Source organism: Zootermopsis nevadensis, unplaced genomic scaffold (genome assembly GCF_977971745.1).
Source record: "Zootermopsis nevadensis isolate Lab colony 2312 unplaced genomic scaffold, Znev_1.0 Znev_ptg000003l, whole genome shotgun sequence".
NCBI classification, from domain to species: Eukaryota; Metazoa; Arthropoda; class Insecta; order Blattodea; family Termopsidae; genus Zootermopsis; species Zootermopsis nevadensis.
This window is the reverse complement of record NW_028259135.1, coordinates 6,087,428-6,337,251: the sequence shown is the minus strand read 5'-3', so window position 1 is coordinate 6,337,251 and position 249,824 is coordinate 6,087,428. Positions and strand designations below refer to the sequence as shown.

At 40.4% G+C, this 249,824-nt stretch overlaps 7 protein-coding genes and 2 long non-coding RNA genes across 24 annotated transcripts; 3 read left to right on the top strand and 6 right to left on the bottom strand.

Annotated features, from left to right (window-relative positions):
- Positions 1–367: 367 nt before the first annotated feature.
- On the bottom strand, positions 368–5,883 carry Sumo (Small ubiquitin like modifier). Its single transcript, XM_022059057.2, has 3 exons — positions 5,567–5,883; positions 5,336–5,464; positions 368–4,525 (listed from the first exon to the last, which is right to left on the bottom strand). Exons 1-3 carry the CDS (start codon positions 5,582–5,584, stop codon positions 4,376–4,378), a joined length of 297 nt encoding a protein of 98 aa, XP_021914749.1. The 5' UTR covers positions 5,585–5,883; the 3' UTR covers positions 368–4,375.
- On the bottom strand, positions 5,336–17,129 carry LOC110827413 (UPF0235 protein C15orf40 homolog). 3 transcript variants are annotated; one of them, XM_087341223.1, is made up of 5 exons: positions 15,769–17,108; positions 9,933–10,047; positions 9,576–9,703; positions 8,246–8,388; positions 5,336–5,464 (listed from the first exon to the last, which is right to left on the bottom strand). In XM_087341223.1, the coding sequence occupies exons 1-4, from the start codon at positions 15,889–15,891 to the stop codon at positions 8,290–8,292; spliced, it is 465 nt and encodes a 154-aa protein (XP_087197349.1). In that variant the 5' UTR covers positions 15,892–17,108; the 3' UTR covers positions 5,336–5,464; positions 8,246–8,289. The 3 variants fall into 3 exon arrangements, with proteins under 3 accessions (XP_087197349.1, XP_021914747.1, XP_021914746.1); XM_022059055.2 differs by lacking the exon at positions 5,336–5,464 and adding an exon at positions 14,710–14,969 and having other exon boundaries at positions 7,342–8,388; positions 15,769–17,129; XM_022059054.2 differs by lacking the exon at positions 5,336–5,464 and having other exon boundaries at positions 7,342–8,388; positions 15,769–17,106.
- Positions 17,130–17,364: 235 nt separating this feature from the next.
- On the bottom strand, positions 17,365–36,351 carry LOC110827408 (transmembrane channel-like protein). 5 transcript variants are annotated; one of them, XM_022059037.2, is made up of 13 exons: positions 36,107–36,347; positions 34,341–34,527; positions 33,232–33,469; positions 30,226–30,414; positions 29,185–29,423; positions 28,248–28,439; positions 26,447–26,695; positions 26,292–26,361; positions 23,961–25,116; positions 22,783–22,919; positions 21,717–22,313; positions 20,969–21,218; positions 17,365–18,790 (listed from the first exon to the last, which is right to left on the bottom strand). In XM_022059037.2, the coding sequence occupies exons 1-13, from the start codon at positions 36,330–36,332 to the stop codon at positions 18,024–18,026; spliced, it is 4,497 nt and encodes a 1,498-aa protein (XP_021914729.2). In that variant the 5' UTR covers positions 36,333–36,347; the 3' UTR covers positions 17,365–18,023. The 5 variants fall into 5 exon arrangements, with proteins under 5 accessions (XP_021914729.2, XP_021914732.1, XP_021914731.1 ...); XM_087341173.1 differs by lacking the exon at positions 17,365–18,790 and adding an exon at positions 21,445–21,574 and having other exon boundaries at positions 20,975–21,218; positions 36,107–36,351; XM_022059040.2 differs by lacking the exons at positions 34,341–34,527; positions 36,107–36,347 and adding an exon at positions 34,227–34,333.
- Positions 36,352–44,923: 8,572 nt separating this feature from the next.
- On the bottom strand, positions 44,924–45,842 carry LOC147874926 (uncharacterized). Its single transcript, XR_015532825.1, has 3 exons — positions 45,721–45,842; positions 45,062–45,153; positions 44,924–44,940 (listed from the first exon to the last, which is right to left on the bottom strand). It is a non-coding gene; the product is annotated as an uncharacterized LOC147874926 (long non-coding RNA).
- A 6,317-nt stretch (positions 45,843–52,159) lies between these two features.
- On the bottom strand, positions 52,160–223,885 carry LOC110827416 (carboxyl-terminal PDZ ligand of neuronal nitric oxide synthase protein). 8 transcript variants are annotated; one of them, XM_022059065.2, is made up of 11 exons: positions 207,376–207,486; positions 206,848–206,957; positions 154,052–154,123; positions 151,637–151,729; positions 143,349–143,404; positions 134,741–134,849; positions 92,884–93,040; positions 77,672–77,862; positions 76,815–77,033; positions 74,310–74,477; positions 59,582–65,539 (listed from the first exon to the last, which is right to left on the bottom strand). In XM_022059065.2, the coding sequence occupies exons 3-11, from the start codon at positions 154,064–154,066 to the stop codon at positions 64,643–64,645; spliced, it is 1,905 nt and encodes a 634-aa protein (XP_021914757.1). In that variant the 5' UTR covers positions 154,067–154,123; positions 206,848–206,957; positions 207,376–207,486; the 3' UTR covers positions 59,582–64,642. The 8 variants fall into 8 exon arrangements, with proteins under 8 accessions (XP_021914759.1, XP_021914757.1, XP_021914754.1 ...); XM_022059067.2 differs by lacking the exons at positions 59,582–65,539; positions 206,848–206,957; positions 207,376–207,486 and adding exons at positions 52,160–57,303; positions 222,913–223,885; XM_022059062.2 differs by lacking the exons at positions 206,848–206,957; positions 207,376–207,486 and adding an exon at positions 222,913–223,885.
- Positions 223,886–224,996: 1,111 nt separating this feature from the next.
- Positions 224,997–242,654, bottom strand: LOC110827415 (uncharacterized). 3 transcript variants are annotated; one of them, XM_022059061.2, is made up of 8 exons: positions 242,548–242,654; positions 236,187–237,556; positions 234,058–234,321; positions 233,272–233,403; positions 232,518–232,713; positions 229,955–230,199; positions 228,855–229,079; positions 224,997–227,354 (listed from the first exon to the last, which is right to left on the bottom strand). In XM_022059061.2, exons 2-8 carry the CDS (start codon positions 237,435–237,437, stop codon positions 227,004–227,006), a joined length of 2,664 nt encoding a protein of 887 aa, XP_021914753.1. In that variant the 5' UTR covers positions 237,438–237,556; positions 242,548–242,654; the 3' UTR covers positions 224,997–227,003. The 3 variants fall into 3 exon arrangements, with proteins under 3 accessions (XP_021914753.1, XP_021914752.1, XP_021914750.1); XM_022059060.2 differs by lacking the exon at positions 242,548–242,654 and adding an exon at positions 238,462–238,630; XM_022059058.2 differs by lacking the exon at positions 242,548–242,654 and adding an exon at positions 238,062–238,314.
- On the top strand, positions 226,579–227,558 carry LOC147874925 (uncharacterized). Its single transcript, XR_015532759.1, has 2 exons — positions 226,579–226,718; positions 227,032–227,558. It is a non-coding gene; the product is annotated as an uncharacterized LOC147874925 (long non-coding RNA).
- LOC147874924 (uncharacterized) lies at positions 227,829–228,443 on the top strand (the record flags this gene model as incomplete). Its single annotated transcript, XM_087359505.1, has 2 exons — positions 227,829–227,960; positions 228,060–228,443. Coding segments are annotated over 2 exons (336 nt in total), but the record flags the coding sequence as incomplete, so codon positions are not given.
- On the top strand, positions 238,988–248,644 carry Mvd (mevalonate diphosphate decarboxylase). The gene is made up of 10 exons (XM_022059068.2): positions 238,988–239,268; positions 240,760–240,830; positions 241,205–241,272; positions 242,149–242,195; positions 242,279–242,413; positions 242,649–242,848; positions 244,464–244,586; positions 245,164–245,334; positions 246,789–246,947; positions 247,933–248,644. The coding sequence occupies exons 1-10, from the start codon at positions 239,217–239,219 to the stop codon at positions 248,080–248,082; spliced, it is 1,176 nt and encodes a 391-aa protein (XP_021914760.2). The 5' UTR covers positions 238,988–239,216; the 3' UTR covers positions 248,083–248,644.
- Positions 248,645–249,824: the final 1,180 nt, after the last annotated feature.

The window sequence follows — 249,824 nt, the reverse complement described above, 5'->3', positions numbered from 1 at the left end:
ATGTAATTTATTTTCTCACAACTAGAACATGTGTCAGGAATGAGTTCCATGAGTTTTATAACACCATAAGGTTATGATAGCATGTCTATAAAAATATAGCAGCAGAACTTGAAACACCCACTATTGGACATGATCCTCTTATCCTCATAATGCATCCAATTTATTTTAATGTTACCCTCCCACTTCTCAATCTTCCAAAATCTTTTCACATCACATGCAAAGCCCAGCCCTCCTTAATTTCCTAGTTTACCTGTACACACCACAAAGTTACTCATTATGTAACATCCTAAATTCTGTGCTTGAACACCTGTAGTCTGTATTCTCTGAAAGGAAGGACCCACATTTTTTAAAATAATAAATAAATACATTTATTGAAAAGTGTTTATTAATGTTTACCTCGGATCAACCGTTTATAAAATGTTCTGATTACTGGTCAATGATCTGTTGATCAAACAAAGACGAATGAAAACAACCCATTTCTTTAAAAGCTAAACACATTGAGAGAAACAGGTAGCTTCATTACGTTCTGACTGAAGGTATTCGCACAGAAGTCCAAGAATCCTCAATAACTTATAATTTTAAAAAAAACACATGAATATTAGAAAGTACCTATGGAAATTAAATTACTTTCAATTACAATAACTGCTATGCAGAAATTCATCACATGCAATACCAGTGCCCATTTTACTCGATAACTACTTCTTTTCTCCAGGTTAAAGTCTACTACAGTAAAACTTGAAACATACACTTTCTTTCAATTCACTGTGTACAGTGCACGAGCATAATGCGTTATGACTGTGTGCCATCCGCAGGAAATTAAGTGTCTATTTAACTTCACTCCTAGCTTCTAAATAAATGAAAAGCATTAAAGATTGATCATTTGTTGACTAATAAACCAACAAGTATTTCAGCATCATCATTCTTCATCAGAGGAAAGTATCTTCGGCAAAACAAAGGTGGAGAAGGGAGAGAGGAACCGTCACTCAACGAACATAAACATGAAGAAAGCTAGTAACAATTATCATTTACTCTTGAGTTCTCAAAACTTTTCTACGTGATCACTTAAGCTACTCTACTTAGTGCCATAATCAAATAAATGAAATGTGCTTGAATGTAACAATGATATATTGCACATTAAGACACAACTGACTGAATGACGCTTCCAGCTCCACTTCACGCCAGTTCCTCTTTTGGTTCTTCTTCTTCTTCTTACATTTTTGACTACACCTTGAGAACCACCAAGTACATTTGGTATCCACTTCACAAAAGTCATTCTACAAGCTTCCCAAGATTATCTACAACTTAATTCAAAGTTAAGCAACATACAGGTGTATCCTGTTAGGTCTCTTTTATATTTAATTACTAGTTTCTAGGATTCTGACACTGCCACAAAGCAAGCTTACCAGTTACTGTACCATAAAAAATATATACACATGGTTTGTTATGACTTACCTGCTCTGTGCAGAACACTGTTTTAACACAAGGTATAATATTCAAATGGAGAGTCTAGCATGTTGGAGTACCACAGAAAAAATATGAATTAAAAATAATTTGGATTAAATTAAATGCTATATATTGATAACAGCATAACTGTTTAAACCATTACTGAACAGATTTAAATGCACTAAATTACAGAGTATGCTCATAATCCAGCTGTAATGCAAAGATGCAAAAGCACAAAAAATTAAAATATGAGTACTGCATTTTCACACGTCTGACACAAACTGCTTGTATCTAAGTTTGTTCAATTTCCTTGTTTTCCTTTTATACTCATCAGAATAAGTTGTTCCTCTCTTATGACCAAATAAACATAATTAAGGAGTACTACAAATATCAATGGCAAATTTACAAATCTGTCATTTTTAATTATACATTAAACTTCACCAAAGAAATACTCGTCTTGTACATGTGAAAAAATGGACTAATGTGGTAGTTACATAACAGATCCTTCACATATCCAAGAACAACATAAACTGTAGACTGCAAACAACATGAATAATAGTATTTAACAGTTACGGGCACGTGCACAGTTACGTCCATTTTAAACTTCAAATATGTGACACATTTTATACTTTGATTTAAAACTTTTCTGGCCGTTGATGACATGCTGATGCTTCTACTTATGGAATGACAGAAGAATTAAGCACTGCTCATATTTTGCCTTTCATAAACTACACTACAGTAAACTTGCGATCATCCATGCATGGCTTTCTTACATAAACGGGGACACATGTGAACTAAGCTTTTATCCTCATTCACATCATACTATCTGCTTTTAGGGTGGGTGTTCCAAATGACATGGTCCAGTATTTTCTTTTTTTGTGCTTTACAGTCAGTATTAGTGGTGGTGTGGGAGTTTTGTTCTGATGGTCATGGTATCGGAAACAGGATGCTAAAAGTGACTGGTCATTTTCAAATACCAATGTACAGTGAATTGTTACTGTGTAATGAATCTTATTCAGATGAAAGTGATAGTTTAACACTTGTGGATCCTTAGTGAAATGGCTCAAAAACACAATAAAACTCTACTGAAAATAAGAAAGCAAAAAAAGTAAATGAGAATGTCAAGTTGGTGACAAAATTAATCAAAGATAATGAGAAAGGAATATGAACTGTGATATAAAAAACAACAGAATGAAGTTTGTTTTACCAATTGTAAAGTACACTTTAACATCCACACCAGACATCATCCAAATCTGTCCATCCGTTCTCGAGTTGTATCATGTGGACAGACAGACATGACCAGCCCCACATGCATTCATTTCACGCATATTGTATAAGGAAGTTCTATACATACAGGTTTTACTGCTTACAGACTTTACATTTAAGTTTACCAAAAATGGCACGGATCATGACAATGGGTTATATATTACAGTACGTGCCATTTCCTCCTGTCACCCTGTACTTTCCTACTTTTCTTTATGTCACCCTGTTCCTGACCACCTTTATTTTCCTGTGAGAGTGCGCTCTGGTCTTCTCCAGCTTTCCTGCTTCGTATGAGGACCCAGGAGAAGGTATTCTCTACTGGGTGGTCAGACATAAAATGTCTGCTCCATTTTTCGCTCAAAATTGCTTCAGGGGTGGGTTTTCTGGTTGTAAGAAAAAAGCAGAGGATCAAGATGGGTCCCTGGAATATTTTGTAATTTATTGATTCTGGCAGGCTTGAGTGTCCTTTTCATTGTCTTTTTTTTTTTGGACGGGGGACTCACGTGTACTATATATATATATATATATATATATATATATATATATATATATATATATATATGTGATATACGATTGTAATGTTGTGAGGTAACGGAACATTACGGAGACGTAAATAGCTGCGTACCTGTTACAAATAAAATATCTAGTGTGCTGACTACTTTGTTCTTTGGATCACCAATTCTGAATAGATCCAATGACCTCCTGTTCACTGTTCCTCTCTACAGTCTAGGTAAATTATATTCTTTCAGAGGTCCGGCATGTGTTGTGGGGTGGTGCGTAACGAGGATAAAATCAAAAACATAGGCTGTATAAATGTAATTACCTTCAAGAATTCTTTCTTCCTCATCTTCCTTAAGTTGTTTACATGACTATCTGCCCATTCTTGCATTTTATATAATTTGTAAAACCGTGTTACATACCAACACCAACTAAGCACTGCATCTCACAAATAAACCATACAATTTTTGTAATGATATAATATGGCTCAATGTGCATTGTAATTCACTGAAATTACTTACCTTCAAATTGTCTCATACAACTCACAATTTGAACTTCAATTTCTATGTACTTCTGTGACGTAGGCTTTCATTAATGAAGTAAAATCTATGAAGCGGTGAAACTCTTATATATTCGAAAATTAAGAGTTGAAAATTCGGATAATAATTTCTTCACTATATTACATTTGTTGCGATAAAATAAACCTAATATTCAATTATCCTTAACAAAGTTCACATAAATAGTAGTTAGACGCCACAAATCATGCGTGAAATCTGAACATCTTTAACGGTAGACGCGGCTGTCAAAAAAGAATTCCAAAATTGTGTATTTCCAGAAAAAGAAAATGTTTGACAGCCACAAAAACAGAAGGTATTTTTCAAGTACGCATAAATCTTGCATTAATAAATTCAACATTACAGCTGAACTCGACACGCTCTCATATTACATGGTACTCCAAACTACATGGCATGAAAACTGACATACAACAAAACAAAATAATAACTAATCAGTTCCCACAGCCTAAACACTTGTTCATTTAGTCCTCATCAAAATGGCATTCATTTGGATTAATGTATGAACTTTTAATCCCAGTAACGAATGAAACCTGAAGAATCGATATTGTACGAGTCCTGCGGCTCAACACGAGAGCACTATAAAACTGACTTGAGTTTCAGCAGGTGACGTACGGTCCTCTTCCTCCAGTCTGCTGTTGGTATACCTCAATGGTGTCACCCTCTTCCATCTCCAAACTTATTGGGGTATCTGTCTCATTAATTGGTTGCCCATCAAACCGAAACCTCATGGTCGCCATGGCAATGCCCTGCGAAGAAGTAAATGTTTTTAAACATACAAATACACCAAGTGATGGAACAAACATCCTAGGTGCCCTGATGATGGAGGCAGCAAGGACCTCTGATTCGTCGATAAACTTCTACCAGACTACATGGCGTTGCAACCCAGAACACAGCCACCTTAATATATGTTATGATAATAAAACAATAAAAGAAGTATTAACAATTAAATTCCTTGGCTTACAAATTGATAACAACTTAAATTGGAAAAAGCACAGTGAATACATCCCCAAATTAAGTTAAGAATGCTTTCCCATGAAGTCAGTCACACCACTGTTTACAGCAGATACTTCAAAATTGGTTTACTTCACCGCAGTCTTCTTAGAGAGTTGTTTTCAGAACTGCTATTTCAAGTACAATACATATAATATTTACCTCTGTAACATGCATTAAAACAATAACAACCATAACAATTACCTGAGAGCTGTCAAAACAGGTCACTTCTAAACACGGAACAACATAGACATAAAACTTTACTCTAGAACTTAAAATATTTTACAACTTCACAGTGAAAATCTGATATTAACAATAGGATCATGACACAATATTTAATTGGAAATTACATGTTTAACCAATATCATAAAAATTGATTTACTTGCATTCAACACTTTTCGCTGGTCCCACACCTATTTGAGGAATGTATTCTTCAATCTGCTGCCATACATCCAAGAACGTATTAGGTTAGGTTACAGACCTATTGTAGTTCGTTAAAATTCGCCCAAAACTTATACTTTCCAAACAAGTTATAATCAAATGCATAAGCAAATAAGATTACTTACGACCCTATCACAGTATGCGTTCATTAATTTTCTCAACGGAGTATGTTTCTTTATCTTGAACTGGACAATTGCATTGTCTTGACCAAGAACCTTCAAGTTGATGTGTTCCGTCTCTGAACCCTTTACATCCTATTAAAAATTAAACAAAACAAAAAACACATTAACAACTTAGACCGATTCTAGATTCTATATTTTTAAGATTCTTAATCCCACAACTAAACTAATCCTTACCTTCTTATCTTCGGACATTTTGTCAATATTTACAATTCTTTAGTACCTATATCGCGCCTTACAAGTTCTGTGAAAAAGACGTAACGTTACGGATGTGGAAATTGGACCTAGTGAATATCGCAGATATTAATGCGTTCAGTATTAAAACTTGTTGCTCAATATGGGTACGCAATCAATTTTAAATTTTCAATGAAAAATAACAACTGTAAAGAGCTATGCAACACACAATAACGGATATCTACTTCCTTTTGAAGTGTTTATTACAACATGGAGAAGTTCACGGTCACCAACCCAACGAACATATATGTAAACGACAATCTACGAGTATGCCATCATGTCGGAGTAGAATATTTGCTCCCAACAGCCCTCTCCGACGGCTAGATTGGTAAAAAATTTAATTCCAATTAATAGGAAATGTGTGAATACACATTCTGATAAAACTCTGTTGATGAGAGACATTAATACAATAACTTGGCACATGAAATATCCCACCTGTGATTAAAAATATTATCCTTGATCCTACATCAAAGAAAGCAAAACACAGATAAACTGGTCAACGCTGTTAACCAGTTTGTAACTGTTTGTTCTGAAAAGCATGAATTCCAATTATGCACTGTGTTGCTTAATGTCACACAATAGTCTGGACATAAATGTGTGACGAAATGATTGAGGGTATATGCTGTCAAGTGATCACGAAGCCGTTCGTGTTTCGGAAGTTGCACAGAGAACTGTGGTCATGTTGAGCACATAATCCGTAATTGATAAATCTCCATGAATTGTTCTTTCTGTTCACAGATTAATATGTACCATTTGAATAACGGTTAAATTTCATCCGCCACTCTGTACCTTGAAATAAACTATGACAATCTTCTTCCAAATCCTTATCTACTCACTATTCTGTATGCTCAGTCAATTTTCTTACGTTTCATTCTCTCTTTTTTCTATTATATTGTAAGTAAATTATTTGCAGAGGATCAGTATGTCCAAAGCCCAATAAATTCTTCTGATTGTTTATGAGTTTGAAATACTTTGGAGTCTTATTTATTATTGAAGTACAGGTTTATTACCTATACTTAGTAAGCTAGTTGAGTTTAATCAACTACTCTCATCTCCCTTTCTAAGAGCATATATCAGTGGAGCTAAAAGCAATGATTTTGATATTTACAATTTCTTCCAACATGTATTCACAAATCAAAAGTCTTGCAAAGGACTTTTATGGCTATTTACACTACTTATACACTTCGATTTGTTCTCTTATTGGTCTGGGACTGAAAGATATGTTTAGAAACAAGGCATCAGATACAATGAAACATTACACTCACTGTCTTTCCATTCTTTCTTGTCCTTTTTTACACTTTTTTTTGGCATGTTTCCTTGTACTTGTTGGAGGATTCAAATCAAGAATATACCTCCCTACTAATCTTTCAGAAGAATCTGGAGTGAATGTCGTTATGGCTCTTACTGGCGGGCCCTCCGAGGTAGTTGTTCCTCTATACTTTTAAAATAGTTTCTGTACAATGTGCAAAACTGTAAATGAGTGAACTTGCCACCACCTTCAGAATGCCTTTAGAGGGATACCAAGCCCTGAGGCTATAAAATTAGCATGGCTACAGACCAGCCACATCTGGAACTGGCTCTGTAGACGAGTTTTCCATTTTTGGAAAGGTTACATAAACTGGTTTCAACTGTGAAAAGTGAGAGGTTAGATTATGCATGTGCTGATATTTTTAGGATTACCATACAAAAATTGAATATATAAATACTTAACAGCCTAATAAATTCCCCAATGTTGTATACATGCGGCAAGCTTGTGTTTGTCACATGAGTAACAACAATTATGTATTTTAATTAGAAAAATAAACAAGTTTTTGTACAGATTTATATGGCTTTTATAAATGAAACAATTTGTATGTTTTGTTTGCATGAGTATACTTTTATTTCTTAATTTTAGAGTCAGCAGATTAAAAGATATGTATGATTTTTTGTAAGGCTGCATCTTTATTTTTGGAATTCAGTAATGAGAAAATGACACACGACGATGTATGGCATAACAAATATGACAACTATTCAAGACTGAAATGCTTCACTTGTTCAATTGCATAATTGTATCCAGCATTTAGCAACAAGATTATACAAATAGTGCTTAAGAAAATCATGTACAAACATAAGCCTGGAAAGCCAGGTTCAAGGATGATGTATTGTACAAGAGAACTTTTTTACGCCTGAAATTTAGTTCAAACCACTAATAATTCTTCATGAGTGTCTTTGTCATTTACGTTCAGTTACTGGACCCAAACCACTCGATACTGGTAGTGTAACCATTACTTAGAGAATTTATAAACACTTCAACTGAAGTGTGTGAGCTGAACATGTATTCTCATGCAACAAATAAATATGATCCAGTGCTTCTCTTGGAATCAACACTGTCACTGAGAATGTATCCATCCACATCTTTCTCATTATCATTGTTAAAACAAAAATACCAGATTATCATCATCCAGTAAGAAACCTAATAAAAGATCTGCTGATGCTATCCTGGATCTTGGCAATGCATAGACTCATCCATGGTCAGTGGCAGATACAGATCAATCTATATAGTGTCAAAGACTAGAATCACAGCATCATCGTTCTCACTGCCACAAAAACCTCAAATTTTAAATAACAGACTGATATGCTCACCTCTCATGACACAACAAAAATGTCAATAACAATAATAGATTTTCTTAATGCGTTTCCAGTTCATGTTTCAACTTATTCATTACTTCCTCTGCTGTCAAAGTGCCATGTGTCACGACAATTCTCTTCTGTCTTGACCGAGAACCCTAGAAACAAAAAAAAAGTGCCACATTTAGAATCACGAATTTCATTATTACTTAGCATTCTTTTTCCACTGTGCTCACCCATGTCCACCATTTATCAGATAATATAAGTCAGGGCTGTATATGGTGACAGAAGGCTAAGCTTACACTTCATTCACTCAAAAGCAACTACCAAAAGATGGGAGAAGAGGATACTTATGCTACTGTCTGTTTGAGCACTGTCATTTTAAGGTTTTGAACTTACCAAACAGTTTTCAAAAAGTTTTCCATAAACAAGATGTCACTGGAAACTATTCCAACCGCATGTATTTTAATTTCTTACAATCAATTATAGCAAGAGGGTGACCACAGAAACTTCTGAGGCTGGGGCCACACGACCGTACAAAGTACATCCGTTGTAACGCACATCGTGACGTCCGTCATAGAATTATGAAGGGGCAAGATCACAGAACGCAACAGCTTCTTCCGGCTCCATTGGGGCAACAGACGCCTCACACAGCGCTCGTGTGGTGTCCTCACCTACGTCTGTACAAAGGTACGTCCGTTGCAACGGACGTACTTTGTACAGTCGTGTGGCCAGGGTCTAAAGGGGCATGATGCTACTGCCACTTTATACAGGATTCTGATGCTATACATGGCTCTGTTGTGGCAATTTTCTTGTAGAATAAAAAACAAGAACATAACAGCAATGCAAAAAAAGAAACTTGATTTTATTTTCACGGTGATAACTAATGAACAACTGAATTTTGTAAAAAGACAGACTATAAATATACATCACAAATGTATCATTGTCAGAATCTGGTAGGGGAAATTTGTTAGACCTAGACAGCCTGTAAACATAAACCAGAGCTAAACGCTGTGGATCACTTTCATGACCCCATTTCTTTTAATTGGAATTTCAATTTGCTGAATGCAGTAAGAAATATCAGAACTAACAGAAAGGAGTTCAAGAAGATGTAATATACTGTAAACTGAAGGGAGGAGGAGAGACAGTTTCATACACAGACACTTGTGCTGCTCAAGTGGAGGGACAAGAGAGATGTCTGCACGCTCGGCAGAAAACATGACGATGAAATGGAAAATGTGTGTGACAAGAAATGTGGATTGAAACAAAATACCAAAGTGTGTGCCGATCATAACAATGCAATGGGAGGAGCTGATATATGTGATGAGTAGCACATCATCCTTACCTTGTCTAGTGAAATATCACTTCTCCTGAGACCAAGAACAGTTGCCAAATACTGAACAAGTTCTGTGTTTGCCTCACCATCCACAGGAGGAGCATTTATCTGCACACTTACTGCCTCACTTCCAATATCTGTGAAGAACAACACCAAGCATGAATTTTCCACTGACGTGAACCAGCTGAATCTAGTGTCCATATTCTCACACCATTTCTTTACCATTAATATTACAAGACTGTCATAATGCTAGAAAATATTTAAAATGTAATGAGAAGGTTGTGCATAGTGCAGGAAAGTGTTCTAAAACATAAAATGATAGTTCCTGCATCATGCACATTCATGCCGCTCTATAAAGTGTCATACCTGTTATATTACTTTGCTTGGCACCAGGCTTGGCTTGAATTCTAATAATAACATTTCCAAGCTTGTCAGTTGACACTACACCATCAGCAATGGGTTGGCACTTCTGAGTTGTCTCCTGAAATAAGCAACACTTTGCTATTAGATGCTCAACATATCACAGAACAAGGAGGGGGGGGGGACCACAACTTACACCATGTGATTTCTGGTTCTGTGGTACAATCACTGGTTCTTGTTTTTGGTGTATCTACAACATTCTCCACTTTTTTTTTTACAACCCATGCTTACACTTTGTCATGAGATATATTCCACTGCATACAAGAAGCAATTCTATGGCACAATCTCTGTTGAACTTTGTTTTTCCAGGAAGTAAAAACAAAATAAAATTACCCTTAAAACATTGGGTACATTTCCCGAGCCCTGGCAATAAGCAACTACATATAGCCGGATTTGAGGTTTTCATGGCGATGAGTCCAGATAGAGCCATTTTCTAGGTTGTCGCACCGTGTAGTCTGGCATCGCCTTCATGATGGAGACAGCAGGGACCTCTGAAACATTGGTAATCTTCTACTAGACTACTAACTAACTAACTAACTAGATGGCTTACCGAACCCGAAGGTTCATCACCGAATTAACCAAAGCCCTCCACCGGACCCTGTCCTGGGCCAACAAAATCCAGTTTCCTTCAACTCCTATCTCCCATAGATCCCGCCTGAGATTATCCTCCCATCTACGTCTAGGTCTCCCCAGCGGTCTCTTCCCTTCAGGTTTCCCAACCAGTACCCGGTGCACACCTCTTGTCCCATCCATGCGCGCTACATGTCCCGCCCATCTCACTCTTCTCGACTTAATCACCCTCACAATACTGGGGGAGCAGTACAGATTTTTAAGCTCGTCATTGTGCAGTTTTCTCCACGCCCCATCGTCTTCCCTCTTAGGCCCAAATATCCTCCTCAACACCCGATTCTCAAACACCTGCAATCTGTGTTCCTCCCTCTGAGTGAGAGACCATGTTTCGCACCCATACAAAACAACAGGCAAGATTATTGTTTTGTATACTTTAATTTTCAGGTTCTTAGAAATCAGACGGGAAGACAAAATATTTTGGACTGAGAAGTAGCAAGCATTTCCGGAATTTAGTCTCCTCCTAACTTCCTCACAAGTATCATTTTGATTTGTTATTGTTGTTCCCAAATATTTGAACTTTGTAACCCTTTCAAAGGATTTATTAGCTACCCTAAGATAATTTTGCCCGCCTGTCTTCTGATGACGAGATACTAACATGTACTTAGTTTTTTCTGAATTTACTTCCAGCCCCACTTGTCTACCAGCCTCTAGTAAAACTTCTGCGTTCCTCTTTATTGTATTTATATCGTCCCCCAATAAATTAACATCATCAGCATATGCCAATAGCTGATGTGTCCCGTTCAATTGCAAACCCTCCTGCCTACCTTGGACCTTCCTGATGGCGTATTCTAGCGCAAAGTTAAAGAGCAAGGGAGACAAAGCATCTCCTTGTTTTAGACCGTTCTTGATGAGGAATGTCTCAGATACATATTTACCTACTCGAATTTTGCTGCAGGTTTCATTTAAGCACATTTTTATTAGACCCACTAGCTTCTTTGGTATACCAAATTCAATAAGAATATTATATAGCACTTCTCTCTTCACAGAGTCATAGGCTTTTTTGAAATCTATAAATAACTGATGTACAGTCCCACCGAACTCCCATTTTTTCTCTAGTATCTGACGAATGCAAAAGATCTGATCAATCGTTGATCTGTTTCGTCTGAACCCACACTGATGATCCCCAATAGTTTCATTCGCATATGGGGTTAATCTTGCCAAAAGAATGTTGGATAGAATTTTGTATGAGGTTGATAGCAGCGATATTCCTCGGTAATTACCACACTCAGTCTTGTCCCCCTTCTTATAAATAGGAATAATTATGGATTCCTTCCATTGATGTGGCATCTCTTCCTTATCCCAAATTAACTGAATAAGCTTATGGATCCTCATATGCAACCCTTTGCCACCTGCTTTAATTAATTCGGCCGGAATCTGATCAATTCCTGGAGATTTATAACTTTTCAACTTCCCAATGGCTAGTTCCACTTCATCTAAGCTAGGTTCTGGCACCAACAGTTCAGCTGTATGCATTTTAATCTGTCTAATATCACCAGTATTATGAACATTTAAGAGCTCGCTAAAGAAATTTTTCCACCTATTCACAATTTTTATTGGATCTGCAAGCAAATTGCCACTATCATCCTTTACCAAATTAGTCTGGGGTTGATATCCTTTCTTAAAGTTATTAATGCCTCTGTACAGGTCTCTGATGTTTTTTTCCTTATTATTTGTCTCAAGTTCAGCAATTTTGCCCTTCAGGTATTCCCTTTTCTTAGTCCTAAAGGTTCTACTAGCCTCACGTCTCACGTTACATAGATTATCCGCATTTGTTTTGTTTGGGTTCTGCAACCATTGAAATTTTGTATGCTTCCTTCGATCTATTAATTTTGAACATTCTTCATCAAACCACGGTTTATTTTGCTTTCTCCTGTAGTATCCTAGTTTCTCTTTTGCTGAAATTTTGATGCAGTTTCTGACATTTTCCCACTCCCTGTTGATGTCCACACTTTCATTATCCTCATTTGTCTCTAAAATTTGAAACCTATTCGAAATTTCAACTTGATATTGTTCCTTTGCCTCTCCCTCACTTAATTTTTTCAAATCAAATCTTTCTGTGTCAAAATTTTGTTTAGTTCGTCTACTTACTGAAAGCCGCTCCCTCACTTTTGCTACCACCAGATAATGATCAGTGTCGCAATCTGCTCCTCTGAATGATCTCACATCAATTACATTTGTCTGCCTTCTCTTATCTACTAAAACATGATCTATTTGATTGTGTGTTCTGCCATCTGGGGAAGTCCAAGTGTATTTATGAACATCACGGTGTGGAAATTTTGTACTTTTTACAATTAAATCTTTTGACGTAGCGAAGGTCACTGCTCTGACGCCATTATCATTACTAAGTGCATGGAGACTCTCGCTGCCTATTGTGGGTTTGAAGACATCCTCCCTCCCAATTTTTGCATTGAAATCTCCTAGCAGAATTTTCATGTGATACTTGCCAAATGTATCAAATACTGATTCCAATTCTTCATAAAAGCTATCCTTGATATCATCGCTTTTGTCTTCAGTTGGGGCATGAACATTAAGGACAATGATGTCGCACCAACGTCCTTCCAAAATTACGTAAGACAACCTGTCACTAACAAATTCTACTCTCTTAACTGCTGCCCTAATTCTGCTATGAACAAAAAAACCCGTCCCTAGCTGATGATTGTCATTCCCCTTTCCATAGAAAAATGTAAAATTGTCCACTGGGATCGTGCCCTCCCCCTCCCATCGCACTTCCTGCACTGCCACTAAGTCTAACTTATAATTCCCTAATTCCCTACACACTGATTTCAGTGCCCCAGCCCTATAGAGGCTCCTAATGTTCCAGGTACCAAATCTCATGTCCTTTTTCAATTGCCGTGGTCGTGCCAAAGAGTCCGTCCTGATCCGAGGCTTGGTTGATTTTTTCGTAACACATATTTTTTTTAAAGGTGAAAGGTTGTTAGCCCTACACCCAACCCCCAACCTGGAGGACCAGGGTATCACTCTTAGTCTAGCGCATCTCCTTAGACCTGTCCGGCTTGGGTGACCCTACCATGAGCCGAAGCTCAGGCCGGCATAGCCCTAAGGGTCATTTGAGCACGCAAGCCTCCTCACCCGGCAGATTGCCTTCGACAAGGTGGTGATACCTTCGAGAAGGCCTAGACTACACAGCGCAAAAACCCAGAAGACAGCCATCTTCCAAGTACATACATTCTGTAGTTTGAGTAATGAGAATCCTGAAGACAAGTCTTCCATGGCAGAAATAATACAAAAGACTTATCTTCTTAGCTTCAAGCAATTGCTAGCATTTGGATGCACAACTACTCTTCAGCCTCACTGCTTCTTCAAGTCACAGCCAACGAACCACCAGAGTGGACAGCCATATAATAATATAGAGACGTATCTCTTGAGAAGACATCAGTTCGGTTGTGACTTGGTGTCACGCTAATAACATGCCTTGGATCAGCTGTGCTATAGCTCAGGTGGTTTGTAATCACTTTCTAACTGCAGAGGCATGTCAGTTTCATTCCACTGTTACCTGTACACACTCATATATCATTTGGCAGATGAACAAAGGGTCCATCAGTGGCTCAACTCCACAAAGACAGTCTCACAATAATGTCTTGGATCTCTGAAACGTTGCTGGCTACAAAGGCTTTCTATCTTGAGGATGGAGCTGCAGCCAGTATCAGCACTATTATAGTACAATCAAAATTTAATGGTGCCAGCTCTCATCTGTAATGCAGGCCCTAGCTCAGGTGGAAAAATGAATTACAAACATGGCAGTGTGGAGTTGCAAAATTTTGGCAGTCAGGGTACATTTAAGCAGATTGGTATCAGAAAGAATCATTCCCTGGCAAAAACACGACTATTGGCCAATGACATTTCAACATGGACAGTGCTGAGTTTGGCAGGAGGGACCATCAAATTGTGACTCTTGTATACTGGTGAATATGTCCACAGGTATATCCTGTTCAACTAGAGATTAAACACCAATACTGACTCCTTCACCAACTTTTCTAACAGCAATCCCCCACAGAGATCCAATTTCAGGGCAACACTCATTTGAAATACACTACTCCTAACCTTGAATGAAGTGATTTTGTGACGATATTACCCTCTTTATCAACACTGTAAACACAGAAACATGCTCCATAGGCCTCTTCCAACATGAATGCCAACCATGGAGTCCTCTCCTACAATGAATCTGTCAATTTCCACATTATTCAGTCCTTGTAGTTTATCATAAATTTGCTCCCAACATGTCTCTGAGTGTTGAGGAAGAATATCATCCCTTCTAGTATGATCATTGAAATGCTGCCCACATTGTTTCCTATGGTTAGTGATGTGGTCTTATTACTTCATTTCTTCACTGAACTGGAGGGAATACAGAGGGTTAAGAAATATAACACGTTACATAAGAGAAAACAATTTAAAAGTAACACAATGATGTCTTTATTTTTACCACATACATATGTTAGCAATCTCACGTTCTCTGGCATCACATCAATGTTCATTACAACACTAAGATGTATGGGAATGCAGACATAGGAAATGCCAACAAAGAATACAAACATGTACATATACTATACATACAGCTTGAGTGGCATTCACATGCTGTCTACCCTTTTGTGGACCCTTATTTCCACTCATCCATACACCTATATGACGCAATCCTCAAGCAACAGAGGCAACTTTGGGCCCATGACAATGTTCTACTAAGGAATGACCCTACTTGATTTGGATTCTTCGCACGATTAATGTGCCTTTTTTAAAAATATTCCTACATTACTTTTCAAATTGTTAATAATTCTACATTCGTCTTTAGGGTAGCATAATGGATTGTGTATAACTTTTGTAAAAATTTGGGTCTCCTACCAAATCACAAATTAAGGCTGATTTTTAACACCACGGTGCTTATTCCTGGTTATATTCGGTTTCGTTACGTTTGGTTAATTGTGCACGTCGATAATCCAAACTTGGAACGAACCGTATTATTTTTCGGAAAACAATTACTTGATTGTGATGGAGGCATCAAAACTGCGCCTGGCCAGGGTGACGAGCAAACAAAGCTTAAAATTAGTCTACAACAAACTTCCAACAGACAACACCGACATTGAAACATCATGGATAAATCACATCCTTTGTTTATTTGGCAATAGTGTGGGATACTAACACATTTGGATTTCTTTTTATTAGAATGCTGCTTAGACATTACACCAGAGCTGTGTAAATCTTCCTTCCGTAAAGATGTTTTACATACGTGACACACAGTTGTATATTTTACATAACGAAGCATTCAGCACCTATTCCATACACATGGGAACACTGCTCGACAAAAACCAGCGCTCGAGCACAGATTACCAAAACTTAAGACTACCTAACGCTATCTATTCTAGCCTATGTTGGCACTTGCGGCGCGCCTTGCGCAGGCATATATGGATCTCTTCGTAGAACAGACTTTATGTTATTACGGTACAGTTCTACTGCTACCAGGAAGAAGTATAAATCGAAGATTAATTATAGCAAGCCAAAAAGCTTACTCCGTACCGAAATATACATATTTCCTCATGAGTTCTTTGCAGCGTTCATTAGAAGCATATAAAGCCTTCCTTAGAACTTACATTTTCCAAACCAGTATTTTCTAACCGTAGCAAATTAACTCCATCAGTTTGTCTCGCCTCAATTAACCTCTCACATGAAAAATTCAACGTAATCTTACCATTCCTTATTTAATTACCTGATGTCTCACCTAACCTAACCCACAAATTACCGTCCTAGCGTGACAACATAACCTGGGAAATTGAGGCAGCACCCCTCCGAAACGTCAGTAATTACCTATGAAACCACAGTGTCACAGCACAGACACCCAAAATCTGAGGAATAACTGACCAAAAAATTCGCCACTTTTAGGTTCACAAAAGCATGTCACTAGATCTCAAAGGCAGTTTAACTCAGTACACAGCCTCATTGTGTAAAGTATTAGTGAATACTGGGTTTAAATACGCTGTTTCAACTATACGGGTAATGTAGCATCGACAGAAAAAATATGAAGATGGGTATATTCTGGATGTTATTACTGTTCGTCTTGTACATTTTGGAAGAATAGTACTTGCTGCCTCTGCCTTTATGGCAAGTACCTCCAAAAACTTCTACCAACCTACACAATTATACAATCTCTCTGATATCATACATTGATGGTTCTGCAGCCTTTCGGAATTTAGATATTGAGTGAATGAATAAGCCAAGAGCTTAGTCAACATGTTTATATACCTTAGTGTGTGACCAGCTTTAGTAATTATGCAAACACTGAATGGATTCACTTTGAATATGACTGAATAATCGACTTCTTAACTGCATTTGGCATTCAAATGGATATGGAAATTTACATTATGAAACCATAAATATTCAGAATTTTTCAACTCATGTTTTTGTCTGTGTGCAACAATTAATACATATGTATTACAGAAAAGAAGAAAGTCCTTGTAGGTTCATAAATCTGATAAGAAATTACACAAGAACCTGAATATAAAATAAAAAGTTATTAATGAGAAATTAATTTCAGTGTTTGTAGTGCAAATCATGCAAAAGAAAGTAGAATTTTTGTTTTCTTGGCACACTAGAAAGAGAATATACGTAATTATAAATAGTATTGATTAGTTTTATATCATTTTCAGAACAGAAACAGAAATGAATATTTAATATAATGGCTGAAAAATGAGGATACAGCAAAAAATAAGGATAACTGTAAAGTAAAGAGACATATAATGCATAAGGAAAACAAAAGATTCTTTATATTTGCTTAACTGTAAAATAATGAGAATAGTGACCTAGACAGAACAAGAATAATTAAGGAAAGACTTTCAAAGTTTAGTGCTAGGAACATGTAAAAGTAAAAAAGTAAAGATGTCCCATTATATGCCTTTTAGGCGCTTGGGGGGAGTGGAGGTATAGCTCCTACTCATTCTAACCTCAGCACTAGATGGGGGTGAGTGGTTAGTGTCACATCTTGGCCATGCTTTACCCCTTGGAAAGGACCCCGATACCCACTGGATTGGAGGCTGGGTGGGCCCCAGAGCCGGTCTGGATGCAGAGGCTAGAGGAAGAATCCTTAGCACCTATTGGGGATCAAACCCTGGTCGTCCCAGTCCATACACAGTCACTATACTGACTGAGGTACCCCAGCTAGGAACATGTGGCAAATCTAAATACAAAATTGTTTCAAAGTAAAAATAGGAAGAAAAGGTAAAGACAACAACAAAGTACAGCAATAGTGACAATGGCCAATGATGATGGAATGTGAGACTCTTACACATACAAATACATATATTGACTACTATGCTACTGTTGACTTTCTGATATTGAGAATGTAGTGTTACTTGTATAAATTACAACTGTATAAATATAGAGTACATCTGAATATTTCACTGCCTATAACTTTTTAGCTTCATCTTTTCTTAAATGCTGTTTTTGTGGAGTATTCTTGCATGTCATTTCCATTGCATCACCAAGTTTTTGCTCATCCTTACCCCTGTGATTCTTCTTTTGTTCTGATTCTGTTATTAATGCCTGGACCAATCTTTTATGTCCATTATTATCTACTCTAACACCGTCTGGATGAAACTGGTCATCACTGCACCTCCTAACTGTCTTCTTATGAAGAGACGGACTGTCTGATGATGGAAGTGTCTTAGCGGATTTATGAACAGGTTCAATGTCATCTGCCACAATAACAGTGTCACCGCTGCTAAACTTGGTTGGTCGCTGTGGTTCTGCCCTCTGCTGGATGCATTCAGAACTGTCTGTCTTGCTGATACGGATGACAGGAATGTTGTCTGACCATGCTGATGTCAGAGAATCTTCTCGCTCCTTATTGGTAGAACTTGAGGACGGGGATTTATGTCTGTGTTCTGATCGCTTTCTGTGGGCGTGATGATGATGACTCTCATCTCCTATATTCTTGGCTGCAGCTTTCCCGACAGATTCCTGTTCAACATCAAATGAAGTTTCAATAATACCACAATTATAAGATTCAAACTGAGGTCTTACTTTCGCAGCTTTCATTTGCGGTCTGTCCTCAGGCAGCGAGTCATGCAGTTCAATGTCAGTTCCATCTCCATCCATAATAGGCATGCTTTCTTCATCAGAAGTTGCCGAGGATTTGCGCAGTGCCCTTTTCATGATCCTAGTCAAGATTTCTGAAACAACATATAAGTAAATGTTAAACCAGCCTTGGTAAATAACATCAATATGCATAGACTGCAGCTTAACTTCCACAAAGTTCCTCAACTTCTGTTGAACTGAAGGTTCATTATCAACAACAACTATCACAAGATCTTTTCAACATATCAATTATCATGCAGATTTTCGAGAATGTTAACATTGCTCAAATATTACAAGTTCACACTGCCGTCAAATTGGTGTTATCAGTGATCCACGTTTTGAAGCATTTCACGTGTTAGGTGGAGGGAGAGGCTTGTTGCCTATACTTCATGAAGTGTAATAATATTGTAACAAATGAAAATCACGTTATGTTAATAGCAGATTGTACTTGAGAAATGCTTTCTACCATTCTTTTACAAAACTTTGATCTTCGCATCTCCTATAAAAACACCTAAAATTTAAAATAACACACTTCATTATTATTCGTAGTTTCATATAGAGGTGAAACCCTATCTCTTACTTTAATGAACATACGAGGCTCGTCCTTAAAGTAAGTTTCCCTGGGGCCGTTTACAGAAACAAAACACAATTTCATGGAAATATTTATTGCAACAGATACAGCAAGTGTCCAGCTATTTTTCAACATATTCGCCACCGGAATTGAGACATTTGTCATACTGTGGGACCAACTTTTGAATACCTGTGTCGTAGAAGTCTGCCGCCTGGGATTGGAACCACTGTGTGACAACCATCTCCGCCTCTCTGTCATTCTCAAAACGCTGACGCTGACCGGACAGGAATTTCTTGAGGTGTAGGAAAAGATGGAAATCACTGGGAGCGAGGTCCGGGCTGTAGGGTGGATGATTAAACACCTCCCAGCTGAACTCCTGCAGGAGACTTGCTGTCTGTCGAGCCGTGTGCGGCCTAGCGTTATCGTGCAGGAAGACAATACCGGCACTAAGCATCCCGCGCCACTTGTTCTGAATGGCCCGTCGCAATTTCTGCAGTGTTTCGCAGTAACGCTCAGCATTCACCGTCTCACCTCTGGTCAGGAAGTCGACGTGGAGAACGCCCCGTCTGTCCCAGAACACCGTGCACATCACTTTCCGCGCCGACAACGTCTGCTTGAATTTCGTCTTACAGGGAGATCCACTGTGACGCCAATGCATTGACTGCTGCTTGGTTTCTGGGGTAATGTGTGCAATCCACGTTTCATCACCTGTGATGATCCGGTCCAGAAACTCGTCGCCGCCATCATGGTACCGCTGCAGAAATGTCAATGCTGACTCCATGCGCTTTGTTTTGTGTTCTGGTGTCAGTTGCTTCGGCACCCACCTGGCGCACAATTTCTTGAACAACAGGTGCTCCGTGACAATTTTGTGCAACAAGGAGCGGGAAATCTGCGAGAAATGACTGCTGAGTTCCGTAATTGTGAAGCGACGATTATCCATAATGCGTTCCCGCACAAGCTCCACAAGGTCGTCTGTAATGATGGATGGCCTCCCACTGCGCTTCTCATCATGCACACTTTGTCGACCTGCTGAAAATTGTCTGCACCAGCGACGCACCATCTGCTTGCTCATGACGTTAGGCCCATAGACCCGGCACAGCTGACGATGAATTTCGATCGGCGCTATGCTCTGTGCATTCAAAAACTTTATCACTGACCGCACTTCACAGTCGGCGGGAGCTGGAATAAGAACCTCCATCTTCAACAGCTGCAACGATGCTACTGTGAGAACGCGGGAAGTACCGTTAGTGCATGCGCCATGCTACGTCATTGCTCTATCACGTACGCACAGTCGCTTCGCTCAATATAAGGTTTGCTAGCTGTGGGACGAGTGGGAAACTTACTTTTGGGACGCGCCTCGTACATAGATTCGGGATGTTTGCAAACGGTGTTGAGGAGATAATTTGGACCGAAAAGCGAGGAAGTAACGTGATGATGTAAAGTATATAATGAGGAATTTCTTGCCCAGGTGAACAACTATTCCTTTCCAAGAACTCAGCTCCACAGCGTTGGTGTAAGGATACCAACAACAAATTCATCGAGCGTAAAGTTAAAATATATGACATTTGGAGCAGTGTGTATTTGAACAGATGGAATACCTTCCTGGATTCGACAGACAATAGTAAACTAAGCCGCTGAAAGATGCATAGAAATGCTGATTCTTAAACTATTAACCGTACAAATATTACCTGTCATTACTTACCGTTCTGACTGGCATCATTTTTAATATTTCCATTGCCTACTGCCATTATGCTCTCCTTATCCTCTGTGTTATTGTCACCCAGTTTTGAAGTTGCACCTGGCAATGATTTAGATGGCATTACAGGCAGAATTTTTCGCCACCTAATATATGGAGTGTCCGACTTGTCTGCACCACTTCCGCCTCTTCGTTTGTGGTGCATGAGTTGAAACATCTTGCGGCGCTCTTCGGTTCGCTCTCGCCGCAGTTGAATCTATAACCACATTCATTTTGATTGCTGTGTACCTTCAAATATCAAACTATTTAGTTTTTTTTCTACTCTGCTTCCTACCTGTAAGGTTTTGCAACATTGAAACCCCAACCAAGTATGCATCCAGATTTTCATTATTTTGACAAATAGATCACATAACAGTTTTAACTGGATAAAAAAGTTTCCTGAATACTTCTCAAAAGATAACTGTAAATCTCATTTTTGTTACCTTCCTTGTTTTTGTAAAGAAACGTGATGAATTTTATCAGCATCATGGCAATACAGGCTACTGCACTTTTATGCTGTTTAAATTTTGAACATAAATAATACCATAGCCTGATGATGGAGGCAGTAAGGACCTGTGAAACATCAGTAAACTTCTATCAGATTACACAGCACAACAACCCAGAAGACAGCAATCTTCAGACTCACCGCCATGGAAACCTCAAAACCTATGCATTTAAAATTATTTATACGGATAAGTAAAAAATGGTTCCTAACCTTCAGGTCGTTGTTGGCTTCTCTGAGAGCGCCGGTCAGTGACACCAAATAGTAAATGACAAGAACAAGGAGCAGTAAAAGAGGAATTACTGTGCCTGGCGAAGCAATGTAGTCCAGAGCTCGGTGGAGAGATTTTGGCAGTGCCTTCTGGAGGCTTTTTGTGAAGATGTGGTAAATATATTTATAGCCAGAAAATGGTCCACAGTGCCATGACGGTTCTACCCACACAATCGCATATCCCACAGGCAGAACACAAAAAAACAACATGGTCAAGAGAAGAGCAAAATAGAAATTATTTGATCTGGAGGCCCGGAACACGACTTCATGCGGTACGTTGCAAGTGAGCACTGCCCAGGAACGCAGGTACATCAGTATAACTAGCTTGATAAGGTTGAGGAGCGGCAATCCCGGAGAGAAGAACATGCCCATCCACACCATGCCCTGATTGTTCACTAGGTGCAGAATGTTCTCTGCTATCTTGAAGTCTCCATACTGTGGGAACTGCTTCTCCAAGTCCCAGCACCAACAGCTGTTCATGACACGAACAAACAGTGCTCTGATGAAGTCGATAATCAGGGTGGAGCCCACCGTCACAACCTGTCGTGCACAGAGCAGTAAGACATGAATGTGTACAGGAGATCCGTTAGATGTTATTAAGGAGATTGGTCTACATGCAAATGCAGACAACCTACATATTCGTGTTTCATCACCAGGCTACAGGACAAGATCTGCAATGAGTACAAAGATGGCTGTCTTCTGGGATGTAGTCTGGAAGAAGTACACCAACATTTCACAGGCCCTTACTGCCTCGCTTTGACGTTGGAGGCAGTAAGGACCTCTTAAACATTGGTAACCTTCTACCAGACTACATGGCACTACGACCCAGAAGACAGCCATCTTAGAGAAATATTCTGTTACTGACATCCCCAGGAAACTTCACCAAACAGGTGATATAGTGCAATGCTCTATTGTAAATTACAGGGACTTTAAAGCCCTAAACTAAGTGGCTGTTGGCCAGACTTAAACACTGGGGTTTGACACATTGTATATCTAAAACACAACTTACAAGATCCATTACTGTGAGTTTGACGAGCTCCTGACCAAACATTGTTTCCCAGCACAAGCGACGTAGTTCCCTTCTTGTCTTCATATCCATCTGTGCGGGTGATAACTCTGACTGAGGCACTGGTATCTCACTCGAGCCTGAAGAGGAGTTAGAATTATGGACAACCTTTTCCGCGTGTCAATTTTCATGCTGGCTGCACAAATTTTGAGATTTAAGGCCAAAATGAAATGCAGTAACATACTGGTACATCATTAAGAAAGTGGCTTGTCATTTCTGAAGATAAAAACAGCAGAATGTCTGTGTATGTCTCTCTCCCTACTAGTTTTAAACAAATCACCAATTTTAGGAAACTCTACAGAAAGAACAAGATACTGAAGGTCACTCTGACATTGAACAAACAAATTACAGTAATTTGTTTCTTTGTTTATTTAAAAATGATTTCTCATCTGTATGTGCTATATAGTGTTAAATGACGTGAGGATCATGAATTCCGAAGAATAAAAATGGCACAGTCACAAGCTATTTTAATTTAATGTCTCATAATTGTCATGGAGTGTCTGAAGAAAATCACAATATAAGTATAGCTAAACAGTCTCTGAGTCACAACTGAATGTATGAATAAGTGATTAAAGTGATAAGGTAATGAATATTCACGTAAGTAGTTGTTTCTTGGCTCTACAACCTGGTTGTGGGTTTTTGCCACCTCCTGTTTTACATAAGTAATAAAAAATAAATGCACAAAGTAAACATGAACAAAATAATAAAGCAATCCCTTGCCAACTGCAGGGGTCACGTTTCTGAGAAACATCTGAAATCGTAGGACTAATGCCTTATGAGAAGCTGGGAGTTGGCGAAATCACGATTGCTGTTAATACTCATCAAAGCCTAGGTACGTACAAAATTTCTGTATGGAAATCTGAAGGGAAGACCAATTGGAACTTAGTCACAGGTGGGAGGATGTTATTAAAATTAATTTTATATGAACAGAATATGAAGATATGGACTCAATTTAACTGGCCACTACAGTCCTCTGTCTAGCAAAAAATAGTAACACTCGGCTTCTCACAAAGAACTTTCTTCCATAGAGTTAGATTCACGTTATACATTCCCCTTAGAGAATTCGTCCTCTTGTTACACAAGTATACAGTGAACTTTACTAGTATTAATTTTGCACCTACCGTAAGTTACCGTTGACTCCACAGTGATGGCTGTAGAGAAATGTCTTTCATTTATAGTGTTCACTGTAACTACAGGCTCCCAAATCGTAGCACTGGCATCTGCTGATGCTGCATGGCACTGTGTTGAGTCGCACTTGCTCAGATCTGCGTCCTTTACTGGAAAACCCGTTGTTACTTCTTGCAGAATCTGAGAGATTTGTTCAATATATTCACTGGTATTTGAGGAATCCTTTTCCTGGGCCAGTAAAGTTGTTAATGTTGTAATCAGAGTTGAAATCAACAGTTCATTTTCAGTCACTGATGCTGAAGTGCTACTCTTATTATCGTCATCAGAACTGAAATTTGCTACACTAACGTAATCCAATGGTAAAACGCTTTCAAAGCTTACAGACGAATCTGTTGTATCATCTAAATTCTGTTCTGATGATAAATTTGTTGAATCAGGTTGTAAGGCCTCCTCAGTAATTTCAAAAGTTATATTTTCCGTGCATGAAATATTACTTGTCATATCAAAATTACTTGCAGTATCTGAATCGAGCCTATTCCATCTGCCATCAGAAGAGTTTGGTAAGTCATATTCTACATCACTAATATTTACACACGATGATACATTCATTAGTTCGTTAATAAATGTAAAGTTATCATACATGAAGTCTTCCAAGGTCAGATTCAAAAAATTATCAATATCACCAAATTCTTCAATTGATTCTGATGATAATGTAGGTTCTGTAGGAACAACTGCATCTATTAAAATTGAAGAATTATATTCAGTTGCATCATAGAAATAAACTTCAGTCCTATTGAAAACTGGTAAAAATGTTGTTACATCTGAATGTTCAGAAGTGAACTTCGTGAAATTTAGAAGACTGGCCAGTTTTGACACTACAGAAGTCAATTCAGTAGGTTCTTCTGTAACTGTCTGTAAAAAACTAGTTACGTTGGTTAACATGTGAGGTGCGCTGCTTAAAGCCGTTACTATCATCATGATAGAAGCCGTAACATCAGATGGAGAAGTCACATTGGACGACTCAAACATTGCAGGTAGACTTGTACTAGCCGCAGATCCTTTGGACCATGGCATGCTGCTCTCCGAGTAGTCCGACGTCACAGCTAAGTGAGTTGTAGTGTTTGGTTTCAGGTTTTGCAGATCCCTGGTCTATGAGAAACATGCAATAAGAACTTTTTAGTGGAACTATAACTTTTCACTGTACAAAAATCTGCACTGCACAGCTTTGTTGCCAATTACTTTTCACTTATATGGGCCGATTAACACCACATTTACTAAAAGCAGCTAATTAAACTGAAATTTACTTGCCACACAAGAGAGCTTCTCTGTTTCAGTATGTCTTACAATCATTAACGCAACTTATCTTCCCATCAGGTTACGATTTAGAATTAAATTGTTAATTTTTTGGTGAAAAGTTGTAAAAATAACCAAAGAAAAAGGAACACAATTTTCAATTGCACAAAACACTTTCAATTTTCCATTAAGTTGCCTGTACAAACATATTTTAATTCATTTAATTATCAAAAAACTTGATACATATTTCAGTTTCATGTAAAGGAGAAAGCTTTTTTCCTTGATGTGCATTTGTGACAAATAATACAAAATAAACACACCAAAACCAAGAATATCTTACAAACTCTTGAACTCAATTTCTATAATATGTAATATTAGTCACCTAATCATATAACCCAGTGGTATTCAACCTGGGGTACGCGAAGACATCTTAGGGGGTACGTGAAATTTTTAAAAAAAAAATTATGATAAACACTGAATAATTAGTAATGTAATTCATTTAATTTATTTTAGATGCAGATTATATACTACGTATAACTTGAATTATACGCCAACAACTTAGGGGGTACAAAGTTGAAGAGAAATTATATCTGGGTGTACGCGAACAAAAAAGGTTGAATATCACTGATATAACCCATAAGACATAACAAATGATCAAGTGACACAATCATTTTGAGGTTGACGTTATACTTTCTATTTGTAGCACAGTACAAAATTCCTGGACTCGACCTTGACACAGCCAATATTTTGCTGCCCACTGTTGTGGACTCTCAAAGTCAAGATATAAAAAACACTTAATGAAAACTCTGAAGCTAATTTTTAATGAAAATCATTCTTAGCATTTTTATATAGACTACATTGACATCATAAACTTTAAAGTTAATTAACTTTTCATCACACAAGGCTATAAGAGTAACAAAAGTCTTTAGAATTGTCAATTTAAATAACAATTATAAATGTAGAACACAAATATTACTTGGATTCCATTACCAGATTCTAACCCTCTATAACAACACACACAAATTCCTTACCATGAAACTTATTTTTCCAAGAAGTGCAAAAATCAGTGTATATAAATTCAGAAAGTTGAGTACCATAATTCTGAAACAGAAAAGCACAATGTGAAATACGACGTAGCACATTTATAAAGCATGGCAGTTTAACGTTTCTGTGCTCATGTTCTTACCTCGCCAACTGCAGTCGAAGTTGTTTGCGGGGATGAAAGCCTTCAAAGAAACCTAAGACTTCAAAGATAATAGGATATACAAATGTGATCAACGTGAGGACCATTGTGATCTCGTTCTGGCGCCACCAGTTTTCGTCACTGGCAGGCTCTTCAGAGCGTTTCACCACTTCCACAACCGCGTATACCGAAGCAGCAAGAAGAGCCACGACAGCAAAATTGACGAGCACTCGAAGACCAATAATCTTCCAGCTAGGCAGAAGGACATCTATTTTAAGTCCGGTTTCTCGACTGAGCCGCATACTTACACATTAATTAGAGTGACTTTAGGTGTAATATGGAAAATGCATTTCAAACATACCAGCAAAACTGTAGAAAATAAAGATATCCAGTAAAAACATGGTACAAGTAAAACAACCAACGGGTTAAAGCTTATTCAACCACAACGTGAACGCCCACTTCTGATGGTTCAACACGTTTCCACAAACCAGGCTCTGGTCAGTCATATCGCGTGTTGACCGTATTAGAATAAAATAACAGTTTAGTAATTTGAAGCGTAATCTCCAATTAAGTTCAAATTTAATATCCTAAAGAGTTAAGAATGCTGAATAGCCAATCAATCAATCATAGTAAATCAATTCATCAAGCACATTCTTTGTAAAATTTGTTGCCCTTTACTAATCCTAAGATTACCTGCTAAGCCAGTGGCTGAAGCTCATAATGTGATACAATTTATGGAATGCACAAATCAACGAGTAATTTTATTGACACCGATTCACCTATGCCAGTGGTTATTGACCTTTTCTGATTTTTAAACCATTATTACAATAGTTGTCTCTGTGGACTGGTATCATTTTGCTCTCACATCGTGTGCACGTTTTACACATTACAGGAAATCTGAAACTTAACCTTTTCTGGAGAAATTTTCTGCTAGATTTTTAAATATTTTTTTGGTATTTCACAGAATTCCTTGGATTGGGGGGAAGGGATAAATTTTACTAGTTTTCACACTGTCTGACTAAGACAAATTTAGATCATGTCTTGCTGTTGATGTATGATGTAGCAATGTTTAACAGGTTACAATAATATCACTATTTACAAGCACATAACGAAGTGTAAATGAGGGAGGGTTTATATTGTTTATTTCAGTACTACTAATATGACTTTCAATGAACATTAATATTGCCTCATATTATATAGAATCACAGTCTTTTCTAAAGTTGACATTTATAATGATTTAAAATCCTGTAGAAACCAGTTTAACCCTTCATAGCCCAATGGTATTAACCGCAGGGCTCTGGAGTAGGTACTAAGACATTTCATCATCACCACGTGAATCATCAGGCTACTTTTTATACTGAGGTTGGAGTCGGTACATTTTTAACAACTCCGACTCCACAGCCCTGATTAACCGGTTGATCTTTGTAATAGTGAAGCATTGTATTTTTGTTGTTGTACAGACTAAATTCTTGAATATTATTGAGACAAGATTTGACTTCAAAAGGGTTAAAGATATCGCTGCATTTCTGAAACAATGCATTTGATACCTTTTATGTCCTGATCATTTATCTGTTCTTCCATCCATTCGAATAAAACGCTGTTATGATGACTGAATGTTCATTGGTGTCGATACGAGAGCCTCTCACTGGACCCATAATTTTGTTTAAACTCCATTTTTCTCCTCAAAGAAGAGGCCATGTTTCATATTCACACAAGATACCGATTAAAGTCACGTTTATTTTAAATGGTTTAAACTGTAGGAATTCAAGTTAATATTCATAAAAGAAAGTGACGCATCTATTACTCTTGAGGGTTCCTTTTCTTCTCAGCCTCTTCCAGGAGAGCCTCCTTAAATCCCAAGATGATGGAAGCTGTGCGGTTGTGTGCGGTTTCAGCGTTCCCGATCATGTAGTCCCACCCAGTGAACAGCTTCCATGTGAATACGCACTCGTCATCCTTCTCAGAGAGCTTGCTCATGCGGGAATTCTCTGCCATCCTGTGGAGCGACCACGCCAACGGGAAGGACATTTGCAAAAAGAGACAGAGTATTTCAGCAGAATGTATGCAGTCTGTGTGGTCCCTTAATAGCTTCTACCTGCTTTTATGCAGTCTTGTTGAGAAGCTGATAGTTAGTCAGACAGTCAAGGAATTCCCTCAACTCTAAAGGGTCCTGACAATGGTGGATTACACTTAAAATTATTCACTGTCTGGACTTTTTCCATCGTCCTTGTTTAAAAAATAAACCACGGCACTTCAGAAATTGGCTCTGTTTCCGAAACATCGCGGTTTCTTCTTTTTTAAACAAGGACAATGGAAAAATTCTAGACAATGAATAATTTTTAAAAAATCCCTGCCTTTTATGAAACCCAAAGTTTGAATATCATGTTCACAAGAGTCTGCCAATGGGCTCTGTCCTTGGCCTGATGAATCTTACCCACATCTTCAACCTATACCAGCATCATCAAAGTGGTCTCTTGCCTTCAGATTTCCTGACTAAAATTTTGTGTGCATTCTTCAACTTTCCATGCATGCTACATTGCCTGTCAATCTAATTCTGCTGGATTTGACAACATCTGAGGATATTTTGTGAAGAGAACAAATTACAAAATGCCCGATGTAATCTTCTCTGGGACTGAATCCAGGTATGCAAGCGAGATAAGGCACTGGTTTCTGATTTACGTGGTTCTAGGCTTAATCACGAGTCAGATTTGTGTCTGTGTAGACTTCTCTGAGTAGTGTACCTTTTGAGTGTAGCGACAAAGCTGTAAATATACACAGCAAGTCCAGTCATGAAGTACGCAAAAGGAAGACGATATCCATTTCTTGTGCCATCCCTGTTGGTGTAGTAGCCATAAAAGATGGGAGAGTATTTGAGGACCCCTTCAAAATTCCATAGAGTTATTAGGTTTGTGGCCTTAGTTCTCTCTTCGGGCAACATTTCCTTTCTTTCTCCGGCATTTTTAGGATCAGCAGTCAGCATCTGAAATAGATAAAAGGCAGTCAGTTAGAACACAACAAATTATGATCATTAGTAGATACATTACTTCCCAAGAGTTTTAATCTCGAACAGCACGAGATACCTTCAAAACAGCAGCATTTCCACAAATTTAATATCACGTTTTAAAAAACGAAATATAAATTACATTAACTCACATACGAATTATGCTATGACAAAGGTGTCATCCTCATCAAATATTCAGATTGTATTTAAATTTTCTTGGAAAAAAATAATTTTGATAATATTTCTGGATGAATCTGTTCTTTCTAACTACAGAGTGGTGCACAAAAGTTTATCCATTTTTTTTAATTATACTGTATAAGGAAACTTTGCCAGTGAATGCAATAGTTCTTGGAAATTACTGCAGCTCATAGTAGAATACTGTGTTACTATTGATGCAGTTGAAAAAGCCAGTTTGTAAGACGGAAGAAAACAAGAAGCAAACGGTTAAACAGAAACTGAAAGCATTTTTTGTTATTCTTTTTTCTTGTCGGTATCATTCCACTGCTGATACATATTAACTTGCGTATCAACAGGGGCCTGGAAAATGAGCCTGTCAGCATGTGCACAGACACTGACTGCCACCTTCACAACAAAAACAACAACAATAATATGAGTAATGCAACTCATATGGTTCCTACATTTTTTTTTTGTTTTCTTCAGTTTACCATCCAAATTCATTGTCACTCAAAGAAGCTAGCATTAAATGGAAATTCAGATGTATTTAGAAGTCCTTTGAATTGCAATGTTTTATAGCCTACAGCATAAGGATGAGTGCGTTTACCTCAGGAATTATAACAAATGCAACAAGAAGGACTGTGATCACCAGGTTCACCCAGAATAACCAGCGGAGGAACGTAAAGTACGATGCTACTACAGAACCAAAATGGGATTCTATCTCCTTAATGCGAAGTTCCCAGGGGATCAGCAGGTTTACCAGGTTGGCCAACTCTCTCTTCAGATACCGCCACTTCTGAAACAACAGCCACGTAAAAAGAATTATTACACATGTGTACATTTCTAAACAGCATTTTAAATCTCTATAAGAATTTGAGGCGTGTACGTCTCATAATATTTGGACAGAATGTGCCAGGATAGAATGTAAAACAAAATTTGTACTGTGTCAGTCACATTACTTCATTAAGTTGAGAAGCAGATACGAGGTGCGATCGGAAAGTTTCAAGACTGTCAATAGAGGGCGAACCGGATGTAGTACGAGCTTCTGCCGCTAGGGGGTGCGGCCTACATTCATAGTGAATCAGTGTGCCAGCCGGCATCATCGAATTAGCATTTGTTTCTTAGTTACGGGCGTTTTGGTAGTGCATTACACCGACCCTCCTGCGATTTCGGAATGGCAGATTTTCATGAACAAATCAAATTTTGCCAAAGACTCGCCAAAACGGCTACGGAAACCTATGAAATGCTAAAGCAAGCATTTGGGAAGTCCGCAATGGGTCGTGCACAAACTTTTGTGTGGCATTCACGTTTTAAAAATGGCCGAACCTCTGTCGATGATGACGAGCGTTCTGGACGACCATCTTCGAGCACAACGCCCGAAAATGTTACGAAGATTCGGCAGGCCATTCAAGAAGATCGACGTCGTACCATCAACGACTTGTGCGACATTGTTGGGATAGGCTATGGGACCTGTCAGCTGATTCTAAAGGAAGAACTCCACATGCGACGCATCATGACAACGCGCCAGCGCACACCGCCCTCAAAGTTCGCCAGTTTTTGGCCTCAAACACCATGGCCGTCATCCCGCACCCTCCTTATTCGCCGGATTTAGCTCCGTGTGACTTCTTCCTCTTCCCAAAGATGAAAATTCAGCTAAAGGGAAGGAGATTTGAGACGATAGAAGAGATTCAGGCAGAATCGCAGATGGTGCTTGACAGGCTGATAAAGAAAGATTTCCAGGGATGCTTCCAGGCTTGGCAGCGGCGCTGGGATCGTTGTGTTCACTCCCAGGGGAACTACTTCGAGGGTGATGGATGAATTTAATACCTGAGATAAGTATACGGGTTTTTATACGCGCAGTCTGGAAACCTTTCGATCACACCTCGTACATCAAATGATTGGTCATCTTGTAGGGCACTCATTTTTCATTTGTAAGAGGTTAGACACCCCACTTAATGGTACCTGCACCTTCGTGGTGGTGGGGTTTGAGTACCTCAGTGACCCCAAGAGCTACTGGTAGGGCCTCCCTAGCCAGATTGGTCAAGGGGGAGAGGTCAGACTATGACAGGTAACTTGGTCCTCCAGGTTGGGGGTTGGTCACAAGGCTAACAACCTTGCACCGTAAAAAGGAAGATGTTTCGAAACCTCAATCAAAGTCTCGGACAGACGGACCTAACAGAGGACCGAATGGAAGAGGAGAATTGAGGAGGCCATGGACCAAATATGGACCAGAGAGCCATAGAAGAAGAAGAAGAGGTTAGACAACTCGGTCATTATAGTGTATAATCACAGTTTGATTTGTGACAGAAGTACATTTCTCTCTTTGCCAACCGCTCTTGGACAGACATGGTCTCGTGTCCAATAGATAACGGTTTTTTTCTCCTGAGATAAAACAGCCACAGCTTGAATGTGAACTCTCATTTCCAATTAGTGCTACTGTCCCTTATGTCGTCATGGAATGATGCTTGATTAATTACTGGAAAAAAATTCTTTTTTAGGTTAGGTTAGGTTCATAGATGACTTAAGAATATGATTTCAACTGTACAGGTTACATAATATGAAATTAAGTTTTGCACACTTGAACTTGGTCAGAAAAGGAAGAGAGGACTTGTAGGGGAGAAGTGAAGGCACAGTTGTAGACTTCGGCCGTGGGAAAAAGAAAATGAAACTGGGCCAGGGTACCTAAATTCCATGTCAAGAACTGAACTATGTTTCCTCTAAGGTCAGATGCATATCCTGCTTAATTCATCTTCCTCGATGCAATCACTCTAACTAAACTATGCGCAGAATACAATTCTGTGTCTCCTTATTACGTAATTTTCTTCGGCATCATCCTACTTCTTCGCTTTTAAGTTCAAATATTCTCCTCAACAGCCTGTCTTTAAACTTCCTCGATCTGATCTGTGAAAGTAAGGGACTCATCCTGTTATATAACATCTTAAGTATTCTATGAACGTAAAGTGAAAGGTTCTCATAAATTCATTGTACAATTTAATTCACTGAATTGTTGCAAAAAGGTCTATTTGACTATAAAATCCGCGCGTATTACTGAGTTTTCCGTCTTTTGTCCGTCATCTGGTATTCTAAAAACGCGCAGCATTTTGAACACCAGATCTTTCTTCATTCCTATTTGCAAAGAATGTTTGATTTGATGAGCTATTCTGAGCATCTTGATGACTTTATTTCAGGGCACAATTCTTTGGCCACAGGAAACATTTGAATTTCTTCTGTACTGAGGTTCCTGTTTTGATTTGATGTATTTTAATTTCCACTTCAACTATTGACTTAGTCTTGATCTTCATTAGCAATTCCATAATTTTTACTGTAAACCTTTCTATTAACTCTCATTGACAAAACTTGATCTCAGATGCTCGTGTAAGTGTTTTGATTGGACGTTTTATGGTGAATGACGTTGGCTTTTCTAAAAGTTCCCTTTTCCTTACACCTGAGGACAGAGACAGATTCAGTCTCAGAAATGTTGTGCTTTTAATTTTTGGAATACCAGTCAATGGACAAAGTCCAAAAACTCGGTAACTGTAAGACGCCACTGTCAGATTATAAAGTCCGTGACAAAAACAATATTCTAGATTTCATGCAACATAAAATTTTTCACCTTGATAATGATGATGTTGAAGGAAGCGAGGATGTCGCGTGTGGTCTTGCTCTGAGCAAGACGCTCCTGCAGTTCCCCTTCATGTCGTTTCACGTAGGCCTTGGCCTGCTGCACAAGCCGCAGCTTGCGATGCATGCCCCATGGCTGCTGTTTCACGCTGCTCAGAACTTCTTTGTGCAGACGGAGGTTCTCGTAGATCTGCTCCTGTGTCATGCCCTCCTCCATTGAGATGGCAGTACTAGCAGCACAAGAACAGTTCAACATTCATTTAATGTAATGATTCTTTTTTAATATCAATATTTTGTTGGGCCACTCTCGTGGTCCACTGGAACGCATACTCACCTAGTATCTGAAAAACACTGTGTTCAGTCCCAAAAATAATATTACAAATGAAAAGTAGCAGAAGTATACCATTATAATAACATAAAAACACTGAAAATGAAAGCGGACATAACTTAAAAATGTAATGTATATTAAAACATTGTATACATCAGACAATGGACAATACCCAACACATGAATAATAAACAAACCACTGTCACAAACCTGCAGAAAATCTCTGTTATTAGAAAATAAAGAAACGACCTTGTACATTCACCTTGTAAACATTTTAATATCTAACTCTTTTGACAAGAACTATATTTTATTAAGTACATGAAACACAGCCCTTTTTGAAGAATGTTACATGTACTTCCCATCTACCTCATGTACACATATGCTGCATTCACATCTGCTTCACGTCTTCCTTGATTTAATCATCTTACTAAGTATTAACTTTAACCACCTCACTATTTAATTTTCTCGATCATCCTGGTACTCCTCTCTCCTTACGTCGATATATTCTCGTCAGCACCCTGTTCTCGAAGACAGTCACATCGGGACATTCCACTAATGTGACATATTATACACAAAGTCTACAGGTTCACTTATATCTCAGTGTTATAAAATCAGGAACACACAACACCTGGTTACCATGTTGATACAACAGTTACTTACTTGCCTTGCCGCCATTCTGAAACCGAAACAGTGTCTCACTCGCCTTGCCGCCATACTGAAACAACAACAGCTGATCACTCGCTTTACGGCCATGTTCACACAACTGGTACTCACTCGCCAGAGCTTGACGTGAACACCGATGACCGACGTCGGATGCCAGATTGCCCGCTATCCACATCTGGCGAAAATGGAGAAGAAGGGCGCCTGTTTCGACGTCTGCTCTGCCGTCGTGACGTGGCACGACGCTGGAGGATGGCACACACACTAGCGGAATAGTCTTCCTCATCGTCGTCCTCAGCATCTGCGTTACATACACGTTTCAGGCATTCTTTCCACCTCTGCCTCATAATTGATTCTGATGTAGAATTTTTTGGGTTTGTGGGATTCAAAAGGCATCTACAGCGAGGGCTCAGACGGAACCGTCGGACGCTGCTTCTGTCAAGTCGAGCCGATTCATAATACAGAAGTTCCCTTCACGGCTACGGCGTCTACAGAACTCACTGCACCATAAAAATATTAAATAAACATCCACGTCCGAGTAGGATTCAAATCCGTGCGCGTGGCAACTGGGATCAGTTGAACGCTGATTATAAAACGTTAAACTTAAAACAAACATAATTAGTCTTTTAATGTTTTAATGTAATAAAAATATCCTCAAAAGATGTTAAATTGATTTAAAATTTTGAAACACAAGCACTTTAAATTGTCACACATTAATGTAGTACACTAATTTAAGTTGTCTATAAACACATTCCTGTTAGATGTTTAAATATTTTCTTCAGTCTCTCCAGCCAAATGTCGGGACAGTAGGCCTACCTTAAATTACGCCACTACCACCTCCTATCATGCTCTTTCGAATTCATTATTGACTTTTCTTCCTACCATTTGACGCAATATGAGTTACTGAAATCGTAGTTAAACCAGAAATACGTAAATAAATAAAATTAATATCACGGTACATGGGAAAGCAATTAAATACATTAATTCCTGTGCTCTTATTTGTGTTATGTAAGAACATGCTGATAAACAACGCAAATAAAAAACGCGGCTTCTGTATTTTATGTTGGGGACATAACAGAATTTTTATATACTGCGTGTATTTTGTACATAAATTTGACATCAGGTGTATTTAGACTACACACAGTACACCAGAGTGAAAGAAGTTGCCTCTGTAGTAAGGCGAAATTTTAACTCTTCAAACAGAAAGACATGACATGACGTATTTTGTGGGATATTTATCACACAAATAATCTAAATGAGCGTGAATTTCTCACCCACTCACCTACTTTTCCACCCAAATTTGCGCATTTTTAGAAAAAAAATATTAGGACTGATGTCTTTCAAATTAATCACTGTACTGTAAAGACAAATGTTCTTGGGTTTGGGGGAATAATTTGTCGTGTGATATTCAACAATACGTATCGAATGGTCACACTTATGAGAATTTTTCGGATAAGAAAGAAAGTTGGAAAACGTAAACATTTCTTACGTTTCCCCGCAAAAACGCTGCGGACACTTCTAAAAAAACAAATAAATATATAAATAAGAAAGCTGTCCCACTACACGCCATGTAGGCGCTTGGGGGAGAGGTAGTGTAGCTCCTATTCATTCTTAACCTCAGCACTAGATGGGGGTGAGTGGTCAGCATTACGATCCGGCCGCGCTTTGCCCCCGGGATAGGACCCCGGTACTCATTGGATGGGAGGCTGGGTTGGCCCCAGAGCCGGTCTGGACGCAGAGGCTAGAGGAAAAATCCCCTGCCCCCGTCGGGGATCGAACCCCGGTCGTCCAGTCCATGTAGTCAGTCACTATACTGGCAAAATGAATACGTAAATAAAAATGAAGGAACAAGGGAAAAACGAGTGAACGTGAGTGGCGACCTGTGACGGTAGGTTCCCGTGGGAAGTGCACCTTCTCCGCAGTGCTGACCGGCGGAGAACCCGGTGCGAAGACGTTCATCCTCACGGAGCTGTCGGAGCAGACACTGCGTTCCTCTGGGGCGAAGCTCACCGACAGGCGGTCCACTGAAGGCTGCGGCGAGGCTGGCTCCACCTGCAGAAAGAAGATAAGTCGATGCCTGGCCGTGTCATTCAACCCGTTCGTCATTCCACGGCGGACGAAAACTGAAGCGAAGTATCCGACAAAATCCCGAATACAGGTCGGACGCCTCTCTAGATCAATCACCAAATTGGACGCTTCGAGGTCACGTAAGAACTTCCCTATACCCTAACGCGCCGGCTCTAAGTCTTCGAAACTAAGCTACGCTGAGAGTTCCGAGCTGTCTTCACTCGCCTGGACTCAGACGTTCGTGTGATTTTGGCGTGAGATTGAACAATATCGGTGACGGATTTTGTAACGCTGTTGTCCATTTATTAATCCAATAATAAAGTTTCAACGAGAAATATGTAATGGCTAGAACTTAAATTCACTTCAGCGTACGATCATAAAACTTTCTTTATGATTGTTGAAGTCTTAAAATAAACGATTTCAGTTATTGTAATATTTGTCTAAATAAAAACAGTAGCATTGTAATAGCACTACAAAGTTTTTATTCTGTAAGTGACGAATAATGTAACAAACCACGCTGTATATAGTACCTGTTATAATTTTAAAAAATGTCGCACATACAGGCAACACTTTGGTACGCAGTAGAAAAGTCAAACGCATATTTGCTTTGTAATGCAAATGTCGACCGCGTGTATACGAAACCCAAAAGAGTAACGTATAAAAACGCTTTAAAAGTCCGACGTTATGTTAAAAATAAAACGACAGACAAAAGAAATACAAAGGTCATTCGAACAGAATTACAGGATCAAACGTCAAAGAGTTTTAAAAAAGACGTAAAAAAAATCTCGGACCAGAGACCGGTTGTCATTTCTGAGATTTCTCGTGTATTTCCTCAATTGCTCAAGGAAAATGCTCAGATAGTGCCTTAAATAGCCACGACCGCTTCCTTCAACATTATTTCCAAATAATTAATCACTGAAATCCTCTCACACGACGCAAACGAGTCTAGAACTGAAAGTGTCGTTCGATAAAACTAAAATTAAAATAAAGATAACAGTGTCGAAAGTGGAAAGAGAAGACCGCGTAAAGAGATTGAAATGGGAGATTATGTAAGCTTTAAAGAAACAGAAAACAAACGAAACTGCGATAATAAATTCGGAATAAATTTCTTTGGTGTGGCCTTAACGTTGTCTTTCGGGGATTAGACACGTCGTCTACTGAAGGTTTTCCGTTTCGGGGAAATATTACAGTTGCCATATAAGATAACTAAGATTCACACATTATCGAATTTCAGCGTTTAATTACAATAATTTATCATCCATCACGCTTCAACCGATTTTACGCCATAAACAATCATTTTATATTGATCAGATTAGTGAATTTGAGAGCAATTCTGGGAACGGTAGTCTAGCAAATAACTTGTTTTGCATTTACCCAGGATAAAACCCTGGGCATCCATTTCATTTCCTTTAATGGCACACCAGAACTGAAAGAATAAACATGAATAATAATATTAAAAGAACTTATTCAAATATTTTTACTGGTTCTGTAAGTATACGCGTTGGTTTGCTAGTACGTGCTAGTAGCATTCCACTCGTTCGTCACAGGCACAGAAGCAGAGCTCTGTCCGAGTAGGTTAGCCGGGTGAACTAGCTGTCAGGGGCATTACTGAAAAGTGATAGTACTCAATCCGAACTTTCAACTCTGACGGGTCAGAGAGTTCCACCCCTTAACCTCGGCACCAGATGGAGGCGAGTTGGCAACTTTAAGCCCCTAACACATTTACCCCTCGAGAAAGAGTTCATAAAACCCATCGAATAAAGCCAATTACCGGCGTGGACGTCGCGGGAAATAAAAAAGAATGATCACATTCTTGCTAGGAATCGATCTGATACAACTTAAGAACACTACAGACTTAATTTAACTGTATGTCAGATTGTAATTAGATTATACTTCGTGAAGACACATTTACAGAGTCAGTGGACTAGTCACTCACTACTCTTAAACGCACGCTTTAAAGACCATGAAACTTCCGAAAGGAGGCCCTATGCTCCACTTAGGAGTTACAGGATCAAAGACACATTTAACAAAAGCCTACCTGCTTATCATTCAAATATTATCTGAAATACTGAGTAAATACACAGTCAAAATCATGTCTTCAGCGTTGTAATTCCAACAAAACACGCCATACTGACTTGTGTTTATGATCTTTGTGCTCAATGACGGTAGTCCCTAAAAAAATGTCACTGTCACTCCTGTAAGCTGCCAAAATCCATGTCGAAAGCCATCACAACTTTGGACCTGGATCGGTTCAGACCCCTTACATTCACGTTTGATCTTCTAACACCGATAACATCGGGCGTTTCCGAAGACAAGTCAGGAGCACGGATCAATTCGCTTCGACAAACAGCAGATACAAGAAACGCACAGTAGAAACTTTGCGATAGCCTTGAGAGAGGGAGAGAGAGCCACACCCTATCCATTCTTTCTTACACCCCCCCACCCCCAATTTGAAATGCTCCTCATTAATCCAGGATGAACGAAATCTGTGAAGCAGTCACGGGGTCGCACGTGGCTCATGAGCACATATATGTCGTGTCGTCAAAGAACCAATAGCAAACGAGGTCAAGGAGTTGTGACCCACCCTCTGGAATAAAAGTAAAGCCCCATAGAAAATTCCTTTCTATGCAGAACGTGAAATAGAACTTATTGGCTGACTCGACAGGCAGAATGTCTGGATGTTTGCGCTGACGTGCGATGAGAAACAGAATAGTAATAGTAGTAATTACGAAGATAAGCTGTTATGCTAATTAATGTCACGTTTAAACATGAAACTGATACCAGTTGATGTAATACATTTCTGCTCACATTTCGTGCGTGATCGCTCATAGATAATAGCAGATAGGCAAAAACATCAGACTCTTATTACAAGAGGTCACGGGTAAAATCCCCAGAAAATATATTACCGTTCTCAATAAAGCGGTTTATCAATTCACCTTCCCAGGTCCTTGGAAAAAACGTGTCATCATTTGATTCGTATAGTAGATCAATACAGACGCCATATAAACTACACAGATTATTTAAAGTGGAATAAACCGTAAAGACAAAGATGTATTATGGTTAGTAAATACATTTTATGGATGAATCGTAGGGTATATAAGGACGCAATAACATCTTCAGAGCTTTTTTTTGGCGAGTACTTGTTAACTTTTCAAAGAAGACTGGAAATAAAAAACAGTTACGTACGTGATAAACTACTAGGACAAGCAACTCAAGAAATTCAGTAAAATAGAGGTTAAAGGATGTAACCTCTATTGGCAAGCTGTTTTATAAAATGTTCGTAATATTAATATATGATATATGTTGTTTATAAAATGCTTCTAAATTGATTTGCGTGAATAAATCGGAAGACAGAGGAGGGCAGATCCACGCAGTACATCAGTAAGGGTTACGAAGCAGGGAACAGGTGTCCAGCGTTGCGAAATAAGAGCAATATAAGATGTTTCAAGTCGAACAGAGCTCCTGATCGATTGTTGTAGGAAATCGACTGCAATACGTTTTGGTTTTATCGTTACCTCTACAATGGCAGACTCAACAAGCGTTAATCCGATTTCTGCCAAGAAGTTCATTACATAAATGGAAGCAGAAAAGGGTCAGATTTTCAGTGACGAAATCGCGATAAGAACACATTATTATCTCTGTTTTATTTAAGTACTCTTAAATGAAGTGGATGAAGTCTGGAAGAAACTTTGCTAAAGTCTCAATTAGTTTTAGCTCGTTCACTGAATAGAAAAGAACAAGTTAAAAATAACCAACAATGAAGAACCATGTAACAGGTATACGACGACCTAAGCCTTTAAAATCCAATGGTAACTACATGTACCACCTGATGTAACAGTCAGTAATTCTGTGTTTGGCCCGCTAGATGTCTCTGTCAGTTTCATAAAATTCACAGAATAAAACAGCGATTTGTATTCCACAGACGGCATTAACTGATTAATCTTTGTAATTGTTACGGGTTGTGTCTGTCAGTACGGACGGACGTTTTGTCGGTAAGGCGGGTTTAACAAAGGGCATGTTAATTTTATTACGAAATACAGGCAAACATGTGTACATGGCATTCGCGTGACGTAGTTGGGCTAATTCCCACCCATGTCTGTGGATAATGTGTGCTAGTAGACGTTCTGCGAAACAACTGCTCACCGAAATGAAAAAAAAGAAGAAGAGAGAAACAAAAAGCACTACAAACATTTATTCTTGTGATCATCTCATTACATTAGGCCGCTAGAGACGCACGGCGTTGTATCACGAAACTTCAAAATGATGTCTAGTCACGAACTGTCTCTAGGCGTTAGCGGCGGGGGAAGGCGGGAGGGAAAACACGAGGCAACAATCATGTCAGTTGGTTGCGGTAACACGCGTCCAATTTTAGTAACCCCCAGCAACAAGTTCGAGGACAATCCGTAAGGGAGGCCATGGAATGCTGAAGTTAATGAAAGGACGGATTAATTATCAAGGAAATAATACCAAGGACTAAGTTGTAATTAACGGGACGTAAAAATATCAGTATTAGTCTCATAAAAGTTTTATCTGATTGTAGATAAGGTCACGTGTCCTTGCCCTGGATGGAGTCACTGCAACTCCGAATGAAATAAAATAGTCCAGCGGTTCCCAATTCCGTTCGCGCACATTTTATGTTACCTTGCGGAACAAACGCGAGCTTCTAAGGCGTTAGGGCGTACATTGAAAATGGTTTTGGGCATGCGCAGTGATTTTCTCCTAAAAAATACTTCACTCACCACTAGTTTGCTCTGCATCTGTTTTTAATTATTTATAATTTATTTAACGACGCTTTTTTTCAGTAGCCCAGACTATACAGCGTCGAATCAGGGGTTGATAGTGAATAATGAATTTGAAAGGATGTGGAAGGAAGCGGTCGTACTTTCCTGGAATTTGCCAAGAGGGAGTGAGGAAATCCACTAAAGGCCAGCCTATCTCTTGGCCGAGATTTAAATCAGGGACTTCCCAAATAACACGCAGGAGTGCTAACCACCTGACCACGACGTTCGGTTTATTTTCACTTCAATCGATATTGAATTGTAGGAACGGAAAGGTAATTCAGGCGATTTTCATGCAAAGTTTTGTAAACAATTTTTCAGTAGTCCGTGAATTATTATAAAGACAGTTATTAACATTTTAAAAATGCATTCCCTACTAGAAAAATAATATATAACATATAACTACATCATCATCAACACTGATAATAGAGGCGGAAAGTTCTACCGAAGGTTTAGCACACATCCATACGGCTCAGAAGCCCGGAATCTACAAAACGTCCCTTCATTTAAGGAATTTAATTTTAATATACTAAGGACTGCGTCCTTCCGTTCGTGACGTGGGTGGGCCAAGTTTGAGAACGGCGTTAACCTTAAAAACGCAGGCGTGCTGCGTGCACAAAACTCTCTTGACGGTGAAGTACCTAAGTTCAGGGTGATTAAGTCGAGAAGAATGAGATGGGCGGGACATGTAGCGCGCATGGATGGGGGCAAGAGATGTGCACCAATTATTGGTTGGGAAATCTGAGGGGAAGAGACCGCTGGGGAGACCTAGACGTAGATGGGAGGATAATCTCAGGCGGGATCTATGGGAGATAGGAGTTGAAGGAGACTGGATTTCGTTGACCTAGGACAGGGTCCGGTGGAGGGCTTTGGTTAATTCGGTGATGAACCTTCGGGTTCGGTAAGCCATCTAGATAGTTAGTTAGAAGTACCTAAGTTCCACATCACAGTGGTGCATAAATCTTATTTAGGATGTCACGCTTTTATAAAAAAATAAAACACTTGAAACGCAGAAGGGCCCACGTTAAATTAAGGAGGCAATAAAAAGGCGAGTCCTTGCACTTGGCAACTTCAAAAGTAGTTCCACTTACACTGTCATCCATGTTGAATATGATGGATGGCCCAATTTCGATATCGATTTTTTGGGGGGGCCAAAAACTTCTATTAAGTTACCGCGTCATGAGCAGGGCATTGGCTCAGAATTCGGTACAGTGGAACACGGTAATGAACCTCCTTGGATAGCTGAGTGACTACAAGCTTCCCAAGAACAACTCTGATGATTATTCGGCAGAAAAGGATTGAAAGTGTTTCTCACAGTTTAGTTTAAATCAGATTAAATTCCCAGCGTCACAATCCGTTTTCAGAAAACGACGCTGTGACCATCAAGACGTCCGTATATCAATTTGATCCGATGTGGAGGAAATTATAATAACATCATTCTGAATAGGCCAGTTCTAGTTACACTTCTTTTTGAATTTTGCTCACTTGGATTTAGATTTTCATTCTGATTGGGTGAATGTTAATTTTATTACGATATCCATTTAATTTGGCTCGTTCAGATTTAATCCCTTTAAGTGACAATAAATTGGGACTAACTGTTAGAGGTCTTTCTCCTTCAAGTCTACAAAACCAATGAAGTACGCGTAACAAACATACCGGATTAAAAGCCTTTTAAAATTCAATGGTAATTAAGTCTTTTTATACCTTTAATTTTTAATATTCGTACATTTACCTCAATTCTCCTTTGTCCCTTATTCATCTCCATTTCAGTTCATATTGCCATACATCGCTATTCCCTCCCCCTTTGGCGTATTTATCACCGTCCCTAATTCTACCGTTTTTTTTAAATTTTTTCATCCCTTCTACATCTACATGTTTCGGCCTTTCTCGCCCATCCTTACTACAGCATCCCAAATTTCACTTCACACTCACATAGTATAGTTTAACTGTCAGATTTCCCGTGCCAAATTTCATCAAAATCAGTCCAGCGGTGCTCGAGTTGAATAACTGTAAACTCACCCCAACAAAATTACGTATTTTTAGGTTAGGTTACCACACAACAATTGACCTGTAATGACACGCACATACATACGTAAGTAGACACGATAGTCGCTTTTCTTCTGTAATCTTCAAGTCTTAAAGAACAAAGCAGTTTGTCTTCGTTCTAGACCGTTCTCCCGGAGCCTTGCGCATATTAAAACGTTGGTCTGTTAATTTTGACAGTTAATATCGAAGATTAGTGAAATCGAAACAGCAGATCCAATTTGTCTGTGATGTTTGTTTTGCGTGCTGCATTTATTGATGGGCTGTGTGGCGGCAACAAATGTCCGGAAGGGCGGAAATGTGGAACCACCATCCATCAACAGCTGTTTGCGAAATTTTGCGCAAATGACGAGAAATAAGTCATCCCTCAGCTACAAAGCAAGCCGCCATTTTTGTGCGGTTAGACTTATCATTATTTTCTTACTTACAGGAATAAAATAAAATTGAAAGATTCATGAGAAATGTCCGTCATTTTTAAGACATATCCAGCGGACATAAATATAAATATTGCGGATTATAAGAATCGACGCGTACATCCATTTCCTTAAAAAAACACTCTGGATTTAAGGTTTCCTCAGCTATTTAGATCCTCACGTGACAGCCACTGCAAATCGCGTCATGGTTGAGCGATCAGCTCTCCTACTTTGTCTCCTCGAAGCCCTACGTTCAGATCTCATCTAGGAAGCCAGCGATACATATCGACGTGTATTAAAGCTACGCTTCTCTCATCTGAAGTTCGAACATGATCGATTAATCGATACAAGAGAAACAAACGACCTTAATGACAGAATTCATAGAAGTTACATGCTATGAAATTAAAAGTATGCTCCAGTATTTTCCAATTGAGTTCTTCATTAATTTACGTAATTTCTTTTCACTTTCCTTCACACAAAATAAAAATGCACAAATAGAGTATCACACTACATAGACCATCAAATTATATTTTCTTGTATTTAAGTAAATTAATGGGATCCAAGGGAAATTTCAATTTTATTTAAAAGTAGCGTTATATTGCGAACAGGTCAAATGTGTGTGGGTTTTCATTGTTATCTGTGAAGAAATTAATGAACTTCCAATTGCTACTGTGATAACCGTCAAACAATTATATACGCTGAGAAAAGCTGTGGATAACGAAATTTGTTAGCCAAACGACGAAACAAAATACATTGTCGTCAACAATTCAGATCATAAGACCGAATTTCCCATAACAGCGTTTCTATGGCAAGGGCTACAATAATTTAAGCATGAAACTCTCTTATAGTCATGTAAACGTGATCTCCATAAGGTCGAGAATCATAAAAATTCTCCTTTTGATATAGCAAAACTCTGTTTACCAAAAATGTTGTAGTTCTTAATGGTATTTCTACTTTATAATCTTACCAGTTTCTTGTACAAAGAGCTGTTTCTGAGAAAATCGGTAAGTTGCGCTTGAGTTTACATAAAAAGAATCGAGAGCTAATAAATGAGAAATCCAATTATTTCAAATGGGACTATTAATTGTGTTCCATTCTGTATATACATGTTACGTGTTTCGGCGACGTTTTTTTCAAAATACAGTTCTGTTTGTCAAAGACATCAAGGGGCTATGGTTAGGAATGCTGGATAACTTGCCATTACGTTGAGGTCAACAGGTCCGGATGGACCCGGAGGACTCCGGAACTCAACTGAACTGCCGGAGCTGCGCCTCGGTTTATTGATGTTCAGCCGGAGGATTCCGGTCGTGGTCTCTCGTCGGTCTGGACTCTTCCGTACGTTCTGTTGCTCCCCTGCAGTGCACGATGTGTCTTCTTTTACGATGCATTTAATGTCGTCCATCTTGTATGTTGCTACAATACGGCGTGGAAAAAGAACATTGAAAAATTACGATCTGGAAGCGGCCTCTTATTTTTTTTAAAAATAACCGCAGAAGTTCGTTCCAGGTAAGAGTTTATACTTTCTGGAACTCACTATTATTAACTTCTCAAGTGTAATCAGTTCACGTAACTCGAAGAGGTAGAGTTTGTCTTGCGAGGCAGAGACTCTGAAATGGGCTGATGGTCCTGTAACAGACAACATGAAAGCGAAACCTGTACATCGCTAAGTAAAACCCCAGAATACGACCAGGGATAAAAGTGAAATTCAATGCAAAGTTTTCAAATATACAGAGCGTAAGTGATTTATGATTTATTCAGAAACACGAACAAATATGGGGCAAAATGTTTTGTATAGCGACGTCTTTAAAAGTAATCCAACTTTTATTTATTTAGAAAAATATAACATAAGAACATGTCGGGTTTAATTCTCGTCCTGGACCCTCGCTAACCTAACCGAGAGTTATCATGTTTTTTTTTCCCAGTCCCTTCTGGAAAATTCCAGGATAGAACGTAAAATTAGACCACGACCGCTTCCTTCCATATCCAATCCCATCATTCGACGTTGGTCTGAGCTGCTCGCAGTGTTGATACAGAAACTACAAAGACGTAAATAAAATGTGAAATAGGTCTAAGTGAGCGCACAGAATTAAAGTACTTTGAGGCGTAAATTAAGCCGGGTTTTCGATATTTTAGTTGTCTGTTCCCCCCCCCAACATTGGGCCCTTGGCGTGACTTATCGCACAGCGTACTTACTTAACGTGGAGAAACAGCAAGTTGGCCTCCTGTTAGCAACTTCCCTTCGGCTGAATATGATGCCAGTGTTGGTGCCTGACAACTAAATGGGTACCGCACCCAAAACTCCCTCCTCTAACCTTCCGCACTTACACACATTAACATTACGGACCCGGTGGAGTGGGGGGGGGGGGGGACATGAACCGGTATTAGTTACCATAGTAACACTTTATATCTATGAAGCGCTGAATTGCAAAACCAACGATACTGGGTTTCTCAAAGTCAACTTCCCTGGAAGTCAAACTGGTACAGGCCTGTGGTAAACTTTCCAACGGGGCTGAAGTTCACTTAGCATTGGTAAATTAAGAAGAGCGAAATTAAACAAGGGGCTTAAAATTACATTAAACAAAAATAAAATAAATTATCTCTCAATCGAGAAAGGTGTATACAATTTATCTCTCGAAAGGAACAGCATTATAAAATATTATGATCATTTTATACATTTGGGGATGAAAATAAATGAGCGTGGGAGGGAAGATTCAAGAGTTCAGGGCAGAATAAATCTTTAGAAGCTATGAGATTTGAACGATAAATGCTGTAGTATGGAATAAGAGGGTTACAATAGAAACTAAACAAAATATATACAAAATAATTATGAAAATATTGTATTATATGGCTGAAAAATACGGCATTTTAAGAAATAGACGACTACTGGCGATGGAAAATGATTTCTGGGGACGATAAAGGAAATACAAGATTCAGAATCACATAAAAAACGAATCGGCTTACAAAATCCTATTTTGCATTGCTTATGAAACAATTACTACCTGAATGTTACTTACATTGCAGTCAACTTTGGGAAACGTAGTGTGCCTCAGTGTTTTTATTGACTGAAAATGGTTGAGCAAAACAACAGGTAGACGCTACAGGTTTCAACATCACCACGCCTTTAGGATCGCTGATAAAACGTCAGAATTCATTAATTCAAGGGAAATCCTCGACCGAGTAAATACTCCTCCCACCCATGATCTCTAATTACAGGCCATTTTCATTAATTTGTGGATGTGCAGAGTACACGCCTGCTACATCCCAGAACACACGGCATAATCCTGTATTGAAAAGCACGACGGGAGGTCACTCATTATTGGGAAACGAATGTATGACCTCGCGGACGAGAAGGAAAGGCTGACATTGTTTTCCGAAAGATAGAACACTCATCGCCCCTGATAGTGGAGGCAGTAAGGACCTCTGAAACGTCGGTAAACTTCTACCAGACTACACGGCGCTACAACCCAGAAAAGAAACTTCCGGAAATATGACTTATATACTTCGCCATGTTTGTAATCGATAACAGATTCCATATGAAACTGTCGATACATATTTATACGCTCAGTCATATTTACACTCGCCGTTAAGCCGAATGGTAAATGTAGATTTGGCGTGGATTCATGAAAAGCCTATTGTTTAATGCCCTCAAAAACAATCTACCTTTTTATACTTTGAAACGATTTCGTTTATGAAAACACATTACAACAATCAAACAATGACGCTGTATTAATTCGCGTTTGTGGCCTTTCAACCTTAACATTTCGCACTTTTTCAAATATAAAAGAACATCAATAGACGATTGTAACTTCCACAATTAATTCTGTCTCTGATGGCTCATATTTTGTTGGATTTAAATGAAATGTAATAACTTAGGAGGACAATGTTAACTGGAAGTTACACAAGATGGAGACTGAACCAAAAGGTTCAAACCTCACTGGCAATCTTTTGTAACCACGAACTTACAGGTCCCACAAAAGCGGGAAATTTATGCATCATACCATATTTTTAAAAAAATCCTTCAAAATTCGAAATGTGAAATTCATAATTTTGGAACAATGTACTTCTGAACAACGTTAGGGGCCTCACGGGGTTAAAAACGTAGAACGCTCTTTCGGAGTATCAATGGAATATGCTCTACGTCGTACTCATGAGTAATTAATCAAACAGCCGTACGGGTGGAGTACATGAAGCATATTCTTTATCAACGAAGAGCCACACACACGAAACCTGATCTCCGTATTGACTGGGAACGACTATACACGTTAATGGACTGGACCCCAACTTTGCTTTTGTGCAGTGTGAAAGGTGGCAATGTAATTACTAGCTTCACGGAGCAGGTTCATCTTGATAAGCTACAAGTCGCTCAGCTGGTTAAGAAACTCACAATGTTTTACAGAACCCTAAGTTTCATTATGGTGTTCAGAACGGACCGTCAATTAACCTTGTCCTGAGCCAGATCAATCCATCTCTCACACATAAGCAACCAATGAGATGATAAAGTTGCGTCATATTGTGATAAATATATATTTGTTTAAATCTTGTTGATAAAGTTGCGTCATATTGTGATAAATATATATTTGTTTAAATCTTGTTGATAAAGTTGCGTCATATTGTGATACATATTTATTTGTTTAAATCTTGTTGATAAAGTTGCGTCATATTGTGATAAATATATATTTGTTTAAATCTTGTTGATAAAGTTGCGTCATATTGTGATAAATATATATATATATAAGCAACCAAGTTTCTCGTTACGTAATTTTATCCCTTCTCGATTTCGTTCATTTGTCTTAGGGCGACACGTTTCTCCTACGCCATTTTTTTAACGTTGAATTTGTCTTTCAAAAGACAGCATAGAGTTAAAAGTTAAAATTAAAGAACGAAAATTTTGTCTTACCTGCTCAGTTCCAAAAATTTAGGCGTACGTAATGAACTAAACCTGTACGCGTCGCACAATGAACGTATCCCCCCTCACAATCTGATTATCCAAGATTCACCTTAATGTTATCCTCCAACTTGTTTGATTTTCAAGAGGTTATCCATAAAAATTTTATGTGCAGCTCTTGCCTCCTTCAACCTAATCAAATTTCTAGTCCCTCTAGCCTCCATATTTCACACGACAAAGTAAAAAGTTTTCAAACTGAACACAAAATGTACTCGTCTTCTGATTTCATCCTGAACCTTGTTTCAATTTGTTATTATTGTACCCACATGCTTATATACTTAAATATCCAGTTTATATACACTCGTAGTTCATATTCGTTTGCTTCAATAACTTGTACGTAAATTATCTGACGTCTCTCCTTGTCTTTACTAGATACATGTGAATGACAGTACATTCCGGGAAACGAAGGGTGGACCCCGGAGTGAGCAGTAGCCGAGGGACCTACATCCTGATTCAATTCATCTAAATCCTAGGAAAATAAAGTCAGTTCCATAAAGACTATTTATTATTACAGTCCATGATTACAACAGAATTGGCACACATACCTGAAAACATTCATCGTTCGTGGGATGGGTGTTTGCGTGCCTCTCTTGCGGCGAGTAGCGTGTGTCCGTCCGTCCGTCCAGCAAGAGTACAAACACGTACTCCACTGGAGTAAAACAAATGACGTATGTTTTATTTTGCGTATCTCACTGTTCATTTATTGCAGATAAAATCAGTCGCTCACGGCGAAGATGTCGATGTTGGCTTTAAGGGTTGACGCAGCTTGGACTTGTAAGCAGACACGGACGTTTCGGAGAAACATACTGTCTCCATTCTATATTCTAGCACCATGTTTCAGAGGATGAGGTGAAGAGGGTGCTGCTGTCTAGTGCAGTGGTATTCAACCTGGGGTACGCGTACCCCCGGGGGTATTTATTTTTATTTAGTGTTCTGTCTGACGACAGGTCCATATGAACAGGATCGTTCCATCCTTTTCTCGGACTGGGACCTGTTCATATACGTTCTTGGCAGATGATCCATAAGTGGTTTGCCATTGCCTTCTTCTGTGTGTGAATGGAGTAATTGTTGGGATGCCACGGAGGAAAACTCCGTGTTGCCTAGACCACGGCCTTGCCCAACACAAGTTATAAATTCGGGCACCGCCTGGAATCGAACCCGAGACCCCAGGATTACAAGGCCAGCGTTCTAACCGCTAGACCACCGTGGCGTTCCCCCGGGGGTACGCGAAGACTTCTTAGGGGGTACGTGAAATTTAAAAAAAGAAGATAAACACTGAATAATCAGTAATGTAATTTATTTTAGATGTAGATTATATACTTTGTTTAACTTGAATTATACACCAACAACTTTGGGGGTACAAAGTTGAAGAGAAATTATATCTGGGGGTACGCGAACAAAAAATGGTTGAATACCACTGATCTAGTGGAGCAATTTTGATACATTGTTTCATACACTGGGTTGCATTCAATATTCGTATCGTTCATGCCTCGATATCTTTTATTGATTCCGAATACATAATATGTTTCCAAAACATTTAAGGTTCTTTTTCTACATCGTATTACAGTCTTCAAGGTATTAGATGTGCAATTAAATTACATTTTATAAGGATTTAAAAATGTATCTTATGCTATTGATTACTGTCACAAATATTTACATGAAAGTGGTGAAACTTACGTAAAGGAAGTGTAACAATTATCCTGACGATGATTAAATTTTAATCGAAGCGTGTTGCTCAGAAAATATTGACACGACTCATACAGTTCTGTAAACACAATAAAAATGTATTTCGACTGACACAGATGTCTGAAGCGATGGCGAAGAAACATAATGGATACCAACGATATCTTGAGCCCTGAAGATGGAGATTGTTTCTTCGAAACCTTGGTATCTACCTTTAAGTACACATGCAATTGCAACCCAGAACACCAACATTGACAATTGTTGTCTTCTGGGTTGTAGCAAAATCCTACTTATCGACGATTTTAACGCTGATGACAATAAAATAACGTACTACACAAAGACAGGCGAAATTGTCATTTAATTTCGTCACTCACCACAAGAAATAATCAAATAATTTAAGTAGTCTAATATTTTTACTATTTCCACGAAAAAACAAGGATATATATTGATCACCTGATAAAACACGCTCCGCAAGACAGATCCAGCTCTGTGGAGTCACGCATCATTTGTATTCTTTTGTTTACTTTTGAATCGATTCCTCGTCAGCGTGTTGAAAGTCGCAAGTCGATAAATGAAGGAGTCGACTGTATCTGCAATTTACCTATCAAAAATGCTCAAGTTAGGATAGGGGCAAAATTAATATAATTGCGATTCCAGCGAAAGAACCACATTCCGCTTTAAAATCCACACAAACATTGCGCTGTAATATTACAGACCGGAAAAAGCCGTCATTTGTCTTTAACACATGTCAACACAGCACATCCCTGTGTGGATACGTAATTTTCTCTCGTCAAAATTGTCAGCACAATTTAAATTTACGATGCAGGTGGTAAGTGGCTTTTAGAAACGTGCATTAGCAGTCGAAGGGGTTCACATGTGACGTCACTTTGCCACCCGCCACTCCTTCGAGGCGAGTGGGGGGAAGTGAAGATCACCCTGGGGTAGGGGCCCGCATATTATATTGCACCTTTTGCCTGACGGCAGCTCCTAAGATTATGTACTTTGCTTTTTGATTGGATGGTTGCATACCTCACATACTGTATATCCAATAATCAAACCACTACAAAATATAAGTGGTAAAGGAAATTTCATTACCAAGATTTAGACTTATTTTAAGTGCGTTGCTTGAAGTCTTTCGTAGATGTCATGTCTTTTAGTCGGAAACACAAGTACAGAGACAACAGAAGCCACGGTGGTCTAGCGGTTAGAACGCTGGCCTTGTAATCCTGGGGTCCCGGGTTCAGTTCTCGGTGGTGCTCAGATTTATAACTTGTGTTGGGCAAGGCCGTGGTCTAGGCAACACGGAGTTTTCCTCCGGGGGCTTCCCCGGTTTCTCCGTGGCATCCCAACAATTACTCCATTCACACACAGAAGAAGGCAATGGCAAACCACTTCTGGATCATCTGCCAAGAACGTATATGAACAGGTCCCAGTCCGAGAAAAGGATGGAAGGATCCTGTTCATATGGACCTGTCGTCAGACAGAACACTAAATAATAATAATAATAACAGAGACAACTTCTAATATGTAGGAATAGACGGGAGATATTATTAAAAAGGATCTTAGTGTGGGTGAGGATCTGAACAGAATTCAACTGGCACACTACAGGAACCAGTTATGAACACGGTTTCCGTAAAAGACGTACATTTATAGCCAGCTTAAGAACTATCAGCTTCTCAAGAACTCTCTTCCATGGGGTAATTATTTAAACTGTGAAGCAACTTCGAATGAAAGTGTGCGAATTTTAAATTATAGGTTATAAGGGGTGAAAATAAGCAAATTATGGCTACTTTTAAAGTATCAGCCAAGTCTGTATTTGTCTGGAAGAACTAGAAAAATCCATACACAGAACAAAATGGCCTCTCCCAGCGACGGCTGAACATAGAAGCAGCAAGAGTGACAATTATTACCACAGCCTTCTGTTCTGAAGTATTCGGATAGGAAATGAATTCGATTTCGGGAAAAGACTCTGTTAGTAAACATTAAATAAAATACGTCAAAACATAATTTTAATGTTTTATTCAGATATGGCATAAAAACCCGCTCAATAATGGGATAAAAATGGTATAAAATCAGAATACATAATCAAGTGAAAAGACTAGCCAGCCTATTTAAATACATTTATGAATCTATTTACGTGTATGAAAAGTCACATCTGCAATGCTTAAGGAATTTCGTCACTTTTAAATTGCGATATCCGGAGCTATATCACAATATGGAATATCCCGTCATATATAAATACCTAGCTGACGTAGCTAACAGTCGAAACCGGTCATGTTGACCACAACAAACCATTATTGGAAACGATACACACACATCGAATTGATTATAACAGATACACAATCTCAGATCGAGGCAGGGGGTGTTTGTTCAAACCAACAATTGGTTGACAATGCGGTTTCCAGGTCGATTTAATGGAGACAAAACTTAAAGTAGAAATATCCCTCAGAAATGGTATTTAAACTGAAGCGATAAATAACATTTTCTCTTTAACTAAATAAGTGTAAATAAAGTCGACAGATATTTCAGACCTGTGGAAGCATATTCAATATTACGTACTCGCTTTTCTCGCAATGAATCACTGAACATGATGAACTACAACTGTGTACATTTTCACTTCAGGTTAGGTTAGGTGAGCTTTAAATACTGTATTAAGACAAATTTGTGTACCATCTGTAAATTATTCACCATTTCAAAAAATTTAAACTTAAAAATATGTGTATATACATTTATTTATATACGCTATTTATTAAACTAATATGACACTATGAGTAATCCATTGACTGGTAATAAATACTCTTCACTTACCACCACGTTTTCTTTGTAAAAACGTGTAAGTGAAACAGCAAAATGGCATAAATTATTTTCCAGATTTGTTAAGATCAATTAAAACAATTCTGGACAATTTTATACTAAGCCAAAAACGTACTAATTCATTAAGACAAGAGGTTAACAGACAGTTTAAGGTTAATATTTGTAAACCAAACGATTAAATGCAATAATAAGATTAATCACTAAACAATGTTCTGATTATGGTGGTCTGCCACCATTTCGATTCTTTGTCAGAGAAGTTGAATACGTATGTTAGCAAACACGCTGTTTATACGGCGAGATGCAGGAATGCTTATTGTTGTGATATCGAGAATTATCAGTTTCTAAAAAATTATTTTAAACGTTAATAATCCGAGGACTGTTCACTCACAACACACCATTATTACAAAACTTTCGTCACACTTTCTTGGAATGTATTTGAAAAGCAAATCAATGTATTGTTTCATATATCATAAAATAAAACCCAGCGCATTTTAAATACAGTCTTTCATGAAAGCAAAATGTGGTGTATACAAATGAGAGCAGTAATGCAAACATTTTCATACATGACACTGTTATCAACACGTGGTCTTAAGTTATATGACTGACAGTTCTTGAGATCAGACGCGCTATAATACAAGACGTATTCGAAATTTGGAAACTGATTCTGATATTGACGAGCGAGCTGTACACGACATTAAACTTACGTAACTAATTGCCCATAACGTGATGAAAATAGTATATTGTATCAGAAAAGACGGATTTTACCGCCAAGTTCACGAACGATATTTGTAAGAAAGTCGTAATTTATAAAACTTATCGCATTAAATACGAAAGAAATTGTAGCTCGTACCTTCTGAAGGCGTATTTATTCAGGAATACACGTGCTTTATTTATGACATATCAACAAATTATGCACACATTAAACCATGACAGGAAATTACGTGGTAGGTAGAACAGCTGAAAATCAACAAAAACGAGTATAGTTTCGAGAAATATATGCAAGAGAGTCAGGAAAGTATTAGCGAGCTTTATGTGTCCGAAATGGAACAAAATAAACTTTCTTACAGAAAAGTTTACATGTAAGTTTTAGGGACTTAATGTATTTACGTATATTGTGTACATGATACAAGGGAGATTCAAAAGGTAGCACTGGAATATTTTCGTTGTGTGATTAGCAACACTGCTTAGACCTGGTCATATTGTAGTTCAAGGTCAGACGGTGGTATGCTGCGAGTGTGGTTCATCACATATGGACAGAAGTTTCTGCCACAACGAATAATTCACGAGTGGGTTTAACCAGCGCACTGCACTGCTTCGTGCCAAGGTCACTTGGCATGAACCCCCCCCCCCCCAATATATGGGGCAAATTAAGTATACTACAAGGATATTAAACATTTCAGTCAAAAATTATGCTTTCGTATAAATGTTATTTTTTTAGTACACAGTATTTACTAAAATGACTAACTTAATAATAATAATAATAACGTATTTATCACGATTACTAACACTAGCTTCGGACTGTTAGTTCTTCCACGTAAGTCTAAGTCTCTTGTTTAATGCATATTAAAGTAAAGTAATAAAACATTCTAGTGAATATAATACATTGGCTAACCTTTTGATTGCAATTTATGAATGGACCAATCTGATCGGTGATAACCACGTAAAATACATCGATGATCAACCGCCATGTTTCAAAACGACGAAACTACTTAAATTCAAAAATCATAAAGCCAACAATGACTTACGAATTATTCGACACGAGATATCACGTTTAAAATAACTTTCACAATCAACGTCAACCTATCACCAAGTTAGGCTACTTTCAGTCTCAGAATTCACGAATCTGCCTACAAGTAAACGGCTTGCCTATAGACGACAACTGACGATCAGATACCGAAAATAAAGATCGCCCCGGAGTATTATAAAAAAGTCTTATTGCTCTATTTGACATATAAACAGAACAGAATGTTACATAATTTTCTTCGTATTATGCACCAACGGCTTTTCAAACAATGAAACACGTTTCATTGTTAGGTTACATTTAACAAAAAAATGTTTGTTTCACAAAATTTCAGACAATGGCTGACGGGGGGAAACATTTCCATCAGCCATTGCCTGAAAGTTATTGAATGAAGAAAGTTCATGTTAATGACAAAGGTTTTACGATTTTTTTTGTAACAAAGGAAGGACAAATGGACAGAATCGGGACCCAAAAATCTGGGAACTCTACAGGTCGAAAATACACATCTCACACAGCCTTACTTTCACCGTACCTCACACATTGTTTGTAACACTGTCTCTCACCGATCACTCTAGTATAAATAGAAATGCATTTCTGACGAAACACCAGTCTCGCCTTTAGCTCAATTCGTAATCTAGCGAGATGCAAACACAACAGAACAAAACGTTCTCAGAGATAAAAGACAGGTGGAACTTCTTTGAAAGGAAGCCCGACAAATTAAAAATGTCAAGTTTAAATATTATAAACATGCTCAATATACGTACTAATGCAATGTGTGTGCGCCAAACTGTCTGATTTAACATGGAATACCTTCACAACAAACTCGGTAGAAATGGAATGCTAATAGAAGCTTCTGTTTTGATTGGTAGGCCTAGTAATGTTGTTTCAAGTCTGAACGATCTTCGTGGAATGAGAAAGTCAACTCAAAACGTACCGTGGTCCCTTCAGATACCAGCTGCATGCAACATTAACCTCTCAGCCTTTTTTACTGACAGTTTTAGTTGGACTGATCCGCGGGATTTATACGTCAAGACACAATCGATAATAGCACTGCGAGAGAAATCGATATAACTCGTAGGTTGAAACGTTTGTTTCAGTCCTTGCAAATGTTTTATGATTTACATAAAACATTTAATTTCATTCATCATTCTAATTCAATGTCAACATAAGTCAGCTTTAAAGGTGTAGATAGGAATCTCATTTAAGGAAGTAAAATACGCTGCCTATTTAAAAAATGTCAAGACTCTGATAAAACACGTTCAATAAATGCACATAAACACCTAGATGATATGACTTCATTACATTATAAGTAGGATTTGAGGTTTTCACGGCGGTGAGTCTGAAAATGGCTGTCTTCTGAGGTGTTAGTTTGTTATTAGTTTACCGACTCTTCAGAGGTCCTTGCTGCCTCCGTCATCAGGACCATGAGTGATGATGGGAGGCAGCAAGGACCTCTGAAACGTCGGTAAACATCTATCACACTACACGGCGCAACAACCGAGAAGACAGCCATCTTAGTACTCACCGCAGTGAGAACCTAAAATCCTACATTTTTTATTTAATTAAAAGTAAAGTAAAGCTGTTCCGCTATACCCCCGGGAAAGGACCCCGGTACTCCTTGGATACGAGGCTGGTTGGGCCCCAGAGCCGGTCTGGACGCAGAGGCTTGAAAAAAAAAAATTATCTGCCCCCGTCGGGGATCGAACCCCGGTCGTCCAGTCCGTAACCAGTCACTGGTCTGACTAAATTTAATTAATATTAAAAAAATATGCATTAGCTAAAAAACATTTGGTTTTATATTCAGTGAGCTATCTTCAGTGATATGTAGAGGACACACCGTGTTGTAAGAATTCAGCCGAACAGATTTGGTATCTACCAGGAATAAATTAAACACGCAACAAAGAGAATTGTCGCCTGTAATTAGTCTGAAAGCATGGAAACCTTTCTTTCTGATCACCTCTTACAACACACGCGGACAACAGTTAATGCATCCATGGCGCATACGTTCATACAAACGCTTTATAAATAAAACATAAATGACAAGAATTTTCTAAAGCGATCTACATGCCACCGTATTCCAGATAAACGCTGTTGGATGAATCCCAGTGACAAGTGATCAGCGCACTGCGTCAAGCGATTGTCAGTTGTTGAAGGACTTTACGAAAGGACCCAGTTCCAGTTACACGTTCTGCACTAGGATTCAAAATGGCCGTGGCCCAATTAAGGAAGTGATCGTGGTTCCTGAAAGGTTCCAACATTGCGCCCTCTTACCTGTACTAATTTGGCACAAACAATAACGCATCGTATACGAACAAGACGGCGGACAATATGGATGGCTGAGACTCGGAATTTGGCGAGAAATCCTAGTCAAATACAAGGATCAAAACGTGGTTATCCGTCTTTGCATGCTAAGTGACAGCGATTTGCGTCGTTTACGTCTTCTTATTCTGTTGAACAGGGACTCGGAGCCTTCCGACACTCCACCTTCTTCTTCTGCACCAGCACCATCTATGAAGCCGCTCTCAGGACGGGACAGTGGCGCTGCCACTTGCAGCAACTCGAACCAACGGCTTATTTTGGCTGAAGACGTTAACTGTTTACACAACAAAAACAAATCAGTAACCAGGAATACCAAGCGATGGTTAGAGAAAGGTGTAAAATAAACTACAAGGAGCATACATCCATGCCCATCCTGAAATCTTTTAGCAAATAATGTTCTTCACTTCGCAAGGTAATTGTAGGTAACATAGTCATGCAATTGATAAAGTGGTTTTCAACATATGAACCTAACAATGGACTCATCTATCCACATGTCCTCAGGTTGTAACATGGTCACCAGAAAAAAATTATGTAAGATATAATTTTTGGCACATTACGTGCAACATGTAGATAATGTGGACAGCCAAACAGGTATCATAATTATAAAAAATCACTTCCGGTTTATCAGCGTGTTGCCGTATCTCTGAACCAAAATTCTTATTACAGATTAAAATTATAATTATACCGATATGCTCCAGTCCACTGTATTTCTGAAGACAATAAAAATTCCACACAGCAAAGTAATCCTTGAGCAGTTGACTTCCAGCATTCACGAAACCTGAAGGCTCATTATTACTTTCACAGGAGCCCACCACAATAACAACACATATTAACAGTAACAACAATGATGTACCCAGGCACTGAGATATAATTCAAAGAAATGCAGTTATGTCAAATAAAATTGTTAAGAACAGTGTGCAGTTATTTCAGCAATGCCATAGTAAACAATGCAGTATAAGTCAAAGAGAGAGAATTATGCATTTGGAGAGCCTACAGATAAAGCATGTGCCCAGAAAATCAAATATACACCAAGAACAGAGAAAGTATTACTTCAAAGCAAAAGAAAACCGAAAACCCTGTTGTTATGTCACGATGCATGAAACTGAAGAGGACTAACTCTGCGTTCTGGAGAAGCTAAGAGTTGCTCGGCCTAGAAACGTCTTTTATGAAACCCAAATATTTTCTTCCATGTTCGAAGCAGCCTGCCACTGGATCCTACAACAAAGTCTGCGGAATCCAATTGACATCTTGACACTCTATTTCTCTAAGATTCGCTTTAATAGTATCCTCTTATTTCACCTAGTTTCAAAAATGGTCTCCTCCCCTCTAGTTTTCAGACTATAAATTGGCATGAATTTCATCTATAAAAATAGTTTGTTGATGGAAACTCATGACAATTTGAACATCTACTTTTACATGGGGACAGATGTAGAGATGCCAACCAATCTTATTTTCAACACAGTGTTCTTAAACAAGGTTATGGAAACCAAGCAGTAAAACATTTTATCTCGCCAGAGAATACAAAATTACAGGTTAGGCTATTTATAATATATTAGCTGTAATTCAGCAAATTTGATTTCAATTTGATCCCTTAATGAGGGCAGCACTCTGTGGACTTCAACCTCAACTATTCTACTTTCTCTGCCCTCAATTTGGCCCTGTGTACAACGAATAATAAGCCCATAAGGTGAAGAGATATTTGTGTTTCTTAAAAAGGAAATTTATTATCTTAGGTTGAGGACAATATCAGAAAGAACTGTTTCAAAACATGAAGTCATACTGGCCATGCACATAAACTTATGTTCTGTGCTGTACCAAAGTAAACAACATTATTCTACAAAATGTTGCATGAACTAGGACCTTCAGAAATAAAAATTAAAATGTGGACAGTTCATGTAACAGACAGTCCCTAGTCTGACCAGACCATGCATTAATATCACATGATGTAACTTGAAAATAATATTAACATTCTCATGTCTCTGAGCTGTCAGCAAATTGATACGTAACGCGGTTAGAACACTAGAAAGAATCAGTGCGATTTTTCTCCAACAGGACTTACAGAAAGCCGAAGGACTCACACAGGAGCCACGATGATAAGCTGACGACTCACCTCCACCTTATACCAAGGGCCCAAATGTATGGAGCTTTTCATCATATGCCCCCAGTGCCTTAGTAAAGTGAACAGGCATTGACATTACTTTAACTTATCTCAATATTTCTTTTAAGTGATACTGACTGACGCCTTTAAACAGTCGTCACTGTAGTCTTCAAGGTAAAGCACTTCATTTAAATTCTAAGGTACTGATATTTAAGATGAATTCGCGTTTATTTATTTAAAGTCAGTCACTTCAAAGGAGGATACAGTAGGATCCTCCTAAATGTCGACAGTTATGCCACCGACACGCTCTCTTACTCAAAAAGTCCTTTTGAACCTTAAGGATTCAGTAAACTCCTCAGAAACATTGGTGATTTCTACCATTTTGAGACCGAGTTATATCCAGATGACACAACAATACATGGGGTAAACCTGTATACTGAAATTAGTTCAAAAATATTATAAAAATATCTTTATTGTTGAAAGTGACAACTTGGCTTTTAAGAAGATACACCCTCAAAGCCAAATACAACCAATTCCAAATATACCCCGTTCTCCCGAATAAGAGTAATAACAATTAAATATAAGTCTTCATGGGCATGTGACTGGAGGAAGTTAGAAATGTCTTTATCTGGACTAAACTCCACCGCACCATCAGTGATGGACTGGGTCATCATCATCACTCAGGAGTTACGAGAACACGTCCGTCTGTCTGAAACATCTCACGGTGATGCCTGATCCTCCATTTGCTTAATTTGGCAGTCCTGTTGATGTCAACCATTTTAGCTAAATCTCACACAAGGACTCCTTTTTTTTATCTCAAACCAACGCAGTAATTTATTTTCTTGACATTTATTTAAACCGAGAATAAGTGAATGTTACAACGGCAAATGTCCTCAATAAAAGAGCTGACAAGGAGCAATACTGTATCGTACTAGCTGGCTCAAAAACACAGCTTTAGCCGCTACACACAACATGTCAGCTATAATTCCTCTAATGACCAATGTCTTAGTGTTAGGATCAACATCTGGGAGCATCTAATGACGCTCTTCCCACCGCAGCATAAAACTATGGGTATTCTTACGATTTTCAGACGGTATATTAACGCATCTGTCGTCTTCACCGGTGTGGATAGTGAGCTAGTTTTCATGCCATACTTGGGGACGTACGTATGATCACATAAATGCGCTTCGAGGATCTGCCATCAAGGAAACTCCCGATGGATGTGACACAGACACCCTGAGTGATAGAAAATGCCCAAATCCAACAACACAGAAACCAAAGTGTTTTTAACCAACTACCATATTATGACATATGTCACATCTGTAGGATTAAGTCAGCTTTGAGGCCTCTCAAGATTAAAAATGGTTATCTCTGAAGTACGAGCATAAAGGAGTGCCATTACGAGACGACATCTCGCTATAAACAGTTGATGACATTGTAATTGCACTGGCTTTTATGAAAACTTTTTCATATAGTAACAGAATTAGAATAATAGGAAATGAAAAAGAGAATATAAAAATTCAAGTAATCTATGCGTAGTCAGTTAAAAAGATGGAAAAGGTGTTTTTTTCCCCTGTCAAATAAAACATCATTCCTAGCAAAGTCTATGGAAGCCACAAAGTTTTTCACTAGACAATGAAGTTGACCGCACAAATTCATTTCGGTTCCATAAAACTGCAAAGACTTTACTGACTTCCCCTACAAATGGCCACAAATGTGTAACATTTCCACAGATTTCAAAACTGTTTCTATCACAAATACAATAGTAATTCACAAATTAATAATATTGTACTGATGAATATTGCATTTCTAGGTAATGCTCTGTATTAGTTCATAAATACGTTATCACATTCAGTGTGGGATATGAACAAAGTCTTGGATGGCTGGCGACTATTCATACACGATAGGACGTCACGTCAAACATGTCATCTGAGACACTGTAAACATGGTAAATATTAAATGTAAATGACCTCTAACACATATATACAGATATATTAAACATAAGGCAAGTCTGTCTCTGGTACAGATTAATAAGGATGAAGAAACTCGGGTAATTTTCTTTTAAAAAGTAAAAACAAATTAACTAAGTAACTTCTTGGGAAAACAACAGTCATTCAGCTAGCCAAGAAGACACCAATCTTTAATGGAATCCGGAAGTTATTTACTGCCTTCACGACGTCCTGCAACTGGACACTGCACTGATCCTGTCGACTGCAGTTCATACTCAAAAAATATTTCTTAGAAGGGTCTACTAATTGTCTCTTAACTTCAAATTCTCCGACTAATGTTGCGGATACAAAATGCCTGAACTAGATTTCAGAACCGTATAAACTGAGGTATGTCCGTCACACATGACCCATTTATTGTCTATCTTATTGCCAGTGACAAGAGTATATATCCATTCATTATGTTTATGTCACATAAATGTTTATTAGTCAAGCAGCAGCAATAATTTAAATGTAAATTTGAAATGTCGAGTAGTTTTATAACCATCACTAACTTATCCTATGCTAACCTAAACCAATTTAACCTAACTTAATCTTAATATAATCTGCCATACTGAAACATGATGTCACCTGACTGCTAATAATCATTTGTGTCCTTTGAGGTTATCACACAGAGATTTTAAAAAATAAATGATATGAAGGAGTTATACAGACAATGGAACCTTTAAAGAGAACTCAGGATTTGTCTCATTCCTAAATTACAACTTTAAATGTGACGAGATTGATTTTTCTTTTATACGCTATAGTCAGAGTTCAAATCTAAAATTATCTAAATTTCGTACAATATAAACTGCTTGAAATATACAGGGTTTTATAATATGTTTTGGAGACTCTCATCTGCTTCATCTTCTATTTATATATATATTTTTTGTAATAAATGGGTTCACGACAACCATCATTCTGCTCTCATAAAACACGCTACTACAGAAAACTCGTATTATCGGGTCAGATGTATGTTTCTACATGCTGTTTGTGAGCAAGTTATTTGTTAAGATTATTTATTCTGAGTGAAGCGTTCTGTCTTCTTAGCCATGGAATGAATCAAACACGTCCTTTCCATGTGACAAGGCTACCATGGATGTAGCGCAGTGAGAAAACAAAGTTATTTGCTCAAACGTTCAGTGTCCTTAGCCCATCATTCTGAGGACTATAAAGCAATACAACCGAAGAAAACAAGTTAAAATTATAAAATTACCCGAGTTCTCATCGATGTTACTGTACAGTTTTACAGTCGACAGCTCTGACCAACAGAAATGTTCAGACTAGAGTTCACGTGTCTTGACAAATACGTACGACATTCAGACGTGCCTATGGTTTGGTTGTTTACAGAAAATATTAATCTCTTTATACTACTGCAAATGTCACACATTAAAAATATAAAATTTCTCTATCGTCACACTAACTAGGGTTGAAAAAGAATTCAAAACGAACTCAAAAGACACCTCATAAAGAGTAATCTTGAGTCATTTAAAATTCAGATATGTTGTCATGGGAACACACTCGATAGATTAAAACATTATTTTGCTAAAAGTACATTCTCTAAACTCCAATCCTTTCTCAACCTTCTTTCTCAGTGATTCTTTAGAAAAATGATGCAAGGAAAAGATGAGAAAGACTGAACAAATTAACAACTGATTATTCTCTGTAACAGCACAAAAGTGAGTTAAAATTATTATGAACTGTACCTGTGACTTAATTTCAGATGGAGAAAGCTTAAAACAGAAGTAGAGAAAACTGAATTTAGATGCTGAGATTCACCAAGACTGATCTCCTTATCATGAAACTACCAGACTTAATAACATATGCACTTTTCCCCACCAATCATCTATTTTAAGGGTTGAGTGACAATCTATCCTCTAAAACCATCTATAAGTTATATTTATAATTATCTATTTAAATGTGGAAGAGAAACAAGCCTGACATAACATGGAGACAACGCTAACTAAAATAACACTGGTAATCAGGGTATACCATAAATATGAATTTATAAATTATGAATGAAATATAAATAACACCCATCCTGTATAAAAGGTCTGAAATATCATTGGTATTAAAAAAAACCAATAAAATTCTTTCCTGCTGTTAACAGAAATCACGAATTCCCACAGGAAAAACTGAAGAATGTTAACACATTTTTAATATAGTGGATTATACACATACTTAAGAAAATAGATACGTGCATTATTCACACACGTCTCCGAGTCGCCTTTCATCAGTCACGTAATTTCCTAGCAATAATTTTCATAGAAACCGCCATATACTTACAAGACAACTGACCTAAAATAATAATAGTAATAAGAATATAACCAAAGGAACATTCTTTCAAGCCATTATCTAGCCACGCAGCTAGAAGAGACACCTTAAGAATCTGTCACGTACATGCAGCCCTGCAATATTTTTGTTTGCCAAGATTCTGGCACAACAGCAGTCTTGTCACTTGTTCAAAACACAGTACCACCTACAGACCAACCACAATTCCATCTTATTTTCTTTCCGCCACAGTCCTGCCTATAGACATTTTATTTATGTTCTTGTAAATGTTGGTTTTCTGGGTTAACACTGTTACAACCCAGAAGACCAACACCAACTTCTTTTTTACTGCCATAAGAACCTCAAATTAAATCTTGTCTGCTTAGGTGAGGTTAGGTTTGTGTCCCACCAGGCATAGCGTAGGAAGCCCCGAGCCAGTAATCGAGTTCATTGTAAGAAAATTCGTTGCGCCAACACAGTAATAAATCTGCGACTACCGTCACAGCTGTGAGTAATTAAAGATTTAAATTTACGAACGGTCACAGATCTGCACTAAAACCGTACAGTGTTGATGGGTCACTGTGCAGGAACAATCCGTGCCACTTGCGCTCATGTTCAAGATCAATGTTTGGCACAAGCAACTGACAGAAGTCGCAACGACATTAATTGACAGTTGATCAAAACTGGCTTGGAAATGTAGGTTCCTTCAAAATATATTACCATTCATTGCTTTATAACAGTGTTGCCATACAAATCCTTGTAAATGTCTCAAGAAAGTTCAATAAGTAACTGTTTCAGTGTTACAGATCAACTGGTGGAGCTTTTGATTTGTAGGCTGGTTTCAGAAAGTAAAAAGGGTAATATATGTCATCCTGTAATACCTTATGAACAAACTAACTTAATTTTATGAAACTCGGAATTGAGATCACGGCATAAGAGACTACATTAACACCATATTTTTAGAGCTCATAAAACATGGTCCTCGATAAACGATCAGTAATAATATAATTTAAATCATGATTCACCAAATTTGTATTGTAACAACAATTGCAGGAAGATCAAAATAAAATGGGATCAACCAGTTGCCCCATGTCTGCGTTTTCAGACTGAGGGGCGGACAAGCCGTTAATCATGCACTGTTGGTCGCAGCAAACAAATCCAAATTAATTTCTTGGGCTTCTTGATTCCTTCTTCCTATCTGAATGCAAAGTAATATACCCAAATAATAACCTCACTATTACCAACACTGAGCTGTAGCGTTACTTAGTCGTGTGTCTAGCCCAAGCCGTCCGCTGAACCTGCGACATGAGTTCACTACGGTTCGGCACCTTTTCACTAGTAGACCGGGTTATGAAGGGAGGTCCATTGGCCAATCCACCACGTTTACTTCCACTGTCATCAACCCCAGACACCCTAAGAGATACCATCGACGATAAAGCTGCAGATAACTGGTTCTGTTCCTTTTTGCTGGTCTGGGCAGATCCACTGTCCTTATTCTGCTGCTGGCGCTTCACAGAGCCAGGAGGTGGGTCTAGATGTGGCATCTCCTCAGATCTTCCTCCACTATCAGAACCGCTGTGGGATAATGGTCGGATGAACTGTGTAGACTCTTCCTCGCCGGCTGCTTGAGGGTTTAGTTGAAGTGTCATCTGCCGAGAACGTTGAGAGAGCACTGGCGAGCTGGAATAGGATGGGGCTTGGGAGACATGGTAACCAAGTTGGGTGGGGGAAATCTGAGTTTGTTGCTGCGGAGCATACAGTCCTGCCAACCCGGGTTGCTGATACACACTAGTAGGAGACACTAGGGAGAACTGCTGTTGCTGCTGGGGAGGTCTCACTGGGTTTTGGTAGGTACCACTGAGGCACTGCAGTCTCTGTAGCAGCTGATGCTGAAACTGCTGGTCTGGGGTGCAGGCTGTGGTCGGGAAGCCCAACGCAAAGATGCCAGGAGACGAGTTCTGGTGCTGCAGCAAAGAGTGCCGCTGCTGGGGAGATCCTGGCACATACGTTGTTGTGGTACTGTGGTTCTCAATCAGTGATGAGGCTTGAGGCTGTTGAGGCACCTGCAGCTGTTGACGGAGAGGGTCTCTTTCTTGGAAGTCGGGCAGGAAGACAGGAGCCACTGCTGGGGTTTGAGGGTCACACAGTATTGCCAACTAAGGAGGGTTCAAGGAAGAGAGATAGCGACAAGAAATATAAAGAGGGAACATGAAAAAAGAGAGAAAGACAAGTGTTAGAAATGTGTTTTATGAGGCTAATATTTCAAAGCTGTTCTTATGCAGAATGTATTGACACAGGAAGTCCATGTCACTTAGGATGCACATCAGAGTGCATACTTCATTATAAACCTGAACTGATAACATTCTGACAGCATTATTTGTAAATTATCATGTCTCCCGAGTTGTAACACTGCCATCTTCAGAAAACTACTGCCAGTGACACTGGAACTTACCGCAGTCATGCTGAAGACAACGATGGGAAAAATTTTCCAGATTGTGTGCCGGAACTTGAAGAAAGAATGGGGGAAAAACTACATTTTTTATTTGTTCATTTAACTAGTTGAAAATAAAAAAATGGTATTAAATAAGGACAAATGGAATTATTACTATTATTATTGTTGTTGTGAATAAATTGGTTGGTTGGTCCACAAACAGTCAAAAACTTCGGGCTTTTGGCTGTCATAACTCAAACAAACCTGCTATCTTTTAATGCAGATTTCTGAAATGTTATGTGGTAACACATATTACAAAAAATATGCAGATTATGTTATAACATTTTATATTATAAATATATATATAAAATGCAAAACAATATGGCAACTGTGCACAATCTTATTTAAATCTCCATCTGGCAGTCATAACTAAAGAGATATGGAAGATGCACATGTGAGACAGATCATAAACATACTAATTTTGTATGAAATATGTTTATCCTACATTACAACTTACCAACACAGGGAAAGTGCAAAACTTTGAGGTTATATGAGATAAATTTATCATATGTAAGATTTGAGGTTTTCACGGCAGTGAGTATGAGGATTTCTGTGTTCTGGGTTGTTGCGCTGTGTAGTCTGGTCGATGTTTACCAACGTTTCAGAGGTCATACTGCCTCATCGCCCTGATGACGGAGGCAGTATGATCTCTGAAACGTTGGTTAACGTCGACCAGACTACACAGCGCAGCAACCCAGAACACAGAAATCTTCAAATTTATCATAGTCAGAATATAAAAATTATGTACAGAAATAGATCACTAATTTATATTATTTATAATTCCTGCTGCGATCACCATTAATCAGGCATCATTCCTTACAGAATGTTTTTTTTAAAGTAAGACAGATAAGGCAGTCATGTTTTTACAGTATTAATTTTCATGGCACATAACATAATGATTACTGACAATGACATATTGTGATACTGAAATATTTATAATACCAAACTAAAGATGAAGGGGAAGGGGGACTTCATGAAGTGGACACCAGCTGACAGCCAACTGTTTAACTGCTAGTCCTGTGTGGCTGATGACATAGCTACTAGTCTCTAATATGACTGAATGCTGCATTTTACTTTCCTCAGTTTAATTATTATACGGGGAATCTAAATCCAGCAAATTTTCCTTTGCAAAGACCTGTAAAAAAAAAAAATCACTACAAGCGAATTGAAACCAAAATTATGGTTCACACTGCAGACGCTAAATATAAAAGAACTATATTAAAAATTCAAAACACATGCCATAGTGAAAAGGGACGACATGGCTGAAGAATACAAGACCGTCAAAGGGACACACATTCTTAATGCAACAACTTAAATACAACTGTCACAAAAGAAACCAACCAACTCATAAACATAATGACAAAATAGTTTCATTCTCCAAAGGTTTGTGACTTTCAGTTCAAAACAATTTGTCTTCCCATCTGATTTCTAAGAACCTAAAGATTAAAATATACAAAACAATGATTTTGCCTGTTGTTCTGTATGGGTGTGAAACATGGTCTCTCACTCTGAGGGAGGAACATAGATTACAGGTGTTTGAGAATCGGGTGTTGAGGAGGATATTTGGGCCTAGGAGAGAAGACGATGGGGCATGGAGAAAACTACATAATTACGAACTTAAAACTTTGTACTCCTCCCCCAATATCGTCAGGGTGATTAAGTCAAAAAGAATGAGATGGGCGGGGCATGTGGCACACATGGATGGGGCAAGAGGTGTGTACTGGGTATTGGTTGCGAAGCCTGAGGGGAAGAGATCGCTGGGGAGACCTAGATGTAGATGGGAGGATAATATCAAGTGGGATCTGTGGGTGGTAGGAGTTGAAGGTGATTGTATTTTCATGGCCCAGGACAGGGACAGGTGGAGGGTTTTCGTTAATTCTGAGGCATGGGCCTTGTGCCGCTTGGTCGCTGGGACCGTGGGTTCGAATCCCACTCAAGCCATGGATGTTTGTCCGCATTTTTCTGTGTTGTGCTGTCATGTGTACAGGTAGAGGCCTTGCGGCCGATCCCTTGTCCAAGGAGTCCTATCAAATGTCTATAGATCAAGCCAATGAAAAGTTGGGACCCGCAGTGCTCAGGCACTTGAAGAATGGTTCATTCCAAGTATTACCATGTATAGACAACAGATAAATTTCGGGAGCAAAAGGAAAGCAGCTTTCTAATTGTAATCTTATGGGTGAATTTTGCTTTTCTATTCATTTGGAGTAACTTCAGTTTATCACTGGTATGACATCTTCCCAATCCTCATTAATGCACACACATTCTAATCCTGAAAATTCTTAATGTAAGTTTTGCAGCAAAATGGCATAATGGTAAAATAATTTTGGGCCATGTTTTTATACGCTGCTATATGCTATTTAGCTTTTGCCCTAAACAACAGGCACTAAAGCTGTGTACTTTTTTTCTGCGCTCAACAGAGAGCCACAAACCTTTTTGTTTCATGCATGTACACAGAATTACAAATGAAAAAATACAACAAAATACGTCAATTGCTACATTAAGGAATTATAACTAATCCAGCAGCAATACATCGGCAATGACATCTCATTAAGCGACTCAAATAAATAAAGAATAATATTCTTTAAACTCTTTTAAACACAATTCAACATTTACCATTCTTCAAACAATTATTTGACAGAAACTTAAATAAACAGATCAAAATTTAGGTAAATTGGAAAAATAAATGGGGAAGGGGGATCACAATGGCATTAAAACAACCTCAATACTTAACAACACAATTTGATTTGGACTTGGAGGAACCCATCACATCCATCTTCAGGTTATACAATAGAGGCAATAGGTTCTTCAGATATGTCGGGAACCACAAGTATTGGCTTTTAATAGCTGGCTTTCCACCAGAGAGGCCCGGGTTTGCTCTCAGGGTGGTCTATGTGGAATTTTGGGATAGAATAACACTAGAATGGGTTTTCAATGAGTTCTTTGGTTGTTTCCAGTCAAAATCACTCCACTTATGCTCCATATTCATTCATGTATCATCTGAGGATGGATAATATGCCCATTTGTGGCCATAGTTCTACAAAGACATAATTTCACTCCATCATAACCAGAAGGTCACAATCCACCCTTTTCCTAACATGAAAACCTAAATATCAGTGGAATATCACTGATGTGTCTTTCAGTTTAATGTCTTTGGGATGAAAACTTTCACTGAAGGAAGTGGGAAATTTTATGAAATGAGTAGGGGGGGGGGGGGGGGACAGCCTAAGCTGAATTGAAGGCAGCTGAGTATGCTGGAGCCTGTCCATCACAGCTTTATACCTATTCATGGCAAAATAACGATTATGTACGGCAAACTGAAAAATTACTGGAGAGAAACGGTCATAACCTATTTCAAAATTTATCCCAGAAATCGTATCACCTGAGAATACAGAAGAAAACTCAAACAGAATTGTCGGTGCCCTTCCGAGATTTGAATGAAATGTATGTAGGGGTTTTCAACTTCCATTGTGGTGCTGGGAATGTGGAAAATTAAGCAAAAGATGCACGAGGGCCGAAAAAGACTGAATCCTGAAGCTGGAAACTCGCCTTAACAGAGCATCTAGTTCTGAAAATGCTTGGTACCAAACTTCACTGTATAATATCTGTCATGCATGTCTTGCACTGAGAAAGTCTAAGCTTCGGATCTCGGCTGGAACCCGTTAACCTGACACATTTTCCATAATTGTTCTCACTTCATTGAAGGGTATTATATTAAAATAAGTTACGACAAATTCTTTCTACATGCTCTTCCTGACATCACTCACAATGTTCCAGATATTCTATTTCATATTATTGCTGAGAAAGCATCATTAAATAAATTTATAATCAAACAACATATAGAGTAGGGCATTAGGCACGTGAATCTCATATTCAGGGCATTAAATGCGAGTAAAAGCATGTCAGTAGAGGTCCATTGAATGTCACTTTGCAGTGGGTAGCAAAATTTTCAAATATGGTGGTTTTATTTAGTCCCTTTGGAAAAATGCTGAAACAGTGCCTTCCACATCTTTTAAAATTCACCATTCCCAAATAACCTTAACATTTAACACATGAAAAATGAATCATTTGATCAACAGGCAATGATGTAAAATAATGCATTACATTTACTGATTAACGTCTCTATGAAAACCACATTCACTTGTTATACACATCAGGTGAACATTGTACGTGAACTATTTGTGACCTGTGATGGAAAGTTTACTGTTACATTGTCAACAAGACAGCCTGGAATCAGAGTGAATTCCTCTGATAGGTAGCTACAATGACAACTTTATGATTTCTATCTGCAGAGTTGCGATTAACCACACGCGCTACATGGCAGGAAACTTGTCGAACAGCACCGCATCCAGCATACTTGGCAACAAATTATTATGCGATACGATGTATAAAAATCATCGCTAACAGCCTCTAGTAGCCTGCATCACTATCACATGGCAAATCCTGTGTATACTAACAAGGTCTTGATGACACACCACTTTCATGACAATTTGGATCATTACGCAAAAACCTCGAAATGTTCCAACATTTCATCACGTTATGATATTTGACTACAAAAAACTATGTACTTCAGAAACTGTTGCTGAAATGTGTGAAATATCAGTGGGTACTTACAAGGCAGTAAAATGACACAGCAAAAATTGCATTCAAGCCTAAAATTAGCAAAAAACAATTGTGTATAGAACAGGCCACAGCAGTACTCTAAGGATGATACTGGCCACTTTAATGGCCCAAATTCGTGATCACACACAAGAAATTTATAACTGGAGTTGAGACCAAATGTAGAGAATCTTCATAAAAGCGTTGAGTGCCTTAGCTGGTGAACAAATTTTCCACCTTTTATGAAACGTAAACATTCATTACCACGTACACCAGAATCCAAACTGGTCCAGTGAATTTAATCCACACTCTCACATAAAGACTATTTTATGATCTATTTAAATATTATCCTCACATATGTCTAGGTCTCCCAAGTGGTCCCTTCCCTTTTGGGTTTTATGACTAATCCCCTCAATGCATTTTGTATGTCTAATGTACACTACATGCCCTGCCCATCTAATTTCTCTTGATTTTCTCACATTAGTAATATTGGATGAAAAGTACAAATTATGAACCTCCTCGTCCTGTTACTTCATTCTCGGTCTTTGTTATTCTCAGAGTCCTCGCTAGCATTTGGAAACTTCTCTGTGTTTCGCAACACATAACTTCATCCGTATCAACAAAATCTTCTCATATATAAAACTAAAATTAAGTAGGAGTCGAGGTTTTTGTGGTAGTGAGTACAAAGATGGCTGTCTTCTAGGTTGAAGCGTCATGAAGTCTGGTAGGTTTATCGACGTTTCTGAGGTCCTTGCTGCCTCCACTACCCTGATGATGGAGGTAGCAAGGACCTCCGAAACCTTGATAAACTTCTACCAGACTACACAGAGCTTCAATCCAGAAGACTGCCACATCGATACTGAAATTGTGCGTGTTTGCTTCCAGCTAGAGAATGAATATACCAATTTGCACCAAACCTGGCATGCTTATTCCTTGAGACCAGAAATAGAATACAGACAGGTCAGAATTCCAGAAAAAGTGTCATGAGTTTGAGTCCCGGTAAGGGCGGTTCATGTAGTTCGGAAATGACACATGACAGAAGAACAGCACCAAGACCAAAGTTTTGCAGTGAGAAAATTGCAGGAGCAACGTGCACACAAAGTGTGATAGAAGAACGATGCAAAACAACAAAATTGTATTTTGGCAAGGAAATTACAGGGACTAGGGTCAGAAACCAAAAAACGTGTCCTGCATTTGAGTTTCAGTAAAGATATTGGATTGGGGATCATGATTCTTTTTTTATAATATTCAGTGGTGCATATCCAATAACGCTAGTGGTCTCTTTGTCAAAAATGAATATGCACAGAAATATTTACCCGTTTTATATACATGTATTTTTGGAATATGCTCCCAGAAATTTTTCTTATGTCACTAGCTTTGATGTCATGACAGAATTTTTAAATTGCATTATTCACCGCAATGGAAAATATTAAAAAAAAGTTTCAAATCTTAAAGATAAATATTTTATGTCCGATGCAATACTCTATACAAGCTGTTTCTGAGAATACAGATAAAGTTAATTTAGAGTTCTATACAGAGTCTTGATTATTTCAGACCACCATGAACACTGACAGTCATAACAATTCAGCCAGAATTTTAACTGCCTTCTTACCTATAATTCGAGACGTACTATACAGACATAAAGTCACATTCATACTGAGATATTAAATTGAATATAAGGTGAATCAGATCAAACAATTATCACGCGACACAATGCTCGGCCCATATTGCTGCTGTGTATTCATGTTTGCATGCAGCATAACAATTCAGAAATCAAAAGACTAAGAATGCAACTACACACACAACACGGCAATCAACTCAATATTACTGTGATAACACACACACACACGCCGTTACTAGTAAAATACACACAACATATTATGACAGAATGGGAACAAGGACTTCAACGTGTGTCCTGGATAAGATGTGGAAATGGATTAGAAAGGACATGGAAATGTAAAGGATCAGGTTACTGAGCCTTTAACATGAAAATCACAAGGTGATTATAAAGTGTGAATGTAAGGAATAATTACTTGTCTCTTATATTTTTTACTGTCAACATCACTTTTATCTTGTCAATCCTGGTTACAAATGAGGATATGGAAACCACGCAATGTAGGTACAACTATTTTTTTTCATGTAGTACAAATTCCACTACATATTTGTAAATAAAAGCCATTCTAGCGTAAGAATTATACCCTACACAGAATAAATGACACTATCAAATATCAAGTTAGGTTAGCATGAAGTTCAGTTTGTTCAAACCATGTCCGACGAGGTTTATGTATCGGCAGTTGCATATAACCATGATATTTGAACAGATTTTAAAACCACACAATCCCTCGGTAGTAAATCAATCATTATCATAATCATCATCATGAAGCGTCCAGGACTGGGCTTAACTGACCAATCCTGAACTATGCGCAGTTGGTCTCTCATCTTTCCAACAGCATTCATGCATGACAGAGCTTGCATTAACCTTTACCATATGATAACAGGGGATTTAAACTGTTGTACAATGGAATTGTCAGTGAGGGTTAACGGTTTACTGGTATCTTAGTGTGAGACATGGCCAGGCAAACCACATGTAAGACATAACGCTCGGTTGATACAGGTTAGTTAATACAGAAAGGCAAACAAGAAATGAAAAATTCTGTTATCCTATACCAAAACTGTCTGTTGCACTCTCTCACAACAAAATGCACTGCTGATTTAATATACAGAATCTCTTCAAATCTGATATAAACCTGATATCCATACAAAAAATAAATCTCAGAGTACCCAGTTTCTGAGTACAGGCTAAGACCCTGGCCACACGACCGTACAAAGTACGTCCGTTGCAACAGACGTAGGTGAGGACACCACACGAGCGCAGTGTGATGCGTCAGTTGCCCCAAAGGAGCCGGAAGAAGCCGTTGCGTTCTGTGGTCTTGCCCCTTCATAATTCTATGACGGACGTCACGATGTGCGTTACAACGGACGTACTTTGTACGGTCGCGTGGCCCCAGCCTAAGTAGTAAGATGTCATTTAAAACGATCACATATTACTAAGCATAATCTTACCATTATGCTAGATGCCACTACTTTTGAAAATGGCTACCCCACAACAGAGTGCATCCATTTATAAGACACTTGAATCACAACTGCCATAGCTTCCATCATCAGGGACACTGCACAAAGTTTGGGCCAAGTTCGATTGTCATCTTGGCCCCTGCCGTCTGAATCACAAAGCGCATATTGAGTCCCTGTGAGGTGTGTACAAAATTTTGAGTTTTTTCTATTGTCTGGTGTAGATGTGAAGTTCTAAGTATGCCGAAATTTGCTTTCAGTATCATTTTGAAAAAGTAGACTTCCATTCTGCTCACACTGTATAATAATACATTAACTGTTGTTAACTTTGTAGAAACGTGTATTATTCTTGACCTTCTTCTTACATGTGCAAGGAGAGGTAATATCATATTTTCTGCCTCCAGAAATCCTTCCACATATTCCTTTAACTTACAACAGAATACTTCGGATGTGCAGTTAAGAGTTACCGTCCACTTTGAATTTTCATTCTTTAAATAACATATTTAAATTTCTTCTGTGAATGTTACTTTCTGAAGTATCTTTACAAATAAGTATTTCTTAAAAATATGCATGATATACTGTCTAGAAGTAATACGTACAGTATCAAATAAACTGGACTAAGCCTGCACCTCTTCTGTTACATAGCCAATTCCCCATCACTACAGATCATAAGAACCTTACCACAACAGAAGCGTCATGCAAGAGGACAGACGTGCAAAGTTAAGAGACAAACGAGTCGAACGAGCCATGCGGGCGCTCTGCCTTCCTACCTGTGGTACCATGGTCACGTGCTCCTGTTGCTGTTGGACCTGACCCTGGTTGTTGCTGACCTGTTGGTGGCGTTGCTGAAGTCTCTCCTGTTCTTGCAGATGCGCTACTAAAGCTGCGATGTGGTCAAGAAGTTCCTTGTTATGCACCAGCAACTGATGTGTCCGCGCCTGCACACAGCTTTGTTTTAATAATTCGTTCCAAAAAGCCTTTAGATTGAGGAATGAAAAACGGGGAACAGCAAAAATGTGCATGCCACAAAGTAGCCCTACACACGTCTTTTACAAAAGTGTTCGTTGTAATTACAATGGCAGCAAAACCAAAGCCGAATCAATAGAGAAAATCTGCGAAATTTAAGACGTGAAACCAGTATAGCATTTCGGAAGAAGGAAAGGGAATACCTGAAAAACAAAATTAATCAATTTGAAACTAATCACAGAAACATAAATATTAGTGATTTATACAGAGGTGTAAATGAATTTAAGAAAAGTTTCCAACCCATTCAACTTCTCAGTTCAAAATATTTTGTCTTCCCATCTGATTTCTAGGAACCTGAAGATTAAAATATACAAAACAATAATTTTGTCTGTTGTTCTGTATGGGTGCGAAACATGGTCTCTCACTCAGAGGGAGGAACATAGATTGCAGGTGTTTGAGAATCGGGTGTCAAGGAGGATTTTTGGGCCTAGGAGAGAAGACGATGGGGCATGGAGAAAGCTGCATAATGATGAGCTTAAAAATCTGTACTCCTCCCCCAGTATTGTCAGGGTGATTAAGTCGAGAAGAATGAGATTGGTGGGGCATGTAGCGCGCATGGATGGGACAAGAGGTGTGCACCGGGTATTGGTCGGGAAGCCTGAGGGGAAGAGACCGCTGGGGAGACCTAGACGTGGATAATCTCAGGCGGGATCTATGGGAGATAGGAGTTGAAGGAGACTGGATTTTGTTGGCCTAGGACAGGGTCCGGTGGAGGGCTTTGGTTAATTCGGTGATGAACCATCAGGTTCGGTAAGCCATCTAGTTAGTTTGTTAGTTAGTTCCAACCCACAGTTAATCACTTAAGACATGAAAACTACGCTACTTATAAAATCAGTATGTAAAATTTGGGCTGGACTACAGCAGACACATATACTATGTTAGCTCACACACGTCTTATAACACATGAAGTTTCTCCAGATTCACACTAAAATTACACATTAATTATTAATTTACTAATACATTAGTTGGATTTATTAATCATCAATTAAATTTCTGTCCATCCATAGACTGACTTCTCACTGGGCCTGAGGGCACTGCTGCCCGGCTGGTGGGGCGGGAAGCAACGTAGTAGGAGGCTATCTTATGTACGGTTCAATTTCTTAGCTGCTGCCACTGTGAACACGACACACTTAAGACTTTAGATTGGCCACATCAAAAAAATTGAACTATACAGTCAGATGATGGAATGATAACATTTACGCGATACGACCGTGAAGGAAAAGCAGTACGAATGAGATCGGACACTGGAAAGGGCCACTTTAACGTAATACCCTTTTGATGGAAAAACAAGAGAAAATTTTCATCCCAGCTACCATTTATGATAAAAAGTGGTGTCCTGTGCCACCTTATAACAGAGAAATGTAGCTCGATCCATGTGTGTCTGCGACAGTAGGATAAGTTTCACTGCCCGTTAAAATGTGCTGGATCTTATTTCTAAGTTGCAGTCTGGTAGAAATTCATTTCATTGTGTGCACGTACCTGAAAACTGCAACTTCTTACAGTCGCTATAACCGCCATGCAGTTAAACAACCTGCATTTTAAGAATTAAAATGATCTCGATACACAAGTGCTGCCAACATAATAAATAAAGTAAAATACCGAACATGCAGGGTTCAATGGGTCAGTTTTTTTTGAGGTGAGTAATATCAACATATTCCTAGACTGACACCCATACAATGTACTGAATTTGTGTCCTAAAGGAAAATGGCTAAATTTGGAAGACCAAGTCAAAGCGACTTTGTTAAAGATAAAATGTTGTCAGTTTGCCATGTGGCTGGAGCATTTACTGTGCCATTTTTTGCCTTAAGAAAGTAATTCAAAAAAGGGTCACTCACATGCATTATTTCCGAAAAATGTTTGTAGTAAATACTTCTTTTGTATCGATGCTACAAAGAGCGATGTTTCCGATGATACGTCAACATTACATTTGGAACTCATAGGAGTAATTAAAACATTTTTTTTCTATTAAGCGACCCAATTAGTTTTTCTTTACTCAATTGTTTATACTCTCGTCATGACCTGAGGTATACGTCACTACTATTGAAGAAGCTGAATAATGGAAGTGCTGGACATATTCGACGCCTCTGCATCCTCAGTAGCATGAATCTATTGACAAAGCAGGACTAGGAAGGCAGGCAAGCAACATAACCTCAACGTTTTCCCTCTCTCCCGTCGGTAAACAGAACTTGGGGCACCTATACTATCCATGTCTTCAGGTAGTGACCTCAGAGGTGCAAGAAAAGGTTTACCTGGGCCTCAAGCCGAGCCGCTGTTTCTGCAGCCAGCTGATCGCGAAGCAGATGTACCTGCGCCACGGCGGCCTGCGTCTGTTGAGCTTGCTGCTCCAGCTGCTCGCGCAACAGCTGAAGCTCGTGGTGCGTGCTGAGCGGGGTCCCGGCGCCAGGTAGCGGCTCTCCGCTCGTCCTGAGCGGATCACTCAGTGGCGAACTGTACGTTTCGCAGCCACTCTGAAAACAGAAGCATCCCATCCAGCCCACTGATGAATAATGACGGGAAAAGACGTCATCACACGCAGAAGAATAAACGTCGTCGTGAGGAACATTACACATTATATGAGAGCGTCGAACAGTGCGCGTTGTTTGAAATTTCCTTCGATTCGTGTTACAGCTGTTCCAATGACGACAAACTGAAAGAGATCCAAGGCGATTCTGGGGCTTTCGAAAATAAATCTGAACCATTAGCGGGCAATGGCGTAAATAACCGTCATGGAAACAAAATCACAACGAAAGAAACATGGTCTTATGTGCTTCAGAAGAAGTTCTGAAAACAGAATTTCAATAGGTCTGCACAGACGAACAAACCTCTCTTTGCATGCACGAAGTGAACTTACATATTGGGAGGTTGTCGTCCCGTCAGTACGTGTCAAATCACTGAATGGGTTTCGATTAAATGTGGTACTCGGAGGTCGAAACTGAAAGGTGGCAGATTAATGCAAATTTCTGTGCGTATCAATTAAAAATTCAACACCTGCTTTTCATAAAGGATATTAAGAGGGCATAACCTATGAAAAATTAGTACCCCACGTGAAACCAAACCGAATGACAGAAATTAAAACGCCTCACCCAGCACAAGCACTGGTACGTACCATAGGCGACCTCCTGCTGGAGTTTGTGTTGGGAGGGGGAGGAAGGATGTCCAGTCTGAGCGGACGCTGAGGTCCGTCTGCTGTGGGCGGTGGTTGCTTCTGCGACTGCTGCTTGTCGGACGGCGCGTCGTGGAGAGACGCCGTGTCTTCTGCTGCCAGCGTGTCGCAGCTCATCGGGTCCGAAATCGTGTCTGAAATGGAAGCAAGTTCGTCATATTCTCAACAGATGCCGTTGCTGGTCGCCGCGCGGTGGATGTGTAAGCTGTCACATCTCCACCAGGATTTCGGATCGCACCAGATACACAACACTGGAGAAACAAGAACTTTTTCACCAACCAGCGACATTCGACGTGACTAATCCCAGAAAGCCGTAGTTAATACACTAGGCCATTAAGTTCGTCTGCTGATGCGGTAACAAAGTCCACGTCATCATGGTCATCTTAGCAGTTTATTGTCATTATTTTTCTTAAGTAATTCTGACCATAATACACACCCTGTATATTTTGGACGAAAGAAAAAGGGCTAGTGATGAACTGAGGGCAATGTTGGACGCACCCGGTAGATGTCTCTCGCTGTCTCAGGGAGTTAATGACTATGTGTGAACCGCGATGGGATTTTCGCGCGTCATTCTGAGATTGGGCAAACCTCCAAAGTACAGCGTGCAGATACATGATGACGTTACGCTGCAGCAGCCGGCGATTATCAAAGCGTCGTCCAAGGGATACCAACTGGTTTATTTATTACATATTCGGCATTAACGATACGACAATAGACAGATTCGTATTTTTGCTGGAAAACCTGCAAGACCTGGGTAAGAGTAAATGGGAGGATAATATTAAAGTTAATCTTGAACATACGAGTTAACATGATTGTGCTGGGAAGGGAAGAGAACAAACCTCACACTGTTTTGCCAGCCCCCTGCATGAAAAAACCACGTTCGAAATCAGGTTCGGATTTACGTTTTTCGGATAAATACACTGGCTGCTGTCTCCATGGCGCCCTTGTGCGGGAGTTCTCACGGCGGTGAGTCCGAAGATGGCTGTCTTCTGGGTCGTTGAGCCGCGCAGTCTGGTAGAAGTTCACCGACGTTTCAGAGGCCCTTGCTGCCTCATCAGGGCGATAAGTGCCAGGAAGGACCTCTGAAACGTCGGTAAGCTTCTGCCAGACGCAACGACCCGGAAGACAGCCATCTTGATTTGCGAATAATTAAATTTGAAACGTGGAGGGGGTTCATCGGTGGGGGGGGGGGGTGATAGGCTGAAACTGTTCCACTCACATCGCTCCTCCTTCTTTCAGGGTTGGAGCCGGGCGGACGTGGTTTTCAGGAGTTCGGCACGAACTGCAGATGTAACCACGAGTCAAAACATATCACTGTCTCCACTTCTGTGTAAGAAGGAAGAAAGTAAACTTATGAAACACGAAAGGGGATTCATGAACGGTTATATAACAAATCTTATGGTTCCGTACAAGTATGGGAACATGGCTGAGCAACTATCAGCGTTTCGAGGCGTCTGCTGCAATTGACAGGGACAAGGAAAGTCACAAAGACCTGTCAGCATACGCGGATTGGCCCGACTTAACCTTGCTTTCTGTTCCACAGACTGCCAGCAACTAAACCACAACAGAACACAAGCTGTTATGACTACCAACAAAGTAATTAGCTTCAGAATTGCTACTTGATTTGATAAACTTGCATCAAAAGCCCGCTGAAATTCAACAGACACTTTCTTCTTCGTATCTTCATCCCCCACTCTTTTCATCACAATATTCTCTTTCGCGTATTTATCTTACTCCCTCCATTCTACCGCATTCCTCGCCTCCAAAACATGGCGTTACAGAACAACAATGAAAACAATTAACTGCGTGTTAAGTTATCGCATGTCTTCGATTTTAAGACATCTAACAATCGATATAAAAGCGCAAGGAAGACATTTATACCCACTATACTAGTCATGTGACAGTAACAAAGAAGATTCTGAGAGAATTTAAACAATGAAGTTTTATGTTTGAACATTGACAAATCCTATTTTAATATACGTATTTTATTTCCTCAAAACTTATTACTAAATCAGGGGCGAGTCTTATAATCGAGGTAATACGATATTAGAAAGGTTTCTGCGATAATCTATACCATTTAAAATAGATCGAAAGCAAACACGAAACCACAAAACTGTGTTCTAAACAGGCCTCATGCAGATACATTACGGACTAAAGGATAAAGTGGCCGCAGGGTCAAAGTCGCATGGTACAGCTACCCATTCTACTGGACAACTCAGACACTGAAATCAAGGGGGCTCACATCCGCCTCGAGGCGTGGATGTGAGTCCTTGGTTGTCCTGTTCAGGCAAAAGTAACTGCTACGGACCAATTATCCGTCGTGCTAAATGTCTGACAGGATTAAATATTTTTGTGTCATTCCAACCCCAATTAGTGGAAGACGAAGAAACATTCTGAGTCGGCGAAAATGTCTGGTCGTGGTGGGTATTATTTATTACCTACACCCAGACGGCGAAAAAGCCCAATGCTGGTTCAGGCGACGAGAAATTCTGTCCCATTAGCTAAAAATTATCTCAGCTTTCTCAAAACCGCGTCACAATCAAAATAACTAAATTCCCAGACACTGTGACGAAACCAACAATCCGTGCCGTAAAGAAAAGTCAAAGACACAGTGCGATGACAAACTTGGCGCCACCTGTTTACAGCAATCGGGAGTCAACACTGGAACCAAACGTAAAGGCAGCAATATTCATTCAAAGGCGTGAATTATGTCCTTCATCTGACGTGCTGACACTCGCGACGCGACACATTGGTTCTCAACCAATGGGTCCCGACCAGAAAAAGGCTCGCGAGGGTCATTCCGATTTGTCGCGAAAGTTTTATCAAGACCAGCGAGTGGAAACAAATTTAATAACAAAGTTGTCTGTCTTATGGGATGTTACGTCGTGTAGTCTGGTAAAATTTATCGACGTTTAAGACGTACTTGTAGCTTCCATCACCAGGGCAATGGTTACTCATCATTTTAATGATGAGGCAGCAAGCGCCTCAGAAACGTCGGTAAACTTCTACCAGACTCTACGATGTGACATTTCAGAACAAATTGAACTTTGTTTTCGCTGCAGTGAGAACCTGAAATTATACAAAAATGTCAAGATAGTATCAATGTCACGCCAAGCAGCGTAACCTAATTTACGTTGTGAAGTTGGCTAACTTGCGTATCAATAATATCGAGATACCAACTTCACCTCCTTTTCACCAGAACCCACAAATTAAGCTGCGATGGGACCAAAACACGAAATGATATAATGACCCACGTGTACATTTGTATGTACGGGGTTGAACTAGTTCTGCTATGATGCCTAGGTACCACGATGGCGTTTGCATGCAATGTTACACAGGAACACAGAGCGGCCATTGCAAGGCACGTGGAACATTTTACGCTATTGGGGGGGGGGGGGGGTAGCAGTTTATACCGCATGGGATCACCACAATAATTTTTAACGGAGAATAAATATCACAGTGTGCAATATGCTGTGAAGTGCTAGAAAATGTCATTCGAAATAAATAAATAAACGAATTTGATTTAGTAATCGCTACTTATTTACTAACAAAATATCTTTATGAAATGACAAAATCGAACATACAGAAATGTATCCCCCTCACCCGGTTTAGAATGAACCTAACTTCCGTCGTTTTCAACCTGGCAAAATCATGAGAAGAAAAAAAAAGTATTTTCAGACGTGAGTTTCAGGGTAATTCTTTCCTCGACATGTACGTCCTTGGGGTCCGCTGTCCGGTAGATATTACAGAATCAGACAATGCCAATTCTACAGGTCACATTTGTACCTCCATCGTCACAGCATATTTGGACGAATGCCAATTAATTAATGGCTAAGATAAGAATAAAAGAGGGCCAGAAATTAATTTTCATTTAACAACAACAAATGTCTCCTCCAAAGCCACGTCCTCTCTTACGTGGCCGCTTTGTTCGCCAAAGCCCTTTGCCCCGTCTATATACCTTGCTTGTGGTATACACACGTACAAGAGTAGCGAATCTTACTAACTCGGCGTGGACTTCATACCACCGGACGTCAGCCCAATCGGGTACAATTTCCTATCGCAAATAATACCAACAATATCGGGAAATTATCCCACTATACGCCATGTAGGCGCTTGGTGTGGGGGGAGGAGGCGGTTTATAGCTCCTACTCATTCCCAACCTCGGCACTAGATGGGGGGGGGGGGGGGGGGGGGTGAGTGGTCAGCGTCAAGCCCTGGCCGTCATTAAATCAGTGTTTCCGTATCATTCTGGTACCGATGACTCCCTCCCAAAAATTACCTCAGAAGTATATATTTTGTAATGTTTTTATGTTGCAGTGTGGACGTAAGAAAGTGACGTAAAAGGCTTAAAACTTACAACACAGCATAAAAAGTAGAATATACTTAACTCGCGGATCCCTTACATACAACTTGCGGACCCCCGGTTGAGAAACACTGATCTAATTGTATGTTTAGAAGTCCGGGTTCCACAGCCGAGGTTCACAAACAGAAGGAGCACGCGAAAATAAAGAATTTGCTCGTAATTGTTCTCTGACTAGTAACATGTCTGCTGTTGGACCAATAAAAATGACATTTATTAAGTGCGTTTGTAATTAAAAGTTACTTTTCATCTGAATTCACACGCATTTCTAAATTAAAGTGTATTTAAATTTTGAAAATATTAACTTAGTGCTTACAAACTGTGAGGATCTTTAGCGACTGTGCCGTCAGGAGACACGACAGACGAAGCAGTGATCGTACAGTGGACAGCCGGGGCGCGCCGTACCGCCAGCCAATCGCCAAATAACACGCTGTAGAATTCTGTACTCAATTATAGCCGAATACTATCAAAGAAGCTACGATCAATGACACCGACAAGTTTCGAAAATTCACTGTACCTTACAAACGATATGGCGTTGTAGAAATATACAGTAGCTACAAATTTATACAAACACAGATCACTAAGATATATATCCCAAGCTTCTGTACTGAGGGGAGACGAAGCCCAAAGACACCCACGCCTCTCTCGGGATTCTATTAAAATAAACTGTCCTGAAATAACGTTTCTTATTTATTACAACATTCTCACGTACACAACTTGAATTTCTGAGATCACTTTTCAATTGTATGTCGCTGTGGCGGCTCACAGTAATTATTTTATGAATTAAGCTACTGCCAAGTAACATCAGTAGATATAAATAGATCCTGATATTAAAAATCAGTAATGGTTGCGCAGTAAGATCCAGGAGACGGAGGAAAACAGGGGGGAATCCGATAACAATGCACGAAAAGATTTGTATCTTATGAAATAACACATCGGAGTTCTATTTTTCTTGTAAATATGTACGAAGACAAATACCTGGTTTCTTTTTCGAGAGAGAGAGAGAGAGAGAGCTTTATTTCTGGGGACAAGCGATTGTTTGTCCCTCGTCTTGGGGCAAGCAGAGTCCAGCTTCCACAGAGAGGACATGCCAACTGGCAAGCGACAGAGAACAACATATCTTTATATCGGGTGTGCGAAGTTGCATATCGTGCGACTCAATCTTAATAATTCTTACAAACCGGGGGTATTTTAATACAACACGTGTCACGACTAACCTTTAACATTAACCGTAGAAACTTCGTAGCTGGCAGAGCTGTAGGGCAGGGCTGAACAAGTTCTCGTCGTCCGGACTGAAAATTGAAGGCACAAACCGCGAGGGGACAACAGCTTAGGTTTGCGCGAACACTTGCAGTCACCAGAGAATTCAATACTTCGCGACCTTTTGCGTGCAGATTTTTAAGGCATCACAAATATGAAGGCAGCAGGCTCCTCAGAAACGTTGGTAACTATCTCTCGTGATACACGCTGTCAGAAACCACAAGACCTCTTCCCAGGCTACATTTTGTTGTTCCGTCACGTTTCCATACAAAATATTATTACCTGAGAAAGATATCAGAACGTCACCTACGTAGAAGTTGAAATTTTCACGGCGGTGAGTCCGAAGATGGCTGTCTTCTGGGCTGTAGCGCCGTGTAGTCTGGTAGAAGTTTACCAATGTTTTGGAGGCGCGCGTCTTACTCATCACCCTAATGATGGAGGCAGCAAAGACCTCCGAAACGTTAGTTAACTTCAACCACACTACACGGCGCTACAGCCCTTAAGACAGCCATCAGCGCTGGCTACGTTTTACTCTTAATATCACGCATTAACAATTATTTTCATCCGTGAGATTTAAGAACGAGTGTCACAAATGTAACTAGTTACGAAAATAAGCTCTCTCATGGGATGTAAAGTAAAAGTAAAGTTTGTCCCGCTATACGCCATGTAGGCGTTTGGGGGGAGTGGGGGTATAGCTCCTCTCTTCCTTGACCTCGGCACTAGATGGGGGTGAGTGGTCAGCATCACGCCCCGCCCGGCTTTACCCCCGGGAAAGGACCCCGGTACCCATTGTAGAGGAGGCTGGGTGGGCCCTAGAGCCGGTCTGGACGCAGAGGCTAGAGGAAAAATCCTCTGCCCCCGTCGGCGATCGAACCCCGGTCGTCCAGCCCGTAACTAGTCACTATACTGACTGAGCTATCCCGGCTCATTCTCATGGGATGTAGCACTATGAACGTAATAAGGCGGACGTTTCACAGGAGCATCCCGCCTTGAAATACTTGAATGATGACCCTGACGTCCGTAAACATCTACCAGACTGCATGGTGCTAAATCCCTAAAGACATCCATCTTCATGATAGTTGCCTTGAGAACCTTAAACCTCGCCTATATTAGTTTCGATTGTTCTGTCCTCTAAACAGCAATACGCCGTCGAAGAACGGACGAACTGCGTCAGAATGTGCAGGAGAAATCTCAGAAAGCGAAACTGAGCTGCACTCGAGGACGGCGGCAAGCGACTCTTAACTGGTGAGAACTTGTGGCACCAGGCAAACACGATTTTCGCCATCCCCGTCGTAAACAAACTAAAAGCGTGTCTTTGTCACAAATAACTGCATCTCAGCATCGAATTAATTACACGATACTTTATAAAGAACCATCTAGAAAATTCGTGATGGGCGGGGCATGTAGCGCGCATGGATGGGACAATAGGTGTGCACTGGGTACTGGTTGGGAAGCCTGAGGGGAAGAGACCGCTGGGGAGACCTGGACGTAGATAGGAGGATAATCTCAGGCGGGATCTATGGGAGATAGGAGTTGAAGAAGACTGGATTTTGTTGTCCCAGGACAGGGTCCGGTGGAGGGCTTTGGTTAATTCGGTGATGAACCTTCGGGTTCGGTAAGCCATCTAGTCAGTTAGTTTAGGATCAAGTCCAGACAAATAGCGACACAGAGTGCAATGCACCATCTCCAGAGGCTTTTGGAGTTATAAAATTTTACCCTGTTCACACACAGTGCTGTCAGCGCTTGGACATTAAAGTATAGGCTCGGACTGGTATATTTATTTTAGAATTAACCGGGACATGTCACATCAAGCATCGTACACCCCCCCCCCTCACTTAATATCTGCGGCTTCGTAGCAATCCACCCATTTCCATTATAACGCGTTTTTATAACGCCATTGATTTATGGGAGAATGATGTTTCCATAACGCGGATACAATACGACCGAAATAAAGCAAATAAAGATATTCAATGAAATATAAAAAGGGCTAGAACTGCTCTGACTTGGCTACGAATAGACTAATAGTGAATTGTTTTGCCCACCAGCTACACTGTTCGTTGTGGGTTAACACTGTAACTTGGCGTGGTGCATATTAATAGAACACAGAATTAATTCAGGTGTGATTTGTAATAATGTGAGACTATTCGAAATCGCCGCCCCTAACCCGTTAATTCCAAATGAACGAACGGTTTATATAACGCGATTTTTCCATTACGCGGTGTTTATTTTCCCCCAGAAACGCAACAATGGGGCTACAAGCGCATCGGTTGAACTTCGTCCCTTCTACTTCAATGTTATGCGCATGCGCGTGAAGAAGAGCATCGGCTGAACTTCGCCCCTTCTACTTCAATGTTATGCGCATGCGCGTGAAGAAGACATGCGAACGTCAGCTGCCCCGTCTTTTAACTGTGTCGGGAAACCGCACTTGCGAAATTAAGCGAACCACAAGACAAAACTTTAACGTTGGGACCGTTCCTAAGACAAGAAAACAAGAAGTTAAGCTTAAATATCTCTTTTCCATTCACTATGAGTCACTGTGTGTTCTGGTGCAGAAATTAATTCATGCAGGTCTTAAACTAGCGGCAGGTGAAGTTACTGGGTTCAAACACGCTTGGAGAATATTTGTTTACATTTTTTCGTACTGTTCTCTTATGGCGCCCGCCGCTCCTCGATTTGATGATTACGAGAACTCACAGTCTCTTCAACAACGAATAAAACAACAAAAACGGACAAACATAAATAAACAATCTTAAAACTTTGTATACCGTGTAGTGTATTAGAATATAAAAATAACCATACAAACTGTTTTCACAATAAATGACACTAGTGCCAAACGCGTTTCGACCTCAAGAGGTCATCATCAGTGTCAAGAAACGAGAAATTAATTCATATAATCTAAAAAAATATGGATTTAAACAGATTATGAAGTTAATAGTGAATTATTTTTGAGATTATATGAATTAATTTCCCCTTTCTTGCCACTGATGATGACCTCTTGAGGTCGAAACGCGTTTGGCAATAGTGTCATTTATTGTGAAAACAATTTGTTTGTATGCTTATTTTTATATATAAAGAAACAAATTCAGAAAGAAAGTAGAAGTGGAAGGATGCAGTAAGAAAGAATGAAGCAGTAAATGAGAAAAAATATGAAAGGACAGAAGAACTGAACCCGGTGAAGATGGCGGTCTTCTGGGTTGCAGCACAGTGTCGTCTGGTAGACGTTTACCGACATTTCAGAGCTCCCTGCTGTCTCCATCATAACGGCGATGCAATCTAACCTGCCCGGTGTCCGACGTAATTATTTACAGCGCAGTGCATTCAAAAACATACAAACATTGCCACGTGCATCTTATTAAAATAACCCCAAACGTGCACTTGGCTTTTCTCGTTCCTAGTTACAAATGTGATGATATTTTAATCGATCTTCGTACAAAAAGGATCGAAATAAAATTTTCTTTGCAGATTTTGATGCAGATCTATTATTAAGTTGTCTGAAGGCGCAACAGAGGGAACCCTAGACGGACACACATGTCCTGCCTATTACGCGTTCACTTATGCACGACGTGAAAGACAGTAACACTTATTCGTATCTTATTCGACATGGCTGTTGACCGACGGCGCATCGCAGAATCTGACGAGAAGGAACCAGATTGAATGTTGCGCTCCCTGACGCGAATTCCTCTGACTTCCGTGCGTTTCGTAAGCATTGAATTACGCCAAGAAATGGAGAATAACAGAATAATATTAGTTACGCTGTACGTAGATTCAGTCATTGTTCGTAAATTCAATGGAATGTTTTCGGATGTAGGAAAAAAACCCCAGATGTGCAGGTTACCTGCGAACAGCCGACAAGGGGCGGTCGTCCAGCTTGGGAGGTTTAATGGGACTTTAACAATCACCCAACGGGGGGGGGGGGGAATGGGTGATACGAATTGTTACCCTGGGCTTTGAACTTCCACGGATTATTTTTTTGAACAACATAGCAACGGAAACTGGACATGAGATCTGGAACTTGAAATGTCAGGGGTCCCTATAGGGCAAATTCTGTGAAAATAATATCAAGAAAATTATCAAAACGTAAATTAGATTTGGTGGGAGTAAAGGAGATAGTACAAGGGTGGCATTGAACCAGCAGACGATGAGACACATTTCTACAGAAATGAGAATGTTCATCATCACTTCGGGAGAGGCTTCTTCGTGCATAAAGCGATCATATTAGAATTTAAGGGGTTAGAGTTTGTTAGTGACAGGATGTCATAAATAATATAAACAACCCATTGGAATAATATTATTCTCGTTAAACCTCAATGCAAAGGCCGACAATTACGAATGGATGTTTACATAAAACTAGTTATGATAATAGGGTCAGAGTTATAAACTCTGCCCCACAAGAAGATCTAAGTGTCAAGGTTTAAACGGTTAGGTTAACGGGGGAGAACATACAAAATTCATGACAATCAAATCGATTCTGAAGGGTTCTGGTGATGGTGTAATACAATCTGGATTGTAGGGATTTTGGACTTTGTCCATCGTCTGATGTTATAAAAAAACACAACGTTTCGAGGACAGATCCAGTCCTCGAAACGCTGTGTGTTTTATAACACTAGATGATGGACAAAGTCCAAAAACCCAACAACCCAGAAGACACAATGAGACAGAAAACGGTAATCCGGTGTACGTGACGTAATATGTTTTAGAACAGCTGACTGTGATACCGACCGCTGTTTGGCGGTTGCAGAACTTAGGGTGAGGCTATCGGAAAAGTAATCGAGGGTCATAAGAGTTTAATTTGCGGATATTTGAATTCAGGACGCTAATTGATGGGGCAGTTAAGGAACGGTTGGTAAAAATCTCGAACAGATTTACAACTTTGGAATCCATGACCGACAACGTAAACATCTACAGGGCTTGGGATAAAATCAGAGAATCACAACTATGGCCACAGAGCGCATAGGTCATTAGGAGTTAAAGCAACATAAGCCATAGTTTGAAGAGAACGTTCAAAATTATGAGACGAAAGGAAGATGTAAAAATTACAGTGGTTTCAGAACCCTAGACAAATGGACGGAGGAAAAACAATGAAACAAACGTAAAAAATTATACACCTACAAAGAAGAATAAATGAATTTAAGGAAACTACAAACCTTGAACTAGGTTATTAAAACATGAGGATGCTTACCTGTTGTAGATTCCCAGAATATTTTGAACAGGGGAAGAATTAAATCTGTCGGCTATTGGATGCACATGAGATAAACGATGATACATCAGACGCATTAGTACCTTAACCTAGCTCTTTTGAGGCGGAGACTTCTATTGAACAGCTTGTACAAATGTAAGTTACCAACTAGATAGTGATCAAATCAGGGAAAAAATTATCCCCGCAGGAGGTAGGAAGAAATGCGGAAATGCATTAATTCCATTTTGGAATAAGGAATAATTGCCCGAAAAATGCATGGGATATGGGAGATGGGATGTTTTACCTATGAGACAAGTAATTAACGAGAAAAGTTGCTGATTCCCAATGACATAAAAAGTTGCACTGAAAATTCTTCTCTCAGAAAAACGTCTACACATAACGAAATTATTCGCAATCATCAGTGTGGGACTTAGCAGAATCGATAAATATGACTCACTTATGATGGAAGTATCGTACAACATTCTTACAGAATTTGGCGTAACCACGAAAGTAGTTAGTCTAATTCAAAACGTGTTTAATAAAGTCCGTACAGGTAAACTTTTGTGTGACGTATTTCTTCTTCAGAATGATCTTAAAAGAGAGGATGCTTTATCACCACAATTTCATTTCAAATTTGCAAGGGAAGCCCCAAGATAACAAAGAACCGAGTCGGACACTTCAGCCTCTGGTCTAAATTAATGACTGGGTAAAAACACGTAAAGAGAACACAGACAAAACGACGTAATGTGTGTTCATGTCAACAAGATTTTGTTCATAGGCAGTAAAAATGGTTTCCCATTGGCATCGCGGTACAAACTTCGTCCATAACGAATCTCGGCTTCTGTCTCGCAGTTCACGAGAAGGAACATAAACCGAGCGAGACCCGGTAATGAGCGTCGATGGAGATTACGCAGGGCATGAGACGACACTGTATTCAGATGGCGCGTCTGTTTGCCATCGGCGGAAGACATCGGGCGCCTGCGTCGAAGAAACTTGAATGACATTTCAGGTTCTGACGACGGTGCGAGATTTCTGTCTTCTGGGTTGTTGCGCTGTGTAGTCTGGTAGATGTTTACCGACGTTTCAGAGGTCATACTGCCTCCGTCATCAGGGCTAGGAAGATTTCTGTCTTCTGGGTTGTTGCGCTGTGTAGTCTGGTAGATGTTTACCGACGTTTCAGAGGTCATACTGCCTCCGTCATCAGGGCTAGGAAGATTTCTGTCTTCTGGGTTGTTGCGCTGTGTAGTCTGGTAGATGTTTACCGACGTTTCAGAGGTCATACTGCCTCCGTCATCAGGGCTAGGAAGATTTCTGTCTTCTGGGTTGTTGCGCTGTGTAGTCTGGTCGATGTTTACCAACGTTTCAGAGGTCACACTGCCTCCGTCATCAGAGTATGAAGATTTCTGTCTTCTGGGTTGTTGCGCTGTGTAGTTTGGTCGATGTTAACCAACGTTTCAGAGGTCATACTGCCTCCGTCATCAGAGTATGAAGATTTCTGTCTTCTGGGTTGTTGCGCTATGTAGTCTGGTAGATGTTTACCAACGTTTCAGAGGTCATACTGCCTCCGTCATCAGGGCGATGAGTATAAAGATTTCTGTCTTCTGGGTTGTTGCGCTGTGTAGTCTGGTAGAAGTTTACCTGACGTTTCAGAGGTCATACTGCCCCCGTCATCAGGGCGATCATCGCTACCGGACTATACGGGGCAACAAATCAGAAGACAGTAATCTTCACGAACCTGAAGACTGGACAAATGTTAAAAGAATAAAAAGTTGGACGCCTTTAAAACTGTACTTAAATATGACTATCTGAGACAGACGGGAACAAAACCAAATTGCGTTCACGTGTAAATTAAAAGCAGACTAAATTAAGGGCGTACGTGCGACCATGAATTTCAGCGTCTCTTTATCTTCCCGTTTGCGTCATAAAAACCATATTTAAAATACAAGACCGTTTTGCTGTGCGTTGCTTCATGGGTATGAAACTTGGTGTTTCACGTTCAGGGAAGAAAAACATCGGAAGTTTTTTTAGAAGAAGACATGAGGCCGGAGAGAGACGCACCATAACTTCGTTCTCCTCAGCAAATAATAATTGAGGTTATGTTAGCATGGACAGGGCATAGAATAGGCGTCGAGGATAAGAGAAATATGTACAGATTTAGCTCGGAAAACCAGCCGGAGGACACCACTTGCGAGGCAATAATATGGAAACGGATATTAAAGATCAGGGTGTGGACTGGATTTAAATGGTCCAACGTATGGTCCGGTCGAGGGCTGCTGGGAGCAGGGTAATGAACCAGTGGGATAATTTCTGTTGTAGCGAGGATCAGCCATGACGGAGGACTCTGTTCTACGGAGTTTGTTCTTCAAAGAAGAGGACATTCCTGAGTGTACAATATAACCCAGTGGTGTCAACAACTGCAAATATTACGATCCGGTGAAATTGGCGGGGACAGGATTGCAGGTGGCGGGCTGCCAACAGCGGAGTGACCCGGCGCTGTATCGTCGCGGTCTTGCCAAGGTAACCGTTTGACGTCACACTCTCACAGACGAAACGAAGCCAAGAGCTAGGTCCAAGAAAGTCGCGCACATGCAGCCCTGCAATGAGGGCGCTGGGACCGCTCTGAGCCACGGGAAGCGCGCGGGGACTACACGGGATAAGCTGACAGTCGCTCAGCTAGCGCAGAATGTCTCCAGATTACCGGAAACCAAAGGATTTTTTTATCGTGTTCGCCACGGGTCCATATCCTGAGCCACATTTATGACGTACACGACGCCTCAGCAATTTAAGACCCAAAAAATCCTCACACCTTTCAAGATTTCGTACTAACATGCTCAATGCATCTCGTCGTCCTTGAAATCACGAAGCTTTTTAAATATGGTATGTGGAATGCACGCACAGCACGAGAAAAGTGATCTTGTATTCTGAAGAAGCAGGCTGTACAACCACGCAACAATTATTCACCGCTCGCTCGGAAAGTTTTACGTCAAGCCCAGCGAAAGAGACAGGGAAATTAGCATATTCAGTTAACGAGAGATTTGGGGTCGTTTGCGGACAGCCGCGAAATAACATTCCGCCCAGCGAAAGTGACATTACGACACTGTCCTGACAGACTGACGCCTTAAATATCCATAAACAGCGACTAAGCATCAAAAGAGATGAGAAGAAGATCATGAAATATGCAGTAGGACAATAACTTTATTAAATAAACGGATACATCGACTTTACTCGCAGCTTAACAACGCTGTCGACTGTAAAGAATCGAATGGCTGGACGATTAATGAATCGGGAAGGAAATGGAAGAAGCTGTTGTGGACGATCTGAAGGCAAACTTCGAGGTTTTCCCGGTGATCAGTAATCAGTGATCACCCCGGCACTTAACTGGAGGGACTGAGAAAAACCGCGTCAGATAGCCAGTCTCCGATTACAGATCTGAACCCAGGACTTCCTAAATACAAATCGGGAGTACTAACCACGGTGCCACGATTTTTATTTAAACATAAACAAAACGATGAAAGAGACATAATTAAAGAACAAATCTAAACCACAAAGAGAAACATGAAGAATGAAAAGAAGAGAATGGAGGGACACGAGATAAATACAGATGGGTAAAAAGAAAGAAACAAAAACATACGAGTGGTTTAAAAACAACGAATAACGAGCAACGAGACGTTCAAAATTACCCGAATAACTCAAACCTGGAGTCACTCACCGTCCATCCATCACCGGGAATTTCTGCTGCCTCGAAACCCTTCCATTCCGCGACATTTAAACATAACAGAACAAGACGCACGGCGCTGGTTAATCATCACCCGCATAAAACTTGTGATGCGCGGGCTTCAAGCTCTCATTTTAAATCGGTACGCCTTATTATGCCGTGGCTTTAGAATCCGATCGGTTCACCGGACACGCCAAAGAAACCTTTATTGATCATAAAAATTTAGTAATCACGCTTGGCGTGTCTTTGGCTCTCCTTACCCCATTCCACCCCCATGAGATCTTAACTTCTGGGGTTTCCGACAACGAAACCCCCGCGAAAGGCGAAGATGCGTTGTAATGCGATGTTATAAAATGGCGCGCGCCTGCCTTAACAGCGAAAATTACACCACGGTCGCTTTACTTACACTGAAACACTCCTGATCTCTGGTGTTCATTCTGTGAATCAGTGAGGCCTCATCCAACAACGGAATTAATTCATGCGTTGTTGGAACCATGGCTACAACATTGTGACCTAACCTCACTGTTTCAGATTTGGAAAAAAAAAAAATAATAAAGAAAGTATTTTCTTTCCTACGAATATTTTTAGAACCAACAGCAAATCTATCAGCTACCTCAGTGTTTAAATGACGTCACAATGCTCACCTTTCCTCGGCTTCTCGCTGATCGGTTCACTGTCTCGCTCGCTGCCGGCACCTTCTCCTTCTCGATCCTCTTCCTCTGGCGTCGGGGCGTTGATAGACAACTTGTGGCACACCTCGAACGCCTGCCCCACAGTGCGCACAATACGCATGGCCTGGCTCTGAAACAGCAGACCACGAGGTTCTAAGTCTTTCGTGCAGAACAGCGGTGGGTATTCGGAGGTCCAGGACCCTCCCTTACATTACGCGCATCGTGTAAAGCGGATTCAAACTTCCATGTTTGCTTGCGCTCAGTTTAAACCGGGGCGCGGATGTCATGGAGACGTTCAAGTAACGGGAACACGTATACTGGACGCAAAATATCTGCGAGCCTGGGATACGTAACAGTGTGAGAGTGGGGCAGCAGGGGGCTGTCACATCTCATCTCTCCCCGCACACGGCTGGCCACCAAAGTTCGTATTTGTAATGGTCAGAGAAGCTCGGAGATATTTTGCGTCAAATACATCACGTGGCTAATTTCTTGCTGTTATTTATAAACGGAGTGTTTAGGGGAGGAGGGTAAAGGAGATAGACGTACGAAGGATAAAGAACATAAATTAGAAGAGGAGACGATTAGAAGGATAAATTAAAGAAATTCGAGGGAAATACAGGAGGGAGGCCAAACGGTGGCAAAGGTCCGAAAGGAAGGAGGTTGAGTGATAAATTAAAGGCTTCGACCTAACGAAAAAACCCTCTACCTCCCACAAGCAGCTATCACCAGAACATCGCTGCTAGCTTTGCTGCGCTGCGAGTTCTGAGATGTCTTCGCTCGCCTGGTCTTCGTTTGTAGTATCACAACAATGAACGTCTCTGATGTGACCTTCACAACTATAATTATTACTACCGTGCTTTTTGGAGTCTATTTATGATATAAAATTAACACAGAAACGACGCTATCACCAACAACGAAAAATCGCAAATAGAATCATACACGAGGACATGAAATAATTTGCCAGACCTTCTTCTAAGAGCCTAAGATTTAAAAATTACCCGAGTCACTTATTTTCGAGTCTTGCGGACGTGTTCCACTCATCACTACCGTACAAAGTCAAAATTCCTGAGTTCCACGCACAGAATAAGGAATTTGCACGTAAAAATGGAGCGAACACCTCCGCCGATAAAAAAAACCTACTGCCTGGCCACCCTGTTGCATAAACCGAGCCGTAACGAGCCGAGACAAAATCACTTCCACGTAATGCAGAGGCAAAGTACACTGACGCGGACGATAACACGGAGACCTCTTCGTCATTACTCGATCTGTCACGCGACCGAACACCACAGAATGTCAAGAAGAAAAACTGATGACGGTCAACAACAAATGTTTAGCTGACGATGGTAACTAAATATGGACTACATTTATATGCTATAGCCACATAAAACATATTTGAATTTACATAGATAAAAGGTTAAAGATATTACAACAGCGACTCAGGTGTGTCATTAATCAAAATAAATCAATAAAACGATGGAAATTACCGGTGGTTCTGGGTACAGGGATATTGTGGGCACTCACCTTTACCCCCCGTCTTAATGAATGAGGTTCGGGAGACCGAATAATGAATAAACATTACGTACGGAACACAGAAAACTACGAAGTCCCAGACACACACCCAATAACAAATCAGAATGATACTCAAGGGAAATTAGGAGGAGACTAAATTCCAGTTCAAAATATTTTGTCATCCCGTCTGATTTCTAGGAACCCGAAGATTAAAGAATACAAAACAATAATCTTGCCTGTTGTTTTGTATGGGTGCGAAACATGGTCTCTCACTCAGAGGGAGGAACACTGATTGCAGGTGTTTGAGAACAGGGTGTTGAGGAGGATATTTGGGCCTAGGAGAGATGACGATGGGGCGTGGAGAAAACTGTATAATGATGAGCTTAAAAATCTGTACTCCTCCCCAAATATTGTCAGGGTGATTAAGTCGAGAAGAATGAGATGGGCTGGGCATGTAGCGCGCATGGATGGGACAAGAGGTGTGCACCGGGAATTGGTTGGGAAACCTGAAGGGAAGAGACCGCTGGGGAGACCTAGACGTAGATGGGAGGATAATCTCAGGCGGGATCTATGGGAGATAGGAGTCGAAGGAGACTGAATTTTGTTGGCCCAGGACAGGGTCCGGTGGAGGGCTTTGGTTAATCCGGTGATGAACCTTCGGGTTCGTTAAGCCATCTAGTTAGTTAGTTAGGATGGCACTGAGGTCTTTTAAACAAATACTTTACGGGCTTATGTTCATTAGCACAGACTTATTGCAAAAAACCCTGTCTACTAAATTATCTTCATGTCACCCTATTTTATTTTTATGTCCGGTTTAACGACACTGTCAGCAGCTGTAATCTCACTACACAGCGTTGAATGACAGAATTATGAACAAACAATAGGAAATTATATTGGCCAAATTTAAGGTACTATCTCGTAATTTGCCTGGACAGTCTGGGAAAAAAGAACGGAAAGACGTCAGAATTGCCGATCTTCAGGTCGAGATTTTTACCTTGTCGTCGCTAAGGTACTATATAATTTAATAATGCATGGAGCGATTTATGTCATCCGCTTCACAACAGATTTAATGCACATGGCCATCACCACGCGATGCCAAGGCTAGGCGTAATGTTACCGAAGCGTGGTGCAAAATCCATTCGTTTTCAGAACTTCAATTTAATTGAACCATAACACAGAATTCATACTGCAAAAAAAGTTTTGTGTCAAGGTCACATTAATTTATTCTGTGGGGAAAAAAAATTAGAGTTGAATTCGTGTTTCACGCAAGGCAGCAATTCAAACCGACGAAGAAAGCCACGCAGCTACGTTAAATTGGCATCGAAATCCGCCGAGAAGTTTCAATGACAAAACACGAGAGTGGACGGACGGACGGGCATTCATTTTATGAACTCTGCCCGATTTGCACCCGCGACATCATGCCACTGCGTGGTATAGAAACACACACAAGTCCATTAATCAAGAGCGGGATTCCCTTATCATTAATCAATCGCTGCGGTAAGGGTCTAATGCCTCTAATACCAAAGCAGACCATCAGACTCATTTCATCCACCTCCAATCTTCACAAGACCTTAAGATCAATCTTTACGAGGTGCGATCGGAAAGTTTCAAGACTGTGTCAATAGAGGGCGAACCGGATGTAGTACGAGCTTCTGCCGCTAGGGGGTGCGGCCTACATTCATAGTGAATCAGTGTGCCAGCCGGCATCATCGAATTAGCATTTGTTTCTTAGTTACGGGCGTTTTGGTAGTGCATTACACCGACCCTCCTGCGATTTCGGAATGGCGTGTGCATCAAATTTTGCCAAAGACTCGCCAAAACGGCTACGGAAACCTATGAAATGCTAAAGCAAGCATTTGGGGAGTCCGCAAAATGGTCGTGCACAAACGTTTGTGTGGCATTCACGTTTTAAAAATGGCCAAACCTCTGTCGATGATGACGAGCGTTCTGGACGACCATCTTCGAGCACAACGCCCGAAAATGTTACGAAGATTCGGCAGGCCATTCACGAAGATCGACGTCGTACCATCAACGATTTGTGCGACATTGTTGGGATAGGCTATGGGACCTGTCAGCTGATTCTAAAGGAAGAACTCCACATGCGACGCATCATGACAACGCGCCAGCGCACACCGCCCTCAAAGTTCGGCAGTTTTTGGCCTCAAACACCATGGCCGTCATCCCGCACCCTCCTTATTCGCCGGATTTAGCTCCGTGTGACTTCTTCCTCTTCCCAAAGATGAAAAATCAGCTAAAGGGAAGGAGATTTGAGACGATAGAAGAGATTCAGGCAGAATCGCAGATGGTGCTTGACAGGCTGATGAAGAAAGATTTCCAGGGATGCTTCCAGGCTTGGCAGCGGCGCTGGGATCGTTGTGTTCACTCCTCCTCGGTCTACCAACACGACGTTTTACAAATGTTTCACCAATAAAATTGCGATTGCATTCAGTATCACCAACCCAACGTATAAACTCCTAGGTGGCATCCTAAAAACAAAAGTGCATCATTAAGTAACAGGACCCATCCAAAGTCAGGCCACTCCACGGACCTCGTCCGTCTCAGTCGCAAAAATTTCTCTGGCAAATTTTTCAGACACTCGCAATTTAGGGGCTCTGAGCCTCACCCAGAACTGGGGCATCAGTTTACCTTTATCGGCTCGCGGACCGGAATGCTCTAAACCAGGGCAATTTATTGGGATGCCGTGACAAATTGTGTTAGAACGCCGTTAAATAAGGCCTGCTGCTGAAAAAAATGTTCGCACAACTTTTCACAGAAGGTCGAAATTAAGTGTCCCGAGCTAAAGTCCAGATGAAGATGGTTTCTGCAGATCGGAAACTAAGCACGACAAAAGAACGTCGCGAATAAGAGACTAGAGGGTCAAAGGTAACAGACACGGAAACTGCCTGGGTTGTAGTCTCGGTGAAGATGCCGGGTTTAGGGATAACTTCTTCTATAATATTCAACGATACATCGAAATGTTAAGCTCTCAGGCAAGAAAGCTTCACAAGAAATTGGAAGCATTTGTCGAATTTTTCCAAACTGTAACACTCCAGAAGGCTCTCTGCTAGTCTTCAGTGTAAGAAGTCCTACGGCCTGGAACCAGAGGACGCAGAAAAGAAACTCCCAATATCAAAACCGGGCATTAGTGTCAAAAACACAACACTTACACATTCACTTATCAAAATAAAGCTGTGTCAGCTCCACGAAACAGAGTCGTAACTTACAGACAGACAATCGCTTTGTGTTCCATAAAAGGCGACTAATTTAGAAACTGCTTCCATATTGCCACTTCATGTCTCTCGCATCCAAATATTCTGCTCAGCGCTTTGTTTTCGCCTACACCCCACCTCACTCTTCATCGGCGTCTGTTTTTTTGGCTGTGACGCCGTGTGGATTTGTAAGGAGATACCAGCATTTCGGAGGAACGAATTCATTTTCGGAATTAAGCATTGAAGAAGGAGGCAAAATGTCCCTCCGAAACGTTGGTATCTTTGAACATGGTACTACACCCAGAAGAAAAATGTGAATAGTATCGCTGTTAAATCCTAACACTTCAGACATAAATGAGTTCCTGAACTTTGGACATTAACCAATTATATACGATCTCTTCTGATGTGACGTGCGTGAAATCACGTGATTACACGACAAGCCAAAGAAGAGATAATGTGAGCAGCTCCGAACACAGCGAACGTCACCCGCGAAAGCAGTCGGCTTCTTAATCTCCGCTTGTTTACCCCAGTGACACGATTTCATGCCTCATATTTGGGGCACGTGATCTATCTTTAAGCGCGCGAAATCGGGCTGGACTCACGACGAAATTGTTTACATACTGGATAATAAAATAAATACACTTCTTCGGAAATCCTGTAATAATTTAAAAGTATTTATTCACATATAATAAAAATAATTTTCTACAGTAAACACTCGGACATCTTTCGTCGAAAATGGCGCGTTCGGCGAATCCGCGTTGGACGAACTTAATATCTTATGAGAATATTGGGAATACGGGAACGCCGAAGAAAATAAACAAGAAAAATAAAATATATTGGAATTACATTTGTTAATAACAGACTGTGCAACACGATTAAGCATAATCGGAAAGTTATGCACGAAGTAAAATATCGACGGAGTGTCACGCTAACTGCTAATGCGCACACGGCACTGCGCACCTTATCTACAGTCTAATTTCTCATCTACCGTCACAACCTTAAAACTTTTCTTTGCTTCGTTATCACTTTTAAATTTACGTTTTAATTCCATAATGCTATTTAATATCATGATCCACACACAAGTTACGACAGAAGTTAAGCGAGACTCAGACAACGCGGGTTACGTGCAGTTTGAGGGACGAAGAGGGGGTGACATTCGAGTCTGAATATTTACACTCTTACAAACGCTGGATTAAACAAACCAAGTAGGTTGACCATATTCATACTCAGGAGCGAAACAGTCTTCGGCTTTTTAAACGGACGAGACATTTTTTCGTATTCAGCTACATCGTATTTGACAGATTAATTGTAATAAAAAATTCCCGCGTTAGACAAATACATTTCGCATTTATTTTTACGGGTATAATCGAATCCGCGTTGGAGAAGCTTCTATAGTACCGTCTGGGAAAACATTTTTTTTCGAGTATACAGTTGGCAAATTCGTGGACGATTGGTGGGTGATAAGCGAATCCTTGGACAGAAAAGTTCTTCCAGGATACAAGGCAGACCGCAAATCCTTCAACCAGAGGGATTCTGGAAAATCATGACGTCAGATACGTCTTAAGGCCATCGGGATTGGATCCAGGGATACAAAGCAATACAGACATGTAACAGAAAAGGCAGCTTCCATCTTAACAGATTCTGATGAATTATGGGCAGTGCTTAAACGGGACACTATCATTTATACACATCACTCACAACAATATTTTTCTAATCACATCGCATTAACAAGTCATATGGCACGAAGGAGTGACGTTAATAAATTAATAAACCAATCAAAATGGCTCAATGAAAGCTAATGGACTCCAGAGAGCATCTGCCAAAATCTTTATAAACAAGACGTCATATCAGAGAGTAGTAAAAAACACAAATCTGGCTTCTTTCCCAGATTTTAAACCGAGCTTAACCTACCTCATTCCAAGTAGGCCCATGGATATAATTTATGCGTCCATAATTAACGTGATAATCTTTTTTGGGATCGTTCGTTTTATGACCTCTTGTCTCCGAGGAAGTATTTGTAAACACAGAGCGACAAATGAAGTATGGCGAGGCACTCAGTAATTAAATACCTGAGCTACAATTCTTGGAATAAATTGGGCTAGACATGTAGCACTGGGCGAGTAAGTAACAAATTAGGGCAGTATTTTATCGACGAAACCTCAGAAAAATATTTGCGACAATCGTGCTGAACATTCGGACTTTTCAGTATGCGCAAAAGTCATGCAATCTAAGGTTTAAGGGTAAATATTCTGTTAGTGAGACAGTGGAATTTCAAATTCTCCGAGCGCAGTGGCAACACTGAACTCCATTCACCCCAAAAAGTCGGTGGATCGACGCAGTTCCTTCGAAATCGTTTGATCTATTGTCCATTGTTTGTGTAACGAACATCACGCCATTTTCAACACTGCAGCGTGTTTACCGACGAACATTATTTTCGAACGCAGTTTAAAGAAAACATATCGCGTGCATTTTCCTGGTGATGACGCTGCACCAAATCATTTTTGCACTTCAAATACATAAATTTATTTACAGACATACATTAGTTACATTTTTTAAAGTTTCTTTAATAATAGAAAAGATTTTATGTAAAATTTAATACAATATTGATAAATTATTGTAACAATGTTAATAAATGAAAGTATATCGGATTCAAAATGATATTAAAAACGTTCTACTGTTGTAAACTTCAAGGTTTAGCAAACATCTATTTATGTCAACGCGTTAGTTAAATAACTTTTAGAACAGATTTTCTGAATTATTTTTGAAAGTTTCGTTTAAACCAGATGGGCCCCAGATAATCGGGAGTCTGCTATATGTGAAATGGGCGGAGTTATGCCTGCAACAGGGTGAAATACACTTCGAACATATGCTCTAGTTGTGCAATTATAACCTTAATATGCAAGTACAATGTAATATGTATTAGAAACATAACAATCAATTTCGTGGTGCGTGATACGACGTTTAACACAACGCATCTTGGGGCGTGTGAGAGTAAAAGTAAATATTATGGGCCTCCCTTAACTTTACACCTGCACCCACGTAACGCATTAACACGTCATGGACGCAACAAACAAAAACACGTATCACACGCAAAACTTAAATTGTTGGTGTACGTACGTATGTTCACAGCTCGAGGACGGGTATTACAATTTGTACCAAACTTGGCAAGCTTATTCCTTGAGACCAGTATGACAATTCAGAAAAGACAACGATATTTCTAATGGTTTTCCTCAGCCCCCACAGGCAGTCCCAACGGCGAGGAAATTGACAAGACATAACTGACGTGGGACCAAAGTTGTTGGTTTCGGCGGGAATTTTAAGGGAAGAAAGACAACGATCCCGAAAATTTCCCTGGGTTTATGGATAATTTTTGCTGTGATTCTGAATGGCACATATAGAATAATCAGGGCTACAATACGCAATACAGACAGACTGGTACAGGTATTTACAAATTTATAAATATTTCACAATTCATATCGTATTGTTTAGGAACCAATCATAGGTGGAGACTTCACATACACTACATTATTATTATTATTATTATCATCCCATCTATTCACCACTTTATAGGGTATTTACTTCTATGTACCCCACACAAACCTTGCCCCTGAGGTACGTAGTGCAACAGCTATTTCCGAAATACATTTTGTTTTTAATACGTGCTACATGTATTATATAGTTTTATTGTGAGGGATGACTACATATTTTACGACAGCGTCTTTGGAATGACGTATTAAGTTCCCAAAATGGCAGTTTTCTGAAGTTCCCTGACGTCGTGTTCGCCCAGGATGTTGGCCAAATATTTTCTGAGCGACCTGGAGACAGTTCCTGTTGCTCCTATAATTATTGGAATTACTTTTGCTTTCAATTTCCACATTCGCTGTATTTCAATGAGAAGATCCTTGTATTTAAAGATCTTCTATGCTTCCTTCTTAATCACATTCCTGTCAGTTGGTGTTGCTATATCAATTAAGAGACAAGTTCCATTTTTGTTTCGGATTATATTATTATTATAATTTCGATTGTAGTGGCCTACACACGCAGACCCACTTTCACTTCCCTTTAATTATTTTATTCTCACTGCCTTTTCAAAAGTGACCCGCTGAAGCATTATGCACATATTTCGTCGACTGTGGGGCTTAATTATTTCCCTACTGATATAAACTTCAGAAAACACACCACTGAAAGAAAATTACACGCATAAGAAACAAATATTCAACATTTTCCCTCTTCAATGTCAGTTTTCTTCCCATGTCCGCATTAAAAGAGTTTTTATTTAGCACAAGTAATGCTACATCAGTTTTCTGTCTACGTCCTCGGGACCAGAAAGCCTGTTAACGCATGACGGAATCGTCACTATCGATTTACAACTCTCATAACCTCATTTAAATCTTTTAATATCAAAATTAACTCCCATTTACTTCAACGTATCACTGCAATTGAACACAGTGGCTGCAAAGAAGTAGGTTCGTGGGTTCGAATCCCGTACAAGCCAATGCGTCCTTTCCTGCGCAGGCGCAGCGTATGTGACGGACCGGACCCCCCCCCCTTTTCCACTGAGTCCTAATTAAAAGAAGCTGTGAAAGGCGGAAGAAAAATTCTCTAGAAAGGCCAAGGCTCGCCGTGGACTGTTAGATGAATGTTTCTGTAGCGACAGTGGTCCAATGCAGCCTCGTACAAGTCAGCAATGTGATGTGACACGGAAACATAATTAATTGACCTTGAGAACAGTTCAGCCCTTTTGTTCAACAGCCTCTGATGGCAGGTTTGTACCTGTCGATATTCGAAGATTCTGCACGTGCGATGTGTTCGTACACAGCCAGGCATCATTACCTACAGTGAACTGCTGGTACTGCAACTTTCGAACCCCATCGGAGTGTACAAAAACACGGCTTAACAAAAACGTAAACTGCACTGGTGATTAGGAACTCCGCCATTTTAATTTTATTGTGCTAGAATGTGTTAGGGTTTCTGGCACACTTCACCAAAATTTAAAAACAGGGCTCCTCTTGGTTGTGGCACCTAGGTGGAGTCATAACCCGGAAGACCACAATCCGAAGTGCCACACGTTTAGAACATAAGCGATTAATCACGTTGTATAAATATTACTTTGTAGGTGTTACTGGCCTCTTGTAAATAGATGCAAATAATCAGACACACGTCAGGCCTAGTAAGCTGTTCCCAGAAATACTCATATAAATATACAGCATGTCCCAAAAAGATGTACACAGAGCAACAACTTTGGTGGTCGCTTGTCAGCCAACTGCCCTCCGCTGTCAACTCTGTCACGAAGCTGATGGCGGCCATTTTGAATTCCTACACTATATTTCCTAATTCACAGAGAAAATACTGACGTACGTAATGGTTTAGTTGATTAAAATGTTTCATTTAATTCATTGAATGTATGTATACATCTTTTTGAGACACTCTGTATTATTAAAATGGCAGATGTCTTATTGAGAATGACCTTCCATTATGGTAAGATATTACACTTATCTAATACTGCCTACCTGTTACAGCCTTTCCGTGTCTGACACCCGGGGGGGGGGGGGCGCATCACTCTTACCTATAATTCATGCCCTAATTTGAAGTAGACAATTTTCGAAATGCGTTCGATGTAATACCTCACTGACTTTCATTATTTACTTTTGCTAATATACGAGGGTCGCTCATTAAGTAATGCCCCACATTTTTTTCCTCAGAATATATTTATTCAAGATGGCTGAAATTTAGTGACAATATAAATCAATGTTTCCCTTACACATACTATTTTTCCACATAGTCCCCATCAACTTGTACGGCTTTACGCCATCGTGGAACAAGTGCGTGCATGCCTTGCCGGTACCAGCTCTTGTCCTGTGCACGTAGCCATGTCCTCACTGCTTGAATCACGCTCTCGTCATCTTCAAATCTTGTTCCGCGGATAGCATCTTTGAGTGGCCCAAAGAGATGAAAGTCGGAGGGTGGATGGGGCAGCACCGTCCAACCCAATTTGGTGATTTCTTCCCGGGTTCTCGGACTTGTGTGAGGGCGTGCATTGTCGTGCAGGAGCAAAATTTCTGCTGGATGCTTATGAGGCCGAGCTCGTCGGAAACGCTTCTTGAGGGTTTCAGGGTCCCGATGTACGCGTCTCGCACCTCTTGGCATTACATCCACAAGAATGAACCCATCACTGTCCCAAAAGACAGTCATCATGACTTTTCCGGCGGAGGGAGTTGTCTTGAATTTCTTCTTTCTCGGTGATTGAGGGTGATGCCACTCCATTGACTGCCTTTTTGTCTCCGGCTCAAAGTGGTGTATCCAGGTTTCGTCACCTGTAATGATCCCTCAGCATCAAAACGCTTCCAACAATTCAGAAGAAATTGTTTTCCTTTGAATCCTGTGGTCTGCTGTGAGACTTCGTGGAACCCATCTTGCGCACACCTTCGAATATGCAAGAGCCCGGATAATTGCAATTACACTTCCATTGCTGACTGAAAGCTGTTGGGCCAATTGTCGAGTTGTGACGCGCCGATCCTCACGAATAATGGCATCCGCGCGGTTCAACATGTCTGGAGTGGTGGCTGTGGCAGGACGCCCAGAGCGCGGCAGATCATGGAGCTCGGTTTCTTCACTTCCTGAAGCTTTAACTCTCTTAGCCCAGCGACCAACGGTGCTCCTATCGACTGCACAGCTTCCATACACAGCACACAAACATTTATGAATGTTCACCACAGTTTCTTTTTCAGCAAAAAAGAATTCAATTACAGCTCGTTGCTTGTAACGAGAGTCGTTCACAGACGCCATTTTAACAGTTCACTACAGCTCCGCCATTGGTTGGAATCATTTGAAACTCCGTACACGAACGCGAGAAACATCAAATCTCAAGCATGTAAAAGTACACTTTTCTATCTTCATTATTGGCTGAGAAAAAAAATGTGGGGCATTATTTAATGAGCGACCCTCGTATCTTATGGTGGAACAATTAAATAACATCTGTTTCTTATTCTTGCCAGACATAATAAATTTTTAGTTTCAACTCCTTCTCTTCATTAACCTTATTTATTTATCTTATCGTATTACCACACACACACACACACACACACACACACACACACACACACACACACACACACACACATGACGTAATACACCGACCGATCGACAGACAGACACTGAAAAGCAATAACTACTGCCTGTCGGTACATACAGAGTAATATTCAATGTCGTTATTCTTTCAATAAAACGAGTTTAAAACATCACAATCAATTATAGTTCAAAATACCATAAATAATCATCACAACGCCATTTTCATTGTCGTCCACGATTCAAAAAAAAAAAAAAAATGTTGCTGCACAGCTGTTCACAGTACCTGGAGAGCCAGGAAACATTTTTACGTATTTAAGCAGTTGCCACAACGACAAATGTTTTAAATTAAAGTTGTACGCAGTTTTATAATTTACGTTACGAAAACCCTTTTTCAAAAAGTAGTTTCTTGGGGAAAAAACAAGCAGTCCATATGTACAGAAGGGTCATATTGTACCCATACGAACAGAAATTAAATCCATTCCACAGCCTCTATCAAAATTTCATGCACTTCTTTCAATGAACGCACAAAAAAGAAAAGAAAAAAAAGAAAGGAAGAAGAAGAAGAGAGAAGAAAGAAAGAAAGAAAAGTGCAGCCATTTTTCTGGTCTCATGCGAAATTAGGTTAAATCTTATTTTGTTATACAACAAAATACACTTCTGATTCGAATTAGTCCTAGGCAACTTTGAAGCAAGTATAACAAGTGACCGAGTTACGAACTCCACAGTCAAGTATTTACAAACGCACACGTGACAAATCAACACATGATGACCTACCTCCAGGTCAAGATCCTCAAAACTGCCACCGAGGTTCTCCAGGCAGTTTTTGCTTTGCGCAGGCGCCGATGTACCACTTGCGGCTGCAGAAGGCATCGCTACACGTGTCACAATTTTATTGCGTCTCGTCGAAGTTGCTGACGTTTCCTGTTTCACCTTCATGTAACAACCCATAATTTCTGGTTCACGAAATGATAGTTTCTTTCTGGGTCTTTCTATCGCCACAACGGTCGATGCTATGGACTCCTTCGCGTCTGCAGCACAATTGTTGCCACCACCACCGCCTCCACTGCAGCCAACTGCCTTCCCCTTCAACATCACTCGCTGCTGCGATCCTCATGTAGCGTTTAACTCGCCAAACATCGTCACTGCTATCACCGCGACGAGGTCTTGAAGAATTCTGCTGCTGTTACTAACATTATCCTCGCTTGGGGCCAACTGGTTACATGCTGCCAACTCGCGGCAGAAAAACACAACTACTACGATCTTCACTTTTTTAATCTGTTTTATTGGGTAATCACTGTCCTTTGTTACTTCATCCTTTTACTGTCAATCACATTTTACTGGGCTTCAAAGGGAACAATTTAAGAAGACATAAAAACAAGTGTTCTTCCTACGTCAATTAGTGGGCATCAGATAATTAAAAACAAACATTTGGGCGTAACTTTTCTTCCGATTAAATACGTACTTTACAGCACACAGACTGTAACAAATTCCAAATTAATGCCTGGTAATGATTACACCGACAAATATTGCAGTAAAAAATATAAACCTGCAGTTAATAAAACGACTGTCTTTTATCTCGAAAGAAATTTTGCCCGAAATACTTTTCGACGTTTGGTCTGATATTAACAGACGCCGATACTAAGAATAAATTTGACATTATATTTCGTGGCTAAATCATCTAAACTAAATACAAAATCTGCTTATACGTAAAGCGAACATTATAGGCAACGGCTAAACATGAACACGAAATCATTTGCTACTTGTACTGCCAACATTATAAACTTAACTGTAAAGCACGAAGTTTCACGACAGGCTGCCCTCCGTGCTTTCGTTTTAGAAGTTCGCGATCGGAATATCGTCTGACATGACATTTCTCGTGGGTTTTCTCAGTCCTATCACGCGAAAGGGTTCGAGGGGCTTCGTTCACGTAGGGTGAAGGAGAGTACAGGGGTGTCTTATCATGACTCCAAATACTGAAAGAACTCAGAGAATTCTGAGAAGACGCTCTGAAAGCAATGTAGGAAACCTGACAGAACGAAAGCCACGCACACAAATAACACCGTGGCAGCTGAAACCGAAGAATCAACGCCGCTGACACCAAAGCCCGTCCGCCACTGAACAAGATCCTAAAATTTCACTCGAAACTAATTCTCACAATATCTTACTCGCTGAGATCGGACCTCACATCTTCCTGTCGATCCGCCGAGGGACCATTTCCTACTCCAAAAATTCGGCACGCATGCCCAGTCCTCCGCAGCGTCCTAGGATTCGACGCTCCCAACAATGCCAGTTGCGTGCAGAGGCGACAGAGTTCCTGTTATAATTAAATGTTTCAGACGAAAACTACAATTAACGGGTGTGACGTGAATTTCCGCATATTGCGAGACGCTCGGTTAATGATCCGTGACGTTGCCACACTCTTTGGGCCACGAGCCAAACCAGTGCGCCCATAAATGTGGTCTAATCGCATAAATGGTGTTTACAACAAAGAGCTCAGTCATATAATTTTGAGACCTCTGAAATACAGTGTGTTCCAAACTGCTGGTTCCCACACTGAAAATAAATAGGAGTTACTTCAAACGAACCGTGTTATTACGTCACCCGGCCCTAATAGCGTTTAAACCACTTCACCGATTTTCAATAAATTTTACACGAACACCAATCCACAGCTATCAACTTTGAATTCCCTGACATAAATAATGCTAACAGAGCGATCATGCAAACTACCCTTATTGTCACTGGCGACAACTTCCCAATGGAATTGTAAAACTAGTCTCTCGCACTGCGAGAATCATCTACACTGAGAATGTCTGAGAAAGAAGTCTTATGGAGAATCTGTGGGGCTAAACAGGGCTGTTGTCGGGTCCAGGGTGGCGCTAATACCCCATTGCGTGTAAGGACTCCGATGCCACAATTTTCTTTAAACAAAATGATGCCAAGTACAGGTAACATAGCCTAACAGCAATGGTGGTTGTGTCCCCCCCCCAAAAAAAAACAATGCAGAGAATGCCCCTCCAGAAACTTCGAAGAATTCTGTACGAAACGTAAAAATCAAAGAGCGCGGTATAATGTTTGTTCTAGTATTAAAACACTGCATATTGCAACATAATTTCTTTTTAGGTTTAATTATGCATCTAAAAATGTAAAACGACAATTAAGTGGAATTAAATCGGCGTAGTCGCCCTCGGTGGACTAGTGGTTAGAGTGTTCGCCACTGGACCCTCGCGGGTTTAAACCCGGCCGAGGTCGATGGATGCGGTGAGACGGAAAGGACATGTAGCATGCACGGAGAGATGAGAAATGAGCACATCTTAGTTGGGAAGAATGGCCAACGAGAACGCCTAAAGCGTAGCTGAGATGCTAACACAAAAGTGGATCTCCAGGAAGTAGAGCATGGATTGGATTCAACTGGAGCTGGGACGAGGCCCGTTGGAGGACAAGGACAGTGATGAAGCTTAATGGATTTCTTGACCAGTTTAGCGACTAGCAGTTATTCAAAGACGACTGGCTTCATTTAGTCACAGCTCTTCTTTAAATGATCTTGAACCACATCGTGCGGTCATAAGCAATGTCTTAGTATGTAAGACTTGAGGTTTTCACAGCGGTGAGTATGAAGATTTGTGTCTTCTGGGTTGTTGCGCTGTGTAGTCTGGTCGATGTTTACCAACGTTTCAGAGGTCATACTGCCTCCGTCTTCAGGGCGATGAGTATGAAGATTTCTGTCTTCTGGATTGTTGCGCTGTGTAGTCTGGTCGATGTTTACCAACGTTTCAGAGGTCATACTGCCTCCGTCATCAGGGCGATGAGTATGAAGATTTCTGTCTTCTGGGTTGTTGCGCTGTGTAGTCTGGTCGATGTTAACCAACGTTTCAGAGGTCATACTGCCTCCGTCATCAGGGCGATGAGTATGAAGATTTCTGTCTTCTGGATTGTTGCGCTGTGTAGTCTGGTCGATGTTTACCAACGTTTCAGAGGTCATACGGCCTCCGTCATCAGGGCGATGAGTATGAAGATTTCTGTCTTCTGGGTTGTTGCGCTTTGTAGTCTGGTCGATGTTTACCAACGTTTCAGAGGTCATACTGCCTCCGTCATCAGGGCGATGAGTATGAAGATTTCTGTCTTCTGGGTTGTTGCGCTGTGTAGTCTGGTCGATGTTAACCAACGTTTCAGAAGTCATACTGCCTCCGTCATCAGGGCGATGAGTATGAAGATTTCTGTCTTCTGGGTTGTTGCGCTGTGTAGTCTGGTCGATGTTTACCAACGTTTCAGAGGTCATACTGCCTCCGTCATCAGGGCGATGAGTATGAAGATTCCTGTCTTCTGGGTTGTTGCGCTGTGTAGTCTGGTCGATGTTTACCAACGTTTCTGAGGTCATACTGCCTCCGTCTTCAGGGCGATCAATATGAAGATTTCTGTCTTCTGGGTTGTTGCGCTGTGTAGTCTGGTCGATGTTTACCAACGTTTCAGAGGTCATACTGCCTCCGTCATCAGGGCGATGAGTATGAAGATTTCTGTCTTCTGGGTTGTTGCGCTGTGTAGTCTGGTCGATGTTTACCAACGTTTCAGAGGTCATACTGCCTCCGTCATCAGGGCGATGAGTATGAAGATTTCTGTCTTCTGGGTTGTTGCGCTGTGTAGTCTGGTCGATGTTAACCAGCGTTTCAGAGGTCATACTGCCTCCGTCATCAGGGCGATGAGTATGAAGATTTCTGTCTTCTGGGTTGTTGCGCTGTGTAGTCTGGTCGATGTTAACCAGCGTTTCAGAGGTCATACTGCCTCCGTCATCAGGGCGATCAATATGAAGATTTCTGTTTTCTGGGTTGTTGCGCTGTGTAGTCTGGTCGATGTTTACCAACGTTTCAGAGGTCATACTGCCTCCGTAATCAGGGCGATGAATTCAGCGCAACAACCCAGAAGACAGAAATCTTCAATGTCTCAGTAGCCTAGCAGGTAGTTGCTGTAAAGACGTGGGGGGGGGGGGGGAAGGTGCTTCATACAATGAACGTGGTTGAACCCTCTCAAGTCACTGAGTCCACGAATCCACCAAGCTCGTCTAAAACAAACTACCGAAAATAATCTTCAAGGAAACGAACCGCTTAAAATACCACGAAATGGACTAGCTTAAGGGCGAGGTAGCAGACAGGTGTCTGGGTAGTCAGCGAGCCGACAAGATGAAACACTCACTCAAGATTTAGCACCGATTCTATTCAACTGCTTGATGCAATATCTCGCTCAGAAACATCCACGGACGTATTTATTTTCAAATTCAGACTCGAAGCATACCGACACATCAGTACTCCTCATTCCTATCCGAGACGTCAAGGGTTCGAATCTCGGCTGGAAGACAGGTTACATTCACCGAGACATGCAACAAGTTTATCCAGTCCACCCATCTATGGCCCAATTTTTTGAAAACAGGCCACTACTGATTCGTTCAATGTCATTTTAAACTCTTAATTCAACATCATCCATCCATCACAGGCAATGTAAAACGCAGTTGATAAAACGTAATTAAATATACCAAAATTAGTTTTGTAGGTATATGAATTAAGTAACTAAGAAGTGCCTGGAGAAAACTATGTAATGAGGACTTGATAATATGTGCTCTTCACCACAGACGACTCTGATCAAAGAAGAACTGCGATATTGGTGGGGCATGTAGCATGCAAGAAGTGAGCACAGATTCGTACATTAAAGCCCAAAGGAAAGGACCCATTTAGGACATCGAGGTGCAAATGGGATGACAGGCCTCAAAGCCATCTTAGAGAGCTGTGTTATATGTGGACTGGATTAAAATGGTTCAGTGGTTAGCTCTGGGTTCAATAAAGAAGGGGCATTTCTTGACTATCAAGTTATGAAGAATGATAATGATGGACATCCACAAGAGTAGGAATTGTAAAAAATACACATTTCTTTTCCACTGCCCAGAATATTTCGACAGGTCTGATCTATGTCGCCTCTGGATTTCAATAACCCGAGAACAGCTAGTGAATGCATAAATCACGAAGCTACTCTGGTCACTTAATTGTTCACGGGCTGAAACATTCGGTTTTAAGTAATTTATTATCTTCAAAATAACAGAGCAACTTCACATCCATCCAAACCAGAGACATCACGTTACCCGTCGGACGAAGGTCGTGCGTGGTGAATCCGGGTTAACTAAAAATGATTCATGACGCTCATTTGACAATAACACGTCGAATCTCAGTGTCTAGAAAACAGGCTAAAATCTGCATCGCGTTGAGGGAAGGAGTATCTGGAAAAATACGGAGATGCCGGGCATGAACTCATCGCCTGGCCGGCTTACGTCACTACTCTATTTCTGACGTCAAAAGTCTTCACCAATATTCTGGGTCTTCTTATTTATTTGCCGTGTTTTGTTGCCTCCAGGCTTTTCATGATGTTTGTTTGCTGTGTGGTTTTGTTCTGTCTCTATTTCATAACGTTTTTACTTTCTATTTATTGTTGCAATCGTGTTTGTTTGTTTGTTCAGACACGCCACGGTCAGCCGCCTGCCGGCTGCCACCTCTGGCGGAGAGATGGTTTACTAAACGGGCCGGATTGTTTTCAGAAACAAGATTCCAGATTTATAACACACTAATATCATTACATTCAGTCAGAAATGAACAAAGGTTAACAATTAAAATTATTAAGTTGTAAAAACATCATGTCTGATTTACTTCGAATATAGTCTAATTCATTTCTATCACAAAGGCTAAGAATTAAGAATAGTGATTCCAACCAATAGGAACAAACAGAACTGGGCAAAAATTTTGAATCAGCCAATAGAGGGCTGGCAACTGAAATTGTAGAATGCAGCAAAGACAAAACCAGAATTACAGCAGCTGAAACGAAAAATATACTTGGATGGACTAATCCAGAAACGAAGACGTATTAAAGGAACTAAATACCTAACTATGAAATGTGGAATCAACTGGATTCAACATGTCGACAGAACGCGAAAAGGCAATCTCCCAAACTACAGAATTACTAAACACGTGGATTAAGAAACAGAAGAAGACGTTTACAAAGACTTTCAGATGAGCGAGGCTGGAGTGGGCCAGGAATTTGGCCATGCAGTTGACTGTTAGATGATAATGTACGTGATAAAGAGCATGGCTTTCAATGTAATTTGCAGGTTATGTTGTTTCTACTCAAAGCGTGAATAAAATTAGTAGGGCATTAACCTAGGAAATAATTAATTCTAACAGGGCGTGTAATTAAGGATGTTATTGGAGACGTTGAATAAAACCAATACAAAACCTTAGTCGGTCAAAAGACGGTTTACAGAGGATATACACCGGGACCGTACGCTAAAACATTAAAAAAAACTTTTGATAATTTTGTCATTTTAACTTTTAGCCGACTTAACGAAATATATAGTTTTATCGTTGTTTAGTGACATCGGGGAGGACACCCTTAGTGCAATGACATTGAAGCGGGGTGGGGGGGTCACGAACATCATGATGATGGCCACATTGCTTCGAAACACGTTGCTCAAATAAACAGCCAGCGACCAGCGTGAGTGCAGTAAACCCAAGAGTCTACGTACTGCTGATAAAACGAAGTTCGCTCTCATAACTTGCTTCTGCTTGATTGTTGTCGACAGATTATTAAACGCGGCAAGAATCTCACTCATTTTGTGAAATGACACATCAGGAAGGCAATTGCCGGGATATGAACTCATGTCCATTAATAAAACGAGCTCATTCGGTGAACCAAATAAACACGCGTGTAAAACGTTCTTCTGAAGCGTGACTCACGCGCTAGACCAGGGGTCGGCAACATTTTGATTACCGCGAGCCGAATCGGCTGTTCGCATTTTTTTTAGTCGAGGATCTGAGATAAGAGATAACAATGCAGATGGAAATCGCTTGTGAATCGAACGGACAACAGCTCATTGTTAACGTTCAAACAGTTCTGATTTCGAGGCGTTGCCAGTTTTATAAAACTTCAGTGATTTGCATGGCAGTAATTTTCTTATTGTTTCGTTAAATTTCATTCGCAGCTTCGCGACTGTAACTTTATAGATCCACGTCTAAACAATGTTATTTGTTCCCTTGAAACATATTTTTGTAATTGTTTGTCCTTACGCTTATGCACGCACGCACGAACACACACATATCATCAGCAGCAGACATTTTCTGCCCTTCTCGCACTGAACAATTCCAAAAGGATGTGAAGGGACCAGAGGTTCCCAAAGTGTGCCCCCCCCTGGGGGGCGAGTGGTTTTTTTTGGGGGGGGGGGTTGTTTGTATGAAAAACGTTTTTAACGAAATATGGAAAAACATTTTTAAGATCCTTTGCTTGGTTGAGGCAGTTTAGTTGTCTTACAATGTCTTGCTTGCACTTGTTTTGGAAGGGGGGGGGGCGTGAAATTTATGAAATGTTTTAAGGGGGGGGGGGCAAGGTATAAAAGTTTGGGAACCTCTGGAATAGACGCATAAAAAAAGATTTCGAAGGCCACATGCTGCCCGCGGGTTGCCTACCCCTGCGCCATACCGTAAGTGGAAATCTGTAAACTTATCGATAAATCGGGAGCGTGCGTCCTCCTCACCTTACAACGGGATTTTTCGACACACGCGCGTCAAAACATCTTGTAGCTTAAGAGGAGCATTTTAAGGTTTCCTACGTAATTATGTTATGTTACAACTTGAGTGACAAGCTGATGCAAAACGCATGGAAGGGCTGAAATGAGAAATGGAAACAGTTTCGGTTCAAAAGACCTAGGCGAACATGGAACGGAAACATTAAAATGGACCTTAAGGGAAAAAGGCAGGAGTATATGGATTGGATCCATCTGGATCAGAATACAAAAGACTGTTTGTTGTTTGATTCGTGACAGATTCGAGATCGTCATGTTGGTACTGTTGATCACAAACAGAATGAATATGGAGTGATATTCAATTACCCTGTTGATATTTGTAATGGTGAAGTGTGGTGTTTTCTTAGCGGTACGGACTGAATTCTTAAATATAGTTCAGACTATCTTCGGCCTCAAAGGGTTGTTAATTCATATACATCAGAATTTGTTCCGCAGAAATAGAAATGTACATACTACAGATGAACGAAAGTACGAATTCGAAGAACAAAGATGAATGAAGTCAAAACCAAAACGCTAAAATAAACCCCTTACCGACCATTGGTCTGTATTATTGATACGTAGCTGAATCAGGGAACAACCGCACGCAGATATCACAAGAACCTCACAAATTTTAAATCGCCTTCAACACTGATTTTATGCAAAAACGGCCACAACCTAACCTCTTTCAAAGATCTCAGTAAACCAGTGAATTAAGGGTAAGATTAAAGCTACGTCTGTTTTTACCACACAGCTGGGTATATAGGAGGCATGGAGGTAGTTGATGTTTATCAGTGACTAGCTTCACCTTTCGTCTTCCTTTACCCACACAGAATGCGTGCCTGCTAGTCTAGTGTAAGAGTTGTCATAAAGCAGAGACGAGGAGAAAATCCACCCTAATGCCCATGCCTGGAATCGAACCGTAGTCTAGTAGTTTACCGACGTTTCAGAGTTACTCTTGTCTATATCAACAGGATGATGGAAACAGCAAGCATCTCTGAAACGTCACTGTGACATCGCAGAAGGCAATGATAATAGTCGCCGAAACAAATCTCATCGAGTGGTAAGCAAGTCATGTACTGATATAAGATTCGTGTCACATGAAGGAAGACAATTCAAATCGTGTTTGACCCCGCGAGGTCTTTCGGAAATAATAAATCTGCAAACGCCATGTTGCGAGCTAGTACTTCTTCTGCCCGTGCGTGCCAGCGACATTCATGTCTAGGCAAGAAAATGGGATAAGTGTGAGTTGGAAAGGGGAAATTAATAATCGATATTTCGACAAGAAATGCCGCACTGCAATGCTTAATTCCCCAACTAACTAAAGTTACATTCACACAAAGCCTTAAGTTTACTAAATTGCATGGACGTAAGTGGGTAACAAAGAAAAGAAAACCTCGAACATTCTAAAATAGTGGTACGGATTGTAGCAAAGCAAAACAAAACAAAGCCGTCCCGTTACGCGCCATGTAGACGCTTGGGAGGAGAGACGGTATAGCTCCTACTCGTTCTTGATCTCGGCACGAGATGGGGTATGAGTGGTCAGCGTCACGCCCCGGCCGCGCTTTACCCCCGGGAAAGGCACCCCGGTACCCATTCGATAGGAGTCTGGGTGGGCCCCAGAGCTGGTCTGGACGCAGAGGCTAGAGGTGAAATCCTCTGCCTCCGTCGGGGATGGAACCGCGGTCATCCAGTCCCTGGCCAGTCACCGTACTGAGGTACCCCGACTCATGACTGTGTCGTAGAAATCACGCGACAGTAATTAAACAGTAATCTGGCTTTAGTGGACTACAAAGAGTAAACAGAGGCCCGTAACCTCTCACATGATGATTCTGAAAGGCGCAAGTAAATATTTGACAGGGCACTTGCTTCTAATTGGTTTTACAATTTTATGAAGCAGAAATTGTTTTTCCGGCGTTTTCATTAAGCGTGCTGTCATTCAAGGATCTAATGTCACTGGTATAAGACCATTAAATAAGCAATAACTTCCAACAATATCCACGAAAAGAATTAATAACGTCACTGGCGAGTGGAACGCTTAATTATTTTTAAGAGTTTGATCCGTACAGTTGCGTACCAACAATTACTCCGTAGGATTTCGGGTTCTCATGGCGGCAAATTACAGATGGATGTCTTCTGCGTTCTAGTGCCGTGTCGTCTGATAGAGGTTTACCGACGTTTCAGAGATATTTGCTGCCTCAATATCATCGCTCTGATTATGGAGGCAGCAAGGACCTCTGAAACGTTGGTCATCTACCAGACTACACGGCACTACAACGCAGAAGACGGTCATCCTAGAATTACTTAATTTCGAAGAGAGGGAATGTTCTGCAGAATCAATCAACAAACTAATATTTTGTTACGCAGATTCCAAAATCAATATAAAAAAGGAAAAAATCTTCTATAATTACATTTTGCTATGGAAATACATTTTAGTATCGAATAAGAAACATTTCATGGATGGAGAGGGGGGGTAAACGCAACATCCGAGTAACTCCCGACCATTCTTTATTAAACAATCCTTATCAACTGCGAAAAGTTACTACCGACAAAACGATTATGAACTATAATTAGAAAATGTGCCGAATTAAGTTGTCGTTGCCTATTTCAAGGCAATAAGCCAGGATCTGCCTGTGACTGACGGAAAAAAAACTGACAATAACTGGTCCCCGAGAAGGAATTCAAACCCGGGACATTCCAATACACGAATTACGTCTTTGGTAATTGAACGACTTTCAGACTGGTCTTTCAGTAGTGGTAGTTACTGGTAGTGCTTACTTCGGGTTCATCACGAAAATTCTTGAAACTTATAACAATATTCTCGTTGCAAATCCTTACCTACCCATTCTTATTCCGCGCCGTAAGCTATAAACTGTGTAGTTAGAAAAAACGCTGTTAAATAACCAAAGAATCGATCTATCGATCGGATCTAATGCCACGCTCCCGCTTTCTGTATTTTTGTGACGTACGGCGAGCAAGTGGGCGGGACCGACAGGTGATGCTGTCCAGAATGGACGAAAATACCTGCCTTGGATCTGTTCGTTCTCAGTCAATGCTGACAGACATACGTATCCCCCCTCCCTCGAATGGGGCATTTCTTCCGGTGCGGTTCAGTGTAACCTGTCTTCTACAGGTGCAGCTCAAAGCCAGTTACGTCCAAGTGACATCTTCCCAACCCACCTCTACATCATCCTCAGCTCTTCGACAGGATTTGATCCCACTAACAAAGTTGCATAAACTACTGACCTTCCGACCTATTAAGAGCCATCGTAGCTTCGGAGAGTTCATTATCGCGACACTGCGCGCCCCGTAAAAACCACGAACTCGCTCCATACATGATACCAGAACGCAGATTTGTCGTCAGGGGCTCAAACATTTTCCAGCGCATCAAGATAATCGCTTTGATAACGAAGACAGCACGCTTCTCCGAAACGCCAATAAATTTCTAACAGAGTACATGTCGCAACTTCATCGACAAGGTCTTTCAAGAATAAGCTAACTTCATCGTCTGCAAAAAAAAAATTCATCGACTCTGTCCATCGTATGAATTATAAACAAAATTAAAATCACGTTTCGTAAGCACGTTTCTGTTTCCGTCTTCAGGGTTGAGGCAGCCTCAGACTGGACAGCTCAAACAAAGGAGTGCCCGGGGTAAAAACTGAAGATAACGACAATCATCTGCGGGAGATAAATCAGACACGTACAGACGGACACCCGGCCCGTTTGTAAGACTCACCCAACTATAACTTAGAACCAAAATCTGCGGTGTCAACACAGAGTTCAATTAAAAGACTGTGTAATTTAGTTTTACATTTTACATCACCCGTAAATTCAGTTCTTGACTTGGTAGTGCCTTACAGACCTGTAGAGTGTCAATGTACAGATATGAAACTTTGAGATTTTATTTCAATTTTAAATTCAGACGACGAACAAAGTCGAAGAAACAATTTTGCAGATTACAACGCAACTTCGTTAAGGATCTTCAGACTCGTCGCAGCAAAAACCTGAAATCTCCCAATTTTCCTGAGCATTTCGTTTTCAACACATTTAACGGAGTCGATGACATCCCCTCTACAAACCCCTGATGATGGAATCAGAGGTAGTCTCCGAAAGCTCGGTATTTGCCTCGTTCTCCAATGAATGATCTCCAGAGAAGACTTGAATGGAAAAGAAAAAATCGCTTACATGACAATACTAGGACTTAAAACATGACGGATATTAACTAAATTATCTCCCCTCCTTTGCTCAGACTTGGCTTTCATTGTTGTTTACGCAGTGACAACAATGACAAAAGTCTTGCATGACAATAACTGAATAAACCAGAAAGAGAGTTATAATAAAACTTTTCCCCAGATTTTTCAGGAAGACTGAACTACCCAGAATCAGAACTCCAGACGCAGAGACGTAGCAAACACGTCGAACGATAAAACCAGAGATCAAAATCACGTAGATCTGTTTTTTTAAATCAAAGGAATAGTCCATTTATAATTTACTTCCGAACGAAAAGGTTCCACATAAAATTGTAAATATATTCTAGTTCTGAGACATATTTATGACCGCGTATTCGTAGTCTTTGGTCAAACAAGCAGATTATGTATCATGATCATGCACCTTCGGTAAATATATTTTTGGATTTTTGTTTTCGAGTGCTGTAATATTCACCGCAACTGTCCGTGAAATTTTTTACTTCTCGAAATTAAAATTCTCTGTCGGCAATGAAAGGACTTTAGTTCAAACGACTTACAGCAATATTTCCAGGCACTGCAAAAAGTTCCAGATGACGCAACTTCGAAAGTTAGGTTAGGTTGGATTGAGTTAGGTTAGCTTATTTCGATAATACTGTTCAACAACCAAATTATATCTGAGATGAAACTAACCAAATTTTTTTACTGATTTTGAGCTGCTAAACACTAAAATGACATTCATTTTGCATGATTGGTTCGCATTTCGAATATATTCATACCAAGCTGTTTCGCTGAATTTTCGTAATTTTCAGAACTGTAACGGACTACTTACTTACTTATAATCATCCCAGCCACGCACACTTCAAAGCGACCTCCATATTTCGTCCTACCTGAAACAGCCAGTTCTGCATTTCCCCTGCAAAACTTTCATCCAATATCAACACGACGAACACATCACGGATTACGAGAAAGGCGAATCATGTAGCACGCATCAGACAGACCACAGACCCTACAAACCTTTAGTCGGAAAACGAAGTCAAGAGACCGACTGGAAGATCTATCCTTGGGTGTAGATAGAATGATAATATTAAAATGAATAGGGATCGTGATTGTGGACTAAATTCTTTTGGTTCAGGAAAGGGTCCACGGTAATGAACCTTTCATTTCAATAGAAGGTGGAGGATTTCTTAACCCTCTGAGCAACTACAAGCTTCCCAAGGAGAAATGTGATGACTGGAGTCAATACAGAATTGATGCAGAGAAATCAGTTTACCTATCAAACGAACGAGTAGTTTATAAGACTTATAAAAAGTATTAATCTTTGGAATTGGTCATGAACCACACACGCGATGTAGTTTTACTACGATATCTCATGAGACAAACTGAGGTTATGGTATCACACACAGAAAACAATCTAAAAAGACAAAAACATCTCCACCAAATCCAACAGCGTCAGATCGTTGGACTCCGGATGACGTGGTCTGACGTCACAGACCCGCGGTGTCATGCCGTCGGTCACAACAAGACCGGGACCACGACTTCACTTGCGATACAAACGGCCGCGAGATGGCTACTGAAGCGATGGACTACCAGCGCGAAAATGTAAGGCCGATGGCTTGAGGAGGGGAACGGGGCATGGGAGGGGTTACACGCAATATTTATAGGGCAAGGTAGCTCGGCGGTATCAGAGGCTGTTTCTTTTAAGGACTCACGAAGGCGTGCTATGTAATTAACATAGTCAGAATTGCGTGATGCTAGCAATGCGAAGAAATGCATTAACTGGACTTCAATTAAAATAGAATGGTTTAAAATTGTGTGCAACGGAACGATGGGAACCAAACAGAGCTATGGCGTTTTGTTTGTACGCAGACACTTCTGACCCAACCTAACTTAACCTAAATTACTAACTTAACGGTGGACTGATCCAACACTTAAAACATCGGCCACCAACAATCTGTCCACGAAATTCCTTACTGTTGATGGAGTCTTATACGTTTAACAACCATGTTTCAGCTACACTGACTTGAATAAAACAGGAAGCTATAAATGACAAGTGCAAATAAAAATTAGATCGGAAATGGCGACCTGATAGGAGGGGGAGAGAGAGAGAGAGAGAAAATGCATACTAAAATGCAGTCTTAAAAAAAGCGTATACAGGATGAATGGGTAGCAGGATATTTAACGACGCTGTGCGAAATGCAGGGGTTGTTTAGAGCCAAATGATGTAACAGGGTGGTCGCGTTCTGTGAATCGAGAAAGTACGGGTAAGAACCGATCGTGGCCTACTTCAAGTAATCCCGATATACGCTTGATTTCTTTAAAAACGCAGTCAGCTCAGACTACGCGGTGTCGAATCGGGACTTCCAGGATACGAAACAGAAGTGCTAACCACTCGGAAGAGATTCGAACCGAGGACCTGCCGAATACAAGTCAGAAGCGTTTTAGCCTCGGTCGACTGTGACGTGTTTATTTGAGGTCGGAAGAGGCTTCTGAAATTCGCGTGTCAGCTTCAACAAAGAGATTTACTACAGGGATGGGCAGTCCCGAAAGCCATTACACACAAACTTCTTTTCATTAAAATGGGTTAAGTGGTCAGAAAGTTGTCATAAATGGGGCACACCGACGGCAATAAAACACGCAAAAAAAAACTTTGCAAAGTCAGTGGAATAAGAAGTTATATTATAAGCTTTAATAAATGTACGTTCAATGAGAGTGCGTACAGTCAGAAAAAAGACCAAACTTGCGTTTAAATACGTGACTCAAATATTGTATTTATCGAATCTGCGGTGCTTATTAAACACTCTTGATCTCCAAGACGAATGCGAGGTCCTGTATGGATTGATGTGTCCGATTTCTGTAGGACTGAATCAGTACGAGAGAATCTTAGCACGTGGCGAAATTTCTTTTAAGCACGCCAGGCACATGGACACAGGAACTACTGGGACACCATGTAGAAGACACAGCAGAACCCATTTCCAAAGAAGACAATAGAAGACGCAAGAAACTCAAAGCACATAAAACGGAAGATAAAAGGTAAATATAATCCCAGGTTCAAAACTCTGCCAGAAGGTCGGCTGTACTAAAATATTTTTCGTGGTATTCCTCAGTCTTTCCATACAAATTCTTTAAATTACTACACTATCGCTATCCAACACGCCCTTTACAATTCCTGTCATTCTACGCTGTTCCGTAAACCCTCCTCCAACGCAGGTAAATAAATACGAAAATTTGTTTAACGCGAAAAATTTGATTACACGCCATCTGTCAAATACGATGTAACAGAATACGAAAAAATGTCTCGTCCGTTTAAAAACTTGAAGACGGTTTCGCTTCTGACTATGAATATGGTCAACCAACTTGGTTTGTTTAATCCAGCGTTTGTAAGAGTGTAAATATTCAGACTCGAATGTCACCCCCGCGTCCTTCAACTCCTCTACGTCCCTCAAACTTTACGTAACCCGCGTTGTCTGAGTCCCGCTTACTCTATTACCGCGTTAACTTCTGTCGTAAGTTGTGCGTTGATCATGATATTTCTCTTGGACATCATTATGAACAAAAACATAAAGAAAAGTTGTAAGGTTATAACACTAGTTGAGGAAAGAAAGATTCTGGATAAGTTACACTTTGGTACGAGGGCAGCAGCAGTTAGCCCGACATTCAGTTGTTATTTTACTTCAACGCTTGCAGTTCAGACGATACATCACGGTAAAAACGAGTTTTTGTTTATTTAATTTGTCTTTCCACGGCCGCGTTCCCCGATCCCCATTAATATCGTACCATATTAAATTCGTCCAACGCGGATTCACCGACCGCGCTGCTTTCGAGAGAGACATATCCCCCGCGTTGGACGAGGGGTTTGCTGTATGAGCGACTGACAGCGTCGTTAAATAAACCGTAAATAAATCAGACATGGGTCAAAGTTTCTTGATCCGAATCTACGGCATTTACCGTGAAGGAATGGAGGAAGAGGAGACGGAAAGAAAGAAAGAAAGAAAGAAAGAAGGAAAGCCTCTGGCAAGCAGCGCTCGTTACTCTGGCGCCTCACGTCAGATCACCGACTGCCGGACAAGGCTAATGATCCGCCACAGTGCCAAATCCCCGCCGCATTGCGCGACATGTCCAAATTTCTGCCCTCGACTTCCCTTTTCCAAGGAAACCAAATGAACCACAAAACCCGGCATCAACAAAGTCATTGTTCCCATTCCGACGACGAGAGTCCCGATGTTCAACCACCGGCGTCTCAAACCACGAATTTGTCGCGCGTGGTTGATGTTTGAAATTTCTTGTAACTGGTCTTTTGAAAAACTGCAAATCTTCAAATACACGGGCAATGACACAAGCACGATCATAAATACGAATTATTATTACCACAGAATTGTTCTAGTGTGCAAAACTTTTTTATATATATTTTGTCTTTTAATGATTTTAATTGACATTGCAACTTAGAGGATCTTACGAATATTTATTTATTTAACCTGATGATGGAAATATAATTTCCGAAACAAGTCGTCTTAAGTGAAGACCGTTAAGTAGCATTAACTAGTTGCATCAGACTGTGTTTTAATCGAATAGTTATTAAATTCGTGAAGAGCAACATGACACAACATTACTACCACGGTACAGCCTTACTATTTTATAATGGCCTTCGTCATGTGCAATAGGTGAGGGAAGATACGAACGGTGGGGAGGAGTAAGGGGGATGAAACACCGGATGTCGGTAGTGGAAGGGGTAGCAGCCGTTGTTTGACCTAGAATGACCAGGAGTTCGAGGAGGAGAAGTACGGGGAGAAAGAAGAACATAATAAACGCGAAAAAGGAAAACACGTGTAAAATACAGAGAAAGAGAAGTGACGCATAAAGCAGCGGCTTGCAAGTACGAGATGATGATCTTGCTTGCAAAGGTGCAGGATAAACACAACGGCAAAAACTGTTCAAGCCATCTCATTCGTGGTCTTCCTAAATCCCTATCATATTCTAAAATATCTAATTACTTCTGCACTCAAAGCCTCTGATCTGCTCCTAAATTGTTCCCTTAACTACAATTGTTTACTTTTACAGCGTGTCCCCTCCACCCCACCCCCCGCCGCCGCCCACATTTCCGTGCCTTTGGATTCATTTTTCGCTGTCCTCGTCCCACGTATCGTACGACATGGAAATACGCGCGGTAATACGGGCTGTCTTATGTCAAAGACCACTTCAATGGAAATATTTCTGCATAGATGACAATGAACCTTCAGGAACGTAATTAAAAGCGTTAAGAATTTTAATTATGTCCTCTCGAAAAAAACGTTCAATTTAAAAAGAGAAGAGATGGGAGAATAACATTAAGATAGATCTCGTGGAATTAAACTGCGAAGACTGGAGGCTGGCGGAAGTGGCCCAGAACGGTGGTATCAGATGCCAGTCTTGGCACTGGCAGTGTTTGAACCCACCAGATACAAGCAATATTCAGAGTATATAGGCCTACAGACGTGAAAACACGTCCTTACGAGGGCTGTGACATGTATGAACGGTCCTCAGGGCGAAGATTCGCGATTCGTGGTCTGTAACGAAGCAATACGCTCGCTGCATGGCCATTTTAACACGGGTCCAACGTTAACAACAGGTAACTCAACCAAACATAACGGACTGACGTACGCGAGACAGTGACGCTAAGTTCACAAAAAAAAGTGGCTTTATATCATGAACGATTACACCGAGCGACTTTATGAATATTAATGTCACGATTTTAAAACATGAAGTCAAATGTATGCGGCATACTATAGCGAGTAAATGATTAAAGTAAAGTAAAGTTTTTTCCCGCTACGTGCCGTACAGGCGCTTGGGGTGAGAGTAAATGAGTGGTGATTTTAATTATTCCCCAAAACGATGTTGGCAGTACTGAAAAAAAGATGGCAGATATAAATAATACGATAATTATCGCATTTAGGGGAAGGTCGCATAGTACCGGGCAGCGTCCATTATCGGACAGTGCTTACTCTTCCGAAACGTCGCTAGTTAGTGACACTTTTCAAGTATCAGAGTCTTGTCTCTGTCCTTCACAGACGACAGTCCTAAGTTGGAGTAAATCCATTGAGGCGGTCAGCCGCTGTGAGTGAATCTTTCAATTTGTATAAATTTTGAGCTACGTTGTTTATTTTTGGAATGCCGTATCAACTAATTCTGGTAAGTAAAATAATTATTTAATCTATTTTACTTTTGTTGTATCAACTACAGACTGTATGTGTAGAATGATTTTTTCCCAGCAGTAAGCACTGGATATGCAGCGGCCATTTTCTCTTTACGTGTCTGTCGTCTAATATCGGAGAGTGTGGTTTCTGGTAGTACCGGACAAAGAACAATTCTCGAAAATATTATTTAAGAACAAATATAATACAATTTGTTTGGCTTCTGTTTTCTTTTACCGTTGATGATTATATAAACTCTGTTCTTTTTACTATCGGAGAGGTAAGTGGTTTTGGTGTTTCTTTATTTTGTTTCATGCATTAAAATTAGATTTGCTATTAGAATGAACAACAGCGAGCCCAATGCAAAAACGAAACGGGGACAATTTACAGAAGATCAAATGAAATTTGCTATAGATAAGGTTAGGAACTTGTGTTGGGCAAGGCCGTGGTCTAGGCAACACGGAGTTTTCCTCCGGGGGCTTCCCCGGTTTCTCCGTGGCATCCCAACAATTACTCCATTCACACACAGAAGAAGGCAATGGCAAACCACTTCTGGATCATCTCTGCCAAGAACGTATATGAACAGGTCCCAGTCCGAGAAAAGGATGGAAGGATCCTGTTCATATGGACCTGTCGTCAGACAGAACACTAAATAAATAAAAAGGTTAGGAGTAAGGAGATGTCGATAAGGGAAGCAGCAGATACTTTTTCAGTCCCCAAAAGTTCTTTTGGAGATGGACTAAGAACATTGCAAGAAGGGGGAATGGTGAAAATGACACCCGACATTGGTTGGTTTCGGAGAAATTTCACTCATGAGTTGGAGGAAGAACTAGGGAGCCATACAAAAGCGTGCATCATCTGTTCAGAAATTTTTGACTAGGACTGGATGCATTGTCTTTCTTGTAGTGGTTGGGCGCATAAAAACTGAGCCGATAATGAGAGAAATATGTTATATTACAAAAGTGATTCCTACAAAAGACATTAAGATTCACAAAGACTGGAATTTTCTATCAAAACTAAGGAAAACATTATAAGTACAGTAGTGTCCGATACTAGACGCCAATTTTTGTAATGCTGAAAATGTAAACAATGTTTTAAACACATTTTTCATTACTTTTTTGACAACTTGTTTAATTCAAAATACATGTTTCACGAAGGTAAGGTTCAAATTTATAAAAAAATTAATAATATTTTTAAATTTCAAATTACACATTCCTCCCCTCGCCCCGAAATCCTTAGGTGCCCGGTACTATTCGACCTTCCCATACAACTCGTTACTTCACATTGTTTTTTTAAAGTAATGATAATACTGTGACGTTCTTAACATTGATGCTCCAGTGACAGAATGCAACAACAAACAATAAATTCTGTGATCCGATTTTAGTGGTGAAAACAGTGGAATTTACGAAAGAATGACAGTTCAGTACGACAATAATTGAATGAACAAGAGGAGTCATTTGAATAAAAATTTTCTTGGATATTATCCATCGTCTAGTATATAAAACGTAAAACGACGTTTCGGAGATGTGGCTCTATCTCCGTCTTCAGGTTCCTACTCAGTTGGGCCCACTAGATAGAGCTAATCCCTATCTAGGTCCGGAGATAGGGATTAGTTCTATCTAGTGGGCCCAACTGTGTAGGAACCTGAAGACGGAGATAGAGTCCCATCTCCGAAACGTCGTTTTACGTTTTATATTTTATTAGACGATGGATAATATCCAAGAAAATTTTTATTCAAAAGACTCATCACCATCGTCAAGAACTTTTAGATTTGAACCAGAGGAGAGTTACAAAATGGCGGAACAATTTGAATGAAGCACTGAACACGAAATCAAGCGACGGACCGGATGCGTGAAAGGCAGGAGAGGGCAACTGAAATGATTATCACAGAAATAAGCCACGCATGAGTAACTTAAACATTGTATTATGAAAAAATCAGTAAATTTATGGACGACTGGACCAAATGCATTCAAAAAACAAGGCGACTGCGTAATTATTTCGTCAAAATTTACATGAGATTCACATTTCTGTAGCAAGGCCACTACTGTACCGGTATTTTAAGATGCTGGCAAATGAGTTTCTCCTGGTATGAAATTACATGAGTTGGTGAAATCCATGGATGTATAAGGTACAATAGAAGGCATTTCGAAATAAATTAGACGTATTACAGAGAAATGAACCAAAGGTCTGTGTAAAAAAAATCAGTCTCATAAATGACAACGTAATAATAGCGAAAATTATTTTACTTGGAAAAAAACACGGTACAACACTGTGGACCCCCAACAAGCACTAGACTTTACCTAACCTAACTTTCCATTAATTCTCAGCAATTCCCTTCGGTGTCTCCACGTGTTACCAGAGATTACCAAACAACAGATGAACTAATCTTCATTGCGTTAAATGCATTAATATTACGGGCATAAAACGTGGTCTTTGGTTCTCAAGGAACAATACGGCCTGAAAGTCTTTGAGAACCCGCGGGGGGGAGGCTGAGGGGGAGACAAATGAGCAGTTTCGTAATCTGTGCCCTTCACAAAATATCACCAGACTAAACAAAAGGATAATAATAAGGTGCGTGGGTAATGCAGCACGCAAGGGTTTAGATTAAAATGCATCAAACATTTTAGTCAGAAAACCTAAAGAGAAGACGTCACCTGGTAGAGCTAAGAGTAGATGGAAGGATGCTATAAAAGTGGACGGAGAACGTCATATTTATGTAATTCAGGATCGGACCCAGTGGTGGGTTCTTACATACGCGGTATTGAACGTTCGGGTTCCACAAAAGGCAGGGTATTTATTGATTCACTGAGCGACTATCAGCGTTTGTAGAAGAACTTAACTGAGTTGGTACTGTTGCAGGAAGTGTCAGGGACTCGTCAAAGAACGACTGAGGAAAACCAAGAACACGCGGCTGAAATTTTTGAGTGGCGCGCCCGCAGACACTCAGCTGTTACACAGGACAGGGCGGAATCACCCGGAGCAGATTCGAAGTCGGGTACAACGGCCAGCGTACTCAAGGCAATGCACTGGATCGATCCTGTAGCTGCAGGGCGCATGCTCGCCGAATCGGAGCTTGCTGATACTGCCATCTGCGGCAGTGTTGAGAACCATATACTGCAGCAAACAACCACGAACACTGACGCATTCCAGCGCAAAACACAAGTGCACTTCCTTCACAGTCGTGTTTAGCCATTATCTTCCTCCTTTGTAGGTGAAGGCTGTCGCCTGGTTCCGATATCGGCGTTTCTGTCCGCAGAATCTACCACCGACCCTCGGCTACTTAGCAGGGAAATGCATCTCGTCACGACACATTCCAGTGTAACACTTCGTGAAGGCGATTTATGAATGAAAAGCGAAAGGATAAGGGACGGAAGTGGTCGTGGCCGAATTAAAGGGACTGTTTCGGAATTTGCATGGAGGGAGAGGCAAACCACAAAACCTTGGACAGCGTAAATCAGAACCCAGGGTATCCCGAATACGAAGCGATTCGTCCTAACCTCTTTGTCTTTCTTTAAATTTCCTCCCTTCTCCCTTGTTATCTTTTCGATCGCCCTGATTAAGTACAAGACGCGGGTAACAACAATGCCAGAATCGGGTCTCGACTCCACGTCCCCAGCGACCAAGAGGCAGACCGGCCACACACGTAGATGACGTCCAGTCTTCTGCGCAGATGAGAGTATTTGAGTAAAACGACTGTCGTGAGCTGTGTCCACAGTAACTACTGTTCGCGACTGTAATCTTGAGACTTGAGGGGGTGAGGAAGTGGGGTGAAGGAGGAAATATAGTGTCTGTATGCAGTATCCTTTAACTCTTCGGAATTCCCTTCGAGTCTCAAGATTACAGTCGGAAACAGTAGTTTCGCTTCGGAACATTTCGTCTTGAGGCTTGTTACGGGTCGCCAGAAACTTCTTTTGTCATTACAATTAAAAGAACACAGACAACGAACTCCGCTCGTGTCAACTCCAACGCCTTCCTTATCCCCACCCACCGGCTCTCCAACGCCTCTCTCTCTCTCTCTCTGTCTCCATCCAATTCTTTTCCAATTATCTCCACATCATCCCTCTTTCGCCTTCTTGGATTCTAAATCGAGAATATCGCTGTCCACCGTCCTTGCACAGTTCCAAGAACAATTCCTTGTTTCTAACTTCGTCTTTCTCGCTTGGGCGTCCGCTTTTAATTCTGGCATCACGTTCTTTCGCGTAGCGAGGGAACATTCTTAAACTTCTTTCGTTGAAATGTTCGAGTCGAAAGTCATTGCACTGGCCAGCGCTCTCTGTCATGCGAGAATCAAAACCACTTTGTACTTCTTTTATTCGCTTAAAACTCTTACATACGCAATTTCTTCCCAGTTACTTCTTTCATGTTTCTAAATACATTTCAAGCTGTTTAATCCTTGTGAGATCCTCCCAACAGCTAATCTGTTTCGTGGATAAGCACTAGCCAACGTTCTTAATCCTTTCAAGGACAATGATAACTGCATATATATTCTACTTTCTTTAACAATCGATAACTCGTGCAATCGATAACTTCCTATGATTCTCACAATAAATAGCGATTGTTTCTCAATGAAAGCATTAACCTGTTGGTAATTGTATTGGATAAGCATTGTTTTCTTTGAGGTAGGAACTGAATTATTATTAAATATTATTTACAGAAGCTTCGTGCTTCAAAGGGTGAAAACTGTCCGGTCGACGAAGGTCACAATACCACCGCTGGAATCCTGATTTTGTCTGATACAGAATCACGCGTCCTTAGAATCGCTTTAGTGAAAAGTGAAAGGAATGAACGCACACAAGTGAGGTTATGTTCGTAGGCATGTTTTATATATAGGCCCAAACTGGGAAACAATAGAACGGATTTTATTACTGGGTGTCCACATCAAAAACTGTTTCAGAGCGATTAATTCTGTTTTCCATCTAAGTCTTTCTTGAGACGATGACAGTTGCTCGGCTAGTCAAGAAATTTCCAGCTTTTTGTGGAAACAGAAGGTACAGCCATTTTCATATGTTAAGATTAAATTATTTAACAGTTAATTTATAATTTATGCTAGCTCTGAAGATACAAATAACAGTAAGTTAGCAAATCCTTAACAGATGTTATTTTCTGCTTACAGAATCGGTATTTATTTAACACGCATGCGTACAAAGAGATTCATGTCGGCTGGAAACAAACAATTACTTTCTCCTACTCCCAACTCAAAATAAAAGTGAACGAGTTTAATTTTATCCCTTTTGTTTGAGTAATTATGACCACTGCTCCAAATTAACATTCAATTTTTTGTTTCAGTTGACCTAATTTTGTTTGGACAAAGTCTATTAATATTACTGCAAAGAACGTCAATGAACCAATTTGCGTTTTATCGTATTTCCTGGCCCCTGATATTAGTCACATCACTTAAACAACAGGTGTGAACTTATTCTGTTGTCACCAGGGGACACCCGTTGTGCCCCCACGCGAAATCTATACACAAATATGGCCCAAGGGACATTTCACCGCGTATGAAACACTCGCCGACGCATTAAACTCCACAAAATTTATCCAACTAATAGACTAAAATCAAAATCGAACAGACCTATGACTCTTGAAACACACTTAATAGACATTTAAATTATTTATCTTTACATAACTCACAAATTCACCATCGACTGCTTCACTGCTACGGGCGAGATAACTCGTTTACAAGCGCTAGGGCTCTTCTGGTCCGACATAACCGGTGTTTGAGAAGATCGATGTAAACGACTTGTCCCGTCAACAGCAAAGCTGCTTTTAAACAACACAAATTATACATGACCAAGCAGCTGCAGTAACTGTCGGCAATAACAGAATGCATTTCGACCGACACGAGTAATTAAAAGATACTTTATAACCCTTCATCGTAATCAATGAAGTACTGATCGAACGTTCTATATTCGTGATAATGCGCAAAAACTAGGAATTCAATTTGACAGTACTCAGTTATTTACAGACTACAAGAAACAACTATGATTCAGTTAGCAGAGAAAAAAGTTGTCAGTGGAACCACGGTTCCGGAGAATTTGACGTAAATACGTCTATACAGAAAGGAAGTTTATATATTGGCTTAATTCTAAATATTTCCTTTATACCCGCTTTACAACTGAGATAAGTTTGATTAAGACTCTGCTTATTTAACTTGAATTAGTTACGCTTAAGATGGGTCTGTGGTAGCTGAATGTAATGTAAAGTAATGTAATGTAAGGTAAGGTTATTATTTAGTGTTCTGTCTGACGACAGGTCCATATGAACAGGATCCTTCCATCCTTTTCTCGGACTGGGACCTGTTCATATACGTTCTTGGCAGATGATCCAGAAGTGGTTTGCCATTGCCTTCTTCTGTGTGTGAATGGAGTAATTGTTGGAATGCCACGGAGAAACCGGGGAAGCCCCCGAAGGAAAACTCCGTGTTGCCTAGATCACGGTCTTGCCCAGCACAAGTTATAAATTGATAAACAGATGACGTTTCCAAGGTAACATAACAATAAAGTTACACTTTTTCGTTTCCCTTTTTCGTAACACTTTTTCGTTACATTTTTGCCGAATGACACTGACCCTAAAATATAGACGTATTTACGTCAAAAATACCGGCCACAAGATTCTCACTGATTAGGTGTGCCAATGAAACGTAATTAGGCTAATTAAAACGTAGAAAGGCTATCTTCTTGTTCGTAACGCCGTGTAGTGTGGCAGAAATTTATCTATGTTTCACAAGTCCTTCCTGCCTCCATCATCAGGGCGTCTGCCATCAGGTATCAAGCCAAGTGAAACTTATTTAAACGAAACCAAAAGAGACGTCAGTACAAATATTGCAATTTTTTTTCTCGATATTCATGCGCGTTTTTCTTTTCGAAATTTAAATGTTTTGAAATCGAGGCGCGTCTTACACTTTATGGCGTCTTGAAATCGAGGTTTTTATATGTGGCACTTCTTATTCACAATAGTCTCAAACAAGGAGATGCTTTATCGTAATTGCTTTTGAACGTTGCTTTAAAATACACTAACAGATGTTCGAAGAACACAAAGAGGATATGAAATTCAATAGATCACGCCGCTTCAGGTATATTTTCATGACGTTAATTTACTGAACGACTATCATAAAAAAAACGAGGTTAAAACCTCTGAGACAATGTTCATATGTTTTGGGGACGAAAGTAACATTCAGAAATAAATTCAAAAGGACAGCTATCCCTACACGTGCCATGTGGGCGCTCGGGGGGGGGGGATTAATATAACAAATAAACAAACAAACATGCAGCATAAATCGCATTCCCTTCGAGGAAACAACCTAGAACGATTGTTATGAATGAACCTCTTGCCAGTTCTGCCAACAAAAACTATTTGCATCACAGACAAATTTCTCTCTATCTAACGACCGAGCAGAGCTGTTTTATAACAGCGGATATTACCATTTGCACATAAGCTCAGTTAGTGGCAGAGAGAGAGAGAGAGAGAGAGCTTACTGCTAATGGGATTTTCAAGGCGTGTTGGCTGGACAGCGCTTAAGGACAAAATCCACGACTCAGTGGACTCCTTTTCATTGTTACGTCGAATCAATTGAGTGACGAAGACTAAGACGACCATGGGTATTAAACAGAACAAAAGCGATTCACGGAGCGCCACGTAACTTAAGCCCGGGAGATTCCATATATGATAAAAGCAAAATCCGCTTGTGATAGAATCACATGAATATTCTGTTTTCCAGCCCAAATTACCGATAAACACAAACAAGAGTACAAACCTCTGGATACAACAAAAGCACGTGGCAATCCCCGATGTCTATGAGAAATCTTATTAATCTGACGGACGCTGTGAATAAATCAGACCTCTACGTAACAATGAAAGACAGGATAATTAATTTATGTTAATTATAAATAATATTAAACTATGCAACATAATTCAAATATCAGGACTCAGAAAAAAAATACTGAAAACCTTAGTCAACATACCCGGTCCCAGGACGAGATTCGAACCCGGGAGTTTCCGGATACAAGAAACTAGTGTCAGAAACACCTGACACTGTTCCCGTTACTGATAACGTGATGATATCCTCGCTCCTGAAGTTCCGAGGCAAACAAACAAAAGTACGCTGTTTCCGGTGTTAATTATAGGCTAGAGGAGCGTACTTTAGGTTAAACATTTCCGGTTCAGATCTAACTCAGCACAACGCTCGTTACCAGGGACACACACAGACAGAAGGACGCGCTGATTTCTCCCGAAAACAGTCGAGTCATTACAGCACAATACGGTCTGTCAGGCATCAGCCCCGTTGAAATGCAACGGGCATGCATCGAACTTCGTTCACTTCTGCTGAATTCCTCGCCATTCTTCCGACTTGGAACGAATCTGTGGTGCTACGTACTGTGTTATTTCAACGTGTTAAAAATAATTTCTAAAAGCTGCCTAATGGTAGCAACAGTTGCAGAATACAAAATTCTTCTGTCTAGCTTCGTTAACGAGAACTTTCAGGCAGTCTGTGCGCTTTTCGTTTCTCTTCTGTTACTTTCCTCTGAAAGGTCCAGATATTCCTCAGTATCACGTGAAACATCAACAGTTTTTCGTTTAAGGAAGGCCGAATGCCAATTTTATCACCCAAACAAAGCATCAGGTAAAATTTATGTTTTTTTAAATCTTATCGCGTCACAAAAGTACAAGCTATGTCACAGAACAACAGACTAGTCGGTACAATTGTAAGAGATTAATTATTTAACCAGCTCGAGGTCCAAACATTCCACCCCTGGAGAACAACAATGAAATACGTGACCGGAGAAAAGCATAAACCAAACACGATTATTAGTCAATTGAATAAAAATTTTCTTGGATATTATCCATTGTCTAGAAATATAAAACGTAAAACTACGTTTCGGAGATGGGACTCTATCTCCGTCTTCAGGTTCCTACACAGTTGGGCCCACTAGATAGAGCTAATCCCTATCTCCGAAACGTCGTTTTACGTTTTATATTTCTAGACGATGGATAATATCCAAGAATTTTTTTATTCAATTGACTCTTCATCATCGTCAAGAAGTTTTAGATTTGATATACGATTATTAGTACCATCGAAAACTCAGCTCTTAAAGAATTGTCGTAGACTAACTCAAATTATCGGATGGTTATTCGGTATAGCAAAAAGTTGCATTTACAAAAATTATCTACGAGTTGAGGTACATTTTTTTTACAATGTTGTCCCAACCACTACCGTTGTTTAGTTAGGAATATTCTCAAAAATGTGTCCTCCTGTTCCTGCAGATTAATGTTCCGTTGTAAAACTAAACCCCTTGGATGAATTCCAGACAAAAGATCAAAGTCAAAGATGCTTTGAGGTAACAAAAAAGAGTCTGGAGGTCACAAGGACAAATTTTTAGTCCATTTCATAACTCCGGCTCGAAGGTAAGCACAAACACGCTAAACAAACATAAAGACTTAAACAATACTTCATTTCGTTACGTTAATGGCGTTCAGAATGCACTGGGACCCCCTTTGAGTTGGTGTGTGTACGTCTTGACTTGTATCACGTGACAGTTCCCTCCACTTGAGACACCAAATTGGAATTCGAAGCGAAAGAATGGCATCCTTCCATACCGACGCAACTAGAGTCACAGATAAGAAATGTCTGTGGGCGTATAGCTGAGGGTCCCTTCTGTTAACGAAGAACACAGACGAAGTGTCTGAAAATAGAGCTTTGAGGAGAACCTGAAGGAGAAGTAACAAGAAAACGAAGAAATTTTGATCAGGAAATCCGTATCTGTACACTTCACATTATATAACGATCAAATCATGGGGTATGCAATGGGCGGAACGTATAGCACGCATTGAGCCATGAAAAATGCATAGGGACCTAACCTCCAACTCCGGCGAGAAAAGGCAAACACAAGATTTCACTTGTAAGATTTATATAGGATATTATTAAAATGGTTTACGAAGATATGGGATTCAAAGTTAATGGGATGGATTAAACTGGCTCAGTTCACGGCCCGTTAACAGACTCTTGTGAACACGGAATTGGATAAATTAAAGAACGCGAAATACAAATAACATTACAACGATAAAATATGTGTTGAAGCCCTGAAATGCGTGTTGGGTTCCGTTAAACTGTTTCCGTTCACTAAAGACGATATATTTTATTAATTTTCACTCCATTTCCTTATCATCTAGCCATTTACAGTGAATCAGGTTTCCGCCAATTCACACGCCGTTTCATATCGTCACAGGTGACAAAAACAGCAACTGTCAATTCCAAAGTTTCCGGCCGGAACTGCACGACTCACCGCCAAGCGCTGCAAGGATTTCCCCGCGCGAGACAAGTATCACGCCATAACAACATAACAAAAAATCAACTTACTGACGTAGCAGTTCTACTGGGAAGTACCAGTTGCGTTAAACCATACCAATTCAACGTTACACTTCGGGCGTTTGACGTAATGCATACGTAATTTTCCATTTCATCTTCGCTTTTCCTTGTTACCTCGACTCCGTTTCAGGTTCCGACCCCTTTTCCAGAAACGGAAATGCACTGTGAGTGTAGTCGGGACGAATCTACACGTTCGACGGCCTCAGTAAAGATTACTTTACTTTCCATCGGCACCACTGCGTTTGGTTTGCACAGTGCGTCTAATTTCCTTCGACCCACAAGCTAGTGACGTGTGCAAAGCGCACAGATTGGTCCCGGGTAAAGAACAGTCAGCAGCCAGACCCGAGGTGTGCGCGTGCCTAGTCCTCGCTGCTTCTAACAGCTTTCCAGTTGCGTCAAAAGTTCGCGATATTTCTGTAAATGTCTGTGCAATAAATAGAAAGGTCTAGAATAACGCCAAATGTTCTCGGCCCTTCCCCACACTTCGTTCGTCCAATAACAGCAAGCGACTTGGTTGCAGACAACCAATCGCGAGGCGATTTACGGTTCAAGCTGCGCAGAAGGAATGCGCAGTGTGTGAAATTAGTCAGAAGCAGAACTTTTGACTTCAAATTGGGTGTGAAGAGAGAAATACCAGCGTAGGAACGAATAAAACCAATACGAAATCACATTCTCGTAATTATCGTGGAAAATTAAACGGCAATTATCGTCAAAGTGCTGAAGCCTGGGGGAAAAAAGTCCTCACTTACCTTCTTATTGGATTTGAAAACGTTACACTTGAAGACATTGCTGGCGCCATCCCGTGCGATGTAGCTGAAGATCTTCAGGTCTTGGGAGTCGTGCGACACGTAGAATATCCTGTTGAGAACAAAAGCAAAGCGTCAGCCGTGCAGATAAACAGTCCAGCACTAGTTTTAGTATCTCAGAATGGAACGAGGGCGAAATTAGCCCAATCGCGAATCTGGAGTCCCGCTGAGGAGGCTTTGAAGCGTTTGAGAGGGAAATAAGGCACTGTTTGATGACAGGCGCAAGAAGGAGGAAGGATAAGGAAGAAGCAGAGAGGAAAAAGAGGCAATTAGAAGTGTTCGAATAAAAATTGTTTTGGAGGGAAATTCAAAAAGGAGATACAGCCTGCCGATGTAGAGGCAGAGCACGGCGTAACAACCCAGAAGACAGCCATCTTCGTACTCACCGTAGTGAGAACCTCAAACCCTAAAGACATAATTAGGTTACGCAAGCGTAAAACAGATAACCATTAAAAAAGTTTAAATATGGATAAATATAGTAAAAATAATTCAAGAAGTTTGCAAATGAGATTGCGTTATGTAATTGAAAAATATAGATAAAAGAGTTAATATAAAAAAACATACTTAAAAAAGCAAAGAGAAGTCCACAGAAATTACATACAAAGAACAGAAGCGGAAAGTAAGTTTAAAAGTAAAGGAAACATTGTTAACAGAGAACTAAATGAGTCTCCTTAATAATCAGGGGCGAAATCCATGCGACGCACAGGGCAAACAGCTTGGTTACGAAATTATAAAAACTTTAAACACAACGGAAGAGCATAGAAGCACGAATAACATTAAAATTTAAGACTGGATAAACTATAAACACCTAGAATACTCCGAGCTTGAGCTACGTCTCAGTAAGAGTGGAAGAGATGATGTAAAGGCAAAGAGTCTGTCTGAGCATGCGCACTGCAGTCTTCATGTAAAAAGGAGAAAGATATAAACCCTAGCTGTTGGGGCCCCAGGCCCTCAGACCTCAAGACTGACCTCGTCTTTTTATCTTAAGACTGAGGAAGATCGAATTTCAAAAACGTTCTAATTTCACTGAAATATATTAACAGATTAAAGAATAAAGAGACTTGTTTAAAATTCTGTCGCTCATTTTATCTCCGCTTCTCCGTCTTCGGCCTGGTTGCTAAGTTACCATAACAGCAAAAGGCTACTTTATCCGGTTCTGTCTTGTTGCCTCGTGTTTAACGCACGAACATTCGATATTGACGTTCATCGCTGTCGCTAAACTGTAAAATATAATCTGACAAACAGCTTAAAAAATTTGCGCTCGCCGTTCCACGAGCTGAGAGAGAGAGAGAGAGAGAGAGAGAGAGAGAGAGAGAGAGAGAGAGACGTCAGTTTCAGACATCGCGTTTCGTACCCGGCGGACATTACGACTGAAATGGCGTCATCTCATAAACAAACGGAAGTAGCCATAAACACGTCAGCGTAGCCACTTTCAGGACGCGTTTAAGTGGGTAATACACAGCGTCAAATACAGCCAGCCTCGTTTACGCATGTTGCAAGTAATAACATTTTGAGGGCTTTAATACCAAAGATTTAGTAGATAATAGACCAGTCATGAGAACATCAAAGGCAAAGAAATGACCAGAAAGATTGCTTTTGCGGGGGGGGGGGGGGGGGGGGAGAGAGAGAGAGAGAGAGAGAGAGAGAGAGAGAGAGAAGAATCAGAAGAAGAAACAACTGTTGCGAGCGCGTAGCAACCCCGCCGAACACAAAAACGGGGGAAAATTGGGCGACAAAATTCATACAAGTCTTAATTTCTCATTACAAAAAAATTCAATATACAGGATGTCCGTCACTTAAGGACGGATTTATCGGTTCGTCAGGAGTCGATAAGGTTCAATAAACGTACGTCCGAAACGCTGCTCTGCAGATGTCCTTACAGGAACACTGTAGGCTTTCGGAGGTATGTCTGATACACGCGACGTTTCGGGAGTTGGCTCTAATCCCGTCTTCAGATAATTGATTAAAATGATGACACATTTTATATTATTATCGATAGAGATATCCTATTGCGAGTCACTGTACATGTTTTGTGCGTAAATGAATGTTACAATCTATGTGTGTGCGTGCATGCGCGTATACAAAATACACTGTCTCAAACATCAATGAAAAGTCATCATGAAAGATACTACAAAGAAACAAATTATTGAGGTGGGATTCAAACCGCGGCCCTTCACAAGTTACTTTACATCGAAAAATACTGAGTATTACGTTCAACTGAAATAAAAATGTACAACATAGTCTTTAAATCTAAAACTTCTTGACGATGGTGAAGAGTCAATTGAATAAAAATTTACTTGGATATTATCCATCGTCTAGTAAATATAAAACGTAAAACGACGTTTCGGAGATGGGACTCTATCTCCGTCTTCAGGTTCCTACACAGTTGGGCCCACTAGAGCTAATCCCTATCTCCGGACCTACATAGGGATTAGCTCTATCTAGTCGGCCCAGCTGTGTAGGAACCTGAAGACGGAGATAGAGTCCCATCTCCGAAACGTCGTTTAACGTTTTATATTTACTAGACGATGGATAATATCCAAGTAAATTTTTATTCAATTAGCACAGTCTTTCATCAACTAATTATATTTCTTTGACATTTAACATACACATAAAATAAGTACGTGGCCAGGGGCAGAATTAAAAAGGTTTTCAGAACAACCCAAAAGGCTAGTGAGTTTTACCCCAGAGGGCATACAAACAACGCCCACATTACTTACAGAACTGCTGTTTCGCTGCTAGCCGGAGTGAGGGGTTACCTGCCACGATCAACGTTTTATTTCCGTTTCCTTTGATGTAGAATTAGCAGACGTGGGCCCTGCCCAATACTGAAATCCAATGCAAACTTCCCAGCGGAAAACTGACATATTCCTATGATTCACCAGTACAGTTCCGATTTTCAGATCACGGAGAAAATAGTTGGCAGGGCATACAGAAAGCAAGAGAAAGACATGAAATATACAGGCTTATTCGGTTATTTTTTCGAAAAAACCTAAAGAGAATACACCTCCTGGAAGACCCGGGGTGGATAGGAGGATAATATTAAAATGGATCGAGGGAATGGGTCAAAATTATCATGACATTGAACTGGAAAGAATTTGTTCGGTAAAAGGTGAGTCGGATAAAGGATTAATAGTGGCAGAGCAGCCAACAGCGAGGAAGTCAATAATACTTTAGGGCATTTTAGGTAATTTTAATAATAATAATTATTATTTCAACTATGTGAAACCTAACCTCTCTGGTAAATACTCTTCTTTGCAAATCTGTATATTCACAAACACAGGAAGTGATAAATCTGCAGTCTGGCAAACTCCTAACAAGAGCAAATCAAATTTCCTCTCACCTTCAAAATATATTCCTTTGTTTTTTATGGAAACTGAATGAACAATTAAGTTGCGTAATTCTCTATTCAAGAATGGCAAATCCCGTCAATCGCTCTTGTGCCACTGTTGTTCGGGGGTCGGTCCTTATCAATTTCCCCGTTACTTAACACTGAGATGTAAATTATTGTTGATGAAGACTAATACGATACTAAGCTGTCAACAACTGCCAATTACTCAGAAACATAACAATAGCATTTTATGAAAAGCATTTAAACCCACGAACGGGATTTTGTTTAACTTGCTAGAGAAGTTACATTTTCTCAATAAGGTTTCTGCTTCAATCTTTTGTTCGTTGAAGTTTAAAATAAAGTCACTGATAACATCTGCAATTTTATACACTGTAAAATATTAAATTCAACAATTTATAGTGATTATAGCATCAAGACAAATGTATATCAATCGACTGACGTGGACGATAGGAAGCTCCGAAGATAAGTTAGTCACTTTATTTACCGACGACAACGATTCATAGCCACAGAACATTGGAATATCTCTAGGATTACTTCATACAGATTTGATTCACGCGAGCAAACACAGCGCCCAATTCAGTCTCGTCCGCTCATGTAAAATACAACAACGACAAAAGACTTTAGATGCTATCGACTCAATGTCACGTGATGCGTTTAAACTACCCGAGGCACCCAAACAAAATGATAACGACTTATCTGTTCTTGTTTCATTGTTGTGTGACGTATCGCAGTTGCCATTTTGTTTGAGATTTTATTGATCTGACAGCCACGAAGATGAAGGACATCCTAGGAACGTGGAAATGCACTCTGCGGATGACAAGAATTACCCCGTTTCTGTCTATTGTGCGCGTACGTGTTAACACGCTGTTAACGAGCGAACATGTGGTACATGGTCTGCCGATAACGAGATGTTGGTCAGCGTTCCTGATACCGTACACATTACCATTCAAGTCTAGCGATTTTTTGTGATGTGTAAGGGAATTATGAACAAACCTGTACAAACTACAATCCTGATTACGTGGATATAAATGTTAATTTCTTACGTCGAAACGTCAGGTCTCATGGCGCACCAGGTCATTCAACTACAACTGGTGGGGGTGCCCTCGGCTGAAATCTACCGGTGTTAACGCAGACTGCAGGACCAGCGGGCGAAGCCTGGGAACCTCATTACAAAACGATGTTCTTTCTCGCCCACCAGAGAAGAAATTTCTTTCGAGTCTCCCCCATTGTCCCCCCCTCTTATTCCATTCTTCCAATGTCTGACCCTCAGTTGGCATTCCACGGGTCTCCAATGGCCATCTTCGCGGTCTTAGCGACAGGACGGGTGAGCAGTAGCTACCGGTCTGCTGAAGGAACAACAAATTTCCCTGCGTTACCGTGTTCTGATGACGTAAGTCGGCTTTCTGCCTCGAGGTTTCCGATTCTCCTGTTTCATCCTGGCCAATACCTTGGGGAAAATATTCCGGCAACACCACACACTCGGGTGCCACGCGTTGTGGCTCAGGAGGGCTGTTAGGGGCAGCGATCAAAGAGGTGCAGACGTTCGGCGCGCGCGGGGGGTGGGGCGGCTTCCTCATGGACTGCTAACCTTGAAGCGGTAGAACGGTTTGTAAGCCTCTTTGATCTCAGGGCCAAAGGCAGTCCGAAACAAACTGATATTAACAGAATAACTTGGGAAGTTATAATGGGATAAAGGGTAGGAGCATAATTACAATTGCTTGGAGTAAAAAGTTTGGTAAATTTTTTGCATTTTCATCTCAACCAACGCTTACTCATCCCTCATGACTTTATCGCCATGAAAAGATCCGGAAAAGAATGGGCGAACGACGCAAGTCTTGGCCCTAAACCCTGAAATACGAGACTGACAGAAACATATTGAAAAGAAGATAAAACAAAGATAAGGCCGGAAGCGAGAATGTGTGCAAAGAACAGACGACATGAAAATATTAAACAGTGGACACCAAGAGTAAGAAGTAAATTGGCCAACCAAGAAATAGATGGCTGGCTGACGCCGGAACAAAATGGTTTCCTGGGAACCCAAGCGAAGACAATGAAGTACAACCACGGCAGGGCATGGCTCACTTGGGCCACATGCGTCGCGTTGGACACCCCGTGTATGATGCGTCTCACTTGTGACATGAATAATCTTTATCGCGATCCGGTTGCGGGACAAATATCGATTCTCCTGACGACCTCCGGATGATAAATTAATTGCTGGAGCAATCAAGGGCCCTGGTTCCATTGCCCTCCCACAAGTCCTTCGCCGAATAAACTACGGTCGCGTTTTTAAACTGCTACATTAATTTTATGGAAGTTTAACACCAGCCAAATAATACGAAGTGAGGTTTTCGCGGCGAGGAATATGATGATGATATTCTGGGTTATAGCGCCGTGTAGACTCGTCGGTAGATGACAAAGTTTCGGTAGAACATACTGTCTCAGTCTTCAGGCGTGAAGAGACAAAGCTGGAAGGGGGAGATTTATATAGAGCTGGATGGGAAGGGCTAGAAGACTGCATGAAGTGAGTATTAAGCACAGGGACACGAGAAGGGTTGTTTCTCGAGCTAAAAATTACACAAAAATGCACATTTTGGAACACCCGCTATTTTCGACTTTCTTGCGAATGCGTTAGGTTACACTCCTGACACGTATATTCTCACGAGTTTAGTTTGGTTTCCAGCCACTCCCGTTTGTGGCGTATTCACCCTGACAGAATTTAAAAGAGAAACTTGTAGGCTACAAGAATTTAAACTCAAACTTTCAAAGTGATAGAGAAACAACTCAGAATATAATGCACCCCACTTGAAAAAAAGAAACCATTACCATAAAGGTGCTGACATTACCTCAAACCCTTTATAGCCCCCCTCTTAAAGTTGTCTTCTAGAAATTCAATTCAATTGAGTAATTTATTATTAGTTCGACAAGACAAGAATAAACACAGAAAGGTAACAACAGGAAAGTGTATCAAAATACCACTAGCATTTCTTCGATCTCTGTCACTCGCATAAAATTGTTAGGTAAGAATTTGCTTTTTTATTATTTATTTACGTTTCTCGCTTTGAATAACTTCCATTTATTAGACACGCATTTATGTTACTTTTCACGTTATATTCTCGGGACATCGCCTTTCCTTCATTAAGTCTTTCCTTTGTTCTTCGAGAAAACTTTCCGACAGTTTCTTTAATCTGTTTGCATACCTGAACTTCTAAATTGCATCGCATGGGTGAGCGTATTGTCAGAATGAACACAAAGGCGATCGGGCCTTTCAGTGTAATTTCGCTCCTATTAAATATATTTAAAACTTTCTCATGCAAATATATAAGTTACAGCCTGACCCAATGATAGCTCAAAGAGTCTTGGCCCCGTCACACTAGGACGTCCAGGCTACATCGGCTAACAGCCTCCTGTTAACTGGATTTCTTGACGTAACATAAAGGCCAGACGTCAACGACTAAACCCCACCCGAATCACTTAATTTAAAATCTTAATATCATAGCCTGTCTCCCTAGGACCCATTCTAATAATACCATTAATCACGTACATTTTAAAGACATTTCCAACATGCGATTTAAATAATCTTATAGGACAAAGCCAGTAATGGCGTGTTAATTTTAAAATAAAACTTCATTTCGCCAATTCGTTTATTCATAGACCTTCCAAATTTCTTCACTACCCGTGGCTTTTCAGCAGCAAAAATTACGTTACCACAGAAAAACACTAACAGAATAGGGTTCATTCAAATAAAGTCAGAAGTGAAGTAGACTACACGCAGCACTGCCAAGCTTGATAAGTTGCCGAGGTACCAAGGCGAAATAATGGCAGCTGAGGCACGTATCAGGCCACTAACTCAAGGGCGTTAAGTGTTATGTGAATTATTCTTGCTTCAGACGGGGGCCCGAAGGCACAAAACCCTGATGACAAAAGTCTAATATTCAGTTCTAACCTGAAAATCTTTAAATCAATCGGAACATTTACTCCCTGTCTCGAGTTTCATTTTAATATTATCTCCCAGCTACTACTAGGTCTCCCAAACGGTCTCTTCCATAACAAAATAATATTCCCACCAAAATTTTGCCTGTTTTTGTGCTGACAGTTTATATTCATGACTTAAAATGTAATTAGCAAATACATTTTGTAACAAAACTTGACAGTTGAGAAAGATTGATGGGGTGTGTAGCACGCACACATGCGAGAGACCACGTGGGAGACAAAAACATAGACGGGAGGACAGCATTCACAGTACAGTGCGATAATATGGACTGGATTCATCTGGCTTAGGAAAGGGCCCGGTAAGGGACTCCCAAGTACCCCCCTCACTCATGGAACCCTCAGGGGGTATTCCTTGACTAGATAAGCAACTGTTAGGTTCACATAAAGGAATCTGGTCCATGGAGTTGGTAACACAACTGAATCTTCAATACTGGTTTTAAAAGAGTTTATCGTTGGTGAAATTCTTGGTACCTGTTCACTTTGGTCTGGAATAGCCAATAACATCGCGAATAATTTCGAGTCGAAGTTCCAGAAGACTACATCAAAGGCGGCAGGACTCCACCGCCCACCAGGCAGCCTCTCTCTCTGCCTGCACAGAATGCGGGTAGCATACCCGACCCACGCGGGCTCTAAGATCCCACGGTTCGCGCCGTGGCAGCGTCTTTAAAACACATTTAACTCCGACGGCTCTGATCTGCTTCACCGCTGTTCAAGCGAAGCCTCTTATAAGAATCCGAGATTACACTACGTCATATTCGAAGCTCCCCTTGAAATTCCACACGAGTAATAAGATTTAGCCCTGTCTATTCTTCGTTTCGTCTCGTCTCACAATTCCTACGCTACTATCCTCAGCTGCGCAAAATTTTTGAGTAACGCAAGTCACTAAACATCTGTGTTCGGAAGGCTTCCCAGCTATATGACGTCATAAAATCACCATGAAGTATGGCGTATAAATGTCGCCACAGTAGAAACTCCCGTTGCCCTGACTCTGTGGTTCCAAAAGTCAATTATAATAACAATTTGTAGGATTTGAGGTTTTCAAAGCGGTGAGTCTGAAGAATAATAAAAATTGACGCAAAACTACGAGAAAGACTCAGCGAGTGAACAGAGTTGAATTTAAACCACGTGGTTTCGTTCCTTAAAAATGAAAACATTACTTTTCAGCTCACCCTCGAATTATGAAAGCTGCCAAATCACTTCGTCACTTACCTGTATATAGGATGTTGCATGAGAAGCAAGCTGTTTTCATCCATCCATTGTTTTTTCTGAAAGAAGAAAAAGTTATGCGCCATTAGACATCAATCAACAACCTACGAAACTGCCACAAGAGCAAAGTGTATTAATTTATTTCACTGGCGATTATAATGCGTTATCTGTTTCTGGACTCTTTCTGCGCAGTCACTTGAGAATATAATAAGTGGATAGCAAGTCAAAACGCGTGCTCTTCACAGGAACAGGGTGTGTGAGGGTCGCTTCGGGTCGTTAGCAACATGCCCGTCCCAGTAACATTCAATATTAACATAGGACATGTAGCAGTTACGGTAAGGAGTCCGGATGAGACTGAAGTTTTCACGCGCATGAAAATGAGGACCCTCATCTGGGCCAAACGCTCCTCTGCGTCATAACCCACAATCAACAAAGAAGATCGAAGTATCTCAATGTCCACCTCACGACTTTCCTCATCCACCAATGTGTTATTACCGGTCGTCGGACATTCAAAAGTACGATTTTGAGGCCGTGCAGAATGGCAAAACCTCCAAACCAAATTTAAACCAAATCCGTCCAATGGTACTCGAGTTAAATCGACTGGACGGACAAGACCAGTCCAAATGTGATCTCGCCCTGCACTTCTGTTATGTGACAATGTTTTTTCAACAATATCCCCGGGTCATGCGAGCTGCCTACAGTTCGTAGTAGAGACGGACGGGCCCATTGGCGTTCTTAGCTCACGCGTACGAATTGGCCTAAAGACGAAGACAGTTTGACTGAGGGACCGATGGAACAACAAACGAGCTAAAGGTCGTAGGCTAGTTTGAAAAATGTGTGCGTGAGATTTAAGTATGATTTAAAGTCTGAATTCTATTTAGTGTTACCGTTTCAGTAATCTGAGTGTGTTCTAGAGCCCCCGCTCTCCGAATTGCAACTGTTTCTCCAACCGCTGTTACCACAGACGCAGAACAAGAAGCCAGAACGCACGCACAAAACTCATTAGAACTTCACTAACTACGTGTAGGACGAGAAGTGTCAAAGCCTTGTTGCTAGGATACTGAATGCTTTCAAACTGTTCTCAGCTCTGCACGCATATGCACTTTTAGAATCGTCCCGACTAGTCACATGTCCCTGTCTTGTTTTAAGCACGTTACATACACAAGTACCTATTTAATAACGATACTATAAAACTCCCGTCATGAATGACGGGGAAGTCTAAGGCAGTATATTTAAAAACAATTTCGAAAAGTGTAACAAACAAGCAAACAAACATTTAGAACAACGTAAGCTGCAAACTTGTACATCAATTTCGCTGCGTTGTACAGAAGCAGTGAACTAAGTAGGCCATGGATGAGTGAACAGTCTTTTGTTTCAAAGTGCTGTTTCCAAAATGCAACATAATATTAAAATTAAGTAACATATTACTTATCTTTGCCAAATTAAAGAAGAGCTGTGATATAATTTCGTAGTCTCGCAGTCTCACACATATCCTATAGAGATTATAACAACCTCAAAAAGTGCATTCCGTACTGGAATAAACATAACAACAGCACGCGTTCTTTGAAACGTGCATTTAGAGATAACAAATCCGCCCTATTCGATAATTCCCACTTTGGCCACCAGATCGCTGCACCTCAACGTCCACCTCACGACTTTCCTCATCCGTCATCTTGTTATTACCGCTCACAGGATATTCTGAAATTCGAATCTGAGGTCGTGCAGAATGGCACAACCTCCATATCAAATTTCATCCAAAATCCGTCCAGTGATTATCGAGCTGAATCGACGAGACGGACAGACATAACCAAACCATAATGCATCCTCGCTATGCACTTCGTGCAAAAAACGCATAATTGTGCATAGAAGGCCTTGTTTAACAGCTTTACCATGGCAATGGTTACAATTTTACTGCACAAAGTACAAAATCCCTAAGCAGCAAATGATAACCATACCATGCCAAAGTTAAAATAACAGATCTTCATAAATATTATCGCATAAGGCTCAAAAACCCCAAACAACAGTAATGATAACCAACACTGCTTGTCATATAGACAGATAATCACATCAGAATTACATCATTGTGCGTTCTTTGCATGATGTGCATAAAATGAACGCATATACGACTGGTTATGTCTGTCCGTCCGCACAATTCAACTCGAAAACCACCGGACGAATTTGGATTAAATTTGGCATGGACGCCATGCCATCGCAGACGACACTAAATTCGAAACTTTCATTATTTTACAATCGATAGCACCAACATGGCAGACGGACAAACTTGTGAGGTGGGACCGGTACTTGCGCCACTAACAATTGAGCCATACAATTATTTATAAAAAAAAAATTCGGAAAATAAGGAGACTGTAAGCAAACACTGCAGGAAAAAGAATTACAAATTTACATGAAAATATTAACTGTCACCTGGTACTTAGAATAAGCATAATTTGTGCAAAGTAATATTGTCATATCGTATGAACCGGATAAAATTAATTTGAATCGAATGAGTCTAAACTCAATCAGGACTACCTGCTGAAAACACTGAACTATTTTCGTGTAGGTAAACGTACTGCAGTAACATTGCGCCAAGAAAATGTCATGTAAGTACGTAATGTTAAAATTGTCCGTTCAAATCGACTCTTCCGGAAGACTCTAAAATATAAAATTTAATCGACAAAACCAGAGTTTTTCCATGCGTACCGAGGGACGCGCTGATTTTAACAGAATATCTGCAGCGTTGTGAAGGCGCCTGAAACTCGCATGAATGCGGGAAACTACCATTTTAAAGCAGTTCCTGTTATAACTGAGAGCAAAAACAAGGAGATCGTGACATTTGGGAATAACTGCGTACTTTAATTAGTGGGGGCAGGAAGGCAGTTTAATTTCATTGCGACGACAAAGTTAATGGTTTCAACAATAAATGTTAGCTCTACGACTGTAGCGCGCACTCCCAACAAAACTTTAAACAGTTGTTCTGAAGTTAAACTGCCAACTACTTGTATGTCTCTGGTAACTGTACACGTTAAAAGACATTTTACAAACTGGTGAGTTGTGACAGTTTATTATGTATCAAATTATGTGTCTAGTTCACGAATCTTTATAATTATTATTCCTCGAGTCATTTATTACATTCCCTTAATGCACCCATCACTGAAAAATTATTTTAAAACTTACGAGGTGCGATCGGAAAGTTTCAAGACTGTGTCAATAGAGGGCGAACCGGATGTAGTACGAGCTTCTGCCGCTAGGGGGTGCGGCCTACATTCATAGTGAATCAGTGTGCCAGCCGGCATCATCGAATTAGCATTTGTTTCTTAGTTACGGGCGTTTTGGTAGTGCATTACACCGACCCTCCTGCGAGTTCGGAATGGCGTGTGCATCAAATTTTGCCAAAGACTCGCCAAAACGGCTACGGAAACCTATGAAATGCTAAAGCAAGCATTTGGGGAGTCCGCAAAATGGTCGTGCACAAACTTTTGTGTGGCATTCACGTTTTAAAAATGGCCGAACCTCTGTCGATGATGACGAGCGTTCTGGACAACCATCTTCGAGCACAACGCCCGAAAATGTTACGAAGATTCGGCAGGCCATTCACGAAGATCGACGTCGTACCATCAACGACTTGTGCGACATTGTTGGGATAGGCTACGGGACCTGTCAGCTGATACTAAAGGACGGAAGCGGCCGTCAAAGTGGCGCAACCACAACTGGCTGCTGCATCATGACAACGCGCCAGCGCACACCGCCCTCAAAGTTCGGCAGTTTTTGGCCTCAAACACCATGACCGTCATCCCGCACCCTCCTTAGCTCCGTGTGACTTCTTCATCTTCCCAAAGATGAAAATTCAGCTAAAGGGAAGGAGATTTGAGACGATAGAAGAGATTCAGGCAGAATCGCAGATGGTGCTTGACAGGCTGACAAAGAAAGATTTCCAGGGATGCTTCCTGGCTTGGCAGCGGCGCTGGGATCGTTGTGTTCACTCCCAGGGGAACTACTTCGAGGGTGATGGATGAATTTAATACCTGAGATAAGTGTACGGGTTTTTATACGCGCAGTCTTGAAACCTTTCGATCGCACCTCGTAGCTTAAATGCGAACTGACTTCAATGCAGCATTTACGTTGAACGTGAATTCCAAGCCTGATGACAGAACTAAGTATAAGCAACAGCACAGCAATGTCGACGGTAAATAAGATACTGTTTGGACATTGGACACCCTTCTATCCTATAGGGCTTCCAGACATAAGATTGAAGCAATGCGTTTGTTGCAATGTTTGCTAAACCCGAGCGCGGTGTTTGTTTGGCAGAAGCAACATTATCCATTCTGTTGAAAAACACAAATTAAACTTCATAAATCGCCTTTAAAACACCGACGCCTGTTAACTTTTCTTTGGATGGCACAGCAATGCACTCCGAATCACCACGTGCACGAGCCGTACGAATGCGGCAGTGGCTGTTCCTTCTACCGTACACCATCCCGCTAATTATAAAATAAAAAAATACATTATATTGGATGAAATTTAAACATCTAAATAAACTTTTCACATTAGTAATGTACTATAAATTGCTTAAAGTATATTCTTACGAAACATAGTCGTACTGCAACTCTCGGTTTTGTAAATGAAAACATATCCAAGGGAGGTGAGAGAAATGGAAGTAAAAGCTCATAAGGATCCGTGCTTCACTCTTATATCTGCATTGTTGATAAAAGCTAACGATGCAGGATCGCTGTTTACTGGCTCAACACGTAGCGGGTATTAATTAAAAACCTGTTGTTCTATAAAACGTAGATTATAATAGGAAGGCATGGAAGGCTTCCACGAAAATAATGGTGTTGCTCCAGGTGTTTGCTTTGTTGCCATGGTGACGAGAAAGAACATCAATAACCCCATTACTTACGAATGCTTAGCATCCGGAACAAGCGCATGACGAGTGGATGTTACAGCAAAGAGATTATTTGTAGTTGTCTCGCGGTTTCCAAGCTGGTGCTCGCTGGCTGGGCAAGGTCTTCGGCAGGCACCCCAGATCATGCAGTGGTTCCGCGTGGTACCGTCTCGCCCAGACTTCTATAGTCGTACAAGTGAGACTCCGGACAGAGAAGAAACGATAGGTATAAGTCGGCCGTAATTTACAAAATTTCCCTCGTACGAACTTTATTCGTCATCCGATCGCAAACCAAAATCGAACACGCGCCTGCAAAAAACGCACAGAGTCTTCCAGTCACTCGGTAAAACCCTGGGCGTACATGAGTCTCTTCGCCTTACGCTCTGCTTGGGTGTCCGCATCTTGTCAAAGACGTGCTATTCTTTGACAGTTCCGTGCTTAATATGTCGTCAACGATGGCTGATAAGGGGAAAAGTTATATCGGGGCAGCCCAGTCAGACTACAGGCTGGACGACCGGGGTTCGATCCCCTTCAAGGGCAGAGGATCTTTCCTCTAGCCTCTGTATCCAGACCGGCTCTCGGCCCCACCCAGCCTCCTGTCCAATGGGTACCGCGGTTCCTTCCCGGGGGTAAATGCTGACCGCTCACCCGCATGTACTGCCGAAGTTAAGAATGAGTAGGACCTATATCTCCACTCCCGCCAAGAACGTTACTTTTTAGATAAAAAGTTTTATTTATTTTTTGGTAATTTTACGGTAGTTCGGGAAAGTGACCCCAAACTCTCTCCAGGAACGAAATTATTCGTAAAAGCGGAGACTGAATGACTTTCGAATTTAGAAACAAATGAACGAGTGTCTCGTTGTCTGATTGTGGGGAAATGCGATCACCCTTTCTCAGCATCCGACGATGGCTGTCACAAGAAACGTGACTTGGTCCGCCAAGAGGCAGAACGCTGTCTCAACAACGCAAACGACTCATCCAAACTTACCTGCGTCATAGACGCACAGCTGACCACAAATGTTCCCTCCTTTTATAACACCCGAAGGTTCATCACAATGATATAAAAAGTCCGATATTTTATTCCATAATCAGCTAATTAAATCTTATCGAACACTCTATAACCCATTTCTCTCAGATCGGTTTTAATATCATCCTCTACGTCACGGCATCCAAAGTAGTGACTTGTCCTGAAGTTTTATCACTAAAAATATTTCTACTTCCTACAAATTCCGCCCATCTAAAGTCTTCTGGCTTGAATTATTTTGTGGCAATGTACAAATTATGAGGAACCCCACATCAAACTTTCCGCCGTCTTAATGTCACTACTTTGCTCTCAGATCTAATCGATTTATCAAAAAGTCTCGATCTCAGTCGACTTCCTTCCCCTACGACGAGAGAAAGTCTCACGCCCACAACAGAACAAAGATCAGGCCTACAGCGTATTTTAATCTTCAAGTTACTTCATAGGACAAAACGGATGTTGAACAGAATGGAAGTCAGCGTTTTATGAATTCAATGCACAACGCTACACCCTTTTTATTCAATCTTAAGATTACTAAGTCACGTTACTAAGGCAACCACACGCGGCTGAATAGAGAAGAATAGGAGGATATATGACGAACGAAATGAGATTTACAGGTTGACAATAGACGTCCTGTATAAAATAAAATGGTTCACCGTACGAAAGCCATACAAGAAGATCAGACATTCAAAATTCCCTTATAGAAACGCGACTATTATTCCAGGGCACAGTAGAAATTAGGACTATAACGGATTAGTACTTACAATTTTTTGGTCTGGTGTAATACAAATGTCAGTGTTAAACAATCGTGTGGGTCTCATGACGGTGAAAATCAACACAGACTGCCAAGATCATATTAATTCGAATTGTTTGTACAAATTTCCATGTTCTAATTTTCATTTTAAAATAATTTGACATTCGCCGTTAACTTGCCTCTTTTTTAATCTGTTTCTCCATTAAAATTGTGAACTAAACGCCTAATTTTCACGAAATTTAGTATGACGGCCCCCTCAAAATAAGATGGTGGCCGTACGAAAAGTACTGTCTGATAAATAACTAGGGTTCGGATGTTCATAACATGTCATATTGTTATTGGGACTTCTATTTTGATTCTAAACTAAAAAATTAAACACTAACTGGGTTATCCCAATCACAATTATGCTGTTTTTATTTTGCATATAAATGCATATTTAGGTCATTTTTATGTGTTTGGTCATATTTGTAGTTAAATGCATATTTCGGTTGTATTTTGAGGATAAAATTCATATTTTGATTATATTTTGGGTATAAACTTTTACTTGTAACTACATTTCTCAGACACTTACAGTGAATCCGTATATGAAATGATGACGTCTGCCAACTGAACAAAGTGAACAATGAGCAGTTCAAATTTGTCTTGGAGAAACAACACTAAGAAAAAACTGTGTACCTACCTACCATGAAGATGTTCTAAAAAGAATTACATGCACTAATAAGTTTCAGAATTCAACAAATTCAGGGCTCAAATAACCTGAGGAGGAATATTCGACCGAAATGCTATTTACATTAATACGGAAGGAATGGTAAAATCCTGACAAATATCTTTTAAACTATTACAGCAGATGACACAGTAGAGGCGGATGTTCTTGGATTTAAGGAATATAATTTTTTTCCTATGACTTTAAACGTTGCGTATCGAAAGATAAGGCCTATGATAAGCATTCAGACAATAAAGAATTATAAGAAATGGAAGGATGTGTTGAATTTCGAAGCAGTGAAACTGCGGACACCCTCGTAGTTTCATAACAAATGTTAGCTCAGTCTTCAAGCCTCTTCACTTGAATGATCGAAGATCACGAACAAAGGTGTCCCTATACTCAAATACCACGCCATGGAGACGTACGGGCCACAGCTGGTCAGGACGTGATGACGAGAAAAACAAAATTCTTGCCCTTGCCAGGAATCAAACTCCGGCCGGCAAGGTGACTAAGCCACTTTCATCTTAATTTTGTGAGGTGTCTGAAATTCATGAAGAATTTCAGGTGGGGTAAGACGTGAAAGGTAGTTTCAGTTTCCGTAAGGACAAGACATCGAAGACAAAAAGAAACATGTCAGCCAGTTTGGAAAATGTAAATATTTAATGTATCATTTTATAAACACTCCACTGGGTCTACGCTAATCCATCACTCGTCTTCCTGAATTGCCTACGTAACGTTGTCTTTGTGGTTATGATCGTGGAATGAATAGGATATGAACCGAAGAGGTCCAGGTCTGATACTAATACACAGTTCATTGCATCTCTTTGTAATATTGTTTTACTTTCCTTTTTGAACTGATTCTAGTTTCTTACCATGCTCTTCAGGCAAATTCTAGCAACATAAATTATTTCCCTGAACTTGAGGAACTTACCTTTTTCTTTTTCCGCAGTGTGATCCTGACGCCATCTACAGACACTTCCAGAACTACTTTCTTCTTTTTAATTCCCTTCGCTTTAAACTCGTACTGAAAAAACAAAAAAAACAGAAAGAGCTGTAATTCGCCATTAGGAAATCTGTGTAAAAGTTAAGCTGAGGAGACACATAGTTGCATTTACTCCTCAGAAAGCAATCTTCGAGGGTTAACAGCAAGAAGGTCTAAAGGGGCAAGAGACTTGTACTGTGCCACGAGGGTCGTCTGTCCGAAGTGCTTCCACGGCAGCTCAGACTTAGCCTATAGCTAACTTGAAGGAGCACAATCATTCCCGAGAAGCTAACAGTTGCTCAAGTGGTGAAGGACCCCCCCCCCCCCCCACCTTATGTAAACAGAAGGTTCATTACCACGTTCACAGCAGCTCGTCACGGGACGCTGTCCTGAGGAATTCAAAACCTAACCAGCCACATTAACACACCACAATTCGTTAGTAAAATGTTGTATTATATTTATCGCCGTGTTGCGTGCTACACGTCCCGCCAGGTATATTTTCTTTGATTACGTTAATACCTAGTGAAGTTTTCAGATTATGACACGACTCATTTAACTTTCTCAACCTTTGATTTTACCACACATTCAGAGGCTTCATTACCTATCTTTATACTATTAATTTGTCGTGAAATCTGGTAACAAGACCGGAACTCACGCCTAGGCTTACATAGTTACCTGTGTGACTATTTCCAGACCAATGTCCTTACATAGATATAATGGGGCTTCTTTATGACATTTATAAATTAGCATCATCAGCACAGAACAGAAACTGACGTAGTTCATTCGGTTCCAGACTTCCTCACTATTCTTTAATACTCTCTTCTGTCTGCATCCCTCTTATGCCAATTATGTTCCCACAAAAAATAACAAACGTAGACTAAGCGTGTACTTCCCCAACTCGTCAGATCAAGGCACTCTTGAAATAATACGCTTCTCCATTCACTGATGTGTGCGAGGTAACACGGCGTTATTATCAGTCTACATGTAGGTGTTATATATATATATATATATATATATATATATATATATGCATGTGACGAGATGTGTTGAAAGGTTTTCAAATTATGCCACGGTCCGGTAACTTATAGAACAAACGACACGTAGAACCAATTCTGGATTCAACACAAGTACGAAAAGCATTAGGAATATTGCATTAAATCCATCGTATGTATATATATATATATATATATATATATACACACACACACACACATCGGGACTACAACACTTTGGCCCAATTAAGCAGCTGCCACAATTATGCGAAGTTACACGTAAAGAGTTAAAAAGGTTTGTTCTTTTTAAGATTTGTCCCAAATCAACGGCTGCCCCGATTAACCGATGGCCAAATTAACCGGAATATACTGTATATATAACAACATTCATAGACGTTGCTCCAAAAGCCCGTCAACAAACAACCTACTTTAACTAAAATATAAATTCTGGTTACGTCAAGGTCATGCCAAGATCACACCCATCTCAGGCCAAAACTGTCTAAGAGGCATTTGAAATTTCAAGGTCACTATAAAGACATGTGATTAATTGCCGGACCGTAAGCCTCGGAGAGGCGAGTGTCATGTCAATGTCAGGCCACTATTCGGTAAAGGTTATGCCAAGATGCATTTGAAATTTAAAGGTTATTTGAAAATTATAAGAAAGACCTGCAATTTAATAAAAAAATCGTAGACCTGGAACACGCGAGTGTCACTACAATGTTAGGATGTGGTTTGGTCAAGGTCATGACAAGGTCACATCCATCCCACAGCAATCCTTTGCCTATCAGAGGCATTTGAAATTTCAAGGGCATAATAAGGACATCCAATTTCCTGCCGAGCCCTAGATCTGAAAGAGGAGGGTCATGTAAATGTTAAGCGGCTATTATGTCAAGGGTATGCCAATGTCACATCAATGTCAGGCCAACCCGCTGCTTAATAGAGGCATCTGAAATTTAAAGGTATTTTCAAGATCATAAGGACATGCAATTTCTTGCTGAACCTTAAGTCTGTCAGAAGCGAAACTCATATCAATGTTAAGCACCGATTAGGTCAAGGTCACGCCAAAGTCAAATCGATCTCATGCCAATCATCTGCTTATTAGCGAAGATGAAATTTCAAGGTCATCATAAGGACATGAAATTTCTTGCCAAACCGCAGGTTTGGGAGAGGCGGGAGTCAGGTCAATTTTTGGCCATAGTTAGATCTAAGTCACGCCAAGGTCACATCTATGTCGGATCAGTCTTCAGCCGGATAGAGGAATTTGAAATTTCATGGTTATTTCAAGGGCATAAGGACATGCAAATTTTGCCATGTAGGTCGTTACTGTTATGATTCTTATGCAAAACGCTGAGTAGAGGGCATGCGTACTCACCCGTATTCTCCGCATGGCTGCAACAATCTCGACGCGGCTTGTCGGACGCGGCACGTCCAGGGTTCCGATGTACTGTAACACGTAGAAACACAGTCACGTGTCAGACGGGTTGCGTCATTAACAGGTACTAAGAAGGTGCAGCTGACAGTGATTCAGCTGGCCAACAATTCCCTGGAGTGGAACCCAAATAATCAAAGTGGTACTGAAACAACGACCGTCTCATTTCTTCCATATTTGCCACGTGTCATACCCACGTTCCGCTCTCGTGAAAATAATCACCAAAAATATCTGGCAAACGGAGTGAATTATGACATTCAGTATGCAAAATTTTGACTAAATTAGCCTTGACACAAAAATGTTGAATATAAATCTGTATACAGTTGATAAACATTACATTACTTATTAGGATTTGAGGTTTCGATGATCGCCCTGATGATGGAGGCAGCAAGGTAGCGTGTTCTGTGGTAGCGACACACCCCGATCGTGAGAAATGAAAGAAGTACACAACAAAAGGAACAGAAAACCTCGATTCAGTTGCCATGGTAACACGGGGTTTTCAACTGATTAAGGTGGGAGATGAGAAACCAGGCCGATCATTCTTTTGCACCGATAAGTCCTGATTTGAAGAGTTTATTATACGACCCACAAGCGGAGTCCATAAAACTACAAACGGAACTCAAGAAACGGCTGAATGGTCTTTGAAACTATATAACAAACTATACATTGAGATAAATCGTGAAATGTCGTAAAATAATGTTCGTATGGGATACAGGATTTCTGGACTGTAGTAAATCTCAATACAAACATTACTCAAACCGTGGTTCACGATACCTAGCAGATACAATACCGCGTGTCCCTCTGTTCACAAAGTACGACAGGTCTGCGATATTCTCACGCCAGACTTAAATTCCGCTGTGAGCTGTAAAACACACTACAAAAATGTACAAATTAAAAGTTTTAGAACAATGGCAGGGTACATCCCCTGAATGCCTGAAGACGTCAAACAAAATGACTGCTGATTGGGGCGGCATGTACTGAAACCATCGCCGGGGTATAATTTGATATTATTAAAGATGATGAATAAAGGAAGTGTTAAACATTTTTTCTATTCATTTACAGCAGTATAATAAAAATAATTTCGCAGTTGTACTGGGTACATAGGCAATAAGCACAACCTCTTAGCCTCCCTTTTGACGCCGACGGTAAAACAAATCCATACCCCCTTCACCTCTCAGCTTCCTCCGACTATGATCTCGCTGCTAGGAGGCATTAACTTTTATTTTTATTTTGGGTGCATAAAGCGATCAATGGCAAAAGTTGTTTTGTTGCATGGAAACCTTTCAATGCATCAAGCGATCACCATTCGTCGCACAGTGGTAAATAATAGAAAATTGGTGAAGTCAAACGTAAATTTAAAAAAAAAAAAAAAAAAAAAAAAGAATTGCGATACCAGGTTAGTTGTTCTGGTACAGTCAGCTTAGTTTGATACATTTTCGCACAAATAGCGTTGCTTTCTCTGGTGTGAACATAATTTAGACCAATGACACTCAACCGGCGTGCAAGGTTTGAGGTGTGCCCCGAATATTTTCATAACGAAACACATGCCCGCACGGTTATACCTCTGGGTCTTTCGTGATTAGAATTTGTAGCACACATTCACACATATCGGCTTGTCATCGATAGTTTTATTAAACAAATGTTTCGTTCTGTTTTCATGTGTCCACAGTCTAAAAGTGGCAGATACATATTTATGCCGCGTATAGTTTCGTGAGGCGAAATTCTGTGGTGTGCTGTCATGTATCTGACAAATTAGGGTGTGATTGAAAATAAGACTTCGCGTTCGACTGAATTAATTACAATCAAACACATGCAAACTCGGTGTCAGTGAGATGTTCAAGTACACGTGCAGTCACGTGGAAATCGTAGAGAAACTTTGTGAACGATGTCCAACATCCAACAAGACGAAATTCCAAGTGTATAAACGGCTCAAGGGTCTCAGCCCCCAACATCATACTTTTTCTTTTCTTCGTCGGAAGGTTACGTCTAGTATGAAGACTGCATACTGAACCAACGGTGACGATGTTGCAGTGTCGCCAACTGTACAAGAAGCAAGACACCGCGATCATTAATGTCATAACAGGGCGATCAATAACCCATCGTTCCGATATGAGATCAGAGTTGTTCGCTCTTACGGAGGTAATTGTGGCAGAACTCGCTGACTCCTGGGCTGCAGAACGAGCTTATCAATCAGAGACAGAAACTAAAGCGAAGCGAATCAGTCCAATGAACATTTAAGAGCTGGTTAAAGAAATGTTTCCATCTATTCAAAATGTTGATTACATAATCGTCAACCACCCATCGACCCAATAACCAGGACTCAGCATAAATTAGAGTAATATGACCTAGGCTTTGTTTTCCTTAAGTGAATTCTGGGACACTGTCTTGAAATTGGCCACGCCTTTTCTCATGTACCCTCAGTTTATCAACGACGCCAAGAACCACTCACCTCAGAGAAGCAAGGGGTGGTGAACTGCCCCATAGATCCGCTTGAAGATTCTGTTAACAGCTAATCTTATAAAATATTCATTCTGCGGGGAAGAGAATCTGACAGTTGCTCAGAGGATCAAGAAAACGCCGCCTTACTACCGGGTTCACCAAAACCCACCACCAGACCCTACCCTGAGCCACAGGAATCCACAACCTCACATCCCGCTTATTTACGACATACTTCAAAATTATACCTCCATCTACGCTTAGGTCCCCAAAGTAAGCTCTCCTCCATGTTTTTAAACTAAAATTTCCATGCACTGCTCATCTCGAGCGTACTAGATGCCTCGCCCATCAAACAATCTTCGATCAATTTGTCGTAGTGATATTTGACGAAGAGAGTAAATATTAAATCTCTTGCTCTGTAGCGATCCCATCTAATTGTTACTTCCTATTCTTTCGGTAAAAATATTCTCCTCAGTCCCTCGTTCTCAAACGCCCTCAATGGCAGCTCTTCCCTTTGAGTGAGAGACGAAGTTTAACGCACACATAAACCGCGTTTCGTACGTGACATGTCCCGTCTGTTTTCACTGAGCGATGCATCACATAAAGACGGAAAAATACTAAAGTGATATCGAAGCACGAAATTTATGTTCTCTGCAGTTTCAAAATGAATGATGCGAAGTATTAATAAAAACAGCCACTGTCAAAGACACGGATTTTAAAGCGAGCAGACTCGAACAGGCTGGTAGAAGTTTGCGGGGGGGGGGGGGGGGGGGGGGAGACACAAAACAACCGACGCCAGAGAGTTGAATGACGTCACTCGTGCAGCTGTGGAGCCGTCATCCGCCAGATGAAAGGAACTTGGTTTGGCCCAGGCCCCTCTCGCTTTAACCTAGAACAGAAGTACTTTAAGAAATGGCGGACCACTGTCACTGAGAAGTGCGCCAAGTCAACGACTGTCTCTTTTAGAAGTGAGTGCAGTTAACACGTCAAGCCATAACTTTTTACGTTCTTCGTGCTTCCTTTACGTAACACTCACTACTCGATCACAATTTATTCTTATGAGCACAGCCACAAGATTTTGTCAAACCTTTTCACAAAGGACATTGTGCCCATGTGCACACCCTACTTACGAGGAAGATGTTGGCGCCAACAGACTACGGTATACGGTAGATGCCAGCGTTTCGGAGAAACATAGTTTCCAACTTCACCCCTGAAGATGGCTATTATGTCTCATTGAAACGTTCGCGTCTACCGTAGAGTCTACATAGCGCCAGAACCGAGAACATCATCTTCATTCTCACCGCTGTGAAAACCACAAACCAGCTCAGTATCAAAACCCACATACAAATGTAGCGAAGTACAAATGAGTTAGACCTGCCTGGTGTTTTTTTAATTAGTATCACCATATTTGTCTCAAATTCAAAAGGAAAACCACGAAAAGATTAGTCATGACAATAATCTGACTAACACTAGAACGAGACAACCTCCCCCCCTCCCACACACACACACACGAGATGAAAACTCTGCGTAAGATAAATATACCAGCCACGGTGTTCTAGCGGTTAGATCGCTGGCCTTGTAATCCTGGGGTCTCGGGTTCGATTCCCGAATTTATAACTTGTGTTGGGCAAGGCCGTGGTCTAGGCAACACGGAGTTTCCCCGGTTTCTCCGTGGCATCCCATTCACACACAGAAGAAGGCAATGGCAAACCACTTCTGGATCATCTGCCAAGAACGTATATGATCAGGACCCAGTCCGAGAAAAGGATGGAAGGATCCAGTTCATATGGACCTGTAGCCAGACAGAACACTAAAAAAAAAGATAAATATGCCCAGTAGATTTTATAGCTGGATGAACTGCAAAAATAAGATCACGAACAACTTTGGCCAGAAGAATCCGTCTTCCTCTGCATTCAGACCGGTTCTGGGGTCCACCCAATCCCTTGCCAATGGGTAACGGGGTCCTTTCACGGAGGTAAAGCGAGGCCGAGGCGTGACGCTGACCACTCACCCCCATCTAGTGCCGAGGTCAAGAATGAGTAGGAGCTACACCTTCTCTCCAACACCGCCAAGCAACTACATGGCGTGTAGTGGGACAGCTTCACACTTTTACAATCTATCTTCAAGCAGATAAAATTTAAGAACCAGGGTGAGAAGATGTGGACTGTAATCAACTGGCTCACGGCAGGTATCAATGGCGGGACCCTGAGAATACGACAACGAGCATTAGAGCTCCATAAAAGACGGACCAACTCTTGGCTGAGAAACAATTCACCTTTCCAACAATGACTGTTCTACCGGAGACAGTTACTTCAGAATATAAGAACAGTGGGGTCCTTGTGAACACGCCAATGAAATCCCGGGTTCCATATAAAGCAAGGAATTTATTTACTAACTGAGTGACTATCAGCTTTTAAAAAAACATCCACTTTGTTGAGGTGGTTATTTCGTACTGAGGCAGAAGTTCTGACCGGATTCCAACACGACATGAACGTGAGCACTGTAACTCGACCGGCAGTATCGATACTGCATTGTGCTGTATTCATCTAACCAAACGTCACCTAACCTAACCTGAGTTGCCGCAGGGAGTCAGACCACTGTTGTGTGCAATGCAAACTCCTGAATTTTTAGGGCCCTTCATATAGCCCTGCTACGGCCAAAACCGACCTGGCTGAAACCGCTAGGTCCCTAGGCAGTTTATGAGAAGACCTCCCAAAGAAGAGACCCGACTGCGTGACACCTGGTGGGGTGGCCAGCGTTCGGACCCTACCCAAGGTTCGGGACAGAGGAATGGACTATTCGGTCCCTCCCTAGCCAAGGCGTCCACACACTGCAGTGACCAGGGGCGCAGAGGAGCGTCTGCTGTCATTATACCGAGTGGGTAAATGTCCGTCTGTCTTCTGTCTTTAGGCGCCACATTACAAAGGCGAGCGTCGAGGTCAAGCATTCTCAACCTCGGAAGATGGAGATTGGTCAGCTTCACGTTCCGGTTGTTTTAACCCCTTGTATCCACTGGAGAGACAACCGAGTGGGTGTCACAGCCGGTCTCGACGTGATGATGAAGACGGCAGCATCTACCGAGAATCGAACTCCGGGTGTCCAGGTTGAAGACGGTAAAATTACTTAATATACAATGTCGGCTCATCATATCGAACAAACAATATGCGTTTAGTTCCAAAGTTCAGGGGGATCTGAGCACTTGGTGGCGGCTGTTAACAAAACTACAATACGGGTGACCGTGATAAATCCTCAACATGTTATTTGTTGACAGGGGATGCCAAGCCCTCATGACGCGAAAAAAACGCATCTATCACAACTCGACGGTAACTAGGCAACCAAAAACGTAAACAGTGCAGTCTAAACGCTGCCAGCAACACACGAGATTATTCAGCTACAGCACAAAGAGAAAAAAGTCCCAAAAGCAAAAATGTAATAAACCTACAGAATTTTATATACAGGCCGCTGTACCTCTTGTGAATATGTGTGGAATGTAATATTGTTGAAAACAATTTAAAATCAGGAGGCAGACATCAAAAGGAAAAGAGAAGCAGACATAAAATAAACATAGATAACACGGTTACAGCAGCTGGCTACCTAATCCAACAATCCACTATGGAATGCATGGATTTACACCTCCATTCTTCTCGAATCTTCTCGGAGCGGTCCACAAATAACCACAGAACAGCCTTTAACATTTTATTATGATCATCGTCAATTTTCATTGGTGAAAAATAATGTTGGCTTAGGTGAAGATCGTTCAACGTTAAAAAGCAATTGCCCGCGTTAAGTGACGTAATGTTCGTTATCAAAGGAGCGCCGGAGAATGACAATGACACTACTAAATGAGACGCAGAGATAAATGAGTGAGGAAGAGCGAGACTTATCGAAATATAATGAAGACGAAGAACAAAGAATCTAATTGGAGCGAAGAGCAAAACAAAGACGCAGCTGCCATCACAAAGCTTTGCATTTTGCTTCGGTGAATTTCATTAACTCTCTTCTGTCCCCCACCTACGAGGTTTTCCTCTCAGATTACAGCAGCACAATGAATTATCGGAAACAATGGCATAACGACGCACAGAAACCCTCTATATCCTCATTTTAATTTAATGAATCTCTCCGTATCAGAACGCCTGTAGTTTCATGTAAGTTAATTTTAAGTTAAATTGATGAAAAAACACGAATACTTATCTTTGACTGATGGCAGACATCGCGAATCATTTCTTACTCTATCTTCACAAAATAAAAACAAAAGAAACAGACCTCAGTGCTCCGAAACGAGATATCTCGTAAGTAACACAGTGGGGTCGAAAGATGACTGTGTCTTCTGTGCAGTCCGGTAGACGTTTCTCGAAGTTTCTGAGGTCCTTGCTGCCTCCATCATCAGGGCGATGCCTGAATACCTCAAATCCTTACTAAACATAACAGTAACTTAACGGGATAGTACATCAGTTCCTTTTGCAACATTTTTAATAGTGAATAATATCAGAACATAGGTAAAGAATAGCACAACTTTGGCGCGGCCAAGATTACCCTTTTGTGACAATATAAATGAGGAAAATTGTACAGACCAGCAAATTCTACTTCACTTTTCAACAACACCGACGAATGAAGACGTCGGTCGATCTTAAAAGCAACATTTCTCGGGCTTCGCCGTGAGTGTACGGCAACTTCTCCTACACGCGTGTCAGGCGGGTCAGTCTCACATTTTACAGCAGGCGATCCGAGTAAGATCAAATCCCACAACTGCAAAGCACGTACGAGTCTCGGACGATAAAAGCTGATCCCCCAGCTTGAGGGTTGGACAGGGAAACGAACAATTCCCCGCCGCAAGTAACCCAGCATGTCACAAAACGTCGCACAGGACCTCTGACGACACAGCAAAAAGTTAATGACATTTAGTAAGATTTCATCTTGTCACGGCGAACACGAACATAACCACCCAGAACGGGTTATATTTGAACAAACTTCATACATGCTTCACAAAATGTCAAGGAACTACATTTTAAAACCAATCCCTGCGTTCAGACGGGCTCCGGGCCCATCTAGCCTCCTGATCAATGGACAACTGAATCTTTTCCCGGGGGGTAAAGCGCGGCCGGGGCGTGACGCTGACCACTCACCCTCATCTAATGTAGAGGTTAAGAATTAGTAGGAGATGTACACGCCTAAGCCCCCATTCATGAGCAGACCTAAACCATTTGCTCTCAATACAACAGCAAAGGCATGTCACGCTGAAGTGAACAAGTGCGAAGCGGAGGATGAATTGAAGTGATGCTCTGACGCTAGCGACTCTGGTAGCGAGAAATGGCGACGAGGCGACGGAGGCACCTATGATGAGTCAGGCGGAGTCTACGTTTGTCTGGAGTTTGGAGTCACGCGGTTGGTTTTGTGTTGGACGTTTAGCAGGAATTTTGCTTCAGTAGTCGTGAAGAATTTGTTCACATCTCATTTACTTTCTAATACCCTACGAATGTTGTACCTTCAACGCGAGTTGAAAGATAAAGCTGCCCTAGAGAGCACTTGTCATGAGCATAAAATAAAGCAGGACTTTATTTTGTTGTTTGCTATTCAACTTCATTTCTAAGAATTCTGTATGCGCCACAGGTTATTATTTTTTGCGGAAGAAAAACAGGCCTACAAATATTTATATTTTATAAAATTTAATCTATTCGAATATGTAACAGCTAATTCTATTAAGCATAATACTCTAAAACGAAGCCAACAGCCTATCAGTGTGATGAAAGGATGGCCTATCTTTTACGGGCCACGGAAGCTCATCACCGACTTCAAAAACTGTCATAGGATCACATTCCGAACCCAACCCAACCTAACCTCACATCCTACGTAGTTCAAAGCTGTCACTTCCGCCTGTGTCTTTCAAGTGGTAAGACTTATCTACGACGTGTGACCAGACAGTAACATCGGAAAGGTAATTTACAACTTACTCTACGCAGATCGTCAGTAAATTTGGGGCTAAGAAAATTACAAAATTCTCAGGCTCAAAAGCTCACTTTCGAGTTAGAGTTAAAAATTATTGAGATCCATTACGGCTATATTAATCTGACCCATAGTGGTATCTACACTACAAAGATAAAAGCCCTTTTTTGCACATGGGTGTTCTTTAAAGAACTCGGTTTATCACAGAATAACAAGCCTTGCCTCCAAGTTATTATCAAAGCATCGGATAAATAGACCGAAAATGTAATAAACTGCAGGCAGAACGCTATCCTGTAGCAATGAAAAAGGTAGAAGCTTACAAACCAACAGTAATTATTTATACGCACAGCGCTGTTACTTAGCAACGAACAGCTTCATAAAACTGTGATGGCTCCTACCAAACAGGTTCTGTCTCGTCTCAATTAGGGGATGTAGCTTCAAAAACTGGCCGGACCAACTGATATACGGGATCCATACACTAAAACAATTACTTTATTTCACATTACTGACAACATAACCTGCTTATTCACAGCTTATACCGGTCTGTATTCTGCACGTATTTATGACTTACAGTTTTGCAAACTCTTCCTTAAAAAGTTTCTCAGCTTCACATTATATTCAGAGTCGTTATGGAGCCCGATGATTCAATGCCTGCAATTTAGTAGAAGTTTACCGACGTTTCAGAGGTACTTACTGCCTCCGTCGCCAAGGCGAAGATAAAGACGCGGCTTGCACCTCTGAAACGTCGGTACACTTCTATTAGGGTAATACAAAGCGCAGCATCCCAGAAGACGGTGAGGCACAACTTCCATTTCTGGCTAAAAATAGGACGTGACTCCTGTAATTATTACAGCGTTCTTCGCAAGTCAATAGAATGAAGGAAAAGTATTTGAAATAACATCTGGTGGCGTAATGCTTGTACGGACGGCTCGTTTTGCGACCGAATAAGAAAACAGGGACTAGATACAGACAAAACGAAGCAGTTAACAGAAAGAAATTGGAACTCGCGAAATAAATTGGGGGGAGGGGGGAATTACTTGCTGTGAGTATCAAAGAGAACAGCATTCTTGCAACATCCGCGATATTACTCTACATTTCACACTCCCCATTTCACTATTATCCGACTTAGAGTCCCAAACTTAGCCTTCAGGGGGTGGAAGAAACGCACATGGCGACAAAACTTCAACGTGGTCCACGATGATTCATAATGAAGACAAACAATTATAAGCTCATAATAGAAATGTGCATGTCATGTAACGAGCATTGTCCGTCACGCGTGTATAAAATATTATCATTATAACAACAGATGCCACGGTAAAGCTGCGATTTCTTCCCTAACCTAACTTAACCTAACCTAACCTAACGCAACCCAACCTAACCTAACTTAACCTAACCTAACCCAACCTAACCTAACCCAACCTAACTTAACCTAACCCAACCTAACCTAACCTAACTTAACTTAACTTAACTTAACCTAACCTAACATAACCTAACCTATTGCACTGTGCGTTTTCTGTGGTAATCCTGTAGAACTTCCGATTTCGGGTGAGAACAGCGTGAAACGTTTGTTGTTGACATCGCTTCGACAAACGCCGAAGTTGCCATTCTCAGGATAGGTACAAGGTGGCGTCAGTTCACAAGTCCCTACATGGCATTTCCTACTCAGGGATCTTTGATCTTGTGATTTGCATTTTCTCGAAGGTTATTAGATTCTTTAGAGGCTAAAATGGAAATCTGCAGACCCTCCACTTTAATTTTATTTTTAAATGAAAGGGGGAAGTTATATGCAGGTCCCATAAACATCGTTATAAAGTTCTGCTTTTGTTTTCATCATAAAAACTTACAGTAATTTCGTTTCCAACAAATAATTTTAATACCTCTTATGTTAAAAGCCGTCTTTAAAATACCGTATATACAATTTCATATTCAAGCATACTCTTATAATTTAACCTACTGCGTGAGTATTTAATTTATTTTCTCTGTTTTCTGCTGTATTTTGCACCTCACAATTCAACAAGCGTAAGGCGGATCTAGCCTGAGGAGAAGGACTGCGTCCAGCTGGTATTTATATTAACACAGAAGCAATGGGTAAATATCTTTGAAACAAATTACTTCAGACGACATTGTAAAGACGTTCAACGCTGTGTGTCTTACGATCAGAACTACGATGATATTTCGGGCAAGAAAAATTAATAAGGAAACATGAATGTAAGCGGCTGAAGGCAGTTGCCGATCGGCGCATTTTTACTACCAGAGCGGTGATAAATTCGATGATACTGCCTCAAGAGCTAGGTCGTCTATCATCAAAGATGGCCACGTACTGAATATACTGATGATCGTAAGCGGTAAGTTGGGAGAGATTTAAAACGAAACTTTGTGCCCTAGTTCAAGAGACTGCACTACAAACTTGCGGATCACCGCAGAAGGGAACTTTCTAAGGGCTGTTGACACAGGCAGATATTCAAATAGGGTAACTCCACGTCACAAGTCAGAAGCCTTATTGCTCAGCTAAACCACTCAGGTAATTCAATTTGAATTAAGGGTGAAGGGCAAACTGTTTTCAGGAGACAGGCGCTCTTCACAGCCAGTGTTTTCGAAACTAAATCAAGCACTCAGACTGTCAACTGTCTTTTATGTCCCGCGCAAAATCAGCCCTGCTCTTTATTCGCCTCCAAATTCTCTCGGAAACTTCAACAACGAAATATGATTGTCTCTCTTCCATTCTTAGAACCACAAACTCATGACGATATAGACAGCCCTGAGGCGGTTAAGCTGTAAAATTATTCCAAAACTATATAAGATCTTAGGCTCTCATGCCGGAGTAGACGACATGTTGGTCTTCAGGGGTGTAACGCGTGCGAATTTTTAGGCAGGTACAGTATTATCGTCTCCGACGAACATTATTTCATCAGTCTTCAGCCCTGAAGATGGAAGCAGTATGTTCATCCGAAACGTTTTCACTACCTAGAAGTCAACACGGAGTTAAAACCCAGAAGATTTAACATTGATATCCAACAACCAGCTGAAGTACCCAGTTTTCTAAATAATTTGTACCAAAATTGCCAAATTCCTTTTTCTTAGGTCAGACAATGTCAATGTTTGTAACAGTTCGTAAAAGTTGCCCCACTATACGCAATGAAGGCGCTTGGGGGGAGAGGCGATATAGCTCTTGCTCATTCTTAGATATTATATTAATATTTCACCTGTATTTCTAATAAATTACAAAAATAATTTAAATCAACGAAAGATAATGTAAACCTTTCAAATTAAAATTACGTCGGAGAGCTACAACAAATACCAAATTAATTTTAATTAAACCAGATTTATATTTTAAAACCGCGTCATTTCTGTTCTGAAACGACGTAGAACGTCGTGGTATAAAGCTGACTTCTAAATACCAGGAACACTGCTTTGTCCCTTAATGAGTACATGCCTGCCTACGGGCGACAGCGGTCGACTTAAGAACTATAATCTTCTAGCAACCAAGATCAGATTGTGGGAGGGGGGGGGGGGGCAGAAGGAACTGGGGAGATACAAGAACTTTATATTAACAGAGTGAATGCAGTTTCGTAGTTAGAACAAATGGTTCTTCATTCTGACGTCTCTAAACAAGTAAGTGTCCTAGTCTTCAAAAGCTTGTCTAATTATTGACTGTAAAATTCAGCCCATGTTCAGCCCAATCTTTCACTAAAACGTTTCCTATAAACAGTCTCCCGCCAGATGGCAATAATATATACATTTAAGTGAAAATCTTTTTAACGATGGATGTTTACGTGTCATTGTTCTTAACAGTTTAACAGCTATATCTTTAATGCCAGAGTTCGTCTGAAAGTACCTCTGGCCGACGTCAGGCGCCATTTACACTGCCTCCCCCCCTTTTCAGTGGTCTTTTGTTTGAAATAATGGCGTCTCAAATTTCACTTGCAAACCTATCACTGGTTCTTCAATGCTGTGCTGGTACAGAAACGCTTTCACTCCTAGCTTTGCCGGTTTACTACACCACTCCAATATACCAGCCAACCACACGTGCCCGTTAAAACCACGGGATCGATATATAGTTGCATCTCATTATGTCTACTCTCATCATAATCCGTAATCCGATTTCCCTCAGGAGGTAATCGGATTTCGCGCCGCCCAGCAGACAAAAGCAGAACAATGCCCGGGTTTACGTGACAGCGACGTCTCATGCCTGCAAGTCCCAGGATCGGATTCCTGTCCAGCTCTTACGGGAATGGCACAAAACAGTGATTTAATGAAACAAACGAGCGCGTTCTACGCGGGTGTCTGACTGGCATTTGAAAAGCCACTGGGCCGATGAATCGCAAAATGATTTCTCGGTTATTCAACAGCGTTACATAAAGTGTTAGCAATCAAGATGGCAGAGTTTTGATAAATCTAATAAATATTTGAATTTAGTACGACTCATTCGACGTTATATGCTTTGGAAATATATAAAAGTGCTCAGGTATGTATCAAACACGAGTTAATTGAATTAGCTCAGTAAAGGGCATTTTCCAGGTAGGTGGACAATTCTGAAGGGCAGGAAGACGACAATTTTTCAGTGAGCAAATTGGCTTTTTCTTGCAGGCTCTTATTTCAAGAAGAGCACATAGAGAAAAGATTCATGACCATTTCAGGGAACAAAGCCTTGCTGTATAACGCACCAGAGAGATAGAACGCGTAATTCCGACCAAGATGCCTAAACAATGCTGACTTATAACTGCCATGATCATTCAAGATCTGTGCTCCAACGAGTGAAAAGATGGAAGAGGTATTCTCCAAGTATCTGGGCCTACGCACGACAATAGTCGTTCTTTGTATTCACATCGCCCACTTTACTGCAAGCGACTTGTTCCTTCTATAGTAGCCTATAAGCATTTCAAATCCCTGCGTTCGACAGAGCAGAATCCTTCTTCAGAGCGGATAGTCCCTGCGTTTTATGAATCTGCAAGTTTCATTAGCGAGTTCACAAGCGCCCACAAATGGCCCGCCAGCTGAATCCACCTCACAAACTTGTAGTTATATTAATCTTTCTCAACAGCGAATTTTAATACTGTCCCAATATGTACGCTGAGGTGTCGCAAGTTTAGCCTTTCGCGTTTACTAACTAAAATCTTGTATGCATATTTCAGTTCGCCAGGCATGCTACATGGCCCGCCCATCTTCCTCCATGGTGAGATTCTAGTTCTCACGGCCGTGTTCATGAACGCTACTCTCTTCTGAGACGTTGCGCCGAGCAGTCTGATAGATGTTTACCGACGTTTCAGACGTGCTTACCGCCTCCATCACCGTCCTAAAACGTCGGTTGTGACCTTCATTCTCCTTGATCTGATCTGGTAAAGAGTACAAATTACAATATGCAGATGTCTCCACCATCTTGTTAGCTTTTCCGTCTTTAGGCGCAACCGCCCAAATACGAACTTCTTCAGAACCCCCCCCCCCCCCCCATTGTAACACCAGGGCCCAAAACTCCTATCAAACAAGCTCGCGGTTACAAGTTCGTATACTACACCTACCACAAACTGATGGCTAGAGCGAATGAATTCTGGCTGTGAAATTCAAAACGGAGCTACGTTTATTTCTCGTATTGTTACCCCATGGGGCAGACCGGCCATCAACCATCCACCGAGCGGTGTAATTTCTAACTCGACTTAAATTTATTTAGTGATCTATGTTAGCAATAAAGCTCATTATCCAGTCCATATACATCTTCACAGCTCATTTGGTTTCGTACATAAATAAATGCTTACATTCGAAGCGAAAATGGTTGTCTCCCTTGACAACAATGTACCCAGACGCACGTCAGTCCGCGACCCATGGCCTACAGCAATCAACAATGTGGAAGGCTCGCTCATTGTGAAGTTTACAGCAGCTCAGAATCAACAATCACGGATGACGGAATCATAATAATTAATTACAAAATGAAAACAATGTCACGGTTTACTTTAAGGTACTACTCTAGCATCTGTTTAGAGGAACTGAGAAAAACTAGGAAAAAATTCAGTAACTCCAAGCCGAGATTTGAACCCGGGACTTACCGAATTCGAAGGGATACTGACCTTCGAATCCCAACTGGTCTGCTGCTGCCCTCTGTCAGACAGCCTCAAAGTTACAACATAGAAAAAAGATGAACGGATAAAATAAAGAATGAACTACAAAGAGAATTAAAACAAGAATGAAAGAAAGGTAGAGGATAGGATGAAATAGTAGAGACAAAGAAAGAGAATAATAAAGAAAGAAATAACGAAAGGAAAGCAAAAAAACAGAAAGGGAAAAAATGACAGACGAACTTTTTAAAAAAAGTCTTTGAAATCGAAGAACCAGTCAGCGCAGACTGTAAACAATGAGCGACAAGCAATTACTCGTCAATGCGCCGATTGGCTACAGAAGGAGACATGTCAGTTAATTATCGTAATTGCTATTGATCCAAGTACAAACGGCAGGTGAACTCAGTGTTGCCGGCGACAACCACGAGTAGCAGCCCGATCGGGCTACCGGCATGCAACTCTGCCAGCGTCGTCTGTCGGAGCTCAAACTCACGAGAAAACGTTACGACATTTTAAGCTGACCTTACGCGAAACAGATCAAGCGAGCTGTTAACAATTACTACGCCGTTTTGTTTAAAAAAAGGAGCTACAAATGCCTCGCCAGTAATAGCTTCAACAGTGTCCACCATCCTGTCCTCTACGTAAACATCAAAATTGCGATAATTTGCTTGTATGGGTCTGAAATTGGTCTCTCGCCGTGGAAGTAGGATGTTGAGCCGAGCATTATGACACAAGTTTACGAAGTTTCGGAGGTGATCGCTGCCTCCATCATCAGAGCGGGATGATTAATCGCCCTGATGATGGAGGCAGCAAGCACCTCCGAAACGTTAGTAAAACTTTTTGCAATAGCACACGGCGCAGCAACCCAGAAGATAGCCATCATCTTCGTGCTGGCCGCAGTGAGAACTTCGCATTTCACACTGAAGCGTCCGACAAACCTTCGAGGTGAATATCTGGACCCAACAAGGAAGATGCAGCAGGATAATGGCGACAATTACACGATGAGGAACTTTAGAACTGATACTGTAACCAAATGTTATTAAGGAGAGGAAGTCATGGCATATTATATAGGCGGGACACGTCAGGAATCGAACCCCGGTCGTCCAGCCCGTAGCTAGTCACTATACTGACTGAGCTATCCCGGCTCATAACAGACCAATGTACTCCATAAAAGTCGAGGTATTTCTTCGAACAGCTGAGCGACCACTGGCTGTTTCACCGAGCCAGTTACTTTTTTATTTTATTAAACTGTGCGGCATTTTATAAATAAATCTGTGCGGTAAGGTAATCAAATCCTCCCCAGCACACAAGAACGAGGCCTCAGCACATCAATCAATCAATCACGGCTCCTTTATTAAAGTGCGCGCGTCAAAAACACGTCCTAATTCACACTGCCAGAACTTCCTCAGAGCCCTTTAAATACAAAGCCCCTCTGACCCTAGCTCGATCTGTCTTTCTCTTTCTTCGCAGTGTATCTTGTCACTTCGCCGTGAACGTGACAGCCGAAGTTACCCGCCGGCTTCTCTCTGAACCATCTCGTTCCTCGTGTTTACGGACACACTCGAAACGAGATATCGCTGGTATCGGCAACAGAACCCAGTTCTTACGTTACAATTGCATTAAGGAATTCGTTCTAACCACTCCTTTAAAAATAACATAGAATGTGTGTACTCTGTAAAGGCTAGTGGTCTTCGAATTCGGGAGGTCTGGGGTCACGTCTCGATCATGAGAGTTTTCTTCAGTCTATTATTCGGATTATGAAATGCGACTTACAATAGGCCTCGACAGATTTCTTCCACGTACACACACACGTCTACCTACAAATTAGTCATCTGACGCCACATGACGTGTTTTTGACATATGCGGTCTATTAAAACCAAGAATGCCAATCATTCTAGTTACTTAACTGACATATAAAATGCGCTACGGAATCGGACGTATGAGCCGGGATAGCTCAGTCAGTATAGTGACTAGCTACGGGCTGGACGGCCGGGGTTCGATCCCCGACGGGGGCAGAGGATTTTTCCTCTAGCTTTTGCGTCCAGACCGGTTCTGGGGCCCACCCAGCCTCCTCTACAATGGGTACTGGGGTCCTTTCCCGGGGGTAAAGCCGGCCGGGGCGTGATGCTGACCACTCACCCCCCCTCTAGTGCCGAGGTCAGGAAAGAGAGGAGCTATACCTCCACTCACCCCAAACGCCTACATGGCGTATAATGGGACAAACTTTACTTTACTTACAAAATCGGACGTTGTTAGAGTGAAAAACGTCGATACTTGTAATAATTAATTTCTCGTTTCACCAAAGGAATGGTAAAACAGAATTTAGGGCTCACTGGCATAACGTAACTCTTCACATTACGGTAAACTTTAACTTTATATTCGGTACGCTGATTTTAATATGAACTGCCTCGTGCGAGGGTCTGCCCTGATCCGTCCCATTGTGTTCCGACACTGACACCCTGAAAGGCAGTGGGGCGTCTCCATTCCAATTTCGTCCCAGAAGACAGCTTGCCGCTCTTCGGTCCCCTTTGCCTGATTTACATCTGACACGATTATATTGATCAGTAGAAGTCTCTACAGTTCCATCCTGTCAGAAACTGTAGCCATCTTATGACGCGGTCGTGGGTTTGAAATCCTCATAGGATTGCAGAAACGTTCGTCCACTTTTCACTGCATTGCATTGCCGTCATACGTCGTCTTCCCGGTGGGCTGATGGCCCGTTCAGTGATCTGCGGGTTGCAACAAGCGACAAGTTTACCAAAAGCTTCATTACTTCATAGAAAAATTACCGTGAGCTGCACTTCCGGCTGAAAGACACGCCACTGCAACCTGGTCCAAGTGTTTCCAATTACTAGTTCGTCCACAATCGAACAACCGCGACGTACCACGACGGAATTCGCAGACACAGCGGAGAGTGTGGACCAGTGGCCTCACAGGTAACAAGCCGTGGGCAGTTCGAAAATAATTCTTGCTGATAACAGCACAGCTCAGTGGGTAGATGAGAAATGCGTACAAAACTGTGGTTGAAAAACCTCAAGGGAAAGGAACAACTAAGCTTTAATGCGAGGATAATATTAAAATGGGGCACGAGGCTGGAAGGTGCTGAATGAATTAATGTACCTCGGGGAAGAGCCAATGGCAGGCTTTCGTGAATAGGGCAATGTACTTATGAGCTCCGTGGATGGAGGATTACTTCTTGAATAGGTAAGCGTGCTATTGGTTTCTGATCTATGGAGTTTATTAATTTTTCCGTGGTTTATTTAATTATTCGTGTTTTTTTCCGTCTAATCACAATTGTATATAAATAAAATTATACATAAGATATCATTTACATATTTGGTACCAAATATGTAAATGATATTTTAATATCTTATGTATAATTTTATTTATATACAATTGTGATTAGACGAAAAAAACACGAATAATTAAATTTTAATTCACAATATGACGCAATTATATCAACTTGTGGTTTATTTAGCTCACACTACACATCGGATAAGCTCAATAATGAATGGGAAGGAAAAAGTAGTGGCCTATCACGGCCTTTCCTCGGAGAGGGACAGAGGAAAAGCATGAAACACATCAGGATAGCCGAGATTTGAACTCGTACCCTCCTCTCGGCATTCGGTATCTAAAAGACGTTAAGATCAATTTTACAAAACTATAATTGAATTTGCTTTAATTTGTGCCCACGTGTTCCATGCGTTCGTTACAGCACACAAATGTTTAACTGTCAGTGATTACTTGAGTAGTTTAACCATTGAAAGACTTTACTAAACTCTATTACAGCATTGTTCCATTTAAAACGCAATGCCAACTACTACACGTGGACCCCTTTCACTCACAAAACGTTGAAACCACTGGCAAAATTAGATTCTCGCATCCGTCCGCCATCGTTGCAGCTGCTTAAAATCGACACGGCCGTAATTTCAGATGTTTTTTATTTCCTCTCTGTGACGACTTGTCACAGAGGAACACTTCCTGTGTCCAGAAATTTTGTTACAAGCCCGTGTATTGTTGTTTTATTCAGTAACAGCGACAATCCATTTAGATGTTACGTAACGTTCTATAATAAACACGTCCCGCTTCTGCGTATCTACTGTCACGTGGTCTCGTGAGCCAATCAGCTTCGTAGAGTTGGTGTATAAAGTATCGAGTCGGTTCACGCGTCAAGAAGGCGCCATTTGTATGTATCCCTTCGCTTTTGTAGGCCACTTTACTGCAGTTGTTTAAAAAACGCGAGGAGTTTTGCTCGAAGGAGAAATAAAACAAGTTTTTGTTGTTAAAAAACTTCTTGCTACGTTCGCTTGGGGGAAGTTTACGGAAAAGCATAATTCTGAATTCGATAATACTCTTCTACAATTCATAGCACGCTATATTGTTGCGAACCAGACAGAATTCAATTAGGAAAACACTTGAAACATGACGAACTAAAGGAATAAATATTTAACGTTCTTCTATGCTATTATACTGCTGCAGAGTTACAGGCTGTAACAATAAGCTTGGGTAAGAGACACGTAATCAAAAAGTTTTCGATAGTTATGGCACAAACTTCGCATTTTATGATTTAATTACGTCCGGGAGTTACAGGACGATGGAGAAATTTGTACGCGGAGAGTTTCATAATTTGTGCCGCTCATCATGAAACAAGAATGAGGTAATTTAGGAGAGGGAGAGAGTTACACGGGCCGGATGTAAAAGTGACATAAAGCACATTTAAAGTTTTCGCTCGAAACACGAATGAAAGAGAAGAACGCAGAGACGGAAAGCAAACTCAGCGGTTGAACCGTCACAGTGACGAAGTTCAAGTCTCTGTCGCTTGGTTCATTATCTGACTGTGTTCTCGCGGGGTTGGACCATTTATTCTCAGAACACCTTACACAATCATCCCGCACAAAGACATTTACTGAAGAGGACGAAACGTCTGATTGAGTCTGGCATGGCTTTCTGCTCGTCAGAAACTTTCATCTGCTGGTGCCAGAAGCAACTCCATTTTCCTGTCACCTCATTTAATTTCACCTTCTAATCTGACACGAAGTTCGCTCAAGGTTCAACATGACTTCCACTGCGCGGAGAATTATGGGAATGAATGTCCATTTATATACAAAAGAATTCTAAAAATTTAGCAAAGACGCCATACACATGTCAAGTGTTTTATTCCAGCGATTGTCACACTGCGTTCCGCGGGACTCACGTGTGCGTCATCTCCGTACTGCATTACGAACGCTGTCCTCGGTTCCTAGAAGGAAGCTCGGACGGAGATTCCACGCTGTTTCAGGGGCGAAATTAGGGGAGGGGGTCGGCCAGTGGAGTGGGAGCACGGGGAAAATGACGTGCACACCGCTTTATATACATTATATAAACAATTCGTCTCTGTATCGATCATTTTGATGAAGTAAGGGCAAGTTATAAGCCGTCAGTCACACACAAACTTAGTTATATTCTTTCTTGGAGCGTAAAATAAATAAATAAATCTTTTTGTAAAACCTAGAAATTCATGTAGAAGTCTATTTAAGAGATTAGGGATCTTAGCTCTTCCTTGTGAATACATATTCTCTGGAAGGAGTCGGGTTCACAGAGAAGCAATTAGCGCAGGAAGCTTCTGCGCATGACAGTAAAATAGGTTTTACTGCCGGTTTAATGTTTTTGGAACTGGGAGTACAGGGAGTCATCATCAGAACGTGGTCCACAGGAGCATCGTGGTATCAGCTATGGACGGATATGACGTCATTAGGGCAATCCCCGAGAATTTCACTGCCCTAACTCCGACGTCATATGCAAGAAAAATGCGATTTTAAGAATTGGCATGACCGTGAATAGTCAAGCGATGTAACCACGTCCCGTTTGAAGTAATTAAAAGTCTTTGATATGCACGCTGCTTGTCTGTGAAACATTTGACGCTCGGCGCAAGGCCTTTGATTTTCAAAACTAAAACGAAACTGCGGCCTGAAGCCTCAGTGTAGCCTTTATGTACCAAGTTTAATCAGAATCCTCACATTATAATCAGGGCTGTTTCATTGTGACAAGCCGCACAGATGATTGTGTAAAATATAGTACACATTTGTTTTAAATGACCCATAAACTGTACTTTAAAGAAAAACTTCCACGAAATGTTAACAAAGCAGCAAGACTGGACTGCATAGACTTCTGTCATGCAACGTATCGCAGTAATGTGACCACAGATGATGGCAACAAACAACGCCCTGCTTTAAAGATATTTCACTTCTCTCAGCTACGTGATTTTCCTCTGAAACCCTTTGCTACGAGCCCGGTTTGTCTCTCGAGGCTTCAAAGAAAAAGTGTTTTGTGTGCGGTAAGGAAAGAGACTTTTTTTGTTGTTGACTGTACATATGAGAAAGGTTCACAACGTAGTTTCCAAGTTCCTGAGTTGAACGACAGCCTCGTCCAGGCGGGGTGAATGGATTTCGACAAAACTACGCCCTGAGAGTGAGGGAAACGACAAAATGAGAGAAACTTGAGCGAATGCAGTGAATTCTTGTTAGAGAGAGAGAAAATAAAGTAACAAGCAAAAAGGAAAAAAAAAATGCCGGGGTCTATTTCACTGTGGACGCAGGGTGCATCAGCTGACTTTTTTGCGAAGGACTGATCGACTTGCCTCCACACCCCAGTCCGATCAGGTGACGGGAGACTCCCTGATTGACTGGAGGGGTGGAAGACGCTTCTCCACACGTCGACGGAATTAAATTACGCTCCCTTTCAGCACGTGCACTCCTCCAGGCATTTAGGACTTTCGCCGGGTAGTTACCGCCTTGTAAATGGTGAGCTGTCCCCTCCGAGACGCAAGCTCCACTGTAAACCTGTGGAAGACGACCGAAGAGAGACAGGAAGTCTGCAGGACCCCGACTTGGTCCACCGGAGTTCCGAGAGATACGGAAGTTCCCACAAACGAGGCTTTACCGACTGAGTAATGGTTGAATAACACCTGTCAACTGCTTGGAGTTGAAAAGCGCTAACAAGTTCTCGCTTATTTTCGATTAATCTGTAAAATATTAACAGAAGACGCCGCCATATCTAACTGAGGCATCAAAAAGTTTATACAACAACAGAGTGATTCGTAACAAAATACGTGAACAAAAAAATATGAGAACCAATCAGGATGCAAACAAGGAAGCGGGATGTCACCAACTTTTGTTTTTTGACAAGGTGATCACGTGATGAGAAGCGGTGGCGTCAAATCAAACAAAATAAAAACACTTTTTACGCAGATCACCGTGCACTTGTGACTAAATTAGAATTTGAATAACAGATTTCAGCCCAATAATTAATTAATATTGCCAAGAAATGTAATTTGAGATCTCCATCTCAAAAATATAATCCATGAGAATGTGAGGGTAAGGAAATCCGATAACTGAAAATTATAGGAGGAAAAGTTATTGAAAAAGTCACAGGATTAAAGTAGGCAGAGAATAAAATAGCAGAATATAAGGTAGACGTGGAAAATAAATCGGAAACATATTATGCAACGACGAAAAGATGATTTGGCGAACAAATGCCGAATAAAACAAAACTAGGAACGCGTAACAGCAGCTCACAAATGCGGAAGTGAGACGCGGGTGGTAAATACAGGAGACAATAAATAACGTTTGGAAGCAACACAGATTAGATTATTCGGGCCATTGCTGGGTTACATTAAACCAGACCGTCAAGGAAATGCTGATGTGAGGGAAGGGCCGAAATCACAAAGCACAGGAGAAGAAATTGAAATGCACCAGAATAAATGGAAAAATCACGCTGAAACGACGGAAGATTAGAGGCTACCAAAATAAGCACTTGAATACCGAACAGTGGAAAACGAAACATAGGTCGTCCAAAAGAAAAGATGGAAAGGCCAGGACTTGGTAAGAGTTGAAAAGTCACAAAGTTACTAAGCCTGATTATAGAAGAAGAAGAAGATGATGAGCTGACAGTGGAAGCCGAACGTGAAGTCGGTTGTACATTCTGGTTTGCGTTGTCGGCAACTGACCGACATTTCGAGGGACGCAGTTCTTCCATCCTCATGGCGACCGAGAAGATCACGCGGTGTCACACCCCAGAAAACCACAGTAGACATCAGCTGACAACACTTTTAAGAAAAATTCAGAGAGATCTGTCCGGAATTCCTTGTCAAAATTCTTCTTTCTAGATGTTCTTCTTCACTGTATGTATCAAATGCCGAGCTCGACCATAATGCAAATTCGTAACTTACCTTTCTCTTGTGAGTGTAATTAAACGGCCTTCAAACACACTCCAAGGTTTATTCGCTTAACTTGGCAAATGCTCCTATGACGTCTGCCTTTGAGATTCAGCTTAGCCTTGGGCATACACTAATCCCTAAGCAGGTACGTCGTATGTGTTGCAGAGATTCCAGGTGTACACCTATTCGCCTAAGGTCAAGGAAAATGAAATCGAACAAGCACCTGTGATCCGTCCAGCGGCAGACAAACGAAAAACACAGGGCGCTTGCAATTTTTATTCGGGACCGAACTCGAAAAAATTGGATCACACAAAGTTTGTGTAGCAAAGGCAAGAAACAAGTACAGTTAACGCTGATTCTTCCTCAACATATGCACGAACTACATACAATCAAGGGTATCTTGAAAAGCCGATAGTCGCTCAGCTGGTGAAGAAAACATTCGGTCTCTATGGGCCCCAAGGTCATTTACAGTCCAATGAAGTCTTGTAGGGCCATCAGCCGCGTCAGGTGGCCGCAAGAAACCGACGTTTCGAAAACCGTCTCCGGCCTCATCATCAGGAATTAGGCTCCGTTGATTACCAACATTGAATTTAATCGCCGCAGGAACTATAAATGGTACGTCATTTACCGTGTTCACAAAAGCTCGTCACTAGACCTTGACCAACTGACTCCAGTCCACACAGTTTCTGTACGATACACTTTAATATTATCCTCCGTCTACGCGTAGGTGTCCCAAGTGATCTTTTCCCTTCAGGTTTTCCAACTGATTAACATCACCTCTCCATAATCATCGTAATAAGTAATCTCCTCCGCGTTACTCGGAGTTCCAGACTCTGTCCGCAGTCCGTCCTTTAATTTCGTTTAATATTAATTAACAGGTGGCAGTAACGCCGGATGACACACAGACAGACAGAAAATTAGTGGGGAAACTGGGACACATCCAAAATGTGCTTCTGCTGTTAAATTACCGAACTTCTAAGTTTTGTCACGCGCTTTTGACATCCGAAGGGGAAATTCTCCGCGAAATTAATCACTTTCGTCGACACTGTCAAACTTCGAATTTTCTTCTCTACCAAAGTTCAGGAAATTTCGAACTGACGTCAGATCTGCCGTCTGTTAACTGCACCCAAAAGCAGATTCGTTCCATAAAAACGGGTCATCACATCACAAAATATTCGTTTCATAAACTCGTCTTTAAAGGAAAAATTCGTAACATAAAAAAGCGCGTTCTACCATAAACTAATCGATCGCGTGTCCACACACACACACGAGGCCCCAACTACCAAGTCACGACTGCAACCTAACGTTCACACGAGGACACAAACGGCGACGGACAATTCTACTGGCAACACTGAGAATATAAAAAGCGAAGAAATAATTTTCCTGTGTGCACACGTATGTGGAAGTCGAGGAAAAGCTCCACGTATGCTTAACCTCGATAACATGTCAGTGGTCGGCCGCTTCATACGAGGGAAGGTCCCTTGTACCCACCGGACAAGAATCTGGGTGAGGCCCTGGAGCCGGTCTGGACGCAAAGGCTAGAGGAAAAACCCTCTGCCTCTGTCGGGGATCGAACACTAAATTCTCGATATAAAAGCCTGAATATTTAATAGTTAAGAACCCAAATACGTGACTTTTCTGGAGTAGAAAGATTGGTATTTTTGTTCGAACGAATTATTAAAAATAGCACTGGATATTTCTTTATGTAATGGTCTAAATGTACGACTGCGGAACCGTTGAGATGATCTCAGATACTCTTCGTGTTCCTGCAACAAACACGAAACAGCCTCAAGACGCGACGCAGTCATGAAAATGCATTCAACCGACGTTCCAGAACCTCGCGATTAACACAGGCGATGTCCTCCGACACTGCCGACAAAATGCATTATACGAGATTAATATTACCCCGACGGACACTTCACAGAGGAATGTCGTTACATGGGTTACGGACGGCGAACAGGAAGCCACTGGCTCATCACGGAAGCTGAATTGCCCCACTAATGGACCAGAGACGAGATTTGAATTTCATGCCCTCCCTCCCCCCCATGGTTACAAATTAAATGCATGGAAATCAACTTGAGTACCAACATAGTTTGCTGCTCTCTCAGCCCGGCGCCATATTTCTCACCATCTGTGAAAACAAGTCCACACTCTCTGGTAAACTAACCTAATGGAGGGAAATCAGCTGGCCATCAAAAACGCATACGCAATTAGCGACAAATATTATCCTCAAAACAAAGGCTCCATTACAGACGTTCTTACTAACTCCATAGAGCCGAGTCCTTCCTGAGAAGCTAACAATCATTCAAGTAATTCCCAACATTTTATGGAACCCGAAGGTTCATAACCGTGTTCACAAGAGCCCGCCACAGGTACCTATCCTGAGCCATATTAATCCAGTCCATGCCACCGCACACTATTTCTCTAAGATCCATTCTAATATCACCCTCCCATCTACGTCTATGTCTTCCTAATGGCCTCTTTCCTTCTGGTTTGCCCGCCAAAGCCCTGTATGCATTCACCTTCTATCCCATGCGAGCTACATGCCCTGCCCATCCCATCCTCATTGACTTAATCAGTCTAATTACATCTTACGAGAAGTACAAATTACGAAGCCCCTCATTATTCAACTTTCTCCAGCCTCCTAGTAATTAACCCCTCTTAGGCCTAAATATTCTTTTTCTTCAGCACCCCGTTTTAAAACGCCCTCAGTCTACGTTATAGTCGGCGCAGTAGTTTTTGGCCGGTGGAATTTTCAAGGGGAAGGCTAGAAGCGAGTCTCTTATGCGAAAGTATAATGCTGACTGCACCGAATAGCTTGTGACTGAACGCCCAAACAAAAGAAATGCACTGACCGTGCCACCTCAGGTACACGGAGTAGGCCCGTCCGCCAGCTCCACCGGCCAAAAACAACTGCGCCGACTATACGAGGTGCGATCGGAAAGTTTCAAGACTGTGTCAATAGAGGGCGAATCGGATGTAGTACGAGCTTCTGCCGCTAGGGGGTGCGGCCTACATTCATAGTGAATCAGTGTGCCAGCCGGCATCATCATTGAATTAGCATTTGTTTTTTAGTTACGGGCGTTTTGGTAGTGCATTACACCGACCCTCCTGCGATTTCGGAATGGCGTGTGCATCAAATTTTGCCAAAGACTCGCCAAAACGGCTACGGAAACCTATTAAATGCTAAAGCAAGCATTTGGGGAGTCCGCAATGGGTCGTGCACAAACGTTTGTGTGGCATTCACGTTTTAAAAATGGCCGAACCTCTTTCGATGATGACGAGCGTTCTGGACGACCATCTTCGAGCACAACGCCCGAAAATGTTACGAAGATTCGACAGGCCATTCACGAAGATCGACGTCGTACCATCAACGACTTGTGCGACATTGTTGGGATAGGCTATGGGACCTGTCAGCTGATTCTAAAGGAAGAACTCCACATGCGACGCATCGCAGCCAAGTTTGTGCCAAGGCTCCTGTCTGAGGACCAGAAGCAGAATCGACCTCTCGTTTGTCAGGAGCTCAAAGATCTTGCAAGAACCGACCCCAACTTCCTTTCTAAGCTCCGTGTGACTTCTTCCTCTTCCCAAAGATGAAAATTCAGCTAAAGGGAAGGAGATTTGAGACGATAGAACAGATTCAGGCAGAATCGCAGATGGTGCTTGACAGGCTGACAAAGAAAGATTTCCAGGGATGCTTCCTGGCTTGGCAGCGGCGCTGGGATCGTTGTGTTCACTCCCAGGGGAACTACTTCGAAGGCGATGGATGAATTTAATACCTGAGATAAGTGTACGGGTTTTTATAGGCGCAGTCTTGAAACTTTCCGATCGTACAGACTACCGCTTACAAAATTAACATCCAATAAAACCACTGACTTATCTGTGAAAGGGCCCGCCTTGTCATCTGCCGCCGGCTTGCAGCGGGGTTTGGTCGAAGTGCTTCATTAAACAACATTCGTACTTGCCAAAGTAAGCAACTTCCAAGCTAATGAACGATTCGAAAGCTGCGTACATTTTTGGAGGGGCGGAGAGATTAAAACTTCTCATTTAATTTAATTGTTGAAACAGGGAGAAGTCCTAAACAAACTGCCATTTCATTTACCGATCTTGTCATGAGTGTTTCGCAACAAAGCCACGAACGCATTACTTCCGTCTTATAATCCGTGTTGATGTTTTGCATTTGGAGTTGTTAAATTTTATAAGACGCAGGTAATTTGGGTAAATCAGATGAAAGCAAAAATACACTTTTGGATAACTTCCATAAACAATGACTAATTTAAAATTTCTCTCGATACAATTGTAGTCGTCAGTGATCAAGTCGATATATCGCATTACGTACATTTTTATCCAACATGCTCTTTACAGGATACTGATCATATTCTAAAGCTGTCTTTATCACTAAAACCAAAACAACTCAACTTTCATATAATTATTAACAACAATCAGGCTTCTTCACGCTGATTTCTCACCAAGGAGACTCGTGTTCAGTTCCGGGTAAATTTAAGGCGGACGAAGTGGCATTACTGTCCTTGTTATGATAACAACCTTAAATACAAGCATTTTCGCCATGTTACTATACTACGTTGGTATTCAAAATATTAACCCTTTGACGCGGTAAATTTAAATACCGCGACAGAGCTCGAGCCGCGGTAATTGCGTCTGAATGGCCATTTAAATTTTGCTCTAAAACACTTTATTTATCATAACGCTCGAACTATGTGAGATATAATTATGTATTTTCACTGAAATACTCTTAAAATGTTGGATTTATTATCTTACCTTATAATATGAACGCCCTGTGTGTGAGCAATGGTAGATGCGGATTAGACGTGGAGTATCGTATGGCTTTATTTGAAACGTCATCAAAAAACAACACTACCCCGATAAATAGATTTTATCCTTTTCTCGTGCTTAATGCACACTCCGTAATGTATTGGAGGCTGCAGCATTCTTTCCTGTGTCAGAAATATGCGCCGTTACGCCAGACTATCAGCTGTCTGAGAAACTGAAGGCCAGCTATTCATTATACAGTAATGCATTCAACCGTCTCTTACTAAGAAGCCTTCCTAGATATACTTCTGAGTATAGGGGTATTAAAATTTTATTTCGGACACACCGATACATGAAGAACGCATATACAAAGCGACGTTGATTAGTCTTGAATGCTTCAGATACGACTTTTTTTTCCTCTCTCTTTAGTTCCAGGAATTATGGCTGTATCATATGATACTTCCGACACTGATAAAATGAATAACCTGCATTCACAAACAAACACCACGTGTTGAGAGGCAAGTCCCGATAACTTTTGAGGTCAAGCAGTTATATTTAGATTGACCGTCCGAGCCGCATGAAATACAAAGCTAGTCCTATATGAACAGAGAGAGCATTCTTTTCGCAACAGATAAACTACAAACATCATATATCAGTCGTTATTAGTTCCATACTTGTGGGCTGCAGGAATTAGGCTAACAGCCGGGCGTGCACTGCACTGACTTATACGGCTAGCGTCGATTTAAATGCCCTCGAGCGTTACCAGATTATACTGACATACACGCTGAAGGGTTAAGCTATTCATCACGTAATTTTCTACAGTCAGAAAAAATTAAAATTATCCTCAGAAATCCTCAACCCCAGAGGGTAAGAGACCAAGCCTTGAAACCCATACAAAACGGGTAACTTACACTTTTGTGCAATTTCAGTCTTCGGAATTCGGGGCAGAATACGGGCAGGCAAAATATTACGAACCGAACGGCATGAAGCAATTCTACAGATTTATTCTGTTCCACGAAATATGTACGAAATGTCTCATTCGCTTTAATTTAGGCCCAGTGCTCTTGAGTTAAACAAATCGACGGCATTTACAACACCTTACATCCGCCCAATGTCTCCCTCCTATGTTTCTGTGACGAAGACTTGTTCTGGGAACAGAGACATCTTACAACCCAATTCTCGAATTTAAAAATAGCGACTCTACACACGTGAGGGGCCACACAGCATTTTGAATTTACTTTTGTCGTGGACACGTGTGATGACGTCATTATAATCTGATGCCGAGTGCAGAGAGAGAGAGAGACGTCTGGTCCCAAAATACTCTCTGCTGCTGCTGCTGATGGCTACAGTACCACCGGGTAACAAAAGAGCAACGCGACGCGATCAATTCTTCAGGAAGCCGCAAACGGAAGCCCGCGTGAGGCGTGGGAGGGGGAGGGTGATTCTGTCCTGTTGGGGGTTAATTGAAAGTGTAAAATAAAGCCCTGTGTTCTGTTATAAATGATTCCGGCAAGTGTGACAGTGCAGCCATTTTGATTACAATGACACCAACGAGAATGTACATTACGAAAATCTGCTCTGATGCAGTGGTTCTGTCGTCTTTGAACTAAGACGGGGCGAAGCACCCTGTCTGCCTCGAATCACAAAAAGCGCAAATCACTGTCTGCATATAGTTTACCTGAAATCTATCATATTAAAATTTTCGGTATATAACAAAGCATATTAATTCCACGGAGAAGAGGCTTTGAGAAGCTAACAGTAGCTCAGCTACTCCACAAACGATCCGCCTCTTATGGTATAAGGAGATTCTTTATCGCGTTTACTGGAAGCCTGCCCATTGTTTCCAATCCTGAGGTAGCTGAATCCAATCCATAACTTCACACATCATTTTTCTACGATAACATTACGTCCCTTAGGCTTCATAAATAAAAAAATAAGTACTTATATTTGTATCATGCCCTACGCATGGCCTGCCCAGATCATAATATTGTGTTAATAGTCCTTAAAATATCAGGCGAAATTCAAGGCAAGAAATGCAAGTACACCCCCGACAAAGGGCATTGGTGATGTGGCCCGCGAAGACGCCAAAGTCACTGCCGCCCCGTGAGGAGGAGGATGGCGAGGTCGCTTAGGAAGACGAAATGCTGATCGAATGTTGTCGTTCAAGCAACTTCGCCTTCCTTGCCCTGAGTTTTCTTACGGGTTTGTGAGGTGTTGCAGCCGACACAGCAAGTCCAAGGGTGGATAACGCCAGACGGCCTTCCATATAAGATGAGATATATGACCTTGGGGGAGATACGACGGGCTTCTCTCACGACAGACCTGTTCCAAGTACATCTCAACAAGTTTGAAGACAGAGATACAAACCTAGTTTCTTTTAAGTATTTGTATTAACTTACGTTAGTATTGAAGTCCCCACAGACGCCGCGATTGTTCTTATGACAGTAGTAAACAAATAATTAAATAAATACGGTAACATCTAGTTTTATGGGGCCCATACGAAGTTTATAATAACACCGTAAATTCACTCATTCCTTGTGAAATAAATAAGGTAGAAAGTTATTAAATATTTGTGACCAGGAATCGAAAGGCAGGAACACTGACGATAACAGAATTTCACTATGCACACGGACGCACGGCTGGTGACCACTGTCATTATAATTTTTTCCGTCTGGCTTTCTTAATTTTTGTATTTTACCGCCACGTACCTGGTACGTCCTTCAAAGATAACGCCAATGAAACAGGCGACGAGTCTGAGGGCGTGGAGGAGTGGGCTCCACTCCTCTGAGCAAACACTTCTAAGAATTGCGTCAGACAGCGAGAAATTCCTAGGCCGGATCACAAATTAGCTAACACACATATGATTTGTTGCAAATGAAATAAAACAAAAGCTAACACAGGGAAAGCGACAGACGGAATTCCGATGCCGAGTGCAGCCAAAAACAATTCATCTTGTCTTAGATACTTATAATATCTAATGTTTTAAAACAACGTCAGGGTGACGTCTAACACAAGTAAAATATTCTTAAAATGTTCAATTGTTCCCTTTAAGCCACAAGTTTTACACTGCAAGCTCGATATGAAAATGTATTTATCTATAAGGAAATTGGGTTTCTCAGGCGAAAAGCTTTTGCCCTTGAAAGTGTGGACCATTTTCAAAATAATATGAAGTTTTAGCCCCGCATAATGTAACGTTTTAACAAATACGTTTCAACTGATGAAATTGTAGCCACAAATCTACTGCCATCAGACATCCGCTGGGGTCTGCAATAATAATTCCTCCTTGACTCACCTTTCAAGATTCTTGACCATTAGAATTTCCGTCACCATCAAATCGTACTTCCCACTCGCAGCCTACCCTTGCAGAAGCGCTAATCTCCTACACATCCAACCTGAACATGGCAACTAAAATGTATGCCGAAATATTTTATAACATTTTACGCGGCATGTCCCCGACAACGGAAGTCACACATGGCGAAACGTTGGCATCTACCTACAAGTATCCACGGCGTAAAAACACAAAACATCACCACCACGGTCTTAACCGCAGTGGAAACCTCAAGTCTCGCAAGACATTTACTTAATTTGCTGTGAACGGACAAGTGTCAGAGAAGGCGAGGCGAGGACCTCTGCGGACACAGGGGCGTGCAGTTCGTGTGCTGCAGTGAGTGCGAACGACGAAGTCCGCCTGGCTCTCTGCAGCGAGAGACTGAAAATTCTGCGCCCGCCCTCACAGGAAATAACCGGTTGCTTCACTTGTTTGATTGCTTACAATGGTAAAGAGGCGATAAAGACTACAAACAGCAAAAAGAACGTAAAATTCGATGAATGCTGATAAAAATAAGTACAAAAGAAAAGACTAAGAGCAATTAAAGAACAGGGGGAAAAAAGGATTACAAAGCAAAAGAATGCGGAGAAAGGAAGAGAATAAATAGAAATAAGGAGAGGGCAAGTTTACTGAAGAGAAGTAAAAATACGAAGGAAAAAATAAAGACAAAGAAATACGAGAGAGATAAAGGAAATGAGCAAAGAACCGGAAGACAAAACTAATTCGCCGGAGCAAAGTCCTTCTTGAGAAGCTGTCGCTCAAATGGTCAAGAAATCGCCCGAATGCAGAGACGAGAGTGCATTGACCGGAAGGAAGAAAGAAAGAGGACAACGAACTAAACAAAAAAAAAAGAGAAGGATGGAAAGGGAGACGGAACACAATCTCACAAATGGAAAGCATCAGAAAAAGAAAACGAAGGAAACAAACAGGAAATAAAAAAGAACAGAAGAAGAAAAAACGTAGGAAGAGAAACACAGAACCTTGGGTGCAACGAGAGTTCCTTCCTCCGGGATCGCAAAGTTTTACGCTGCAAGTTTCGAGCAAAAACGAGCAAATCCTCTTCTGCTCACTCCGTACGTCAGAAGCACAAAGAACCGCAGTCCGTCTGCTCTTGGCGGGAAAATTTCCATCACTTCACTTTCTGCCACGAGCGCGCGCTGTCGCCCCACAGAAGAGGCCGTATTTAAATCACACACATCACAGTCGAGTCTATTCATATCCGTCACCGAACCCTTGACCTCCCTTTGGCAGTGCTACTTGGCAACGCAAAACTTCTGTAATCAGATTAGTTTTACTGGGAAACGTGTCTTGGCACAGTTGGCAGCCCTCCGGAACACCTCAACAAGAATCATACGCTGTTGATAAGATGATTCGTAACGTCTCCCGCAACCTTAACCCGCCATTTCTCTCGCGTCCCTTTTACAACCTGCCGATTCCTAACCTCGGCACTGGTGAGAAGTGAGTGGTCAGCGTCACGCCCCGGCCGCGCTTAACCCCGGGTACCCACTGGACAGGAGGCTGGGTGGGCCCCAGAGCCGGTCTGGACGCAGAAGTTACAGGAAAAATCCTCTGCCCCCGTGAGGGATCGAACCCCGATCATCCAGTCCATAGCCAATCACTACGCCGACCGAGCTAACCGGCTGGACAGATATGTGGCAATTCAGTCAGTATAAAGCCGATTTTGACTGAAGCTCAGGCATAGATCCTTCTGTGCGCCACCACGACCACTTCCAGGCACGTTCAGCCTCTTCCTCCACTGATATCAAATTTTGGTGGGGGTGGGAAAATAGGCAGATAGTGATGACGACCACTCAACTCCACGTGTGGACGTGTACCTCCACTCCTCCATACGCCTTCACGGGCGGTGATTAATCGAAGGTAGAACTTCGCCTTCACCTATACGTCAATAAATGGCTCTCGGAATGTCGTCGAATTTGTTCTTCACCTGCTGTAATAGTGCATAATTTTACTGATGGGTTTGTGGTGATGATTGCGATCATTAATTAGATTTGAAATCAGTCACTACACACTGAGGATTAATAAATGGACTGGAGGAATTAGAACAGAGGTCTGAGTAGCAATCTACATAATTCACGGAATGCGCCACAAGGCTGGAGGGAACTGAAAAACGAGGAACTTGACAACCTCTGGTGTTCATCTAGCACATCCAGGATGACTTAGTCACGGAGGAAGGCGAGGCCATGAAGAAGCTGAAACGAAAGACGCGAGTAAGTCACAGGTCTCAGTGACGGGACGCAACACTCTTGACAACGAATTAAGACTTTACCGACTTGCGAGACAGAACAGACAAAGAGCATTATCAGGACAGTAACGCACATGTTCCAGGCGACTCACGCGAAGGAATCGCTAGAAATGTGAGCAGAACCCTGGTTCCAGTCTGTTCCGCGAAACGCCGGGGATCGACACTGAAAATCCCGTCGATGTAAAGGAACAGCCTGAAGGGAACGGTCACATACAATATCTGGTAGCAGATGGGAGGACAACAGCGCTGATCTTAAATAAAAGAACTATGGTAGAAGAGCGTGGAGTGCATTCATCTGGCTGCGAAAAGGGGCCCAGAGAATTAACCTTCGGGTTCCGGCGAGAAGTTTACCAACAATCAAAACGGCTGTCAGTTTCTCAACGAGGACTCTGCGAGATAGATTTACTGCCATGAAAAGCGTCCAGGTAAGCCGATAGATGGGAAATTATGTAACACGCAAAACACTTATGCCCCCGAGTCCAGCGAATAAAAACACGTCTTGATTCTATGTTTTAAAAAGTACCATCACACCGTATCATGTCTTAAAAAAGAAGATAAGATTACGTCGCACATGGATCCTCTTGTCATATATCGACCCTTCACACGTGTAATTGTGTATGACCAAATGTATTGTTTGATACTTTTAGTTCTTATTATTAATAGATACTTGTAATCATCAAAATATTTTAAGAGTCAGTAAGCTACAGATGCTACAGGCCAGACTGTGTAGATATTGAACTATAAATACGATAAGAAGATTACTATACAAAAATCCGATTATACTAATACCCCACGCGTCTCTAATTAAGTGTCGCCCTATGATGAACTGCCGCAGCTGTTGATGAGTCTGTTTGCCCCCTCCGGCACTACGATAGCACACTACGCACTTTTAAACCCCTTTATAAACCACTGTCTGTAAGCACAACGCGGACTACACCGGAATTAACCACCGAACGTTACGTTCTACTCTGCATCACGCCTAACACAGTCTTGCATCATAGTTTTCTGACTCGAATCCAGTCCGCATCTTCTGGAGTCAAGATCCATTTTAATAATATCTAATTCTCGCCCAAGTCTATCAAGTGGCTTCTTGCTGTTAAATATTTCCGATTACAATTGTCCATGAGTCACGTGAATTCTACGCATCACCACCCATCCACTCGTATTTGACCACCTTGATAATATGTGGTAAAGAGTACAAAGTGAACCACTGTCTACCTGTTACATTCCTTTTCTGAGGTCCAGATATCATCTTCAGAACTCTGTTCTACATTAGCTATAAAACAAGACCAAAAATTTCGTTGGACATGGAACTTTCTGTCCATCACTTTTGCAAAGTTCCACTTGATTTGTTACAGCAGCGCCAGAAAGTTAAAAGTAACATTTTTCTCCTCAGTATCACGTCCTCAATGGATCAACGGGGATCCCCTACACAGAGGTAAATCAGCCGAAGCCTGAAGCTGGCCATTCGCCTTGATTAATTCCAAAGCCAAATCTGTGTTTCCGCAATGTCGGCTTCATTTGTTCTCGGTTAGCATCAGACAGAAAAAAAATAACCTCAGTGTTATTGTGAATTCTTATGACACGTCCGCTTAAGTTATTAGCTCTTTGACATTCCACGCACAAACTCAGAGAGATAAGACGAGACCCGCTCTTGGCAAGCAAGTACGCCCCACACTCCTCAGCCTCGGTCCCACCTCCTGCTTCGAACACAATTCAATATGCCGGCGACGTGTTTCCGTTGGCGGAACAGGAAACAGGGACCCATTATGGCGACTCACCACGGAGGAGAGTCCTTCAGAAGCTGACTGTCACCATCTATTACGGACCAGGTGGTTCGCTACCGTGTTCAAAAAAGCTGGCTATTGAATGCTATTAGCATTATCCATACACAAAATTTGTTTCATAAATATTTCAGTGTTATCTTCCCTTATACGTCAAGGTTTTCAAATTGGTCTCTTGTTTTCAAGTTTCCTGATCAAAATTTCACCTCATCATGCTTGATTTGACAGCTGCAATAATATTTTTTTTAACAAAACGCGTTATTAAATTCCTCGTTCTCACAATTATGCATTTTCTCCATTCTGTCCTTTTAGGTCGAAATATTCTCGTAATCACTTTCCCTGAAAACAAGAGACCAACTTCACACCCATGTCGTTGTGACGAGGATTCACTTTAGAATTATTTTGCCCACACCGGAAGATGACGTAACAGCATGACGCATGAAAATTCGTTGTCATAGCAGCGGTGTCTGACATTATATATATCATCATCAGGCCTACTGAGACAGAACAGGTAGAAAAGCAATGCCACATTTCCCTACTGGAATGATTGGGAACAATCCAATATTTAAATAAAAAACACGATTAACACTGTTTTTCTCGCCACGTCGTGCGGAAATACAATAATATTAATTAAACCCACATTCCTCCAGTTTTGTCGCCTGGCGAGCGGACAGCTAGCCACCCTGGAGGATTCGCCACAGAAGAACACAAGATGGAGAGAGTGCAACCCTTAAAGAAACTGAATAAAACCGCGAAACATCAAAGTCAGGATGGCCCGTTTTCGGGTTGGGATTTCAACGTGGGAGATGCCAACACGAAAGAGGAATGCTAACCATTTTGATCAACTAAGCATTTATGTTCCATGGTAATATTATTTTATAACTGAACATTAATCATACAGTAAAAATAATTACACTTCGTGACATAAACGGAAATACAATCTTGTAGTTTTCAGGCAGAATCATGTCTCAATTCGTCGCTTCTTTCTGTCGGTAGGATGATCAACCCAGAGGCGTATTATCCGATTTCGTTTGCACTAAATATCCCTACAAAATCAAATGCAATATTTCAAATCGAGGGCTTCAAAATTACAACAAGACTTACGCAACGTAAGCCACATCTATTGTCTAATGCAGCGTTTCTCAACCTATGATACGCGAACCAATGTTGAGTGGTACGCGAAGTAAGCAAGAAAATCAAAAATTAATATTAACATAAATAACATTTTTCCCTGTACGCATTTGGCCAGTGGTACATTTAATGTGTTAAATTAAAATTAGTGGTACGCCAGCGAAAAAGGTTGAGAATCGCTGGTCTAATGAATAAACCACTTTTCCTTTCATCCGGTCGCATTTTCACGGTAGTCAAAGTGGGTAAAATCCAACAAATGCGTCGTGTCTCAAGTCGTCATTGCATGTCAGCGCGTGAATTGTTACAATATTTATATAATCATGGGCAGGGAGTAAAATCCCCTTTTCTGCTACCGTGTGACGCAAAACGCCAAACTTTCGTGCAGCGGTAAACCAAGGATTAACGGCCCCATTTGACAACCCACTGGATCACACGTACACACACAACGCATGGAATGCGTCTCATCTAATCTTCAAGGCGCCACGTCCATCGAGTGTGTGCGTCTGTTAACAAAAGAAACCATACAGGAAGAAGCATGGATGCAGACAGAAGAACAGTCGAGATTATAACAGATGCATTTTAATTGAGCTCCGTCGTCATGGAGACAGGATAAGCTTACACGGACACCGTCTCCCTTTGTTACAACTTACTGACACCACTTTCAGACTCTCGTGCTTGTAGCTACAGACAAAAACCCATTTCAAGATAACGTCTGTTACAGTCCTCCTGTTTTATGTTGACCTCTGCCCTGCGCAGTAGGGGAGAGATGCGAAGAGGGGTAGTGGAAAAGCACAGTTGTTAGCAGTGGCCATGTAAAGACGAATCCATTTCCAAACAAGAACTTTAGTGCTTTGGACATAAAATACCTCTCAAATGTGAATAACCAGTCTCAGTTCCTGTAATTCTTTTAACTCGAAAACGCATAATTTTTTTCAAGTGTCTTTGTAGGCCTTACCTGACAGTAAGGCGCTTTACAGAACTAGAGATTTTTAATCTTAAAACCCCATTCTTGTCACTTCTGTCACATACTACGAGCTCACAAAACTTTTGTTAATCTGCTAAATTATTCTGAGAAGTGATTTCACATCATAAAAAAATATAACTAAGTGTGAAGAAAAACGTGTACATCACATACAAATAAACAGCCTCGACAAGGCCTTACAACACGCAATTTGGTACGCGGTGAGATTGAAACCGACTGTCCTTTCAACTTGAACGCCTCAGAGCCAATTGACTTTCAAAAGTCTTAGCGCTGTTATCAGCAGCATCGGTTTGCCTGTAGACAATAACAGAAGACTAACAATGCGCGTGCTTTCTGAAGAAACAGAGGACACACGACAACGGGGTCATTTATATATAACACCGTTTTAGAATTGTAAATCAACGCTGCTTTTACCAAAACCGATCACTGACACAATCCTACGTTACATTTATGAGCGAATGGGCGTCTTTCAACAAGCCTGTAAGCTGAAGTTTCTTGTGTTTGTTCGTTGTTTTCCACACCTCAGTCACGTGACATCTGATATAGCCTCTCCATACCAAATTACGCTAAAATCCATTAAGCGATATCGGACATTCGCACGACAAATCCTCGTGACTTGTCACTTGCCCGTTCTACGCAACGCGTACACACACTCGCAAAACCAAAAAAGTCGAACCTCTGCGTCGCAGGTCACACAATGCCGGAGAAGTGTCCGACTGTCCCAAACCACAGGAGAACTCAGAAAGCGTTCATTGCCTTTGTCATGCAAATTAACGCCGAATAAAATGTAGATTTTCAGCACTTCCGTTACTATGCTAATATTTCATGACTTATTTATTGCTTTCATATCATATACAGTGATGACACTTCGTCCTGTATGCAAAGTCAGGATGTCAACGCACTCTTCGACCCTCAACAAAAATTACCTTCTTCACGGTAACTTATACACTACATTAAAATTAGAAAACATGGCGTTGTATCCGCTCAGTCCTATTTTAATTTTAACAGACCATCAGGCACGACTTATAAAATTAAAAAATGTATCAATATTTAATAATTTTACGTCACACACCAACCAATATGTCGCGGGACACACGGCATTCATAATCACAGTTACTGGGTAAAATATCAATTACAGTCTCAAACATTTAACATCCTGCGTTATTAAAACACCAGTCATTCATCTCTTATTAAGGTGTAAAACCTCCCACAAAATAACGTTTTATAATCTTTATATTAAAATATTATTGCATTATTTAACATTTGTCCACCATTCTCTCTCATTGATAGTGTGTTTCATTCGTCTTACAACTCTTTCTGCCTTCAAAACATTCCCTGTTAAATATGCATTAATTCTAGAGGCTGCTTTAAAATTTTCCTTTAAATGTAGAGCAAATAAAACATTAAGACAATTATATATTTTAAATAATAACACTAATATACATACAGGTTATGTAACTTTCAGACAATTAAATGTTCTGCGTTGTGACATGGTCTTACACATTAAAGGTGGGAAACAGATTAAGGGCGTTTGCGAAAAGGGTGCCGAAGAGATTATTTGGACCTAAAATGGATTACGAGAAAGGACCCTGGATAAAATTACTTAACTAGTAGGCACGTAGTTTGTACTCTTTACCAAGTAACATTACTGTATTCAAGAAGGGTGACTTTCACCGACGTCTATAAGCATAAGATCCAGTGGAGGACTTAGTGAAAATTAATTTGCTTTCCGAAAGACAGAGTTTCTACGTAAGATGCTTCGTTAGTGTCCACTCAAAGAAAGCCTTCTGCGATCGGCTTTGATACATAAATTATTCGAATCGTAAATGGCTTCCGATACTATCAAATAAAAGGACGCTATGACATCACAAGAAAACAACGGAACGATAAAATGTTACAAGCGATGTTCTGCCGACTCAACTGCGCTCAGACCAAACCCACATACTGTAGACCAGTGGTATTCAACCTGGGGTACGCGTACCCCCGGGGGTACACGATGACATCTTAGGGGGTACGTGAAATTTTAAAAAAAAATATATATTATTTTATGATAAACACTGAATAATGAGTAATGTAATTTATTTAATTTATTTTAGATGTAGATTATGTACTATGTATAACTTGAATTATACACAAACAAATTTGGGGGTACAAAGTTGAAGAGAAATTATATCTGGGGGCGTGCGAACAAAAAAGGTAGAATACCACTGCTGTAGACTGATTCTAATACATATGGAAAAACAAATTAGAGCTGGAATACCGAGTTACAAATGTAATTTTAAGTCTGCAATGCTGTTCAGACGAACTTCAGTGAGTTGTACGGGATTCCAAAGTTTGTAATATATTTCTGTCTCGCAAGTGGATTACCTATTAGCAACGCTCGTCTCAGCCGAAAAATAAGAAGAACTAAGATTATTTTCATACTACCGTATTGTTCCGTATCACAGCCAAAGCACAACAAATGTTCTGTTTTGTTTCTTGACGGTTATAAATTCAAAAAGATAAAACTTAATTTCTTTCCCGTTTAAAGAAAAATGTAAAAAAAAATAGCTTCACTGCAAAATGGCGGCAAGACACAACAGCAAATGTACATTCTTATTAACAAATTCTCACGAGTTCTATAACCGTCAATGCCCTGATTCTTGTGATTTACTTCCTGAACGTTCGTGTTTAATGGAACTGGGTCTTGAGTTGCTCTCTGTAGGGGACGCGGGTCGCTTGACAGCCGTGGTACCCAAAACGAACGGTCGCTTGACAGCCGTGGTACCCAAAACGAACGGTCGCTTGACAGCCGTGGTACCCAAAACGAACGGTCGCTTGACAGCCGTGGTACCCAAAACGAACGGTCGCTTGACAGCCATGGTACCCAAAACGAACGGTCGCTTGACAGCCGTGGTACCCAAAACTAACGGTCGCTTGACAGCCGTGGTACCCAAAACTAACGGTCGCTTGACAGCCGTGGTACCCAAAACGAACGGTCGCTTGACAGCCGTGGTACCCAAAACGAACGGTCGCTTGACAGCCGTGGTACCCAAAACGAACGGTCGCTTAACAGCCGTGGTACCCAAAACGAACGGTCGCTTGATAGCCGTGGTACCCAAAACGAACGGTCGCTTGACAGCCGTGGTACCCAAAACGAACAACTGAAAGTGAATTTCCGTGTCGCCGATGGCGACACTTCGGCGTATTTACGGCAAGAATTCACATCTGATGTATAAACGCTTACTCTTAGTATGTAACGACGCACAGATAACAAAAAGAAACAACAACCTAGGACTGATTTGTGTTAAATAAATGCATAAAGTACGCACGCCATTTTCAGTCAACGGTTTGTACAGTGATCGAAAGTCAGACAGCCCACGTTACAATATTTGTAGATGATTGAAAGTCAGTACAATTCGATTGGATTAATAAACACACAATATCGCAAGTTGCTCGCTCCAGTTCGTTAGTTGTCTTTCATCAATCGAAGTTCAAACGTGTCTTTTTCACAGCTGTTAACGACTGTTCATTGTCGAAAAATATGTGGCATCTCGTTCTCATTCAACTTACCAGAATGATTTATGGAAACATTTCAGGATTCTCCTACTCGAAACAAACTGACGACGTCCGGTCACTGCAAAAACTCTTCAACGGGTTGCATCAAACTTGAGAAGAGTCACTGAACCCGGTGGGCACTTCCATTTCATGTGGCATTGTTTTTGTTTTGTTTTCAACATAATGTATTTACTGACAATCAGAACATGTGTCAGGAATGGATCGCGAGACTTTTCTGTTAATCTGTGTGAAAGAGACAAATCGGATCACTGCTGGCAAGCCATTTGGTCCATCGGAGTGCGTCCACATGACGGCTAGCTCTCAATTGACCCTCGCATCTCCATGCTACCTCGCAGTACCAGCGGGAAAATAATTTAACCCAAACTCAATCACTGACACCAACTGCACGAGTGAATCATGAGAAACAATCCAATGGTACAAAGCTTCAATGGATTTCCCTTCCAATTTTGATTCCAAAAGAAAAACTTTTCCTTTGAGTGCATGATCTCAGTCGGCCTCGGTTCAAAATCGGACTGGGCTGTTATAAAACTAAGATCCAAAAAGTCCCAGAGCTTCTAAGCAAGAGGATTGACTAGATTCATCTGGTTCACAAACTTCACTGGCGAATTCTTTCTTCTCAACTTTCGAGACTTAAAGCAAGCTTTGATCGCACCCATAACACCGCATTTGACTTCATATATTTTTAAACATAAATTTTCTATTTATTAAGTGACAGCAACGTTATTTCTTGACAGACCGTACAAAATTCATCTGCGGGCTACAAGCGGCCCGCTGACCACATGTTGCTAATCTATCCGTGTTAGAGGACACGTGAGCGATATGAAAAGTGTCGAAGGTGACGAATTCTGACAATCGATACCTCTCAGAAGGTCAAGAGGTTTAATTTATCCAAGACAAAGCGAATGTCCAACAAGGCGGAATACGTAACATAGCGCAGGGGTGTCAAGACGGCAGAACTTTAACTAATTGACTCTGTAAAATGACACTGATGTCAGGAATTACATTACAGAAATTTCTGTTTGTTGGAGGTGTTGCTTTTTTGTTAACAGATACCACAAGAACGTCGAAACTTTAAAGAATTTTAAAATTCTCTTGCTGAGATTTATTAAGCAAATAACACGTGGTAGTGGGGGGGGGGATGAGCATTCTGTCACGACCAACAAAGCCAATTGTGGGCACCAATTCTGCTTGGTTCGACAGTGTGTGCAGTGTCGTCTAATTAGGTACACAGGCTTCATAAGCTATCCCTCCCTCTCAACCCTAGAGGCATCGAGTCATGAACAACGCCCTCTGGTCACGAACTGTGGTCTGCAGTCATCTGCCACGGGTGAATCAGGGCGCAGTGAACGAGACACGATCAACGGACTGCGACTGACAGGTCGCAGAGAGGATCGCAGTTGCCGGTCGCCAGAATGTCACCGACAGGCGGTCGGTTCGTTGAATGGACAAACAGCGTTCCATTGTCGCCGGAAACAAGTTGATAAGCTGTGCGATGCGAATGGTTTTGAATACGTTCCATGAAGATGTAACAATGAAACAAAAACAGTGAACGCGGGATTCGATATCCGCAGTGGTAGCTGGCTAATTGTTACGAGCAATTTGTAAAACGTTCCTAGTCCGTAGAACTGTAACTAACTTCACACCGCCAAGCTGACATTCTCTGTCACGTTATCAAAATCTGTTGTTACAAAACTCGAATATGCATTGTCGTCAACAAGAACCCTAGAAAGGACCAGCTCAATCCACTTTCACTCTAAGCGATGTTTCCTATGCATTTCTTGTTTCTCCCATTCGTAGCACATCTCTAGCCCAGCTCATATTTTATTCATCACAACACTAAAATCGGATGTGTTACGCTTTAAATTGTAGGATTTGAGGTTTTAACGGCGGTGAGTTTGAAGATTTCTGTCTTCTGGGCTGTTGCGCCGTGTAGTATGGTAGAAGTTTACCTACGTCTCAGAGGTCCCTGCTGCTGCCATCATCATGGCGATCGCCCTGATGATGGCAGCAACAAGTACCTCCGAAACGTTAGTAAACTTCGTACTACACGGCGCAACAACCCAGAAGACGACCATCTTCGGCACTCATTTCGTCTGACATACCGTTTCTCACACGTGGTCGCATGTATTTTTCGGATCAAAATGATCGGTAATGAGTGGCAATCGAAAAGCGCTCACGTGTACAACAAATTCAAGACGCAACGAATTTCTTCCGTCATCACTTACCCGCTAACTCCTCTTGCGGTCAGCCGCGATTTCATTTGAAAATAGCTTACCTGTAAAAAAAGAAAGAAACGTGTCTTAATATAACAGTAAAGACAGGGCAGAAAGTTGGCCTGCAACTCTGACTGTTTCTTGTAAACAAAATGTCATCCGACCTAGTTTACCACTCGGCATGTACAGGATCACAAAATATGCGGCACATGTGTTACATGACACTAAATTCAGGGTAATACATAAATTAATAATTTTTTTAAAATCTACAGCGTTTTATTATGATTCTGTACAAATTTAAAAATAAATCATCACGCAAACTTTAAATTTGAGATTTTACAGCGACATATATCATCTATTGACGATGTAATGTGAATCTAGAGGGATGAGGAAGTGGTCATGGCCTACTTTAAGGCAGTGTCTAGACACGTGGGAATTACGTACAACATCCTAACGGCCAGTCTTCATCAGGTGTAGAACCAACGACCTTCCAAATGCAGACGCGTTCACGCCATGACTGATCAATTTCTTAGGTTACTTAACGGCACTTTCTAACTACGATAGAGCGAAATGGGAAGATAATTACTAATGGTAAGAAGGTAAGGATTGGGAAGCAGAAGGCCGTGCCCATTTCAAGGCACTATGCCGGAATTTGTCTGGGCATGCTGACGAAAACCACGAAACCTATCAGTCATGAACATGACTGATATGTTACCGCTGCACTAGTGAGCTGGATGAATCGAGACGTTCGTGTTATTTCTCACTTTTTAAATAATATGACAGCAAAATTCGAGTCCTTGTCCAAAGGAGAAGAAAAACCGTGACAAACGAGGAAGAGACATTTCAGTCGGTGGATTATGAACCAATCGATCAATCGCGGGATGTGCCCAGCCCACGCAGTGCACTGGTCCAGGTATGAGCAGCACATGGCTGCCTGGCTAGGTTAGGTGCCAAGTGCCACTCATTAGCAACTAGTTCCTTATCGCAAGCGACATCGACCACAGTAATTACGCGGCAAAATTGCAGTTCGATTTCTCGTTCGATCAAATTACTCTTTCAGAGTCCGCAAAAGATTCTCACGGTTGTGAGGATGTCGATTATGGTCTTCCGGGTTGCATAACTTGCAGGCAGACACCAGCATTTCTAAGAAACACGCTGCCTCCATTATAATCCCTGAAGATGGAGACATCTACCAGCAAGTCCAGATGGCGTTACTACCGACACGAACAACTTCATCGCAGCGAGAACCTCAGTTCTCACGGGGGTAGATATGGTCCGAGGGCTTAAAACGCCGACAACCCCTGGTGTAAATACATACCTACATTTCCGCCCGAGCTTGGGCTTGCTACGCCATACGCGGGCGAGACCATGCTACAACGAGTATGTCCACTCGCCGCTTTATCCTCGCTCAAGCTAACTGCATTGGTGCCACGAGCATCTCAGGACCGGTCTGGACACACCGCTACCAATACACACAAATTACATGCTCTAGCAGTTTTTTCAAATCGAACAATTTATTATCCCCATCTGACTACATGGAAAAGAGTCCTTCCTGAGAAACGTGAAGTCGTTTAACTGGTCAAGAAACTATCCGCCATTTCTAAAACCCAAAGGTTCATTACCCTGTTGACAAACGCCCTACACAAAACCCCATACTCAGAAAGCAGAATTTAGTGCACACCCAGATACCATTGTCCTGAGATCTATTTTAATATTATCCTCCCATCTACGCTTAGGTGTCTTAAATATCCCTTCCCTTCAGGATTTCCGACTAAAATTCTGTGTGTATTTTTCATCTCTCCCATGTCAATTGCATAACACGCCAACTTCGTCGCCCTATGAATATTTACTAAAATGTACAATCTATTAGGACCCTTGCTGGACAACTCTGACCAACCTCGTGTTACGTCATCTCACTTAGGTTTAGACGTTCCTCTCAGTGCCCTATTTTTTAGACACCTTAATTCTATGTTTTGCTAATGGGGGGGGGGGGGGGGCAAGCGAATTGTCACACACCGATCCATGCGAACAGTTAAAAAATTATACTCTGTTAATTCTAACCTCAAACTTTGATTTCCAGACGCGAGATGGGAAGTTATGGACCCAAAATCATGAAATACTAAGGAAAAATCTCAGAAACTGTAAAAATAATCTGAATTTCAACAACATAAATACCAACCCCAACGACCAAGATACTCTTATAAACATGTCGGACTTCGGATCCTTGGGATAATAAAAAGACGAGTGCAAATCAGCACATTTTATACTAATTAAAACAGGCTGTGGAGGTTATTTTGGATCAGAATGGGTCGAGAAGGATGCGACCGTAGCCTATTTCGAAGTACAAAACGTTATTCACTTCAAAGAACTCAAGGAAATTAATAAATTCGACCAAGACTCGAACTGGGTACTCCCCACACAGGTCAACATCTTTACTAACTGAACCAGTTTGCTCAGTAAAATCCGATTCATTGACGAACATACGGTATTATTTATTTATTTAACGACACATTTCAGTAGCTGACACTATGTAGCGTCGAATGTGAGGATGATAAAAGATGACTGTCTTCTAGGTTGTTGCGTCGTGTAGTCTGGTAGAAGTTTACCGACGTTTCAGAGGTCATACTGCCTCCGTCATCAGGGCGATTCTTAGTATGAAGATTTCTGTCTTCTGGGTTATTGCGCTGTGTAGTCTGGTCGATGTTTACCAACGTTTCAGAGGTCCCTGCTGTCTCTATCATCAGAGCGATGAGTACATCCGAAGAAGGCAGCCATCTTCAAACTCACCGCAGTGAAAACCTCAAATCCCATATACGTGAGAATGATAGTTAATTAATTTATACCGTACTGACTGGCGGGCTTTATAACGGCGATGTAACTAATGAAACTCTTCATGCCATGTGAAGGCGATCATACTTGTTGAACTGACCAACACTGGTAAAAAGTGATCGTGGCATGTGCCCATGTGTTATTTTAACCTTATGTTTCAATGTCTCCGTGGTTACGTACAGCATCTATTCTAGAAAACTCACGAAGTCATTACAGCTAAAAAAAATACACGCGGTGTTTTTTTCTTTGAATGATCTTACGAAACAGTGGACTGTAACATTCTAAACAAGATTTGTGCATTAAAATGTCTGTCTTCTGGGACGTTTCACGGTAAAGTCTGGGTTTCTGTCAAACGTTTCTGAGGAGCTTACTGCTATCTTCATCAGGGAGACAAGCCTGGTGATAATCATGGTCACTATCCTGATGATGAAGGCAGGTAAGTTCCAAGGAAACGTCTGTCAAGAGGCCTATCTAACAGAATACGGTGCTACGTGCCAGAAGACAGCCATACGTCACCGAGAGAATCTCAGATCTCGCCAAGGTGCAGGATGGAATTGATTAGCCGCCTCACATAGCCTCATGAAATGTTCCTCCTGACTGAGCTGTGAGTAGGAATCATAGAGGGTCTTGAACATCCCAGGCGGGTTCAGACCAGCAGTGAGGTGTTTTTTTTTTTGTGCGTGCATCGTAAAAGAACCGACCACACGGGGTTCGACATTCCACAGCCAGCCGAACCTCGCCTCCAGCTCCGCCACACGGTGCAGCTGCAATCAGTCGCCCCTTCGTCTTCTTTTGTTTACATTCTACATCATTCCGCTGAAAGGAACTCCGCTCCCGAGAGGTTTCTTCCGTCCTGACTTCTTTGCGATGCATACGTCAAGCCAATTCCGTCAATGTCTTGGGTCAAAAATCAGTCCACTCAAGATTTTCAGACCCAATTTCTCTTAAATTCATGCGAGTATTAACCACCTAAAGAAAGACATCTAGTGGGTAACCCAGGAGTGGACGGGAAAATAATATTAAAATTGGTCATAAAGAAATAGACTGTGAGTTATCAGGACAGCACAGTGGCGAGCTCTTGTGAACGTGGTGATGAACCCTCGGCTCCATCTAGCGCTAACGTTGAATACGTATGCAGTTATATATTCCCCTCCGCCCAGTATTTTGTCCACGATTAATTATTTCGTTCTTTGTTTATTGCTAAATGACAAAAGAGCTACAATCTTTCTATTTTCAGGTACCATCCCGATATTCGACTGTAGGAACTGAATAAAACTAAGAAGAACTTCAAAACCCTGAACCTCCCGATTACGAAGCAGCAGATCACTTCCTACTAATATCTCCTTTAATATCCCCCAGGCACCGCTGGGAGACCACCCCTTTTCGGCTGACACCGACTGCTATTTCGATACATTCTCAGCTGCCCTCCACACCTGGAGGCCGCCTCACACATCCGCAACCTGAGGACGCCCACACCGTGGTGACAGAAGATCACATTCCATGTTTAATGTTGTATTTACAAAATAGAGACACGATTCTGTGCCTATATGAGCGTCGCCCTGTTCGCTTGTTTCGATTCTTACGATATTTGTCGAAGTCTGGGGATCAATGTGAAATCTCCGAAACCTTACAGACCTCGGAAATTGATCGCACACGATTCTACTGAATCTTAAAATCCGAATGTTATTAAAGCCTCGTACCTAGAAGCCTCAGTTCGACGAGAATGTCTTGCTTAAGTATCGGGCTGAGCCCTGCTTTAAGTAGCTTAGCCAGTGCTTGATTAAGAACGTCTCAAGCACTCACCAATAGGAACTTACCTAAAATACGAAGTAGCCTCATTGCTTAAACACAACGCCATGTACAGGTATGGGTGACTTAAGTGAGGTTCTAAACATCCTTAATCTCGCCACTAGATGTAGTTAGCTTCACGCTCCGGCCGCTTTACAATCGAAGAAAGTGTCGCCGATGACGATTGGAATATGGGGCACGACGAGCACCAGGTCCCGTTTGTTCGAGGTCTGACCGCAAAAATTTTACGCCCCTTATAATATGGACAAAAAACCGCCACGGTGGTCTAGCGGTTAGAACGCTGGCCTTGTAATCCTGGGGTCTCGGGTTCGATTCCCGGCGGTGCCCGAATTTATAACTTGTGTTGGGCAAGGCCGTGGTCTAGGCAACACGGAGTTTTCCTCCGTGGCATCCCAACAATTACTCCATTCACACACAGAAGAAGGCAATGGCAAACCACTTCTGGATCATCTGCCAAGAACGTATATGAACAGGTCCCAGTCCGAGAAAAGGATGGAAGGATCCTGTTCATATGGACCTGTCGCCAGACAGAACACTAAATAAATAAATAAATAAAAATAATAATATGGACTAACACGGGGTCAAACCCCTTGTCAGTCCAGTCCACTTTACGTCCTCATCATTGCAGTCCTCTTATCTGAGTGCAATTTTAACGACATCCTTCCATCTCCCGGTAGCTTCCGGAAAGGCTCAAAATTATTATCCCATCTATTCACCACTTTATAGGGTATTTACTTCCATGTACCCGATATAAACCTCGCCCCTGAGGTACGAAGTGCACAGCTATTTCCGAAATACATTTTGTTTTTAATACATGTATATTATATAAAGATTTCTGTCTTCTGGATTGTTGCGCTGTGTAGTCTGGTAGATGTTCACCGACGTTTCAGAGGTCATACTGCCTCCGTCATTATATCGTTTTATCGTGAGGGATGACTATATATTTTACGACAGCGTATTTCGAATGACGTATGAAGATCCAAAAATGGCAGTTTTCTCAAGTTCCCTGATGTCGTGTTCGCCCGGAATATTGTCCAAATATTTTCTGAGTGACTTGGAGACAGTTCCAGTTGCTCCTATTTATTATTATTATTATTATTATTATTGAGAATGGTGAAGATGATGAACCAATAACAATGAAAAAATCACGTACACAGTGTAACACGTCGAGAAGTTAACAGTCACTCTGCTTGTGAAGACTTCCACCGCGTTGTACAAAATTCAAACGTTCGTTACCGTGTCCAAAATAATCTGGAATTGGGCCCTAACATGTGGTAGTAAAATTCAGTCCATATCCTAACAAACTACATTAACAGTAACTTTAATATTATCCTCCGTCTGCCTTTAATTTGACCAAGTCGCGTCTTCCTCTGAGATCTTGCAACTAACAACACGTGTTCTGAAGTACTGACGACAGAAAAGGGGTAGTGACTATTGTCCAGCTCCGTATGCCGGAATCCTAGAACTTACTTTCAAGTTCAGAACGAATCAGAAGCGAGGAGCAGTGGAAGGAACTTTTTTAAGCATGTTTGGGACTTGGACTTCCACATTAAGAAATTAAAGTCAATTTCCCTGAAGAGATAAAACGAGTCACAAGTCACGTTAGGATAACATTAAGATAAATCTTAGACAAACAAGGAGTGGATAGGGTAAAGAAAAATGGCGGAAGAAGTGCGAATACAAGATCAATTTCTCGGCCAGCTGAGCGACTGTCAGTTTCATGAATTGCGTTAACGTACTCTGAGTATGTCAGTGTGTTACTAGTACCGCTGATGCCTAAGATAGTTTATATCTGCCTCGTAAATCTGTTGCGATGTTGCAACAGTGGGCGAGGCGCACCTGGCAACGCAGCTGGGGCCACCGTGTGCAGGAGACGCTCCATCTGTGGACGGCCTTGACCGGTTTCTGGAGGGGGGCTGCGGCCAACAGCTTGGCGAGTAAGGTCAAGACGTGGTTGAACAACATGAGACAATGAAAGGTATTTCTTCATATGAATTGAGACTCTCTGGAACTTAATAAAATTCGATTTGACTTTCCTGTCGTCTCCAAACAATTTTATTCTTTTAATTCTGGGATGTACCTATGACTGAATAATATGGATCTTACAACGGGTGCTTCCCCCCACCCCCCAAAAAATAGTTTTTCTTCTTTTCTTCCCGACTTATTTTACTTTGAATTCATCCCCCTAACATGTAGCATTCCATCTTACCAGAAATGCAAACCCTGATTAGTCTCCAAGCATACATGAATACACGTCAACAAAATATCTGACGACAATTCGAAGAACCCAAGAGAAGAAAATTAATAACGTCAGCAGAAAAGTGCGTCTTGGATAAGGTGGCGAGGTTTATGAAATTTCAGAATTCGTACACTGACAAACTTCGTGAAATCAGGCCCAATTTGTTAAGAAGCAAGTCTCTTTAGACCAGCTTCAACACTACTGGGCTGTTAAGATCGTTGCAGATCAGAAATTTCCACAGAAAAATAACAAAAGACGATTACTGGGTAATTCGGAAAATCATTCGTAAAATACATCCGAATGTCTGGCTCCCTTCTGGGTTGTTGAGCCGTGCAGTCTGGTAGAGATTTACTGACGTTTCAGAGATGCTTTCTAGCCGCAATCATCAGGATTCGCCCTGATAATGGAGCCAGCAAGCACCTCTGAAACGTCGGAAAATTTCTTCGAGACTACGAGGCGCAAGGTCAGACTTAGGGCCGAGGAATTTTGTCTGACCAGTGATAAACTGTCTATGCCAGTGGTATTCAACCTGGGATACGTGAAATTTAAAAAATATATATATTATTTTATGATAAACACTGAATAATCAGTAATGTAATTTATTTAATTTATTTTAGATGTAGATTATGTACTATGTATAACTTGAATTATACACCAACAACTTTGGGGGTACAAAGTTAAAGAGAAATTATATCTGGGGGTACGCGAATAAAAAAGGTTGAATACCACTGGTCTATGCCATGCAGTAGGTAAGGAATCCCCCCCCCCCCCCAAGAAAAAGAGTTATAGCTACAATTCATCCAGTAGGAGACATTGCATTGTCGGAGGAGTCTATATTATTCCCAACATTCCAGGCGAGACGGGCGAAACTTTTTACATAAAGTATGTGTCAAATGGCGCTGTCTGAATACTCCATTGTTGCTGTCTATAATACGCAGGGCTAGAAAAATGATATTAAGTTCCACTCGCCACAGTGAAAACTCGTTCGCCATAATAAAAGTGACTGAGAAAGTTTTCAGCATTATTATGTATTACGGAGAACGCATTTTGAGCTGGTCAAGTCTGTCTGTCCGTCCGTCCAGTCGATTCAACTCGAGAACCACTGGACGGATTTGGATGTCCCCACCAGAAATATGCTGGCATGTGTGAAGAATACGACATAAATGGCGAGATTAAAATCACGCGAAAGAAAATACAATTTTTATAACACAAAGGAGAGTAAGCAGAACATATGGATGTTTGTAAAAGGTAACTGCTAACAATGAACACAGTACACTACAGTGTTTAAATTCAAACGTAAATGTAGCTGTAATAAGTAAAAGATTCAACAATTGGATGCACAGTGACGAACACTCAAAGTAAGAAACGAAAATGGAGCATCAGTTAGAAACACAGACAAAACCACTCAGTTTTAAGCTATCAAGAGTTCCGAGGTTAAAAAGTACGAAGTGCATATTCGCGGTGAATAATTAATCACACAGAAATAAGTCCACCTTCCTCTGCTGAGGAGATGGATTGAAACTTCTTCGGAACTCATTCCACAGCTTCAAACTGTCACCGTCTGAACTGACAGCGCCACGTATAATCCCTTCAACCTACACACCAGAACTGAAAACATTCCAAGATCCTTACGTACCGGGTGACTAACAAATTACGATACAAAAAAAGTCTAACACAGAAAAATTAATTGACGGCTTAGCACTGACAAACTGTGGCAACAACAACAACAACGAAACAATATGAAACAGGCTGATTTGTAGCCAGTAATTACTCGGTAATGTGAACCAGATTAGGGACTTGGTATTTATTTTTAGGTCCTTCCAGACAATGCACGATCGTCTCCTGTCCCATAATTCAATCTCATCGTACAAACTAGCCATTTAACCCGCCCGACGATAAATAAACCCTGCAGCTGATATCAGGATAAATCCATGGAGCTGAAAACTTTAAAAACAACAAATAACACACACACGTGACTTGATTGGGACCGTACAGCAGATCACTTTTTAACAACGGCACATCAAGGCAAAATAAATGTATAGATGCGACATACTGTGAACCCACCGCCAGCATCGGAGGTTATTTTGCACTTATTTTCTCCGACACAGCGTAGACCACAGATCCGAGTAACTGTCAACTCCTCAGTCGTTTCTTTATCGAGTAGGTTCTATTTCTTAAAGCAAAAATATCTTCCAGGGAGTTTCCTGCAGAGCAGATGGAATAAAAATGGCGCGGCGCTGTATCGGACTGGATTACAATGCTTCCACGGAATTTCTGTTCCGAGGCTCTCGTGGGCCTAATGAAATGACGGCGGTATACAGAGGGCGCTGTTCGGGGGTTTGGCAATATTTCAACAAAAGGTCGACAGCACATCCCATCAATGCGACTACACAAAGGCTTACAGCAGATAACACCAACAGAAGGGTACAACGAGGACCAACCATCACAACTAAAACACAAAAGTCTACTTGTAAAAAAATATATCCGTACCACAAAAACAATAACGAAGTGATTTTGTGTGCACTGAAGCTAACTCAACGGTGACCCAAAAATTTCTGAAAATTTCAATAACTAGAAAAACAAATAGCAAACGCTACTAACATGTATCGTCGTAAATAGTCCATGTTTAACTTTGTAACAGCTGGACCCATCTTAAATTAGGAAGTACGAACAACACAGAGCGGCATATATATACAGGATGATTCAAAAGGTTAGGGCCAAACCAAAGTTATCCTGAGTCAGTGGAGGCCATTGAAGGCAGGGGTGTCTGATAACATACCGCTGAAATAAACGTACTTTGCTATTCTCCTACTAGCTTAATTTTTTATTAATGTACAAGGATTATATTAGGAATCTTACAAACCAAATTATTTCAGCAGTATGTTATCAGACTTCCCTACCTTCAATGGCCTCGACTGACTCAGGATAACTTCCGAGGATATGGATTCCTATTCGAAAATTGTTCTCTCTGAGTCCCTCCATACGCTCCTTCAGTTTGGCCCTAACCTTTTGAATCACCCTGTATATATAAAGAGGCTTCTGCATAATCCTGGTACGTTTTCCCGTGTTTTACATAAAACAAAGAAAGCAAAGAATGCGAAAGCAGTACATTTCAACATACTCGAACTGACAGACTCCCATATTCTGAAGCCACCTCCCAGCAAAGTTACGCCACAAGCTGATCGGATAAGAGAATCTTATTTTTTTAAAAATTACCTTCCACTTGCGATGCTGTGTGCCACGGTTAGCGGGTCTTTCAGAAGCAGCACCGATTCCTTCCGCATTCTCTCCATTTCACTATTCATTGATCATCACACCATTTGACGCTGTGTAGTCGGGGATACCGAAAAAGCCAACGGACACACTTTAAAAAGCAGGTATTCTGCAAGCCTGTATCTTCTCATGCTCTGTGTTCGGCCGTATGTACCTACACCCATAACTTCAACAACCTTCATGTGTTTTTTTTTCTCAAAACATCCGTCATTCCTATTACGAACGAAGCGACCCTAACACCTAAAGGTAAGAACCAGTTCCCCAAAAGACCACAGTGCATTATACTAATAGGGGCTGCTACAGGTTTCTTTTCAATCGACGAAGGAAACTATAACTTTTGTCGCATGTCAATTATTTCCTTCCATTATTACTCGTTAAGAAATGAGAAGTAACCATGATCTTGCATCTAGCCATCTCAACATAACACTGATACAACTACATTCAAGCAATTAAAATATTCTGTGTTTTTACCTCAGATATTTCGGCGATAACCGCAATTTTCAAGGGGAAAAATCATTATAACAACGGTTCGCAAATTGTTACAGTGATTTTTTTGATGTAAATACGTCTATAAGGAAGGGTCATTCGGCGAAAAAGGGAAACGAAAAAGTGTAACCTGGTTACCTAGGAAACGTCGTGTTTACTCGGCATTGTTGTTACCTAGGAAACGTCATCTGTTTACTCGGCATTGTTGTTACCTAGAAAACGTCATCTGTTTACTCGGCATTGTTGTTACCTAGAAAACGTCATCTGTTTGCTCAGCATTGTTGTTACCTAGGAAACGTTACATTACATTACATTTCATTACATTACATTCAGCTACCACAGACCCATCTTAAGCGTAACTAATTCAAGTTGAATAAGCAAAGTCTTAATCAAACTTTACTCAATTGTAAAGCATGTATAAAGGAAATATTTAGAATAAAGCCAATATATAAACTTCCTTTCCGTATAGGCGTATTTACGTCAAATTCTCCGGAACCGTGGTTCCACTGTCACTTTTTTTAAATATCTCACTTTTTGAAGCCGTTATCTTTTATTTTAATCAAATGTAGCAAATAGAAGTTGTTTATAATGCTCGCTCATTAGTTGTCGTCTAGCATTGTTAGCGTGGCTGTTGACAAATTAATTTATCAAAGATGGCAACAATGGAAGCAAGCCTGGGGGGGGGGGGATCTCGAAGCTTATATTGCGTGTTGTCAACAATGTACCCGACAGCCAATGCTGCTTGTATACGTTGCTTACGTTAAAGAGTGCAAGTTTTTCATTGTTTTACTTAACGACGACGTGTTTAATAAATCATCACGGGAAAATTTGTTATGATGAGAAAAATCATTAACAAGAATGTATAAATAAAGATTTACGATCATTGTTTCCAAGCCAGAGGCACAGCGTAATTGGACCTCAGAAGTCACGAAAGTGTTAAAGTTGAAACAAGTAATTACGAAATACGGAAAGTCGCCCTTATCGACATTTATTTATAAATGAGATTTACATGAGATGGTATAGTAACGAATTCCGAAACAACGCTAAACGTACTTTAAGCTGAGAAACACAGCAGTGATCGCCTTTCTAAAAAGACGCCAAACCATTTCGAAATTTTGTTAAGATCTCGTGAAAAACGAAGCATCAGTCTACAGTTGCTGATCGAGCTTGGCAGGTCAGTTATTCGGTGGCAGAATTATTAGCGACAGAAACAAAAGCTAGCACGATTTTAGAAACATCAATTTGTCCCGCTAGTGTTTAGACCTGAGGCAGAAGAAACTATAGGAAAATTCCTTTGTCGGATGATAACGATGGTTAGAACTATTAACTATGTATCAGATAATACAGAGAAAAATGTTTCTCACGAAATTCTAAAAAAAATTAATATATTTGCTTTCACAGGTAATGGAGAAAAATCCCAACTTCTACTACTCTCTAGACTTACTGAATATGAAAGAATTAAAGGAAAAATTATGTCTGAAGGAATCACAACTGTAAAAAAATTCTTTTAGCATTTTTAACCATTACCTGCAGTCCATTTATCAGTCCATCATGAAAATCCTGTCGCCATATGCAAAGACGGTGCAACTTCAACGGTTAGCTACATTCAAGGGTTTTGTCCCAACAAAATGAAAACATCGTAGTTAATCACCGGTTTCAAGTAAAATTTGTTTTGAATAAAATAATTAAGATGGAGAACTACACCGAAAGTATATTGCACAAACCACAGTTATTTTCAAAATTTTGTGAACTTAATTATTTTCTTCCGTTGACGTCTTGGTCTTCCTATATCCCTCTTTCCTACGGGTTCACATGTAGGTAGCGTAAACTTTATTATCCCCAGTGAAATAAAATGACTCTACGGGCCACGTACCGAGTCGTAGTTACGACTTAAAACGAAGAAATTATCGCGCCTTTTTATCTAGAAAAGAAACCAGATTTTTGTGCAATGCAACAAGACGGTATCTGGTGGAAGATGGCCCACGATTAGAATTTGGCGGGAAATGTGAAAATAAACGTAGCATGGCGCGTGTTAATACCTGTTTGCTACCTGGTTCAGCTGCGCAACGTCATTTTCATTTCGTTATTTTCAAAACGTCTTTCATTTTAATTTTATACAAATAAATTTTGCAATAAATACATGTTTCCATAAGTTTTTTGCGATGTTTTGCTAATGTTTATATAAGATGACCACCTTTGGACTCTAGGGTCCCGAGGATGGCCAGCATGTACAATTTTTCGCTTTGATTTTCGGCTTCAAAAAACCCTAAAACATTTTCATAATTTCTGGGTGCCCCTTTATTCTCGCTTGTCTAGGGGCCGGGTGAGAAAATTTTCGGAATTCTAGTTGCAGCACACAAAATTAGAAAAACTGACATACTCTTAAGCTGGTCACCCCTGACCCCTGTACTTCATGTGAACATCCTAACAAATTAAATTCCAGAACGCAAGGAACAAAGGAAAATATCTTTACTTCTTTCGACAAGAGTTCGGCTTTGATTCAAAAATAAGATAAAACTGCGGAAATGGAATAGCATGGATAAATCCCTGAAAAGAAAAAAAGAATACGAAATGCATAGGTACTCTGTTATATGAAGTAGAAAGAAAATAATTGACATGCCACAAGAAAAAGCTGTTGTCTTGGCATTTGCTTCTTACATTGTTCGAAACTCCTGCAGGGACACCATACAGCCCAGTACACAGGATGATTCAAAAGTCTCCATGCATAGGAAAATCACCTAAAGGAACGCATTCGAAAAGCAATTACACACATAACACCAGATGTGTTAACGCGAGTTCACCATGAGTGGGAGAAACGATTCCGTACGTGTTTTCAAAGGAATGGAAACCATGTAGAGCATGTTTTGTCAATAAAGTGACCACTTTCCCTATGTATGGAGACTTTTGAATCACCCCGTATTATGGTATGTTCTCTGATACATACAGTTACCACTGGGCTCCAAAGGGTTTAAAACCTTATCTAGCACCACTGGTATGTCTCGTTCATTCGCCATCTTATTTGAGCCCTGAGTACCTACAGCTGCCATGATACAAGCCCGCAACAGCAAATAGTGAATGAACTGCATTATGGGAACGGAATCAAACCAGTCAGCTGTTGAAATTCTGTACCCACCTGGCCTGAGGGGAGGGGGGGGGGGCGTCCTTGCTGCAGCTGCACTGCGAATACTCGAACTGACAGTAAACGACAAACGCGGAGGGACAGAAAGGTTAGTCACGTGGAAAATGCATACAGCTGGTTCTTGGTTGGTCGCCAAGAGGAAGTAGAATAAAACTGATTCAGTGTGGAATGATTAATATACTCTGATCGCCGCTTTAATCATGTGATGGAACAGCGCGTTCACTGATAAACTTGAACGCAACCGCCACTTCCCGGTGGGAAGTGAAATCACTCGCGCCCAAACGATGCGAAGTTTTTCCCGGAACGGGTGAAGCATCGCTACATTAAGACAATAAAATCAGATTTTAGCTCCATTCGCTTCAACAAGCATGAAGTCTGCATTTTACAAATTAATACGTTTCGTATAATTTGTCGTTCTAATGGTGAAGTGTTTTCTTTGCGGTCCGGACTGAATTATTAAATAATATTCGGGCGCAGCCATTACCTCACCAACTCGACCAAGGTTTTCCGTGGTTTTCCTCGGTATTAGAGCAAATGCTGAGTTGGTACCCAAATTCCACGTTGCTCTGCATGCCTCCCATGCAGCCCTCTCAGAGTTAGCATCAAAATTCCGCTCTATAGTAGCCCCCACTCCAAAATTAACGTAAATATTTTCCTAACGCCACCCCCAAGGCCAATATCAAAATTCAAAATTAACGCAAAGACCCGAATCAACTCCCCCCCTACCCAATTTCTTACCCCATCCTGTCTCCTAAATCCCTTGTCCTCACTAAACCTATTCATACCAGAAGGACGAGCGGGCACTGCCTGGGAACCTTCGTAGCCCCAAACCAACTTTATACCCCTCCCCCATTTATAACAGTAGTGCCTATCGCTACTCCCCCACTTTCTCTCTTCTCTCTCTCTCTCTCTTCCATTACCTCATAACACTACAGAACAGTAACTAGGGCGCTTTTTTTAAACTGAGCGTCTTAGAGGACTATTTTAAAAGGTCACTAAATTTCAAATTTAAACTGTTAAGATTTCGACATCGACACACAAAGTCTTCATGACAGACTTAAATGACGTATATCAAACATCTTCGCAGTGATGGTTGTGCAGTCGGGGACTACAAGGGCAAGACTTTACCAGAAAGAATGTGATTTAGTGAGAACAAGAGTCTACTCAATATTTTCACAGAACTCATCATAAATCTTGAAATTAAATGAATTCCGAACGTCGTATTCGGAGTTTCCATAACAAGTTATGCCTCGCAAAACAACTTCCAGAATTCCATTTAAAATTTATCTTTCGCAATCCGTGTAAAGAAATAAAACTTTCAGGGAAAGCTGAGGTAAAACTTAGCTCATCAGAAACTTCATTGTCAATTAAAAGAAAGTCCTGTCTTAAAAAAGAAAATGTCTGCCAGGAGAGAAAAGTAATAACGCAGATTTTTCACGCGCACATATTACGATTCTGGGAATGCACGCAATTAATTTAAAACGACAGCGCTGGAGGCTTTTATCCAGCGTCCCGGCGCTGGTGCGTCGCATTCTACGTTTCCACACAGAACTAACGAAGATCCTACACCGAACGTAGTGGGTTGCAGGCTCGTACTTCCCCTTCGGAGTCGAAAAGTCCACATTCGATTCTGGTCCCAGATGCCGGCTATCTTGAAAGAGATTTTGTGGTCTTCCTCGTTTCCTCCCCCACCCTCAAAATACCACGCTCCTCTCACATACTTCCACGTATATACTTCACGATGATTACAATCGATCCTTAGTAACGAAAGCAGTTATTGCATTCCATCCGCAGTGAGAGAGAGGGGGGAGGTACGGTTTCTTTTTTTTTTTTGGGGGGGGGGGGGAGCGGTGTTACGCCTGCAGACCATTTTGAGCCTTGGCCACTTCTAGAGAATCCTCTGCCATCTTTTCGAACCTTTTGGAAAGGACTCCTTCGGCCCTCCGCGAGGTCTCAACCAATACAAAGAACAATACAACCACGTCTTGAGTGGGATTCAAACCCATGATTCCAGCATTCGAGGGGCATGTAGCACGCATGGATGGGGCAAGAGGTGTGCACTGGGTATTGGTCGGAAAGCCTGAGGGGAAGAGACCACTGGGGAGACCTAGACGTAGATGGGAGGATAATATCAGGCGGGATCTATGGGAGATAGGAGATGAAGGAGATTGGATTTTGCTGGCACAGGACAGGGTCCGGTGGAGGGCTTTTGTTAATTCGGTGGTGAACTTTCGGATTACAATATGCAAGTTATGGCTGTCTTCTGGGTTGCAGCTCTGACGTTTCAAGCGACAACCCATAGCAATGCATCGCTAGACAACTAGAAGTGATTGAACAACAAATAAATATATTACTATGAATATTATTGATATTAAAATACCATGGCAATGTTATGCGATTTTGTGGTTCATTTCATTTATAATATTGCATTTCCGCACGACTGAATATTATATTTATTAAGCAGTTATCGATAAATAACAGCCCATGTATGTGTATATAGAGTGATTCTTAATTACATAGATAATTATTGTGAATATGTGGTCGCAACCGCTTTGTTGGCGAGATATGGCAATACTATGCAGCAACAACGCATCCGTTTATAACTAATATTCATGCAGAAATAATTGGCGATCTCCTCACAAAAAACTACGAACCACTCTCGACTCTCTAAGGCTTCCTATTTACATTTTTAACGGAATAATTTCATCACCTTCTGCAGGATGTACCAATGGTAAGGCAACAAGTACGTGATTTATGCAGAACAGAGCTGCAGTTGCGACGCAAACAAGTTTGTGAACCATTCGATAAGACGAAACATACCAGATCTGTAGCCTTCCCAATCGCCCGACTTCACACCTGCCGCCTTTACCCGTGCAACCAAACGAAGAGCGCATTTTGCTGTAAAACAGTGAACACGCGGAAAGAGCTTTGGTGTTTGGCTGCAACAGAAGACGCAAGACTCTAATTTACTAGGGACGCTTGGCGTCACAGTACTCGGATATGCATTCAAAACCAAAAGGACAGCACTTTGAAAAACCTTTGTGTACATTTTGCAAGCATCAAGACGCTTTAGCGTTAAAATCTAATAAATCGGCGATCTCTTAAAGTACAATATTGTCTTATTTGACAGAACGTCCCGTTCTTGCTAGCAAAGTACGTAATTACGGGTGAAACACGATCCTTATATTGTTGCATGCAATTAAGAAACACCCTGTATGTGGACATGTATGTATAGTCGGCGCAGTTGTTTTTGGCCGGTGGAGAAGCCAGCGGAGCTGGCGGACGGGCCTAGTCCGTGTACCTGAGGTGGCACGGTCAGTGCATTTCTTTTGTTTGGGCGTTCAGTCACACAAGCTCCTCGGTGCAGCCGACAAGAGACTCGCTCCTAGCCTTCCCCTTGAAAATTCCACCGGCCAAAAGCTACCGCGCCGACTATAACTATTGCTAGATCATTCCAAGCAGGCCTAGACTTTTCGCGTTGTCTTCACATTTATTTAATTCAATTATTTATTCATCCCGGAGTCACGCCATGTTATATCACCAGCAGTTTCCGCAAGCAGTGTGCTACATGTCATCCGGCCCCTCTGCAGGCTGATGATGTAACTAGCCCTGCAACAATGGACTGAAAAAAAGAGGATCTAATGCGTCAATAAAACTGGGTCAGAGTTGTGTAACTTTAAAATATCGAACTAGACAACAGGCCAAGGTACACAGAACGCATCAGTAACAATGCGCGTATAAACACTAACGTAATACAGTGAGTCATTTGTTCAACAGTAGAAGTGAATAACGTAAAAGGTTATATATTACATAACAGTCTGAAGTAATATTTTTTATTTCCGTTATATCTTGTAATAGAATTATACAGGGATTTCAATATTTTCACGTGTATCTGAGCCCCAAATTATGGTTTATATAAACCAGCGCATGTAATGTAATAAACACTAGTTCCAGCTCTTTTTATGGGTATAATTTTATGTTTTACGTAATGTTAATAGAAATCACTAACTTGCGTGTCTAAACTAGGTTGAGGCAAACAGAATTCGTACCAAAGGGTCGATTTTGAAGACGCGAGATAACACCAGCGTTTATTTTCACATAACTTTTCACTTCCCCCCCCCCCCCCAACCCGAAAAAGTTTCATCCGTGATTTAAATTATCTTCTCGCGATGTAATTAGTTCGACATATGTAAACGTGGCAGGGTTAATCACACAGATCTGTTAATTTGTCATGAACTCAATACCAATTTTTCTTGGACACGTGACATAAAACCGTAGTGACCTCAGATTTTTGCAACAGCTAAAATCAAAAGTAACTGAAAGAACCGAGCGTTTGTGATGAAAACAGAGTTGACGTCATAAAACCAAGTAATCAATAAATTAAGTACCGATGTCTCGCTTGATTCAGCCTCCCTTGAGATTTGGCACAGCCACCGACAGCTGCCGTGGAAAAACAAGTAAATAAACAAAAAAAATTATTCCAATATTTATTTGTTGACAAACTGAGGTTTCATCTGCAAGTTAATTAATTAATTAATTAATTTCCGCGTTCAACAAATAACTGATCGCATTCATTTTAAAGAATTTGCCTTGTAGGAGGGTTTACTGTATGCACAATACATATTTTTGTCATACTCCATCCAGTTTATATGGCCATAACTTACTTTCCTGAGACTCACTTCAATATTATTAAAGTGGTCGCTTTACAACCCCATCAAGCACACAGTCTCTTCCTGATCTAGTAACGCAAGACGCAGTTTCTGACTGACTTAGCAGGACTACAACCTGATATATTTATTATTTAATTATATTCCTTACGTATCCACTAAAAAATTTGCTCAAAAATTACTTTATACAAAAATTACTGGATAAACCGAACAGTGACATTTAACATTCCATCCTTCTTGAAAAGCTAACAACTGGTCGATAAATAACATTTTTACGTAACCAGAAAGTTCATTACATTGTTCAGAAAAACCTGCCACTGGTTCGTATCCTGAGGCAGTAATCATTCCACGGCCTCACAACCGATTTGAAACAAAAAAGGTGTCAGTGGAACCACGGTTCCGGAGAATTTGACGTAAATACGTCTATACGGAAAGGAAGTTTATATATTGGCTTTATTCTAAATATTTCCTTTATACATGCTTTACAATTGCGTAAACTTTGATTAAGACTTTGTTTATTTAACTTGAATTAGTTACGCTTAAGATGGCTCTGTGGTAGATGAATGTAATGTAAAGCAATGTAATCTAATGTAAGGTAAGGTAATATAATGTAATGAAATGTTTTATAGGTAACAACAATGCCGAGTAAACAGATGACGTTTCCTAGGTAACAAAAATGCTTGAATGCTTAACTTGAATTAGTTACGCTTAAGATGGGTCTGTGGTAGCTGAATGTAAAGTAAAGTAATGTAATGTAAGGTAAGGTAATGCAACTATGTAGGTAACCATTGTTGTTTATTTGTTGATGAACAGATGACGTTTCCAAGGTAACATAACAATAAAGTTACAATTTTTCGTTTCCCAGGTAACATAACAATGAAGTTTGGCGTTTCCTAGGTAACATAACAATGAAGTTACACTTTTTCGTTTCCCTTTTTCGTAACACTTTTTCGTTACATTTTTGCCGAATGACACTGACCCTAAAATATAGACGTATTTACGTCAAAATATCTGGTGAGGTAGTGCCAACATTTGTGAAAACAAACGAGTAGGAACGGCAATATCAATTTAATCACTATGGCGAATTTCTGGTAGCCAGTTGCAAAAAAAATAATAATTAAAAACAAAAGAAGAGGCAAAACGTAAAATTCCTTGAAACGCTACTAATGAACCCTTAATGGCTGGCTGTTCATTTATCTACCTGTTTGCGAGACAGCTGTAATTATCAGCAAACACATCACATTTATGATTTCGTGGAACGCATGGGTTAATCGATCCTCTAAAATGCAAACCGGCTATCAAATGCGAACAACAATTGTTTCAACTTGTCTTGTGTTCAGTTCTCAATACTTCTTTCCGTAGCAGAAATTATTACGAGGCTCTGCAATGTCACAAACATTATCGCGTGAAACAATCGACGACGCATAAAATAAAACGTAGCCTGTAACTGAGAAACTCTACTCATTATTAATTCCACGATGTGACGCCAGAGATCGTTCATGTGACAAACAGGAGTATGAAAATTAAACTTAAAACGGAGATTTACATCTATAACGTTATACTAGATTAATCCGACAAATTTAGTGTATTGAAATTAATGTAAATTACCGAGAACTACACTAACTAGCGATGAAGTTGAATATAAATTTCGAGTCCATGTTTGCTTTGTGTTATAATTAGACTCTACGAGGTTTATGACGCTGGATATATTTAAAACATAGCAGAGGCGTGCTTTTGGAACGTCACACATTTGTTTCCAAACTCTGCAGTGTGAGGTCAGTGGTTCAGCATGGCAGTACGTTTGATGTAAATAGCATTAGTACAGCTGGGGTGATGTTAATTCTCTTTTTTTTTTGGGGGGGGGGGGGGTTAAACACAAAGAATAATAAGAGGTTAATATAGAAGCTAAGCTAAACAGACGAGTAGACATGGAATTAAAATCATAATGTCTACATGCAATAAAAAATTTGAGAATGTACTGGAAACATGGCCACAAATTAAAATTATGTACGTAATTAAATTAGGATAATACATTGTACAAATTATTGCGACTATATTCAATTATAAAACGCTAGTTATCCAGCCTACTTCTGAAAACAGAGATGATTAAGATGTACATACCAATTTTGCAAATTATTTTGAATGGAAGTTAAATGTAATCCTGTAATTTGAGAGAACTTAAAGAAAATGCTCAAAATATTTAGATCCAAAAAATGATGTAATAAGAGATCAATTTAGAACTGGGAACATAACGAGATGATTGGTTAAGATAGCTGTCTTCTGGGTTGTTGCGCCGTGTAATCTGGTAGAAGTTTACCGACGTTTCGGAGCTCCTTGCTGCCTCCATCATCAGGGCGACCTCTGAAACTTCGGTAAACTTCTACCAGACTACACGGCGCAACAACCCAGATGACAGCCATCTTCAGACACCGCCGTGAAAATCTCAAATCTTACGAGGTGATCGGTGACTTGCACAGGAGATCTAATCCTTACAGACCACTTAAATCCAAAAGACTACAGTGGGCTAGGCATGTAGCGGGAATACGGATGAAAAGACATGTATACAGAATACAGATGGTGAAACCTTTTGGAAAACGTCCACTTGGACGACCTAGAAGAAGACAGAATAACACTGAAATGGTATATTTGGGAGACAGGTAGTGACGTTACAGGTTTTGACTCGGCAGGGAAACCGGATATCCTGACAGAACGTTTTCGTTGTTTTCCTCAGTCTATCCAAGCAACCGATGAAATATCGCTTTATAATTGGTCACGACTGCTCCCTCCAACATGGTCTCTTTGTTGTTGAAAGACGCGACATGCGGACAGCGCAAGCTCAAAACTGTAAACTTACTAATCTAATATTAAAAAATGTCCCTGATTCGATCCAGTTTGGTGGTGAGGTAATTATGGAGATTTCCACCTGGTGGTTGCATAGCTGGCAAAAAATTGCCCACCCTGTCACGTCCGCGCAGACCAAAACCAGGCTGCGATGTGGGGGGGGGGGGGGGCAGAGTCTTGATCGGCATCACCCTGATGATGGAGGGAGTAGGCTCCTCTTCCAGATTACAGATGCAGCATCCCAGCAGATAGCCATTTTCATTCGTCTAACATCACGCCATTTTGGAACGAGATGACAACAATGACAGACAAATCAAATAGTTCTACAAAATTCATTAAAAGTGACTATTCTGACAAGCACTGCGCATAGAAATAACAAATATCAGAGTAAGATTGTAGTAAAACGTGCTACTCCGTCTCCAGAACTAGAGCATCAATTTAACAACGAAAAACACGACAACAATGAACCGTCATTAAATGCGCATAAAACATTTTAACCCAGAATGTCCCGGCAAGCAATGTTAAAGAAACAGTGGGGATTACGATGAGGATTGACGTCAAATCGGACTTCCCATCCCAGTCGCTTCTCCACTAATTTCAGTGCCATTATCAGAAAAGAATAAAGAAGCAGGGAACAAACCTCAAAACACAACAATGGAATCACTGTGAGGCAGGGAGGGACCGGGCACTGAAAAAAGATGGAGGAAGAAATGCCTTGCCTCGTACCCTTTACGGCGACCTGGGCAGAAAACTCTTGAACCACCTCAGACGCATGTAGGCCCATCACGTTCGATTGGCCAATCAGCAAGACAAACGCAACCCCCCCCCCAATCCTAGGCCGGCATAATGATTTGCTGCTCGTTAGGAAGTTAACACAAATTACATCTGACATAAGCCCTTGTTACCGAGAACAAAAGTTGCACTCCTGTCTAAGAAAAACTAAAGACAAAGTTCAGACATCACGTTCTCAGGGCGACTAATATATTAAGATGGCTGTCTGCTGGGATGCTGCATCTGTAATCTGGAAGAAAGTGACAGATGTTCCAGAGGGCCTTACTGCCTCCATCATCAGCTCATCAGGGCAACCGGTCGCGTCGAAAACATTCCAGAGGGCAGCTGAGGCAAATGGATCTAGTCTGCATACTCGTGACATTTTTAAGATGTTTTAATATTATCCTCTCATCCTCTTCTCTTTAGGTTTCTCCGGACTAAAACTTTGTGCGCATTTGTAGTTTCTAGCAAGCGTACCTTCGCATCAACTGACAATTAATTTGATATTCCTTAGCTGTCCCGCTACACACCATAGAGGGGCTTAAGGGGAGAGCTAGTGTAGCTCCTACTCATTCTTAATCTCATCACTAGATGGGGTGAGTGGTCAGCGTCACGCCCCGGGCGCGCTTTACCCCCGGGAAAGGACCCCGTTACCCATTGGACAGGGATTGGGTGGGCCCCAGAATCGGTCTGGATGCAGAGGGTAGAGGAAAAATCCTCTGCCCCCGTCGGGGATCTAACCTCGGTCGCCCAGTCCGTAGTCACACATAAAACAGGCTGTACAATAATATTTTGTGACGAGTATGATTTATAATGTTCCTCATTATGTAATTTTCTCCAGCTTCATGTAAATTCCTTTAAATATTCGCCTTGGCATCCCACGGTGAACCTTGAACCTATGAAAGTCTCTTGGAGTACAAGACGAAGTTCTGCACAGACACATAATTTTAATTTTAATCTTTATATTTTAAACAGAATGAAGCATTCTCGGAGACGGATGGGTTATTATTTTTCATTGTCAAGATACGAGAGACTTCGACCGTGTTGCACCGTGCCAGACGGGCTGCCTAGGTAGCAGGAAGAGTTCTCTTACGGTTCTGGGGCGCACGGCGTCTTCTGCTTGTTTCTTAACAGCCGTCGCGTCGCTGTGAAGTGGCCCTTCAAATTCCACGCCCGCATTACAATCACATGGTCAGCCAACAGACGCGATGAATGAACTAGCGTGACGGAAGCCGTTCAAAGGTCAGGGGTCGTTACAGAAGGCTGGCTCGAAGTGTCAAAACAGTGCATCTCCCCCACCCGCCGCTCTTCCATTGTGCCGAACCACTTCATCGACTTGTCAATAAAGTTTGCACAGCCTTTGGGCCAATCGGAGCAGTGTTCTTGTTGCCACACAACGCTGACTTTCGCCAGCTTTATTTAGTCAGGTTCATTCTCACGTCTTATTTGCACTAAGCGCACAGAACGAACGCTTAAAGGCGATTTCGTACATGTTTCCGTGTTTACATGCATCATACTCGAACTAGTGAACCGATCCCAATTAAATTTAGTTCCCCAGTACTGTCAGGGTGATTAAGTCGAGAAGAATGAGATGGATGGGGCAAGATGTGTGCACCGGGTACTGGTCGGGAAGCCTCGGGGAAGAGACCGCTGGGGAGACCTGGGAGGATAATCTCAGGTGGGATCTACGGGAGATATGAGTTGAAGGAAACTGGATTTTGTTGGCCCAGGACAGGGTCCGGTGGAGGGCTTTGGTTAATTCGGTGTTGAACATTCGGGTTCCGTAAGTCATCTAGTTAGTAAGTTATTGAGGTATACATGACTACTTTCAAGACTTAATTTTGATTATTTTCGGACATCAATAATCCTTGCCCTGAAAATGGACATTTTCTGTCTCTCCGAAACGTTAGCATCTACCGATGTGTCAACACGGCGCAAAAACCCAGCAGAACAGCATCCTCACCTCACTTTGCATGAAACGATCTTCTCAGGAAAGAGATCAGTAAAAATAAATTGTACAAAGAATAAAATATGCATCTCGTTGATGTCCTCAACGCTCGCTTGAAACAATTCCCAGTATAGAGAATATTTAAGGAAATACGAGGGAAAATAATTTATTTCTCTTGTTAGGTTTCGTAACAATGTTAATGGCTGTTCAAAAGCATCCAGAATCAGATTTTTCTTTTCCAATTTCACGTCCGCTTCTTTATATAATTTTCGGAGCAGTGATGAATGAAAATTGTGTAAGGTTCGTTACGTTCACCACTCCTCATTAGCTGCACCCTTTTTAAATCCAAATAGAGACAGAAAATCTTATCGAATTATTCCGTATTTGATCTAAACCTCGGGGAACGCCAAGTCCCCCCCCCCTTCCGTCGCATCACTGCGGGTAAGGTCTGAAACCCCTGTTCGTACTGTCGATCACAGAATTGCGATTCAGAATCAGACCCGTGCATTCGTGCTCCTCTGTCAACACAAAGAGAATCCATAACCCAGTTTCAGCTTCGTCTTCTGAAGGCATCGCGCAATTAGATAAATATACAAATGGCTGATCTGTGTATTTCGCCTTCCCCCAAACCTCTGTGTTACTGAAACAACGCGCGACACTGTTGCTCTCTTTTGCTTCATTTAGCCACCACGAATCGCAATTAAAACATGTCACAGGTTAGTAAACAAGATGTTACAGGCAGATTAGTAATTACTGACGTGCAAATAAACAGATTATTTATTCTGTTGCGGTAACACTCTAAAGTTGATGTCCAGTTCGACTCTCGGCCGGATTACTGACTATGATGGCTGACACTTCACGTGATTTCTCGTCATTCGCGTTGCTAAGTGGATGCGTTCAAAAAGGTTACGACAGCATCGTTCCAAATCCTTGTCACGGTCATATTCCCTAATGATTAGATACCTGCTCTTTCCTCTCTGTATATTTATTATTTAGTGTTCTGTCTGACGACAGGTCCATATGAACAGGATCCTTCCATCCTTTTCTCGGACTGGGACCTGTTCATATACATTCTTGGCAGATGATCCAGAAGTGGTTTGCCATTGCCTTCTTCTGTGTGTGAATGGAGTAATTGTTGGGATGCCACGGAGAAACCGGGGAAGCCCCCGGAGGAAAACTCCGTGTTGCCTAGACCGCGGCCTTGCCCAACACAAGTTATAAATTCGGGCACCGCCTGGAATCGAACCCGAGACCCCAGGATTACATGTCCAGCGCTAGACCACCGTGGCTATCTCTGTATATATTAGGTTCCTATATACACAATTTATTAACTCTATCTTTCTCTAAATGCAATAAGAAAATGTTGAATGTAATCTCAGCTCTCGTAATTCTTTCGCGATTCCTGCACCTTTTGACTTTACTCTTTTTCTTGGCATGGTAGAGTTAAGATCTAGCCTACCAAATAATATAATCTTACTTGCTCTGTGTGGGTATAAAACCTGGTGTATCGGTCTAAAGGAAGGTCATTAACCGAGGGCGTCAGTGGATAAGGAGCTGAGGAGAAATCTGAACGTAAGAAGTAAAAACAGAGAAATGGGTACATTTGCATAATGTACTTCATAATTTGTACGCTTCGCCGTATACTATTTGAGCAATGGAATGAAGGATTGGATGCAAGGAACATGTAGCACACGTGAGAGATGTAAAGTGGCACACAAATTCCTAAGCAGAAAATCTGAAGGGAAGAGAACTGGAAATGGAATGGGAAAATTAAAATATATTTCAAAGAAATATGGTGCAAATGTGTGATAGGTACTGACCATCCTCACATATCAGCAATACAGACGTTTCGACTCTTGCTATTATCATGACTGTCTTCTGAGCTGTTTACCGACGTTGCTACCTCCATTATCGCCCCGACGGCCGAGGTATCAAGCAGCTCTGAAACGTCGGTAAACTTCTACCAGGCAGTACGGCGCAACAGTCCATAAGACAGCCATCGTCAGATTTACCGCCGTTAAAACCTCAAACGTCTGTTGAAAACTTCGTACATCATGGATCACTGGCATGGGAATGAAATGTGATGGATATTTTTTTAGTCAAAAATCTGGTCATTCCACAACGTTTTGGGGTTATAAAATGAGTAGTAGTCTTACCTTTGCCTGGAAAGTGATGCCGTGTTGGAAAGCTTCCTCGGAGTGCAACGGTATCCGTGTATCGTAATCATCGTTCTGAACCAAGTTGTACTGCTTCTTGGAAGGCATGTTAACCAAGATGGCACAAAAGCGCGCGCAAACACTACAATGAAATTGGAATAACACGGGTTCACTTCAGCCAGCGCCGCGCGATTCACTTCCAATTCCAGATCGTATGACAATTATTATGGGAAGACGCACATGGTTGTGTATTCACTCAGCAACTACGTCCACGATTCTGATGACACTAAAACAAAAACTAGTTGGTTACATAAATCTAGGTTCGAGAAACACGACCTGAAATACCTGTATCAAGTTCACACAACTAATGGGAGAACGGCTTTGGATTGTTTTCATAACATTCGGTCCACTGCGGTGTAGGCAACGCTGTTGCAACATTGCCGGCCGGCTTATGTCCCTCCTCGTCTTGTCATTGGAAGTCCTCACAGAAATAGCACAGCCAAAGAACTGTCTTACTTCTTTTCGCCGCCCTGCACTAGCATCCAGTTTAAAAAGGACGACGAACTATATCTAACGCACAAATTAACGTAGGGCAGTCGATAGAAGAACAACGTGCATAAATAATAATATTAAACAAGGAACTTGTTTTCACTTTGGCTCGGACTGAATATTTGAGAACATTACTCGTCGTTTATATGAATGAAAATGTGTCTGATATGTGTTAATTTCATAACTTCAGTCTTCACGCACATATTTGGCACATCATACTCATGGAACGTAATATTTTGCGCAATAATTTATTTTATAAATGCAGGTTTATTAATATCAAGCACACAACAAAGTACCTCCACAACACAAAACACGCAGCCACCACTTGCGCGGTAAGTTCCGTTTACCCTCGTGCACTGAAAGAATGCTGTAAATCTCGTTACACACCTTGAATGAGACCGCCTAGCAGCCAGCTTGGTTTGCCGGCGGCTGTTCATAGGAACATAGTCATGCCATGGAAATCTGAAATAGGGGTGGGGGCAACTAACACTCGCGACATCTACCCGTACCGAAGTAGAGTTACTTGAACAAATTGTACCGAAAGATGTCACTAGTCGCCAAGAACCTCTCTCGCTTGAACCAAACAGGAAGCAGTTGTGTGTTCGATTATGAGCATAGGTGATTAAAATATGAGTATTTGACGTTTGATTATGCTATGGCAGTTAATGATAATGTAATAGGAAAGTAAAATCTACATTTAATCGTTGTAAGTTTCTGGTCTGCTTAGGCACGATTCGTGCATTGCTTTTATACAACATTGAAGTCTAGCAAGAAATGCTTTGCTTGTGGGTGAAAATCAGATGATCGAACAGGAGTGAAATTCGCCCACTTTCCTTGGATATCCGGCACATTATGTCTTGTGTATAACATTTTTTATTCATTATGCAATGGCTTCACTATTAGTATTGCTTAATAGTGTCATTGTTTTCTACGATAATTTCTATTATAATGATCGTAATAAGTCTCTTCTAGTTTCAAGACGCGAGACATCCTATGATAGGGTAGCGCTGTCAAATGTTTACAAATGCCAGACATTTTTTCGTGTAGAACTCGCAAGCCTACTTTCCTATTACAGACTGCAAGTCCTACAAATGTATTGCTGCTATCACATTTAGGTATTGAAAATTTATGTTTTCAGTTTAGCTTTTGTCGACATTAAATTTCTTGGACATAACTCCAAAATTCCACACCATTGCCAAGTTGGTGATTGTAATAAACATAAACTACTAAGGAACTATGCTTTATCAAACCATAAATTATATTTAATAGATTTTTGATTTATTATTTGAACATCCTTTTCCTTCTCTCACCCTTTTTTTCCTTAAACCAAGCCAAGTGTACCAATAACTGGATGCCAAAGTGCTTAAGAAAGAATGTCCTTTTTATTGTTCTTTATTTCACTGTGGTATTAACTGCTACGATTAGAATGCTCATTGGATGATGAGCTGGATAGGATACAGAAGCAAGCACCAAACAAAAGTTACAGTGGAACCACGGTTCCGGAGAATTTGACGTAAATACGTCTATACGTTAAGGAGTTTATATAGTGGCTTTATTCTAAATATTTTCTTTATACATGCTTTACAATTGATTAAAGTTTGAGTAAGACAGTACTGCCTACCTTGAATTAGTTACGCTTAAGATGGGTCTGTGGTAGCTGAAATATGTTATAAAATTTGTACATTTGAGAGTATCAACATATCGTGCAAACACCATATCTATACAAGATTTTGATCTAGTTCAACATTAGTTTTTGGAACTTTAGATTCATTATTTGATAATAATTGCTTCTTGCGATTTCTATATTCCCTTTTACGTTCAGCATTAGTTTTTGGTATTTCTTTTGGAACCTTAATTTCATTATTTGATAATTGCTTCTTGCAATTTCTATATTCCCTTATATGTTCAGCATTAGTTTTTGGTATTTCTTTGTAAACTTTAGGTTCAATATTTAATACTTCTATTTTTTTACATTTTCTGTACTGTATCATATATTCTGCTTTATGGAGTCTTTTAGCTTCAATGTCATCCATCTTGTACTTAGTATGACGCAACAACAGATTACTTAATAATTCTTATACAAGATAAGTATCTGTGATATTGTAAAACGTTTTTACCAGCACAAAATTATCTACTCCACGACGCACTTCTACAAGCGATTCACAGCTGAGCTCTTTCCGCAATAACGAAAGCGGAATGTTGGCGGCAATAAAGTGATACAACAATGTGGAATAAACAGATGATGTAACAATTAGAGTAAACAGATCTTACACATTTTTCTGTCGCTTTTTCATAACGCTTTTTTTGCGGAATGACACTGACCCTTCCATATAGACGTATTTACGTCAAATTTTTTTTTTTGCTAGTCTCAATGTTTACAAATTTTAGTCAACATAACCAATTTACTGACAAATATTTATATGTGGGACCTCCAAAACTATGAAGCAGATGTGGCAGCCACACTGACATGCTCAATACTATAGTCAATAGACTGTGAGGATTGTAGGCTGGTGGAACTTTTATATTTTGCAGTCCTAAACCTTAAATGTCTGCTGCAAGTTACTCGGGCAAGTAAAGGCAAAGCAGTAAAGGTCTACATTACATGGAGTTGTGTAATCAGCTTCATGAACTTTAATCCCAAGAGAAGACGTTTTGAGTACAAATTAGAACACCATGTAGTTTACAGAGTTGTTCTGGATAATACATAAACAACTAAGTAGGCTCTGCAAAAGTATGTTTTATCCAACAAATAATTACAACAAAAATGATCACATGCTGTAATACTGTTACTTTTTGCCTACTTTCCTTCCTTAAGAATAAAGTATGCTTCTAATAGCACCATGCTGTTTCAGTTTCCATAAAAAAATTGGAAATTGTGTTTGTTACATAAGTTTTCAATTTTTTTTTATATTTCCACTTATTTTATTGAATTTTCTTGAAATTTCTTAACAGCAATCTAAAATAAAATCTGAAACATAAATTTTTAAATACTTTCTGCAATTGTTGATCCAGGTTGGCGACTTGAAACCATCTTGGTGGTGACAGGTTTGAAATGCCAGTGAATTTATATGAGATTACACAACGCAACATCCCAGAAGATGGTTTTTACTCGTCACATGAAACTGAAATCACACTCAAATGTAGGTCCTAATTCAGGGACCATTGGCACCAACTGCCAATTCAACTAGCGAAACCAAGTAACACTTGTGGCTAAAGTCCACTCAGTTGGTCTACGTTCTACCAAATGCAAATATCTGGTAGGTCCACCTGGTTTGAGAATAACCAAAGGGCATACATTATGAATAACGGTTTTGGTAGGGGAAAAATGTGAATTACCTGCTAATGTTGTGTTCAGGTAAGAAAGGTTTGCAGCATTTATCAAAATGCTTTCAAGACAATAACATATCTTGAAAGATATCACCTGAATCATTACAGCATTAGCTAACCTGTTCAGGTGGATGGACATGTCAGAGATACATCCCGCAAAAAAATGAAACAGAAAACCCATGTTCCATATCTACTTGTAGCAAACACATACAACATTAAAGGATCGACTGTTTCTGTTTACAGCTTAAATGAGCATCACCTATCGCCATACACTCCAGCAACTTCCTAGAAAGAATTTGCAAAGGCTCCCCATTGCCAAGAACTCCGATACTGATAGCGATGTCTCTTAAAAAAGACGATGTTTCGACAGAACCAGCGGCATCTTCCTTTTCTTGAACATAGTCACTGAATATTTCTGGCAATAATTCTACTAGAACATTTAACATAAGGATTGAACACGTATCTTTTATACTTGGTGGCAGTTGCCCAAGAATATGCAGTATCTTAATTAATATCTTCGCTTGTTCTTCTGTTGGCAAACTCTTCAACTGTGTGTTTATTTCTTCCTGTAAAATAAAACAAATATTTGAAGATAACATCCAAAAAAGTTTATCTATTTATAAAATCCACTCAATGTAAGTTTGCCAGGGAGTCTCCTATCCTGTGTAAGTTTTCTTAAAATGTTTACATGTAATAATAGTGACAGTCGGTGTGAAAAAGGAATTATGATTTGTATAAGCAAAAATTAAAGGAGAAAAGCTTCAGGGAAAGCCTTGTATTAATTATTCAGGTGCTAGAAAAACTGGAAGTAGCTCTTTTTTTTCCATCTAAACATTTCCAAAATTTCATAGCTTTAACAGCAAAGATCTTCAGGATGTTTATCCTCGAGGGTTACTTGAATTTCTAGGAAAGAAGATTAATTGAAATCAAGAAGTCACCATGTTCAATATTTGAATGGCAACAGGGAATGGAATTTTTTTATTTCCCTAAAGAAAGCAGGAGTAAACATTAATTGCAGGTCTTCAGCCAAGTCTACATAAATTGGAGAGAAAATTTCAGAACATATAGAATATTTTGAAGTTCAAGAATCTCATTATTCAAACAGAGTGATTAAGTGCCTAAATGCTGAATTACATATGAAGACGATGCATTCATTGTTCAATGAAAAGTACTCTTAGATGTGTCACACCTCAATCAGATTTAGCAATAAATGTGAACTGGAAACAAACCTAAAACAAATGTCCATAGATGACATTGCCAAGACAACATGAGTTGGGGAACTTGTTGTACGTACTTGCAGATATCAAATGTTTCAAATTTTAAAAATGGGTTGTGAAAGAGTTGATGTAATAGGAATTTCTATTGACATCACACGGAATCTTCCTTTACCCAACACTCCAGATCAAGAAGTGTTCAACTTCAGACAGTTTTGGGTTTATCTTTTCAAAATTTACAACTTCAAAACTCAGAAATGACATTTCCCCTTATACCATGCAGGTACTGGTAGGAGAGGCCCTAACAAAGTCTGCTTTTTGTTGAAAACAAGATCGTCAACTGTAAAAAAACTAAAAATGTAAATGATTCTAAAATTTATAAAGCACAATGAAATGTGATAATGAAATATGTATTTGAAAATAAAAAATGTAAATGTTAATTTGGAAAAACCTATTTTCCATTATGCATTTGTTTACTGTAATACACATTAGTTTTTGGTACAATTTTTAATAATTTCAATATAATATATAACTCCTTTAATTAGAAAACAGTTCAAGTCACAAATTAAAAAAATATCATGTCAACGGAAATATACTATAAAGAATCACATAACAACCATAAGTTGACAAAAAATTCAAATGAAAAAAAAATCATAAGTCATATTCTTACAGGGCAAGAACAAATCAGTTTCTCTTTTAGCTTCTGAAAAGTTCAGCATTTGTGACTTGTTTCCTTTTCAAAATAAGTGATTTCAAATATGGAGGATTTTATTATAGACAACTTCATAAGACAGAACTGGCTTCTTTGTTCCTGCAGTATTTTAAAGGTGATCCTCAGTATCTGGTACAAACCTTCAACACCAAACCCAAGTTCCTGATAGAGTAATCCAAACATGAGAGGGCACACTCATTTTCCTGAATGCCTTCCCTTTTAATCACAAAGAGAAACAGCAAAACTGAATCAGCAAATAAATGCATCTGTGGCCCAGGGCTCTCCACTTTGCTTGTGCAAATATTAATTTCCTTCATTCTCTTGGCTAAGATCTTCCATTCCGTAGGAGTACATAAGGGCAACAGCTGGAAAGAAGAAAAATGATAAAATCACTTATCCACAGACAAAAATATATATAAATGTACAACACAAGCCTAAAATAGATTACTTCAAGTTTTCGCAGTGTTTCAAAGTTAATATTGATCCCATTTCTGCACTGTGCAGACACTTTTAATATTCAGGATGAGGTAAATACAAAATGGTTCTGGTAGAAACTTACCAATGTTTCGGAGGTCCTTGCTGCCTAAATAAGCAGGAACTCACCACCCTGATGATAGAGGCAGCTAGGACACCTAAAACGTTGGTAAACTTCTACCAGACTACAGGATACACTAACACAGAAGACGGACACCTTCATACTCACTGCGTAAAAAACCTCAAATCCTACTTCGATTCTACTAGCGGCAGATACTTAAGCATACAATCAGCAACAAACCAGGCTCAAAACCCTTTCATGACAAAACTGTTTATTGACAAAGTATGAATTACAGCCTATGAATTAGCTAGCAGTATACAGGCATATGAAGAAATACTTGCAGTTAACAAAGAATGGAACACCCTCCATTGCCAAGGATCTGTGCTGGATCTCAGTTTTCAATCCAGAAGGAAAAACCCCAATTTGGTCTGAAATTAAATGGAGGCAATGTGGAGTGTGCGACTACTGGGCAGAATGGTCCCTGTACAGCTCAAGAAAACAGCAGAAGACCAGGGCACACACTAACGGGAAAATAAGAAAGCTTTGGATCAGGTTGACAGAAAGGAACATAGGCAAGGTGCAGGGTGACGAGAAAGGAAATGCCACAGATTGCAGGACATTACCTCATATTTAAGGCTGAAATGGATTTGTGCATGACAAGTGGCCAAATATATATGTGAAAAAATACGTAAACAATAAACATACCTTTGAAAATGAGAAGTGGAACAGGTTTTCCTTATTTTCTGAACCTCGAAATAACTCCACTACCTTTTTACCAGTCTCATCACTGAACTCATCATTCTGTATCACATCAAGCAGAAAAGTATTTATGTTGTAAGGTGCTGGTGCCCAATCTCTTCCAAATTTAGACCACAGTTGGCTGAAGTAACTCTTATTAAGTGGAGATAAAAATCCGTCAAGTTTCATTTGCAGCCATTTCACCTCCTTATCTGTAATAACAAACTCAGCTCAGTTCAATTTTTATCCCTTAACTGGTTTGGTGCACACACACTCAAATTGTTCTTATGTTTTGATAAAAATAATCTATTGCAAATCTATGAATTCATTTACATTTATATAATATTCTTATAAGGCTAGAAAATAAGCAGAACTGTTATTCAACAAACTGTTGATTCTTATTCATAAATTATTTGGGGTAAATAATAAATGTAGTAATATAAGTTATAAAATCAATAATCTCTGCCAGCTGTCAACTCAAAATCATTTTCATTACCACTAACACTTTCTTCTGATTCCGAATTATGTTAACCTTATAAATTAAGGTCTAGGTACTCATCAGTACTCATCCAAGTCATGCAGAAGGTATTCATTTTTTTTTTCCAAAATCAGTGTCATCCACTCATAGTCAAACAATAAAAGTTACTTTTAATTAAGTTTGCAATTAACATAAAATAATAATACTAATTCAGGTCATTAAAACAGTAATATTTGAATATAAATCAAGAACTAAATAACATAACTGGTACAGTGTGGTCTATCACAGTGGTATTCAACCTGGGGTACGCGAAGACATCTTAGGGGGTACGTGAAATTTAAGAAAAATATATATTATTTTATAATAAACACTAAATAATCAGTAATGTAATTTATTTAATTTATTTTAGATGTAGATTATGTACTATGTATAACTTGACTTACACACCAACAACTTTGGGGGTACAAAGTTGAAGAGAAATTATATCTGGGGGTACGCAAACAAAAAATGGTTGAATACCACTGGTCTATGAGATTGCTGAAAGGTTTCTTCTCAGAATAAATCACAAATGACACTTATGTGAGGTCACATTACTAAGTACCTCAACTCATAGACCAAAATGATAAAAATTTGATAAATGGGAGAGGGAGGCAACTGGTGGGAAAATACAAGACAGACTGCACCATACCAATTAAGGGTTAAGAAACTATGCAGGCATTCTGTAACAGCAAAATCATTTCAGTATTGTCATTTAATAACCTTTTAAATTGCCACACTGTGTGCAAAATATTATAGTCAAGATATTCTGGGTGACATAAAAGGCAAACCTGTAATGGGTGTATCTGCATTTAACTTCTACAATAGTACCATCTTACACAATAGACATGTTTGCTATAATATTATTTTTTGAAGCAAAATACATGTGTGTTTTTGCACACAAAGTTTTGGCAGATGATAATTGGTGGTGGTGGGGGGTTGCTAGATTTCCTTTTAAATTATACAGAAAATTTCTCTTCGGAGACTCTCTTGGGTGCAATATGAAGGTGCTGGTATATAGAGGGGCATTGCATCAGAGTTGGACCGCAATTTATTCATTCATATTAACACTACGTTTATTGAATCACCATATTATCAATTATTTCCCTTTATTAAACCTCATAAGCTTATTCCAATAAAGTAATTACTTTTATACCATCACTAGAAGACTGCCTAGTGTTACTGCAGGGAAATTCTCAACAAATGCTTCCTGCTTCATATTCAGGAGGCCCTGGGTTCAATTCTTGGCCTGCAGACCAGCTATCCTGACTAAGGCTTTTTGTGGCTTTTCTGTCCCTCAAGGCAAATAAATGCTGGGATAGTACCTCAAATTAGGCCATGGCCGCTTCCTTCCACATCCTTTCCAATTCATTACTAACTATAATCCTTCAATTTGACGCTATATATTCTGAGTTACTGAAAGAGCATAGCGAAATAAAATGAAAATAAATATCAACAAATACTTACATTTGTTACCAACCCTTAATGCCTGAAAGCTTACCACAGGCCTAATAATTTGATATGTACACTGAGTATCATAGAAAAAATTATCTCTAAACCCGACATCTTCACTGAGACCCAAACCTAAGACAGTTTGTGACCTCAGTTCTTACAATCTTCTTACTGAAACAATTTTCTGAGCTACAGGAACCATCTTTGCCAGAACCCAAAACAGATTTTTGGGGTTGTGGCTGTTGTTCCTGTAATCTCCTTGTCTAAACAAACACCTTCAGTCCTCGCAATGTTCTTTCATATAGTGTCAACACTAAAACCACCCTTGCCAGATTTCGAACCCAGAACACCTTGTCAGAGTTTTGACCTTTCTTATATCTTTCCCGATTTCAAGGAATAAGCATGCCAGGTTTGGTGCAAATCAGGAAAGCTCTTCTTCTGCCATAACCAAGAAAAAACACACAATTTTTTATTTGATATAAAGACAGCATGTCAAAAAATGGGGAAATATGAATAAATGAAAACAACCAGAACCAGTAACTACAAACTAATGTAGTATGTTACCTTCCACGGTTTTTGTGCTTAGAAACATCTTCATCACCGTCCTTACTACGAGAAGGGCTTCTTCACACACTGACACAGCACCAGGAGAGAACGTTATTAAGTTCCATCTACTGACTTCAAGAACTTGGGCTAACATCACCAGCAGAGGACACTCTGGTACGTCTGTGTGATTCTTTATTCTCCCATCTGTAAATGACTGTAAAACATCAATTACCATTTAATTGTCTTTATTTGTGAAAAGGTGTTCTCCACTTTGGAATATACAGTCATGCTCAAATATTTGTCAATTCACTATTGAATTTGACATAAATTTATTTAAGTAGCTTGAATTCAGAGTTACAAGAACATTTCTAATTTCAGGTGTCACTCCTCCATCTAAACACATTCTGAATTTCCTAAATTATCCAAATATGCTTGGCTACTAATCCGAAGCCTCAAGGATCCAAGAAATTGGCTCCTAACATTCATAAGCCATATTTACTTGGGACATGTTCTCAAAATTCTACAATTCATATAAAAAAATTGCTAAGCATTAAATGTAAGGAATTTAAACCTCATATAGAATCTCCTAAACTGGGGCCACAGAAAGAATTCCCATTGGCAGCAGAGATGAAAGTGCTCAAGGCTTCTGCCTACTGTAGTATTTGTTGCCATCAACAGATGGCTGTTACAAAATACAGAATATGTTGGAGGGGAAGGTACAACAGAACTCTGGAACTTCTTTCCACAGTCTCTGAACAGCATTTTTACTTACGCGTAAAACTTCCAGCCACAGCAGCAACAGTGACCATGTCTTTACACAAAGACTATTGTACAATGCCGGCAGCAAGCTCCTTCTAATAAACGCTGAGCCATTAACAATATTATGGTTTATCAGAGCAATGACCTGAAACAATGAATATGACAAACACCAAACAACAGATTATTCTGGGGCCTAGAGGCAATGTCACTAATAACTAACTGAAGATTTACCGCCTAAGTATGAAATTCACAACAACTAATAATAATAAAATATTCTCAGGCTGTAAGGCATGTCAGTTGCTTAAAAATCACCAATATTTCAGGGGCTATCTCAGGCCCTCATCAAAAGGGCTGTGATGTTTTCTTTTCATTCATAGTCATAATGATAGATCCATGGAATTTTGGTGATTTTTAACCAACTGACAAGCCTTACAGCCTGAATTTTTTTCTATTAATTTACTGACAAGTTCAAGATGAGAGGGTTACACAGGACTAAAATTCAAGCATATCCTACTTTCAATTTCATTACAAAATCATAATTTAATGAAAGACTTCCTGCTACATCAAGTTTTAACCATGATGAACCAGTGACAGAATCTCAACTGTAACAACCAACTTATCTAAGCTACCCAATAAAAAATAATCAAAAGCTCACATTATGATGATCCAACATCACCTATGGCAACTAACTAGAGAGGCCAGAGCAAGTAAAACGTAACTTAAAAATCGAGAAATCAAAATATGTCTGTAATTACTGACTGACAAACTGATTAATCAAGGCACTGGTGTAAAAACTTACAAAGTTGACAAAATTTGATTTCTCCTGATCATTCAAATCATTCTTCATAGCTTCATTTAACAAACATGTCACAATAATCATTTTTTCATTTCCAGATGCTGCCCCCATGTCAGCTGCTTCAAAGGCACCGTATATGGGGTTCAAGCACTCCAAAACTTCAACCATCAGCACGATCTGCTTGGAGTTCTTCAATCCCTCTTGCAGCACCCTGGTGATCACTTCAACTGGGGATTCCACGCAGAGACCCACAAAGTCCGAGAGGAACTGAAATACAAGGAATCACATCAGTTTTTCTGGAATAGTTCAGTCTGCTTCCAAAAGATCTACATCCAAAGAGGTTGAAATATTCAAAAGCCATTCACATTTCTGATCCTTGACTTGTTCTGGTTGCTCCTACACTGAGCATTTTTAAAGAAAAATTAATACCATTTGTTTCATTTCCATGATAACTCAGACTTGTCATAATTTTGTTGAAAAGCCATGCACAATTTGGCTCATATCATAATTTTTAACAAAGTTAAAAGTTGTATAATATGATTCTTCATGTACACTTATGTGAAGACTATAATGCATATGACTTTCAACAACATCTCTAATGTCAGTTAAATGTATTTTAATATAACAGATGTAGAGGAAAAACATTTTCCCATGTGGACAAAGTAGAAACGTGGAGGTAGTAGCACAGCATGATGGAATATAAGGGTGCTCGGTTCCAGACACATAAATATTGTTTAATGAGAAGAAATGTATGTACAGCAGGACAGTATGGCCTTACAGGTAGGGCCATATTATCCGATAGGCACAGTGCCTAGGGCCTACAAAAACTAAAGGGCCAACAACAAAATGTTTCACCATGCTTTTTTTTATTTGTATCAAAACATTTGTAAGAAACATATCATAATGCCACACATACCATTTGGCCATCTGAAAGAAATTATTCGAGAGAATTTTGTTCACCAATCTACCCACAGAATTTGATATACCCATAAAAGTACAACAAAACGGAAGTGCCTATGGTCTACAAGGACCTTAATACAGCCCTGCTTATAGCCCACAGTGACAAGTACAGAAAGTATATTCCTTTCCACAATACACATAATATCCTCATGTATTCTTCGCAACATGCATTTAGAGATATTAAACCCATCTTGTTCAATAGTTCCCACTTTGGCCACCAGACTGCAGCACCTCATGTCTACCTCATTGGTCATTTTGTTATCACTGCTCATAGGATATTCAGAGGTGATTTTGAGGTCATGCAGAAAAGCAAAATATCCACATCAAATTTCATCCAGATATGTCTAGTGGTACTCAAACTGAATCGACCGGACAGATACAACCAACCCATAATGCGTTCTCGCTATGTACTTTGTGCAAAGAATGCATAATAACCTAATTGGCAAAGTGGATGCAAATATTAGCAACCTCCACACCACTGAGAGCAAAACTAGTGATGTGACAACATTTAGTTGCAAAAGAGCAAGCAGCCGTGTTTATGAGATGAATCTAAGAGTCATGATGGAACAAGTTTCTCAAAAGAATAAGATCTGGCTCTCAGGAAAGGCACGAGGGACTAGGGCTCATGCCCAGACATCAACATAACCTTCAAATAACTTGGCCAGTTTTAACGCTACCCAAATTGACCCCCGTTTTGACTGACCTTGTCCCGGATGACCCGAGAACAGCCTCTACTTTCCCTAGCATGACTTGAAATTTGCCTGCCTATCCTCACTCCACTGAAAATTGTGGTTCTGTGGTTAGCATTCCTTTTCATTTAAGTGGCAGGTTCTATGTCTGAATCTGGGTTCAGTGACTGGCTATCCTGACTGATGGTTTTTATGGTTTGCCTCACTCCCTTTGGACAGATGCTGAGCATCCTGAAACAGACTTATTTCCAACATCCTTAACAAATAACCTTCCCATTCAATGCTATACTATGGCCTACACAGTTGACAAAGTGTTGTTAAATAAACCAAGAATCAATATTCCTCATCGTATCCCCAGTGGCCTAACCATAGGCAAATACAAAGCAGGAATGATAACCACAACATTGTAATGACGTCTGGTACCAAGACAACAGTAAAATTTAATTCAAAACTGACTGAAGTCAGATAAAACATTTTATTCACCTTGTTTTCATTTCCAGTCCTCTTCACAGCCTTGTTAAAGACTTCTGTGGCCACCACATGGAAACTATCTGTCAAGAAGTCGACACTGGTCCCAAACTTCTTAAAAAACCACTGGACAATTTCAACCTGCTCTTGTAGTGCAAGCTGCTTCAAAGAATCCAATCCTATACGCTTTATTTTATCACGCCATTCACGATCACCATGTTTTGACTCAATTGTAGCAATTGTCTTTTCAAGAATTGCTTTAACATCTTCGTATTCTGCTAAATACAAATTATTTTTTAGACAATCTGCACAATTATCAGAAATAACCTCATTTAATGCAAGTAAAGCTTTAAACCACTTTTTCTGTGATTTGGATTTGTCTGAAACATTTTTAATAATTAATTCAATATCTGCTTCTCTTATTTCATCATCTTCTTCTCTTGGCTTCACAGCCATACTTGACAGCATGGTGATCAACTCTCCTGCCAACGGGAATTTGACTTTATCACTTCGGACTTTCTTCAGCAGTTCAGAACAAGAATACATCATTTCACTTATTTCATTTTGCAAAGTTCTAGCTTCATCAACATTACATTCCGCCCAGAACAGCCATATATCTACTGTAATTGCACAGAAATTTACTTTACAAGTGTAGAGAAGTTCATTAATAAAATTATTTGAAGTTATCACCTCAATTTCCTTTTCAACACCACCACATAATTCAGGCAAAGAAATATCATAAACTTCAGGTACATCCACCTCATGCTCTTGCAGATTTAAGTACAATTTCAAGTAATCTGTCATCAATGATAAGATGCTTTTCATTGCAAAACCAGCAAAGCGATACATATCCTGTGTACTAATACAACCCAGTTCCTTTAAATCAGGTTTGACAAAATACTGCATTAAATTTTTAAAATATGTAAATAATTTCCACTTCGCATATTTCATATCTGCTACTTGAAGATGTTCCAGTTGTATATATTTACAATAAACTGCTTTAGAAAGTTCTTCAACTCTTGGTAAAGCTTGTACGGGTTCCACCGAACTTAAATTATCAAAAAATATATCTAGCAACTCAGCACCAAGTGACAGTGGACAATAAATAATGCTTTCACATGCATATTTATGCAAGGATAAACCCCATACTAATTTCACCAACAGTTCTTTGCTTAAGTTAGGCACACAATCAATGATATGACCACAATTTATATCTTCAACGAGTTTTTCCTTAACACTTAGATTAGCGTTCAGCACGAGGAACATATGAATCTTCCTTAAACGTTGATCTTGCTTAGCATCCAATCTGGCTCCTGCCTGTATGCCTCTACCAATGATAACCTTACAAAGGGCATTAACAACAGCGCTGATTTTTGAGTCATCACCTAGGAAAAACATTTCAGCATATTAAAAATCGTTATTTTAAACAATGCAGAATTGACATAACTAAATTCTGTAAAATAAGCACAGGTAAAAAAGCACATCAAAACATCACTAAAATAATGTCTTCAGCAATATATCATTCATCATATGTAAGAATATGTACGATTTTAATTGAAGAGCTTTTGCTGAAAACATTTCATGTTTTAAACACATTCTTTAAGGGTAATTATCTCAGATAACATGTTGAACTTAAACTGCAGGTGCATGCATCCTCCAAATGCGTCCCCATCCTGTTCACTTATGCCATCGACACAGGCCAAACTGTTTGTGGCTTATCAGTCACATTAATGACCCACAAACAGCTTATTAAACACATCTATCTCCAAAAGTTGAGACCGGTAGGGTTAGGTTTCTCAGACTGACCAAATCAGACGTTCTAAATTTCAGTATTGCATGTTACTTTAGAACAAGCAAGTCCAATAAAATATTAATTTAATGGAATATTACCACTCTTAGACGACAAGAATTGGAGGTCTCCAATCGCCTTCTGCACACTAAAAAGTGAACCCTGAATTAAAGCAAAATCCTCACTGAATTCCATACTTTTTATTCAGTTGTATTAAATTTCAGATCATAAATTATTAAATAAATTTAAAAAATTGTAATACTATATATTCTTGCTAATGTAATAAGAGTATCCAAACATAACGTCATTCACATTTCGAACCACATGCAGCAAAGTATATTGATCGCTACACATATTGGCAGATGGTAATTACTGTTGTCTACGAAGCACGTCAATGTTGTGCTGCCATCTATCATAAAAATACTTTAAAAACGATCTGGTGGACAGTCGGTAACACCGTTAACTCCACTTCCACCTTTAGTAATACCTAAATAAAATTACTTTTGAACAAGTGAAGATGACTATCTTTTGTTGATATTGCACCATGCTATTTGGTCGAAACTGATGGTTGTGTCCAGTGGTGGGCGGTGTTGAAATAATGTTCCAATAATAGTATGAAATACAAAGCGTTAGTAAATTTTAATCGACTTATTGCGTCCAAAGCGCGAGTAATGCAAAACCTGAAGCGTTAGTATATGGCAACATATGTTCCCTTATGTGGCATTTTGTATACAGATTATAACCTGAACATCAATGATAAGATTTGAATTACGACATCAGCCAGCGATAAGTTCCATGTGTGAAATTACAACATGGCCTTGGGTAATCAGTATGATGGGTTCATAATTTAAATATTTCGAAATTTTGAATAGCTTAGTTCCAAACGTTGGAAACTAATGGCGCTGTTTACAAACTGGTTCATAGACAGAATGCAAGAATTTTTTATATGTTGTCTTGAAGCATTAATTCACCACGTGAAATAGCCGTTGTAAAAATTACCATAAGTTGCAGCGTGTAACAGGTTAATTTTAAGTCAGAATGATTTGGTTAAAAATGTGGAGAGAAAAGTGACATATAATTCTTTTAAATGATCCTTCAGAGCGTTATATTAACATAAAGCCACTCCTTCATAGAAGGTGACCCATAACCATAGATATTCTCGCTGATTACGCTGTTAGGTTCCTTAGTAGTACTGCTAGCCCCTGCAGTTAGCTGTTGTAGCCGAGTTACAGCGTTAATATATAGCAATTTAGACAATGAATATAGTAACATGTATTGCTCCTGTCAATATTGCCGTAATCAAGTACTGTAAGTAAAAGTGTAAAGGGCTTTCATATTTCATAACAGTAATATAAGACATTGGTTGGCGTACTGGCTTTGGTAGGACTAAAAGCAGTGGAACAGATATTTGTGAGTAGTCTTTGGAACTCAAAATACGAAAACGTGCGGTATTAATGACTTACTCCTTTCCCTCCAAACAGTAATCAGTGACTTCGGAACTTTAAATACGGATGGCAAATTTCTTCCCCTCTAATCAGTAATAGCTGGAACAGATACTTGTGAACAGTCTTTGGAACTTAAAATACGAAAAAGTTATATATTGATGGCCCACTTCTTCACCCCTCTAAACAGCAAACCTGTAGTAGACATTTACCAGACCTAACAAATTGAGTTTGAACCTCTAATTAATTTGTTTGCATGGGCTGATAAACTTAACCAAACACTATCGAAATATGTGATAGAGGACTCTTAATTTGACAATACCTACCTTATGATGGGTATCATTGAGAAAAGGGTAGAATGTATTGCCAGAATAATAAAGTAAATTATGATACTTGAATCTGACAAGCAGATTCCGCATTATTCTCATTACAGAAGTGTTTTACTTGCAATGTAGCAAGCATAAGAGTATATGTTGAAAAAATCCCAAATTGAATTATTACTCTGTGAAAAGTAAGGATTGTGTCACCTGTCAGCTGAATACTGTGACAAAAGACATTTGAATCTAACTCAACATTGCATTTTCCTTAGACTGGAAAAAGACAAAATAGCTTGTGTGGAGGCATTGTACCATCAGATTTCTTGGTTAGGTTTAGCTTCAGAACCTTGTCTGTTGTTTTCATAAACTAAATAACAAAATTGTAGAATGAAATAGTGACAAATGTAGACACTCAGGATCCAACTCAAGATGAGAATGTTAATGTGGGGTACCTTTGTTACAATGGTTGGGACTGACAACATCATTGGTAGAACAGACATGAAGTATAATGGCACTTGTCTGCATATATTTTTGGGGCTGGAGTAGTGGTACAGTCACAAACAAAAGAGACTACTATTCTGTTTTGCCAGTTGTTCGTATAAAGTTGGTGGAATGGTTGCCTGACATCGTAGATCCATAGATCACTGCAAAAGTGACTCGGAAGTGTAAGTGCTTTTGCCTCATAATATGTTAAGACTTTCGTTCAATAAAACTGACATTCCCTTGACAGGCTTGGTGTCTCATGTCAGCAGGTGTGAGTTATTAAAATTATATCTTATTTTATTTCACTTCAGTTCATACCTAATGTTTATACTGTGTCATTATGCTTGCCAGAGTATCATACTTGCATTTTAGTAAATTTACTGTTTTTCCTTTGTCAGAAAGTGATTTTCTGCCTTTTCTGTAGACATGTTGGTGAATTAAAGATGCCAGTACATAGAGCTTAATGTCCTATTATCATACATATCAATTTGTGATACTGCACATTTTTCATCATTATTACCTACCATCTCTTTATCATATATCTGCTGATTTTTCAGGGGGAAAACGAGATGAGAATTTGATCCTACCATTAAATGATTCTGTCAGCGCTACTCTCAGTATTAAACAAGTAAGTTCCTATCCTACTTTAATGCTTAAAAATTTAAATGATATAAGAGGTAAGATAACTAAAAATGTCAGGTCTATGAGGTGGCTTAAATTAACCATTCAGTGTACTCACAAATCAGGTTTGTTACTAGTGGACAGAGGATCAAGTGAGTGACTTTATAGTTACATTTGGTTACTCAATGAAATGTTGATCACTATTCATCATGCACATTTTTAAGTTAAAAAGCATTAATATCCACAGGACCAAAATTATTCTTAGCTTTTGCCCAGAGAATGGCAGTGACATCAAATCCAAAACCAGAATAATTGTAAGTTGGCTTAATTTTGATGAGTCTATCTGTGGTGACACGTAAATTGTATGATTTTTTTTTACAGATGAATGCCAAGACAAGTGTGATGGCCAGTCCAAATTTTACAGAGGACAAGATTTGGTTGAATGGGAGGTAAGTTTTTAAAGCACAAATTTCCTTGAACTGTATTGTAGTATCTTCAAGTAATTTTGTTTGTATCACTGTGCAGATCTTTAAAAAAGTTTTATTTGCAGGTTTACCTCTGAAATTAATAAAACAAGCTTAGTTCCTGAAACTACAAATGTTATTTACCAGGCACAACAGCTTATTTAAACAAAATGTTATCCTAAACAACTTGTGTCCACTTTTGTAGTATTTATTGTCTTATATCTAAGGCATTCTGACATGTAACACAACATTTACAACTTCTCTCTCCGTGAACTTTGTCTCCCTTCCCAGATTTTTGTACCCACAAGGTCTTCTTCACTTGTTGAAAGGAATACAACAAATTTCTGAAATGCCATGGGTTTAAAAAGCAGGAACAATGAACAAAGTCGGAGAGATGAGTTGTTAACACTTGGTAGCATTTGTATTCAATGTATATAAGTTTGTGTGGTCAGTGCTTCTGCGAATTGAAGGTATAATTTACAGCAGCTGTATAACTCTGTGTTGTCCTCCCATGGAATGTTGTTTGCATGTCTTGCTGTATCTGCCAGACTAATTTTCACAAAAATATTGTGGCACTAAGAACGTAAAGATTTTATGAACTGAGCATTTTTCTACATTGTACCTTCTTTTCAGAAATCCTGATTAATAAAACTGGACAACTAGAATATGCTATCTGGCCAGCCCACTTTATATTTTTTAAACCTATCTTAATTCCAAAACCAGAAAATCTTTTCCCAGCTACATATTTCCTTGCCCTTCAAAATAATGTTAATCAGAATTGTCTTGCATGTTCTTGTATGTGCTATGACATGTATTAATTTATGTTTAATTATTTAGTAATTAATACATTATTTATTTCAGAGAAGAAACATTTCACAGCCAAAGGTTGCAGAATTGTTTACAAGAGAGTGAGTATATAATGTAAATGAACGCTGATTTTTATATTGAAGTTTTGCCTTTAAATATAACATTCTGGAATAACATTTTGCAGTTCGACGAAGAGCCAAGCAAAGGGCAGATGGCAAAGATGATGGCGTCAGTGACTGGTGTGTTCATGTTTGCTCTGAAAACAATTTTCCAACAGCAGCTGGGCTTGCTTCTTCTGCTGCTGGTTATGCTTGTCTTGGTATGATTTAAGATTTTAATTTTATTCTTATGTAGGACACAGACACACACAACTTGGAAAAAATTTAATATAGTCTGAAAGTGTGCTAATGGAAATTATGAACAGAAATGTATCATTAATAGTTAATGGCCTACCTTATTGATCATTATTTTCAGTTCCATTCATGTTTGAAAAGAAATGTGTGCGCACATCTTTATATATTGTGCAGTTGCTTGTAGATACTTTTATGTTACAGTATTTGCTTTAGCGCAACTGTACAATGTGAGTGGAGACATCTCTGGAATTGCCCGACAAGGCTCAGGCAGTGCTTGTCGTAGTTTGTATGGAGGATTCGTTCGTTGGCACCGAGGATCTGCTTCTGATGGATCTGATTCCATAGCCACTCAAATTGTTCCACACAGTCACTGGCCTGAATTGAGAATTTTGGTTCTAGTGGTAAAACAATAAAGATTAATATTTACTTTTATATGTACTTGTTTCAGTGCCTTTGACTCTGCAGATACTGTTAAGGGGACCATACATGGTGCTAACCTGCGTGCGCAAACAAGTGATAGCACACATTAGGCTACAATACACACATCAGCTGCTTGTACAACATTCATTTGTTAAACAGATCTATCTGCTTCTGAATTTATTTCTTTTAATTTTTGACGTAAATACGTCTATATTTTAGGGTCAGTGTCATTCGACAAAAATGTGTTACGAAAAAGTGTAACTTCATTGTTATGTTACCTAGGAAACGTCAAACTTCATTGTTATGTTACCTGGGAAACGCCATCTGTTTAGCAACAAATAAACAACATTGGTTACCTTGGAAACCACAGTACATTAGATTACCTTACCTTACATTACATTACCTTACCTTACATTACGTTACATTACTTTACATTACATTCAGCTACCACAGACCCATTTTAAGCGTAACTAATTGAAGTTGAATAAGCAATGTCTTAATCAAACTTTACTCAATTGTAAAGCATGTGTAAAGGAAATATTTGGAATAAAGCCAATATATAAACTTCCTTTCTGTATAGACGTATTTACGTCAAATTCTCCGGAACCATGGTTCCACTGACAATTTTTTTATTAGTTTCACAACCTTCAACCCTCATAAATTATCTTTTAATATAACTCACTTTTTACATGCCAATGAGAAATTCTGACCAAAAGTCTTTGTTGCCACTTGTTGATGTCATGCTAATTGTTATTGCACGTACCGGTATTTCAAACGTTCCTATCAGCATACACGACACAAATACACATGCACAGGATTGCAAGAAAATATCAAAACCTTCTGAATTTACACAAGCTGTTTGTGTACAATCACAACCAGACACAGCACAAACACATGAGCAGTCACTTGTTTACACATGCAGGCTAGTGTCGGGGTATGGGCCCCTTCGGAAGGATATGCCCGTTAGATGAAGATGTAATGAAACTTGATTCTAGGACCTGTTCATATTTATATGCTGCTCAGGCACAAATCTGATAGAAATCAGAATAGATTTTCCCAATCCAACAAACTGATTTGATAACATTCACTTAAAATCATATTAGGCACCATGTTTTAAATGTACCAAAGATATCCTCCATTGTTTATTTAATTTGTAATTAGAGATTAAGTAACACATTATATGTGCACCTAAAAGAGGCGCACGTATAGGAACCTGGAGAAAATCGTATAAAGAGCTTCATAATTTGGACTATTCAACACACGTTATTAGAGCAAGGCATGAGAGAGATGGCACATTCACAATTCGTCAGACAATCTGAAGGGAAGATAACACATGATACACACAGACCTTGATTGGATGATAATATTAAAGATTAGGTTGTGAACTGCATTGTATACAAATAGTTCAGTATAGAGTCCACAGATGGGCTTTTATAATGATGATACCTTGGGTTTCGTAAAAGGCAGGCAATTTCTTTTGTTGTAATTGTGTTAGTGTTGAAGTACGACTTAAGACGTTGGTATATATGAAGTAGTATTGAAATATGAAGTAAAATACTGGAAACAAATTTCAACAAAGTTTGCACTGGTTTACAGGTGAGTGATAAGCGGAAAAAAGTGAGCAGTTCATCTGGTATGCAGAACAGTGTGAAGACCAGTGAACTTTTGAAACATCGCGTGTCTCATTGTGTTCCCCAGCGAACTGAAGCTGTTATAAAGGTAGGACCACGCTGTTCACGTGTACCTTCATCATATGTTATTAGGGTGATGAGATGGTACAGCATATTAGCGTTCAAGGGCGAGATGAGGCACGCATACAACATTTTAGTCAGAAAACATGTCAGGAGGAGATCATTTGGGAGACATAGGCAAAAATAGGTGGATAATATTGAAGTAGATCTTAGTATGTGGTGATGTGGATTGATTCATCTGGCTCAGGATAGAGTGTGCTCTTTTGTATGTGATCTTGTACGGTGATAAAATTAACGCAGGAGACCAGCTGCGTCAATTTGGAACAGAAGTCTAACATTTCAGAGAGACTGTCTGTCTCCATCAACATGGAATGATGTGATGTGTAACCATAGTTGGTTGTTTATGTATATAATTGGTGCCCCTTCATGTGTGGTCAGTGGCCAGTGAGGGGAAGGGGGCGGAGTCTTGTGAAACCCATCTTGAAACATTCGCTCAGAGCCACTGTACCTGGAACTTTGGGTCAAAGCAACCCAACCAATGTTGTCTTAAGGAGAAAAAAATAAAACACCAGATTTTAATTATATGATGATTCTTTCTCTTCTAGGCAATTATTAACAAGGATTTTGAAACATTTGCTGACATAACAATGAAAGATAGCAATCAGTTTCACGCTGTTTGTTTGGATACATTCCCTCCAAATGTTTACATGAATGATACATCCCACGCTATAGTAAATCTTATCCATGAATACAACATTGCTAGTGGAAAGAACAAGGTTAGTATATATAATGAAGTGTATTTTTATATTTTTTGGTGGTGATACTGTAGTGTGGATTCATTTTTATGTTATGCTTGAAATTTTTTTTTTTGGGGTGCTGGTCAGTGCAAACACACAAGACTGATATCTAGAGTGTAGTTGCAAGGAAGAGAATGTGTGTTCACGAGATAACATTTTTATCTGTGGCATGAACAGATGCCAGGAAAGCTGCTAGTTAATGGTTTAAGATCCTGGTACCTTCCTGCAGAACAGTTGTGGTGTTATGTGTGCCCAGCCCGAAGGAGAGACAAAATTTAGGGCAGATTTTGTACTTATGCTGCCTACTAATAACATTTGTTAAGAATGTGCTGTAAGATATATCATTAGTTTGAACCAATAGGGGACCTATTATATTTTAGAACCAGAATTATAATCAATAGGAATCAGTACTTCTTCCAGAATTTGAACATTTTCTAGCTGCGGGGGATACACTGTTTTCTTTAATATATTTGGAAATCATATTACAACGCAGTCTCCTAGACATGCTGCTCTTTGTAAATGGAATTTTGTTCCTTTTTATTACACATTTTATTTAAAACATGTAATTGTTTATGACTGGGATGCCTGTCACAGTGGCTGTGTGGTGCGAGGCGTGGGCCTTGTGCCACTCAGACACTGGGACTGTGGGTTCGAATCCCACTCAAGGCATGGATGTTTGTCTTTGTGTGTCGTGCTGTCCTTACCTTGCGACAGGCCAATCTCTCGTCCAAGGAGTCCTACCAAATGTCTAAATAGATCAAGCAATCTCCAGGAAAGAGAGGAAAAAGCAAACCCCGCCAAAGCAGGACAAATGCTAAAGAAAAAGAATTGTTTATGACTGGGATACGACATTCTCATAATGGTGAAGATGTTGAATGTGGTCTTCTGGATTGTGACACCATTAGTCTTGTAAGTGGTTACCATTGTTTCAGAGGAATGTTGGTAATCACTTGCAGGACTATATAACAATTAATTTATATTAATTTAAAATAAACCAATATTCAAGTAAAATAAACTTCGAATACAGATCCTGGTTATCTTATATGCAAAATCCTTTAATCTGCATTCTTTGTTTATCCAGATCTGGCCTGATTGTTGTGTCCATACCAGGTTTATAGTGCAAAAGCAGTGTGTTCACTGCTGTTTTGCAAATGACAAAAATTTAATGACTAATGTAATCACTGTATGTTGCCATTGTGGTAAATAATAGAAAACTGGTTAACAGTAGCATACTGGCATAATTTTTCACAATAAAAAGGAATTTAATTATTTTATTCACGATAATTTTAAGAAAAACCCAAGCAAAAAACAGGTGCATTTTGTAGGTTATGATTAAATAATATCAAGTATTATTTTGTTAAATTTGGAGACACGTCGTCTGCTAGTTATTCTTTGAGCAGCCAAACCTCAAATATTTGTTCATTCCTTCCCAGGTTGCGTACACTTTTGATGCTGGTCCAAATGCTTGTCTCTATCTTCTGGATTCTGAAGTTCCGAAGCTGCTACCCATTATTAACCATATCTTCCCACCAGGAAATGAAAGTGTGGAATATTTGAAAGGCATTCCTGTGGAGAAACAACCTGTTTCACAGGTTAGTGTATATACACCAAATTCTTTGAGACTTTTGCAAGTGACACAACAGTTTCTGTAATTTATTTGAATGACTGTATTTAATTTCAGTGATACCATATTTGAGTACATAATTTACTCTTTTTATAATTATAATGTTTGGTCCATCATTGAAAATGTTTACAGATAAAATATTTTCCTTGGAAAATTGAGCAGACACTATGTGGGATTAACTGTTAAGAAAAGGAAAGTTTATAATTTAAACTGTCGACTCAATCTTGATATCATGCCCATCACATTTCTTCAGTGCAATGTAAGAGTTTCTTCTGTTGCATTTGCTTGTCAGCCTGGATCAGCCCACAGTTTGTGTGACGAATGGTCATGACAGAACAATTGTTGCTGACCTACGTCAAATATATCACTGTACCAACCTGTTCATATTGGTTCTTGTGACTGCCTTTCAGAATTTAGTACAACTGCTACAGTTAAATGGTGTCAATTAATAACCCAAGGTAAATCAATAATATATCACCTTTGGTGGACTAGTGGTTAGCGTGCTCGCTGCTGGACCCACGTTTCCTGGGTTCAAACCCTGCCGAGGTAGATGGATTTTTAAGGGTGATAAAAATCTGTAGCACAACTTCCTTTGGAGGGGAAGCAAAGCCGGCGGTCCCATGTCATAGATTTACAGCATGTAAAAGAACGTTGCGAGCATGAAGGAGATGTTTCATAAGCAAAATTCAGTGGCCATTTCTCACCCAAGTCTCTCCTGATTCTCTACTAGATGGCTCTAGCAGACAAATCAGGATTGAGAAGAAATTGTGCAGAGGCAGTGGGCGTGTCACTCACTACTCATAAATTCACACTTCAAAGACAAAGAAACCTCCCACATGGAAGGAGGCCAAGGCTTGATTCGGGCTGTTGCACCAAAGAAGAAGAAGAAATCAATATCTTCTTACAGCACGTGAAGGTTAACATGTTTCTGTCATGGGTTTATGTTCCTGCAGGATCTCATTGCGTCCATCAGAATGGAACCACACGAGCCAGGACTCCTGAAGTATTTGATTCACACTGAAGTAGGTGTGGGGCCACAGGTGCTGGATGAACCACATCATCATCTTCTTACAGATGCTGGCCTCCCCAAAGTGTTGGTGTGAACAGTTCAGAACTATACACAGTTATCAAACATTCATTTGTATTATTTTAAATAAGAGGTATTGGTATGATGGTTTTAATCTGTTAATACAGGATTAGTAACATGTATTTGTAATCAGAGTTCATTAAGTGCACTCTGTTCATCTGTGATAAGTGAGATATCCTAAGCAACAAAACCATTCTTATGTTGTACTTCCCAGTGGCACTGTCTTTATGATTCACAAACCAGTAAAACAACAGTGTGATTTCTGACAGTGGCTAACCTGTCTCACACATAATAGTCTATAGATGTAGTTAATACTCAGGTGTCTATCCATGTTTATTTACAATACAAAAATTAGTGCCTTGATGTGATACTAAAATCAAACACTATGTAATTAACTACATCAAACATTCCTATTTCAAAATTACGTGAGAGTAAATATTATGTAATATATCAGATTTTCCCATTGGTATACAATGGGCGGGTGTGTGTGTGTACGGTGAGAGGGACTACAAAACAGGAAAGTAATCTTCAACAAACTCTTATAAAGAAATGAATAAAAGAAACTTGTTACTTGCAAAGTTTTTTGTTTTGAAATATAACACAACAAATATAATATTTAACGTACTACTAACTAGTATTTCTGGAGTACTTACACACTCCCTCCATGGAGCCGAGTCCTTCCTGAGAAGCCAACAGTCGCTCAGCCACTTAAGAAGATCCCAACAATTTATGGGATGTGATGCTTCATTACCGTGTTCACAAGAGCCTGCCATTGGTCCCTATTCAGAACCAGATGAATCCATTCCATACCACCCCAACCTATTTCTCTAGCATCCATTTTAATTTTACCCTCCCAACTACATCTAGATCTTCCTAGTGGTCTCTTTCCTTCTGGTTTGCCCACTAAAACCCTGTATGCATTCATCTTCTCTATGTGGCTTATATGCTCCACCCATCTCATCCTCCTAGACTTGATCAGTCTAATTATATTTGGCAAGGAGTACAACTTATGAAGCTCCTCATTATGCAACTTTCTCCAGCCTCCTAGTAATTCATCCCTCTTAGGTTCAAATGTTCTCCTCAGCACCTCGTTCTCAAACACTCTCAGTCTACACTCCACCCTTAGTGTCAGAGACCAAGTTTCACACCCATACAAAACAACAAGCAAAATTATAGTTTTTTACATTTTAATCTTTAGACAGTTGACAAAAAGACGAAAGGTTCTGAACTGAATGTTAGCAAACACCCAAATTTAATCTGCACTTAATTTCCTCATGAATCAAAGTTTGAGTAGTTACTGTCACTCCCAAAATACCTTAACTTTGCTACATTTATAAAAGATCCATTAGCTATCTTTATGTTAAAATTTTTCCCTGCATTCTGGTGACAAGACATCAGCATATACTTGGTCTTTTCTATGTTTACTACTGGACCAACCTCCTTACTAGCATCAATTAGAGCTGTATTTTTCTTTATGGCATTTATGTGATCCCCCAATAGATTTACATCAGCATAGACCAGAAGCTGATGTGCCGATTTTCTTGGACCTTCCTAATGGCATATTCTAAAGCAAATTTGAAAAGCAATGGTGATAAATCATCTTCTTTTTGACCATTTGAATAGGAAATATGCCAAATGATTACCAATATGGACTTTACTGCAGGTTTCATTTTGCTCTTAAGAAATAATTATGGTACAGGCGACTCATATAAATTTATACTGCCCAGGTTTTTCATGCAAATCCTTAGTTTTGTTTCA

Excerpts from the sequence above, each read along its gene's own strand:
- Sumo (XM_022059057.2), bottom strand. Across the intron at positions 4,526-5,335 it reads ACGCATACTGTGATAGGGTC|GGCATTGCCATGGCGACCAT; the intron begins GTAAGTAATCTT and ends ACTTCTTCGCAG.
- LOC110827413 (XM_087341223.1), bottom strand. The coding sequence starts at position 15,891 with ATGCTTCGTTATGTAAAATATACAACTGTGTGTCACGTATGTAAAACA. Across the intron at positions 10,048-15,768 it reads ATAAAAAGAAATCCAAATGT|GAGACAACTCAGAAGTGCCA; the intron begins GTTAGTATCCCA and ends TGCTTATTTCAG. Across the intron at positions 9,704-9,932 it reads CAAGCAAAGTAATATAACAG|ATATTGGAAGTGAGGCAGTA; the intron begins GTATGACACTTT and ends TGTTCTTCACAG.
- LOC110827408 (XM_022059037.2), bottom strand. The coding sequence starts at position 36,332 with ATGACGAACGGGTTGAATGACACGGCCAGGCATCGACTTATCTTCTTT. Across the intron at positions 33,470-34,340 it reads TTCACGTCAAGCTCTGGCGA|TACTGCCATCTCAATGGAGG; the intron begins GTGAGTACCAGT and ends TTGTGCTGCTAG. Across the intron at positions 26,696-28,247 it reads AAGAAAAGGAACCCTCAAGA|CTGGAAGATTATTGGTCTTC; the intron begins GTAATAGATGCG and ends CCTTCTGCCTAG.
- LOC110827416 (XM_022059062.2), bottom strand. The coding sequence starts at position 223,020 with ATGCCTTCCAAGAAGCAGTACAACTTGGTTCAGAACGATGATTACGAT. Across the intron at positions 134,850-143,348 it reads ATGCAACATCCTATATACAG|GATATTCTACGTGTCGCACG; the intron begins GTAAGTGACGAA and ends TGTTCTCAACAG. Across the intron at positions 74,478-76,814 it reads CGGCTCGGCTTGAGGCCCAG|GCGCGGACACATCAGTTGCT; the intron begins GTAAACCTTTTC and ends AGCTGTGTGCAG.
- LOC110827415 (XM_022059058.2), bottom strand. The coding sequence starts at position 238,155 with ATGGAATTCAGTGAGGATTTTGCTTTAATTCAGGGTTCACTTTTTAGT. Across the intron at positions 232,714-233,271 it reads TGTGGCTGGAAGTTTTACGC|TCATTTACAGATGGGAGAAT; the intron begins GTAAGTAAAAAT and ends GATGTTTTACAG. Across the intron at positions 230,200-232,517 it reads AAGCACAAAAACCGTGGAAG|ATAAGGAGGTGAAATGGCTG; the intron begins GTAACATACTAC and ends TTGTTATTACAG.
- Mvd (XM_022059068.2), top strand. The coding sequence starts at position 239,217 with ATGAATATAGTAACATGTATTGCTCCTGTCAATATTGCCGTAATCAAG. Across the intron at positions 241,273-242,148 it reads AAGATTTGGTTGAATGGGAG|AGAAGAAACATTTCACAGCC; the intron begins GTAAGTTTTTAA and ends TATTTATTTCAG. Across the intron at positions 245,335-246,788 it reads TTGCTAGTGGAAAGAACAAG|GTTGCGTACACTTTTGATGC; the intron begins GTTAGTATATAT and ends ATTCCTTCCCAG.